This window comes from Balaenoptera musculus, chromosome 4 (assembly GCF_009873245.2).
Source record: "Balaenoptera musculus isolate JJ_BM4_2016_0621 chromosome 4, mBalMus1.pri.v3, whole genome shotgun sequence".
NCBI classification, from domain to species: Eukaryota; Metazoa; Chordata; class Mammalia; order Artiodactyla; family Balaenopteridae; genus Balaenoptera; species Balaenoptera musculus.
In genome coordinates this window covers 66,859,338-67,147,695 of record NC_045788.1, presented here as the reverse complement: position 1 = coordinate 67,147,695, position 288,358 = coordinate 66,859,338, and the positions used below count along the sequence as shown (strand labels likewise).

The 288,358-nt window shown below is 37.9% G+C and overlaps 2 protein-coding genes across 3 annotated transcripts in view; both read left to right on the top strand.

Moving 5' to 3' along the window:
* Positions 1–6,087, top strand: part of CLDN1 (claudin 1) — a 13,951-nt gene extending 7,864 nt beyond the window's left edge. Inside the window, exons 2-4 of one of the 2 annotated variants that reach the window (XM_036850550.1) lie at positions 1,077–1,241; positions 3,457–3,541; positions 5,253–6,087. In XM_036850550.1, the coding sequence (XP_036706445.1) occupies positions 1,077–1,241; positions 3,457–3,541; positions 5,253–5,415 (413 nt within the window). In that variant the 3' untranslated portion in view covers positions 5,416–6,087. The remainder of the gene's footprint in view (positions 1–1,076; positions 1,242–3,456; positions 3,542–5,252) is intronic. The other variant, XM_036850552.1, reaches the window with a different exon arrangement.
* A 121,586-nt stretch (positions 6,088–127,673) lies between these two features.
* On the top strand, positions 127,674–283,179 carry P3H2 (prolyl 3-hydroxylase 2). Its single transcript, XM_036851238.1, has 15 exons — positions 127,674–128,435; positions 241,431–241,583; positions 243,009–243,198; positions 253,835–253,966; positions 255,580–255,722; positions 256,053–256,142; positions 261,424–261,464; positions 263,235–263,329; positions 269,575–269,702; positions 270,262–270,357; positions 270,890–271,040; positions 271,910–272,027; positions 272,989–273,064; positions 277,181–277,321; positions 282,164–283,179. The coding sequence occupies exons 1-15, from the start codon at positions 127,962–127,964 to the stop codon at positions 282,254–282,256; spliced, it is 2,121 nt and encodes a 706-aa protein (XP_036707133.1). The 5' UTR covers positions 127,674–127,961; the 3' UTR covers positions 282,257–283,179.
* The last annotated feature ends 5,179 nt before the right edge of the window (positions 283,180–288,358 follow it).

Sequence of the window (288,358 nt, the reverse complement as noted above, 5' to 3'; positions counted from 1 at the left end):
AGATAACCATCATTCACACTTTACATAATAAAAAGATGGTCCCAAAGAATAAGTAGCTCACCCAAGATAGCATGCTCAGTTACAATGTAAATATTTATATATGCAAAAAGACTTGTCACCTGTTAACACTGTTAAAGAGATAATGATCTTTATTTGAAGGAGAAAATAAAGATAGAATTAATCAAACTCATCTAACCAGCTTAGTTTCAGCTCTTTTTTCTTTGAAAGTCTGTGTGTCTTTATGCCACAGTGATGGTATCACCTTTTTACTCTTCAAGATACTTACTGGCATAATCTCAAACTTGGCCCTATCGATTTGATTGTGATTTAGTATACCAATGACAATAACAGGAAATTAGAAAATTAGTGGAATCCTGAGAAATACTACATTGAATTATCTGCTATTTTACAATATAGCAGTTTAAATAGTTTTAAAAACTGGTGATATCTCCGAATATAAACCAACTATGTTCCAAAATAAAAGGCTATTATGTTTTGTTCTAAGAAAATGGTATTCGTACCTCCCACCCCACCGCCATCACTGGAGATACACGTGTTGCTCCAGCCATGGTAATCTATGAGAAATTCACTTGTTGTCTTCCAAGTTCACCCACCCAGATTTTCTGCAGCTTGATGAGTGGAGTATAAAGCTACTGACTATTACCAAGATATATTGTAAACCATTTTAATTATAAATGTTTTAACATTAAGGATAACACATATGCTTGTTATTTCAGAATTAAAAACTCCATTAGTAAGGATTAAAAATGTATTAGTTCAGCTAAACCTATTCAACCAAATCACTAATTATTTTTTCAGAGGATTTTGAATTTAATGTTGAAAACATAAACTGTTAGAGCTGGAGGAATTCTTATTCATCATTCAGCCAGGTATTTGTTTTTCTGGAGAAGAAACTATGTTGGTTACCTGCAGAGACATCCCTAGAACCAGGGTCTCCTGACTCCTGGTTAGATTTTCTCTCTTCCATACAACATTGAAATATACTTGGTCTTCTACCACTCTTCTCTTGTTGGTTTAGGCATGATTTTTACATGTTCTAAAATGTTTTCTGCCAGGCACTCTGCAAGCAACCCGCGCCTTGATGGTGATTGGCATCCTGCTGGGACTAGTAGCCATCTTTGTGGCCACTGTCGGCATGAAGTGTATGAAGTGCCTGGAAGACAACGAGGTACAGAAGATGCGGATGGCTGTCACTGGGGGCGTGATCTTTCTTATTTCAGGTAAGAGAGGCCCTGTCCCCCTTAGACCTTATTAAACTCTCTCTGACATGGGTTAAGGTATAGTTTTTGGTTTCCTTAGATTATGGTGGATTTGTTGCACTTGAATCGATTGAATTCAGTTCCTTTAAAATCTGAAGACGTAGGAACCTTAAGTCCATTTGAGTTTCACATTCTCAAACAGGAAACAGGAAATGAAAATCTGTATTCACAGTGGACAGGTCTATTCCTTGAGGTTTCAGGTGCCAACCGGTTGTTAGAACCATTCTCCCCAGGTGAAGAGAGATTTTTCTATCTAGCAAACACTGAGGGACAATTCTATGTAATTCAGAAAATTTCTGTAGTGTCTCTTCGGATACTACGTGGGAAAGATGGGGAATGGTGAGAGAGAACATAAAGAATGTGTCAATCATACAGGTGTGTGAGGAATGAATGAGACCGGGATTATTGGAGGAAAATGAGGGCATCATTCCATGTGGGCAGATCTGACTCCAGAATAAACAGGTTTACCCATAGATCAGTGAAGAGAAATGTCACTTGGAATGGAGGCGAAATGTTGGAATGGTGGGGAATAAGAGTAAATGAGTTAAGAAAGAAAACAATAGAGAAAGGCCTTGGAAAAAAACCTTGACAAAAGAGTGAGATTACATTTTCCATAGAAAATAAATGTGTATGTATTGCTTTATTCAAGTGTTGATATGTGACCTTTGAGAAAATGAAAGCCAGAAGAAGACATGGACAGGTCACTTGTAAAGCCTTATAATAAGGTTTATATTAAATAAGATTGTGTTTATATATAAAACAATAGACTATTATATATAGTAGTTGTCTATTGTTTTGAAATGGACTATTATATATAGTATATATGTGTGTGTGTGTCTGTGTATATATATATATATATATATATATATATATATATATAGTAGTATGTAGTAGTCTATTGTTTTTGAAAACAACACCAGTGATTTAATCTGCCACTAGGAAACACTAGAATTGGACTTTTTTCTCATTTTCTCTTTAACAAAAGAGATTTCATCAATGTGGATTTCATCAATAATGAAGGAAGAGTGCCTGTGGCTTTGCTAAAGGTTTGGTTAAAGTTTATTCAAATTACTCCTGGATAGCATTTTATTCCCAACAGTTTGATTTTACATCAAAGGCTGTGAATGCACTTACTGTGTAGGACCCTTCCCCCACTTGCCTTCTTGTAACTCCCGTCCATCACTTCCCCAGTCTCAGGGACTTCCTAGGGAGTGAGGCTTGCAAGTTCCACAGCATTTGCATGGTCTGCTTGAGCAGCCAAAGCAATGGTGTTTTCTCTCAAGTATTAGAGGCAATTAGGTTGGACCACTTTTTTTGTAGGAGGAAGGGAGCAGAGGGGGTAGCATAGAAATATTTAATCTGTCTAAATTGATGAGTTTTTAGAATGGCTATAAAAAGAAGTTATTTAATTTCTTTGGATAAGAAAAATCAAGGTGTTGTATACTTCTTACAAATGATAGAGTGGGTTATTTTGACTAAGTGGTTTCTCTGGCCTTACTGAAATGTGAAAGGCATGAGAAATTGAGTGTTCAGCACATATTGATCTGATGTGGCACTTCAGCGAATCTCATGGCAAGACCTGACACATCTGGCCAGTGAGGCTGTAGGAATTTAGGTGATCTAGTGCACTCTGAGACAGGTCCTACTCGTTCCTGCAGTCTAGCTATTTACTTTCATTTTGATCCTTCAGAAATGTGAATTTTGAGTTTTGGTCAAGAAGAATGTAGAAGGGTTTTCATCTTCCCTTTTGTATTGTAAGTGACTAGCTTTACTAATAAGGACTTTGGTTTTACCAAAAGTAGTCTAACACACTGATGTATAACAGTATATTTGAAAGAGATCTTAAATGACATGAACCTGCTGAATATTTCCAACAGAATGTTGTTTGTGCCAGTGACCTTCAACTCTAAGTGAATAAAATGACATGAACATTATAAACTATGCCTAACTCCAACCTAATATTTTCGTCTGTCTTAAGAGAATACTTAGAATAAATCATATCTGAACCTCTAATCTCCCTAAATTAAAGTCGTCTGAATTAAAATGGATTAAATTAAAAATGTCAGCACTATTGATGAGATTTAATTCTTATAAAATACTTGTAAATTTAATGAGCCGTATATTTATGCTCAGTGTTCCATAGTGATTAACAGTCTTTTGTTTTGAATTTCTGTAGGTCTGGCTATTTTAGTTGCCACAGCATGGTATGGCAATAGAATTGTTCAAGAATTCTATGACCCCATGACCCCGGTCAATGCCAGGTAATGCTGTTCACTCCTAAAATAGTTTGTTCTCTGAGAAAATACCCTTTTAATGTTCTGCAAAGTCCAACTAGTGCCGTAGCTTCCCAGATTTGCTATCCAGAATTTTATGGAACTTCTGTCAAACTTGGAAATAATTTGAATGGCCTGTGACTCATGTTAAAAATAGTCTGATAATTGCTTTAACAGCCTGTATTGATAACAAAATGAACTTCAAAGTAGAAAAGTTCTAAGCTATATACTTTCCAAGTGTGTGCTGGCCCTTTTTTCATATTTAAGAACTGTTTTTAATGTTAATAAAGATACCAACATATTTGAACTTTTATTTTTGAAGTGTATTCTGAAACTTTTAACACTTGTGATTATTTGTAACTAAACACAGTTTATGACTGATTGAAAAAATAGTACTCTTGTAGAGGTTAACAAATAATACGTCATTTCTAATGGTTTAATCCTGTTTATGAAAAAACAATTTATTTATGAAAAAGACAAGTTAGCACTTTGAAATGTTGTGTTTCATCACAACCATAAAAATAACTTTAGAAAGGTCATCCTTCTTAATATTGCAGGTTGTGGAAGTTAAAGAGCTGACTCTTGGCTCTCACGTAATGACACGCTTTGATCAGAGACACGCTCTTTGTCTCACTGTGTTCACATCTTTAAAGCCGAATAACTATATTCTGAGTCAGAATGTTAAGATGTAATTATTGTTTGTTGAGTGCTAAGATGAATGGATGAAAAATCCCAGTGGTGGAGAGATAAGGTGTGCTTCTTTGTGTGAAATCACCCACATAGAGGAGAACACATACTGCAGTGATTGTGTTGGAACCCATCCCATAAGATCTACACTGTAAAGACAGAATCTGCTGGAGCTCAGTAGGCTAAAATTTTACCAGTAATGGATATGAAAGCACTTTATAAATTGCTAGGCACTGTACGCTTATTTACATTGTCTCACATGATCCTGAAAGCAGTCCAGTGAGGCAGATGGAGTCATCCCGCTTTAAGAGAAGCAGCAGCTGATGTTGAGAAGAGGAGTTACTGGCCCACAATTTAGCAGTTGAGAGTTTGCATCAGAATTCAAACTCAGGCCTTATAACTCTAGATCCAGCCCTTCTCTCTCCTTATTGTCCACCATCAGTCACAGATCTTCTCCCCAGAAGTATGGCTTCATACATCCACCTGGATGAACTTAACCTAGAATGATCTATGAGCTGCTTAGAAGTCTTTTTCGCAAAACCATAAATTTCGGATTTCAATGTTTATCAGTGATTGACTATTGAAAACTCTAATAGTCTCCAACACCCTCTAGCAGTTTCTTTGTAGAATTTGGTTACTACTTGGTGATAGCATGAGTTGTTAAGTTTTAGCCTAAGAACCATGGTCCAAACCTGACTTCCAAATTATATAAACATGCTTTACAAGTCTCCTACGCATGGAAAAGTCTCTGGAACTATTTGTATAATTAACCTGGTGTTGCATGCCACATTGCCTGATCTACTATTGCAAATTGTCAACAACTGCAATGTGAACATTCTCGTGTGTGTGTCCACAAACCTTAAAGTACTTCACAAAACTGAAAGGGATCATGGGGGATTTTTTTTCAGTGGAAAAAATATAATGAGTATGATATTGATTTCATTCTTTAATTATATTAGAGAAGTTTCCAGTGATTCACTGATTAAGCAAATACATTTTCCCTTCTTTTTAGGTATGAATTTGGTCAGGCTCTCTTCACTGGCTGGGCTGCTGCTTCCCTCTGCCTTCTGGGAGGTGCCCTACTTTGCTGCTCCTGTCCCCGGAAAACAACATCTTACCCAACACCAAGGCCCTATCCAAAACCTGCACCTTCCAGTGGGAAAGACTACGTGTGACACAGAAGCAAAAGGAGACAACCCTGTTGGAACAATCAGAAAATGAACATTGAAATACTGTCATTGGCATTAAGATGTTAGGTTTTGACTATTGTAGTCTGAACTGTGGTATTACCAAAAAAACATATTTTGTTAAATACCCATTGCTAAAAATGACTTAGTCTTATTTTATCTCCTTTCCTCAATATAAGAGGGAAGCCTTTTCTATTTGTATTACTGCTTCCCACTGAGTCATCATCTCAAATGTGGGGAGAGGGCATTCCTTAAATATATATAGATATGTACATGTACATGTTTTTCTATAAAAAAGTTAGGTAGTAAAACCTCATTATGTTGGTACCAGCATTCTTAAAATATATCTAAAAGAAGAAAAATATATTTATATTGATTAAATCAGTAGTTTATTTGGTATTCTTCTCTTCTTTCTTTATGTATACATATATAATATGTCAAATATCATTTACCCTCCTTCATCAGCTTTTAATGTCTTTCACAGAAGACCTGACCTACTTTACCAAGTATGAATTATTTCACTTCTTCACATGTGCCCTTTTCATATGTTTGTATCATATTTTTTTTACTATGATCTTATAGCACTTACTCTGTCACCATTCAGTCATTCTTCATGACTTTGTTTTTTGTGAGATTGGGCTTAACTCTAGATTCTGATAACACATTTATATGCCTACAGTTTAATTCCTAAAGTCAATAAGAATCTCTTACAGACCAGAGTTTTGGGAGCAGATCTTTCTGTGTGACCAGATGGTATATTCCTGTTGACCTTCCCATATGCTCCCTGTACTCTGACCTGTAACACACTTGTTTGCTTTGAAAATATTTGTCCCCTTGAGGAGCTGTGTGCTGCTTTCCCAAGTGTTGTGACACAATTCTATTGATTGAATTTTTTGACCTACTTATTCACAGTTGTATATCCTCCCAAACTACCTTTTTCTTGTCCCCTTCCTCAAACTGTATTGTTTTCTCATATAGTTTACCTCGTCCCAGAGAGGGATGGCCTTTTTGTCTGAATGAAGTGCTAGACCTTCTGTAGTGACAACCTGATGACAAATATTCTCTCTGTAGCTGTAAGCAAGTCACTTAATTTTTCTCCTCTTTTCCCATCTGTCAAATTGAGATAATGATACTTAACCAGCTGCTAGAGTGGTGTAAGTATTAATTAGTTGATATTATGCTCATTCTTTGAACATGAAGTATGCCTAAGTAGTGTCTCTGTTTGCTAAATTGTCTGTTAAGAAGTCATTGAACCAAACCTAGACACAGGCATCCCATTGCTCGGCACCTTCCTTTCTCCACAGACCTGTTTCCTTCCTTTCAACGGTGGCCACCATGCTGTTGGTGCTCTGTTCCGTTTTAACAATTGCCCTTAGTTTTCCAGTCTGTGGAAAATGCTCCTTCACTCGAGCAAGATGATGTAATGGGAAGGGTGTTGACTTCGGTGTCTGGAGACCTGATGTGAGTCTTGGTGCTATCAATTACAGTGTGAGTTTGGGCAGGGCACTTGGTTGCCCTAGATTTACTGCTTCACTTATAAAAAGAGGATTGTACTTCCTGACCTGCCTACCTCTCAGGGCTGTTGTGGGGATCCAGTGAGATGGGATACATGTAAGTGTGATTTTGTGAGGTAAAAAGTATTATACTAGGGGAAAGAATTAAGGAATTTAAGTGCATAGGTTTTGGATTACTTTTCAAATGACTGAAAAGAGACAAATTGTAAGCAATAGGTTTCTTGCTTTAACCAACCTCTCAAGTGATGAGACACTAAAGTGAATTTCAGATTACTAAGTGAAAAGGATTCTGGGGCAGTCTTAATTTTCTTCAGTCACTATGGCCTGATGCTTTTTGTGGCTAAGCTTTTCTCCTTTCAGGAATGCGGACTTGACCTAGGACAAGTTTGCAGATGTAATGGGTGGAACAGTGTACATGTTGGCAAACCAAAGAATGGAAGATTTTTTTTCTTTTAGTAACTTGCAAAGGTATACAAGGTGGATATCTGTTCTGCGATGTCATCAGAGGTGTTGCTATTAGCTGGCAGCTAACACTGCTAAATTAGGTAGTTTGGGAATGTAACTCATAGTGAAACCATATAGGGGATATTATCCAAAGGACTCCATCATATGATTTGAACCTAGTAAATTTTAGTGTGTCTTCCAAACCTGAAAGTCTGTGCTCCTAGAATGTATAATTCAAAGAACTGCTACCTACATAGATCCTAGTGATGGGCAAGTATAAATACATGTGGTTACTAGTTGCTAAAGTCTGAAATCTATAGTCCAAAATGGCCAACAGAATGGTTACACCAAAATTTATCTAATTTTGATATTTTTGTACTCTGCTACCATACCTGGAAACAGACAAATAGGTATTTTAGGGTTTTGTAATGGGAATTGTATAAAGTGTTACTCTTTTTCAATAAATTGTGTTTTTTTTAATATAAAATAAATCCTTGTTTTTTTGGTTTTTTTTAAAATCATTTATTTCAAGATTGCCATGCTTGGAAGAAGAGATGGCTTGGGATAGGATCTGACTCACCATGTGTTACTGGGAAAGAGCTATGTTGCCTCTGCACCACCTGTCAACTATTTGAGTGGCTCCACCCACTGGAATGCCCTATTTCTCTCCAACTGTGCTTTTCCTCATCAAGGGTGGTGATACAAGAGAATGTCAGGAGACGTTACTTCATTTTCCTCATCCATAGAAAGGGGGCATGCTACAATAAATGACTAAGGGATAAAATCACCAACTGTAAATCATCGTGAAAGCTTAAGGCAGTTGTGTTTCTCACAAGTTGGAAGAGAGAAAGACAGCCAGAAATCCATTATTGTTTTTGTGATGATTATTACCAAAACTACTTCTTAGGAAAGCAAGTGATGAAACTCATTCACCTGTTATCTGAAAATATCAATAATTGATAAAGCATTAGTTGTAACCTCTCCGTAAGCAATTTACATATTAAAGAGACAGGCTTGTAAACAAAGGATTGCAGCTCTATGTGGAGCTCTATGTGGGCATTAGCCTTAAGGGTGAGAGACTAAGATTATTCTCAGTCCCTTTAAATTAAGCAGATGCATCAGAATCCCCACTCTTTCTACAGAATTTAAGTTTCTGAGGAGGGGTCCAGGCCCATGAAGTTTGAGAGGTAATACAATTCCTAAGTGCTCCTGACAAGTACTCTTAAGAGAAAACCTGGATTGTCAGTCATACCAAGTAGACACCCCCTCTGTGTGAGCCCCTCCTTATGGATGCCATTGTCCTGCAAACCATGTCGTTTCTCCTACTCATCAATTAGTACTTTCTATGTGGATCCGTGCCCAGGTCCAGGGAAAACTCCATACCATTCCCACATTCCAACATTTTAAAGCCTGTTGTTAATCCTAGTGAAATCTGGTAATGGGTTTTCTTCCTTCCTTTTGAGTGTGGCTCAGGTATAAGATTTCTGCAGTCTCCTCCTCCCCCACCCCAGCTATACCCCAGGTACCCCCAACCTGCCCTAAAATCTCTATAATTAGCTGGTACCATGGAAACTGGCAGAAGTCACTGCAGGTTCCAGGATTATGTGGGGACAGACCGTTGAGTTTAAAAACACAGTGAGAAACGTTCTCAATGCTCTGAAACTCTGCAGAACTCACGGTATTTTTAATACCCATCTTCCATTGACAGGTTTTTCCCACATGGCCAATATCAGCAATTAGACAAGAGATATGACTTTATTCAATTAATATTTACTGAACACCTACCATGGGCCAGTGCCATTAAATGTTGACAAGGATAAAGGATATAGAAAATAAATAAGACCCTCTCCTGGGCCCCAGGAGGGTGAAGAGTTTTAAGTGGGAAGAAAAGTGAATTTGAAATCTAGCACTGGGCTCTGCCATTGATCAGCCATTGTGAGCTCTGGAGATCTCCATCCACTATTTTCTCATTTGTAAAAGGAAGAGCTTGGCCCCATGCATTGGTTCTTATCTATAACAACATGGAAGCATGAACATTGGAGGTTTTTGCAACTTCCCAATTCCAAGGATTTAAACCCAGGTTAGGGGAATCAGAATCTCTGAGAGGAAGGTATCAGGTATGAGTTTCCCACGGGATTCCACTGCACATTCTGAATTGCACGTCACTGGGCTATGTCATCTCTCAGGACCAAGCTTGCTCAAAAAATTTTCTATATAAACCACATCCAGGCACTTCATAGATGAAAGGTTGTTTATTTACCCTTTCTCTAACATTATGGTTCTATTTTCTGGTTTTAGGGGTTTTTTTGTTTGTTTGTTTTGGTGAGAGGAAGGAAGGAGTTAAACGGAGATGGTCTTCAGAAACTGTTGTCATATTTCTTTGGTAAATAACCTTCTTTCTTGTCATTTTCTATTATTTTTTAAGTCACCACCAATAATAGTCATTAATACAAAGCAAATTCTCGTTTAAAGAACAGCCTTCTGTTTAACAAATAATATTAGCTCAAGAGTATAAGTGTTTATCGTATTATAATCGCTGAGTTATTTTCCTTTGTTATATGAAAATTTCAGGAAAGTCCTTAGCCAAAGTATAATCTTGCTACATTTATTTTTAATTGAATAACATTTCTGTGATTTGATTTTATTTATGTAATAATTTCCATGATTTATTGCTTTTATTCTCTGTTCCCCCAAGAAGAAAAAGTAAACACACACACACACACACACACACACAAACACACACACTCTAACCAGTTGGGGAAAGATAAAGTTTGAAAACTGGACAAGTATTTCTTAAGTGAGATGACCTGGACCAGAGCACTTTCTTCTCCCAACGGGGCTTTTTACCTTTTAATCATTTTTGTCCATTAAGTTTCCTGTTTCCATTAACGTTGTGCTTTCCCCAGGTGTCTATTGCTGCTGCCTAACTATAAAAAGTCCAACAGCCTATAAGAGACCTGAAATAAGCAGACATCTGAAACAAGGGTCAGGGGTAGCAGAGAATATTTCCTTAGAGATGAGAGTGGAATACATGAAAGAAAAATGACCTCTAATACAGCAAGGAAAAAGGAATTTATTTTTGAAAATTATTTTTTACCACAATATTTATTTTTCCCGATAATAAAATTAAAATGTATTAATAATAAAGTAGAAAAATATAGAAAAGTAGAAATAATTATTTTAAAGATTGTAATAGCCATATTATTCAAAAGCAAAACTATTAATAATTTGATGTGATCTTCTCTAGCTGCCTTTTCTTTCCCAAAGATCAGCTTTGGAGTTTGTTGTTATTTTTTTATTTTTTTTTCATAGTATCACATAGTAAAACTAATTTTGATTTCTTTTTTGTTTTCCATTCAAGTGTATAGTAATATACTGTTACCATGCAGAGTTGATAAACATTCATTCAGTAATATTTTTAAGAAGCTAATATTCGCCAAGTATTTTCTGCCACAAAGGAAATGGTGGCCCTGGATTTGTGCAACGTAGCCACCATGAATGAAACAGACAAAAAACCCTTTGCTCCTAGAACTTACATTCTATATGGGAATATAGACAGTAAAATAGACATGCTAAATATATAGTATATTAGTTGGTGATAAACCATATAGATAAAAACTAAAGTAGGCAAGACTGGGAAGGTTGGAAGAGGGTAACAATTTAAAATAATAAGGTCATGGAAGTCCTCAATGAAAAGTTGATGTTTAAGAAACAATATCAAGGAGAATAAGAAGCAAATCAATTATCTAGGGGAAAGAACATTCCAAAAAAAAGCAGGTTTAAATGCTCAAAAGTGGAATTATGTATAAAATGTTCAAAAAAGAGTAAGGAAGCCAGTGTAGTTGGAATGCTTTAAGCTAGAAGAGAGTAATAGGAGATGAAGGCTTGAAAAGAAGGGGAATCTAAACCGTATAGGGCATGGTGGACCATTGTAAGGACTTCATCTACTATTAAGTAAAGGGAACAAACAGTGTTAGGTTTTGAGCAGAGAAGGCACAAGATCTAAATTAAGATGTATTTTTTTCTGTTGCGTTGAGAATAGACTATAGGAGGGCAAGGAGAAAAGCAGTGAGTTCAGATAGAAGGATATTACCAATAATTCTGGCAAGAGGTGGCTTGGTGATAGCAGTGGGCCGTAAGAAGTGGTTATAATCTGGATAACATTCTAAAGTAGAGCCGGCCAGTTTTGCTGATTGACTGGATGTGAGATGTCATGTTAAAATAAGAGTCAAAGATGATTCCAAGATTTTTGGCCCAAGCAATTGATAGGATGGAGCTGCCAAAAACCAGAGAGGGAAGACTACAGGAGAGTAGGTATGAAGAGAAAATCAGAGGTTTTATTTTGGACATGTTAAGTTTAAGATGCTTATTGCACATCCAAGTAGAGATGACCAGTAGACAGTGGGAAAAGGCAGGAGTATGGAAATCTAGAGTGGAGAAAGTGTTTTCAAAAGAAGAGAGAAGTCAAACATTAGTTTCATATGACTTACAAAGTTGAAAGTATGTCCCAATCTTTGGACATTTAAGTTGATACCTATAATCACTAGGTTAAAAAGTCAATAAAAGTAGAAACCAAATCTATTTTACCCATTATTGAATATTTTATTATCTTCCAAATTTTTCATTCTAGTGTTCTCAAAAGTATCCTCAAAGAAGTCTGGTGTATTAGAGTCATAGGCCTGCCCTGGATTTTGGTCCTGATTCTGCCCTTTACTAATCTACTTTTTAATGATTACATTTTAATAATTTAATGTAGTAGCAGAGACCAAATGTCTCAGTTCAAGTATTCTGGGAAGCAGAATGTCAAGACAGGGTTAGAATTGCAAGAATGCTAATTCCTGCTAATTCCTTCAATTCCTGAAGAGCAAGGGTAAAGAAAGCAGGAATAGACAGGAAAGCCTTTACAGGGGTTGGCAAACTTTCTGTAAAGGGCCAGATAGTAAATATTTTAGACTTTATGGGATACATATAGTCTCTGTTACATATTCTTCTTTGCTTTTGCTTTTTGGTTGTTTTACAACTGTCTAAAATGCAAAAACTATTCTTTGCTTACAGAGCATACAAAAAAAAAAAAAGGATGTTGTCCAAATTTGGTCCATGGGCCATAGTCAGTCAACACAGCCTGGTCTAACACTTGTGAAAGGAGAGAGGGAAGGGAGGATAATTCTGCAGGAAAAGCCTCAGCCTGCTGTGCAGCTCTGAGAAAGTCTTGGGGCCAGTCCATGGGGAGCTGTGGTTTAAAGGATGTCCATAGAAGAGTCCTGCACTGGGCAGAAATGGACAGGCTCTAGCACCCCTGCTGCACTTAGTCATTATCTGGGAGCTGTCCAGCAAAAGTGTGGCTTCAGCCGGAAGGCTGCAGCAGATCCCAATGGCAGTGCAGCTGAAAGCCGTTGGCAAACTGTCCCCACTATGGCAGATTCTTATTTGAAGAGAAATGTAAATAACGCACCTCCTGAATTTCACATAAAACTACAGAGAATTAACCAAATAGAGTTTTGTTTGTTTCATATAACAAGTCATCCAGAGGTAGGTAATCCAAATATGGCATGAAGAATCTGTAATACAGCCAAATAACCAGGTATATTCTATCTTCATACTTTATCATTCTTAGTATGTGGCTTCCATTCTCATAGCTACGTTATGGCTTTAAGACTGCTACTCTTCCTTCACCCTCATTACCTTATTCAACATACAAAGATGAAGAAGAAAAAGAGGAAGAAAGAGAAAGGTAGAAAGTAATAGCACATATATCAGAAAATCAAAACTTTCTCAGAAATCCCCAGTGGAAGGAAAAACTAACTTAACAGTGAGATGGGAACAGTGGGATGAACAGTTCAAAATAGCTCGAGCATATGTAAAACCGTGATACAAGACATGACAGTATTGCAGATCAGTGGAGATATGAGGGATGCTTCAATATATGTTGTGTGGAAATTGGGTATCCATGTGGGGGAAAAATAATCTCTAACTCCTACCATATACAAAAGTCAATTCCATATGGGTTAAAAACTTGAATATGAAAACAAAAACTTAAAAAATGTCAGAATAAAAAACTTGAATGAATTCTTTACCATGAATTACAGGATTTTTTTTTTTGATTATTAAATAAGACACAAAAGGGCTTCCCTGGTGGCGCAGTGGTTGAGAATCTGCCTGCCAATGCAGGGGACACAGGTTCGAGCCCTGGTCTGGGAGGATCCCACATGCCGCGGAGCAACTAGCTCCGTGAGCCACAATTACTGAGCCTGTGCGTCTGGAGCCTGTGCTCCGCAACAAGAGAGGCCGAGATAGTGAGAGGCCCACGCACCGCGATGAAGAGTGGCCCCCACTCGCCACAACTAAAGAAAGCCCTCACACAGAAACGAAGACCCAACACAGCCAAAAATAAATAAATAATAAAATTAAAAAAAAAAAAAGAATGGGTTGCACCTTAAAAATTAAAAAAAAAAAAAAAAAAATAAGACACAAAAAGCAAACCATATTTTTAAAAAAGGATATATACAACTACATTAAACTGAAGAACTTCTGTTCATCAAAGACATAATAGGAACATAAAAAGACAATCTATAATGGGGAGGAGATAACCACCACATAGTATATAATAAAGAAAGATTTAATATCCAGAATCTGAAAGAAACCCCAATAAATCAATTAAAAAACACAACTCAATAGAAAGATAAGCAAAAGTCATGCAAAGTCATTTCACAAAAGATAAATGATGCAAAGTCATTAAAAGTATGAAAATATGCTCAACCTTATTAATAACCTTAATAATAAAAGATTATTAATAAAATTAATAAAAATGCAAATTTAGACCCAATCATATTCTCTAGATTGACAACATTTAAAAAGTCTAATAATACAAGTGTTGAAGGGAATGTGGATCAATGGTGGTATGTCTCTCTCAATTGGTCCAACAAATTTTGAAATATTGCATTATACTGTAAATTTAAACACCCAAATTCATATAAAAATTCACTACTGGAGAAACACATACATATATACAAGGATACATATATAAGAATAACAACTGTAGTAATTGTAATAGCGAGAAAATTGGAATCCTTTCAAATGTCCATCGGTAGGGGAATGGTAAATAATTTGTGGTATATTCACACAATGGAATATCTTATGGCAGTAAAAATAGATAGAATATAGTTGTACATAAAATGGATGTTTTTAAGAAATAATTTTGAGTGAAAAAAAGAAAGTCCCAGAGGAACACACTGAGCATAATATCATTTTTATAAAACTCAAAACTAGCAAAACTAAAAAATATATTGTTAAGGCATTATACATAAGAGACAAAACTATGGAAAAACAGAAATGATAAACACAGAATTCAATATAATGCTACTTCTGGAAGAAAACAGTGGTTGGATAGGTGAAGAACTTACAGGCATATAAGTGTTGTTGGTTATGTTCTACTCCTTGGGTTAGGTAGTGAGTGGGTTCCCAGGCGTTCATTATATAATTACTATTCTTCAAAACTTACATATATTACATACATATTATTTGGTTTGCAGCAAATAGTGTATTAGAAAAGACAATAAAGAAATACATTATAAAACAAAGAAATTCTCAGCCAATTTCCACTTTTATGTCTCACTGGATGAAATGGTGTTTCTGTGGTCGCATCTAGCAACGAGTGAAGTTGGGATGTGTAGTATCACAGATGGGCACATTGCTGCCCATGAAAATCAGATTTTGCCTGCCTCATTAGCTACAACACCTTGACCAAGTTGCTAATATCTCTTAGCTTCAGTAATAATATGTGTCCAACTTAACCCATTGGATTTTAGTGGAAGTCAAATGACATGATATACGTGAATGTCCTTTGTAAACCAAAAATATTGAACAAATGTAAAGGATTGTGGTTCTCAGGCATAATTCTTTTGGGGAAATTGAAGCCTTTATCTTGACAATTTCAAGTGCACAGTTGATTGGGTAGAGTCTTTCTCTGATTTTGTATGATAACCTACCTCATTGTCTGTCTTCCAGAATAATATATAGACTTAGCATTGAGAGTCCCATGTTACAGAATTGAGAAGCCAAGTTATCATAATGTATCATACAGACATGCACATTTTCTGATAATGTGCCTTCTTAAAAAAAAAAAAAAGGATAAAACAGAAAATATAAATACAATAAAAATAATGTCTAGATGCAGCCAGATTACTACATATTTTACTTCTTCATAAGATGTTGGAAACAAAGCAATTTTGCTGAAATGTTCAGTGAAACTATCCACTATTCAATGCAACATTTATTTAGTGTTTACTCTGTGCCAAATCTTGAACCAAACAGAATTGCTGTAGAAAGATGAGTAAAACATAGTCTTTGCCTCAGGGCCATTTTTTTGCAAAAACCCAAACTGACACCATTCTCACAGTAGTCTACATGAATGATGCCCCCTATAGGCTGTGCAGTGTATAGCCCAGGCCACAAAAACAGAAATAATGGATAAAAAGAAACATAAAAATAAATCAAATAGGATACAAATCAGGTTTGTGGTAAGAACCTTGAATGACCACTAATAATCAGGAAAAATGATTAATTTCGTATTCTTCAGATTGGTAAAAATCTTAAAATCTAAATATACCAAGGGTTGGCTTAGATATGAAGAAAGGAGTGCTCACCCTCATTTATAAGTGTAAATTGATAAACTGCTATAGAGAGCCAATTTTAAAATGCCTAGTAAAAGTTGATCTTTCATTGTGATTCAGCAATGTCAATTTGAGATATGTATCCTTGAGAAGCCAACGCACGTACATATCATGACCATGTTATAATAGAGGTGAAACTATTGATTTTAAAGTACTAAGTGGAGCCCAGAGGCAGGAGGAGACTTAGTCTGAGAAAGCTGATAGAGAGGGAAACATTGAGGAATGGTCAAGAATCTACCAGGTGGGCAAAAGAAAGAAAAGCATTCCCAGTAGAGAGCAGAGTGTGCAGAGGTGTAGGGGTCGAGCAGTGCAGTGAACAAAATGTGTAAGTTATAGGAAGTGACCCAGTGTACTTCAAGTGAAGAGAAAGTGTAATGGAGATGATGCATATGCAAAGATTCAAATTTCAGATTAAGGAATCTGGGTAGGTGCTTCGCTATCTACAAAGATTAAAATAACTTTTTTTTTTTTCTGAGAATTAACAGGAAGGTATGGTAAAAGCTCTACAGTTTACGATAATTTTACACTAAACATCTTTTTACACTAGACATCTTCTGTGACTTTTTTTATGTCCAGTATTTACTCTCCCTTAGTAACAGCAGGAAGGTTTGTTTCAGAGAAATATCGTACATGAGTCTCAATAGGTGTGGTTCAAATGGCCTACCCTAACATCCACTTCCAATGGAAAGGAACATCAGTATATTCCATATTCATGCCAGAGCTGTAAATATCATTACAAATGTTATTATAGAATATACAGAAAAATAGCCAAGAATTCCTTAGACATGCATATCCAATTGTATATTTACAGTACATGCCGAGGAAGACTGGAGTGTCTGATGAATTCTTCCTGTCTTATGATTCTTGGTCTTTCTCTTGAAGGAAGATTTTTAAATCCATCAGTGAATCCTGTCAACTCTACCTTCAAAATTTGTCCTTAATCTGACCATTTCTCTCCACCTGCTACTGTAGTTTAAGCCACAAGCATCTCCTACCAATACCAGTGGAATAACCTCCCAAATGATCCCTTGCTTCCAGTTCTGTGTCTTACAGTCTATTCTCCAAATGCTAACAGGAGTCATCCTTTGAAGACATAGGTTAGATAATTCTCCTGTCTCTCTACTGCTCTCAATCCTCCAGAATTTCTAACTTAGGATAAAACCTGACACCACCTTCCTATCCTCAAACCTTACCACTCTCCTAAATCATCCTGCTCCATGCACTCTAGACTCCTTGCTATTCCGTGACAGAATAAACAAGCTTCTTGAATTTATTGTTTTCTTCCAGAGTCACTTTTCTCCCAGAAGAATCACAAATATCACTGTATCAGAAAAGACTTGTCTGATCACCATATACAAAATAGGCCCTATCACTCTCTATTCCCTTGTCCTGCTTTATTTTTCCTTAAAACATGACAAGCATGGCAGAAATTATATATTTATTCATGTATTAGTGTATTGCCTAGCTGTCCCACTCTGGAGGTGGGGTATTTATATACTTACATATTTTTATGTTTGTTCATCATTGTATCACAGATGTCTAGGACCATAGTACCTATCCCATTGTAGAGCTCAAATAATAATTAGTAAATAAGTTAGTTAAACAAATAAATTGTGATTCGTTTAAGGCAGAGCATATGAAACAAGTTGGACTAAAAAGATTCCATCCTTTTATTGTAATTATTATTAGGAAAGGAAACCCTCTTTTTCTAAAAGTTGCTAGATGAAAAGAGTAAAACCTAGAGCCAAAAATAAATGAATAAATAAAGCCAACTCTTTGAGGAAAGTAGGGCAGCAAGATGTAGAAAAACAGAACCTGACAACATAATTCCAGCCCCTAGATCCAGCCATACCTAGAGCTAGTTGTAACTCTGGACTTTTCAGTTATGTGCACCAATAAATTTCTTATTTTCTTAATGCACTTCGACTTGAATTTCTGACATTTGCTTCTGAAAAAGTCCTGACGAGTATAATCCTCAAACTCCTCATATACGAATAGGTAAATTGAGATCTGGAAAAAGGAAGAGTTTTAACCAAACTCACAAAATTACGTTGAAGCCAAGGCTTAACTTTGGATCTTCGGAGTAAAAATCCTGGTCTTTTCGCACTCTATTGCTTAGCTGCTGCACAAATAGATTCAAACCCTCCCACGATCTTAGGTTGTTGTACATTTATAAAACAGCCTAGTATTCAAGCCAGGAATCCTAGGAAATTAAGTAGGTTGAGATGAAGTTCCTGGGTTATTTAATCTTTTTAAATTTAAACTGCTACCTCACTGTAGGGGAGTCCAGCTCAGAAAAAAAAGAAAAAAAAATCCTCTAAAGAAAATATCAGAATTAATCCTCTAAATCTAACTTAAGCTATAGGTTTGCTAGACAAAGAAAAATTGCTTTTATAAAGATTTGTTTTTTCTCATAAGTCTTGTAACATTCATGCCTTTCCTCCCACAGTTTATTGCAAGTCATAAATCTTTTAATTCCCTGCAACCTGGTGAATGTAACCCAATCATTGTTTCTGTGCACTACTGTGGACCTGACAAACCCCACGAGCTCAATCATGGGACTGTCAGAAAATTATAAGAAAATGTCTAGCTCTGTACCTGGAACACAGTAGATATTTGATATCTTCTATTCTTTACCTACAAACATGAATGTGTCTTGTGTAGAGTACTGTAAAAGATTGTAGGGGAGTTTTTTAATTTTTATAATTTTCAAGATCTGAGACAATCACCTCTATTGGATTCCCATGTTTTTAAAATATATCAGAAGATGATTAAAATAAAGCTAGAAAAGAGTAGCCTCCACATCATATTTTGATTTTACTGGAGAAGAGAAAACATGAAATTTTCTGATAGACTTTATGTTTTAATTCTCATATTTATTACTTTTTAATGATTTGTTTAAAGATATTTTCAAAAACTCGAATCCACTTTTATAAGCAATGTGCTTTATGGTTTATATTAAACTATTTATTATGATAGGAACAATGTGAGTAAATCCTGAATCTGTAAGAACAAATGACTTTCTTCTTGGGATAAAATTAGATTAAAAATATGTTCTTCAGGGCTTCCCTGGTGGTGCAGTGGTTGAGAATCCGCCTGCCAATGCAGGGGACACGGGTTCGAGCCCTGGTCTGGGAAGATCCCACATGCCGCAGAGCAACTGGGCCCGTGAGCCACAATTACTGAGCCTGCGTGTCTGGAGCTTGTGCTCCGCAACAAGAAAGGTCACGATAGTGAGAGACCCGCGCACCACGATGAAGAGCGGCCCCCGCTTGCCGCAACTAGAGAAAGCCCTGGCACAGAAATGAAGACCCAACACAGCCAAAAATAAAATAAAATAAATATATATATATATATATATATATGTTCTTCAGATGGACATTAGAGATTTTTTTAAATTAAGAGGTAAAAGTAATATTTATTGAATATATCATTTGTATGAAATTGGCATTATTTAACTCTTGGAGTAGCTTATTTATTCACCAATTTCAACAGGGTGTGTTGAAATTTGTTTTTACTATGAATGGCTTTTGAACTCTCTTTCTTTAAAAAAACAAAACAACTTAATTTTGTTGAAAGATTTTTCTGCACCTATTTAGATTATCATATGGTTTTTATCCTTCAATTTGTTAATATGGTGTAACACAATGACTGATTTGCAAATACTGAAGAATCCTTGCATTCCTGGGATAAACCCCACTTGATCATGGTGTATGATCCTTTTAATGTGCTGTTGGATTCTGTTTGCTAGCATTTTGTTGAGGATTTTTGCATCTATGTTCATCAGTGATATTGGCCTGTAGTTTTCTTTTCTAGACATCTTTGTCTGGTTTTGGTATCAGGGTGATGGTGGCCTTGTAGAATGAGTTTGGGAGTGTTCCTCCCTCTGCTATATTTTGGAAGAGTTTGAGAAGGGTAGGTGTTAACTCTTCTCTAAGTGTTTGATACAATTCACCTGTGAAGCCATCTGGTCCTGGGCTTTTGTTTGTTGGAAGATTTTTAATCACAGTTTCAATTTCAGTGCTTGTGATTTGTCTGTTCATATTTTCTACTTCTTCCTTGTTCAGTCTGAGAAGCTTGTACTTTTCTAAGAATTTGTCCATTTCTTCTAGGTTGTCCATTTTATTGGCATATAGTTGCTTACAGTAGTCTCTCATGATCCTTTGTATTTCTGCAGTGTTATTTGTTACTTCTCCTTTTTCATTTCTAATTCTATTGATTTGAGTCTTCTCTCTTTTTTTCTTGATGAGTCTGGCTAATGGTTTATCAATTTTGTTTATCTTCACAAAGAACCAGCTTTTAGTTTTATTGATCTTTGCTATTTTTTCCTTCATTTCTTTTTCATTTATTTCTGATCTGATCTTTATGATTTCTTTCCTTCTGCTAACTTGGGGTTTTTTGTTCTTCTTTCTCTAATTGCTTTAAGTGTAAGGTTAGGTTGTTTATTTGAGATTTTTCTTGTTTCTTGAGATTGGGAAAACTAGACAGCTACATGTAAAAGAATGAAATTAGAACACTTCCTATCACCATACACAAAAATAAACTCAAAATGGATTGAAGACCTAAATGTAAGGCCAGACACTGTAAAACTCTTAGAGGAAAACATAGGCAGAACACTCTATGACATAAATTACAGCAAGATCCTTTTTGACCCACCTCCTTGAGAAATGAAAATAAAAACAAAAATAAACAAATGAGACCTAATGAAAGTTAAAAGCTTTTGCACAGCAAAGGAAACCATAAACAAGACAAAAAGACAACCTTCAGAATGGGAGAAAATATTTGCAAACGAAGCAACTGACAAAGGATTAATCTCCAAAATATATGAACAGCTCATGCAGCTCAATATCAAAAAACAAACAATCCAATCTAAAAATGGGCGGAAGACCTAAATAGACATTTCTCCAAAGAAGATATACAGATTGCCAACAAACACATGAAAGGATGCTCAACATCACTAATCATTAGAGAAATGCAAATCAAAACCATAATGAGGTATCACCTCACACCAGTCAGAATGGCCATCATCAAAAAATCTACAAACATTAAATGCTGGAGAGGGTGTAGTGAAAAGGGAACCCTCCTGCACTGTTGGTGGGAATGTAAATTGATGCAGACACTATGGAGAACAGTATGGATGTTCCTTAACTAAAAATGGAACTACCATACAACCCAGCAATCCCACTACTAGGCATATACCCTGAGAAAACCATAATTCAAAAAGAGACATGCACCGTAATATTCATTGCAGCACTATTTACAATAGCCAGACTTGGAAGCAACCTAAGCGTCCATCAACAGATGAATGGATAAAGAAGATGTGGCACATATATACAATGGAATATTACTCGGCCATAAAAGGAAATGAAATTGAGTTATTTGTAGTGAGGTAGATGGACCTAGAGTCTCTCATACAGAGTGAAGTAAGTCAGAAAGAGAAAAACAAATACTGTATGCTAACACATATATATGGAATCTAAAAAAAAAAAATGGCTCTGATGAACCTAGTGGCAGGACAGGAATAATGACAAAGATGTAGAAAATGGACTTGAGGACATGGTCGGGAAAAGGGAAGCTGGGAAGAAGTGAGAGAGTAGCATAGGCATGTATACACTACCAAATGTAAAATAGATAGCTAGTGAGAAGCAGCTGCATAGCACAGGGAGATCAGCTTGGTGCTTTGTGACCACCTAAGAGGGGTGATATAGGGAGGGTGGGAAGGAGGCTCAAGAGGGAGGGGATATGGGGATATATGTATACATGTAGCTGATTCACTCTGTTATACAGCAGAAACTAACACATTGTAAAGCAATTATACTCCAATAAAGATGTAAAAAGAAAAATTTTTAAATTTTAAAAAAACAAACTAAAAGCATGTGTTGTTCAGAAAATTTTTAAAAATTAAATTAATTTACATTCTATGTTGAAATTTTGAAGCACATGTTTTCACTTTAACTATTAATGCATTGTTCTTTTATACCAATCAGCCTCTCATTCAGCCAAGATTATGAATTAAGTGATCACAATAATCTATATATAGTATGTGCTGAACACTTACCTAATACTAGCAACTTTGTTTTTTTAAAGTGAACCGATGTCTACTCTGGCACAGTCATAAGGCCAGCACTTTGCTTTGTAAAGATGGTGAGACATGGTTTGAAACTTCAAGTATCTTAGAGGGCAGTATTTTCAGCTGAAAAACTGCCCTGGCTAAACAATCCCCCAGACTGGGGTAAATCTTAACAGGAAACAACTCTCAAAACAATATGCAGCTTCCTTTGGTTCTCCTTCATGATTTGCTGTTATTTCCCTCTCAACTAAAGCCATCTCAAATTTAAAACTCCAGTCTCAATGTATTCCAAGAACTCCAGACTTGATACACAGCTACTGACCCAATAATAGGATGTCTAACAGGAATCTCAAACTACAAAAGGGAAAAACCAAATTCTTGATACAAAGCAAACAAAACAGAAAGTTGAGAAAGTCTCTGTCTCCTCAGTTCAACTACAACTCTGTTTCTGCAGTGCTCTGGGACAAAGTCTTGACAATATCAGAGGCCTTATTATTTATCTCATGCACTCCATCCATCCATTATCAAATCCTGTCAGCTGTAGTTCAAAAGTTATCTCAAATCTAATCACTTCTCACCACCTTCCTCCAAGTCACATAGTCTCTTATTTGGATTACTGATATTTCATTAGACTTTTTCATTGGTCACTGGGCTTCAATCCTTCTTCACTCACAGTCTAATTTCCACACAACAGCTTGATTATTTAAAACCCAATTCATATGACGTCACTCTTCTGCTCAAAATCATCCAAGGCTTTTACATCTCACTCAGAATAAAATTCAAATCCCACACCTTGATCCATTGCCTGTAAGGCCCTACATATTATCTGACCCTCAGTTACCTGTCTGATATCATCTCCTCTCCCTGGCTCATTCTTTGTCAGCCACAGTGATCTCCTTGCTATTTCTCAGTTACGAAAATCATATTCCCAATTGAGGACATTTGCATTTGTCATACCGTCTGATTAGACAGCTCCTCCCCCAGATACTCACATTGTTTATTCCCTCACTGCGTTCAGAGTTTTGCTCAAATGTCACCCTGTCCAAAACTCCTCCCTGACCAACCTAAATAAAACAACATATAACCCAACCCCTCATCACTCTCTAACATCTTACTTGCTTTTTATTTATAATTCTTATCATGACATATATATCTAAATATACAATGTGCATATTGCATATTTCTATAAATATAATAATATCTATTTTATATATTATACATATTTGGGGTTTCTTTGTTTACGTGCATATCTTTCGTCTCTCCAGTGGAACATAAGCTCCATGAAAGTGGAGAATTTTTCTGTTTTGTTCACTGCTGTATCTCCAGTTTCAATAACCGTGCCTGGCTCAGAGCAGACAATCAAAAACTTCTTGATTAATTAATAATAAACTTTTCTTCTTTTACTTTAATATTGTCATACAGTGTGCTTCACAGCTTCTTAAAAAAAGGAGAATTCTTTATTTCTGATTTTTCCACACTCATTGTAAGGTGGCAGAGATATAGAATAAAAGATGAAATACCTCCTTAGTTACACCTTTGTAGAACGCCAAGGATGAATTGACTGCAGGAAAGGAGCTGTGGAAATGAAAATGGTGAGGACAAAGGCAGCGTTTTTCCTTTGTTCAAAATTGTCTTCCACCCGGGACTAAATAAGGTCCTAGAAGTCAAATGGGACAACCCAGCCTAGTCTGAATCCTTTTTCTAGCATCCTAGACAAGTGGTCATCCCTTCTACCTCCAAAGACAAGATTCTCACTGATGCAGGGCCACAGATATCATAAGTCACATACATCTCCCAAGTAAGCTCCATCCTCTGGAGTATCTTTCAGAGGTTATATTCCATTTATCACTAGAGAATGTTTCCTGTTAAGTCCCCCAAAGAACTAACTTCCAGATCCTCTTTCAGTCTCAATCCTAACCAAATGTAAAATCTGTTATAATTTCTGAAGCTCAACATCAGGTCCTGTTTTCTCTGCCAAGCCTCCAGACCTTGGGGCCATGTTGTCAGGCTTTCTGTAACTGTGATTCAGCTCACAGATCATAGCAAAGAGAGACTGAGAACCTCCCAAGAGAGATTCTTTTGTCATGAATTTATACCAGGACTAGATTATGTGAGAGGCTTATCAGTGCTGATGAATAGTAAAGCCACTTAACAGTTCCAAAAATGAGGAGCCACCTACTTTAACATGAGCTTTCTTGACTCTAACCAGTCAGGGATTCACACTGACACTTAAATAGCTTCATGATTAAGTTGTCTTTCACTTACTACTTCTGTGACATTGGTGAGTTCATTAATTCTCTCTAAGACTCAATTTCCTCAGCTTTACTTGGGAATAATAACTAACTAATTCACTGGGTTGTTGTTAGTATTAAATAAATAGTTATACTTCCTGGTCCTGGTAGTCACTCAGTGACATTACCCACTATTAGTTATTCTTTTCTTGATAATGATATGGGGAAAAAATGGGGTATAGTTTTATCTTCTAGAATTCTTCGCTATTTATCCAGTGAAAACTCTCACTTAGAAATGGAAGTAAAAGGTGAGACTTCTTGGAATTAGCATAAAATTTTGAGTTATTGATCATTCAAATAGAATTTTTATAAAATATTTTGCAAATACATGTTTCTAGTAAAAGGTAATCAGGTACTTGAAGACATTCCACTTAAATAATAGTACCATAATCAGATAAAATATTTTTATTCAATTATCTAGACAATTTGATAACTTCAGTATTAATATAAACATTTACCCTTCATGGGTATCTCAGATATGAGATTGGATTTTTGGACAAATGGGTTGGGTCTTGTCAATGTGATAAAGGGAATCATAAAATTAGTTTTTTCCAGTTCTGCAGCAAAATCACCCGAATTTAGTGGTTTTCAAAGTTTGATGTTCAATCTTCTGGGGAACACTGAGACTTATTCAGGACTTTTCTGAAATCAAAACTATTTTTATAATACTACTCTGATGTTATGTGCCATTTCCGCTGATGGTGAAAAGGCACTGGCTGGTGAAACTTCCGGTATCTAAACATGAATCAAGGCTTTGACACCAAAGTGTATTTGTAATCATTATATAATATTCTTCTCTGCCACATCAGTGTAACTAATTCATCAAAGAATGTCCTTCATGAAACACTAAGAATTATTAATTTTATTAGATCACAGCCCTTGACTACAGGCTTTGTCAATATTCCCTGTGACAAAATGAGACATATGCATAAAGTACTTACCTGTCATACCGAAGTGTGATAGCTGTTTCAAGGAAAAGCACTTGTATGATTATTTGAGTTGCGAACTGAACCAGCTGCTTTTTTCATGGAACACCATTTTTACTTGAAAGGCTGATTGAAAGGCAAACTATGGTTAAAAAACCTTGGGTATTAGGCAAACATTTTCTTGAAAATAAAAGAAGTGAGGCTGTCACTCCAAGGAAAACAACTGAGAATATTTGTTGCCAATGGTAAAAATTTGCACTTTCAAATGAAAATGTATATCTATTTGCAACTTGGAAAACGTGTATCTGCCATTATGAACTTGATAACTTTCTAGTGCTTAAAGATTTTTAGGATGTGACCGACAAGGACTTAATTTCCAAAATATACAAATGGCTCATACAACTCAATAACAACAACAACAACAACAAAAAACCCACATCCTAATCAAAAACTGGACAGAAGACCTAAATAAACATTTTTCCAAAGAAGACATACAGATGGCCAATAAGCACATGAAAAGCTGCTCAACATCGCTAATTATTAGAGAAATGCAACTCAAAACTATAATGAGATATCACCTTACACCAGTCAGAATGGCCATCATTAAAAAGTCTACAAATAATAAATGCTGGAGAGGGTGTGGAGAAAAGGCAACCCTCCTACACTGTTAGTGGCAATGTAAATTAGTACAGCCACTATGGAAAGCAGCATGGAGGTTCCTTACAAAACTAAAAATAGAGTTGACATATGATCCAGAAATCCCACCCCTGAGCATATACCAGAGAAAATTCTAATAGAAAAGATACATGTACCCCAATGCTCATAGTAGCACAATTTACAATAGTTAAAACATGGAAGCAATCTAAATGTCCATTATAACTGAATCACTTTGCTATACACCAGAAAGTAACACAACATTGTAAATTATACCTCAATAAAAAAATTTTTAAAGATTTTTCTTTTTGAGATTGGTGATGTTAACAAAGTTGATTTGTTTATATTGTGGAATGATAGTACCATTCATTTGGAAAATCTGTATAACTTAGTGAACTAATATTTTACAAACGATCCGTGCATATTACACAATCATACATAGATAAAATATTGATTCAAAATGCAAGATAGCTTTGATACAATGAGGTTATCACCTCACACCAGTTAGAAAGTCCATCATCAAAAAATCTACAAACAATAAATGCTGGAGAGAGTGTAGAGAAAAGGGAACCCTCCTACACTTTTGGTGGGAATGTAAATTGGTACAGCCATTACCAATACAGGAACAGCATGGAGGTTCCTTAAAAAACTAAAAATAGAGCTACCATTCCTTAAAAAACTAAAATTGATCCAGCAATCCCATTCCTGGGCATATATTCAGAGAAAACCATAATTTGAAAGGATACATGTATCCCAGTGTTCATTGCAGCACTATTTACAATATCCAGGACATGGAAGCAACCTAAATGTCCATCGATGGAGGAATGGATAAAGAAGATGTGGTACATATAAACCATGGAATATTACTCAGCCATAAAAAAGAACAAAATAATGCCATTTGCAGCAGCATGGATGGACCTAGAGATTGTCATACTCAGTGAAGTAAGTCAGAGAAAGACAAATATCATATGATATTGCTTGTATGTGGAATCTAAAAAAATGGTACAAATGAACCTATTTACAAAACAGAAATTGAGTAACAGGTGTAGAAAACAAATTTATGGTTACCAAGGGGGAAAGTGGGGGGGATAAATTGGGAGATTGGGATTGACATATATATACACACTTCTACATATAAAAGATAACTAATAAGAACCTACTGTATAGCACAGGAAACTCTATTGGGTGCTCTGTAATGACCTATATGGGAATGGAGTCTAGAAGAGAGTGGATACATGTCTATGTATGGCTGATTCACTTTTCTGTACAGCAGAAATTAACACAATATTGTAAATCAACTATACTCCAATAAAAAATTAATAAAAAACACAAAATGCAAGATATTCCATTTTATGTACACACCATACCTTCTTTATCAATTCACCCATTGATGGACATTTTGGTTGTTTCTATCTTGAGTATTATGAATAATGCTACAATAAACATGGTAGCGCATCTATCTCTTTGAGATCCTGATTTCAGTTCCTTGGATAACTACCAAAAAGTGGGATTGCTCAATCAATCTCAATAGTTTGGTCAATTTGCCATTATATATTTTCTATAATGTTATTTGCACCCTGCTCTTCAGGTCCCCAGCTCTGGCAAGTCATCTGATTGTTTCCTAACTGGTTTTCAATTATTTTCCTATGCAGAACATTCGATACTTTTTCTTTTCTGCACTGTTATTTTATTAGTCCTTCGATTATTTTTTTTATTCTTCGTACAGGAATGTAGCTTCTAATAGTTTTCTTGTCAGTTTTCAGAGATTGTATGTAGGTCAAGATGACATTTGGGGGCTTCTTTGATACAACCTGTTTAATAACTCTTCAGTCTATATCAAATTCTCATTCCATACTAGTTTGATAATATTCACATTTCAATTATCTATTCAAATCCTATATATTAACTTTTTCTGGTTCTTGAAGTAAACTTTTTCCCCACAAATTTAGTTAGAGGTTTTAGTGTATGCGAAATGTCAATATGTACCAGGAAAGTGAATTTGTTTGGAATTCAGTATTGCTAGAGCTAATTAATTTTGTTACTAAAATTAAAAATGAAAGGATCTTGTGATTGTGCTGAAGTGTGCCCTATATTTCTCTGTAGTCCTTTCAGGAACTAGCACAAAGCCATACATATGGTAAGCACTTAGGTAATGTTGCTTTATTGGGCTGCAGAGATACTTTATCATTATAGAGTTGGATTATTATTATTTTTTGTAATTTTTTTTTAAATTAATTACTTTATTTTTTTTTGGCTGTGTTGGGTGTTTGTTTCCGTGCGAGGGCTTTCTCCAGTTGCGGCAAGCGGGGGCCACTCCTCATCGCGGTGCGCGGGCCTCTCACTATCGCGGCCTCTCTTGTTGCAGAGCACAGGCTCCAGACGCGCAGGCTCAGTAGTTGTGGCTCACGGGCCTAGTCACTCCGCGGCATGTGGGATCCTCCCAGACCAGGGCTCGAACCCGTGTCCCCTGCATTAGCAGGCAGATTCTCAACCACTGCGCCACCAGGGAAGCCCGAGTTGGATTATTTTTAATACAATTGATTTTGCTATCTTTTTCTCACATTGTTACTAAAGTTAAAATGTTATAAACTAATGGTAACAGAAGCATCTGGTGTCAAGGTTCTGGCTCTGTGCTGATGGTTTACAGGCAACGGCTGCCAAGGGAAGGTCTAGTGACTATTGAGCCCTCTTGCCCTCTCCACTTCAGCCCGCTTAAATGCAGGGGCAACTGCATGGGACAAGTCAGCAGCCGTTTGTTTTGGCTCATGACTTCCTCTATACCACACCTTAGTCTCCACCTTTGTTCTGATATGTTGAATTTAAAGCCTTGTTTTTGGACTGGCTAATTGTCGCTTTGTAGATATCCTCAAAGTATTTTTCAAGTACTTAACACACATACACACACACGCATCTGGCAGTTATTACCGTAACTGCTTACTACAGTAGCTGTCTCGTTTCTCTAGTGAGTTAGTCTTTGTAACTAAATACTGTAAAACAATACTCCTTTTCAGCCTCAAGTGATATCAAGAAGCTGAGTTATTCCATAAATCCTCTGTTCCTTGGTTATATAACTTTCTGTTCTCTCCTTTGCTTCCTGATAGCAATAACCAACAACAATAACCATGGCAACCCATGGCAGCAGCCAATCTCCTTCCTTCTCTGTTGTCTAACTTCTAGCCAATTGCTGACTACCCTTTCTTACTTATTAATAATTGGAGGAACAGTTTGGTTAAAACTAACCCAATCTATGAAAAGGGTTGAAGTTGTTCACAGTACTTTCTTTTCCCTTAATTCTCAAACCTAATCTGTCACTAAGTCATGCTGAGGGTTTTTTTTTTTTTTTTTTCCTAAATACACCTCAAATCATCTGTTTCTCTCCATTTTCTCTGCCACTATCTTGGTCTAAGCCACTGAACTATTTCAATGTCTCCAAAAAGATCCCTCCCTTCCATCTATTTCCATGTCCCTTGCCAGTCCTGGGCCTATTATCCTCAGATCAATCCCTCCCTCTTCCCATGTGCTGCTTGACATTGTAAGGAGTCTAACGCTTGCAGACTGTGATAACCAGGTTATGAGTCTGTAGGCTTTTTGCTGATGGTAGACAGTGGCAGGAAATGGGAGGATATAGGAAGGGAGACACCAGCTATTAATATTTCCCTCTTTCCTGCCCTACCTTGTGAATCATCTCTGGCACTATCTCCATCACTTCTGGGTTTTAGCTACCAGCCCCCATGGTTCCAGCTTCTGCTAGGAGACCCTGGACCCCAAGCACAGGTTTACCACCTCCTTCCTTGGTCCCTCCAGCCTTGGTGTGTTAGAGAATTCCAGCTGTTACTAACTCTGGGTTACTTTGCTGTTACCTGTTGACTTTTAGTCCACTTCATCAATTGTTAACTGTCAGCTGCCTCTTACCAGACAGGAAATTGTCACAGAAAAAAATTATACAGCTATAACCAAGGAAGTTTAGGGCTCAGCACTGCTCTCCTACTGAAGACCAAGATTAATTCTAGGGGCACAAAATAACAAAGCTATTATCATAGATTTGTTGCTGAATGTTCTTTGCAAGAGCTAAGAATACAAGCACACCGCTGACACTGAATAAGGACTCTTTAGAAGGAAAAATTGGCAACATACACCAAAAACAAACAAATAAATAAAAACCGTGATATGAATTGTTTCCTCCGCAAATAGACCACTAATGATTGTCTATCATGTAGATTCTCTCTAGCTGTTTAACTCTTTCTTTTTGAATATGATAATTGGTGGGAGCATCTGCCCTTGGCTAGACAGATGACATGAGGGTAGGTACAGATGCAACAATACACAAATGCTGTTAAGATGAAAGTCTCCAGGGAGGAGACTCCTTTTTTGTTCTGTGATTGTACAATTACTGAGCTAAGGGTACCAGTATATGCTTCATCTTTAATTGCCAGATTTCTCTGCAGTACACACAATTCCCTTTCTGCAGTCTTAGCGGTTTCTCAACAATGCTGGTGGTCAAAAATCCCTGTACAGTCCAAACACTTTGAACCACAGCATAATTTTTAAATATACAGGGTTTGATTTATATCCCGTGGAAAGCATACTTTGGGTCTGGCTAGGTCTCCCTTCCTTACAGACTTAATTTGCTGTAAGCTCATTACAACTAAATTAGAAAGAAGCAAAAAGGCCCCAAACTGTATTCAGTTAGATTCACCACAATGTTTATAATTTGATACTTATGAGGGGAAAACAGTCTTTTTTAATTGAGGCTCTGATTCTACCACTACCTATCTTCATTTCAAGCTGAGGTTTTCAGAGGAAGAAATGATTTGTCCAAGACGTGCTTTCGCCATAACTTTTCTAGGTACAAGTAAATTAATCTCAGTGTTGCTTCTGGTGTGGTAATACAGGAGAGTGGTTAGAGCATGACCTCTGAGTTTGAGAGATCTGGATTTGAGTCCTGACTCCAACACTGACCAGCAGTGTAAACTTGGGTAAATTGAATTCCCAGTGCCTCAGTTTCTTCCTCTCTACAGCAGGAATAACAATCAAATTATTGTAAGGATTAATGACATATTTGTGTGAAATCATTACCACAATGTTTGGTACCTAAGGAGTTTGATATATGTTAGTTATTCTCTTCTCATTATCAGTTTTATTCATAATATGTCTACTTACGTTGTATGACTTTTATTAGAAAATGTCTCCCGCCATATCAAAAATATTCCTCTGTCGAGTACGAAGCATAAAATAAGAATCAAGCTTTCTATAATAAATAACTGAATATGTAATTATTTCATTAAGGTCATATGTACAGAATCAAACAAGGAAGAAATTATTAGTCCTCTTCTGCAAATATAGAAACCAAGTTTTCAAGAAGATATGTTGTTCAAACCGAGGTCTTCTGCCTACAAAATTCAGGTTCTTTCAATTCCCCTTTGTGATTTGATATACATGAGAGCAGCCAAAAAAACACTAAATTTTTCTTTCTCATTCTCCCTCCTCCACACCAGGCAAACTCCACCCTCTCAACCAGCCACATGTTTTTTCAATGTTTTTTTCCTCATCATCTCCCATTTTCTCACTTCTCATTTACTATCTTTTTAGTTCCAAACAACTTGATTCAATTCAGTGAAAGTCATGATAATAAAGATATAAATATCTTGAAGACACAGTCCAGCCCTTAAGAAATTAAAAATTAGACAAGTTCTCAAATGATGATGTCCAATTAAAAAAAAAAAAAAACAGTTACCCAAGAAATATAAGAAAGGTATTATGATGTTGCAGAGTTGAAAGATCACATCTTGTTAGGGAATTAAGAAAAGAGATTATGGAGGAGACTTGAAAGATAATATGGTTTCATCATGAACTGTCTGAGCAAAGATATCCCAGGAATGTCAGAGATATTTGTGGGGAGCATGGAATAGTCTGATTGTGCTTAGGATTCTTGTAAGTAGTAGTAGTAACTAAGAGGGAGAAAGGGATTGGGAATATTTTGTGGAATGTTTAGAACACCAGAATGAACAATGTACACCTGATTTGATAGCCAATAAGGAAATCTTTGACAGCAGTGTTTACTATTGTATTTTTATATCTTTCCATATATTTTGCTGCCCAGTTTCAGATTCTAGAATATTTAGACAAAAGACGTAACGACACTCAAAATCCAAGCATAAGATCTATCCAATTCCTCTACTTAAAGTACAGATACTTAGGTTATTACTAAAAGATTTCAGGAATCATTGTTTCTTATGCTTTAAATTCTTTGGGTGCAAAAGTAAACATATTCATACCAAGTGTGTTTTCATATTTGCTTGGTTTCATTATAAGCCACAAGACATGTCAGAACAAATAACTCAAATCACATTCTCTTGCCTATTGTAAACATAGAGAGAAATTCATGTGTTTTGGTTCCACTCACCGATAGAGTTGAGGAATTTCTGTCTGTCTTTGTATAGAACTTCAAGGAGGAAAAGAGGCTATGTTCTGCATTGTGCTAGCACGTTAGAGGAAGATACAATACCTATTTTTTTAAATCAGCAATTGAAAGTTTTATAAGTAGTCTCATAAGGAAAATCCAGCTGGTATAGTAAATCCCTGTGGATAAAAGTGGATCATTTATAAACAGCTGCTTTGCAAAGTACAATCTCTTTTCTTCATTCTACCCGCACTCCATCTTTACAATCATTAAAGTGAAACAAATCTATTTTCCTTCTTGCCTTTTTCTTCTCTTGATAATTTCACCAAGAATTTACAATTTTATTTGCCTTTTCCAGCAATCAACATTTGACTTTTTTTTGGAGCTTCTCTACAGGATATTTGTTTATTTCATTGGTATCTATATTCTCTATGTCTTTCATTCTATTTTATTTGAATTTAATTTGCTGTTATTAAAAAAAAAAACTTCTTGAGGTAGATGAGCTAAGATTGAGTTTTCTGTCTCATTTCTTTCCTCAAATATGAATTTAAAGATAAAAATTTTCCTCTAAGAACAGCTTACCCTGCAATCTGTAGGTTTTGAAATGTCATACTTGTGTTAGCATCCAGTTAAACACATGTTCTAACTTCCATTGTTATTTCATTGATCCATAGGCTATTTTAGAGTTCATACCTTAATTTTTAAAAAGTAAAACTTTTTGTTCTATCTCTCTTTTTTTAAATCATTAATTTCTATTTTAATTGTGTTTTTGTTAAAAGACACACACTGTGATCTCAGTCCATTGAAATGTGCTGAGATTTGCCTTATGGTATAGAATTGGTCAATTATTGTAAATGCTCCTTCAGTAATTGAAAAAAAATGTATATTCTAAAGTTTGGAGTATAGTATTTTATATGTCAATTAGATCAAGTTTTCATTTATATTTTTCAAATATTCATTGAGAAATTGACTTTTGTTGTTTTTTTATGTAACTTTTATTTTATCGTATGTAGTTTGAGTCTGTGTTATTAGTTGTCTGCATTATTATTTGCAGACAATTTAGAATTATATCTTCTTTATAAATTAAGTATTTAATCATTTTGAGGTGACCCTATTTATTTCTAGAAATTCTTTTCTTAAAAATCTTGTCTGATATTACAATAGCTACACTGGTTTTCTTTTGGTTATTATTTGCCTGGTATATTTGTCTCTATCCGTCTGCTTTCATTCTTTCTATATCCTTATGTTGTAAACGTGTCTCTTGCAAACAGAATAAAACCTTTTTGAGCTGCAGCGTTTGCCAGGCTTTTTAGGGAGGTGACTGGAACGAGCCAGCCTGATTCCACGGGGGCTGGACAGAAGCTGGCCTAGACTTTTCTGAAAGGCCAGTAACAAGGTGGCAAGTTTTACTAAGCTGTAGAAAGGATTCCATAATTCCATGCCATATAATTTCCATGGATCAGACATGCACAAAATTATTTTCTAAAAGTCGTGGTGGAGAAAACCCTCCGTGATAAGTATCAGCTAACTTCAGCACTACTCTATGTTGGAGGTATAAACAAGCTGATGTCCCGGTTGGAATATTTCAAACATTGAATGCCTCTTTCTTTATAGTTTAGTGCTATTTAAAAAATCCAACTTCTCAGTAACAGCTGGTAGGATAAAAGGAGAGTGAAATCAGCTATAAAAAGCATGTCAAATTTGGAAATTTTCAATGCATCCTAATTGTCACTTATGCTGAGTGTTTAGTCCCTGTAGCTTTAACACAAGAGTATTTCCTAAAAGGTCCTTGAGAAAATGCTAATAGGTGTTCTTATGAAAAAATAATGAAAGAAATATCTCCTTCCATAATTTAATTTTAATATTATGTTAAGAAATATCAAACATATTTTGTATCCTTTCATTATTTAAAATGCAATGTCTTACATGTTTATTTTGAATAACTAAGTTATACAAAAACAGATTCTGTGGCTAAGAAGAGAAAACAAAACAAAACAAAATCTTGAGGTTCTCAAACTATGACTGAGTGAAATAAGCAAAAATTCAGATTTCCTCAAAATAAATTAAACAACCACAGCCTTTGTTTTAAAAAAGTGATAATCTTTCCAAGATGTAAGCATTAATAATGTTTAGAATATCCTAATTCAAGACCATCAGCTTATTACTGGGTGGCTCATCTTCTCTTTACTACAATGGATATGTATAAAATAGGATTTTCATGTTAAGTAATACTCAAAATAAAATACAAAATATAAAATAACTTGAATTCTCTATTTTTATCTGTTATAAGGTTAAAGGCAACTCATTAGAAAAATGAATGTTTATCATTGCTGGCAACAATTCAGTTGTGAAATCATTTTTAGCTATCACTGTACTCAAATTGCATATTATTGCTCATGATTCTCTGTTGGATTTCTATCAATACATTATAACCTTACAAGTATTCCTGTGGTCTGATGAGTTAGGAAAATATCTAAAGTATTGGGAGACATTTATATACAGGAAAGAAAAAAATTATGCATATAATTTGGAATCAGAACAAGATTTCAATCTCAGTTCTACTTACTAGCTATATGACCTTGCACAAGGTCCTTGGCCCTTACCCAAGGATCTTTATCTTTACAAAGAACACAAAGATGCTACAACTGGGAGCACTTCCATGGATGCTTGGAATTAGAAAGAATATCAAGATAACTATTCCAACATTTTGATGTTTGAATTTTTTTATAACATCTACACTTCAGGCAATGCTGCTTGAAGTTCACTGATAGACACTCAAGCATCTATTGAATTAAAAGAGATGTAAAGAAGAGAGAATACTTATACATGTCAAAGAGCGAGGTAGGTATTCAACATATTATTATGCTTTGACTAAAATATGAAATTTATTTTTTATTATTATGCCCTGGAGCTCAAGAAAACTAGATAACTTGACAGAAATCACAAAAGTGAGAGACTGAATATACAAATAGACAATGGTCAGACCATATATAAAAATAGAACTCTGACCCACTACCTGCAGCAACCTGCCCAGAAAATCAACTTTTTATCTACAAGAAACAGTCCAGGAAGCCAGCCTTCTATAATTAGGACTTTTAGGAAGCCAGATTTCTTCTCTAGTAACAATCCAGTAAGCTGAACAGTAATTCTTGTAATAATTGACCCCAAATGATCAGGACTTGATTATTAACTGACAGCTTCCCTAATACTCCCCAATTCCAACTTAGGACCAACAAGAGAAAGTCAAATATGCACCCCTATAGCTTCCCCACACCAACAGCCTCTAATCATGGTACACCTGTAACCTTTCCTTTTTTTCTACTGTAAAACTTTCCCACTCCTCTGCCTGCCTTTGAATCTTTGTCAAAATGCAAGTGACAATGACTGACACCTTTGCTGTAGCAAGTTCTCGGTAAACAAGTTTTGCTTTTCTCATTTAGTTGGTCTTTATTTATTTCCATAAAATCTAACAAAAACTAGGATTTAAGAAATTATTGCATGTGTGCAATAGGCTACAGGTACAAGAATATTAATTGTGACACAATTTATGATAGGCAAATGTCCATCAATAAAGGACAAATAAATTGTGGTAGAGTTATACAATGGAAAACCCTGAAACAGTGAAAAATTAACACATTATAGCTATAGACAGCAATGTGGATACATCTTCCTTTCAGGAAAAGGGTATTTATAATTATTAGAAATGGGCATACAGGGGGATTGTAGCATGCCCACATCTGGTATTATAGACCTGATTGGAGTTACAAGGGTTTTTCTCGATTCTCGATCCAGACTCCTTTGCTATATAATATGTTCCTTTCCCAGGATAAACATCACAATTATTTACTGAACTTAAAGTCTGAGTGTAAGAGTTTTGAGATATTTACAATTTCTGTGTGATTGATTCTTCTTTTATGCTGAGAAAAAAAATTCTTTCCTGGGAGCATGAGCTCCCTTTAAAATCCACTCCTAAATTCCTGCCTCAAGCCAGGTTTGTGCATCTCCTACAACTACAGCCAGGTTTCTCTGCTCCACAGCTGCTGGGAAAGAATGACCACTAGCATACTTGCTCTGAGACTCATTTGGATTCCTAATGGAATTCTAGTGCATGAATGCGGCAGGGAAGGAATGAGGAGTTACTTGTTAGAGCGTTACCAGGTTTCTCCTTCACATCTAACCTCTTTCTTAACTCATCCCATTAGGAATAAGAAAAAATATCTCTGAAATTGTATCATAGAGGTTCAAGCCTCTAGACTTATGGGGAGAAGGACAGATGACTTCTGGGGATGTTGGTGAAGGTCACGCTGACTTAGGCTTTAAAGTTATAGCAAGTTTTTTTGTTTGCTTAAACATTTTTATATGTCATATGGACTCTTACAGCTCTTCTCTTTTCCTTTATTTATATTGAAATAATTTTAAACTTACAGGAAAGTTGCAAAAATAGTAAATAGACTTCCCACATAACTCCATTCAGCATTCCCTGATGTTAACATCTTAGAAATATATGTATATAAACTGACCAAGTGTATACACACATCTATTTTCATTTCTGTATCTATTTGTGTGTCTGCATGAAAACCAGGAGTTTATACTGGTATCTCTGATTCGAATCCACTATCCCAAGGTTCATTCTAATCTTCCTGAAAAAAGTAGTAAGATTTTAATGGCAGAGGAGCTCTTTATATTAATGTAAACAAAAACATAGAACTTCAAAAGTCAACATTACTGAAGGAAATGGTCAGGTTTTGCATGGCTTGGGTGGGAAAAGGATAGCTATACTGTGAAAAATTTGCCAGTAGAAAAGGAAGGCAAATATAAGGCAGAACCACACAATTAAACCCATATAAAATATTTATTTGATTTATTATTGAACATAGGACTATAACTTAAACCTACATTCTATTAATGAGTACTTATTAGGAATTTAGTCTCAATCATATAGAAATTTTCTCCTCCTCACCCATTGTTCTCACCTCCTAACTCTACATTTGCTAAACACTCAGAAACGTACAATCTTGCCTCCTAAAATTTGGAATTAGCTAGGTTAAGACTCATTTCCTCTTTCACAATCTTGGCAGCATCTGGGATGTTCTCTGCCAAAATTCCAGGCAGCTGTGTAAAATCTGGTGCTTGGGAACAAGCAGACATGTGAATTAATTGTGTGAGTACTATTGTTTGGTGAAAATTTATAGGTTTCCCTTTTAAGTTTCAGATTTATAAGCAGCATGAATAATAACCTGCTTGGTATAAGATTGTAATTTTATTCAAGAATGCACATCTAACATTGCAAAACATTATTATGCCTTTGTATTGTACATCTCTTCTATGATTTATGTAATTATTACACTTAGGAATATTCACTGACTTTGTTAAGTATACTAGTTTCCTGACGTTTGGGACAGTTTGTCCCTTTCTGTTGACTCAACGCTAATACTTTACAATCTGTTGAGCTTCCTACTCTATTCTCCTGGGCATAAAGCTTAAGGCAAAGTTGAATAAGGTACAGCATATATATGTCTCTTTCTTTTACCATTTCACAGCCAACTTCCGACTTCAGTGCCAACAGTGTAAAGAGCTTAGAAGTCATCACTCCTGTCCTTACAACAAGAAGAAGTTGAACAAATTGAAAATCAATGACTTTTCTTTGACCCATCAGAGAAGTGAGATTACAGGGCAAACCACCACCCTAGAGAGACAGATGAATTCAGAGAGACAGAGCTGAGATCCACTTACCTAGAGGAAAAGGCATTAAAGTTATAAACTGATAGGAAAAGCTGAATGGTGATTTTGATGAATGCTAGAGGCTGAGTACAGACAACCATGGGGATGTGAAAAATGGGGGCTGCAGTCTTAGAAAGATTCCCACAGTTATGTGGGTTTTACCTCCAGGAATCCCATAAGATTATAAAATTAAAGACCCAAGAAAATGGTTTCATGTCTCTGGTGGGGAAGGGGGAAGGGAGGGTATAATCATTGTGAAATATACCAGTATTCTCCATGACAAAGGCCTACTCTCAAGGGAAAGAGACTACCAGAGCTTTATTCCAATTGGGGAGGGACATGTCTCCAACTTCAGTCCCCTCTAGCCTTCCTGTATCACCTGAGGTAGTGATGGGCTATATCACTGAAGAAACTATTGTGAAGGTCGTCACCAGAGACAAAGACACACTAAAAGACTGAGATTTAATCATAGGATTATAGAATTCTTCCTGTCCCCCACACTTTCCCACTGTACCAACAGTTTCCAACATTATAACAGATTATAGCTGAAAGAGCTATAAGACAGACCGTCTTAGAGAAAGAGTACTAAGGGAAACCCAAAGTCAAGGCAGGAGACAAAAACAAGGACAGTACGGGAATTGGAAGCCTCTGACACCTACAACTACAGCAAATATTAAAAGCAACCCAATTCTTAGGCAGATTAACATAAATCCTTACACTAAAGTCCTATTTACCTTAATTCCTATTATGTGATATGTCATATCCAGCTTTAAAAAAAATGACATGCCACAATGAGGAAGTGCACAGGCTAAAGAAACAAAGCAAGTATCAGAACAGGCTCAGATGTAACACAGATTTGAAAGTATCAGAGAATTTAAAATAACTATGGTTACTATATTAGAAATTTAATGAAAAAAGTAGACAGCATGAAAGAACAGATAGGTAATGTAAGCAGAAATATGGAAATTCTAAGAAAGACTCAAAAGTAAAAACAGTCATGTCTCAGTATCCATGGGGATTGGTTTCAGGACTCCCCATGGATACCCAGATCTGCAGATGCTCAAGTCCCTTGTATGAAATGGCATAGTACAGTTTGCCCCCCATATCCACAGGTTTTGTATCCACAGGTTCTGCATCTGTGGATTCAACCAACTGCTGATCAATTCATGCTTGGTTGAATCCACAGATGCAGAACTGCAGTTATGGATGGCTAACTGTACTAGAAATAAAAAATGCTGTAATGGAAATGAAGAATGTCTTTGATGGGCATATCAGTAGACTGGACATGGCTGAGGAAAGAATCAGTGAGCTTGAAGATAGATCAATAAATAGAAACTTCCCAAACTGAAAAGAAAAAAGCAACAACAATAACAACAACCCCAGAATATCCAAGAACTGTGGAAATTTTTCAAAAGGTTTAACTTGTAATTTTAATACCAAAAGGAGAAGTAAGAGAAAATGGAGTTGAGGGATTCAAATTATGATCTGGCAGGAAAGGTACAAGTACTTTATGTCTGAGGAAGTATATGAAGATCCACTGTGGAGCCATGAGGAAACCACAGGACCTTAATGAAACAGAAATAAGATTTAATAGATCAAAAATAAGATCAAGAGAATTGATAAGATTTCTTCATTTTTCAGTGTATTCCAAAATCTGAATTTTCCTGCAAATGGGTGGCTGTAGGATCCTCTTACAGTAAGAGTCAGAAGCTCACATCATGATATTTAAAGGTCATCTGAGACAGGTTAGGGCCACAGCTTTGCAGCTCTGTTTGTGCTACCACCCTGCCACCCACAGTATTCTCTTCTGTTTCCCTTGAATTTTCCCTATCAAACCAATCTTCTCCAGAGACAGAATCACAGCAGGAATGAGGAATAAAAGAAGCTATAGCAACAAAAATCTTCTTTGGCCCTTTCTCAAGCATCTTCAATGTCCTGTGCTTGGTTTATAACACAATCCTGTGCCATACTGTCCAGAAGAAAGCATAAGTTTTTCCAATATTATTATGTTCTATATAAAAATTTTCTGTATCCAGTCCCCAGCCTGGCTTTCAAGGCCCACTAGGCTAAATGATTTTTGTTTGTTTTGTTTTGTTTTGTTTATCTAGAAAGTTAGTATAATTAAAAGGGTTTTTTTATCAGCATTATGGAGAGTGGCTTTTAGAGAGACAAGACTGGCAGCAGAACAATCAGGAAATATATAATTAATTCATTTGAAGGTGATGAGGGTCTGAACTAAGACTATGGTGATGTCAAGTAGAAGAGTATATTGATGAAAGGGTAGGGACATGGGGCCAAAATGAATGTAGGTGAGAGATAGAAAGAGACACTTAAATTTGAGGACTATATAGACTGAATATGTTCCCTAACAAGGACATATTAGTATTATTGTTTCTACTCACAAATATGAGTAGGACAATTATAAGTCTAATAGGAATAGAGTCTATATTTTAAAGAGTCAGAGATAAGTTTGCAAAAGGTAAGGGAGGCAGGTTACAAAAAGTCACAAAAGTTTGACATATTTAAACATGATGCCACAGATAAGAAGGAGCCAATGGAGATTCTTGAATGACATCATGCAGCAATCTAAAGGGCGAGTGGGAGGGGTGAGAGGTTGGAAGGAGAGATAAAAAGCTTTTGCAGGGTCTCAGGCTTGGCGTGAGCAGCAGTAGAACCAAGTGGGGCAATGGGGAAGTTGCAGAGGACCCCATGTTGATCAAAGGCACACGACATATATCTTACACCTCGGTTTCTCATCTATAAAGAAAAAGTAACAATCCTATTGTCACCCAGTTAAACCTCAGAGCAGCAGTATAGTATGGTGGATATGAGTAGAGTCAAAAACCAGACTCTAGGGGTTAAAATCCCAACTCTCCTACTTACTAGCTGAATATCCTTGTGCAGGTTGCTGAACCACATGTGCCTCAGTTTCCTCATCTGTAGGATGAAACTTAAAACAATACCCACTTCATAGGCTTGTGTGAAGGTATATGAAATACATATACACAAAGAACTCTATTCATCACATAGTAAGTTCTATGCAACTGTTGGCTATAATTATATATATAGTAAGTACCTTGCTCAGTACCTAACACAATGCTCAATAAATGATATAGCTTGCATTTTTAAAATAGTTGGAAAAACGTATAATAGGTACGGACTAAAAGCCCATCTGATTCAATTCTACCTGACTCTGCATCTAAGTTTTCCCCTACAGCATCCCTGCCCTGCAAGTATCTAGCCTCTGCTTGAACAATTCCCACAGCAAGGAGCCCAGAAAGACATTTCATGGAATGTGCCAGGACTCCAGGTTAAGATTTGTTCTCTGCTTCAACCCCTCTCTGGCATCTGGCAAATAACCATGAGTCATTGCTCAGTTGTTCTCAGTACAGATCATAAAACCAAGGCAGATAGCAAAAGGGCCCTGCCCTTGCATCAGTGGTTGCAGCCCTATTTTCTTGAGTCTGTGGCTCTCCCAGAAGCTGAATAGAATCTGCTTCTTTTCTTTTCCTTGTGCATGTCTTAGGGACACTTGATCTTCCATTCCCAATTATAACCCTATGAAAAATATAGAATTCCATTTTCTTTTTTTTTTTTTTTTTTTTTAATTTTTATTTATTTATTTTACTTATGGCTGTGTTGGGTCTTCATTTCTGTGCGAGGGCTTTCTCTAGTTGCGGCAAGCGGGAGCCACTCTTCATCGCGGTGCACGGGCCTCTCACTATCGCGGCCTCTCTTGTTGCGGAGCACAGGCTCCAGACGCGCAGGCTCAGCAATTGCGGCTCACGGGCCCAGTCGCTCCGTGGCATGTGGGATCTTCCCAGACCAGGGCTCGAACCCGTGTCCTCTGCATTAGCAGGCAGATTCTCAACCACTGCGCCACCAGGGAAGCCCCCCGAGAATTCCATTTTCTTATCTAGATTAAGCAACTTCCTGCTATACTAACTGGGGACAATATATGTAAAGAGCCTAGAACTTGATAGTTTAAATAATTCAACAAATACTCATTGCGCATACACCAAACAGGCACTGAGAAGATGAGCCTAAAAATAAAATCAAATATCAATCTTTTTTTCTAGGACCTCAAATCTAGTTGGAAGGATCGATTTGTATGAATAAATAAAATGTAGGGCAGATAAATACAAAGTATAGAGAGAACACAGAAAGAGGAGCCTAATTTCTTGAAGGTTTGTCAACAGAAATGATATCTTCCTCAGAGTAGCTCCCAATCCTGGGCCTCTTGCCTCCTCTTCCTTCCCCTTTCCCATCCACATTAAGCTGTATCACTTTGGGGTAGCAAGTGTTGTTCCCATACAGGTGGAAAGATGTCATTTTAGGATTGTGTCCTGATTCTCTCAACTTGCCAGTTAATGCATGATCTGACTCACGGTGCCACAGGTATTTATTGCTCAACAAGCCAGGTGGGATAGCTCTGGGAGATCCAAATCCCACAACAATAATGAAGGCCAGAGTTTTCACTTAGTAAACAACCTGGTCTGTAATTTGGTTTTGTTTTCTTACTTGATTGAGCTATTGCCTCAAAACTACAGGCTTTTAAAAATACTTATTTTACTTTACATTTTTCTCTAGAAATTGTGCCAGCTTAACTGGCAAAATTTGGAATAAATTTTCCCTCTCTCTTTTTTTGAGTGTCTAATTAGATGGGGTATTGCTTAAAATCTTCTAATATCTGCACAGAAGCAAATCTTGAAATGATTTAATCTGGACCTCCTGTCTGATTCTTGAATCAGCTCTTCTTCATTCTTACCGTGTGGATATCTAGCCTTCTGGTTGCACAACAGTGGCATGCAACTATACTTATGATCAGCCCATAATACTGGGCTTTCTTTATGAAGGAGACTAGTACTTATTTTGTGTGTTAACTTTTCTTGTTTTTAGAGCAGAGGCCTCATCATAACCATCCTATCATTTTAGTGTTGCACAATTTTCAGATTGTTTTTTCTTGCATTTCCATGATTCTTACATTCCTGTGAACAAGACAAACTGCTATTATCACATATCACCAGGAGAACAGCCACCTGGATCCCTAGTCCAAGATTACGTTTACTACTTCAAACCATGATGACTACCAAAATATTTTTCAATACCCTCATATGACTGTCTCAAAACCCTTTATCAGCACTTGACTTACAATGTGACAGTTTCCTCAAGGATGAACGTATCATGCCCTGATGTCCAAATTGACTCGTTATACTTCAATGCAGGTTTTTGGAGTTGACTAGAAAAAAAAAAGGCATAAACTCATGGTACTGTTGTGCTTCACCATCATTGTGAAGAATTTATTTTTTGTTTCCACTATTATTTTTTTCCTCTCAAGAATAAACTTGGATCCTTCAAGATGTCAAACCTTTTAAAGAGTTGCCAGAGTTTAGTTAGGCATGGAGTCATGTCAAATAATAGACACAGTTGATTTAATGCCTACTATGTGGCAGTCACTGAGAAAAGTTCTTTGTACTCCACCTCCCATAGTTTTATAGTTGAGAAAACTAAGGCTTAAACGTTGAACAACTCGTCCAATGGTAAAGAGCAAGGAACTTCAGGCTCTGGAATTTAAACCTAGATTTTTCTGACTTGAAATCTTGAGCTCTTAGATCCTATGTTAGTATTTCTTAAAGTGTGGTGTCCAGACCACCTGCATTAGATTACCTGAGGTATGTATCAATAAATCAGTTTCCTGGACCTTTCCCCAAGGGTACTGAATGGGAATTTCTGGAGATATGGCCAGGCATCTTCATTTGGAGCAAGCTTTCATTTGGATCACTAAGGTTGGAGGACCACTTCGCTCTTCCATCCTCCCTCTCAAACACTTGTATAAGGGGGAGGGAAGGGTGTGGGAAATCTTTAGTTTCATTGCACACCATGGGTGCTGCCACATGGTGACAACTGCAACCAAAGGTTACTGGAGCTTGTATACTTTAAGGGGGTTGCACTTGGCTATTTTGACACTGCACAGGATGGCTTGAATCAAGTTTTTGGCACGACTGGAACATGGAGTGTTTTTGCTATTTTCCACATTTATGTTTAGAGATAGTGAGGATACATGAAGACTTAAAATCTCAGAACTTCTTGTTTTGTAGAAAGGCTGCCCAAATTTCTAAATAGCATCTCTTCTCCCTGTTCCAAAGTCTCTGCAGCTATGTTGTTACCATCCTCCTGGGCTATTCCTTCCATAAGTGCTTTCTCCAAACCTAGATCAAGGGGAACTAGTATACCTCACTGAGCCACTGAGGAACGTTTATTGAAGAGAACAATGCCAGCAAAAAAATCATCACCTTGATCAGTGAGGAAGATAGTGCAATGTAGAAGCCATAAATCCTCAAAAACTCTCTGAAATGTACAAAAGGAGGTGCCTATGGGATGAGACATAGGAGGCCATAGTGTCTTCAGGGTCTAAAAATGAGTCCAATATCATACATGAGGGACCTTCATAATTAAGATATTAGGAGTTTACACATTAATTACTCCTTCCTGCCTGACTCTTGTGTATAGGTCCTGCCTCTCCAGCTAGCCCATCTTCTATTACTTTTTAGTGACTCTTCCAAGCTCTAGTGTAGTGAAATACACCAATTTAGTTGCTTTGTTAACGCTGATTATGAAAATCCAGTTGCATTTTGGGTAAAGTATACTTTAAAGTAGAGAGTCTTAATTTTCAAAAGCTGAATCAAAGTGGGATATAACTCTTCTGTTTTCATGAAATTCTTCATGGCTTTTGCAAAATAAGCAGAGTGATAGTTGATAGTACAATTTATTTTTCCAATTATTTAGTTTATCATATATACATATATGAGTGTATATCATATATGTGTGTGTGATTAGCCAGTCATGAGGGCTGACTTGTGTGGGCAGTATTCTCCTCACTTTTTTTTTTTTAATAATTTCTTTTTTTTTTTAATTAATTAATTAATTAATTAATTAATTAATTTATGGATGTGTTGGGTCTTCGTTTCTGTGCGAGGGCTTTCTCCAGTTGTGGCAAGTGGGGGCCACTCTTCATCGCGGTGCGCGGGCCTCTCACTATCGCAGCCTCTCTTGTTGCGGAGCACAGGCTCCACACGCGCAGGCTCAGTAGTTGTGGCTCACGGACCCAGTTGCTCCGCGGCATGTGGGATCTTCCCAGACCACGGCTCGAACCCGTATCCCGTGCATTGGCAGGCAGATTCTCAACCACTGCGCCACCAGGGAAGCCCCTCTCCTCACTTTTGCTGAAGAGACAATATGGCTCAGATAAGCTAACTGCACAGATAAGGTAATTGCACAAAGTAATGGAGCTAATGCTAGAGTCAAAACAGTAATTCAGGTCACTCCAAACCAAGGGCATTTTCTTCTGCAAGGAATCTCCATGGGAAAAAAATTCTTCAAAGAGGGATGTAAAGTATGAATTACCATTGCTATTGCTATACACTATTGATATTATTATGCCTCATGTTGACTTAGGTTCCCTCCTTCTAAAATGCTGATACCTGTTCCAGGGACTTCATGATAATAAACTGTAAAAGATTTCCGGCTTCTGAATATTTTGAGATTAAAAGTTCAAAACCTGCTTGAGAAGCTAGATATTGTTTTCTTTTCTTTTCTGTGTGGGTGGTCTGCCGTGATCCCCAAGACCACCAGCACTGTGGGGCTGGAACACCAGCTGATGGTGCGCTAGGGAATTAGGCTGTTGTTTTGCCCTCCCAGATAACAGCTGAGCTAGCCAAGCCGAGGTTAGCATACACACACGCACGCACACATGCACACACACACACACCTGCACCAAGAGAGTTAGCCTCCAACTTCAACTCCACCCACTGAATCCCTTCATCAAAAAGAGCTTTCCTTGCCTTTCCAATGCTCCCAGTCCCATCCACAGATATCTAGAGATGTAGACACGCAGGTTTCGAGACCCTAAGGACAGGCTTATAAAAGGTACTCCCAATCCAGTGACCCAATATTTTCAAACAGCAGCCTGAGATTAGGTTTAGGGAATGTACATGCTTCTCAATGACTGTCTCTTATCTTGCGAATACATCTACCCCAGAATTAACCTCTGCCTCTCTGCCCTGGGGCAGCCTGTACGCATTACACGCAAAAAAGAATTCTGTCACTCATAATGAAATGCTTCTGTCTGGCTATTTGATGTGTGTCAGGCGTATTCAGCAAATCAGAGGCAGGCCTGTGATCTGCCCAGCCTCTGGACTCTAATCTTCATATTTTAGTGTATAGTCTGTGCAGCGATTTTGAGAGAAGTTCTACTTCTAACTACCCATAGAAGTTTTAAAGCCTGTTGTTTTAAAGCAATCCTCTTGGTAAATAATATTTCACAGTCCCCAGAGGGCATGTCAGATTGCTGTAGGAGTTATAACCATATTTCAACCTCCCAAGTGTGGAATAACTAGCTAAAGACCGGAGGAGGCACTTCTGACATCTTGGTTTTAGACAAACTTGAATTGAAAAAGATGCAGTTGTATTTCCCTTCCTTTGTTTGCCCCAGTGAACTTTTGTTCCATCAGAACTGTTCTTTCTTCAGAATCTGGCATCTGCTGCTCAAACCACCCCCTCAGGCTCGGACACATTTATGAACTTTTCTCAGAAAGTTCTGACGGTACCTCTCTGGGACATTTTGTCAGGAGCTTTTCCTTGTGGCCAAGTCTTAATGAATTCACAACTACTCTTTTAGGCAGGGACTCCCTCAGACACTTCCGTGATTGGGGTCAAGGTGGTCAATCTCCACTTTTTAAGAAGAGCTGGAGGAATTAGGATGACCTTGAAAAAATAGTCTGGGGCTCATTCCTAGGGCACTCTCCCATAAAAGGTGCAGCGTGGGACCTACATAACTCCATCCTAGGTTTCAGAAATTCTTCTGGGAATGAGTGGAAGAGGCAATTAGCCTCAACAGGTCATAATAGGAGGCGAAGGGTAAAGGTAAAGAAAGAAAGAATCATAGCAAAGAGAAACAGAATGGAGTGTTTGGGGAAAAAATTAGCAATAAGTGTTTCATCATACAAAAGTAAGGAAACTCATACCTGTTAAGTAACTATCATGTCTTAGTTCCTCGGTAAAGCACTTTATTATAGAATCTCATTCAATTCTCCTCTTAGAAAGAAAGTTGAACTGTGTCCCCCCCAGAATTCATACGCTTAAGTCCTAGTCTCCAAACTTCAGAACGTAACTTTATTTGGAAATAGGGTTATTGCAGATGCAATTAGTTAAGGTGAGACCATTTAGGAGGGGCTCAGTGAGGATTTGCTCAAATGAATGGCATTGAAATATTTTTTTATTACACTTTCCGACTTTAGAGGAAGCTTATACCTTGAGAACGTCTTTAGAACAGCCTGTTCTTGATTCCCTGATAGACCACACTGGCCCCAGTAGAATTGTATCCTTTCCATAGTCAAATCTGGAATAAAATAAAATGCTGAGGTTTTTTTTTTTTTTTCAACTTTAGACATGATTGAACCCTGAGTGTTTTCCACTACTAAGAATTCCACATAAGAACTTTGATCTGATACATGCACCGCTATGTGCATAGCAGCACTATTTATAATAGCCAAAACATGGAAACAACCTAAATGTCCATCAACAGATGAATAGATAAAGAAGATGTGGTATATATACACAATGAAATATTACTCAGCCATTAAAAAGAAGGAAATAATGCCCTTTGCAGCAACATGAATGGACCAGAGATCATCATACTAAATGAAATAAGTCAGACAGAGAAAGACAAATACCATATGATATCACTTATATGTGGAATCTAAAATATGACACAAATAAACTTATCTGCGAAACAGAAACAGACTCACAGACATAGAGAACAGACCTGTGGTGGCCAAGGGGGAGGGAGGTGAGGGAGAAATGGAGTGGGAGTTTGGGGTTAGCAGATTCAAACTATTATATATAGAATGGATAAACAACAAGTGTAACACAGGGAACTATATTCAATGTCCAGTGACAAGCCATAATGGAAAAGAATATGAAAAAGAATGTATATATATATATATATATATATATGTATAAAACTAAATCACTTTGCTGTACACCAGAAACTACTACAACATGGTAAATCAACTATACTTTAATTTAGAAGAAAAAGAAAAAATAATTTTAAAAAAATTTCATCTGAGGCTTTTCTACTGTAGGTTACAGAACTCGAGTTTTCCATAAACTTCAAAGAGAAATGGTAAACTCTTCACTATTGAAATATTAGCAACAGAAAATCTTTGCCAAAACCAGAAAAACCCAAAACAAACAAACAAACAACAACAAAAACGCACCTCTCCATCCACAATTGCTATTACCCAGAGAGGTTTTAAATCGTATTTGGGGGCAATATCTTGCTTTTAGAAATGCCAGTTACTGTTTCAGGTTCTAATAAAATTGTGCATGAGGACATTTACCCCAGGATTACAGCAGGAAAGACCCTGGTCTAACACCCTCCTTCAGCACAGGAAAAACTGAGGCCCAGAGAGGGTACCACTCAAAGTTAAGACCAGACCCAGGTGGTATTATTCCCATTCCAGAGGTTTCTCCACTCTCTAAACTGCCTTTATATGCTTTTTTTTTTTCTTTTTGCAACCCCAGTTTTCATTATGAAAACTTTCAAGAAATGAAAAAAAAGAAGAGAAAACAGTATAATGTACACTCATATGTCTATAACCCAGATTGGATTGGACAATTGTTAATATTTTGCTATATTTGTATCATCTTTCTTTTTTACTAAAGTAGTTTAAATTACAGATAGCGTGGCATTTTGTCCCTGTTATGCATTTCTAAAAAATAAGGATATTTCCCTACGTAAGCACAATACCATCATACCTACCAAGATTAAGAATAATTTCTTAGCACCATCTAATACCCAAATCATATTCAAATTCTTCCAAATACTGCCATAATTTCAGTTATAGCTGTTTCATCTAACTAGGATCCAATCAAGGCCCATACATTGCCATTGATAGTTATGTCTCTTAAGTCTCTTTCAATTTACAATATTTTTTCTTCTAATATCATATTATTTAATTTTATTTATTTAGTTTTTTCATAATATTGATTATTTGAAGAGACAGGAAAGTTATTCTATAAAATGTTCACCTTTTGGGTTAGTCTAAATCCTTCCTTATGGGTATTTGTTTTGTTCTTCTATCCCCCCAACTCCCTGTGAATTGGAAGTAAGATATAAAGGCTTGATTACATCAACATTAAAAGGTCTTTATTTTTGAAGATAGAAATTGGCAACTATTTCTCTAGTATAATTAACTTTACAAAACCCTGAAGATTGACTTACAAGGGATGGAAGGGAGAATACAGGTAATGCCAGCATGTGGTGTGGAAAGGAGAATATCCCAATTACATGACTGCATTCCAGGATCTGTTATTTAGCTGTGATCCTCAGAACTTGAGTGGATTTAGAGACACAGAGCAATGAAATAAAAACCAGAATATTACTTTCATAATTTGTAATGAGATAGGAAGCATTAAACTAACTAAAATGTTTTCCTTGACCAGCAAGTGGTTTCCAAGCCTAGCTGCATTTTAGAATTATCTGGGACTCTTAAAAAAATACCACCCCCAGAGATTCTGATTTAATTGGTCTTGGGTGGGGACTAGGCATTGGTGTTTTTTAAAAGCTCCCCAGGTGTTTCAAAAATGCAACCAGGGCTGAGAAACACTGCTGTAGGTAGATCTAAATCAGAAGGCAATTTCTCATCAGAAAGTTGTTTTGGACACACAGAACCAGAATTTGCCATGTCAGTGATACAAATAAAGAATGTCTGCAGAGTCTGTATCAGTCAGTGGTGTTCAAACTTCTGCATACATAAGAGAAATTGGGGTATACATACTTAAAAAAAAGAGAAAAAGGAAAACACTGGATCCCTGTTTTCTACTTCACTCTCATCTTTCCCATCCCCTATAAGATTCTGATTAAAGAACTCTAGGGTGGGCCCCTAGATGCTGCTTCAAGAAACAGCCAACAGGAGTCTGATGTAGATAATTCATGGTCCCCACACTAAGGAATACTAGTCTACATCCTCTGGGATACACTTGCTTGGAGGAGTAGATAAGACCTGTGTTGTTCTCAAACTTAAGCTGCATCAGAATAAACTGCAAGACAGGCATGTTAAAACACAGATTGATTGCTGGGCCTCACCCCTAGAGTTTCTCATTCAGTGGGTTTGGGCTGGAGCCCACAGTTTACATTTTTAACAAGTACTAAGGCAGTGGTTCTCAGCCAGGGAGAATTTGCCTTCTAGAGGACGTTTGGCAGTGTCTGGAGATTTATATGAAGACGTTACTTTTTTGGAGCAGTTTTAGGTTCACAGCAAAATTGAGAGGAAGATACCTAGATTTCCCAGATACCCCTTATACCGCTATCAAATCCCCTACCCACAATATTTTGTCATCTCAAATTTCTCTTTCCAATTTTTTTTCATCTGCCTTTCAAATCTCAAGATACTGTAGATCCCTTCAAAGATTATTCCTCCAGTTCTTTCTCATTGGAATCTTTACAGATTTTTTTACACATTTAAGAGTTTTGCTTTGAAGGTACCTACCCTAAAGCCATCCTCCTTATGAGTCTCAATCATGGAGTAATTACTAGTTATTTTTTTCAGGATTGCTTGAAATGTTTTTATTTCTATAGCAATATAAAAAATAAGCTAAGGCATATTTATCTGGAGACAATAACAGACTTTATAATAATATTTATTCTTATAATGTCCATGATTTTTTTTCTTATTCTCCTTATGCCACAATACTAATTTCTTAAGGATTTTTAAAAACCTTCTTAAAGCCTAGTGCACATATCTATGTTATGTTAGAAGAGGATATTAGGTTTTATGAAACGAGAAAGGGTGGAACCTCATTTTGAAGTGAAGAACTATTTTCATCCAGGCTGGAGAACAAGTTCTACGGGTTTGGATTCAGCCCCTGGGGCACACAGGTGACTTCAAAGGCCCACAGGGTTTGAGGGTTATAAACATAACTTGCTTACTCCAAAGGGCAGGAGCAAGGCCTGACATTTCTTTCTTAACCTTGAGAGAGATGTTCCCATTCAAATGGTGATTTATTGTTGCACTCATGTGTTTCAGGATCAGAAATAGGTATTATAAAATCACACAAACAAGAAAAACATAATCTAGTAAAACAGACTGAGATGTGCCTAGTAGGAGAGATTGACGATTACACAAATAACTCTAAAACAGGCAGAAAACCCAAGTGCTCTAGTAGAGATATAAGTTGTGATCTGTGGTTATTTGAACAATCAGGGGAGGATTCAGAAAGGAATAGCATTGAATGATGCCTGGGATTTGAAATAGTTGAGGTGATAAGGAACATTTCAGGCTGAAAGAACAGTATTAGCAAACATCTTTGGACATCTGTAGATAGGTGTAACAATAGTGCAAGAGTTAAAGGAACATCTTGTAGAGCTGCTGGGGATCCAGTGATGAATAGAAAGACTTAGTGGGGAATAAACAGGGAATAAAATCTCATTGACTTGAACTAAACAGAAACAGCCATCTGGTATAAGTTCTCATTTTGAGAATGACTGACTCTTAACTTAAAGCTCTCTAGAATCTGTTGGTGTCTTCTGTGTTACATCCTAAGGGTCGACAGGAAGGGGGTAATATATAGTAAGCCCAGGTCTCTCCACCCCACCCTGGAAAGCCCATTGAGTTCACTCTTAAGCAAGACAATAAAAGCCTCAACTCTGTATAGGACTACAGTTGGCACACTTGGTATTAGAAAGCTTCCAAGCACAATCTTAGTGTCTTTATTGGTCCTTGAATTTTTCATTTTTCGTTTGTTTTCTTTCATTTTTAAATTTTTTGCCCATAGATATTATATTTCATGGAGTGTAGTTAATTCCCCAGTTCTCAGCTGTATATAAATCACTGTTGGTGAAACTTTTCAAACCACTACCTGTTGACTGCTTACCCTATGATTTCTGTGACAAGGTTGGGAATTTGTTAAGAAAGGGACAGCTGAAGGACATCCAACAGCATATTTCAAGCACTTGTAGTACCCAATTGAATCTTACAGTGCAAGCAAACTCTGTACTCCAAGGAGCTCCCTTGAGACACCCACCCAAAAGAAACCCAGTCAGCCACTGGTTTTGAGCAATTCCAGGGGTGGCACCTTATAATAGTGGTATTCTGATGATAGCATCAGCCAAGAATGAACTTCCAGAAAGATCTCAGAAAGTCTGATGTCATTTAAGACCTCAATTATCCAAGTAAATGAAGAAGAATTTCATTTACTTGGATAAAAAAATATATAAATGTAAAGACTAAAGAATATCCTTCTCTGAAAACTTTTTGAAATAGGCTAATAACAACAAATTCCCTGATGACAGGGAATTTCCCCCGTCATCAGCTTGGCACAGATCCAAAGGGTCTTACTGTGCTACGAAAGGAAGCAGTTCTTCCTCTACTAGTGTGATGTTTCCTGCATCATGAGGCAGGGTTTCGTGAGTGGGGTACCTTAGATAAATTAGTGGATCTTTAAGTCAAAAAGGATTGCTGGAGGTCATATCCAGTTTCAAGGTGGGTCCTCATCTAAAATATCAGAGAGAGAGAGACATGCAGCAAAAGAGACCTATGGTGGGATAAGCACAAGCATTAGAATCAGGAAGTCCACGCTTAAAGCCCTCAGCTACCTACCACATCTAGCCATGTCACTGGCTTAACTTCTCTGAGTTACACTGGAATATGGGGTTTGGGAGGACAAGGTACTAATACTGTTTTTAACACAACAGTCTCAAGAATCAAATGCTATAATGTATCTGAAATTGCTTCATAGGCTAGTGAGTCTCAAATTTTAGTATGCGTACAAATCACCCAAGATCTTGTTAAAATGCAGATTCTGGGGTAGATCTGGGGCAGAGCAGGGAAGTCTGAATTTCTAACAAGCTTCTGCGTGATATTCCCTTGTGGTAGGTCCATAGAACCCCTTTCTAATAGCACAGTGGTAGAGAGTGAAGTGTCACATAGTAATTGGTTGTTGCTATTAGCCTATTTCAACAAGTTTTCAGAGAAGGATATTGTTTAGTTTTTACATTTACATTTTCTTTTTAATTCACTAATTCCTACCAGGACCCTCCAAATCAACCCACACAGCTAATAATTCTACAAAAGCTCACTTAATATAGTGAATCCTGCTCAAAATAGCAATCAACAGTTTCACTGAAGAGTAGGCTTATGGGAAAAAGATTTTTTCACTCAGTCTTTACGTACAATGATTTCACTGTTATCTCTGTGTACATCAGATATATGGGAATTGTGATGATGCAAAAAAATTAAGTGCTTGCTAAGTTGCAAAAGAAAATTGGAGAGGATTTTATAAAAGGATCCCTTGGAAATCAGTATATAATATTTGCATATAGTGTATGTCTGTATAATGTGAACATTTGTGTAATATTTTATATAATTTACCATTTTAAGGACACTTCCACATGTGTCGCCCCATTAATCCTTTGCAGAAAAGTAGGCTGGGCAGGTATCATTTGGCCCATTTTACTGATGATGAAACTGGAACACAGAGAGATGAATGGAGTTGTTCAAGGTCGTGCTCGCACAATTGCTGCAACACTAAGACAAAGCCCAGTTTTTCTGATTCCTGATTCAGTGCTCTTTCCTTTGTCTCCCTGTCCACAGTGCTTACCATACTGACAAAAAAAGTTATGGTTTGGTTTGTTGAAGCCTGGTTATGAGTAATGTAGCAGCATGTAAAAAGTACCAGACATCACAGAGTTGGTTACTGCGGGTACACCGTCAGCAGGGAGCTCATCAACGTGGCTATCTCTCATAGTGATCAGACAAAAACCTGCTGCAACCCTGAATTTTCAGATGATTCATTTGCTTGTTTAATTTCCAGCCAAGAATGCAATGTCTTACTCCTTTTGGAATGTTTACAGATGAGAGTTAGAGCTTGGGGGTGGAGGACAACTTGATTACTACAGTCATCCCAAATGGGTGCTTTGTTTTCTACTCTCAGAAAATATTCTTCTTGCCTTTCTTCTTACTTCCTCTACGATATGTCCCTGAGCGCTCCATCTCATAGCGATCTCAATCTCTCTTTCCCTGTTTGTGTTAACAACCCTGTGAGTAATGAGGCATTTGGCATCTGGCATCGTATACTGTTTTGCCTGTAGTGATGTTTCACTCAGGGGTGTGTGTGTGTGTGTGTGTTCCTTGCCAAATGAAATTGGGAATTCTTTGAGGGCGGGGACAAATATGTTTCATGTTTCATTTTATATTGAATGATGGAAATAAGAAATGGACGTACAGAGTGAAAACTATATTGAATTTGGAGTCAGATTATCTGGATCAGTTTCTCATAAGCCATATGACCCTGAACAAGACATTGAAACTTTGGGCTTTTGCTGCCTCATCTAGAAAATGAGAATATTAGTACTTATACTATTGTCATGAAAAGTAAATGAGTTAATATGTGTGCAAATACAAGTATTTTGTAAACTCATAAGAGCTGTATAAATGTAAAGAATGTATTTGTATTTACTTTAAAAAGAATGTAGATTAAATCTGAGGAGTCTGCTGGTAACACCAGTCATATACAAACGTATTTGCTTCACCCCAAAAACATTGTATATCTCTATGTCCGGCTATACAAAGAAATATAGCCACATGGAAGCAATATTATTAATTTGCTTTTGCAAAAGTGGGAAAGATAAAAGAATTATGAGTCAAGGAAAGTTGATATAACCCAGATGCTAAAAATGTTCATTAAGAGCTGTCAACATTGTAGTTTCATGGAATCCAGATAGTAGGAGTTAAGTTTTGGCTTAGGAAATTCCCTCTTAAATTCTCATTATTTTGCAGAAATATTAAGTGAAACAGCATAACTACCAAAACCTCTAAGGGTAGGAAAATGATTCACTCTCTAGAATGAGGATGCTAATGTAAGCAGAACTTGTGTACCTACCAGCTTCTCTGAAAGTGATTGTAAAACCCAAACCCATCATTCTCTTCCTACTTATCCACTTTCTGCTGGTACCACATCAAAATCATTCTGGTTTCTGGCCCCAAGACCGTTCCATAGCATTCCTTCTCCTCTTTCTTACCCTATCACACACATAATAATAACTGCTACCTATTTAATACCTGCTAGGTGTCGGGAGCTGCACCAGTGCTCTTTATTGTCTATAACTTTCAAATACATCTTTCAGGAAGGTTTCATTGTTCCCATGTTATAGAAATCAAGATCCCAAGAATCTTAAGTCCATTGCTTACAGTCCTTCTGTGGATCAGGGGACCAGAATTCAAACTGGTAGAATTCTGGTTTGAATTCAAAGAGGCATTTGGCATTCAAAGAATTCAAACTGGTAGAATTCAAAGCACTATGGTGCTTTGCCCCTGGTCTTACCAATCAGCAGCACTGTCCAAGTCTCAACTTTTTTCTTTCAAAATGTTTTACATTAATAACCTAGGCAATTTAAAAAAGGTTTTCAATCACTGGGATCTACCTGTAGACATCTTTCACATGAAATCATGAAGATATGAACATCCTCCAGACAAATACTTTTTGAATTAAATTGGAGACACCGGATAATATAAAAATAAGGGTATGAATAAGAACATACAACATGATGAATTGAGTAGTGACATTCTTCATATGTAATCAAAATATTTTTTTTGAATTTTATTTTTTTTATACAGCAGGTTCTTATTAGTTATTTATTTTATACATATTAGTGTATATATGTCAATCCCAATCTCCCAATTCATCCCACCACCATTTTTTAAGAAGGGACTGGTTTAGTAAAAAAAAAAAAAAAAATACTGGGTTATGAAGCAAAACCCCAGGTTCCAGTCATTGCTCTATAACTGACTTTCTGTGAGATAGTTGGTAATTATCTTTTCCTCCAGACCTCAGATTTCCCATTTTTGACAGGATGGAGTTCTATGAAGTGTGTCACTGACGTACAACCTACTGTCCTGTGGCATTAGCTTGCCCAGCTTTATCCCCTACCTTTCTACCCACACGTCCTCATCATTTCTTTCCTCTTTTTCCAGTCTAGCCTTACTCGGCAATTACTATCTTGCTCAGACATGCTTTATATTAATCTACCACCACAATGCCCGCACTATTTTAACTTAATATTATTCTCTAAATTAATTTGCAAAACTTTAGCTTTGTTGTAATTAATCATGTCTATGAATTCAGACATTTAGAAAAAAATTTTTTCTAATACTCATGGAATTTCATGGATAACCTAAAATTTTCTTTTACCCCCTGAACCCAAAATCTTGTATATCATCCATTGTAAACAAATCGTACCTTGGGAAACTCAAATTTTCCTTTGGGACTCCACAGAGAAACGTGTCCTCATCTCAGACAAGACATAAACAAAGGCAAGCTGTGAGGGAAAGTCCAGCTGGGAATGGAGCCAGTACCCTTGACTTCTCCACCTCTCAGGTGCTTTCTCAATACCTGTCCAATTCACCAGGTTGACCCATTTACTTACTCCATCCTGAAATCTTCTACCACCACCGGGCCTCACATTTCTGAGTCCTTTGCTGTGTCCTATGGGTGGACAAATCTCCTTTCACCACCAAACACATAAAAGACAAAAAGGCACACTAGGTAGTGACTTAAAATAACATAGTTTTAGTTGTGCCCAGCTCACCATCTCCTTGACAAAGAAGGTACTTCCTTAGCTGAACTGCATATTCTCCTTCTGGGTATCAGAACACCCTGAACTGCTCAGCGTGGTACATCTGACCCTCTTAGAGATCATTCTTGCTTTGGGTCCCTGAGCATCAATGACCTTGAGCAAGACCACTTTTTTGTTGTTGTTTTGTTTTGTTTTTGTTGTTTGTTTTGTTTTTGTTTTTTCCTCTCTGGCTTCTTGGCTGTAACGGGGGAGCAAACACAACTGGAAGTTAGACTGAACTGGGCTGCAGTCCTAGATCTACCACTTACTGGTCGTAAGTCATGAATAAGTGACTGAAGAGCTCTATGTCCCAGTTCATTTATGCGTAAAATAGGAAAACAATTTTAAAAAGTGATTTTTATGAGATTTAAATGAGGTAATGTGGGTAAAATATCCGGCATAGTATTTGGCAGCATTCTTATCAAATGTCATTTCCACTTCTGGTATCTGAAACATAGTTATTACCTGGAGGTTATTGTTGGTCCTAGTCTGTAAGAATACTTGGCTTCTTTAGTTACACTTAAACTATATTTCTATTTGTGCCCAGGGAGACACACTATCCCCATGAAGGCCTCTCTACCTCACATCAGCTCCTTTGACAGGACTGTCATATCAAAAACCTGACTTCTGAGGGACTTCCCATTTTGTTCCTGTGCCTGGCCTGTGGGAAACTAATTTAAAAGCAGAACCGATTTGACTTACTCTGAATGTTTAAATGCTTTCTGGCTTGAAAATCCATGAATTCTTTTCTGATAACCTATGTAAGTATTCAGTCACTTCCATCCATAAGAGACAAAATAATTTACATGTTCACTTATTCAAATATTTAGCGAAATGTTGATATTTATCAACAGATACGTAACAGACACAGAGGGGTTCATGATCCCACTCTACTTTGGGTTTTCTTTTTGCTTTTTTTTTTTTACATTTGTTTATTTTTTTATAGAAGTATAGTTGATTTACAACGTTGTGTTAGTTTCAGGTGTACAGCAAAGTAATTCAGTTATACACACATATATATCTATATTTTTCAGATTCTTTTCCCTTTCAGGTTGTTACAAAATATTGAATATAGTTCCCTGTGCTATGTAGGTCCTTGTTGGTTATCTATTTTATATATAATAGTGTGTCTATGTTAATCCCAAACTCCTAATTTATCCCTCCTCTCTTTCCCCTTTGGTAACCATAAGTTTGTTTTCTATGTCTGTGGGTCTATTTCTGTCTTGTAAATAAGTTCATTTGTATCTTTTTTTTTTAGATTCCACATACAAGTGATATCATGTGATATTTGTCTTTCTCTGTCTGGCTTACTTCACTCGGTATGATAATCTCTAGATCCATACATGTTGCTGCAAATGGCATTATTTCATTCTTTTCTAGGGCTGAGTAATATTCCATTGCGTAAATACACCACATCTTCTTTATCCATTCGAATAATAACTGCTGGATAGGGTGTGGAGAAAAAGGAATCCTCCTACACTGTTGGTGGGAATGTAAATTGGTGCAGTCACTATGGAGAACAGTATGGAGGTTCCTTAAAAAAGTAAAAACAAAGCTGCTATATGATCCAGCAATCCCACTTCTAAGCATATATAATCCCACTTCTGAGAAAACCATAATTTGAAAAGATGCATACATCCCAATGTTCATTGCAACACTATTTACAATAACTAAGACATGGAAGCAACCTAAATGTCCATAGACTGATCCCACTCTACTCTGATGTAGGTTTGAAAATTTCCCTAGCAAAATGTAAAAGGAAGATTTTCTTTTATAGTTTTCCAAATTACCACTTGGATGACTCTAAAACTACAATTGTTTCTCCTTATCTTTTACCTCCTACCATCTATCTTCAAATAGCTTGCTTTGCCCCAACTTGTATTCTCTATTCTGACCAGAAAAATTATGAACCTTCCTAGGTAAACAACGCAGTTGATTTGTCTCTGGAGCTTACACATATTCCTTCCCTTTTGCACGGCCTGCTGCCCAATTTCCTGTCCAATGAACAGAGTCATTTTTCTCCTGACCACTGATAATGGCTGTTTCTTCCATAAAGAGTTTTAAGTGAATCCCGTGGATTAAGTCTATCTCTGTGCAACCACAATTGTGTAAGGATGTGTCCAATGTTTCTGTAATAGCCTTTGAGTTTTTTTTTTTCCAACAGGTTTTGTTCCACCATCACTTTAATTTTAAGTTCCTCAAGAACAAAGATGAGGAACTTTTAATAATTCCTTAATAATTCCACTTCCATAATAATTTGCCACAAAATCAAAAGCAATGTCTTCTGCAATGTGAGCCTTCGGGGCATGTGAATTAGAAAATATTTTTCTGTTGGAAGATCTGAAAGACTGTATGAATTTTCTGGGAGACCAAAGTGAAAAATTTCATATAATTAAGGCCAGGGCATAAGCAATGTTGGGGAGTCCGATATCTAGACAGCTTAGGTGAGAAAGAACATTTTCTGACTTCATTCTTCTTTTTACTTTAAGTGTGGGTATTTGTTTTTGATCCTCTCTCACTACTACAGTCCTTTCTTTTTGCCTCCCACTGATGCTGCAGCTACGTTAATAGCTATTAGCCCAGAAAGGAGAGAACTATCTAACATAAAATACTAACAACTTGAACGTGCTTAAGAAGTATTCGCTGAGCAAAGAATTGAATTACCATCGCCACTGCTTCAGCCAAAAATTAATTTTTTCTTTGAGGAAAGGATGTTCTGTGTGCTGATTATAGAGAGGAAAACACCCTCTTGAGGGGGCGGGAAGCAGTGGACATAGTTCTTAAAAGGAAAGAAAGAAAACTTCTCTTTCTCAAGCCTCCTGCTACATATGTAGTCAGTTGGGAAAGCAAGATTTCTGATGAACCCTGAAATCCCTAAGACTGTGGTCCTGAAAACCCAGGCAGAGGGACTAGACTAGAACATCAGCAAGGGCCCCTTCAAGTACAAAACTCCTCTAACATTTTGGTATAAAAGATGTATATAGTTCTGTAATTTTTCTTTTAATTAAGAAGGAAGAAAGGAGATAGAAAGAAGAAGGAAGGAACAGATGGAGAAAGAAACAAGGAAAGGAAAAAAATGAAAGAAGAAGAAATAACCAAAGAATGGTAAAGAAAATTTGGCTCCTCTGTGAAAGATGAAAGAAAGGAAGGAAGGAAGAAAGAAAGAAAGAATGGAAGGAAGGAAGGAAGAAAGAAGAAGGAAAGAAAAGAAAAAGAAAGAAGAGAAAAGAAAGAAAGAAAAGAAAGGTATCAGCTTTGAGTGATGATTTAAAGTTTTATTAATTAATTATTTATTTAACTTGTGTTCATGTAGCTCCCCCTATGGGCAGAAAAATTGTTTTTCAGATCCTCCAGTCACTGAAGGCTTTTCAAGCGGCAGTTGGTTTCTGGAGCAGAGCTGAGAGGGTTATATTCTCACAGGAAAATGTGTTCTTTGCCATGAATAATAAGATGAACTACTTAGCTTATAAATATTAGAGATCTGTAAAATCACTACTGATTTTATTTTTAAGAGCTACATTAAAGGACCATGTATTATTGAGACATGGTAATAAAAATTTAACAAATCCACGCATCTAGAGACCATATTAAAATACAATTTTTGTTGTGATTTCTTTGGTGTCCATTTTAAGCTTTGCTGAAAATAACCAATAATCATAAATATTTACAAGAAAATAACGTCTTTTATGGAATGAAGATCTTATGAAGCCATTTTTTATTAGTTAATCCTTCAAATAGGGCAGAATTAAAACAACACCATCCTTCCAAATGCATAAATGTCAAAACTAAGGCATAAAAAAAGACCAGTGTACTAATTTGAATGCAGATTAGTGACTGAGATTCAAGTATCACACTGACACAGAACTGAAGAATTTGCAGGTCAAGAATCAATTTCCTTAGAGTTGCAGGAGAACGACTGAATGTTTCTCTCTGATTTCTGCCTCTGAAAATTATGATGACACATCAAGGCACAAATAAATTACATCCCTTCCATCATGTTTCCCTCATTTTCAGACTCAGGAAGTAACATTTACAATTCTATACTCCTGTCATATTTTACCTGTACCTCTTTATAAGCCTTTTAATATTTATGTGATAATGATTTAATTTATATCTATACTGTGATCTCCATGTGGACAAAAGACACTGTTCTTATTTCTTTGCTGTCCCAAATTTTCACTGGGACGAAGAGGGGTATAATCAATTAACTAACTATATGTGTAGAAATATATAGTGCCTAGCATAGGATGGTAAAATCCCAAATAAGTGTTTTGGATAAATGAATTGAATAACTGCTGATAAGTGAATAAATAAACCCATGAAGTAATAGTTTCAACAAAATTCAAGCACAAAGCAATTTAAGACTCCTAGAAGGAAACATAGGTCAAAGCAACATAAAGCAATGTTGTATAAACTAGGTAAAACTCAGTGCTAAAGGAACACTATGTGAAGGTGTGACAGAAATAGGTGTCAGTTTATTTAGAGTGTAGGTCCGATTTGAGCCAGGTTGTGAAGGATCCGGACCAGTAGGCACATTCTTTCACTCAAGCACTATGCAGCACGACCCCATCATTTTGTTGCAAGTCCAAAATTATTCTAAAGAATAAAGTCTCTAAAAAGTTCCACTCTCTACCACTGAGTGAGTCAGTTGTTTGGTGGCAGCCCGTTTTAGCCTTGGATCAACATAATGAATCAAAATATCGCCTCTTAGTGTCTCTTAAATATGTGCATATTAATAGTTCCCAAATCGAACTCTTGATTTCCCGTGCCCTTAACTTGTTTCTCCTCTATTTTTTCCTATCAAAGTAAATCATATCACCCCAGACTCAGTTTCTCGATCCTAAAATCTATAGAGCCTCTCTTCCTCTTTTTCTGATTAATCATCAGGCCGTGCTAGTTCTTATCCCCAAAACCACCTGCTTCGGTTTCTACTGCCATCATCTTAGTCCAGGCTACCACCATCTTATGCCTGGACATGTTCCCCTAGTTAGTCTCCCAACTTTCAGTTCGTCCATCTCCAACTTATTAGAAATGTGTAATATTTTTTACAAGAAAAAACAAATAGATCAATGAAATGCACCAGCGAGATCAGAAAAAAGACTCATGTATTAGCCTTTTTAAATCAGTGAAGAAAGTGTGGACTACTCAAAAATACTGATTATCTATGTAGAAAAATAGATTCACACTTAATTTTATTCTCAAAAACAAATTCCAGGGCTTCTCTGGTGGCTCAGTGGTTGAGAATCTGCCTGCCAATGCAGGGGACATGGGTTCGAGCCCTGGTCTGGGAAGATCCCACATGCCGCGGAGCAACTGGGCCCGTGAGCCACAATTACTGAGCCTGCGCATCTGGAGCCTGTGCTCCGCAACAAGAGAGGCCGCGATAGTGAGAGGCCCGCGCACCACGATGAAGAGTGGCCCCCACTTGCCGCAACTAGAGAAAGCCCTCACACAGAAACGAAGACCCAACACAGCCAAAATAAATAAATTAATTAATTAATATTTAAAAAAAAAAAAAAAAAAAAACAAATTCCAGATGGGTCTAACACTCAAATGGCGATAACAAAAAAAAATTCCAAATTACTAACGAAATTATAGTGAAATTTATCATAGCCTTGGGGTATAAAATCTTCCTAAATAGACACAAAAATAAATGCTTTAAAGACTGATAAATTTACATCAAAATTTAAAACTGGGATATAGAAAAAAACCTATGAATTGCCATGTTTTCTCTCCTAGCTTATATTTTCTTCTCTGTAGCTTTCTAGTTGATTAGTGCTCCTTTTCATTTTTGTTAAATTTTGAAAGATAAATGTTTTCTTTTCTATCATCTAGCGATGTCTTAAATATCTGACATACACATTTAAAATTATTTTAACAAAATCTTATCACTAGCTTTATCCAAACTCCATGTTGATAATATCTAAAAGTTTACTTCTCCCTCGTCATTTAAAGCTAATTTGTAATCAAACAATACTTAAATTTACTAATCTCATTTACTGATTTCTTTGGTTGTGATTCCTTCTTGCATCTTAGTATATACTATTAACTTAATTTTTATTCTTGGTAGACTATATTTGTTACTTGCCCTTTCAAAGAGAATCTGTGGGTTATAAACTTTATGAATCATCTATGTCTAAAATTGTTTGCCCAGCTAAAATAGGTTAGCTGAGTATAGAATTCTACATTCAAGTTTATTTTGTCTTAATTATATGAAGATATTGCTACTTTGTCTTCTCAAAAACAGTATTACTAATGTTATTCTATTTCTCATTCCTTTGTAGTTTATTATTTTTTTTCTATATAAAGTTTCTCCTCAGAAGTGAATTTCTTTCCATTATTTTCTTAAGTTTCATTTTGTTGTTTCTAGTTATGGGTGTTTGTTCTTCTGTTTGTTTTTTAATCTTGCTAGGCAACTAGAGAAACCTTTAATCTTAGGAGTCATGTTTTTTTCACTTTTGGAAAATTCTTGGTCATATTTCTTTAATATTATCTCCCCTCTATTCTCTCCCTTTTTTCCTTCTGAAACTTCTTTTAACTGAATATTTAGATTCTGGACCTATTCTTATCTTTGACTTTTCTTTAATATTTTCAGTATTTTGGGACATGTTCAGGGAAGTTTCTCAGCTCCATTTTCTAGCACATTTTTTAATCCCTTTGTTTTTTAAAATTAAAATACTGTTTTTTATTTATTAGAATTTTTATTTTGTGCTTCTTCATAAGCACCTGTTCTTTATCATAATGTTTGGGTCTAACTCTTTGAAGCTAGTTTTTGGAAGAAGTTACCTCCTTTGGCTCTTTGAGATTATTAAATATTACTTTAAAATCCTTTTTAGACTGCATTATGACCTTTACTTCCTTGGTTATATGTTCTTTTGGTGGTTGAGTTTATCTGTGTTTATGTAAAGATGTTGGTGTTCCTTAGCGGTTTTGTCATTCTTAGCTGTTTGTACAGGAATTCTCTCCACATTCTGTGGGGAGAATTTCTCCTAGTGTAGTGGCTTCACAATTGTGTAGATACTAACCTTGAAGATGGCTTAGCTTTAGATTTGTCTGCTGGGCAGAGACATATCAGAATTCGTTTCCAAGCAACACAGCCCTAGTTCCAGCTTCATGATAGTAAAGCAGCAGACTCTGTGGTGGTTTCAAGTTTGTTTTACTCTTTTAGAAATACTTATTCAATTCTGGTTCATGAAACTTTCTCTTATTTGTTTTTGAGTGTGGCTAAAAATTTGTTCATTAAAAAAATATGTATATATCATTTTAATGGGTTTTGTGTAGAAGGGAGGTATTTTATCGTATTTCTCATGTGCCACCTTGAACTTAAAAAGGAATATAACTGATATTTCTAGTTATAGTTATAGACACAATAGTTATAGACACAAAGAGCTATAGCAGAATACATGACATGATGGAGGCTCAACGTGAATATCAAGGGTATGGGATAGGAAAATATCAGTGTAAGAAGGGAAGAGCGAAGTAGGAGCTGTTGTAACTGACTTATACTTTTGGAAAGCTATTGATAATCTTTAGTATTTACAAACTGCTCTAAGGCCAAAAATGTCTAAGATTACCTCAGCACTATTAATCAGAGTCTGTTAGTATTTTTCTTAATTAATTTTTAATTAATCTTAACTTTTCTTAACAAACATGTAAAATTAAGAAAAAATAATTTAAGTATACAACATTAGCTGAGCAAAATGTGAATCTCTTATTCCATGTCCCCTCCACCACTCCTCCATCCTTCTTCAGAGGCACCTGCCACTAATAGATTTGTCTGTATTCTTGCAGTCCCCTTCTAAGAATTGACATTCATACACAGATAATTACATATTTCAAAAACAAATGGGAAACATTGTCGTGCAATCTGTCTCTTCAATTAAAATTATTTCTTTAAAAATTCTGCATCATTTCATACAGATGCACTTCTTTTTAAATTACTATTGCATAAAATTCCACAGTATAATTTCTCTTTAGAATAAAGTTTCAGTGCCTGAGTACCCAGGGTTGCTCATAGAATTTCCAGGAACATATGGGATTGAAGAAAGAAATTGATTTCCAGATTCTTCAACTTTCCATTGTACTTTGCCCCAAAATTGATTTGCCTGAGAATGCTCCTGTGATCAGGTTGGTCTTGTTTCCTCTCTCCACTTTTGCAATCAATCAATCAATCACCATTCTCCTATTTAACAGCAGAAAAACATATCTCTCACCAATCCCTATTATTTACTCTGATGTAATTGCCTCAAGATATAAAGCACTTTGGGGTGCAAATCAAAGGACCCTTGGAGAATGCATAGCTTCTGGGGGAAGGGGTCAGGAAAAATAAGGCACAGAAAGTTTAAACATTGGGAATGTAACATTGATTTCACTCAGGCAACTGGAATAGCTTAGCACTGGAATTCGAAAGTGAGATGGTTGTCCCTGAAACAGGTATTTATATGTCTATTTGAATTGAAAATGAAGTCAAATATTTTTGACATAAATCGGAGAGCTATCTTTGCTCTTTAGATTATACGGCAGACTTTCTCCATAAATTGAGTGAGTGAATTTATAGCACTTAGACTTGGATGAAAATATATTTAAAGCATATGCACGATTTAAGAACATCAGAAATCACATCTTTTGCAATAAAACATTATGATTAAAATAAAGTCAATATGTCATAGTTTCTCAAAATTCTTTTGAGGAATAAATGAACAAAAATTTTAAAGACAATAGTCTTCTGACACTCTCCTATTGATGGACTTTCATCATTCCTCACTCAGCTGATGCTTCTGAGCACCTACTGTGTGCCGAGTAACTAGTTTAAGATGTGGAGGTGCCCCAGTGGATAATAATAAACAAAATCATCCAAGTAACCAAACCAAAACCCAGTCAAAAAACAATCCAGTTGAAGGAGATAGAAAATAAAAACACAACTTCATAAAAGCATAAAATAGGGCTTCCCTGGTGGCGCAGTGGTTGGGAGTCTGCCTGCCAATGCAGGGGACACGGGTTCGAGCCCTGGTCTGGGAAGATCCCACATGCCGCGGAGCAACTAGGCCTGTGAGCCACAACTACTGAGCCTGCGCGTCTGGAGTCTGTGCTCCGCAACAAGAGAGGCCGCGACAGTGAGAGGCCCGCGCACCGCGATGAAGAGTGGCCCCCGCTTGCCGCAGCTGGAGAAAGCCCTCGCACAGAAACGAAGACCCAACACAGCCATAAATAAAAAAATATATATATATTAAAAAAAAAGCATAAAATATACACTATGTCAGATGGTGATGATAAAGTGTACACTTTTAAATAGGCTGCTCAGGAAAGGCTCAATGAGGTGACAATTTGAGTAAAGCCTTGAAATAGGTCAGGGGATATATGAGGAAGTACAGGCAGAGGGAACAGTAAGTGCACGGGCCCCTATGCCAAGGTTATGTCCGGGCGTTTTGAAGATTTAAATGGAGGGTAGAGAGTCCTGAGAAGAGTGAGCCAGGAGAGTGTTGGTAGGTGAGCTGAGAAAGGTAAGAGGAGAGAGCACTGTCAGGAAGGAAGTGAGGGCTAAAATTACATTAAGGCTTACAAGTTATTGTGAAAATCCTGGCTTTTACTCTGAGTGAGATGGAAATCCAGTGGAGAATTCTAAGCAGGAGAGAGTCAAGATTCATCACTCTACTGGCTCTATTGAAAATAGACCACAGGGGGATAAGACTGAAAGTTGAGAGACCAGATTAGGAGGCTGTTTTAGGCCTTTCAGGTAAGAAATGATGATGGCTCAGACCAAAGTAAGAATAGAGGAGGTGAGAGATGATTAGATTCTTCATATATCTCTAAAGTATAGCCATAATAGGACTGTACAAATTACTGACAAATGGGATGGAGGATATGGGAGAAAGTGGTTTCAAATAGTGACTTCTAGGATTTTGGCTTAAGCTACTGGAATGATGAAGTTTCTATTTATTGAGCTCTAGAAGACCAAGATGAGAACAGGTTTGGAAGACAAGATCAAGAGCTTGTTTTTCAAGTTATGTGTGAGGTGTATATTAGATATGGAAGAGAAGGTGTCAGTAGGCAGGTGCATGCATGAGTCTGGAGGCCAGAGGGGAAATTTGAGCTAGAAATATAAATTGTCAAGTGAAGAGTAGTGGATGTGGGATCAGAGAATCAGGAGACCAGAGGAGGGCACCAAGGAAGTGAGTATAGATGGAGAAGAGATCTTAGGACCAAGTCCTGGGGAACTCCAACAGGAGGAGGTGAGGCAGATGAGGAGGAACCAAGAAAAGAGACTCAGTCTCAGAGGCCATTGAGGAAGAGAGAAAGCCAGGAGAGCGTGACATTTTGGAAAGCAAGAAAGGAAAGTGATCTCACTTTAACATGTTCCGCATTTTCAGTATTTTTTTAAAAATTAGGCAATGGATGTATATCTTTGTGCACATATGTGAATATTTCCTAAGGATTGATTCCAGAAGTAGAATTGCTATGCTAAAGATGTGCGCATTTAAAACTTTTATAGATTCTGCCAAATTGCCTTCCAAAACTGCTTCACCAATTTAACCACCCTTCAAGAGTGTTTGAGAGTGCTTGTTTCCCCATATTATTACACACTCTTGATAATACTAAATTTAAAAAATACATACAAATATTTTATTTTGATTTTAACTTGAATTTTTCTTAATGTTAAGTTTGAGCATCTTTTTATCAGTTTATTGGCCATTTATAAATCCTAAGTGAATCCTGATACAAATCATTTGCCCATTTTTCTATTGACCTGTTTTCTTAATGATGTGTAGATGTAGAAGCATTTTTATGTTCAGAATATAATTTCCAGTCTACCACTTGTTGCTTAACTTTGTTTATGTGTCTTTCGTCACAGAGAAATTGAAAATTTTTATGTAGTCAAGTGTTTCAAACATTTTCTTTATGGTTCTGGGGTTGTGTTTTGCTTAGATTTCCTGCACCATATGGTTGTAAAAATTATCGTGCATTTTCTCCTTAACACTTTTATAGTTTGCTTTTTACATTTACCTCTCTAAGCCATAAGGAATTTATACTGGTAGACGGCTCGAAGCTGAAAATAACTATTTTTTTCCAAATGCATAACACATTTTGGCAACGCTGTTCATTGAATACTGACTTGCTCTCTTTCTTCCCACTGAGTTGAACTGTCACTTTAATTAACAGCTGAACTTCAACATTTTTTCATCATTCTGTTTCTGGACTCTGTGTGCTACTCAATGAGCCTACTTATTTATTTCTGCATAATTTGACATCTTTTAATGACTATTATTTTATGATTTTTATATATCTTAAGCAGGTCCTTTATCTTATTGGGGCGGGTATTGTTTCACATTTTCTTTTTTATTTAAATATTAGAACCTATTTATAGTGTTCCAGTATACAACAAACAAAAATCCTTTGGGATTTTGCACAGGATTTTGTTGGATTTGTAGCTAAATTTGGGAACAGTATGCATATTTATAATAATAATATACTGCATTTCTTTTAAAAAGTGCAGTATACCTTTTCCTTCTTCTGTATGCCTTGGTAAGGTTGTACAATTTTCTTCATGTTAGGCTTATTCCTAGTTAATTTATGGGTTTTCCTAGAATTTTGTGAGGAAGAATATATTGAAAGGGTGCTCAAGAGGACGGCCTACCTCAGATTTTAATATTTCTAGCTCTATTGACTGGCCTCCAATATTCACCTAGCATACACCATAATGAAAATATGTCTTAATTTTGGTTTTGTTTTTCCCAGCTCAGTACTTGTCAATTTATAGATGATAATGTAATAAAGTAGACCACTAGATGGCAGAAGAAGCCATCATTTCTGGACTGGTGTAAGCTTCTTCAGAAAAGAAACAACGCCGCTGAGAAGAATAAATTATTTTATAGTCCACAACACACCAGCATACACTGGCAATAACATTGACCTAAAAAAAGTCAATATTAAATAGATCAATGATCCCTACTTCAAAACAATTGCGATGGGCTTCCCTGGTGGCACAGTGGTTGAGAGTCTGCCTGCCAATGCAGGGGACACGGGTTCGAGCCCTGGTCTGGGAGGATCCCACATGCCGCGGAGCAGCTGGGCCTGTGAGCCACAACTACTGAGCCTGCGCGTCTGGAGCCTGTGCTCCGCAACAAGAGAGGCCGCGATAGTGAGAGGCCTGCGCACCGCGATGAAGAGTGGCCCCCGCTTGCCACAACTAGAGAAAGCCCTCGCACAGAAACGAAGACCCAACACAGCTAAAGATAAAATAATAAATAAAATTTAAAAAAAAGAAAACAATTGCGATAAATTATACTTTATTAAATTCTTTATGTAAATATACGTTTTTTATTCTTCCTCGAATTCTTCTTCCTTTTTCCACTGCAGAACTGTGGGTATTCTGTAGAATTCAATTTTTGATCTTCTGCTTTGCTTTGTTCCTTTTGTTTTACTCTATCTAAATAACTTATCTATTGCAAGGTTTCAACCATCATCATCTCTGTGCCCAGAACTCCTGAACTGCATTCATGACTTTGAACTCAAATTTATCCTCAAATATCATATTTTTTAATAATAGACCGACATGTCCCATAGGCTACCTGAGTCCTTCTCTTCCTCCAGGACACATAGGTCGCTAACATTTACCTCCTCCAGGGACCTCTTGGCTGATTCGTTTCAAGCAACAAATTGCATCCCATTAGTAAGCTGTGAAATCAATTATTTGCATCCAGTAATATAAAAAATAAAAAATAATGCAGTAGAAAAATGTCAGAGTGCAATGCCCATAGTAAGGGCAGATATTCATTCTGCGAGATACTTGTGTCAGCTAAATATATGCATGTATATGAATATGTGTACTGGATTGTGATAAAAATGTATTTTTTACTGTGGATCACAGTCAAAAAAGCTTGAAAAAGAAAAAAAAAAAATACCCTAATAGAATCTCTCAGACTCCATCTTACCTAATATAATGGAGGATCCTTAGGTTCCACTTTCCAAAATATACCATGTCACTTTATATGCTAACCCTCAGTCTTTGCACAAATATTGAATATATTTGCACAAATATCCTACTCTATGCTTCTAGGTGCATCAGACTGTGAAATCTACCTAGAAGTCTCTTTAAAGTCACAGAAGTCCTAGCCTTTCCATAGGTGCTTAGGTATATGAGCTCTCCCATCTGTCCTACCATAATTAGCTTCGGAGTTCCAGCTTGCTGTCCTCTAAGCCTTGTTGTACACTCTATCCTTGCCTGACTTTTTTGGAAGAGCGGGTCTAAACCCTATTCATGCTGAAATTCCACAGGAAGTCTACATGTAAGTCACACTGTCATTTAAAGGTGAACACATTTGAAACTTAACTAATCTTCTCTGTTTCAAATCAGCTCATATCTTAATTTTTATGGTATTCACAATTTTATCTATCTATTAATTACTTAGGTTTGAGATCTTAAAATGAATATTAGGTTAGATGATAAAAGCTTTAACTCTGGACTCAGGAGAATCTGGCTTTGAATATCAGCTTAACAACTTTTTCTCTATGTGTCTTTATGCAAGTTACTTAGCATTTCCAATTCTCAGACTTCCTAATCTATAAAATGGAAATAATGATAATACCTATGTTAAAGAGTCACTAAGAAGATTAATGGTATAATACTTTCAAAGCACTTAACTTGAGATCTTAAAATGAATATTAGGTTAGATGATAAAAGCTTTAACTCTGGACTCAGGAGAATCTGGTTTTGAATATCAGCTTAACAACTTTTTCTCTGCGTGTCTTTTTGCAAGTTACTTAGCATTTCCAATTCTCAGACTTCCTCATCTGTAAAATGGAAATAATGATAATACCTATGTTAAAGAGTCGCTAAGAAGATTAATGGTATAATACTTTCAAAGCACTTAACACAGTTTCTGACAAATAGTAAGAACACAAAAAATGTGTATTATTGTTTTCAATAGTAGTAGCAGCAGCAGCAACAATCCTGAAAGAAATCAATAGAACTCGTCAAGCCTTTGGTATGATCATTCACTTTGGTATGATCTGGATTCCCTTGAGTTTTTATCCTCCATAGTACATAGCTTAATGTCAAGTACACGGAATGCACTCCATAATAAGGTGTGCCTGGGATAAATATTTTATCTTAATATTCTCTAATTATTCTTTTTAGTTATGTAACTAATCTTTTAATATTATTTTCCTTAAGTGCTTATATTTGTATTCTATATCAGAGAATCTCTTTTTTTCTAAAAATGTTTCTTATGCTCTACAATTTTGTAGTGAAAATTATGAGATATTAGTGCTGTTCCTTTTTTTAAAGTAAATTTATTTATTGGCTGCATTGGGTCTTCATTGTTGCACGCGGGCTTTCTCTAGTTGCAGCGTGCGGGCTTCTCATTGCAGTGGCTTCTCTTGTTGTGGAGCACGGGCTCTAGGTGCGTGGGCTTCAGTAGCTATGGCACGTGGGCTCAGTAGTTGTGGCTCACGGGCTCTAGAGCGCAGGCTCAGTAATTGTGGTGCACGGGCTTCGTTGCTCCACGGCATGTAGGATCTTCCCGAACCAGGGATCTAACCCGTGTTCCCTGCATTGGCAGGCGGATTCTTAACCACTGCGCCACCAGGGAAGTCCCGTGTTCCTTTTTCAAAAAAGAGAAATACATGTAGGCTTTGCGTTTATAGAGATGAGATTAATAAAATCCATTTTTCCTCATTATGAATTTCATGTTTTAAATGTAGAACAGGAAGAGTCAGAGCCTAAATGTTGGAAAACTACTCAACAGTGGCTTGAGAATCTCTTTTCTCAAATATTTGATGTACTTTGGAAAATTTAAATTATCTGGTTCCTTGACTGTGATACTGTGATTTATAAGAAATATATATTTGCTCATTTAGATGACCAGAATATATTTATCATATATATATGTGGTCTTTGTCCACAATTCTTGACTCACAGCTCTCAAAACTTGGCATTTTCTAAGTGTTGGGAGTGATAAAGGTGTCTTTGTTATGTGAATGAGGTGACTTTTGGAATCCAGGGTTGGAACTCGAGATAGTACCTTTCATCTCCTGGAAAGGGAGAGGGACTAGAGATTGAATCAATCCACAATGTCCAATGATTTAATCAATCATGACTATTAATGAATCCTTCATAAAAACCCAAGAGGATAGGATTTGGAGAGCTTCCAGGTTTGTGAACAATGAAGATTTGGAGAGAATAGTGTGTACTGAGAGGGCATGGAAGCCCCACGCTCTTTCCCCATACCTTGCCCTATGCATCTCCTCCAGCTGGCTAATCCTCAGTTATGTCCTTTTAAAATAAAATGGTGATCTAGTAAGTAACATGTTTCTTGGAGTTCTGTAAGCCACTGAAGCAAATTATTCAAATGCAAGGAAAGGGGGTCATGGGAATCTCTGATTTATAGCCAGTGGGTCAAAAGCACAGATAACAGCCTGGATTTTTGACTGGCCTTTGCAGTGAGGGGGGTGGGCAGGCAGTCTTGTAGGGCTGAGCCCTCAAACTGTGGAATCTGATGCTATCTCTGGGTAGATAGTGTCAGAATGGAGTTGACTTCTGGGACACCCATCTAGTGTTCTAAGAATTGCTTTTGGAGGTGTGGTGGTCCTCGTCTTTCCCCCTGCCCTATTGCCCGTATTGGAAATTGAGTCTCAGAACACCAAAGATTGACATTCTCAACATATTCTGGCAAGAGTATACCTTCACTGCAGCAGAAAAAGAAATATGAGCTTTGGAGACACTGTTCCCTGTTCTAACGCTATACCTAATTCAGTGCCTGGCGTGGTGCTCAATAATATTTTTTGAAGGAATGAATAAACGAATACAAGGAATCAAATCCTGACTTTGCTAATTAATATCCTGACCTTAGTCAAGTTATTTACCTCTAGAACTTAATTTTACTCTTCTCTAAAATGTGGAAAGTCTACTTACATTTTTGTGATCATGTAAAATGAGGAATTTATGAAAGTGTATGACAGATAGTAAGCATGCTATGTATTGGTTTCCTCCTCCCTTTTATTGTTGGAATAATAAAACTGATTTATCCAAATGCTCAGGTTATTCTATTATAGAGATTTTATTGTTTTGGTAGGGCTATTACTGTATAGGATAGGTGGTAATTTAAAATGGTAATTTAAGCAGTGAATATCATTGCTAGCTCTAGAAAGGATTTCAGACCATCTTATCCTATTGCTTCATTTTATAGATGAGGAAACTGAGGCACGGAAAGGGGGAGTATCTTTACCAAGTTCCCACAAGTTCATGGCTGCAGTGGAGCTACATTCCAGATTTCTTAGTTTCTCAGCGCAACACAAATATTTTTCTTTGCCTCCCCCTCTTCCTCTCTCTCTCTCTCTCTCCTCTTCTCCCTTCCTCTCTCCGTCCCTTTACTCTACAAAGCAGCTTTCCAAAGTTACAGTCATTGGCCAAGAGGGACCCACTGGAGAAGACAGTCAGACAGCAGGCAAAGTTAAGACACGGCATCCGTTAATGTTTTCTTCTCATGTTAAATATCAGCTAGAGACTTAGGACAAGCCCTCTGGGGCAGCTGGAGTTGTGCAGCTCACATGCAACACTTGCCATCCACTCTGGCCTTTGAGATACTGGAGCACAGATGGGCAGCTGGGGAAAACGCAAGAGTCAGCAGTTAATCGAAAGGTAAATCTGCGGTGTGGTTCAGGATCTGGGCATCTCTTCTGAGCGATCAGATTGTGGAATCTAACCGGCTCCATGTCTCTGTATGTCACCGGTATCTGTGTTCAATTAATATTTAGTCTTTGTGTTCATTAAGTATTTAGATATCTTATTAACTGTTTTTTCAAAGTATTTCATATTTACTTGTATTTATCTCCATTATTTATAATATGTGTCCCTAAGTAACATATTAAAACAGTTTTATACATAAAAATAGTTTACTAATAAGTAAACTTCATGTAAAATTTTATTTTCTTATAATTCTATTAATCTTTTAACTGAAATATGTTTTGTTTATTTAAGCAGCTCCCCTCTTCAGATTTTTTCTTCAGATTGCAGAAAAATCTTGGCATCTGGTAAAAATGTGCTTGTAAAAAAAAAAGAGACAAGTAGAGTTGATCTCATTATTAAATTTTAACTTTTCAATTTTAAAATAATCAATAGTTTTTCATAACTTTAACTGATTTTGAATGAGTAGATAGAATCAGTATTATCTTTTTGAGAATGTTTAATTTCATTGAGAAGTGAAATTTGTCAATGTGGAACCTAGAAAATGGTACAGATGAACTGGTTTGCAGGGCAGAAATAGAGACACAGATGTAGAGAACAAACGTATGGACACCAAGGGGGAATAGCGGGGGTGGGGGGTGGATGGTGGTGTGATGAATTGGAAGATTGGGATTGACATGTATACACTGATGTGTATAAAACTGATGACTAATAAGAACCTGCTGTATAAAAAAATAAAATAAAACTCAAAAATTCAAAAAAAAAAAAATGTGACACAGACACTAAGTAAGCAAATGCTGTTGGAAAAATGGCGCCAATAGACTAGCTCCATGCAGGGTTGCCACAAACCTTCAATTTGTAAAAAAAAAATACAGTATCTGTGAAATGCAATAAAGTGAAACAATAAAATGAGTTATGCCTGTGCATTAATCTCACAGACATTATGCTGAGAAAGAAAATGGACACAAAAGAATCATTGTATATGGATTTCATTTATATAAAGTTCAAGAACAGTGAAACTAAACTAATGAAAAAAAATTTAAATTATTGCCTCTGAGAAGTGTTCACTGAGAAAAAAGCAATTAGGAATTTTCTGGGATGATGGAAATGTTCTATATCTTGATGGAGCATGAGTTACCTGGTTATATGCATTTGTCAAAACTCTGCAAGTTGTACACTTAAGATCTGTGCATTATACTGTATGTAAAGTTTACCTAAATAAAAGAACTATAAACAACAAAAAAAGGAAAAATGAAGCCAAAAAAAAAAACAAAAAGAGAGAATGTTTAATTTAATTGAGAAGTGAAATTTGTCGGACCGAAAGAAGTAGAATTAATTAGGTTTTAAAATATCAGTCACTCATTCATTCAGTTGATTGTTTATTGAGCATTTCCTATTTTCCAAGCCTTTGCTAGCACATTTCTTACTGTATTACTTGTTATAAAAAGGCTCTATAGTAGGTATTGTTAGCCCCATATTCCACATGAATTAACTGACATTTAAAGGGACCCATGTCACATAACAAATAAAAGGTAAAGCTGGGATTGAAATCCAGAGTATTTGGGCTTCTCTCATTGTCTCATGAAGTCTCAATAAACTAATAACACTTATTCATAATAACGCTGCTAAATAGCACTTACTTAGCAGTGGCCACATGTTAGACATCATTATAGATGGTGTCTGATTTTTTTTTTTCACATTACTTCACACACAGGTAAGTATTATAAAAATCAGGAAAGGAATGTCAGCTCATATTTATTTGGTGTTAAGAGATGCTGATAATTGAATCTCAGTCCCATTGTAAATCCTGTACTAGGGCTTCTTAACCAGGAATGTGAGAATAGAATTCAAGGGGCTCATTAATCTGGAACCAAATAAAAAGTCATTTTCATACTAGTTTTTAACTGAAATTTAACATTTTCTTTAAAAATGAATAGTGACAAAAAAAAAAAAAAAATCACAGTAGCATTGGAGGCCCAAGGCAGCCAAAGGTAGCCAGCATATTGAAAAGGTTAAGATTCAAAAACTTCCATACTTCCTCTCACAGAAGTCATTCCTACCATGTGCCTAGCACTGGGTTTCATAAATCAACAGAAAAAAATTGCCCTTAGGGAGCTCAGAGAATTGCAAAGGAAATTGACATGCGAGCATTAAAAAATATAAATATATATATGGTATTTAAAGACCACAAGAAAGGTGGTGAGAGAAAAAAGATAAAATCACCAACTTTACCCCAAACATCTCCTCAGGGAGAGAGGCCACCAGGAGACCTTCCTTCAAAGAAGAGCCACTTGAGCTACATCTTCAAGATGAATAGGAGCTCACCTTGCAACAACAGTTCAGCAAATGAGTGAGAATTCCTGGTAAAAAGAATAACTTGTGCAAAAGCACTACAATGTGAGAGGCAAGGTGCATTTGGAGAACTCAAAACAGTTCAGAACAAGTGGAAAGCAAGGTGTTATGTCAGCGAGTGTCAGAGACTGAGGCTCAAAGCCAGTGGGGCAACGTCACGAAGTTCACTGCCGCAGTAAGGTGCTGAGTCCGCGAGCGGAAAAGCCTTGGGAAGGATCTATCTCCCATGAGAATGAGCAGCATGTTTAACAAATAAGTGTTCAGGGCTGATCTTTACACACCTTCGTTATTCCCTGACCAAAAGGGCTGCTTTGCCTCAAACCCCCTTAAGTATCAGATGTTTGATTTCTTAGAGGTGCAGTGGAGACAGCTGAGGTTGACGAGATGCCCTGTAAAGTAGCAGGATCCTCTTAGTGTGGGGTCCTGGGCTCTGGAATTTTAACCAGATGTTTGGACACAGCCTCAGTTTGTTTTCCTTCTGAGCGTGGTTCTCACTTTATCCTGTTCACTCTGACCTACAGCTGGGAACAGAGGCTGGAAACAAGAGGGCTTGCCTGAGTTCTAGGAGACAGAAAAGGAGGGAGAGGAAAGCGTTGGCACTTTGAATCTTGACTTCTGTTCAGAGATCTTCCCGCACTGCTCAGAGAGGAGTCCACAGCTTCAGTTGGAAAAAACAAGTGACATTTTCCAACACTGTTGATCAGCTCTGGTGGGACTAAAGTTGGGATCCTATGGGCTTGTGTACTCGCAGGGGCTAGCGATACAATGTATTACAATAGCAGTCATTGGGCCCTTTTTGCGTGTCAAGCACTATGCTAACCATTTTAGAAACATTAGCTCATTTTTTCCTCACAGTAATCCCATGAGGTAGGGATTACTTTTCCTATTTTACCGATTAGAAAGCTGTGTTTAGTGAGGTTAAGTAGTTTCTCAGACTTCACCCTACCGTCCACCTGTTCAAGAGCCAAGATTTATACATGGGTCTGGCTGACTCCAAGCCCACGCTCTGTAAAGAGGCATTTTTATGTAGTGGAAAGAGCACTTTTTAAGGAGTCTGGATCGAACATCTCATTCTGCCACTTCATTTGCCGTGAAATCTCAGTTAAGTCATTTACTCTGTTTCTTGGCTTCCTTATAAGCAAATGATGTACTACAGATATTTGTTGTGGAAACCAAATGAATTCATGTATATAAAAAGAGTTTTTGATGTTGTTAAATTCTACATAAAAGAATTTACATATTTTTATTTATTTCAAAGCCTCAGTTGTTGTACCTATAAATTTGGGAAATAGTGGTCCTGAATAACTCACGTGGATGTTGGAAGACACAACCGAGATGACCTATGAGGAAGTACTTTATAAACTGTAAAGTACTGTACAAATGAGGTAATGTGCAAGCAATCACCTTATAATTCTAATAGGCTGTAAGGGATTATAGTGATTACTGTCAGTTCCTTTGAGACTAATAACAAGTATCACTAGTTAATATTCTTTCACTTTTATTAGGTTCCTTAGGTTGCTGTGGCATATATTTTCCAAGTGACTTGGCATAGAACTTCCTCCTATCCAGATCTCCTTCTCCCAGACTCTCTGCCACTGTAAAACAAGATGACGCCAGCATGAAAGTAGCAGCATGTTCTTTGAATGACCTGCCAAAGTCAGAGCCTCATGTATTACATATCTTAAGAGCTGCACATGCATTAATACTATAAAAGAGGTTTTGTGAGAGAGAAAAATACAAACACCATGAGGTCACTTCTTCCAGAGTATAACAGGATGCAGATTCTTGGAAGGAAATAGTATAAATGTCCTTTTGGAAAATTTTGTCTCTGAGTACAGAACACATTATAAATTTTTCCAGAACCCTCCAACATACAGTACATCAAACAGTGTGCCTTTTCTTTTCTTTCCTTTATTCCGCTCTCTCTCTCTTTTTTTTGGCTGCGTTGGGTCTTCGTTTCTGTGCGAGGGCTTTCTCTAGTTGTGGCAAGCGGGGCCACTCTTCATAGCGGTGCGCGGGCCTCTCACTATCGCAGCCTCTCTTGTTGCGGAGCACAGGCTCCAGACGCGCAGGCTCAGTAGTTGTGGCTCACGGGCCCAGTTGCTCCGCGGCATGTGGGATCTTCCCAGACCAGGGCTCGAACCCGTGTCCCCTGCATTGGCAGGCAGATTCGCAACCACTGCACCACCAGGGAAGCCCCCCCCCCCCACCGCCCCCTCTCTCTTTTTAAGTAGTTCTTTTTTCAGAGAAAGGAGGAACAGCTGGGAGGAGCTTTTAGTTACCAAGGATTTCCAGCATCAGTTTCTGCTCTTCAGGCCTCAGTCTGTTTGCAGACAGAGCAGCTCAATCAGTCCAGAATCAAGATCCCAATCCCACTTTTTCAGCTGAGTGAATAGTTCAATTTTTCAGCCCTCTTCATCTGCCAAGGAGGGCAGAATGACATGAAGTTAAACAAATACTGAAGTGGAAATCAAGAGATTTGGGCTCTATTAAATAATTCTACAGATAATTGTAGTATGACAAAATAACTCTTTTAATGGTATCTACTAAATTTCTAGCACCACTTGGCACAAGCTCACTAAACAGTTGTTGAATTATAAGAAATGAGTGTAAAACACTCGGTAATAAGCAAAATTTCAATGAAGGCGTCACTGCACTGATCTGATCATGGTATTTCTAGACTTCCGGTGGTGCTAGCCATAGTGTGTAACTTGGAACAAGAGAATGACTCCAGAGGAGGTATGAGAGCTTCGAGTTGAACTCAGGTCTGTTGCCTCCACGATACGATGCTGTCCTTATGATGAGTGAATTGACCTCTCTGAGCCTCAGTTTCCCCATCTATAAATGAAGCAGTTAGATTAGATAATCCCTGAGACACCTTCCAGCTCTGTGAGTCTACTTCTATATAGTACAGCACATAACAATTTAAGAGACTTAGAAAGAATTTTCTGTAAACACTCAAAGTTAAGTCCCACTCCAGAAAAAAATATCAAACACGCAAGAAATTGTATAATCCCTTCTTACAGACAGTAATGCCATAATTTCCATGGATATCTTATTTGAGAGCTACATATCCAAAAACACCAAGTGGCTAGTTGCCATCTTTTACTCTCATCCCATACCCTGGGTAATTAATTTTCTTTTTTTAAAAGCCTCAAAGATTGCAACTGTTGATCTTCAGCCTTTTCTTTAGACCAGTGGTTTTCATTCATGACTGCACACTAATGTCACCTGTGCAGCTTTTAAAATGTGAGGATGTCTAGGCCCCATTCTCTGAGATTCTGATTTAATTGGTCTGACTTGATCAAGGTAGAGTCCGGGCATCTCTTTTTTAAAGCTATCCAAGTGATTCTACTAAGTAGTCAGGGTTGACGAGAGCAGCGTCTCTTAAATTTTAATGTGCACATGAATCACCTGGGGATCCTGTTCAAAGGCAGATTCTGATTCCATAGCTCTTAGGCAGGGTCTGAGATTTTATATTTCTAATAAACTCCCTAAACTCCCAAGTGATGTTGATGCTTTGACGTTGCCACTAGAAGTGTGGTCCATGGATCAGCAACATTAGCATCTTCTGGGAGAAGGTTAGAATGCAGAATCTCAGGCCCCACCCCGGACCTACTATATTAGGGTTCTGGAGAGGAACAGATCCAATCGGAGATAAACACATATAATGAAGTTAATGATAAGGCATTGGCTCATGTGATTATGGAGAGTGACAAGTCCCATGCAGTAGGCAAGCTGGAGACCTAGGAGAGCTGATAGTATCGTTCCAATCTGACTCTCAGGGCCTGAGAACCAGGATTGCAGATGGCATAGTTCTAGTCTAAATGACAGCAAGCTTGAGACTCAGTGAAAGCCGATGTTTCAGTTTGAGTCAGAAGGTAGGGGAAAAGCCAGTGTCCCAGCTCAAGGCAGTCAAAGCTGGAGGAGTTCCCTCTAACTCTAGGCAGATCAGTCTTTTTGTTCTATTCATGTCTTCACATGATTGGATGGGGTCCACCCACATTAGGGAGGGCAATCTGCTTTACTCAGTCTACAGATTCAAGTGTTAGTCACATCCGGAAACACCCTGACATGCCCAGAATAATATTTGACCGAATGCCTGGATACATGGCCGATTCAAGTTGACACAAAAGATTAAGCATCATATCTACTGAATCAGAATATGTGTTTTAATATATTATATATACATATGTATACAAGTAATACACAGAGTATGAGAAACACTGCACTGCAATAACAATTCTCAAAATTTTTGGTTCTATTGACCCCTTTCACATTCTTAAAAATTATTGAGCATCCCAAAGTATTTGTTTATATAGGCTATATCTATCAATATTTCCTATATTAGAAATGAAAACTGAGGACTTTCAAAATATTTATTAATTAGTTTAAATAACAATAATAAACCCATTATATGTTGAATAACATTTTCATGAAAAATAAAACATATATTTTAAAAATAAAAAGTTGTGAGAAGAATAGCATTATTATACAGTTTTCCAAATCTCTTTAATGTCTGGTTTAATATAACACAGGTGGATACTTATTTCTTTCTGAATTTAACATGTGGCAATATTGTATTTCATATAGACTCTGGGAAACTCCACTCTACTCTCATAAGATAAAGGGTGAAAAAGGCAAATAATATCTTAATATTATTGTAAAAATAATTCTAATTTTGAATACTCCCTGAAAATGTCTCAGGGTCCTCCAGAGGTCCCAGGACCACACTATGAGAACTGCTGTTCTAGAGAAAATCTAGAGAATCTATATAATTCCTTCCAAAACAGTCAGCCTCAGCTCTCACCAATTCTACTGACATTTGGGGTAATTATAGCACTTTCTGGAGGAAGTCAGCCCTTTTTTATCACCAGTAAATTATGCAGTACTGCCAGCAGCTTCAAAGACCAATGATTAGAATGCCAGTTTTTAAATTTACTAACCTCCCACTCTAAACTAAGTTTTCTCAACCTCAGCACTCCTGATACCTTGAGTGGAATACTTCTTTGCTGTAGTGGGCTGTCTTATGCATTGCAGGAGTTTTCACAGCGTCTTTGGCCTCTACCACAAGGTGCTACCACATCTTCCCTATCGTGACAACCAAGAATGTCTCCAGACAACACCAAACGTCTCCTCAAAGGCAAAATTATGTCTAACTGAGAAACTACGCTATAGACTAAGGGAGACAATGAGAGTGGTGAGGGTAGGAGACAAGGTTTCCGGCTCTGATTTCATCTTTTGTGTGGATTGTGGTACATTTAACAGGAACTGGAAATAAAGGGAGAGAAAAGTCTTGAGAGGAAAGACAATGAATTCAAGTTGTCAGTGTTGATTTTAAAATATCCAAGGGCTCTCTGCATGATTAGAACACGGGGTGTTATCAGAGGAACTGCTACCAAAAGACTAGAAACAGAGGTTCTCCAGAGTCACACTATAACTGAGAATGAGAGAATGTCATGTAATTGGATATCAAAAAGAAACTCTTTTCATTTTTTTTTATTATGTTCCAAGCATCTCATAAGACCTCTTATAAATAGCTGTTATTCTAGCTAGTATGACCCTTTTACTGGTGAGAAATTGTACACTGAGAGAAGTTGAGTAACCGTTCAAAGTAAAAAATTCTTAAATAGCTAAGTTTGGTTACACTCTAGAGTCTAAGGGCTTTCTATTACCCCTTTCTCTCTCTCTCTCTCTTCTTTCTTTCATTCATCAAATATAAGTGGCTACCATGTTCCAGGAGATATGTATGGTGCTGCTACACATTAGAGTAAAGAATAGATAGTACAGTCTTTGTCCCTTATGGAGCTTTCAATCTAATAGCAAAATAGAAAATTAAACAAGGAATAACGGTGTGTTAACTGCTATGATCGAGAAATCACAGGGCCACAGGGTCCCATGGCAAGACCATTTATCCCAGTCTCCAAAGGGCAGGTCAGAAAAAGCTCCCTACAGGAAGTGACACTTAAGCTAAGATCTCAATGATGAGTAAGAATTAGAAAAAGACAAGGGGAAAGAATGTTCTACTCCGAGGGAATACTATGTGTGAAGGATGCTTCTCTCAATTTTTTGCTGTTTTTAAGTCTAAATTCTTTTATTTTCTTTACTCTTTTATCCCAATGTCATTTATATCAGTTTGTTACTATATACTTTTATTAAACCACATCATAAATATGTGGTTATATTTTTTGAAAGTACCTTTCTCTGAATTTTAATTAAATTGTACCAGGAAAGGCAGTCTGGCATGGTGAAGCTTTGAAGCCTAGATTTCAAGAGTAAGACATTCAATGAAGCATTTCCCTCCCAAACTTTCATTTTCTTCACTTGTAAAATGGCAATGGGCTATTGTAAAGACCATAAAACATAATATATATGGAGATCCTTGTGCAAATGTAGGCTGTCCATAATAACTGGACTATTATTCTGCTAGGTCAAAGGATCAGCATGAGTAAAGTCATGAAATGTGAACACAAAAGGCATATTCAAGAAAGCAAATAATCCATATTAGCTGGAGCCTTGAAATTTGATGCAAGAGGAGACTGAAAACTACATTTAAGCAGTATGGTTGTGGGTCTTAAATACTAGAGATAAGAGCTTACTGAACTTAAGAGACAGGTCTCCCAATGTAGATTATGAGTCTTTACTATCGACACCAGAGCAAGAGACAATTTTCTCAGGGGAACTCTATAGCATCTGGTAATATCTATAAAGCTTCTATAAATAACAACTGATTATATGCTGCTATTTTCACAACTGATTTGGAAGCAGTTTAAATATTTCTTCAGTTTCCAAGTATTCCTGATTTGAAGTTGGGCTCCAGAAAGCTGTTTAACGGATGCAGTAACATTTTTAAGGTATACAAAAAGAAATATAAATGTTAGGCTAAATTTAGAACTATCTTAAAATTTTCCAGACTATGATATGTAGCAGTCCGGCCATGCAGCTTGTGTATGCAAGGGGTGGGAAAGTGAGATAGTCACAACAACAAGAGTCTCGAGGACCAAGCACGTGACCTTGGCAAAGTTGTGCTGAGTGACACAGGACTCTGAGGTGAACGTGGTGATGATCTTGAGAAAGCACCTGTGCTATTGAGTGTTCTGGTCTCAGACGCAGCCAGAGGATCCCGCTGAGAAGATCTTTGGAAAAAATGTGCATTCCAGGAGGGAGACATTGCCAAGATTCTAAGGCAGTTCTGAGAGGTCTTCTTGAGGAAACCAGAAAGGCATCTAGTGTTATATAAAGAGCCTGGGTCCAGGAGGCAGAAGACTTGGCTCTGAGGCCCAGCTAGTAACTATTAGCTGAATCTGCTACAAGATATTTCACCACCCTGAGACTCATTTTCATCATCTGAAAAATGGGATAAAGTTAGAGCCTTATTCATAAGGTTGTTGTGAGAAAGAAATAATATTGCATCTTAAAAGACTTCTATGGAATTTAAGGTATTATACGAAATATAATACATAAAATATAAGTGGCAGACCAGAGGAGTCAATTAAAAAAAACCTATTAAAAACTGGAAATGATTAATTTTGTTTTAATTTTTTAACTATATATATGTTTGTGGGGTTTGGAGCACATTGGTTTTCTAGGCTCTAAGGTACTCAGATTTTATCTTGAACTCCTATAGTCCCTTTCCAAAAAAATTAAAAGAAAATTCTTATTTGAAAAGCAAGATAAATCTCAACTAAAGACATAATTTAATAATTAAGAAAAGAGGAGCATGAATTGATGGCATTGCACAAGAGATTGAACCAAACACAGGGTTAGAAATGCCCAATGTATAGTTCTTGCATAAATTGAGACCTAGTATTTAGGATTATCTTTCTGATGACAGAAGGGAAGAGCCTAGAGTTCAAAACGTATTTAAAATTAACATTAGAAGCCTTTCTATTCCAGGGATGGACATTCACTGCTGTACCTTCTTCACTGTGAAATGAGTTTCTGGGACAGTCAGAACATGGAGACATAATGCTTTCCGTCTAGAAGCTAAATGTCTGGAAATGGATCTTCTGAGACAAATAGAATGAGACATTTATTAAATTTTTGCATACACCGTCAAACTGCTCACTAGAGAGGTTTCACTATTTTTAACGCTCATTAGCACTCCTAAAAAACGTCTGTTTTCCCACTGCCTTGCCAACATGGGATATTCAAAAACTTTCTTTAGAGTTTAAAAATCTACTAGCGTATAAACTGTATCTTACTATTATATTTTATATTTCTTTGAACGTAGATAACTGAATTTTTGGTCCTAAGAATTTTGCTCAATGATCTAAATAAAACTATTTGATCAGTGGGCTTTCACATTCTTCATTTATAAGATATTTACACATATTCTCACCCCCTTGCAAATGATATGAAAGTGTCTGTTTTCCTGCATCCTAAGTATTATATTTTCCAACCTTCACCTCAAATCTTAAAAAGAGAATCTTAAAAGAAAAAAAAATAGTTTACTTCTTTTCATTAGTAGGTATTTGAATAAAATTTGGATAAACCTTTCTAAAAATTAACTTAGAATAAATAAAAAGGGTGAGAATCAGACTATCTGCAGAATGAATTAATGTCTGGGGAAGATAGGGTGAAGATAAAGATAGATGGGAAGTTCAAGTGGGATTTAAAAGCCGGAACTCTTTTTAAACCAAGATACAGATCATATAATAATGCAAGAAGTGGAATTAAGGAAATGCAAAAGTAGAATTAGGAAAAAATAAATAAAACTGACCATATACAACTCATTCCGTGTGCCCAATGACCAGTAAAAGAAAGTTACCATCTCTCAGTGCTAGATTCCAGGAGCTCTCCCCTTTTCAGGAGCTGATGCCATGCCACTTTCCATCCTGGGCTTAACCCTTGATTTCATTTCCATCTTGTGGCCTCCCTTTTGCCCTTTGGACTTGGCATAGGTACTTGGATTCCTTGGCTTTGAACTTTGTTGAATGCTGAAGACTTTAACTCATACTCACCTTTCCAGTGCATTGCTCTTGGATCCCTTGGGTAATATCCTTTGGGCCATAACCTTTCCCTTATTTCAGACCACAAAGTTTGTGTGCAGCGTGTACACTGGGGTGCTGCAAGTCTGAGTAAAAGAGGTAATGATGGGTAAAGGTAGGGGCCTTGTAGATGGGAAAGATTATCTGAGCCTTGCATCTCTTTTTCAGTAGTACTTGGACATATAAATACTCTTAATAGTAATAATTATCTGTCACAGTTCCCGAGCATGACCCTATGTTTTTATTACATGCTCTTCAGAATGCAACGGCCTTCAACCACCTATTTACTCAACCAGATCCTTCAAGATTATAGCTTGAATATTACCTCCTTTATGAAGCCTTCTTTGATTTGCCCAGGCTGTTAGTTCTGTTCTTTGTCCTCCTATAGTTGTTTGAAGAAATGAATAGTAAGTGCCATGTTGTTTTGTAATGTTTCTGAACAAATATGCATCTCCACAGCCATACTATGCATTTCCTCTGCTTCACCAAACCTAGCAAACTTCCCTGCATATAGTAAGCCCTAAGTAAACTCTTCCTAAATAAAAATTTAGTGATGCCAGTGAGGAAAGCAAAACAAAACTATCACCTTCATTCCATAGAACAGAGGAAGTGATTGAAGTGTAAGAGAAAAAGAGGACTGCCCAAGGTCACCAAGCTAGGCAATATCAAATCTGGGACTCAATTTCAAATTCTTTGAAACTAATCATGAGATTTTTTTCCCTTCAAAATATCATCTTCTAATCAAAATGAGGTAATAGAATACTTAAACACGATAGTCATAAAGAACCAGTGACCCAAAGCTTAGCAGCAGTGCATGAGGTGTTCTGAGTTTCTAATCCCAGAGCAAAAGTTTTTAAGATTAAAATTTTTCTTGCTTTTAATTACATCAGAGGAAATATTTTATTCTCCCCGAGTTTATGCTAAGGGGTGGGGTAGTAAACACTCAGTTTAAAAAACTCAGGACTTGTGACTTCAAAGAAGTTCCAGACTGGTGAAAAGTTTCACAGATTAGGAAACTTTTTTTTTAAGTTTCGCAAGTCAGTTGTTACGCACTCATGATTGTGTTCAATTTATAGAATACTTTATGTGTATTTTAAGTGGAAATTCCTTAGGGCAGCTGTGCAAAGTAGGTTGATATAATATTTTTCCCACTTCTCAAATGAAAAAAGTAAAATACAGAGGTTATGAGCACCTTAGGGGCAGAGTCTTTGATCTTCAGACCTTTCCTTGGGTCACTGAACTGAATAATGGGACAAAGAGCTGTTTTATGGCTACACCTCCTCTTCAATCCAGAGTGCTCAGCAGACCCTTGCTCTGTGCAATGGAGTGTATTTATTCAGAGGTATCTGTGGAATGTCCAGAGCAGAGCTGGTGGTCTCACAGTGTGCCTTTGAAGAACAACAGCTTTCCAGCTTTCAAAAAACATCCTTACTTTGAGGTTAAAGCTTCCTCATTATTCTCACGACTACTTCTGTCCACTCCCTGACTCCCTCCTCTTAAATTATCTTTCTCAGTGAACCCATACCCACCAGTTGCCAACTTAGGTACCGTCTCAGACTTGTTTTCCCATCCCACATCCAACATTACGTCAAGCCTGTTGCTTCTTGGCACTTTGCCTCTTGCAGCCATCCTTTCTCCCTTCCTCACTGTGACTTGGGTCAGGTCAGGTCATAATGCATCTATTGGACCTCCCTCCATCCAGTCTTGTCCCATGCCAATCCTGTGTTACACACAGTCCAGCCAGACTGTTCTTCCAAAACAGAAATTAGACTGTGGTCAATGCTTTAAACCTTTTCTGCTCTTCTTGGCTGACCTTTGGCTCCTCTCCTCACCTCCTCGCCCTCATTCCTTTCACCCCTTCTCAAGGATTAAGTTCAAACACCTTAATATGGCTTGGGAGGCTTTCATGATTTGTCCGTGTCTTACCACCCTCATCTCTCCTTACCATTTTTTTTTGTATTCTATGAGCCACTTACAGTCCCATGAAGGCACCTTGTTGCTTTTCCACCCTGTTCTGTGGCCGATGTACGTGCGACTTCCTCCAGCTGGAGCGTCTTTTCACCCTATCCTCCGCTTTATCGCTTCTCCTTGCACACCCAGCCTGAATGGCTTCCACTTGTGCTTCTGACCTCAGCCGATATACCAGTTCCTCTAGGAAGCCTCCCCAGCCCTGGAAGCTGAGTTAGGGCTCACGTGCTGGGCTGGTTGACACCTGGTGTTTACTCCTAATTAACACAAGTGGCATCATTTTAAAACTGCACATTTATTGGGTATTTCCTCTATTATAGTCAGCAATTCGAGCGCAAAGACTGTGCTTTGTGCAACTCTACAATAGTTGGCATAATAATTACACATAGTAGGCCTTCAATAAATGTTAGTTGAAAGAATAAAGGATCTAATTAGTGAATAGAGGATTGATATCATGGAGGTCTTTGTACATTCAAGTTGTGTTATCAAGGAGGATTAACATATTAACACCTCCCTAGTCCTTGCCTAACACACACCACTTTTATAGTATAGGGGAGTTTGATCACATTATACAACTTTAGCAAGTGTCTATTTTTGCTATTTTCTTATTGGGAGTAGAGCTAAAGATTACAATGGAGCTGTGATGAGCAAAGTAGCTTAAAAAATCTTGACATTTGTCTCAACTTTGCCAATGCTCAAGCCTTATTCTGGCTTTGTCTTTAGATTTATAACAACTACTGGAACTCCTGGCCAAAGTGTTTTGGCACTGGTTAAATACCACAGTTTTATCCAATGAAACATGAGTCAGTCTATAACTTAGTCTCTGGTAATGGTTTAGTGGGGTGCTGTTCAAACTTATCATGCATAAGAATTCTGGAGAGGCCTGGTGTTTCTGTAGTTCCCACCTTCAAAGACACTTAGGACATGTCTCAAGAATTTGCATTTCTTATAAGTTCCCAGCTGTAGCTGATGCTGGCAGTTCACAGACCCCTGCCTAGCACTAGTGGAGAAACAATCAACAGTTACTTATTGAGAGCTTGCAATGTGAAAGACACAACAGGTAGGGAAAGATCCTGCCAAAAGTGTATCCAATCAATTCCACAAATATTTATTGAGTATCTACAGTGCCACCAAGTGCCGGCTTATACACCGGGATTCAGATATTAATATGACACTATCTCTGTTCTCCTAGAGCTCCTGGTGTAGTGACAGAAATTAACACTGGTAAGAGAGATAGCACATACTATGGTTGTCCACATAAGTGGTTCAGCTCCTCTAGAGCACAGACTAATGTATGTGCTGGGCAAAAATAGGAAAGAAAATTTCAGACCCGAGCATGAAGGGCTTTAAATCTTATCTTAAGGAATTTGTGCATGCTTTTGTTGACCATGGGAAAGCAAAATATTTTAAAAAGGGAATGATATTAATTGTTTCTTGGAACACTGATAGCAACTTCTGATAGCAATTTGTATGGTTGTATGGAGGGACTGAGAATGGAGACAAAGACACTAGTGAGGAGGTGGTTGCAATGATTCCAGCAAAAAGTAATGAGAGGATAAAGTAGGGAGTTGCAGTAAAATTTTAATACAAATATATAGCCCCCTTCGGGCACAGCAGTAGAACTCCTGGGGCTTTCTTAATTCTCAGGAATATTTAAGGCCCTGTAAAGTTCTTCTACATCAATTTGTTGGCTTTTTCTTCATGTTCAAATAAAGAGAAGCATCAAGTCTATTTTGTTTATTAATGCATTCCCAGCACATAATAAAGTTCCTGGCACATATTGGTGTTAAATAAACATATATTGATTGATTGCCAAGCTGGAAAAGGTCCTACGTATCATCTAAACTTATCCCTTCATTATTTGTTCACAAATAGTGAAACCGAGGCCAAAAAAGAGGAATTGATTAAAATCATACAACCGGTTACCAGTCAAACTAGAACTAGAACCCACATGTCTTGACTTCCAATCCAGTGCTTTTCAACATGACACCAAGCTCCAACCAGGCTTCTATTAAAATCGATATTGTGTTAGGGATAATGAGCTACTTCTATGACCCCACTGCTTTCTGTTTTTCTGCCACATGCTGTGGCCTGGCAGACAGCAACCCATTTAAGTCATCTTCTTCCAGCCAATGGCATCCTTGCCTAAGATAATAAAATGTGTTTTTCTTCAATATATAGCCCACTTCAAGTAGTTTGTTTTTCTCTATTCTATATTTCACTACAAGCTACCACCGCTTAATTCCATAAGCCTTTCAAAAGATGAAAGTAAAGTGGTTTAGCAAGCAGTAACTGCTGAGAGATTAAATCTTCAAACCACATCCTCAGTTAAAAAATGTATCACATGGAAAAAGGCACCAGAATCTCCTGACTAAACCTTGTAAAATGCCTCTGTTGTGAATGTTCCTGGCCATGTCTCCAATAACGCCCCCAGTAAATGCATTGTATTGGTCTCAGAATGTGTATTCTGGACAGTACTAGAATTCCCAAAGGGAAATTGGCCAGTTTCCTACTATGTGCAGTTGTCCATCAGTGCAATGCCTTGGTGTTATATATGCTTCACAGTCATATAGAGCTTCTTGTATCTAAGATAGGAAAAAGACTAGGTTATAATTCCAAATTCTTAGATGTTGGTTGCTACTCACAGGGTATGTGACCTCAAATTTGCTTTAACTCTCTGAGTTAATTTCCTCATATGTTAAAGGAAACAATAATATCTTACAGCATTTAGGGAGAAAGTGTATATGAAAGTACGTGGAAAGTTCTCATACAGTAGTGTTTTTAAACCTTTACTAAGAAGTATCAGTGTCCACCTGGATCAATTTTATATGGTTTTATAACCATGTTGTAGAGTATAAAGGTGGAAGATCTTTGTTAGTAACATATCCAAGGCTTTCTAGTGTCACCAGCTCATATGTCTATATTTCCTTCTGATATAGATATTTAGTGCTATAAAATTCCCTTTAAATATTGCTTTAGTAGCATCTCGTAAATTTTGAGGATACCTTCATTTTTATCCAATTCAAAATACTTTCTAATTTCCTTTTGAAATCTTCTTTGACTCATATATTTAGAAGTGTATTGATTAGTTTCCAAATATGAGGTTCACTGATTAACATCTAATTTAATTCCATTATTGATAAAAACCTACACTGTAAAGCTTGAATCCTTCTAAATTTATTGATATTGGTTTTTATTGATATGACCCAGAATATAGTGTATTTTGGTTAATTTCCTATGTACACTTAAAAATAATGTACATTCTGTACTTGTTAGGTAGAGTGTTCTATAAATGTTAATTAGATCAAGTTGGTTGATAGTGTTGTTCAAGTTTTCTGCATATTTACTGATTTTCTATCTACTTTTTCTATCACTTATTGAAAGAGGAGTATTAAAATTCTGTGTTTTTAAACTGTGTTTTTATATTTAAAGTGGGGTTTCTTTTAAGCAGCATATAGTTGGCGCTTGCTTTTTATCCAATTTGATATTCTCTAACTTTTAATTGGTGAGTTTAGATGATTCACATTTACTGTGATTATTGATATGTTTAGGTTTAAATTTTCCATCTAGTTTTTTGTTCCCTATTTGTCTCATCTATTCTTTGTTCCCTTCTCCCCTTTTTCTGCTTTCTTTTGGCACTTGTTATGATTCCATTTTATCTCCTTTGTTGGCTTATTAGCTACAATTCTTTGTTTTTTTATTCCAGAAGTTTCTTTACCTTATTACAATTTATATTTTCCAGTGATATTATACTACTTTATATACAAGAATTTTATAGGAATATACCTCCATTTCTCTTTTGCTGGCCTTTATGTTATTGTTGTCATACACATCACTTACACATATATTATAAACACCAACTACATTGGTACTGTTTTGGTTTAAATAGCTAATTATCTTTTAAATAGATTTAAGAGATAATTTTACAAAATCATATATATTTAATACATATAGTTACCATTTCTAGGCTTCTTATTTCCTTTCTTTCCATCAGGTATTATTTTTTCTTTCCTCCTAAAGGATTTCCTTTAACATTTTTTTGTGTTGGTCTTCTGGTGATGAATTCTGTAGGTTTCTGTATATCTCAAAAAGCCTTTAGTTTGCCATCATTTTGAATGATATTTTCACCGGGTATAGGATTTTAGGTTGACAACATTTTTTTCTGAATACTTTTAAGAAGCTACACCACTGTCTTCCTCTTTGCATTGTTTCCTACAAGAAATTGTCTGTTATCCATCTTTGTTCCTCTGTATGTAATCTGTTTTATTTCCTGGGTTTAAAATTTTTTTCTTTATTATTATAGGTTTTTAGCAATTCAGTTGTTATGTGTCTTGGTGTAGCTCTCTTCATGGTTCTTATGTTTGAAATTTACTGGGTGTACAGAATCTGTAAGCTTATAATTTCCATCAAATTTGAAAAAAGTTTGATTATTATTTCTGCAAATTTTCTCTTTTGTCCTGCCTTTCTTCTCTTTCAGGGACTTGAGTATATGCAAGGAGCTTGCTATTCTCCTACAGCTCACTGATTCTGAGTCTTTTCTTTTTAATCTTTTCATTTCATTTTGATAGTTTCTCTATTCTTATGACTTCAATTCACTAATCTTTCCTTCTGCTGTATCTAATCTCTCATTAAACCAGAGGATGTATTTTTCATTTCAGACAATGTAATTTTCATTTGTAGAAATTTGATTGGGTCTTTTAAAAATATCTTCAATGTCTCTACCTAATATAACCAACATTTCCTCTATCTTTTTGAACATATAAATATAATTATGGTAACTATTTTAATGTCCTTTCTAGAAATTCTAAAATCTGTGATAGTTCTGGGTTTTCTTTATGATTGATGGATTTTTTTCTTTATTATATATCATATTTCTTGTTTTTTTGTATGCCAAGTAATTTTGACTAGATGCCAGACATTGTGAATTTTACATTGGTGAGTGCTTGTTATGACCTGAATCATGTTCCTCCCAAAAAGATATGCTAAAGTCTAACCCCCATTACCTCAGAATGTAACCTTATTTGGAAAAAGAGTCTTTACAGAGGTAATCAAGTTAAAGTGAGGTCATTAAAGTGGACTTTAAGGCAATGTGATTAGTGTCCTTATTAAAAAAAGGAAATTTGAACACAGAAAGAGAAACACACAGAGGGAAGACAATGTGAAGACACACAGGGAGAACACTATATGAAGACAGAAGATTGGAGTGATGCATCTACAAAACAAGGGATGCCTGAGGCTACCAGAGGTGAAGAAAGAGGCATGGAATAGCATCTTCTCTAGTACCTTAAGAGGGAGCATGACCCTGATTACACCTTGATTTCAGACTTCTGGGCTCCAGAACAATGAATTTCTGTTGTTTTAAGCCACACAGTTTTTGGTACTTTATATGGCAGCTAGGAAATTAATATACTGCTGGATATTTTTGTATTCTTATAAAGATTCTTGATCTTTGTTCTGGCATGATGACAAATTACTTGGGAACAGTTTGTTCCTTCTGAGTCTTGCTTTTAAGCTTTTCTAAGATTGTGTAGTATAGTATTTATTCTAGGGCTCATTTTACCCTGCTACTGAGACAATGCCCTTATTCTGAGCACTCTACACAAAATCTCCATAAACTAGGAGTTTTTCTTGTCTGGCTGTGTGGGAAGAGGCACGCTTCTTGGCCTTCTGTGAGCTCCAAGTACTGTAATAACAGTACTAATCCCTTCAGGTGGTAAAAGAACAACTGTATATACCCTTCACCAGTATTCCCCTATTGCTAATATTTTATTCCATTTACTTTATTTTTGCTTGCTTTCTCTTTTTTCCTCTGATTACTTACTTGCTTATTTATTAGTGGACTCATGTATTCATGTTTATTCAATTAATTAATTACAATTTATACAATTTAAATCATAATTATTTATTTCAATTAATTACAATTTATAATTAATTACTGTGTTTGATTATTTTGGTCATCATATTGTACCATATGTGGTCACTGGAAGCCCCTTCAAGCTAGTTTCTATCTCCCTTATACTTTCTTGGGCACTTTTACTTTCTGGACTAACAAGTTCTTCAGCAGGCTCACTTTGACCTGCCCCGACACTTGTACCATTCATAACTTTAGGAGCCCCAATTCCTGTCAGTGGATATGGTACTAGGGACCAAGATTTATGTACTAGGTGTGCTCATTGCAACTGCTATGTAGACCTTAAATACTTTAGCTTAAATATTTGTATGCTATATCTATATAGATAGTCCATTGAACTCAAACTAAATGTAACCTCCCTGTGGTCACTCCAAGGCCACACTTCATGAATGGAAGAGTGACAGAAGGAAGTTGGAGTGAAAAGAAAAATTTGTAAATTTTATAACAGTATAAGACCATAGGGATACAATGCAAGGGCTCCTCCCAGACCTCAGGAAGGGTCTATAGAAAGTTTACATTCATTAGCTCCATGGTAAATCTGCTTTAGTCTACTGAAGAGTTGATTTCATCCCTTATTATGGGGGAGGCGGCTGTCAATAACAAGAAGCTCTTGCAGAACCAACTAAACTAGGTAAATTAATTGGGATTTTGTGAAAGTTTTTTATTCAACATTTGTGAATTTCTTTAAACTCTTCAACAGCTTTTTACAGTCCACCATCTTGAATTTTCCCAATGGGTCGCTTTTCATTCCAGTGTTTTATTGACTCTTGTGTGTTCAAAATTACTAAGAGAAGATATATGACTTGAAATTATTTCATTTCAACCCCATTATGTAAAAATATGCTTTTATGTTTCTGAGCACAATATTTGGGATCAAACAAGCTTTTGAACAATTGAAGAACTACAGTTAATTGGAAGTAAGTAGTTCAAGGCCTAGAGTGCCTGGCTAAGATGTCCATCTCTTTGCCCTCTAGAGCCTTCAAGGTGATAGGTACTGCCTTTGTTATGGAACTAGAGGAGAATCCATTATTCTTTAATGGGAAGTTATTGGCTGTTAGAGTGATGTAGTGCCTTGTTTAATCAAGGATGACTCAGGTTTATTCTTGCTTCCCTGGAATTCTGTACATATTTAAAAAATTAACACATATCTAAACATAACTTTAAGGTTCTATCATTCTGCTAGGAAAGTATTATATTATAAACCAGGAATCTTATATACAAAGTAAATCTATATAATAGCTGGAGTACTTTGAAAGAATTTATAGATATTTTTCCTCTGGGAAATTAAAAAAATAAGTTAGAAAAGTCTTATCTAGAAATTAACATTTGGATCATTAATGTACCAACCAATTGATAAGTTAGAAACTGACTATTTATACTGTACATAATTTTATGAACACATAATAAAATGTCTACAATATTATTAACTTAACTGTTCTCATCTAACAATCAGTAACATGTAAACCAAAATAAAACTTAAGAACTAGGAAGTTTTACTGGGTATCTAAGAGGGACCACATTTTCAACATGCAAACTTATCTGTGAAATTTTTGGTTTTTGTTTTTTTCTGGTATTTTATCTTCTTCTATGAGTCCTTTGTGACACTTATAAAAACTATCAAGGTCAGTTAGGTAGTCTATTCCCCAGGGAGAATTTAATTACGAAGGCAAAAATAAGTGTCATCTGTTTGAATATCATTCTGCATCCAGAAAAAATAAGAAAAAAGAAATGCGTAAATCACATGGACTTGTTATGATTTGAACTCTTGGGTAAAGTCAAATATTAAAATTGTTATATTCAATTTAATTATTTAACAAAGCTAATACTCTTATGTTTTAAAATAAAAATATAAAAGCTGCATTAAAAGTTTCTTAGCCTTTCTCATCTATGAGAGAAATGTTAAAGAACCCAACTCCTAAGTATTTTAGAATTTATATAAAAGTGACACATATTTTAAATCAATTTGAACTCTGGTGGTGACTTGCACAGGTATATGAATTGCACAGATATCTTCTAAGATTTCCTTATGTCCCCATTAAAAGTTACTAGTGCAGGCAGCCCTCTGTTACCAAGGGCATTGACTTAGCATCGAAGGTCATGGGATCAGATCCTATCTCTGGTGACGACTGGTTCTGTGATCTTGAGAAAGTCAGTCCAGGAGTCTCAGGGATGTTATGTATAAAATGAAGGAGGTAATTGTATTGGTGCAGGACCCTCAGACTAGTGTCAGTTCTTAAAATTTTTGTTACTGGTCTGAGATGAGTACAGAAATTGAGAGCAAATATTTAAAAACATTCCATCACATTCTGACAGGGTCACTTTACTTCTTTTGGAAACTTGATAAAACATAAGGTCTATATTTTGCTTATCTTTTTTTCTGCTAATTAATTTTAATTTTGTTTTTCTAAAAGTATCAATATTTGACAGATGGGTGGTGGAGTGAAAGAAGCAAACACATGGTCCTTTTCACAGAAACAGAACCAAATGATCCCCAAAGTGCCTTTTTGTTCTAATAAAGACTACCACTGTATGATTCTAAGACGGTTCATTAGGAAAACAGCAATTGTCTAACTTTCACTTCCCTCTAAACTGAGCAGTTTATAAGAGCACAGGAAAACACAGCTTTTGCCAAAGTTCTTGCCATTTGCCAACCAATTTTGATTATGAAAGGGTATCTGGGCTAGTCATGTAGTAGCTAATTTGGGCTTGTCCAGACAAAATCAGAAAAGGAATTATAAGGCTGGCTTTGGTATGAAGCAATGAATAGAACATGTACTATGTTTCCAGTTGTTTCAGGAGAAAACTTTCTTTAATTCTAGTTCAGGAAGCAATGCCAAATTTCCAAAGGAATCTACTTGTTAGTGTTCAATGCACAAATAGTGGAAAGATATTCTTGACTAAATGTGAGACCACGATGCTCACAAGCTTTAGTATTCAAGAAATTTAAAATAAATGTATAGATATTTATACATTTATGGTGCCTGCTCTGAAATCCATATAAAGTAATCTTATGACTAGAAATTGTGTGTAGACTTCTAATTGGCATAGGTATGACTTAACAACAACAACAAAATCACCAGACTGGATTTTTTTTTTTTTTTTTAATTGGCTGTGTTGGTCTTCATTGCTGTGCATGGGCTTCTCACTGCAGTGGCTTCTCTTGTTGCGGAGCACGGGCTCTAGGTGCACGGGCTTCAGTAGTTGTGGCTCGTGGGCTCAGTAGTTGCGGCATGCAGGACCTAGAGCATGCGGACTTCAGTAGTTGTGGTGTGTGGACTCAGTAGTTGCAGCACGTGGGCTCTAGGGTGCGTGGGCTTCAACAGTTGTGGCACATGGGCTCAACAGTTGTGGCTCGTGGGCTCTAGAGCACAGGCTCAGCAGTTGTGGCACACGGGCTTAGTTGCTCCACGATATGTGGGATCTTCCACACCAGGGTTTGAACCTGTGCCCCCTGCATTGGCAGGCAGATTCTTAACCACTGCGCCACCAGGAAAGTCCCACCAGAGTGAAATTTGAAGACAAATTCTAGCTCCCATTTCTGCCAATGATACATGATCACTTACCTCTCCAGGACATAGGGAAAACACATGTTAAATGAGGAAATTAAACAGATAAATCTAAAATACCTCCATTTCTAATGATGTGTGTTCAAAATGATGTTATTTTCTGCTTCTAAAAGAGAACATTGTATTCTCATTTTTTATTAGGCATTAACAAGGGATTGACCTATAAGCCATTAGAAAACCAGAAACTGTTTAATATAACAATAAAAAGTCCAATATTTTATTACTATTTCTTTCTAAATTTTGAAGCCTGAAATAAAAATACTTACAATTAGTCCTTTATTGTGAGTGACAATGATGATAGTAACCATTGCTCACAGATAACATACTCTTTCTCATAGTAGAAATGGGTTCAGGCTGATCCAGTTATGTTTCCTCCCTCTTTCCTTTTTGTTATCAACATTTTGGAGTGACTCGAACATGGGGTAAAAATGGAGCAAAACTACCTAAGCTCAAAAAGAGGATTTGCCTCTTGCCTAGATCTGTTAAGCAAGATACTTAATACCACTGGACAAACACTTTGGATCTTGGTATAAGAGGTGTTGGAGTGTGGTTTTTTCTACCAACCTGATAAGTATTATTACTCTCTGAATGATAACATTCTCTTTAGAAAATTCTGAAGGGGACCTGTATCGCAATCCTCAAATGTCAAAATTAAGAAAGCAATAACATTCATTTGTTTTATATAAGACTGTCCCTTTAAATGATTTATTATATTTTTAGATTGGAAAGAACTAAGAGGCCTTTTAATCCATTTTTAAATTGGTCAGTGTCTGTGGACTGTCTACATTAGAATTTTTGGTGAAATTTTTAGATTCCTTCTCTTTGCAATGTCCCTCCTTCATTTTCTAGATTCTTATTCAGTAGAACCAAGAACTAGGTTCTAGAAATCTATATTTTTAAGAAGTTACCTATACCACATTTTCTTTATCCATGCAGCAACCTAAAAGTCCACCGACAGATGAATGGATAAAGAAGACGTGATATATATATATATATACTATGGAATATTACTTGGATATTAAAAAAAGAATGAAATAATGCCATTTGCAGCAACATGGATGGAACTAGAGATTATCATACTAAGTGAAGTAAGTCAGAAGGGGAAAGACAAATATCATATGATATCACTTATATGTGGAATCTAAAAAAACGATACAAATGAACTTATATACAAAACAGAAATAAACTCACAGACATAGACAAGAAACTTATGGTTACCAAAGGAGAAATGGGTGGGGGAGGAATAAATTGGGAATTTGGGATAAACAGATATACACTACTGTATATAAAATAGATAAACAACAATGACCTACTGTATAGCATAGGAAACTATTTTCAATATCTTATAATAACCAAAAATGAAAAATAATGTGAAAAAATATATATATATATATATATAACTGAATCACTTTGCTATACACATGAAACACTGTAAATCAACTATACTTCAATTTAAAAAAAGGAAGGAAAAAAAGGCTACCTAGTTTGTGGAATCTGTAACCTAGTTCAACCACCCATCTGAAGACTGAATTCCCTACGTGACCCATTCACCAATGGATGTTCGGTATGAAGTGGACATTTACCTCTGCTTGAATACCTCCCCTGATAGAGAATGCTTTTCTAAATATCACTGGCCTGTTAGAGAGTAGATACTCAGCAAATGTGTGATAAATGACTGAATACACCAAGAAGGAAGGAAGGATTACCAGAATGGAATTAAACTATCTCAAACCAGACTGTACCATCTTTGGGTTTGGACTGTTCATTGAGTGTTAGGGGATTCTTTTTTTGTTTGTTTTGTTTTCTTCATAATTTTCACCCATTATTCTTACCCTATGCCATAAATACTTTAAAAATAAATGACGTAAAATTTTGTCTTTTTGAAGTATGCTTTTATATTCATTATCTTGCTAAAACATCATAAAGAAATATTCACATTTTACAGAACAGAAAATGGAAGCTGCTTCAAGAGATTAAAATGTATTGCTCAACATCACACATAATCAGAGAGCAGTAAGTAGTCACATACTCAGCACAGCTAAGATCAGAAGACTTGAGCTCTCTCCACTAGTAATTAGAACTAATGTACATGTAGTGTTTACTACACTGAGCAGATTTTTAAGGTTTTTACTTGCATTAATTTCGTGAATCTTCACAATAACCCCCTGAGGTAGACACACCATTATTATTTCTCCCTTTACCTGTGAGGTGACAGATACAATGAGGTTTAAATTAACTTTTCAGATATCACCCAACTAGTAAGTGACTAACCTTACATTATTAACTTCTAAGCATGCTATGTTTCCCCAAATACCCATATGTTGCCTGAGGTGTATAGATAAGGATGTGTTGAAAAGACAGCCAATTAAACCATAAATAGTAATAAAATCAAGTATTATATTAGCATTTGTTAATATCTTTTTCTTAACTGCTTTCAGCTCTCTTAAGACTATTTTGCCATTCTCCATCACCTGATATTCTGGCCAAGGACAATAAACACATAAAGATTCTTCTGTCAAGTATTTGACTACGTGGGATATTGGACATTTAGTCCCAGTTAATAAAGGTATAACTGCTACTTTGCTCTCTAGAAACCAAGAATATGTTGTATCAGTTATCTATTGATGCATAACAAATTACCTTCAAACACAGTGGCTTAAAACAATGATGACTTATTCTTTTTCATGATTGTATAGGTTGAATGGGTGTTTATTCTGTCCATCTCATCTGGGCTCACTTATGTAGCTATATGCAGTTGGCGGGATGGTTGGGGGATAGACTTAGCTGTGATAGCGGCGATGCTTGGTCTCTCCCTCCACATGGTCATTCCCGCCAGGGTTCCTTTACAGCATGGTAAAGGATTACAAGAAGTGAGCCCCAGTGCATGAGCCCTTTTCAAAGTCTCTGCGCCAGAGTTAATATGGCAGAGAACACAGATACGTGGAGGCAAAATTCATGGGAGCCTATTACTGTAACAATCCCTGTAAAATTTCTGTCCCACCCACGTGCAGATTACACTCAACCATACCAAGATTCCCAAATATCATCCAATCATATTAGACTCAGAGTGCTAAATCTTGTGATCTGCATCAGTTTGGGATATAGATGAAGCTTGTCAGTAGCGGACGAAGCTCCAGCCCAGGGAGCTATTTTTTAAAAAGGAAGTTATCCAACAATAAAGTTACAAAGCCAGGAAAACAGCTATAGACACTCTCAATCAAAATGGGGATGGGCGGGGAGTGACATAGCAATCATTGTCTCTAAGCAATTCTGAAATACAGCTAGCATATGATGTCAGAACCCCCTATTCTAGGAGCAGGGAATAGTTTTTAAATTAAATTCCTTAATCCAATGTTTCCAGTCCAACCAATTAGAGTTGTTCTCTAATCCAATGTTTTTCAGATTTTTTTTATTGAAGTATAGTTGATTTACAATGTTGTGTTAGTTTCTGGTGTACAGCAAAGTGATTCAGCTCTCTCTCTCTCTCTCTCTCTCTCTCTCTCTCTCTATATATATATATATATATATATATATATATATACACATATAACTTTTTCTTTTTTTCTTTGTCATATTCAATCCAATGTTTTTCTCTTTCTCAGCTCTGCCTCTAAGACGTCTTTCCTTTTCATCAAAAAATGGCCTGTGTTTGCAGCTGAGAATTTTTCTCAGCCTACTGCCTGCCCATAGAAATTTGAGTCCAAAGGCATTTGTTTTTCCTTTTGGACTCTCTTAGTCTCCTTTAATCAAAGTTGGTGGTGTTTTTCTCAGCATATCCCTCTTAAACTTTATACATTTCCCATGAAACTGATTGGATGTCACTGCCTACCCAAAATGCCACATCCGCAAATTTTTTGAGAAAAATCTCCCTCTATTCTTATCTACATGTGAAGCTGCTGTGGGACAGTGCCCTTCATAAATGTAAAATGCCTTTGTCTAACTGAGAAGATACTGAAAACCAAAAGTAGAAGCATTTCAGAAAGGAGCAATAACTCTGGTAATGCTGCTTCTAAGTTAAATAATATAAAGACAGAACTGATGATTGAACTTGGTTAATGAGGCTTGTTGGTGTCCCTGACAAGTAGTTTCAGTGGAGCAGAGGAATGGGTTCCTGATTAGAATGTGTTGAGGAACAAATGGAAGGAAAGAGATGAGGGCAGCATGTACAGACTAATTTCTGAGGAGCCAAAAGCATGGGATCTATAAAGGTTTGTTGCTGTTGTCTTAAGATAAAATATATTATAGCAGGTTTGTGATGTCAGAATACTTTGGCAGAAAGTTTAAAATTTATGATGTAGGAGTAATGTCCTTGAGAAGTTAAGAGGAAATAGGGTTCAGTACACAAGTGAAAATCCTGACTTTAAATAGGAACAGGGATAGTTCATCATTTTAACAGAAATGATAGCACAAAATACAGATTCTAATGCAGCTCAGGTTTAGTTTGTTGGAGGAAGAATGTTGAATCTCTATTTTGATGGCTTTTTTTTTTTTCGTTTTTCAGGTGAATATAAAAAGCAAAGTTATATGCATCAGTAAGGATGTAAGAGAGGTTTTCAGATATAGGAAAAGGAATAAACTAGGTGTCCAAAAAGAGGAGAAGGGTATATTGACTCAGGCAATGTAGTTGGATTGCTCAGTAGCCCTGAGGTCACATCTGAGGTTTGTGTTGTAAATCTAAAGAACAGTATGGAGGTTCCTTAAAAAACTGAAAATAGAACTACCGTATGACCCAGCAATCTCACTTGTGAGCATATATCCGGAGAAGACCACAATTCAAAATGATACATGTACCCCAATGTTCATTGCAGCACTATTTACAATAGCCAGAACATGGAAGCAACCTAAATGTCCATCAACAGAGAAATGAATAAAGAAGACGTGGTACATATATACAATGGGATATTACTCAGCAATAAAAAAGAACAAAATAATGCCATTTGCAGCAACATGCATGGACCTAGAGATTGTCATACTGAGTGAAGTCAGACACACAAAGACAAATACGATATCGCTTACATGTGGAATCTAAAAAAAAAGGGTACAAATGAACTTATTTCCAAAACTGAAGTAGAATCATGGATGTAGAAAACAAACTTATGGTTACCAGGGGATAAGGGAGGGAAGGATAAATTGGGAGACTGGGATTGATATATACGCACTACTGTATGTAAAATAGATAACGAATAACCTGCTATATAGCACAGGGAACTCTACTCAATGCTCTGTAATGTCCTATATGGGAAAAGAATCTAAAAAAAAAAAAAGGTGGATATATGCACATGTATAACTGATTCACTTTGCTGTATACCTGAAACTAACACAACATTGTAAATCAACTATACTCCAATAAAAATTTTAAAACAAACACATAAATAAATAAATAAAGTGAGCTGTAAATCACAGCATACTTATCTGTTTTACTCCAGCAATGTTTGACTACTCAGGTGTCAACACAGAGTAACCAGAAAGTTGGCTTTTACCCAGAAAGATCAATGGAAAGAGAGGTATAAAGAAGTCCCAGAGAAATGCATTAGTTTGTAAGACATGACAACAGTCAACAGTGGTGGAGCCAGTTGAGAAGATGAGTATATCAGAAAGTTAAATCACAATCCTACCTCCCACTTCTATCACATTCTCACTGCTGTAACCTATTTATAATCACATTATTTTAATCTTAAAATGAAACTGAAAAAAATAACCTACGAAAACGCAATTTTGAAATTCAAGGTTGCTATTAGAAAGCAACAGCATTTTCTTTCTTTTTTTTTTTGGTTGATTACACTGAATAGAGTAGTAACTTGAACTAATCTGTGCTGAACACCTCCTTGGCTCCAAGATTTCTTAAGTGAATCTTCTCCTTCAAGTGACCATTGTAACAATTTTTATATGTGGGCATTGTGTTCCTGATTTTAATTACAAATAAATTGAAGATCCTGGGTGGTAAATAATTTGCCCAAAGTTTCACAGCTAGTAAAAGAACTTTATCAAAGCTTTTTCTACACTGCCTTGCATACCCTAAGCCCAGTGCTGAACTTTGGCAAGACTAAGAATATTGCTTTTGAAATGGCCTTTAGATTACCAGTTTCAAATTCCTTCTTTAAAAGAAAAGCACAGACATTACTTTGAATTCACTAACAAAACTCTGAAGTGTAAGATGGGTAAGGACTTCAACCTCATCATAAGAGAGAGAAAGACTCTCTGACTGGGCGAAATGTTAGAAACAAAAATAAGAACCATAAAAATAGTCCGAGGTAGAGCCAAGCACATAACTTCTCCCCAAAGGAGTTCTCCAGGAAGCCTGAAAAGGCCAGAGTCCACACACACTTACGGGAGAGTCACCTGGTGCCAAGTTCTGAGATCTTTTGGGATCAGCTGAATTACACCCATCTTCATCTGCTTGGCCTTGAACTACTGATACATACTGCTCTGTGCCAAATCCTCTAGGGATCGGGAACCACATTTGGATCATCATTCCCCTCAAAGTCTAGATGACACACAGGAATGTTTTTGAGGCATGTCAAAAACATTCCACTCCTTTCACTTTTATTAGTGGAAGGAATTTGAAGGACACCGAATGAGCAAGTCAAGCCCAGCTGCTGAGTAATATGGTTATCGTATTCCATACACCCAGACAAAGATGGAAATAGTTGAGAGAAATAAAATTTACTTTCAGATGAGGGGTCTGGAACCCAGAGAGGTAAAGCAACTTTATAAATAACTCACAGGATGAAAGCGTTTCACTGAGGTAAGCTCAAAGTCCTCTGACATACAGAACAGTATTCTTTCCAAGGTATGGGGAGAGTAGGGTGGGAGTTAAAGAAAAAATTCTGTCTCAGCCAGAATGTCACTCCAACCACAAGCACCAATATCACTCAAACAAGTGCTTTCAGGGCCCTTGATGGTTTATTGCAAATTCTCAATTTTCCTGTGAAGGAGCCAATCTGTGTTACTACTCCAGCCAAGGGGACCCACCCCTTGGCAGGTTGAACAGAATCTTAAGGGTGCAGTTACAAAGGGCTCCTGTTTACAGTGGAACCATTCAAGAAAGCCAGTTTTGCTTTGCAAAACATATTTATTTATTCTTTACGATGAAAAATAGTCAACAGAAAGCTTTCTCCACTGGGTGAAGAGCAACTTTGTGCTCTACTTTTCTGGTCATTTTGAGCCTCAATATTGGCTTCTCTCTGGGGTTACCATGAGCAAGATAATCGTTCCAGCTCTGACCATCAGCTCACCTCTAAAGACATGAGGCTCTATTTGTAGTGACTGACGTGGAAGAGACTCCATCTAAACATTGTTCATCATCTAGTAATGCATGATGGGTAGCTATTACTTGTATTCTTATATTCCTGCCTCCAGATTAACATCAATTCAATCCATCTTCCATATCGCCAGCAGCATTGTTTTACTGCAATGCACCTTGGACCCCAAACTCCTTAATATGGCATTCTAGGCTCTTTACTAACTAGCCCCAATTTCTAGGTCCATTTTCTGCCATTTACCTCCACAGTCCATATGATCCAATCACACAATACTAAGTATTGTTATTAAAAATATCTTCATGTTGTATCTCTTTGTCTTTTTATTTGTGCTCTTCACCTTTCTGAACACAATTTCTTCCTGTGCCTGCTGTAAAAATTACTTTTCCTAGTGGCCCATCTAAAATGTTCCATCCACATTGTAGTTTTTTTAATTCCCATTTCTTAACAAAAATTAATATCTTCTTTATATGTCTTTCCATAAAAGTTTATACTTACCTTTATAATTGTGTGTGTGTTTTCTTTATATTGAATAATTGTGTGTGTGTCTTTAGATATTGTGAGCATCTAGGGAGCATGGACTAAATTTTATTGTCCTTACATTCTCAATTCCCTATATGGTATTTGATAAATTGAACTAATAAAATTCACCAAATATTGTGAAAAGCACCTAGTGATTGAGCTTTTTGTTGTTTGTATACTTATACTTATTTTTGGTTAGTTTGTTTTAAGATCAGTAAAGCCAAAAGAAAATGCAGACAACACCCATGAGCCTACCAATCTGATAATAATATATCGTATATGCTTCAGACTTTTAAAAATAAATTATTACACAGCAAGTAGTACTACAATTCCAAATCTCAATTCCTCCTCCAGAGGCAATTGTTCTCGTGGCTTTGGTGCATATGCAATCTATATTTTTATATCTTTCCTAAATATGTGTATGTATCAATAAATGAAATATGTAACTTGTCTATATATTTAAATATATATAAATATAAGTACTACTACACCACATGTATTCCTTTTCAACTTGCTTTTTCACTTATTATCTATAAATGTCAATTCTTAGAGTCAAAGTCATTTATTTTAATTTACATACTGTATTCCCTGATAGTAAAGTATCATAATTAATTTAGTCCCTCTTCAACCATTGGGACTATTTCTACTTATGGGTCTTTACAATCAACACTTTTTGAGCATCCTTGTGAATATCTTCTTCTGTAAGAATTTCTCTAAGACTTATACTTAGAAATGGCATTGTTAAATCATTTTCTGAGGCCAACTTGCTCTTCAAAGGGATTTCATAAACTAGTAGTATATGACATAGTTGTGTTTCCATAATCTTGCCAAACTAGTTTTTGCCTTATTATTCTTATTATTCAGTATTATGGCTGCTTTTCTTCCCTTCCAATTTTTCTGGTCCATTAGTAAGTAACTTATGGATCTGATGCCATCCTCCCTGAGAACAATGATTCTCTGAGGTATTCTTTATTCATCTGTTTTTTGTCTCACTGGGGAAAACACTGAAAGATTGTCCCTTCCCATTTTCTGCCACTAACCCTCTATTCCCTGCTTGCTGTGGTAGGTCATTGCAGATAATCTTTACAATTCTACCTTTGTCAAGTAGCCTGAGATCAAAACACCAACAACAACTATCCCCAGACTGAATCCTTTTTCTTCTCTGCTACTGTGTGGCCAGATACTTTCCGTTGCTCTCCCTAGTGCCTCACCTCTAGTTCCTGCTTTCGTTACACTCCTCCACCAAGAATACCATGGGACACTAGTTTAAATCCCTGTCAAACCCCTTCTCTGCCCTGATAGACCTCTAGCCATTCCCCCTCTTCTCCATTCCCCTGTTTCCCACAGCCTTTTTCTGACCATAATCTGGCACTCCCACACTGATGAGCTGATTCATCATCTTTTCAGTGTCTGTTCTTTGGAACCTCTGGGCCATGGCCTAGGAATGAAACAAGGTTCCCTCTGCTGTCTCCACCCATTTCTAGTCATCAATAGCTATCATGGCACCTTGTGTATCCAGCCTACACAGGCTCCTGACACATTCATGTCCTGGCAGTTCAAACCCTTATGACTTCCAGGGGTGTTGGTTTTTTAACACCTGGATAAAAAATGTGGGTGGAGTGCACATACCATGGTTCATCTCAGATCAGGCACTCCCTAGGGATAATAAATACCTCTGGTAGACAATTTTCCAGTTACCTGCCACACCCACTGTCCTTAGAAGGAGCAATCTTATATTTCTCATGTCCCAGCTTCCTTCTCCCCTCCTCCCTCACCACCACTGATGGATAGCTGATCAAACATGGCAAAACCACTGAGTGGCCATATATATATGACTTTTATGGCCTGGCTTCAAAAGATTATCTAGGTCATTGGTTTACCACACACCTGAACATTAGAATCACCTGGGAAATGTTTTAAAAATTTACCAATGCCCAAGCACCTCCCCTGAAGATAAACATTTAAACGTCCCAATGTGGGATGATGTGTATTTTTTTAATGTCCTCCCTCTTCCAAATGATTCTAATCACAGTCAGCATTGAGACTTGAGAACAGAACACTATCTAAAACACACAGGTTACTGTCTAAATTAACATGACTTTGGGAAACTCTAGCCCAAGAAGATGAAGTTCCAAGTGACTTTAGTGTTTGTTTCAATAACTACCCTCCGAATCCATTTATCTGAACAACTGACTACTCAATTACTCTTACTCCTTCTTAGAACGATAGGTAAATTCAGTAGGCACATCAGAAGACTGTTTTTTCAACACCCTTAGAAACCCTTGTTTCTCTGTGTCCATCAACCCTAAACTGTTAAGTCACAAACCTGTTCAATCTCAAGTTGGCTCCAGCATTGAAAGACTTTGAACTAGACCTCCAAATCCTCATATATATCCCACCCCTGCTATCCCTTTCTTTTGAGATGTTACTGAGCAATAAACTCTCCTTTATCAAGAGGTTACTTTGGTGGTCATCAGGTTATCTTGCTGGTATTTTCAGAGAGTTGATACTAATCTGGGCTAATCTAATTGTCTCTCTGATCTAAGAGACACAGAGACCGTTGCCAGCTGAAGGTAGGTGCCAGACCTAAGAAGTCATAATGTATATCCAAGAATAATGATCATACTATAATGATCATAATCACAAAAATGATTATGTGCAAGATGAATATATCAAGGAAGATGGATAATAAAGGGGAGAATGGAGCAAAAATGTGCAGAGAGAAAGAGCAGTAGGAAAAATGGTGTGGCCTCTGAGAGGTAGTCTTCTCAGTACCTGGAATTCTACTGCCTGTGAGGCCTGAGTATCATACTTTATTTCCTCACTTGAGAATCTGTTTGAGTGCCTATGATGTTGTGACGAGGCTGGGAAACTGCTTGTGCTTTGGACTTTTATGTATTTACTTATTTTTGTTGCTTTATCAAGAAGCCGCAGTTGTCAGCTCTTGATGTATCATGAAGGAAATGAATCACTCTTTTTTCCTCACAGATGACAGAGAGCAGCAGTTGTATTTCTAGTGATCTGACCCCATGTATTCCATGAGGGTGTAAAGTGTATTTTGTGCCACTGGGTCCTAAGGCTCCATCTGATTGGCCATTAAACACTTTCTGATTAGTTATTAAGCCCATGCAGGATAAGAAACTGAAGGAGAACTTCTGAAAGAGAAAGTCTAAAGAGGAGGGGTTATGAAAGCAGAAATGGGACAAGGGGACAAGAATGCTTCGTGGGCTCCAACCTTTGGAGTGGTCCATAGGTGGTCTGTGGCTTATAACCCAGCAGGACCTGAGGACCTGGAGAAAGATGATCCAAGTGTTCAGAGCTGTTTTGCACAGAACTGCCTCTGCGCCTTGGCCAGCTGATGATCTCTTAGGAAGAGCTGCCCTAGTGTAAAGAGGAACATCCTCCTGCCTGTCCTGATTTAAATATCTAGTCAAAACTGTGAGTGCATTAAATACCCTCCCTGAGCTTCCAGTTTTCATACACCAAATAAGTGTGCTTACACCTGCTGAGACAAGGGGTGAATCCCTCTCAGCAGGACTGAATATATGAGTACATCCCAAGTTGAGAACACAGGAAAGTGGACCCGCTCCACTCCCGCCATGAAGAGTATTGCCCACCCATCCCTCCTCTATTTGAATTAGTTTCTGTTTCTTGGAATCAAAATCTATTACTAATATAATAACCTTGTTATAGGGTATGTGGGAAGTTCTAAGGCACTGAATAAAGATTGACTTTAGGCTTTAAAATAACCCTGGGAAATAAATGTACTCATCTCCACTTTACCAATAATTAAACAAATGTCCCATTTTATAGCTAGAGCTGAGCTTGAATAACTTGCCCAAAGTGAAATAGCAAGGCAAAGGCAGAATGAGTCTAACTCATTCCCCATTTCCCATATTAGCATCCAAACCTTTCCAGGGACTTACCAGGACTTACTCGGACTCAAGTAGGCAGGATAACAATGCCACCAGAGGACATATCCAAAGTTTCAACATGGCTTCCAGAGTAGTTCTCCATGCTACGGAGAGGAATTCATGGAACATTATAAGGGTTAATATAACTTTATTTTTTATGGCTCAAAACATTCCCAAGTTTCAGATCTGATGGAATTAAATAAGTGGACTATTTTGGCTTAAAGAGGAATAACACATAAAAGAGCAAGACTTTTCTTCACTATTATTTTCTCTTAATGATTGCTAATGTTTTTAGCATCTGCCTTCTACCATTGAAGAAAGTATCCATTTGAAAAAATGAAAAATATTGAAAAATAATTAAATTATTTTTGAATATCAAGGAAATCAATTTTATTTCTGTTTGGGTACCTTTCAGTCTCAATTAACTTTATAATATTTTTAAAGAATTAATTTAATACTAAAAATTTTTTATGAATCAAAAGAAAAAGAATGTAATTGTGCTACATTTAACTCTGTATTTATTGTAGTCTCTTATCCATAGTCATTATAAGTACAAGGTAATTATAATTAAATATTGTTTCTAATTTTATCAGATTAATACTCAATAGTTTCATCATCTAGCTACTTTGATCAGTTGTGAGTTTCATTTTCTCTCCTTGAGGTTTAGAGCATAATTATCAGCTAGAATTACCCAATAGCAACAGGGAACAATGGCTATCTCTATTTTTTAGACTGATATTTCTTTCAACAAATTACCACATGGGATGATTATAAAATATATGCTTTCCTTTCTGAACACAGCCTGGTATCATTAAACATCTGGTAAGATCCAATGCTTCCTTAGTCTGTTTTTGTTACAAATTCTTATGGCTTTAATAGGAAAATATTGGCACCATCATGTGTAAACTGTGTATGTTTCTGTGATTTTTTTAGAGCTTTCAGAGACTTGTTTGCTATTCAGGCTTTATTCATTCATTTGTCTACCTCAGCAGTGGATTATCTACTGACATTATTAAGCAATTCGATCTATTTTTTTTTTTTTAAATAGATCTTTATTGGAGTATAATTGCTTCACAATACTGTGTTAGTTTCTGTTGTACAACAAAGTGAATCAGCCATATGCATGCATATGTCCCTATATCCCCTCCCTCTTGAGTCTCACCATCATATATTTCGTGTTCACTTGTATATCCATCAAACATGCTTAGGAAACAAAAATAAATAAATCAAAATCCATGACTTAAATGGTTATGGGGGAAAACATGCATATAAACACCTATTTATAGGAATGTGATACATGAATTTGAAAACACAAAGAGACAGAACTAACCTAAGTTTTTCTGGGAACACTGAGGAAGGCATGTAACACTGACAGAATAAATTAAGAAAAGCTTGTTAGGGAAATGCCAATTGAGTTAAAATTTTTTCTTTTGTTTTGTTTTTTATTTTTTGAGGTAAAACGGACCTATAACATTATATTAGTTTCAGGCATACAACGTTGTGATTCGATATTTGTGTATATTTTGAAATGATCACCACAATAGATCTAGTTAATATCCACCATCATATACAGTTACAATTTTTTTCTTGTTACGAGAACTTCTAAGATCTACTCTCTTAGCAACTTTCAAACATGCAAAAGAATATTATTGGCTATAGTCACCATACTGTACATTATATCTCTATGACATTTATTTTATACCTGGAAGTTTGAAAGATAAATAATAACATTTACAGAGTTCTTATAACAAGTCAGACATGTTTTAAGACTTTACATGTATTAACTCATTTAATCATCACAACAATCCTATGAATTAAATACTACTATTATCCCATTACCTCATTTATTCTTCATTTTAAATGAGGGGGAAATTGCAGAGTGGTTAAATAATTAGCCCTGTGTCACTTGGTCAGGTAACACAGGAAATCAGAATGAGATTTTCCCTCTTCTTTTTGACTGAGGGGCCAATAGTGTAAATATTGGTTACCACAGTGTAAAACAAACCCCTTCTTATCAACACATTTTTTTTTTTTTTTACATGAAGTGATACTGGGGCTATGGAATCTCTCAGGCAGATCAAGAATAAAAACAAAGACTAAAAGAGAAAGCGTGGCTTCCCTGGTGGCGCAGTGGTGGAGAATCTGCCTGCCGATGCAGGGGACACGGGTTCGAACCCTGGTCTGGGAGGATCCCACATGCCGTGGAGCAATTGGGCCCGTGAGCCACAACTACTGAGCCTGCGCATCTGGAGCCTGTGCCCCGCAACGGGAGGGGCCGCGATAGTGAGAGGCCCGCGCACCGCGATGAAGAGTGGCCCCCACTTGCCGCAGCTAGGGAGAGCCCTCGCACAGAAACGAAGACCAACACAGCCATAAATAAATAAATAAATAAATAAAATTAAAAAAAAAAAGAAGAGAAGGCGTGATCAGGGGATTTGCAGAGACTTTTCTTTGGAAACATGTTGTTATGCTTTAAATCTTCACCCCACACATTTGGGGGGAGGGACACAGTTAATGTTTTATCCCAGACACAGCGAGAAGGGTTTCAAGCCAACCCCTGAAAGAGCTTTGAAATGTGTTCCCCAAAATTGGGCAGTATAAAGCACTATGCCTGTCTCTTTCCCCAGAAAGCTTTATCAGGTTGCAAACAAGGAATTCTAAACGACAAAAACAGTCTGGGTTTGGTGGGGAGGGCCTGGAAAGGGCTTCTGCATTGGAATCCATCACCAGTGGCTAAGGGTTGCTTGAATATTTTCCAAGGTTCAAGTAAAGGTCATATGAGAGAATGTCAGTTAAGGTCTTCTTGATCCTCTCCAAAAGGGTTGCCTGGAGGGGCAAGAGGACCTCAAGGAAGAGACTATATGTGTAGCCTGTATAACCAGGTGCTGAAGAAAGAATGACAAATACAGTAGCTACCTGGAAGAGAGTTATCCAGAAAATTTAAATGAGAGATCCAGCAAAGAACGTCTGCAGAACTCATAAAAACTTCACCAAGAGAAAGATTTGACTCCTACCATTCACCCCATGAATGATAGTCACCCCATGCCGTTAGAAATGTACTACCCGGGCTTCCCTGGTGGCGCAGTGGTTGAGAATCTGCCTGCCAATGCAGGGGACACGGGTTTGAGCCCTGGTCTGGGAAGATCCCACATGCCGCGGAGCAACTGGGCCCGTGAGCCACAACTACTGAGCCTGCGTGTCTGGAGCCTGTGCTCCGCAACGAGGGAGGCCGCGACAGTGAGAGGCCCGCGCACCGCGATGAAGAGTGGCCCCCACTCTCCACAACGGGAGAAAGCCCTCGCACAGAAACGAAGACCCAACACAGCCAAAAATAATTAATTAATTAATTAATTAATTTTTTAAAAAAAGGAAGTCTTAAAAAAAAAAAAAAAGAAATGTACTACCCTTTATCTTTCCTTCTTTTCCTGCTGACACTCTGGTAGAAGGAAATCTGAAAATAGCTGGTGAGTGGGCAGAAAAGCAAGCAGGGAGGGAGCAGAAAGCAGAAGGACCTTGCCACGCTGAGTCCACCGCCTTCCCCACTGCAGGCCTTCAGCCTGAAATAGACCCAAACTTGGCCAGGGAACAATTAGCTGCTTTGTCAAGAAGCAGAAATTTGGTTCACAAATTTGGCTAGTATCTTGGACAGAACATTAAAATATCTAAATGCAGACTCTATTTACATTCAAAGTAACCATAAGACTATCACCTAAGAATTGAAGCAATGAGACCTATGGATCTGTTATCCAGGGCCTGGGAAGACTTACTCCCACTGATTAAAATTTAAAGGACAGTTAAAGAATCACATACAGTTATGTATCATTTATGTCATGAATTCAACATATGAGTTATACTAGTAAAAATTGAAGTCATTGTTTCCAACTCTTTTAGTCGGTGAAAAAGAGACAAATCTCCAGATGTTCTCTAGGGTAGCATCAATTGTAACTAGCAGTAAATTTTCATGTTTCTGTAAGTCTGGCTTTTCTGTCTAAAGTTGCTTTTTATCAGAGAAGAAATACTGAACACTGGACTAAGGTTAGAACAATTCCAATTAAGCCTCTTATACATCTTGGTAACTCACTTAACATCTCATCTGTAAAGTAGGATGAAAGTCCCTGCCTTGTCTACCTTATAGTGTTATTTTGAAGAGCAAATGACAATAAAATTTGGTAGTTTACACAAATGGTGTGTATGTGTGTGTGTGTGTGAATAATATGGATAGAACTTATAATATTGAAATAAAGATAAGGGGCAGAACAATATGTACAGTATAAAATTGTATAAAATTTAAAATAACCCCTACACACAAAACAAAAGAATACTACATATTGTTCATGGAGAGATATGTGTATATACATATATGAACATACATTTGAGATACCTGTGAGAATGTGGATGGGGGACTTCAGTTTTATCCAGAGAATGTTCATTCTTATTTATAAAAATGGAAATATTAATGGTTATTAATACCAGATTGTGAAAACTCAGAAATTTGTTATCCTTTCTGCTTTTTTGCATTTTTGCAACCTTACTTTTATAAAATGCAGAATCACAGAAATACACATAAAGGGCAAATTAGAAAACATACGTGAAAATGCTCGACAAACTGTAAGATGCTATAGAAACATAAGGTGATGTTTCTAACCTATTGTAACATTTAATTTTGAGGTTTAAAGCATGTCTAACCCTTTTTTACATTCTATTATACTAAATGACAAATAATAACAAATACCCTGAAATATATGCTTGAGTGAGTCAATAATTGCTGGATGAAAAGTATTTTCTTTTAGTTACAAAAGCTAATATGTGACCTGTGATTTAATCACATCAGGGAGTCCAGGCCATGTAAATATTACTCCAGATGTCTAAGGTGGGCCTCTATTTTTGAAAGCTCTTTCTGAGATTAAATAATTGAAAGAATCTCAAATTTTAAAATTAAATTACACGTACTTTTTTCTGCTTGTAAATGTCACAGAGAATTTGTGGAGGATTTATTTATAAGAGTGAAATTTTAAAAAATTAAAACAACCCATAATTCTACTTTCCAGAGTTAATAATTGCCTTCAAGTATTTTTTTTCTATAAATATACAGTTGGTATTATTATTTCATGCATACTTCTGTGTCTTGTTCTTACCTCAGCTCTGGTACCTGTCATCCAATTTCCTTGAATGTATGCTTTTACTATGGTATTCAGCATCTGTTGGCACCACTGTTTATCTTACATTCTCCTTTTGATGAACATAAAGGTTACTTTCAATTTCTTAATATTAGATATAACACTGCTGTGAATATCCTTACTTATAAATATTTCTGCATGTTATTGAGGATTTCTACTTAGAATAAGTTCCTAAGTGTATTATTATTTTTAGGCCAAATGTAGAACTTCTCTAAGACACTAGCCAAACTGCTGAAAAATTGCTCCTCTCCCAAAAATTAAAGTCTAGGTCCACAACCCCTTATCCTTAGAGTCATAAATGTTTTGGAATTTAGAAATTTTAGGATTTTAGAAAGATAGTATGTTGCATTCACCTTACATAAGGTAACATCCTTCTTTAGGTATAGAGAAACACCTTCAATCAAATACATTAATATTTCTTTAGCAAAATGTATTAATATTCTCACTAAGTAGAATAAATAAAAATTTTCAGTAGCCTCACATCAGTTCAAGTCTGGTTTTGCCACCAAATAAGCTATGAAAGCCTTTGAACTTTGGAAGTGTGGATAAGAGATTGCAGATCCAGACCAATTTATAATCCTTCCCAGAGCAGATGAGAAGAGTAACTCATAGAATTGTCAGCAACTATTATTTTAAAATTTTACCAATTTGATAAGTGAAAATGAAATATGTCAAAAAGTTTAACACTTCTTCGTATGCTATTTATTTGTATTTTCTTTCTTTTGGTATCCCTAGGATGTCTTTTGCTCTTTAACATTTGAAGCATTCAGCTTATTATTTACAATAATTGTTTATATTAAAGATAATAACCCTTTGTATATAATATACTTAAAATTTTTTCACAGTTAATAATTTATATTTAATTTTAATATTTAAAAATATGTAGTTAAATCTATTAATCTCTTGCTTTGTAACTAAGTTGTTTGTTTCTATATTTCAGAAATTCCTCCCTCACTTATAGATCAAATATTGACTTTTATTTTTTCCTATTCCCTCATGACTACAGATTTTATATTGAACTTAGATTCTGTTGGAATTTTATTTGGTATATGTTGAATAAAAGGGAGAGATTTTATTTCCCTGTTTTCTCTATTAAAAACAGAGACTTTTGGGACTTCCCTGGTGGCACAGTGGTTAAGAATCCGCCTACCAATTCAGGGGACAAGGGTTGGAGCCCTGGTCCGGGACTGTTTCTACGTCCCCTAGATTGTCCTTTTTGAGGACAGGTCTGTTATCTACTCTTGCATTCTCCATTAAATCAGGCAACTCCCTTGAACATAACAGAAACATAAAAGATAAATATTAAATTCATGCAATTATTATGTATCTTACTAAAGATGAAAGAATTTGAAAGAATTCAGAAACAAGAGTTGTTTCAAATATCTAAAGAGATGACAAGTGAATCCACTTAACTGTTTTCTACTGTTCATCATGGGGGATGAGGAAAACAAACTGATGCAAGTTGCAGAGGCCATGGAGATTGAAAAAAGAAGCTTTCCCTGAGTTTTTCATGGTGCATATCAGCTGAATATTTGTTACTTTTCTATTTACTTCACTTAGTCATTCATTGGTTCTTTCAGTTAACTAGTCAATTGACAGTATTAGTAAACATCAGGCACTGTTTTAGTTACTAGGTACACGATGGTGAAAAAAATATCTGATTTCTGCCTTCATAGAGCTTGTGATTTATTAAAGGAGAACGACAAAAATGAAACATAAATATATACATTGTGCTCAGTGCCATGAAGAAAAATGAGAGTGTACTGTGCAATAGATTATGAGAGGGATTTAGTATTGTAGGCGTAACAAAAATCCCTCTGAGAAAGTAATATTTAGGTTAATAACTAAAAAACGGGGAGAATTCTAAAAAGAGAGAGTAACACGTGGAAAGGATCTGAGGTGTGAAATATTGGGGCACGTTTATGAAAATGAAAAGTGTCCAGTAAAAATAGAGAGTAGGAAGTAGGAAGAAATTTACAAGAAGTAAGACTGAGTTTGGCATTGGCTAGATCATGCATTACCTTGTAGAAAAATTAAGGATTTTGCATTTTATCTCAACTGCAATAGGAAATCATTGAAGAATATTAAGATGGGGAATGACACAATCATATTTACATGAATTTAATAGATCCTTTTGCTGTTGTATGGAGAATAAGTTGGAGAAGGACAATCATGAAAAGTGGGAGACCAGAAAAAGGGCTAGTTCGGTTTACCAGGTGACGAATTATGGTGATTTGCTCTAGAGTGGTGGACTGGATTGGAGACAAAGGGAATGAATTAGAGTTGTATTTTTAAATTTGAATGGACAAATATATTTTTAAATTTGAGTGATTAGCTATTGAGTATGAGGAAAACTAGATCTCAAGAATAATTTTCAATTTTTTTGGTTTGAGCAACTAGGTGGATATTGGTGAATTTAATGATATGGGGAAGACTAGAAAAGAAAAAATGAAATCGAGGGAAGAGACTTGATAAAGAAATATCTTCTCTTTTTTTTTGTTTTTTTTGGCTGTGTTGGGTCTTCATTGCTGCACGTGGGCTTTCTCTAGCTGTGGCAAGCAGGGGCTACTCTTCGTCTCGGTGCACGAGCTTCTCATTGCAGTGGCTTCTCTTGCTGCAGAGCACAGGATCTAGGTGCACGGGCTTCAGTAGTTGCAGCACGAACCAGTAGTTGTGGCTCACGGGCTCTAGAGCGCAGGCTCAGTAGTTGTGGTGCATGGGCTTAGTTGCTCTGCGGCATGTGGGATCTTCCTGGACAAGGACTTGAACTCATGTCCCCTGCATTGGCAGGTGGATTCTTAACCACTGCGCCACCTGGGAAGTCCCAAGAAATATTTTCTCTTGTCTGGTATTCCCAGAGAAAATTGGTTGGGTTTACCCAGTGGCTCTGTCTTTGTTTTCCCGAGTTTCTCCAGCTTGCCTTTCGGAAGTGAAATAATTTTTCAGAGTTCATCCCTGAACCTTAATTGAATTTCCATTGTGTTTGGATCCATCTTCAGATTGTAGATCTGATGGATTCAGATTCAGAACTGCTGACTACAGCATGCTTTTTTTGTTTCCTTGGACATTTTGACCTGTAGCCTAGAAGTAAATAATATTCTCTTCCACAGAAATCTGAGTATATCACAAATGTAATGTAAAATAAAAGCAAAACCAATTTATAAAGTCTCATGCAATTGAACAATATTGATGTTTTCAACTTCGAACATCAGTATTGAGAAACTGAGAAATTATGTACATGTTTTCTTTGTCCTTAGGAAGTTCTCCTCCCCAGATCCTGCCTGGACTTGTATGAGGGTATGTTGGTTGAAAGTGTGGCCTATTTGAAATGAGGGTCTTTCCAACTTTCAAAACCACAGCACCTTTCTTTTCTAATGCATTATACGCAAATAAAATCCAAGAGCTCTGGCTGTAGTGGAAGCAGGGGTTCCAAAAGGTCTCAAGGACTATAAGTACCTCTAAGCATCTCACTGATTGCAGTCTAATGATAATTTAAGCAAATTAGCTAGGAAGAGTTCAAACCTCAATCTTGATAAATTCTTTCTCCCAAGAAAAAGCTTTGTCTACAAAAGTTATTTTTCATGCTAGCTTAGCCATGAAATCATTGTATGCTTGTGTGTTAACTTTCCAATCTAGGCCTGGAGCTCTTCAGCTGAATCAGAGATCTTAAAAGCACTAGATGATCTTAAAAGCTTTTCTCATCCCAGAACATCCTATGAGCTTAACTATTCAAGCTTGTCTCTGTTGAGACTGATGCTCATGATAACCTCTTCAACTTGCTCTCTGAATGGTAGGTCAGTGTGTGATTGTGGGGGGAAGGGAAGGTAGTGGGAAGCTTGGACAAGCATGGTAGTAGGAGGCTGGTGATTTGGCCTACCACCATCAGAAAGCTAGTTACCAATCTTCATTTGCTGACTTAGTTCCAGACTCACCGTGGGATTGAGGACGAGGGAAATCCCCAGGTCTTGATCTGTTTCATTTTCAGGAAAATTTGAGAAGTTTTGATTTATACTGATGGAAAAAGAACAGAGATTATGAATAAATACATAATTTGGCTTCATTAAACTGTTCTTTAAATGTCAGATGAGAAACCCTCTTAAGAGGAATGTCACTGCGGAAAAAAATGAGTAAGTGAAAAAAATTTATCTCTGGCTTTTAATGTCCTTAAGGCTTGTCAGAAAGCCTTTGTCAATTATGGCATAATCTTCCAAGAAAAGGGTTATAAGTTTTGCTGATTAAAATGAGGCAGTGAGGATAAGCTCCTATTTTCATCTGTTCTTTCCTGTTATCCTGCAATAATACGGAAGCAGATTCCTAGAGAATTTCCAACATTGAGTGATAGAATCTGAGATCTGGCAGTCTTTCAGATGCAGAGTGTGGAAGTCAGTCTTGTTTTCTTGTGGGTATATCAGGAATGAAGTGGGGAAAAAAATAGAGGAATAGGACATTCAATATTAACTCTTTCATATATCCTAAAATTTCGGAATCATTTTGGTTAAGTTTATCTCTCAAAATGCAGCAACACCTTCAGAAAGTTAAGTATATTGCTTTAATAAAATTGTTTCCCTCCTGGCTAAAGTTTTCAGTGAGGGAGATTGAATGGGGTTTTGGAAAAAGAGGAGGAATGGATTGCTTTGGAGTATTCAGTCCCTGGATATGGATGGGCGTGTGCTAAAAGCAGTCTTAGCGGCTGAGTGAGATTTTGTTTTTCCCTTGCTTTGCAATATAACCCAAAGCCTTTGTACAGGGAATGCCTAGGAGACCAGACCAGGCGGGGAGAGAGAATCTATCATTTTGCATGTGTAGAAGGGCTTTGAAAATGATCAAGTACTACAAAAATTAAGATGATGCCATTTTTTAAAAGTAATATTATTATAAAATGATTATTCATGAATCAAAAGGAAAGCCTCTGACTCATTAGAAGTTTGGCTTCAGTCATTGCAATATTTTTAATGATAATAATTCTTTATCTTTTCAAAGTACACTTGACTCCAGGAAACATCTAAATGTCAGTTGAAGTTGATTCTGGAAAATAAGTTAAGGAAGACCCTTTTTTGTAAAAATTCAGTTTTGATTATAAAATAATATGCAAAATTTCTCTACAAATCCTTCCCAAAGCATTGGTATCATAAATGGAATTAGCATATAGCATCCAGGGTGTCTACTTTGAAGGCAACCAACCATACAATTTATTCTATGTTTATTTTTACAAACAGACATATGGTTACATTTTGCATTGTAGAATCAAAGGTCTGGCAGTCTTTGAAATGCAGAAGTTCAAGTTAGTGTCCCATGTTTTTTTGTAGGTGTATTAGGACTAAAGTGGGAGAAAACGGAGATTTTATTTATTTAACTTACCTCGTTGGAACTAAGAGGAAAAAGTTATCTAAAAAGTTTTTAAGCATATATATACATCATATGTATATGAATATATTCTACAATACCTTAAAAGTTCTGATTAAAAATCTGAAAGTGGTTTGGAGATAATTAAGTTAAATTGTAAATATAAATTGTCCCTTCCTCCAAAAGTAAATTGACACAAGTCAGTATACTACTTACATTCTGACCTCTTCCAAGGGTAAGGTGATAAGTGTGTCAGATTCAATGGAAGAGAGGAGTTAAGATATTGGTTTGGCCAATTATTTATTAAGTTTTTTCAGTTGAGCCACTTCATCACTGCATTTGGGTCTTGTCTTCTCCATTTATCAGCTGGGATGGGAGAAAAGGGTAGCTGTACCTCTACTCCTTATTTTCCCTAAATCCTGGACTCCTTTCAGGATTCTTTCCTGCCGGTAAAGGCAGAGAGACAGAAGGAGAATACATATGCTGGATAGACTGAAGTTGGAGGTCCCCAGGGAGTGTGGGCATCTGGAGCAACTCTTCAGTGCCTGGAATTGTTACTACACCTCGGGTTACCTCAAAACAATAACTTGTCCCCTGCTCTACTGGCTAAGGCTGGCTGATATTTCAAGGCAAAACCAACAAGCTCTGAAGTAAGATGAGACTTTTAACGACCCCAGAGGGAGCTTTGAAATTTGCTTGGGAATCTAAGTTTAGCTTTATCCCAGAGATAAATGTAGGAAGGGGGGGGTGGGGAGTAAGTCTTTGGAAAACCACTAAGAATGTGATAACATTACACTTTTAAAATGAAAGAATCAAAAATTACTTAAAGCTGGAATGGATCTCAGAAGTCCAGTTCCACAACTTCCTTTCCTGACTGGGGATAAAGGAGGCCCAGGAAGGAATGTCTTGCCTCGGGTATCACGACTGAGCCAGAACAAGATCCAGGGCATTCTGATTTCCTGTCCGGGGTTATATTATGTGCCTGTCTCTTTTGAAATACATTTATTTCATTCACTCATTCAAATAATATTTTCTAGAACGCAGACAGTGTTAAGATCTAGTAAAACTCTTTCTTCCCAAAAGGCTAAGAGGATGATGTTCATTAGGTATTTTGAAAATAAGTTTCCTTTTGGGTAATCTGCACATGGTCAGGTCCTGCTAATGAAAGGTAATTTGGAAGAGAACCAGCAGGAGTGGGCTGGTGTATGAGGCAGCATGGTTAAAGAAACCACAGGCAGGCACCCAGCCAGGCTGGGGAGGAGAAACAGGTGGTCAGGTAATCAGGAAGCTGGAGTCTATTTTCAGGGGAGCCAAAATGAGCAGTGAAGTCAGAACCTAAAATAGTCAGTTACAATGCATGACAAGGTTTCCAGCAGAGCCACACTGGTGCGTTTTGTGGTGGGTTCTGCCAATGTTTTTGTTTGAATGAATTCTTTAAAATCAATGTGGTAAGCAAAATAATCTATCTTAAAAACATGGATTTTGGTATTTTAGCTTTGATAATTTTAGTTTGATCACGAAGTTTTATTGAACAGTTTGAAAAATTCTGCAGAGGATACTTTTCTTTATTCAAAAGGAAAACAAAATTGTTTCTCTTTCCTCCCAAGTTTCCCATATATATATGGTATATGTTGCCTCTTTACTTAATTTCCTTTTATTCTATAGTTGGTAGTAAATCACATAGGTTGTTAATCTTTGTGTCTACAAATAAAATTTTCGTAAAAGATGGGGCACTTATGTTTTATATATATTTAAAATAAAAAATTATATATTATATTATTTTATTACTTCAAAAGCAATTTATCCTAGTTTTGCCACAGACAAAGCTATTAATGAGATGTTGAAATTTCTGGGGCTGGCGGGGAAGGAGTATACATCTCCTTGAGACTTGGAGAGGACTCATCCTCCAGAAGTTTGGGAGGGCTGCTAATACCTATCAGACCCTGGAGAACAGAACCGGGGAGAAGGCTCAGCAGTCCTGGCAGAGGCACATCTAAATGCTCTCCAGAGAAGCAGGGATGCCAGCATGCAGAGTACCATAGGCTGGACCATTCATGACGTGGACATTGTTGGAAATGGTCCAAAAAGAAGGAAATGGTGATAAGCGTGGGCAAAGCAGACCGTGTGAGAGTGGCAGGCACCCAGCTCTAGAATTCAGGGTGTCTTAGTAGCTGAGGCTTTATTGCCCAAATATTTGGCTCTTTTTTATTTCCCTGTGATCCCACCAGAAGCTGAATCTGGAGGCTACCAGAGGCTGGAGAAGTTGTCTAGAAAAAAGCCTCTGTCAGAAGGTACTAAAAGAAATTCCTGTCTAGAGCCCCTAACAGGAGAAGGAAGAGAGCTTCAGGAAAGTGGGCTCTGGACTCATTCAAGTCGTGATTCCCTAACTTACTTGGTCTGTGAACTTTTAACTTTTTCTACCCAAATTTCTTTATTTGTAAAGTTTGTATAACCACATATCCATAACTTCTCCCCAACTCCCAACTCCAAGGATCAAATAAAATCACAAAATATTTCCAGCTCAGAATCCTCCATTAGCATTAGCTGAACCTGAACAAAGATAAAAGTTTAATGCTACGAGGGAATTTAATGTAAATTCTTTACCAAACAAGGGATACCTTTATATTCCTTCCTGTGCTTTCTACATTTAGCTCTGCATCTAGGTCCCCAACAAAATGTGGAAATTGCAGCAGTCTGTTTTTGCTGGAAATTGATATGTTTCATTTTGAAGTGGTCTCCTCCATCCTTTCCCTATGAAGCTGAGGCCAGAGAGATGAGAATACCTACAGTTCCGCTGTAGCCAGGAAAGGCCCCAGTGTCAGCTTGGGAACCAGTCACAAGCAGGGTAAAACAGATACAGAGGGAAGGTCTGACAACAGAATGCAAACACTTTGGTAGGCCAGGCTTAGAAATACAGAATCAGCAAGCAACAGGATGAAATTCAGCCAGGTGTCCAATAGCAAAGCAGTTCACATCAGGGGTGACTGTAAGAGACAGAGGGTGGGTACCATGGCAGACCTAAGGATACTGTCAACGAGAACTAGGCACTGGTCCAGGCAGCTTAGTGGCGTTGGTGATGTCCAAAAGCTGGGAATAGGGGACTGGTTTAAAAATAGCCTCAGTTAGAACAAGCAGGAACAAGCGGGGCCCCATTTCAGAAGAAACGGGGTGATAATTATTCTATTCAGATAAGTAGAGTGTTGGAGGGGAGCCCCTATTCTCCTTATTTGTCATGATGAGAAAATTTCTAGATTAATATTTCAGAAGTTGACCAGCTTGGCCTGAGCATAGGCAGGTAGTTTGATTTCAGGGCGTGGGTGGCAGAAGGAACAGAAAGGCCATTTACTGCATATTAAAACCCATATTCTCCAAACCTGCTTTTCAGCAACAAAGTAATATTTGGGTATTTATTGCTTCCATCTCTGAGTCTTCTCAAATGGTTTCAAAATTGAAGTTGGAAAAAGAGAAGTGATTATCAACCCAAATAATCTTCAAACAGGAGAAGACATGGGTTTCAGTTTCTAAATCAGATTTCAAGGGCAGATCAGGCCAGTTGAGGAACAGTGAAGCTGTCTTTGCCATGGGAGAAAGCCTCCTCCAACTACTACAGCAGGGCTGAGCCTGAAATGTGGGCTTTCACATGAAGAATTCAAGGATGGAGATGGGAGGGTGGGTCTCAAAGACAGGAAAGGCATGAAGGTAACCTCAGAATGATGGATCACTCACGCGTACAGTCTCCTCTCTCCCAGAATTTCTGATGGGTAAGGTTTTTCTTTGCATCCACGAACAGTGATCTGACATCTCTAATGTAGGAATGAATTAAACCTATTTACTCTCATGGTCATGACTGTTTCTACAGGCATTATATCACCTATCAAGTTGAGTTCACAGTCATATTCAGCCTCTGTCCAGTACATATGGTTTTACACACAGAGATACACACACCTTGTCCACATTTATTCTGCAGAAAAATTTTATGAGTCTGTGACTCTAGCTCAGCGGTCCCCAACCTTTTTGGCACCAGGGACCAGTTTCCTGGAAGACAGCTTTTCCACAGACCTGGGGGGGTGGGGGGATGGTTTTGGGATGATTCAAGCACATTACACTTATTGTGAACTTTATTTCTATTATTTTTACATTGTAATATATAATAAAATAATTATACAACTCACCATAATGCAGAATCAGTGGGAGCTCTGAGCTTATTTTCACTTGCCACTCACTGATAGGGTTTTGATATCAGTCTGCAAGCAATTGATTTTATTATGGTCTCTGTGCAGTCAAACCTCTCTGCTAATGATAATCTGTATTTGCAGCCACTCCCCAGCGCTAGCGTCACCGCCTCAGCTCCACCTCAGGTCATCAGGCATTAGGTTCTCATAAGGAGTGTACAACCTACGTCCTTCGCATGTGCAGTTCATAGTAGGGTTCACGCTCCTATGAGAATCTAATGTGGCGGCTGATCTGACAGGAGACGGAGCTCAGGCAGTGATGGGGAGTGGCTGTAAATACAGATGAAGTTTCTCTCACTTGCCTGCCACTCACCTCCTGCTGTGCGGCCTGGTTCCTAACAGGCCACCAACCAGTACCAGTCCGTGGCCCGGGGGGTTGGGGACCCCTGTTCTAGCTGAATGAGGAACATAAAACAAAGTTGGTAACTAAAGAAAAAATGTGGTCTGTACAAGTTTAACCCAAGCAGAATTTTGACAGGGGCTATGAAGATACTTAAGGCCTAGAAAGAGGCAGTGTAGTGCAGTGGGAGAAACACTAAATAGGCTTCAGTCCTGGCCCTGTAACTTGCAAACTAACCTTTGGTAAGTCATCCCTCATTTATAGACCTCAGCTTTCTCACTGGTAAAATTACAGTACAAATGCCTTACTCAGAGAGACCCTTCCTTGCAAGCCAAATGACTACATGTTTGTGAGAAGAGCTGGCATGATACCAAGCACTGGATAAGGGGAGGCCCACCGGATTCTCCGAATTTCAATCTAAATTGTGTTTTCAGCTTAAATTATTTGGGGAATAATTATCATTCTTTATTTCACTTTTTTTTCTTGTTCAGCTAGAATGTGAGTCTCCTGAAGAATGAAGTTGGAATGCCTCCACGAGTTGAGTGTGGGGACAGAGTGTTTGCAAATGTTTTATTTGATTTGGAATTTTAGAGCTCAATCAGGAATTAAGGTAAGCACAGGGACAGAGCTATTAAGGCAGTTGGAAAGGAACAGACAGTCCTGGAATGTGGCAGCTCCTGTTTGATTTTAAATGTAAGTTAAATATTAATTTTTCTAAAAAAATATCCCTCTTCCTTCCAGGGAGGCCCTTTTCTCTCTCTCTCTCTTATGTTGACAGATTGTTGGTGGCTTGCCTTTCACACTAACTTATTTGGAGGAAAAAAGTCCTCAGGTGATCCTATTTGAATAAGAAAAAAAGTCTTCCAAACAGCTCCCTTGCTGCTGCATCAACAGCAGCTGAACAGCCTGGGTTGTTGCATAGTGAGAATTATTCCTTTCATTTCAAGGGAATCAAAGATGTTTGGAGTAAGCAAGAGCCCTGGTGACACATGATCAAAATAAACGAGTGTTAGATTTGCTTATGGAAAGTGTCGGTTGAGTCTACTGCTAAAGTCTGAGTACACTTTTTATTGTTCCATAAAGATTTTGCAGGAAAGAGAGAAGTCACCCTTGGAAAAAAAAACCTAAGCTGATTTGGGGAAAAACAAGAAGCATTTCAAGATCTTCCCTTTCCTGAATTCATTCCTGCTGGAGGTTCCCTAAAGCAAGGGGTGCAATGATCATGCTGTTGACTTGTAAACAGAAGTCAAAAGGAAATTCAAGCTTCTGTCAAGATTCATTCCAAAGATAATAAACAAGGAAATGACTGAATCCCTTTTAGAGCTTTTGGATGGATTCTCTTGTGCTTTGGCTGTTCTCTGAATTTGTAAGGAATGGAGAGCAAAAGCGAAGTTGCAGGCTCCCAGGTCATACCCACCTTAGCAGCAATTTCAACATCTTATGCTTCCAATGGCTCCTTTTCTCAAATCATCATTTGTTTCTTTCTTTCTCTTTTAAAAAAATTTTGCAAAGCTACTATCATCCAGTGCTCCATGACATTCAGCATACGTGTTTTACATTTTGGTATATAAAATCAAGCATACTACTCCTGCCACTGCCTAGCTATGTGACCAGTGGGCCTAAGTTTCCTCATTTGTAAACTAAGGGAACTGAGTAAGACTTGCAGTGCTCAAACTATGTTCTGTCCCAGGGTTCCTCAATTTGTACACTGTTGATAATTTCGGCTGGATAATTCTTTGTAGCGGGAGGCTGTGCTGTTCATCAAGGGATGGTTAGCGTCATACCTGGCCTCTACCCATTAGATGCCTGCAGTACAACTATACTCTCTCCCCTGGTTGTGAAAACCAACAATTGCCAAATGACTCCTGGGCTGAAAAAAGTCACTAATTAAAGCAATGGTTCTCAAACTTTGGTGGGTATCAAAACCCCTGGGGAACTTGGTAAAAATATAAAGGCCCAGACTAGATTCAATTACAAAGCCAGGGCCTCTGGGCTTGTTTGTTTGCTTGTTTGTTTGTTTTTTAATTAGCTTTTAAATACACAACAAAGTTCGAGTACCGCTGTTCATGAGGAATTGTATTGATGAAACGGTTCTCGAAATATGATTCTTGCACCAAGAGCCTCAGCATCACCAAGGAATTTGTTAGAAATGCACATTTTTGGGCTCCACCCCAGACTTGGCGAATCATAATCTCTGAGGTGGGACCCAGTTGTCTAAGAAATGGCCCAGGTAAAGAAGAAGTGCATTCTTGGTAAACCCAGAAAGCAGAAATGCAAGAGAGGACTTTCTCAACACAGCATTGATACCATTAGGTAGAGCATTGCCTGGAATCAATTGCTCCACCCGTGTGCAATCGTGTGCCTTCTATCACTATATGGTCATGAATTTTGTTCTGGCTCAGCCTTAAAAGGCAGATCAGATTTTCCTTCTTGGGGAGGTGAGATCTGAGGGATGGCACATCTCAGACTCATGAATCCTCTATGCACCTGGGCCCTGACTCATAGACTTACTCTTTGGGCTATGGCATTAACTCTAGACCAGTGGTTCTCAATCTTGGCTTCCTATTAGAATCACTTAGGGAACATTTAAAAATCTCAATGCTCAGGCCAAACCCCAGACCAATTAAATCAGAATCTCTCAGAGTGAGAACCAGATATCAGAACTTTTGCCTTCTCAAATGATTCCAATCTTCAAGCACATTTGAGATGCCAATTGAACACTTTCTATAAAGTCAGATAGAGTTTGTACAGAGGGAGAAAAGGTAATAGGACATGCAGAAGGTTTGAAAGCAAATGTCAGTTTGGTAATCAGCATAAAGTTTGGTATGGCTACAACCTGTAAGCTTTTGATTCTGTGCCAGTGCCAATTCGTCCCCTAAGTTTTCTTAGATCCTTCAACCAGAAGCCATCTTTGCAGGCTCTGCATTTCTATAGCACTTTGAATCTAATCTAACATCTACCATTTCTATTATATGGTAGATGTTAGACTAGCCCTTGTATTATAGCCCTTTCCCCCACAGTACCTACTTTGAGAGTAGGTATCCAAAGATATAAATTTAATTGAAATATATTAAATGATGTGGAAATGTCATGGAATGTAGAGATAATCCATAGCAAAGCATCCTGGCACTTTGCCCTCAGTCCCACAGCAGGACTTCCTAGCCAATATGCTTCAAAACCTTCCACAAGTGGATTAATAACTCCGGACTCCAAAGTCTTTATCTGAAAAGAGAGACAAATCCTTAGAGCAAAAGTCTGGGTGGATGACCTAAGTGCAAATTCTGGAATACTGAACATCCAAAGTATTGAGGACATAGCTCCAAGGTGAAGCTTTTCCATCAGTGGAATAAGCCAAATAAGTGAGGTTTGGTGGAGAAAAGTAATAAGAGCATGATTCTTTGGGGTCCCTTGGAGTTACAGAGCCAAGGCTGTTTATGGCCAGAGTGGTCAAACCCAACAAAATGAGTGAAGGAATGAGCATGAAACTCTGGCAGCCTCCTGGGCCTAGTGGTGATTCCACGGAAAAACCTTCTTTGGGGAATTCATACCAGCTACACGGTAAGTGTTCTTTCCTGTTGCCCTTCCCTCTTGCTCACCATCCCAGTGGCCAGGGAGACTTGGGTGAGATTGCCACAAGCACTAGGAGACCACAGGAATGTTTCCAGGAGGCAGGCTGGAGTCAAGGGTCCAGTGCATAAGCTCTCAGGAATCCTTGTGAGAGTGTGAAGCCAAGGAACAGGAAAGAAGGGAACACCTTGGCTCAGAAGATATTTAAGAGGGAGGAGAAACAGAGGAACAGGAAAGCCTCCAGCTAGTCCTTTGGAGTCTGGCACCCATTTGTGTCAGCTTTCCCATTCCTAGACTGATGCTCATTGCTTAAGTCCTGGGAGTACTGGGTTTATTCAATTGCCTCTTTGTTCAACTCTTGCAAAAAGAATTTAGATCTGAAAACCGTTTGACGTGTTGGGATATTTGTCTGTCAATAGTAGATGAGGAACCTAAGTAAGGCTCAGTTGTGCAAGTTTACGGCGTTGGTAAACTGACCCAGGCGGAATGTAAGTACAGCTATTCCAACAATTCTCTGGGTCCTGTGACACCCTCCTCCGCACAGAAAGGTGGGCTATTCACTGTTCCCGTGTCCCTACTCCGTGCCCCAATGCACAGACACACACCCATACAAAGTGAGATGAGAAACAAGGGTGGGGCCTTCTCTAAGAGACGGAGCAGTAAGCAAGCTTTGATTCTGAAGGCCCAGGGTTGAGTCCTGCCTTCGCTTTTTCACAGTTCTATAAACATGGACTAATCACCTTTCTCCTCAGGCCTCCCAACGGGGCCAACTGGCCCTCTAGGGCTTTCCTCACAGCCGGAGAGGGAGCTTCACTGCTTCATGTGAAGGTGAAGGACGCTGCAAACTGCGAGGTCACGGACACATTTCAGAAAATGATGAAAGCCCTATCCTCGCTAAGCCGGCTTTTCTTCCTCTCTAAAAAGGGAGTAATCATGTCCATTCTGCAACCTCGAATGGACCCCACGCGTCAGGCTCTGCCCCCCGCCCCGCCCCGGGCTGGCCCCCAGCGGCGCTGGCTCTCTGGCTGGCACTGGGGTGTGCGGGCCCTGGCCTCCCGGCGGCTGCAGCCGGGAGCCTGCAGGGCGCGCGCTGGGCGCCGGCGAGCGGCTCGCGGAGGCTCGGGCAGCAGGAGGAGCGTGTGAGCTGTGGGCGTCCCTTTAAGAGCGGCCGTCCGAGCCGACCTCCGCCTCTCAGTCCGCCGAGCGCCGCCGGTCACCTGAGGCTCCCAGGGCAACCGGCTGGCGGCGGGGCCGGCGATCTCGCCCGCGGAGCCGGCAGACGGGGCCTGGACGCCAAGCGCCCGGAGCCGACTGCGAGCGTGGCCGGCCGGCGCCCGTCCGCGGCGGAGGATGCGGGAGCGCATCTGGGCGCAGCTGCCGCTGCTGCTGCCCTGGCTACTGCTGCCGCCGCCGCTGTGGGGCGGCCCCCCTGACGGCCAGTGCCCGGAGCGCGAGCCCGAGCCCGGGCCTCTGCAGCCCTTCGACCTGCTCTACGCCAGCGGCGTGGCCGCTTACTACAGCGGGGACTACGAGGTGGCCGTGCGCGACCTAGAAGCGGCGCTGCGCAGCCACCGGCGCCTGCGGGAGATCCGCGCACGCTGCGCCCGCCACTGCGCCGCGCGCCGCCCGCTCGTGCCCCCCGGCGCTGGCCCGGGGGCCGAGCTACCCTTCTTCCGCGCCCTGCTTGAGCGGGCGCGCTGCTACCGCAGTTGCCAGAGCCAGCGCCTCGGGGGCCCCGCGTCCCGCCACCGCGCCAGCGAGGATGTGCGCAGCGACTTCCAGCGCCGAGTGCCCTACAACTACCTGCAGCGGGCCTACATCAAGGTACCCAGAGCGCACACCTCACGCCCCCCGCTGCCCTGGGATGCGCTCCAGCCCTCCCCGCGGCTCCCGTCTCTTGGCCGTCGCGCTGCTCCTTAGCGAGTCAGACTGGGTCTCCTTTAACGGTTCTGTCTCATGTGTGGATCTACATAGCTGGTGGCCCGAGCTCTGTAACCAACACTCGATGAACTTGGGCAAGCCATTAGCTCTTTCGGCATCCACTTCTCTCTCAAAAAGAGGACTGTACCGATAAGACGTTTAAAGTACCCATTCAGCACTAATGTCTGAACGTTGGTAGAGCCGGGTCTAGTATAAGGTCTCCTCTCGCTTCATTCCCTGGTCTAGCTTCACCCAGCTTCTCTTCTACCTCCGCTCCCTCATCCCTCCTACAAGCTAGTCTGCACCTTTTCTTTGAAGTTTAAAAGAGAGGGGTCTCAAAACAGCAGAGTTAAAAGTAGACTTGCTCCGAAACCCATCCCTCTGCCTTTCCCCCTGCACTTAGCACAAAAAGGAAAGATCAAAGGTTAAAGAGGAGGTGTGCATGGAAGAGGTGAATCTGTGTGAGGCAGTCTCACTGAAAGTACCCAAAGTGCTGACTCTTTCTCCTTTGATAGAGGGCTTCCAGTTTCTGGAGGTAAGCATCGGACTGAGTTATTCACCATCAGATGCTCCCTCTTTCTGGTTTTATTTTTGTGTATTCAGCTTGCCTGAAGTTAGTGCCAGGATGTAGACGGTGTATATTGACATCTTCCCCCACATTCACAGTTTTAAAGATCTATGTGAATGCTTCGGCAGAGAGAATTTAGCCTGTGTTCCTCAATCTCCCACTCTCACTCATGCATGTTGCTCTGAACTTACACTTTCTCCCCCTTCTGCCTTTCTCTGTCAGTATATCAATGTCTGTTCTCCAGCTGTTGGAGAAGTGGCAGCTTTGGGGGTTGGTTGGTCATGCCAACCAATGGATCAGGCTGCATTTCTGAAGTGGTGAAAAATACACACCAGGTGCAGATATTCTAACGTCTTTTGAAGCTCATCCCATAGGGTCTCTGAGCTCACAGTTGGTAGGGCTCTCTGCAGATTTGCAGTTTTTGGTAGAGTTCAGGAAATCACAACTGTAACTAACTCTTAACTCCCAGTGCTCTGGCTAAGTTGCTACATTTAGTATCTTGGGCAAGAAATAAGGAGAAAGCCTGAATCCTTTCCAGGATTTGTCTTCTATTTGCTTGTGCCTCCTGAAACATTTGCTGAGGCATGTATTAAGTATAAATCTGCTTTCTTTTAAATGAGTGGCACAGTTTTTGGTAGTCTTAGAGAAATCAGTCAATAGCAGGCAGAGAGGGGCCTGTGAGTATCCGACAGCTGAAGATATACTAAGCTAGTTCCCAGAGCAGAATGTGGGTGGTCGAGTTTGGTCCCCCTGTAATACTGTCTTCCCAGGAGTCGCAGATGTGAGGTTGGTAGTCCTGCTGATTGTTCTGTCACACATCTTGGGCACATTTTCCTTTCTCAGGTCTGGAAAAGGAATGCATATTTATTTTCACTCCTATAAAAATAAATAACCACGAGGTAACTCTCAAAATGTGAGTGTCTTTGGTTCTGTAATTACACTTGCTTCACTGCTAATGTTAACATTGATCATTCTCCTGCTCCCATCTCCTGGTTGGAGGTCAAAGAAGATGAAGCCATAGCTTTAACATGCCTCAGTTTTTTTCAGTGAATTGATTACAGGAGATAGTCATTCACAGGTAGCTCTGTGGGTGAACTACTGGCTGTGGTCTGATGAACCAATGAAGTTTAAGAAGTCCTTTCAAAAATATGTGAGTTCATGTGCTAATTTCTCTTTTACTGGCAATGTTTCTGAGAGCAGAACAAATCTTGCATCTGCTTCCTGTTCAGCTCCACTCCAATAGGTACAATTTCTACATAATTGATAATCTTTTAAGGAGGAAATCTTCTTACCCCTTTGGAAATTCATTTTTGATGGGTTGGAGTTTACAGGAGCATCTTTATGAACATCGAATAAGGTGTTCCCTCCCTGCAAGAACGCCACAATTTTAGCCTTTGCTTGGCTTCTTGGGAATTTCACTCATAAATGCACACACACACACACACACACACACAATCTTCTGAGAGCAAAACAGAACTCTCAAAATAACAGTATCTTTGGGCTCTGGCAGGTTTGAATCCTAAAGTGTTCATTCCCTGATGACAGAGGGGTTCCCTGCATATACCTGCATATGATCATGGTACCTTGTGTTGCTTACTTACTTTGGATATCAGTGATACAGTCTGCATTTGAAAAGAATAATCCTGGGCCAGGTTGAATTCAGTGAGGACTTTGTAGCCAAGATTTGAGAATTGTGACTCCTGTAATATGGTCAGAACTAGCAGACTTCCTAGAGATAAGGAAACACATTTATTCTCAGCTAGGGGTTTGGTTTGCAAACTGTAGAAGCTCTTGGGAGATGCCGTTCCTCCCCCAAATCCCAGTTAGTGAGCCACTGATGGAAGCGGATTCTTTATGCTAGAATGTTGGAAGGGAAAGATTGAGAATTGTAAAATCTAAGGCCTGTTGAGATCAATTTCTCATTTCACAGATGAGGAAAGGGAAATCCAGACAGGGGAAGGGGCTTACCCAGTGTCACATACGATTTGATTTGATGAATTGAGCACAGGACCGGGAGTCAGGGGTCTGGGCTCTGCCAATACTTGATCATGCCTGTGCACATCCACTGTCCCGTGGAGTCACCTCAGGTCCCAGGGAATGCTGAGTCCCCAGGGCTATCCTTTTGCCAGATTTGGACAGCTCCAGGAATGAGTCAGTCCTTGTCCTGTGGGGTAACAGACACTCACTGCATTTATCTTAAGGGCTATTCTGTAGAATCTTCCTTAAGCCCTGGCATGCTGGGAAATCCTCTGGACAGCTACGAGGTGGTAGTTCCACTTAGATCCTATCCACACTTTTTTGTTTAAAGGCAGGGTGAGACTCTTCAAACTATCAAATTTTATTATTTCAGATTGTAAGATGTAACTCATGATTCACAGACTAAAACCTAAGATAAAGCTTTAATCAGAGCAGTCTCTGCTTGGAAACCTTCGCTGGTTTCCCCTTGCTTCTGTATAGAGCCCACAGTGTTGAATACAGCACCCCTCAGCCTGGCCGCCCCTTAACTTTACAGGCCCAATCTCCTCCCACTCTGCCATCCTTCAGCTAGAGGGAACAATGGATGCTTAATTTTATGTGTCTGACACTTCTGCACATCTGGGTTTATTTATTCGTCTTTGGGAGGCATGTAGGCTCTGGCATGGGATCGATCTGGGATTGAACTTTAGCTCTTCAATCTCTAGCTCTGTGACTGCGAGCAAATCACATAAACTTTCTAAGCTTTAGTTTCCCCATCTGCAAAATGGGGAAATAATGGGACCTACGTGATTGGTTTAGGTTTAAGAGAGGATTTATATAAAGCACTGGGGACAGGGCCCATTTCTGTTTCCAGAAACACTGGAGATGTATCTCTTATTATTATTAGTTATAACAGTAGATTTTCCCACCTTCTTCTCTGTGTGTTCAAATGGTAACTGTACTAGGACAAATATACCTATTTCTGTGAGATCCTCTTTCACTCCCTCTGCAACCCCCAACAATCCATCATTTCTCGCTCCTCTGAATGTCCACAGTAGAGAATATGTTCCTCTCATATCATGTTTCACTTTGAACCTTGTTATGGAGAAATTCATATATTTGTGCATCACTTATGTGAGCTCCTTGAGATCAAGAATGGTCACAGGGCTTCCCTGGTGGCGCAGTGGTTGAGAGTCTGCCTGCCAATGCAGGGGACACGGGTTCGAGCCCTGGTCTGGGAAGATCCCACATGCCGCGGAGCAACTAGGCCTGTGAGCCACAACTACTGAGCCTGCGCGTCTGGAGCCTGTGCTCTGCAACGGGAGAGGCTGCGACAGTGAGAGGTCTGCGCACCGCGATGAAGAGTGGCCCCCACTCGCCGCAACTGGAGAAAGCCCTCGCACAGAAACGAAGACCCAACACAGCCAAAAATAAATAAATAAATAAATAAATAAAAAAGAATGGTCACAGTCATTTTTGCACCTCCTAAAATAGGAGTTTCCAGATCTGGAAGATGAGCAGATGCATAATTATTATGAATCCCCTGGGCATTAAAAATGTGATTTAAAATTGGAGATTTCGGTTCAGTAGGTCTGAGTTGGGTCTCAGCATTTATATTCCCCCCAAATACCTAAAACAGGGGGCAGTAGCAGTACATGCTCAGTATATGTTTGTTGAATGAATGATAGTTTGGTTGCTCGTGTATGAAATACTGTTGAAAAAGATTTCTGTGTGGCGGCAGGAGGTTTTCTCAAATTAGTTATTTGGTTTCCTGGCTGGTCAGTTGGGGGAGAAAGTTATAGAAGGACTGTAGATTGCTTGACTTTTCACTCTCTTCTACTTGCAAGTTCCGGCTAATGTTGCAAACCTCCTTTCCCTCCCCCTCCATTTTTTTTTCTAATTTAATCCTTATTTCCTAAAACTATGCTTTGGAAAATTCTTGACACGCTGTGCCTGTTTTATGTACATTTGTGGAATTTAAACAAATGTAAGTGAGATCCTTTTCTTTTTTCTTATCTGTGTACTTTATAATCAGGCATACTTTGACAGTATCTGTTTTTCTTTCAGTGTTCCCAACCATTTAGTAAAAGAAAAAAAAATTAAAAAAAAAAAAAGACAACCAGTGCTGCTTATTTATGTTTTACTTAAAACAAGCTTGCCCCTCCATGTTTTGTTTCTAAGTTGGTGCTTTGTGCTATTTGACCTTTGTTTTTCTTCTTAAGATTAGAGGTGGGGGGGAAAGGAAATGCAATTAAGTTAGGCAATTCTATCTCCCTCCTAGAGTCAGCTCCCTAAACTTCCTTTTTCTTGACCATAATTTATTTTATTAGTGGTTTCTAGAAAAGAAAAAAAGTAAGTTCAAGGATTTTCCTCACTCTTGTTCTGCTTTATCAACTTCTTTCTCTTTCTAGATGAAGGCCTTTAAAAAAGTTTGAAACGTAGGCCACATGACATGTGCATGATATATATTCTATTAGTTCAGAATAAAAACTTTTCCCAAATCCCATATTTAAATCTCTTTTTACCTATATGTAGACTATGTACATTTTGTCCCCAAATTATTTCAAATAGGAAGTTGATTTTACGTCTTCTTGAAATAGTTGTTTTGAAGTTTCCTGGTGGTTATTTCCTCAAGGGGTGAGACTTTTTTTTTTCTTCTTACATTTGGACTTTTTCTTTTTTTTTTTTTTGAGCTTGAATCATCAAAATCCACTAGTCATCATCTTTCTGTCCCACTCCTTAGGAAGGAAACCTGGGAGCTTCTTTGTGTAGCCAGCTCTTAGTTCCTGTGTGCTAAGCAGATAGAATTTCTTTTGTTTCCTTCCAGGAGGCTGACCATTTGCAGGCCCAGTAAGCTCTTTATCAGTCATCCATTGTGATTGCAAATAGTCAGTGCCACAGCAGCTTAAAATTCAATTAGGTGAGGGGAGCACTTGCTTACAGGTTTTCTCCTATCTCAGTCTGGCGAATCAGGTATTCCTTTGCAAGTTTTAATAAAAGAAAGTAATAAACTGCTTGTCTCCACAGATCCCATCTCTGAGAAGCAAATGTATTCTGTCACGAATATCATTTGCTCAGTGATAAACTCCAAAGGGATAGGTGTGTGGTATTCTTTTGGGAATGTTTGATAAAATGTCAGTTTGCTTCGTGGATGGAGTTTGAAAATTCTGCAAAGTGGATGGTTTCGCCTGAAATGAAAACTGATTGGATTTGGTGTAATACGGGTTCTTTTGTATTACTAAGGAATTGAGTAAACTTGAGCGTCTTAGAATCCCCGATCTCAGAGAGCTGGAAGGAACCCCAAGAGAGCATCTTGTTCAACCCTCTCTCTCCAAGTTAAATAATTGGTTTGGGGCAGTGAAGCAGGGGTGAGAGAGGGAGGGATAAGTATTTTCCTTAAGAAATGCGGTCTTGCAAGGGTGAGGAGTGATAATTATTAAAACGGTAAAAATGCTACAGCTTGAAGGAACCTCAGAAATCATGAAGAAGTCTATCCCTGTCACTTAATAGCTGATGACACTGGCCTCAGAGGTTCCATGACAAATCAAGGAGGGTCAGCAAGCAGAGCTGGGTTGGAATGTAGATATTTTAATTTTTAGTCCAGTGCTTTTTCCGGACTCTGTGCAGTGGGTATTGCTACCTCCTGAGGGGCAGTCTGGTGAATCAGTGGTGCCACTGAGACCTGCGGTTGACCTGGTGCCTCCAGAGACAGTGCAGATACAAGGCCCTGCTTCCTGGATCACCCCACCCACCCTGCATTTTCATTCACGTGATATGTTGGCCACTTAGCCAAGAGTCACTGTTGTCTGGTGGAAAATTTTGCATTTCTCATTAGGAAAAATAATTTCTCCTGTCTTTTTTTCCATTCAGCTTTTCTCCTATAATGCTTTTTCTGTCCTTTTATTCATCTCTCCTTTCCTGCTGTCTGACTTCCTAGCTATGTAATTTCCATGAGAGCTGGCCCTCATTTACCAAATGGCCCAAACACATCTTTAAAAAAAAATGATTTGTAGTCAGCCTTCTGTATGGTATGTTTCAGTGCCGTGTGTATGATTTTTGGGGTTTAGCACTGAGGAGAGCTGCAGGCTATAGTCAGAAGAAGCTGATTTCACTTGACCACACTCCTCTCTGCTTTACATTGTTTTCTATACTTATTTCTCTCTTTCTCTCTCTCCTTTCACATTCCGTGTCCTACTGGTGATCTACGCAGTGAAATTACATCTGCAAAGGAGAGGGTTGATGGGATCAATCAAGGGAGGAGAGAAGCAGGTAGTGGTAGAGGTAATGTTAGGGCTTTGGTTCTAATAAAATGAAGGCCATAGAGCCTCTTATTTAATTTGCTCCACAGACCTAGGCGTCTACTTCTATGAAATTCTTTTTATGTCCCTTTTCTCCATATGATTTGTGCATGAGTTGAGCATATGTTGGGAAAGATATTCATTTCCCTCTCCTCTTGGCTCCCCATCTTTCTGCAACTGCTCCCTGCCACATTCATAGAACATTTGTGTTCCCATCCTCCCATTTTAAAGATGGGAAAATAAAATCTGAAAAAGAATCAAGTTGTCCAAATTTACCCAGCAGTTTAATGGAAGAGCCAGGATTAGAATCTAAGAACCCCAGTTCCCATCTCTGTGACATTGCTGATGACCGCTAATTGTAAGACACACACTGAAAACACGAACTTAACAAAATTAATTTGATACACATAGCATGCCAGTTACATTATTTTCCAAACGGGATAGACCCTGAAAATAAAAGCTACCTTATGCAGTGTTATTCCTTGCACTACTATTCTGCCCATTTCTGGGAAAATCTCATAAACAGGCCCCTGGATTAATGCTGTTCCCCCAATAAATCTAATGAAAATGAATGAGGCAAAGAATCTTCTTTGGAAGGGAAATGAAGGTATAAGAGCCAGAAGGAGGGAGATCCAAGAAGTCAGATTTTCCAGAAGTTCAGGGCTATCAGAATGATCCTGCTGGAATTCATTATCTACAAATAATGGGTTGAGTTTTTGTGCAAGTAATGAGACACTGCTGAAGATTACAGTGTAATTATACTGGAACTCTGGAAAAGGAATGGAGAAAAGCAAAAGATATAATAAAATAAATAAATCTAAAACAAAACACAGAAACTGTTAACAAACCCTGAATCACAGGAAAGTTAATTCAGCCAATTTTGATTTATTCTTTCTGCTCGAACGCTAAATTTTTAGTTTTCACTTTGCCAAGATTAATAGGCTTGCACCAAAAAAATCAACACATAATTAGGACACCAGACACAGTGAATTACCTTAAAGCCAGATTTGGCTGTTTTCAAAAATGATCTCAAATTATAGTATCAAAGATTAATCCAGAAGACCATAAAAAAATTATTTCCCCACTGAAGTAAGAATTATTTCTTAGGAATATTTTTCAGATTGAATCCAGAAACAACAATCAGCATTTGATTGTAGTACAAGGCATTTAGTAAATGCCACCAGGGACAGAGACTTTTCACAGACAATTATTGTTTCTATAGGATGATCAAGGGCTCAATTACACGGTGGAATCTTCAGGTATTCAGGTCAGTAGGCATTTAAGCTGGAGTTTCTCAACTTTGGCTTATTGCTATTTGGGATGAATAATCCTTTGTTGTGATGGGCTGTCCTGTGCATTTTAGGACGGTTAGAAGCATCCCTGGCCTTTAGCTACTCAACAGCAGAAGCAACACACTTCACCTTGCTTCTAAGCTGTGACAACCAAAAAATGTCTCTATACATTGCAAAATGTCTCTTGGGGTCCAAATCACCCCACATTGAGAACCACTGATTTAAACATGTAGCCGTATTTAAGATAACTGGGCATTGAGATTAGACAAGTACAAATCAAGTTTTGGACAACCCACATGCTAGATGGCAATTTACCCACTGATGAATCATGATATTTATGAAAAAGTTTGGCTATAGCGTCATATCTTTTATGAGGGGAATTCCATTGGAAATAGAGCCTCTTTCTCCAAGATGCAAATCACTGGGCTTGTATCCCGTAGCTGGTCCTGCCCGTGGCTGCGCTGATTCAGCTTGTAGGAAAGACCAGAGTAGTCTGGCTTCTCTCTACTTATTATCCGAACATGACAGGACAGGTTACTTCAGCAATACAAACTAACACCTTTCAATTGTGAACTCCAAACTCCAGAATTAATGGGTTTTTCATTCAACTCGGGAAGTACCCAAACTCAGTCATGTAAAAGTAATCCACTGCAACTCTTGGTTTTCTTGGGGTTAGTTCTTTATCACATATACTCTTAGAAAGCAGCTTGACTCAAACCCCAAATGCCATCTTATAGAAGGCTGGAAAGTGGGGAAAATGAGAGGGGGTCAGAGGAAAGAAGAAATGATTGTGAGATTGAGAGAGAGAGAGAGTCAGAGGGTGTCTCAGTCCTTTTGGGCTGGTATAACAGAAGACCATACTCTGGTGGCTTATAAACAACAAACATTTAATTCTCAGAGTTCTGGAAGCTGGGAGGCGAAGATCATGGTGCCTGCAGATACGGTGTCTGGTGAGAGTCTTGCTTTGCTGTGACCTCACATTGCAGGAAGGTTTCTGGAGCCTCTCTTATAAGGGCATGAACTCCATTCATGAGGGCTCTGCCTTCATGACCTAATCAGCTCCCACATGCCTGCTTTCTAATACCCTGGGGACTAGGTTTCAACATATGAATGTTGGGGGAACACAAACATTCATACCATAGCAGAGGGAGATGCAGAAATAGATGGAGAAAGATGAAGAGATGATAGCAAAAATTAGGTAAAGGAAGGCAAGAACAATAAGTCAAAAAGTCCAAGCAGGGCCCCACATGTGACGGGAGTTTACACAAAACAAACATGGGGGAGGAGATATGGGGATATATGTATATGTAGAGCTGATTCACCTTGTTATACAGCAGAAACTAACACACCATTGTAAAGCAATTATACTCCAATAAAGATGTTAAAAAGCAAACAAACAAACAAAAAACAAACGTGGATGTTGCATCCTCTGAAATCCATGTCTCTGTAATAAGACCAATCATCCGGAAGCAGATGTTGGTCTTTCTTGGCTCCTGTAATGCCAAAGGCCCCATACTTGGCTGAGATGTTTCTGCCTTGATACAGCCCAGGGTAGCAGAGCCACTCAGTTTCCTGGTGAAACAGAGAAGGAAGGAATGGCTTTGGGGCAGATTCCACATGCACAACAGTGAATATTTACCAACTGTTAAGGGAAATGCCATTTTGCCATTTCAGGTTTCTTTGAAATCCTAGGTGTAGCCAAATGTTCCCCGTTTCTTCATTTTGCAGTAGGGAAACTGATTAAATGGTTAGATGGTATGTCTGAGATCACACAGCTAGTCGGTAATAGAGTCAGAATCTGAATCCAGGCTTTTCTGATGACAAAACTGGAGTTCTATTTTACTTCTCACGCTTTGGATTTTGACATGAAACAGGCCTATATTCAAAAGAGTCCTGCCTTTTATTAGTTATGTGACACTGGAAAAGTTCACATGTATGAACCTGAGTTTCTTATCTGGAAAATGGGGATAATCATACCTACTTCACTGGCTCCTTGTGAGAAGTTAATTTAAAAAAAAGTGTTGTGGGCTTACTTATGTCAGTACTGACACAGGAAGACAGTTGACCCTTGAATGACATGGGTTTGTACTATGGGGGCCCATGATTTTTTCAGTAGTAAATACTACAGCACTACATGATCCCCAGTTGTTGAATCCACAGATTCAGAATAGTGAATAAGGAGGACCAACCGTAAATCATATGCAGATTTTCAACCACGCAGATGTTGGTGCTTCTATCCCCCCATGTTGTTCAAGGGTCAACTGTACTTATTCCTTGCCTCATAGCTGCTATGGAGAGAGAAAATTTGTAAGGGAATATGAAAGGCAAAAGAATAGATAGGCAAATATATCATGATAAACTGAGACGATAATTACATGTACAATAGGTAGAGAAAACTTGGGGACACACAAAACAGGAACTTTACCTGCTCAGTTGAAGCTACTGACTTCAAGTTTGATTCTCTAGACATTGGCGCATATGCTTAGCAGTTTTCTTTCACCATCAGACTAAAACGAGTCATCTTTTTAATGAGAACTTAGGACTGCTGTTTGCTGTTTTGAGAAATGTCCTTTTGCTCTCTCCCCATTACATTCTCCAACCCTCTGATTTCACAGTTTCCTGAGATTGTGCCCTCTTCTTAGTATTTTTCAAAAAATAGCCTCTGTTCAAACACATTCCAAACCTTCATTGTTTCCTATTAACAGATAAAATCTCTTCCCACAGACCAACGCATCTTGGGAATTTTAAACCCCTTTAAGCCTCTTCACCACCCTGATCTCAGGTACTCCTGGGAGATGGCCTAGGTGTGGGAATCAACAACCATCTCATCACAGCTACCAAAAATAAGACTGCTTCTTGTATAACAGTCAGGCAAATGGAAGAGTAGCTCAAATAAAAATATAGTTGAGTTCTGAGTCCAGGAATCAAGCAATTTAGGCCCTGTCCCCAATGGTGGCACTAATGCCTGGAGGTCTCCGTTCGGACAAGGGCACAGTTGGGCCAGATGGTTTATAAGAACTCTGCTACCTCTGCCTGAGATTCTAAAATACTTTAGTGGACAGGTACACTGTGAGCCAACCATCTACTTGTGGAAAAGAAAAATGATGAGATAAGGTAATGGAATACAAAGCGGTAGAATGGAGATAAAGGAAGGTTAAAAGGTCAAAAGAAAGGGGGTACTTTCAGTGTGTCTGATGCTAGTCCTCACCTTTGGGCAATCAATCATTTTAAAGTAAAGCTTGAAGAAGGACACACTAATGTTTAATTTGGTGGTACTTTAAGAGGTACAAGATAAACTAGGGCACATTCAGGAAGGACAAAAAGATACAGATAAAAGACTCAAAACTATGTTTTATGAGAAACAGTTGAAATAGGGATGAGTAGATAAATAAAATAAAAAAAGAAGTTTTAGAAAGATCGTTATCTGAGACAATTGTTCTTGATCTTTATGGCACCTAGGAATTGAACAAGTAGGCCCAAGTAACAGAAGGTACAGAAAACAGGACCTTGGCTCAGATATGGAAGACTTTCCTAACACTAACAGCTGTTCAGATATAATAAATAGCCCAAAAAGAAGGTGTTCAAACATAAGTCAGACAAATGCTTCAACAGGGAAGTTGCATTTAAGGTTTAAACATTAAAGCGATGTTGAGATCGATAAGATTTAACATTTTCCAATCCAGAGTTAATAGGACTCCATGATCTTATGAAATGAAAATGTCTTATACCCACAGATGGTGTATCATTAAAGACTTTTTCATTCGAAAAAATCTTACAGCTTTTTCTCTATCCTGCTTCTTAATTCTGGCTAATGTAATCTTAGACCAGGGTCACCAGCACACTCCCTCTAAATAACTTACATAAGGCAAAAAAGGAAAGAAAAAAAAAAAAACAGTGCCAAGGCCTTAAAACACACATGGAAACACACACACACACACAAACACACACAGGGAATATTTAGCAGTAACCGTATCCATATGTATGATCTGCATCAGTCCTTTGATTTCTGGTTCAAGTATCTCTGAGATAACATCTGAAAAGGATTTAGTTGCATAGTACCAGTGAGAGTTTTAGGTTAAATGGGTAACAACTGATCAGAACAAACATGCTTAGGAATTGAAAGTGGGTGCACCTCTCTTAGTGAGTGTATTATGGTATACTCAGAAAACCCAATTTCATTCAGAGTCTTGGCGCTGCTATTCTAATTTGCTTCGTTTGTGTGCTATCCAGAGGCTAAACTGAAAACCTTGCCGTATTCCACACTGTAGTTCAGCTATCAAACCTTCTGCCAATGTCCATTCTGGTCAGTTTCACATATGAGTTGCCAGGGTGTCTGCCCAGATCATCATATTTAAGAATATTTAAAGAATATTAAATGTTCCTAAAGAATGTTTAAAAAAAATCCCTTTAGCTGGCTCCTTCTCCTCTGAAATTATTTTCTTACTCTCTAATTGGGAGGGGGAGGAGTGCCTGCTACCCTTGGGGAGGAGGGGAGTGGAAGTCCAGGCTTCCTGCCCTAGGAGCTGACCAAGGGCAGGGGGCAGCAAGATTTTTTTCCCCTGGTGTTTGGCTGGAGTTGGGCAAGTATGATCACAGATGTTTCTATTCTGCTATGCCTCACTATTTCGGTTCTTTAACTAAAGGGAACATGCTTTGGGTGGGGCCTTTTTGTGTCTGCTCCCATTGGTATGTCCGGGTTGCAGGCAGAGTCCAATCTGGGATATAAGGGAGACAAAAAGAAAACCCAGGAAATTCACCTCTGTGTTCAAGGGGCAGGTCCTTAACCCATCTGCCTCTTCATGCCACCTTTCTGAATCTTCTTGTGTCTGTCCGGAGTTTTTAGGTGTGCTCAAGAGAAGGTCTAGGGAGAAATGAATTTACTCCATCTTGTTCAGAATCAGAAGTCTTCATGCATATATATTCTTTAAGTGATCTTTAAATTATAGTGATGATGATGATGAATACAATTTGAGTGGACTTTATTTAAAAAAACTTGAGGTAATCTTTGTTACCAATGCTTTACTGCAAAAAGCTACAGAAAAGCCTTTCTGATCTCTAATAAAAATCTCTAGTCAAATCTCATCACTACTTCCACCACAACTGGGTTTATGTTAATGAGGTGACCTTTGGAAAGCACCTAAGGAGGGGGCTGGTTGCCAGGGGAACCAGCATTGACTGGGGGGTTGGAACTTTCAGTCCCACCCACTGATTTCCAGGGAGGGGAGAGGTGCTAGAGGTTGAATCAGTCACCAGTGGTCAATGAGCTAATCAATCATGCTTGCATAATGAAGTCTCCATAAAACCTCAAATGAGTGGGATTTGGAGGGCTTCTGGATTGGTGAACATGTGGAGGTGCTGGGAGAGTAGGGCATTTGAAGAGGGCTTGGAAGTTCTGAGCCCCTTCCCCATACCTTGCCCTCTGTCTCTCATCCATTTGGTTGTTCCTGAGTTATATCCTTTTATAATAAGCCAGTGATCTAGTGAGGTAAACAAAAAAAAAATCTCACCACCACTAAATCAAACCTAAGTAGATCAACTGGACTGTGCTATGGTTCATATAAGGTTGTTAAGTCTTTCCTTAGAGGTGTAAAAAATCCCAGCCCTTTAGCTGAGTTGCCACCCGCCTTCCCTTTCACTTATTTATAGGTCCATAGAGGAGACCCCTCTGGAATACTGTGATTTAACTCTTCATAAATAAATAAGTATGTGATCATTCCGGTTCATTTTCCCAATAGGATATTTAATAAAGATTTTCCTACCATGTTATATATGGGAAACCAATTTAATTTAGGGTTTAGAATAAGAAAAATGCTCCTAAGTAACAATTCTCTTTTCTCTTTCTCACTGTCGCAAAATCCATATGACAGTCCCATAATCAATACTTCCTATGTTCCAGGTTATTATGTGCAGGTCTTTGACCTCAACATTCACACATGGCTAACATCACTGATTTTTTATAGTTGGTAGGAACTTGATACTTGTTTGTTGAAATTGAACTGTCAATTCTCCTAAGGCATGAATTTATCCCTTTAATACTCCATATAGTTAGGCATTTAAAAATGCCACTCTATGCACTTGGTCATCATTTTGAAAGAGGGCTCTTTCGTGAGGGTGCCAAGTTCATAGGTCAATTTACGATTATTAATGTGAAGCTGGGTGGATGCACTGGAAACAGTGCTAGTTAGAGTAATGAGTTCGGAGACCGTGGCTCTAACTATAACTCTGGCACTAACTCTCTATGGTGATAAGATGATGAATTTCTCCTTTCTGGGCTTCAGTTCCTTCACTTATAAAATGAGGTGATTGGAATGTATACTCTTGAAAGTCTCTATTAACTTTAATATGTTTTAATGTTTGGCAGAATATTTCCTTGACAAAACAAGGTCATTAAATGTTAGTAAACTGTGAAACTCTCAGCAATTAAACTGTTTGCACCTCAGTATGGTCTCAGTAATTACTAGTATCTTACCCTCAACGTTAAAAATTTTGATATTTAGACACTAAAATGGTAAGCTTAGGCAATATAAAACACTGAATATATTGAAGAGGAAAGCCAAATAGGCAAGCTTTTTGCGATCATAGAAATAGTCTTTTTCAGCAGTGTCAGTGTCCTGAAGAAATATTTTGATCTCATCAGTCGATTCAAAGACTGTATCTCTCTTTTCTAAATTCAGTGTTAGAAAAAGTGTTGTATTTACTACACAGTTTTGCAGACTCCCTTCTGAAAATTTGTAAGCTAATAGTTAAGATTCAATTTTATTCAACATTTTCGTTATTTCCTGTAATGACAAGAGCAAGGACAATGTCAAGATCAGGATATAAAATGTCAGTGCCAACTGTTCTCTGTGAATAAAGCAGTTTTTAAGTATCGACATTCAGGCAAGACCTCTTATTTGAAATGTACTTTTTGTTTGCTGCATAAAAAATCAAATCAGTGCTCTATCATCCATTTGGATTTCAACACATCTTGTTCCAACACACCCATGTTCTGATTCACATAATATTTTGAGTTAAACCAGAACATTGAAGTCTTTTTCATGATGCATGGGCTTTTAGTGATAAATGAACAAGGTACTCCTGACTTTTCCCTTACATATGTACCAGTTGACCAGATGTGATTCTTCTCTACTGGATTATCCAACTATACAGTAAAATATAGTTATATCAAAACATATGATAGTAATTGTCCTTCCTCATTGTATGTATTGTATTATGTGACATCTTGCAGTCATTTAAAAATGGAATTTTTCCAGAAGCTCATTCTTCTTTCTTTCTAGTCATAATATGTGTTATTAATTTTAGACTCTTTTTTATAAGCTTCTAGGCAGTAGTATTCAGTGTAATTATTTTTGCTATAAGGAGTGTAACTTTGCAAAATGTCTTTTTTAAATCAGGTATATTATTTTTAGTTCTGGTGTTTGTTACTGTTTTTATCTCTACTATCAGCCTTTGGTGAATCACTAAGGAACCATGTATCTTTTTCTTTTTTTTCTTTTTGTAGAATGGTGCTATATCAAAACATAGCAATGATAATACAATTGCAAATTTAATAATAATAAACAACCTGTAAATGTTATAAAGTAAGAAAGATTAGATGCACCTTGATAACTGAATGGTAGCTGACAGAAAACACCCAGAGTAGTGCAGCAAAGAACTTGTATGACCTTAAGAATGTCATGATTATTAAGACCATCATGGGATTTCTATGAAAATTGAAATCTATATTTTCAATTAAATGTAGTTTAATTGAACCTACCTTTTTCAATTAGTGCAATATACCTTAACGAAATCACTTTTAAGTCTGAAACTGTTGGCGGTCCGTGTAATAAGCCATGGACGATGGATATATTTTAAGAAATACTGTTCTAGAAAGTAAATGAGGTGGTGTTTTATGACCTTCCACAAGTTACTTAAAGCCTCTGTCTTTAAAACAGGGTTAAGTCCATAGGGGTGTTGTGAGGATTTCATGAGCGAATACCTGTCAGGCACCTAGAACAGCACCTGGCTCATAGTATAAGCACTCAGTAAATAATAATTGTTGCTGACGTTATATTATTATCAGTATTATTTTTCTAATGGGCTGCCTATCATCTATTATTCTGTCTTACATCTGGCTTATATAACTTAAGAAGAATTGTGACAATTCTAATTTTCAGACCTCACCTTCTTAATTTTTAATTTTGTAGCATGAGATTAACGCTACCCTAGTGCTGTTTAAATCCTAAATGGTATACAGTGTGATTACAAAACAATAGACTGATTCCACAGATCCCTGAAAAAGTCTTTAATTTCTTTGAAACGATTTCCCTTTCTCTGAAATGGGGGATATGCTACAAATATTTACTCTATTTATGCAACAAGTTTACTATAAGGATCCAGGAAGGAATTTTAACAATGTTCAAGTTCTGTACAAATGTAATGTAAAAGTAAGTAATTTCTTATTCATATAAGAATATGTATAATTTGTTAAATTGTTTCATGTCATAAAATTACTATTACTTGTTTATGTATAGCTGATTCACTTTGTTATACAGCAGAAACTAACACACCATTGTAAAGCAATTATACTCCAATAAAGATGTTTAAAAAAATTACTATTACTATAGTAATAAAAATTTCTCTTACATTTTTTACCACACTAAGCTGCTCATTTTTTTTTTTTTCGTAGATAATTTTATCTTATTTTTTCATATCTTTATTGGAGTATAAATGCTTTACAATGTTGTGTTAGTTGCTGCTGTACAACAGAGTGAATCAGCCATACATATACACATATCCCCATATCTCCTCCCTCTTGCGTCTCCCTCCCACCCTCCCTATCCCACCCCTCTGGGTGGTCACAAAGCACCGAGCTGATCTCCCTGTGCTATGCAGCAGCTTCCCACTAGCCATCCATTTTGCATTTGGTAGTGTATATATGTCCATGCCACTCTCTCACTTCGCCCCACTCCCCCGCCCCCCGCCCCCCATGTCCTCAAGGCTATTGTCTACGTCTGCGTCTTTATTCCTGCCATGCCACTAGGTTCATCAGTACCGTTTTTTTTAGATTCCATATATATGTGTTAGCATACGGTATTTGTTTTTCTCTTTCTGACTTACTTCACTCTGTATGACAGATTCTAAGTCCATCCACCTCACTACAAATAACTCAATTTCGTTCCTTTTTATGGCTGAGTAATATTCTATTGTATATATGTGCCACATCTTCTTTATCCATGCATCTGTCGATGGACATTTAGGTTGGTTCCGTGTCCTGGCTATTGTAAATAGTGCTGCAGTGAACATTGCGGTACATGTATCTTTTTGAATTATGGTTTTCTCAGGGTATATACCCAGTAGTGGGATTGCTGGGTCATATGGTAGTTCTATTTTTAGTTCTTTAAGGAACCTCCATACTGTTCTCCATAATGGAGAATTTACATTCTCATAATGTATAACGTATCTCATAATGTATCAATTTACATTCCCATCAACAGTGCAGGAGGGTTCCCTTTTCACCACACCCTCTCCAGCATTTATTGTTTGTAGATTTTTTTTTTAAAGGAAATTTTAATGTCATTAACATATATCGAAGGTCTTTTTTTTTTTTTTAAGTATTTATTTATTTATTTATTTTTGGCTGTGTTGGGTCTTCGTTTCTGTGCGAGGGCTTTCTCTAGTTGTGGCAAGCGGGGGCCACTCTTCATCGCGGTGCACGGGCCTCTCACTATCGTGGCCTCTCTTGTTGCGGAGCACAGGCTCCAGACGCACAGGCTCAGTAATTGTGGCTCACGGGCCCAGCTGCTCTGCGGCACGTGGGATCTTCCCAGACCAGGGCTCGAACCTGTGTCCCCTGCATTGGCAGGCAGATTCTCAACCACTGCGCCACCAGGGAAGCCCTGTAGATTTTTTGATGATGGCCATTCTAACTGGTGTGAGGTGATACCTCATTGTGGTTTTTATTTGCATTTCTCTAATGATTAGTGATGTTGAGCATCTTTTCATATATTTCTTGCCATATGTATGTCTTCTTTGGAGAAACGTCTATTTAGGTCTTCCGCCCATTTTTGGATTGGTAAGCTGCTCATTTTTACTTGAACAATGACAACATCCATGCTGGCCATAAAATTTAATACTGTGACCTAAAAGTATTTTTCCGAACGCTTTTGAGCTTACATAAGTCAAATATGGGCCGTGAAGGCGTAAGAGAGCATATGTAGAGGTTTCTTTTTGTCCTTGAAATTTTTAAGATCTCTGACTTCGTTTCATACATTCCAGACCCACGCATGCTTTTGTCCCTGGGGGTTGGGGAGTAGGGAGTGGAAGCTGTTGCTTGAAACAACACTTGGGGCAGGAATTGTTTGATAAGGCCAACGGTTAGAATATTTGCAGCTTCTTGTTTTGAATTCCTATGATAACATCAGCTCCCAAAGATGATCTAGCAATTTGTGGGAAGTCTAGGAGCAATCAAAATTGGGCCTTCAAGTAAGACTTTCTAGATGTGATACAGGAGGTTAGAAAGAAACTAAGGAATGTGAACATGCCAGGGAGGTCAGAGTTGGCCCCATAGTGTAGTAAGTGGGGGTCTCATTACTTTTCAAATCACAACTGGCATGATCATAGGGCTGAAGTTATGTCAGTGCTATGCCTTCTTAGGGTTTAAAATTTTTTGTTTTTTATTAGTAGCGTGTTTATGAGTCAGTCTCTTATTGACTGCGTTATCGAACTGTGCATGAGAAAGCAGTATCATTATTTCTGATATTCAAATGCATGGAAAGAATCAGTGTTGGAAAAATCAGAGCAATTCCTTCCCTTAAGTCATGCAGTGTATCAGTGACAGAGTCAGGACATGCATAATATATCCCAGCACTCAGCTTCCTGAACTGGGTTCTCTTTGTTTTTGAGTGGTGACAATTACAATGGAAATGAAGATAATCATTGCTCATGTTTGCATCATGCTTGGAAATTGGTGAAGGACATTCATACACACGTCCTCACTTCCTCATGAGAGCCCTATGAGAAGGAAAGCTGAAGTCTCATGATTTGTCCCGTCAGGCACTGAGAGAATGTCCACTGTGACTCAGGGGAGCTTTTTTGTGGCCCAAGGCCAACGTTCTTGCCAACATGTCACAGCTGTTCTCTGTTAAGATTTGGAGAGTTCTTTGGAGCCACAAAACTATATATTCTAATAAGTTTCCATTTCAAGACCCTCATGATGCTGCTCTTCTGTATCTTTATCTTTTCTGATATGTGGTATTTCTGAGCTAAAGAGATTCTAATTCAGTCCTTTGGCCCTCTCTTTAATATATGGGAGCTTATGGCCCTGTTGGGTGTCTGTGCTCCTTGATCTATGACAGCATAGGAGGGGCCGGGTATGAGAATACTGTTTCCAGCCAACAGCTAGCACAATGGCACAACTGAATGTGGGATCACCCCAAAGCTTTTTCCATCTGAGATGGAATCCACACCCCACTCTTCTTCCTTGAGCCATCTGGGTAATAGTCCCAACTGTCCATTTCACATAAAAGAAACAACAGTTGTATGCGCCTCAATTATATTTGTCGAGTTCTTGGTTTATGTCTGGATTTAGTTTGTAAATATTCTATTTGTGCTCAGTGTAAACACTGATATACAGTGTGAATTCCATTCTCTGATCAGCTGAAGACTACATGATTTTCAGAATCTAAGATAGTACATTGAAAGAGATGGTTCACAATTACACGTGGTTTTGTTGTTTTGGTTTTGATTTTGCCTTTCATGATATATTTACATGTCTTTCCCTTGAGTTGTAATAAGTTAGAATAGCAACTTGTTTTTGAGTTTTCCCCTTAGTTGATATATCTTCATGGACTTAGCCCTCTCTTGTTCTTACTCACTATGTGGCCAAGAGAAATTTCCACTTAAATCCCTGCTCTTAAAGTGTTGGATGGAATTTGTTGTTCTTTCCTATTGGAAATTATAAGCAAAATGTTGAACACTGTATCTTTCTCAGGAGTACTTCTTTATATTTTATAGATTTTGGACTTAAGGTAGAAATCAACTTCAAGCTCCTGTGTGTGTATAACTTTGTAACTTTGGGCAAGTTATTTAATGTCTCTAAGACTCACTTTCATCGTCTGGAAAATGAGCATGATAATAAGTCTCAGTTTTCCTGTCTGTCAGATGAGCAACTCCTAGAAGTATTTTGACAATTAAATGAGCTAATTCATATAAAGTGCTTAGATATGCCTAACAAGTCATTAGCATGAAACACATGTTAGCTTTTCTGTTCAATCTAATGGATCACACTTTGGGAAATACTGATTCTATTCTTTTAGTAAGTTTTCAGATTTGTGGTATTGATTAGGTTTGGCTTGACTGTGGCAGAATTATCTTGCTATAACCAAACAATTGTGGATGACCAGTCAGGAAATCTGGATATTGTCCTGGTCATTCCCTTTCTAGTTGCATGACCTTGGACAAATATTTTTACATCTTTAATATGAGATTTCTCTTATGGTGAAGAAAAGGGGCATACTTATACTTGGTCTCCTTACTTTTGTAAGATTATTGGGGAGACATTTCTTCGTATTGGCTGTATAAGTATTTTGTGTATTGCAAAATACTACGTACATGTGGCTTCTTATTATCCCAGCTTTATCAGTTCCTATTTTGGGCTGGGCAGAATGTCAAAGGAACCTAGTACTCTACTGTTGTTGGTATATGTACTCAAGCACAACCAAACTGTTACATCAGGGCTGTTGACCTTGAGTCAGCATTTCCAAGGCCACCATTGTCCCAGTACTTATGGCACTGTGCCTAGGTTCCCTGGAAATTGCAGGGAAAACGTGAATCAGTAGGCTGTTTGACTTGGCTGCTAAATTTCGTTCACTGTTTCATATATTAGGACAGATGTATCTAGAATAGTTCTCGTTGCTACCAGCAACCAGGGTCATAGAATTGAAGGATACCAGATATACAAGAGAAATGGAAAATAACTTCCCAAAGTAATGCCTTCTGCAAGAATCCCAAGGCTAGGACTGCAGTGTTGAAGAAAGCAAAATAAGAAATGTAGCTCGAGGCTTGGGATTTCCTGCTTGTAACTCAAAACGATTGTGGATGTAGATGGGAGGATGTGGTCCAAGAGTTTGCTTTCCTGGGTGGAAGGAATAGTATCAGTATTAGATTGCTGTTTAGTGGGTTTTGCAATGTATGTAGCCCCAAAGGTGCAGGGAATAGAATAGAGATCAATTTGCCAGATCAGCACATTCTCAATTTTGGTTAAACAGTATATCAGATTGTTAGCCATTGCTCTGTACAAATGTTTGTGAAATTCTCGGAATTATTCTAAATGACTTTGGTTTATGCTACACGGCACCATTTCTCTTCTTGGAAGCAGAGGTGTTAATGGGGAAAGGTTGTGAATTTTTCATCTTGTGAAAGGAAACCTAAATAACTTCAGTAGAATCTTTCAGTGAACAGTATAAACTTATAGCATTTAATCTTCTATTTTCATGGAATTTTCATTAAAGATTCATATGGTGAGTTTTGCAAAACTTATAAAAAAGCCACCAACTTTTCAATTATTTCTAATGTATCTACTGCTAATCCTGGAGACAATGATATTAAACCAAAACAAAACAAAAGGAAACAAACAGTCTTTGTACAGTCACTTATTTTGATCCCCACATCCTGTCACATTCTCACCAGTGCCGTCTGCTTATCCCACTCCTGCCCTTCTGGATAGCTTTCTTGATGGCTTCAGCTTCTGGTTTGTGGTTTCATCATTGTCCTTGCTTTTGTCAACTACCAGCCTCTGTGAATTCAGCCATCATGAGGACATTGCTTTGAGAGTTTTCCTTTAAACTTATCAAATTTCTTTACTTGATTTTGCCCTTCCTAGCTATCTAGTATTTCAGAACTTACCTTGATGTCCGTTCCTCCTCTGTTTACCTTTCATTCCAAACCAACCCCACGGGCAGCTTCTTTAATTATTCACTTATATAGGGGCCTATGGGCATTGGCAATGCAGTAAGGATTGCAGTCACTCTCTTCCATAACTTTCCATCTTGTCAAGCTTTGCAAGGCTCAAACCCTGTTTGCAGAACACTGCAGACTAATGTCACACAGCCATGCCTTTGACGTCTACCACTTACTGTCGCTGTGTGCTCACAGCTAGGATTTTAGTGTTGTTTAGCAGTTTTCTGCCGGTGTTGCTCAGGATTTTTTCTCTGAGTTGATGTCCAGAATTATTTATAGTCCCCAAATCTGTAATCCTTCATTCTAGGAATAACTTTTATCTCCCACATTATTAAGGCAAGCCTTGATAATGGATGGAATTTTGGGTGGTGTGTTGGGAAAGGAGAAGAGAGGGCACATGTATGAGACATTAAGAAAGTGAAATTAATAAGCATTTATATTGTTTTTGTCAATAGGAAGGGAAAGGTAAAAGAGGGAGATCAGAATTGACCCAGAGATTTGGAGACTGGGGAAGTGATGGATTGTGATTCCATGAACAAAAGCAAATTTAAGAAAGAAAGTAGGATAGGGAGAGAGGAAGTGACGTTCCCTTGCCACTTTGTTCCTCTTTGCCCTTTTTAAAAATCTAATTATTTGTGCTTAATTACCTTACATAAAATAGAACAATTTATTGCTTCAAATAAATTGGGCTTCCAAAATAAAAGGGCACATACCAGAAAGAGTAAAAAGATTTCAGGTCCTGGCTTCCAGAAAGAATAATCTTTTTAATAAATCAAGTTTAAGCTCTGTAATGTCAGACAACTAGAACAGCATTCTGTCTTTGGAAAAATGCCCTAAGTCCTTTGCCCTTCCTCTTATTTTTAAAAATAGCTATGTAAGTGAGATGCAGCTCTTAATGGGAATATTTTCTAGATTTTTATGTCTTTCTTAAGCACCAGCTATTTTGCTGAGCCAACTCTCTCCTCAGAGGGTTTTCCTTTTTAGCAAGTCAAAGATTGACAGAGTTGGTGCCAAGTGACACATGGCACGGGAGTTGTTTTAGTAGCAAGTTCCCCCGAATATCTACCTACATGGCCCTTGTGTATTATTTCAGCCGACACATTTCCTCTTTGATAGAAATATAGTCTGGCAACGACCTAGTGGGAAATGTGACTACACATCCTTGATGACACATAAAGCTCAGGTCAGCTTCTCTCTTCCTTTTCTACAGTGTGTCTCTTTGTATCCCACCTTCCCCACTTCATAGAGAATGTCAAGACACAAGAAACAGATACTGAGTTTCCAGCATCCTTTTCCTCTAGTAATGTCAAATGCCTTTTTCCTCTACCAGTCTATATATTCTTAAAAATGTCATTCTTTTCACAATTATCCAAGTTGTCTATTTGTGGGAGGTCTGGCTTCTGCCATATTTCCTTAAACTTTTATATATTGGCATTAAGAAAATTATCTAACATAAATATATATATATATAATAGTGCCAAATATCCATTTACAGACATCAAGGTACATCTTCTTCTAAGTCGTCAGTGGTGCTACACACTTGTTGTAATAGCACTCTGTTTCTTTTCTTGAAATGGGACACAGCCTGGGATAGCCTATAATATTATTTCATTCACTGTGAATTAGGGAGAAGCATGAGATTGAGAGTTTATATTCATTAAATTAAGTTACCATTAAATCAAGGTAACAAATGTGTCCACTTTGTTTTTCCACATGGCAAATGTGACTCTTAGAACCACTTGCATTAATCTGGATGCTTTACCTCAGACCACAAGGCATTCAGCAAACTTAAGCTTGATGTTATCCCTTGGCAAACATTACACAGAAGGTAAATTTGTCTCTTCAAATAGACTTAATATGAAAATCAACACACATAATTTGAGGATTACCTGCTTTTTGATTTATATTCCTCTTCATTTGTACAATAAGAAATTAGCTTCAGTATTTAATTCATTTATAGAACAAACATCATATAGTGAACATAACAGAATGTCTAAGACAGAACCTGTTTATAGTTTATAAAGAATAATATTCTTTCAGAACCTGTTTATGGTTTATAGTTCTGGGAGGGGGTATACAGACACATAACTCAGTATTAAAAATAGTATGTGAGAAGGAATATGAAGGTACTCATCAGTGATGGATAACTCTGGGTGAGTCAAGGAAAACTTCTCTGGGAAGTTGACATTGAAGTTATGCCTTTCAAATGAGTGAGAGGCCCTCACACAGAGGAAACAGGCTCCAAATAAGAGGAGTATCCTGTATAAAGCCTTGGAGGTGTCTAAGTGCTCAATGAGGAATTCTACTAGGTGTACAGTCCATTTTCTAAGGTAATAGTTGGTAAAGGTTTTTTAAGTCTCTCATCTGCACAGTGAGAACTGCAAAATGAGATCTTTAAAATGTTTGTTTGCCAGATTAATATTTTGTTTTCAGTAAGCATTGAACTCAACATATTTAGTGCCTATGATCTGGAAGACCCCAGAAAGAAAAGGAAATGAAAAGGAAACAAATACTACCCTCTAAAGAAATGACCAATTATTTGAGGACATAGCCATGTTTATTTAGGTAAGAAACATGTGTGACCTGATGCATAGTGAGAAATGAAAAGATGCTGTTGGAGCAGAAAGGAGGGAGCGGTTGTGAAGACTTACCCACCAGGTCTTCGATGATCTACCTACAGAGAGACTCACTGACTTCACATTCCTTTCACTTTATGGCACAGACACCAGACCACAAGTCCTTTACCTCATCAACCACTGAGACTGTGCCAGGCCCAGAAAGCTTTCCCCACAAAGGCCTCCATTCATCATTTCTTCACTCTGTGACTGAAATGTGATGTGGAAGCAAGCAGTACTAGAGCTAAATATGGGATCGAAAACCCAAATTACACTAGGGTGGTAGTCTTGTGGTTTCCAAGTCTTTTTTAACAGACCTCACAAATTGGACACCCATCTTGCCCTGCCCAGATTATTATGACTCCATGGGGCTGGGAAGCCCCAGCATGACAACCAAACACTTGTCTCCCAGTTTCTGACGTTTCCCTTCAAATGTCTCAGGGGCCTCCCTGGCTCATTCCTATAAAAGGTACATCCACGCACTGACAAGATACAAAAAGAGGGGAGGTAGAGGATGGGATATAAGGTAAGCATTTGTGACTACCCTCTAGAGTCAGTAGAGAGCACCTACCCAGTCCTGCCTCTGGTTAGGAGGGCAGGGGGAGAAGATCACAGGGAAGGAGAGATTAAGCAGTTCTTAATAATCTGGCCTCAGGACATGGGGGCCCATCCTGCATTGTTTTTGTTTCATATGACTACTTTGGGATTTTTAATTAACTTCAACCCCTGATTCACTCCGTTGGAAACTTCCCTGGTCATTGTCTGTGGATGGTGCGGGCAGGGGTCCTAAGAGATAAAGGACTAGAGCGTGCGGTATGATTGTGGAACCCCCAGCATCTGCCTGAGGACACCAGGGGCTGCAGGGAAGACTTCTAACAAAACTAGATCTAGTTCTTATTCCCTTTGGCTCTCATACACTCTGGGTGCTCAGGGTGGTGTATGTGCAGGGGAGCTGGAGGGTGGTTAGAGGTGAGTCAAATATTGCACGTTCCATGGGTGAAAGGAAGTTCATTCCTGAATATCCCCAAGTATTACAGGGACTGTTTTCTTGGCAGTCATATATGTAAAAATGCTATGCAAAATTTTTCATTTTAATAAAAATGAATCTCATTAATAAAAAAAAAATTTAGTTTCTTTTTTTTTTTTTTTTTCTTCATTTATTTACTTATTTATTTGGCTTAGTTGCTCCGCAGCATGTGGGATCTTCCTAGACCAGGGCTCAAACCCATGTCCCCTGCATTGGCAGGTGGATTCCCAACCACTGTGCCACCAGGGAAGTCCCTCTTTTTTTTTTTAAAGTGAGAAGAGATCCAAGCACAAGGATCTTTCTTTAGATCAGTCCTTGACATTCTCACAAGTCCATAGCTGTTACTCAGGGGAGAAAAAACAATTTCCCTTTACCCTTCTTCTGGTCTGGTCTCATAGGTTGTGTTAATGTTCACCCCAATATTGCAGTTAGCAAGTATAAGCCAAGAGAAGGGTATGATATTAGACACAATTTTTATCCTTCTGTCCCCAAGTCTGACTCATTTTGCTGACAGTCCAGCCACAAGAGAGAGCCACATGTTTTCTTTACCATCAGCAGTGTAGAAAGAAGCACAGATTTAGTTTTCAGATCAACAAAGAAACATGGAAGTTTTGAGCTTAATGAATAATCTGCCTTCTCTCCCTTCCACCCAAGACATCTCAGAAGGTTCTAATGTAGTCCAATACAGTTATGTCACTCAGTATTGCCAAGGGATTTTACCCCACAGCATGATTATACAGATGCAATATTAGGTATGTTAATATTCTGAGGAAATAACGTTTTAATGATTCCAAGAATGTTTAAAGGGGGTATTCATTTTAAGGACCTAAGAAAGAACTCCTTTAAAAAAGGCTTTAACTTTTATGTTTATCAACAGCTGAGACTTTAGATCTATTGAAATGAAGATTGTTTCCATGTGTTCCAGATGGAATTTTTTATGTGGTCTCTGTTAAACTTACCTTGACTAAAGTCAAGTTGAAAATCTAGCATGTAATTTTGATAAGAAAAACTTTAATAGTGTAATTCATGGGTTGAGGAGTCAGAAGGCAGTGGCTTCAAGAATTTATTAAAAACTTGGGCCAATGCCTTTATTTCTAATATTTATTTGTCAGTGAAATATAATAAGGCATCCTTCTGATTAGTTATCTATGACACTGTAGGGTAGTCAACTCTCCCTTTAATTTACAGTAATCCAGACAATTTTTGTCTTTCTCTTCTTTCTTCCTCTTCCCTGCCCTTTCTTCCCACTCATTTGCTACCCAAGAATACTCATCAGAAACAAAACTAACAAAACCCCACAAGAATTAGGAGCATTATGGAATTTTATAGATATGAATTTGGAATTACTAATCAATTCTTCAGCAAATATTGAGTTCCTGAGGTGCACTAAGATCTTTAATTTATATTGTAGAGCAGCGTAGATTGCTAAGACATTGACCTTTTCCTAAAGAATCTTAAAGCAGGTGATACAGATGTTGAAAGAGTAGTGATAGAATTTGAAAAATACTTTTTTAGAGAGGTACATGCAGAGTGTTGTGGAATATGCATAGAAAGGAATTTGTTCTACCTGGTGGCATTTGTCAGGCTGCGACCTTATAAGAGGAGGTGACCTTAACTGGGTCTGGGTAGATGGGTAAGAGTTTGCAGAGTTCAAGTTAGAGTCAGTAGCATGGATTATCACATAGGGGTCACAAATTTGCTTACTACTCACATGTGCAAATAAGTTAAAGCTTATGTTCCATAACAGATGTAACCTTTCTCATAAGCTTCTATCCTGCTGAGTAGTGGGCCAGGGGCTGGGCTATGTAGAGGGACTTTAACTTGCCAGTTAATGACATCTCATCCCCTTATGGTCTTGTCTGTTTTATTTTTATTTTTAATTTTTTAAAATAAATTTATTTATTTATTTATTTTTGGCGACGTTGGGTCTTCGTTGTTGTGCGCAGGCTTTCTCTAGTTGCGGCAAGCGGGGGCTACTCTTCTTTGCGGTGCGTGGGTTTCTCATTGCGGTGGCTTCTCATGTTGCGGAGCACAGGCTCTAGGTGCATGGGCTTCAGTAGTTGTGGCTCATGGGCTCTAGAGCGCAGGATCAGTAGTTGTGGCACATGGGCTTAGTTGCTCCACGGCATGTGGAATCTTCCTGCACCAGGGCTCGAACTCACGTCCCCTGCACTGGCAGGCGGATTCTTACCCACTGCACCACCAGGGAAGTCCATCTTGTCTGTTTTAAATAACTCAATCTTTTTGGGAAAATGCTCAGTCTTTCAGATTTTCTGTTTCTTCCCCATGCTCCTTTGCAACATAACAGAGATTGTTTCTAAGTATTTGAAAGGGTTTAATGTAACTTCTTGGTGTCAGGAGAGAAGATTTGTCCAGATCCTCATGGAGTCCTTTGGCTCTGGCCCCTGGACTGACATTCACTGAGGTACAGTTGGTCCCACTTGACCTTTTGGGCAGAAGAGTTCAGATTTATGATTTCCTTAGTCCTAACCATTTATGAAACTGAAATCTTTACACACTGCACTCTCATTGCACGATGACCTCAGGGCTCTGCACAACCATGATTGTATCAATTCTAAAGTTTCTCCTGTGCAAGCTGGAGGACTGGATCTCCTTCAGGCTATATGCAGGCTGAGGAAACCAGGAAGGCCACTGCTGGTTGGGAGGTAGAAGGAAGAGCTGGGCATCTGGGGGCCAGCAGTACCTCTAGGTGACACCCAGGGAAGCCGACACCTCATGCTATGGTACTTAGGTTCTTTCATAAAAGTCTGATTCTTTCTCCAGGGATTCCTCTCTGCACTGTCTATCCTCTTTTCTCATCCAGGAAGAGACTATCCAGTGACACTAATTAGAAGACTCTGTGAAGAATAAGAGGAGACAATGGGGTCAAGATATACTAAGGAGATTATAGTCATATGGATTTAGTTTGAATTTGGTGGATGAGTAGTTGAAGATGACGTCAGCATTTGTTGCTTGGGTGATGATGTAGTTAGTGATGCCATCAGTCAAAATAAACAGTATAATGAGTTTGGAAGTAAATTTAGTGAGGCTAGTTTTGGTAATTTTCTTAATCCCTTTGGACTGCTATAACAGAATACCATAGATTGAGTGGCCTATGAAACAACAAAAATTTATTTCTCAAAAAGAATTTATTTCTCACAGTTCTGGAGGCTGTCAGGTCCAGCATCAAGGCACTGGCAGATCCTGAATTTGGTTCTTTGACATTTGTCTTCTTGCCTCACATGGTAGAAGGAGCAAGGTTGCTCTCTGGGGTCTCTTTTCAAAGGGCACTCATCCCATTCATGAGGGCTCCATCCTCATGACCTAATCACTTCCCAAAGTCCCCACCTCCAAAGACCATAATATTGGGGATTGAGTTTCAACATATGAATCTTGGGAGGGAACACAAACATGCAGTCTTCTGCACTAATAGAGAATGAACTTTATTGAAGTCTTTTTAATACGCTTTGCTATACTCAATAGATTATTCTCATCTCTCTTTGCCTGTCCAGGGAAAATTTAAAAATCAAATCATTACATGTTATTAATTTTGTAAACTTACTGGGAACATATAGAAGTGTGGATTTTTAAATTTGAGATCTAAGTAAGGTAAGGACAAAGTTTTCAGCAAAGTGAAAGTACGCCACATTTTTATAATCCATGTTTTTGGAGGGGGACGTTCACAAACATACTAAATATGTCATTAATTCAAAAGTCAGTTCTATACGTAAACATTAGTATTTTCTCCCTCTGGATTTTCTAATCTGTTTCAAATAAAGGGTTAAAAGTAATTGTTACTGAACAATGAACAGGAGAATAGGTAGTCAGCTCCAATAAGAGTAACAATTCTGAAGAGGCATTCATTTACAAGAAACGGGTTTAATCTATTAGATTGTGCAGAGCTACACATGATTAGATAATTTGTGCAGGCACTTGTCTAGCAATTGGGAAGTCAATCACTTTCCTGCTATGGCAACACTTCTGTTCTCCATTTAAAACCTTATATATTTAACCGCATATATCCAGAGACTTGTAGCATCTCAGGGGGTTAGCAAGCTTTACATATGTCTGCATCTACAAATATAGGTATGTCAACATATTGGCCCTCTTGGTTATACTTAAACCCCCAGTAAAAACAGCAGACATCACAAATGGCTGCATCATTAGACAATGCTGTGCATTGTCAGAAGGATCACTAGGTTCTAGCTCCTTTTCCTCCCCCCATTTACTATGACCCTGAAAAAACCACGATTCTTTTCTGAGCCTCATTTGTTATAACTGTGAAATGAGAGAGTTTCACCAGGAGCAACATAAGAATAATTCATATCTAAGTTCTTTAAGCCCTAAACAAAGTTCTTTAAGCCAAGCCTGCATGTGCTCTCTAATTCAGCATTTGGGATGAACATAATTCTAATTTTTTTCTCCAAAATCTGTATAGTGTTTTTTTTAACCTGAATAAAAAACCGTGAGATAGATATTAAGTCTACTCTAGGACTGAGGAGACTGTAGCTCAGAAAGTTCAGTTGAGAAAAGATTGGAGATGGGGTCTGTTTGACTCCAAAGCTTGTGTGTTTCATGTTATTTCATATTGTCTCATAAAAGGAAAAATAAAGAAATGGAATAAAGGCATTTCATAGAGTTGGCTTTTTTTTTTTTTTTTTTGATTTATTTATTTTTGGCTGTGTTGGGTGTTCGTTTCTGTGCGAGGGCTTTCTCCAGTTGCGGTGAGCGTGGGCCACTCTTCATCGCGGTGCGCAGGCCTCTCACTGTCGCGGCCTCTCCCGTTGCGGAGCACAGGCTCCAGACGCGCAGGCTCAGTAGTTGTGGCTCACGAGCTTAGTTGCTCCGCGGCATGTGGGATCTTCCCAGACCAGGGCCCGAACCCGTGTCCCCTGCATTGGCAGGCAGACTCTCAACCACTGCGCCACCAGGGAAGCCGGCATATTTTTATATATTAATTTTTTTTAACATTGAATACGATTTTACAACTGCAAGGCCTTTGGCTAGAAATAACAGCTTTACTTTTAGCATCCATAATTATTCATTTATTCAATTGGTGTTTGGCTTTTATAGAGTCTTCACAGTTGAGTTTCCCTCCCTTTCAAATATGCTTTTAGGACTTGTAAGTAAATAACATGACCTAAGACTAAAGGTACATCTTCTGGCCAAGAGATTGAGAAAATTAAGACAACTTTCTGAATAATTTAGACACAAAATAATGTTATTTATGTTTTAGATGATGAAAATGCTGTTTAAATGCTGTTTTAAGTCATGGCAAAGGTTGGTTTAAAAAAAATCCTCTGTCATCCACATTCAAAGGGTTAGTAGAGACCTCTTATTTATGAAATCTTCCCATCCTGAAGCTCGTTAGCTGCAAATACATTGAGGAGGTTTTACTGCAGGATCAAGGAACTGAATAGTGAGGAATGATTCAGGAATTCTAGCTACACACACAGGCACAGTATACACAATCAGCTCATTTGAGTCCTAAGCTTCTCATGAATTGATTTATATCCTGACTCTGCCCTTTAATAGCTGTTTGACTCGAGCTAAGTCACTGAGGAATCACACTACTCCTCAAATCATCTTCTCACTAACAACTCAAGTTGCTTTGACAAATAATATCTTTTGCCTTTGAGGTAATATATTTTTCAAAATAATGGGCATGGAGCACATTAAAAGGCTTTTAACCTGTCAATTGTTACTATAATGAAAACATCCAAATTCCCATTTTTATATTCCAACCAAGTTTGTGGTTATTGTTTATTTGTTCATTTTTAAACAAGCTAATTATTTTGTCTGAACACAAATACAAGCCCAGTGGGAGCCACAAGGCAGGATTCTCTTGTTTGGAGCCCAGAGTTGCTCTTGAGTGCAATTGGCAAAGGGGAAAAAAATGTTTGATGCTAATCCGAAATGTTCCTGAAAGGCTGTACACGATTTGAGGATGGATTAGGTCTCTATGGGTGCCTAGGGAATTTTTATACACAGTTGATTTTAGAAAGAACTTTTATTTAGAGCTGCTTTTATGCCAGTGATGGGGCAGGCCACACCACAATTACACATTTTTAGAAGGGAGGATCCTTTGATGACAGATGTAATTTCTACCCCCTCATTTTTCCCCAGTTAAAAGGTTAACATTTAAAAACCCTTTGAAAATGGTTGGGTCCTTTTAGCACATATGAATTTTTTTGAGTCTTGAGGAAATTTATGCAGGCTGTAGTTTTTATTGGAAAAGAACACACCAGGGAGTTAATTCCTTTTCCTTATCCAAAATAGAAAGGGTGTGGGCTTTCTTCCTTTGATGTAGATGCATGAGGCATACCTCCTCCCCGACACTTCTGATGACTTTAGTGTTCCCTGCTGTTCAGACTTCGCCACGAGCATCCCATCTCTTCTCCCTGTCTTTCCCTTAAAATATGTAAAATGTTTTGGATTTCTCAGGCCAAATGTGATCTTGGATAAATTATACTGAAGAAGGAAGACTGCAAAGTATTTTCATAAGTGGGTTTTCAAGACTTCAGAAAATCAATTTTGTCTTAAGAGAAAGTGCTAGACACCCTTATTAGCTGCTCAGTTTTGATGACCTTGGGTGGATGCAGGTAAGTTCCGTGATTCTCTGCATTGTGAAATTCTAGTTATATATACATATTCACCCACTTAAACTTGGAGTATTATGTTCTTTAATCAAAACATGATTACAATAAAATTTCAATTTTTGTCAAAAAATGTGTGTGTGTATAGTCTCTTCCTGGAAGTAATTCTCCATTTTCCCTTATTATAGACATCAGGATTTGTAGTTAATCCTTTCTGAGCATTTCCTCTATGCAAAGCACTCTGCTAAGTACATGACTTAATATACTCATTCATTCCTCATAAGAATCTTGAGGTAGACATTTTTCTACAAGGAAATCAAGACTGCCTTCTGCACATTCATACCATTAGAAGAAGACAAATTCAGGACTGACATCTGAGGTTCATCTCACAGCAAGGCCAGTGTTTTAGCCATTCATTTGTTTAGCCTCTTCAGCTGAGTGCCTTGAGTGTCATGTCTCAGAAATTCAGAACATTTTTTAACTCCATGAATTGTAATTTTGTTAGAATGAATGGCTGGGTATTTTCATGTTCTTCCTACCGCTCCAGGCCTATCATTGACTTTTTGAATCCCTTCAGTTTTTCTGCATTTCATATTATAACTTAGTTTTTGTTCTAGGGTAGAGTTGGTTTAAAGTAAATTGGTCATTTTAAGATTTTGAGGAAAATAATGCAATGAAAACTGATAATACCTAGGGTAGGCATAGAAACAGTGCTGGCAGGTGTATCACTGTGCTTCTCCTCCAGACTAGAATGATGGGCTTAGAAAGCGTTTCTTGTGCTCTTAGGCCTGAAGAAGAGAAGACGGTCAAACTGGATGTTAGTTCACTTTAGGAATCAGACTCGTTTCCCTGAAAAAACTTGAAGGCCATTTTCCCTTTTCAAATCACTCTTTTTCTTTCCACTTATATTCAATTTCAGTTTTGTAAACATATAACATACAACTCAATGTAGGAAGCCCTTCTATTTGGAGTCAATGGTAACATGAAGCTATATTTTTATATATTAATTATATACCAAAGCAAAAAAAAAATAAATCAGATAAGAAAATCATAAAGACTTTTATTTAAATGTATAATGCTCATTATAATCTAGTCTTTGATAATTTCTATAGCCCTATGAAAAAGATACATATGCTCTTCCTATTATGTAGGAAACTGAGACACTGAGGCACAGAAGTGCCATTTGTTTGCTTGGTGTCACCGTAAGCATTAGATAGTTTAACTGGGTGTAAATGTCAGCCAGAGCTGTTCACATAAGCATGGCAATCTAAACCTTGCACTTCTTTCGAAATAAATTATTGTCTGTTTAGGAATGAAACATCAGAATGTTTCTTCTTCTTTAATTAAGAGGCTCTAGAAGGTGTCTGTGAATCTAGCAGATGGGAAGGCCATTATTTTAATTTTGTTCTCCCTTACTTCATCACAGACATTGCCTGGATTCGTGGGTTTTTAAATGATTCTTCCCTCAACTTTTACCCCCACCTATAGTGGAGGTTATAAAAATTGCTCAAATTTCATTCTCTTCCAGGTTTGTCCTCAAGATCATCTGGAGACAATGAGATAAAGACTAAAACTCTTAACACAACACCCAAGGTCCTTCACATAATGTAACCTTGCTTTCTTTGCAGCCTCAGTGCCCACTATTTATGCCTACGGCTTCTTGAATTCATCATGCTCAGTTATATATCTGTGTTTTTTAAATTAATTTTTATTGGAGTATAGTTGATTTACAATGTTGTGTTAGTTTCTGCTGTACAGCAAAGTGAATCAGTTATACATATACATATATTTTTTAGATTCTTTTCCCATATAGGTCATTACAGAGTATTGACTAGAGTTCTCTGTGCTACACAGTAGGTTCTTATTTGTTATCTATTTTATATATAGTAGTGGGTATATGTCCATCCCAATCTCCCAATTTATCCCCTCACCCATATCTGTGGTTTTATCCATACTCTTCTTTTTGCCTTTCAAGCCTTAACTCCACCCTCTTCACTGATTTTCAAGACTGTATAGCCAATTACCTAACTAGTCCATGCCTGTAGATTCTCTATTTGTTTTTTCTGCCTTTACTATAATTATAATGTATAACCTGCCTTTCTCTACTATATAATAACAGTGAAGTTATTTATTGAATTGTTTTGTAATCTGAGCACTGTCCTAATCACTTTTCATACACTATGTAAATGGCCTATCATAAATATCTGACATTGCTGTTAACACTCTCCCTCCCCACTATAGATGAGAAAACTGGGCACACAGTTAGTAAATGATAGACAGCATTTTAAATTCAGATCGATCTGCTTTAAAGCCCAGACTTTTGACCAGTAAACATACTACCTCAAGTCTATGAATTAAGAAAGAGGAAGTCCAATGTCTTATTTATTTCTGTATACCAGTTCCAAGCCCCGTGCATGGTGTTGGTGGATACTCAGTTAAGAAGGTGGAAAGAGAGATGCACACTTGGCAGTGTCTTTCTATGTCTTTGGGACGTTAGTGGGCTCTCAATCTCAGGAAAACTTGTTGTTAAGGAAATAAGATGTTATGAGCTGTGGGCATATACCTAAAGGGATGCTGCCAGATCATATCCTAATAAAAATAAAATTTAAATTTATTTATTGCTCACTTGTGCTTACATGTATTAACTTGATTCTTACAATTATCCTTTATGGTAGGTGCTGTTATGTCCCCACTTTACAAAGTGGGCCGCTGAGGTACAGCGTGGTTAAGTTGATGTCCATGGTCACATAGCTAGTGAGTGACTGAGCTCAGACTGGAGCATGGTGGGCATTTGGGCTCCAGAGCCCACACCTCCAACCACTGTGCATACGGTCTCCACGCAAACAGTCCTCTCACCATCCTGTACCTTCTAACGGAGGGTCCAAGGGAGCTGTCTGACCATTCTTGCATCCTTTGACTAAGAACGTGCAGGCATACACACTGCTTTCTTTGCTGCTTCCCTGAAAGTGCAAAGTCTTCGTTTGCAGGAAGTAAATGATAATCCTATAAAGAATAAGTAAAAAACAAACAAAGGACAAGTCTAGATGTACAGTCAGAGCCTAGGGAACTGAGCCTGTTTTTTCTTCTCTGTGAAATTGAGTGATGGTGGTAATACTTGACATTGCTACCTCTAGCCCTTTCCAGTCTGTGGACATGTATGCCAGTTGGTCTTCGTATAATATATGCTCTTCTGTCTCGTGGGGCTGTTACTGCTTGTCCTTCTCCTTTGCTAAATTATAAAGCTCCTTGTACATAATTTCCTCTAATCACTTACCTTTAGCAGGTGGTAGTAAGTGATGGTTGAATTGTATAGTAGTAGCAGATGAAACAACAGCAGCTCCCATTTATTGAGATCCTACTAAATGCCAAATGATTGACACATATTTTCTTGTTTAATAATAGTAACCATATTAGTTTCAATCAAATTCATCATAACTGGAAGCAAAACTGCTAAAATAAACAGTTTCATATCCCTGACTACTGAATTCTTCCATCTTTCAACAAATGTTTATCAAAAGGTTACCAAATATTGGGCCTTATTCTGAGCAATGAAGACAATGATAATTTAAGAATAAAACAAACAACCTTCGATCTCTGGATTTATGAAGTTTACAGTTTAGGGATTTTGAAGGCTGACCAAGTTCCTCTCCCCCTTAGGTATTTTTCCACCCTACCTACCTCCAAACTCTAGTTCTACTTTATTGTCTCTTGAGGAAGGGGATGGAGAGGGTTCAGAGTAGCTCCTGTGCCTCCATTTTAGTTTGAGCTATGTTGGAAGCAGGTGGAGGGGCCCTCTGTAGATTTGCCTTGGGCCAACAGGAGCATTTTGAACCATCTGAAAATTGCTGTATTGAATGACATTTCCCTTTTCCTGGTCTCATATTCCCATCAGCTGCAATCAGTCCTCTCTGCGAGGCTCTGATTAAACTTGGAATTTGAATGATAGAGGGTAAATTCCAGTCATGTCATGATCAGAACTTTGATAGTACGTGAATAATGACTAGTTTTCACAACCTTGTTCCTATGTTTCTCTTCCTAAATCTGTATGTAAAGGTCATTTCCTCTGCTTATTGTTAAAATTAATTCAGTTAATGTAATAACGAGTGTTTATGCAGCCTTTATTATTTCAAAACCCTTTATTATTCATTGTATATTTGGATTCTCACCCAAACTCTGTGAGGTGGATATTTATCATCCCCCTTTTACATGATGACGTAATTAAAGAGGTGATGAGGATTCCTAAGTTTACCACTAGTAAGGAGCATTCCATGTGTTTGTACTAGACAATATTGCCATTACTCAGAATAGGTATCAAGACCATTATGTTTGCTGATGTGTGTGTGTATCTGAGTGAGAGACAGAAAAGAGATTAGCGAAAAGGGGAGAAGGAGACCTAGCATGGGAGAGAAAAAATGTAATTTCAACTGATTTTCCAGATCTGAATCCAGACCTCAGATCCGTTTAATGGCATAAAGGATTTTGGTTTGTCTGGACAGAGAAGGAGCGAAGGAGAACCTTGAAAAAGAGCCAGTTGCTACAGATGACTAGGCAGAGAAAATGTTCAGTGTTGCTAGGAGACCAGTTCTGCCATCAGGCTCAGGAATGAGAAAATGTCGGATGGAGGGCACTGGGCTGAAATTCATGCTTGACACAAACCATTGAATCACACATGCCAGTGGGGCTGAGTCAGAATCAACCAGAGCTAAAAACTCTCTAAAATGTATTAGAGGGAACTAAGAGGATGCATGAGAAAGTTAGAGAAAAAGACATGAAACAAATAGTTAACAATCAAGAGTGTTGAGTACAGAGACAATAGGCTTGTGTTTACATGTGCACACATCCCCTCTCTCTTTATCTTTCCCCTTGTGGCTGTAATGAGATGGGGTTGGTTCTATAATATTCATACAAGTACAGCTTTTGTAAACGTGGGAATTATATTGTGTTTTATAAAATTAGGGGGTCACTTTCTCTTTATAGAGAAACCTTTGCTGTGAGATTATAAATTTAGAATCCTAGTGTTCTAGGTTTAGATTCAGACTCAATGGGATAAATGAGATCTTAAGTGGTTCAATGACACTTTACTAATGAATAAGTTGAAACTGTACAAGATTAAGTAATTTAGTTAGAGTCACATAGCTTTTTTATAAAGACTCCAGAGTAAAATCCAAGTGTCCTGACTTGTAGGTTAAGTATCCTGTTTTTTTTTGGTATGGGGATATTTTTTAATCTAATGACAAATCATTCACTGAATGATCTGCTTCAATAGCTGATCCTTACACAAAAAAAAGCAAACTGCCCTCAAAAGCATTCTTTGTAAGTCCTCTTTATCATTTTAAAAATTCAGGCAAAGTCCTGATGCACCAAACAGTCTTATTTGTAGCTCATTTGAGGTATGGCTTTAGTTCAAAAGGAACAAAAGTCTTTGGCTGCACTTGGACTGTCTGCTTCCATTATCACAAACATCTCTTCCTTTAGCTCACGATTATGAAAGCATCCATACCCCACTGCACCACTGGCTTTGAAAAAAGAAATTCAGTTGGCATCAGCCAAGCCTTAGACATTCTGGCCCTGCTGTTCGCACTTGTCCTACTTTCGTTGACCACACTGTAGTTTCTGGGCACACAGCTGTCATCGTCCTTCAGTCATGCCCACCAGAGTTGCGGTGGCAGCCGCAGTTCCCAGGCCACATGACAGGGTGCATTCTAGGCCTTAGTGGCTGATGATCTTTCTACTGTCTACATTCAAGCATGCCTGTAGCTGATTAGCTCAGACTTGCCTGGAAGTTGAAAGGAAGCAGATGGTTTGTGGTTCATTGTGAGGAATAAGGTCTTCTCAGAGCTGTTCAAACTGGAAGCCAACCCAAGCCATTGCAGCATTTCTTATCTGTAGCACTCAGGAGGTGGGGTGAGAGATTAGCCTCAGTGACCTCTCAGATTTCCTTCTAGCTCTGCTGTGAGTCTGTGGGAGCAAGCCAGGGGTCAATGGCTGGATTCACTTTTAATCTTTTTCACATACGCACAAAAAATTGCACAGGTTGTATGTCACAAACTGCACATCTATTTAACAAAGACTGTTTACCAACATCTGCAGTCCATTCAAAATTCCAAATTAGATATCTGTGTTTCATTAGTGCCAAATTCTGATAATCAACATTTTTACAGGGTTGATTACGTGCTACTGTTTATATCATCTTTTTATATAATCATGTGATTTTGTTTTTGCTATTTGCAGTCATGTAAATGCAGTTTAAGAACAATATAGGAAGGTAGTAACTATGACATGAAGCTGTTACAATAGGAGTTTAAGAATAATACTTAGTCTTAAGTGGTTTAAGAACAATATTTATTTTTCTGGAATAATATATGCTCATTGCAGGTAATTTGCAAAATACAGAGAAGCAAAGTACAAATAAGAAATCTAAATCTAAGTAATCAATACTTAGTCAGCTTCATCACCTAAGCCTAACCATTTGTAACACTTTAATGTATACCATTTCAGATACGCACACACTGCATGTTCATGTATATTTAAACAAAATTTGAATCATATTGTGCATGTTGTTCTGTAACTTCTATTAATTAAAAAATATAAAATAGACCTCTTAAATTTTTAAATGGTTGTAATGTAACTATGATATGAATATATTATAATCTATTTAACAAATACCTGCTTAGTTATTTGCGCTGTGTACAGTTTTACACTCTCATAAATATTGCATGATTCTCATTATTTAATTTAAATATTCATTTGTCATCATTTTTTAAAAATACATACCTAAGAGTAGACTTGCTAGATCAGATAGTATGCATGCTTTAAGACATTTGATATATAATGCCAAATTGCCCTTGAGAAAGTTGGTATCACTTAATAATCTAAATATAAGAGGCTGAGTATCTGTTTCCTAGAACCACTGCCAGCTTTCTAAATTATACTTAAATAAAGGAAACTATGACAATTTGATGGATAAAAAAATGCATCTTGTGTTAATATGCATTGTTGATTATCAAATATAAAACATCTTTAAAAATGTTTATTGATCATTGCTTATGCCTTTTGTCCATTTTATTGAGGTATCGATTATTTTTCTTGTTGCTGTATAGGATTTACTTTATGACTAAGGATATTAATCCCGCACATATTTTTCTTAGTTCGTCATTGTTTCTTGAATTGTTTATTACCCAAACTTAGACCTGAGATCAGAAGATTTACCCAGAGCTAATTTGAAATAAATCCTAAATACTAGAAAAATAAATCCCCTTTTTAATCACTCTCAGAGGACTCTTTCACATTTGCAACTTTTTCTTTTTGATTTCAACATGTGCGTGCCTAGAAAGACCCATGAATAGTACAAGAAGATAGTGAGTATGATCTTTTCTGGAATGGAAAGTAGTGAAATAGTCCAATAGTGCTTTTAAAATCCTCATTGGAATAATTTGAATAGTAATTATCTTATTTTTAACTTTTGTAATCAAAAGTTTGGTTACTGTCTAAAACAAATCATGACAGCTAAAGCCAAGGTCATGGAACTTTGCTTAGTTCATCAATTTCAGTGCAAAGATGTCATCCTGGAACATGTTGGTATTTATTGAGGAAATTAGGTACATAGATTTGATGTATCTCTTGGAGGCTAGTGGGAAAAAAATGTTCCAGAATCCAGAATTAGAGCCAAGTTATCTTACTTTCTAAAATTTCTCTAATAAATTATTTTCCTTGATTTAATTTATTCTGCTTTTAAATCATTGAAAAAGATCCTGTGCAGTCTATGTTTAATATGTTCTGCTCTGGTCAGCTTAAAGACCAACATTTTGGGCTTAACTAACAGAAATTAATGAAGTGAGGGCAACACATAAACATGAAAGATGAAGCTGTAGCAAGAGTCTGGAATTTGAGGCAGGTTTGAGGTAATGGAAATTCCTGCTTCAGGCAGACAATGTGTTTTTACTAAAGATAAGTTTTTGAGAAGCCTGGCTGTGAATATGTCTTGTTAAAAATAAGAATGTTTAATGTGGGAAGGAGAAATGACTATGTAGATAGTCCAGATTTATTGTCTCATAAACTCTTGCCTCATTGCTGTAAGTGTGAGCACTCCCTCCTTGGTTGGGGTGCTCTTGACAATGCTGGAGAGAAAAAGGAGAGGCAGCATGACTAAGAGAAATTCCCAATACTCTTTCAGAGGACACATGGCTTTCTGTAACTAGAAACTCCCTGGACATTCCTAGAACTCAGTTACCCTAAATGCAAGACAAGAAAGTTGAACCAGATTCTTTTTAGAACCCCTTCTACATCTGCTAATGTACTATGACTTCTAAGAGAATGAGATAGAGGTCATGAGATGAGAACAATCCCATCTTGTCACAATCAAGTCCATCAATCCACCACCTTCTGTAGTAGATAGACACTGCTTCTTTCCCTCCTATCTCAATACTAATGATAATGATAATAATAATATGAAAGGAAATAAAATAAATCTCTATACAAAATCAACATTAGATCGAGATTTTTTACTAGTACCCTGGATCTAGCCCATTTCCTCTAGCCTTCCAAAGGATTTCATGCTTACAATTATCCTTTTTTTCTCTTCTACATCATCAGTTTCTCTGTAGTCACTGGATGATTGCCATCAGCTCACAAACCTACCTGAATGGATCCATCTTAAAACAAATAAACCACCTTTGACCTCACTTTTCCTCCATTATTATAACTTTAAAAACTTGTCTGGACTTTCTGTCTCTACTTCCTCTCTCTCACTTTCCTCAGTACTCATGTTAGATTTCCATCTATACCATGCACTGAAATGGCACTCATAAATGTCCCCAGTGGTCTACACCTTGCTAAAACCGATGATCAGTTATCTGACTTCAACTTCTTGACCTCTCAGTAGTATTTCACACATTGTATCTTGAAACCCTCCCTTCTCTAGCCATTCTTTCCTTCACTCTTGCTAGACTTCCTTCTGTTTAACTGGCTGTTTTCTATCTCCTTTGCTGGATCTTCATTTTTACTTTACCTCTGAATGTTGGAGTGCTTGGACATTTCAGTCACTGAAGAGGTAGGCAGAATTTTAACACATAGGACTGGGAAAGGAGGAAAAGTGAACGTGTTTAAATTTTATAGGAAAGTTTTCTTTGGCTGGAACTTAGGGTAGGTGAAGGGGAGATTTATTTATAGAAGGAGTTTAAAATGTCCCATCAAATATGTTGTATCTACTTTGAGACTAGGAAAAGATTTCTAGGGACTCTGAACCCTCAGTTGTTTTCAGCCCTGAAGTCAGTGAAAAGTCAAAAGATGCCCACACCCAGTGAGGTTGGTGAGCTAATTAAGCCCCACGTTGAAAGTAGCAATATCCTTTAATTGGAAACAAAAGTCTTAGCAATGCTCCAGAAGAGAAACAAAAAGTGTGTCACCATAGACTTTCTTGTTTTTCTTGCTATACTCTCTCCAAAGGGTACAACTCCAGGGCCTGGGGCTAAACCACATAGAGGCCGACATTCATTCCTTAATCACCCGAATAGTTATTGAGTTTCTACTGTGTGGAAGGCACTGATGCGTGAGGCTGTTTTGGACAAATATACCAGAGAATAGAATTTTTGTTGAAACTAATTTAAGTGTCACTTATGAAAATACTGACCTCATTAATATGAAGCATTTTTTTCACGGTTTCTCAGGATACCACTGGGCCTGGAATGGTATGTGTAGCAAGAGTTTAGAGAGTCATAATAGATTACGTCTGGTCTTTGAAAACAAATTGCAACTTCTTTTTTAAAAAGAAAAGTCTTAGAAATTATACTTTAATTTCATTTTTTGGATGTAAAAGAATCAATATATAGGAGAACTGAAAATTATTACCAAAGAAGAAAATTATACATTATGTAGATCAGCAAATATCAGTCTTTCCACTGAGCAAAATAGGAGACCCTTTTGAGTGATAAGCCTTCTCACTCAGGAAATTGCAACTTTGGCTTTTGTAAAACTGCCCTCTCTGCTCCTGTTTCATCCTCCAGGAATATTGCATTGGTAAATTGATGAAATGGTAGTTTTCCAAAGAAACTAATCTCCTACATAGTACTACTCTATGTGTCTTTGCCAGGTTCTTAGAAACGTTGGAAAAAAAAAAAAAAAAAAGGAAACTGTTCAGTTTTGATATCAGTTAAGGTTTAGAGTGAGTCCAGTTTACTAAGTTCGGCATTTTTAATACCCAGCAACTTCTGTGAGAGAAAAAGAGAGGGGGATGACTTCCCACAAACATCTATATTTGTTCAACAGGCTGAACATCCTCTCGTGTGACCAGACCAGGGGGGGACCTACAGTGACCATCGGGGTTGAGGTCTCTGGGGTCTTGTCAATATCAGAGGCTGGGCCAAGGCTAACTTGCCAACTTTCTTTCCAGTTCTTGTTATTTAGGTTTCACTTTTAGTTTTAATTGTCTGTTGAAATTCAGCAGGTTACTTTCCTTCTTAAGGTCCTTTTTTGAAATGTTTGCTGACAATACATTCTCTTTAAAGTTCTGAGAAAGGATGCTTTAAGTGATTTCTAAAATTTATCTTAAACAGCTTTTGTAAATACTTAAAAAAAACCTTTTTGTCAGACACTTACGGGTGGAGAGAATCGTAAGTATATGGTTAGTAGGTAAATGGGCCAGCACCATAGGTAAATTAATATTAAATACCAGAGGGTAACACAGAACCACTATGTATCCAAAGAGAAACCCTAGAGAAATTGAGCTGACATAGAATAGTGGAAAGGGCACTGAAGATTTATCACTGGGAGGTTTTGTGGCTAATTATTTCTTTTTCTTTTGTGTGTGTGTGAGGGGGAAATAATGACTGAAAGGGATATGATAATCACACAAGGATTTGTCTCATTTCTTCTGTGACAGAAACATGGAACTCAAGTTTCTAGACTGTAGAAAAGGACCTCACAGTTATTCATGTTTCTCCTTCCTCCTTCTCTTCCTTCCCCTTTCTCTTCATTTACTATTTATTCAATAAATATTTCTTGAAAGACATGTGTCAGGCATTTTACTAGGTAAAAAGATAAGTCAGACTCAAATTATGTCTACAAAGAGCTAAGAAACTGATAATTAAAGCTAAATGTCAAGATAAACTACTTGTGGATATAGTGGAGAGAATTACTGTTCAGCTAGTGACTTTCAGAGAAAGCTTTACCCAGAAAGTGACATTTGAACTGGATCTTGAAAGGTAGGAGGGGAAGGCATTCAGAAGGCATTCTAGGTGGGAGGAACAACGTGAGCAAAAGGCCAGATGAGGGGTCTCTGGCGTTTTTTTGTTTGTTTGTTTTATTTTTTTGTGTGAGTTCTGAATAGACAAGGCTGGAGATGTAAGTTGGAGCCAGATTGGGCATGAGTTTGAATGGCCCATTAAGAAATTTGTAATGTAGATGGTGAGTCTTAAATGATTTAAGTAGAGGAACTTCACTATCAGATCTGTTTCACTAAACAGACAATAGATTGTAAGAGGACAGACTCATGGGAGACTGAATTGGAGGCTATTGCAGTAGTCCAGAAAGGCTTTCTCATATGGTGACAAAGGCAGATATGATGACCAAATATTTCTGGGGTGTTATATATAAAACTAAGGAAATGGTAAAATAAACCAAACAATGTTTCTTTTTGAATCCAATGTTGACCAAGGATTTGGCTGGAGAGAGGGAGAGAGAGAGAGAGGGCGGGAGCCTTCAGTTAGAATTCCATAGGAGCAGGTACAGGAAAAATAAGCAAAACAAAACTCTGGGTCTTTATTAACATAACTCTGGCTGTTGTAAAAGATAAACTCCTAAATCTCAAGACTTAACATAATAAAAGTTTATTTCTCGTAAAAAGTCCAAGTGGTGGTGGGGAGTGTTGGCAAGTACTGCTCCTCTACCATCTTCAACAAATGGCTTCCAAGGTAATCCTGGATATTGACATTGGTCAGCCAGCTGGTAGGCAAGGGAAGAGAAAGAGCAGCATTACACGGGAGATTCTTTTGGGTAAACCTGGAAATGACATATCTCTTGTATCCATACTCCATTGTCTAATTCAGTATTATGACAATTAATGCAAAGGGGCTGGAAAATATGCTCTTGCTTCGTGCTCAAGGTGAAAGGAAAGCAGGTTTAGTGAACAACCAGACAGAGTTTGAAATACTGGCATTGTCTGCACTGATCTTAGGAGACACTGGATTCTTCCATGGAGACCGTGCTCTCCTGGAGACCTTGGACATCTTGCATTCCGGGGCAAGGAGATTTTAGGCAGGGAGTCCTCCAACCCCGGTGAGCCAGCCTATCAGAAACCAACAGCCCAGACTCTGTGCAAAAGCAGGCTTGACCTTGAAGATGAAATTAGCTGAACAGCCCCTTGAGTCTCCTGTTTGTACCTAATATGCCTGCATTACATTTTGAATTTGTTCTGTATCTGAAGGCTTTGTTCTGTGCCTGAATCTTGCCCGGCACAAAACAGGAAGGCTTACTTTATGGTTCTCTAATAGGTCATCCTGCAAGTTCCCCTTCCAGGAACACGCTCAAGATGCTCTGTTAATTTAAAGGAGATTTACAAAATTATACAGAATGACTCAAATTTCATCGTTTTAAAATGTGGGCATCTTTGATTTTTTTTAAAAACAAATTTATTTATTTATTTTCGGCTGTGTTGGGTCTTCGTTTCTGTGCGAGGGCTTTATCCGGTTGAGGCAAGCGGGGGCCACTCTTCATCGCGGTGTGCGGGCCTCTCACTGTCGCGGCTTCTCGTTGCGGAGCACAGACTCCAGACGCGCAGGCTCAGTATTTGTGGCTCACGGGCCTAGTTGCTCCGCGGCATGTGGGATGTTCCCAGACCAGGGCTCGAACCCGTGTCCCCTGCATCGGCAGGCAGACTCTCAACCATTGCGCCACCAGGGAAGCCCTGATTTTTAACATATGCACATTTGGACATTGGATCATTTCAGTAAAGCCTGGAGCTATGCCATTATTTGCTCAGCACCTATTCTTGGTGCCAACCAAAGCGTCTTGCACACCCTGACTCTCAATAAAAATAGGTTAAAACAATAAATACATATGTGAATTCTCAAGGACTGGAAATGTGAGATGTTAATTGTATTTATATCAAGTTACAAAATAAGCCCCTGCTTGAACCTGTCAGCTCTAGTCTCTCAATATTCATGTCCTAATATGATTCATTTGTCCATTCAGCCCTGTCTCCTGACTCACTCCTCAGAAAGAATCAGAGATAAAATGACCTAATTTTGTCCTAGAATTTTGTTATTGAGAATTTTTATGCTAAAATTATTTTGTTTTACTTTTTTATTAGGGTTGATTTAAATTGAACTGTTTACATAGATACATAGTTAAATATAAACAATCTCACATCTAACTCATCAGGGAAAAGAGAATGGAGACTCCTCAATTTCTTTCCTTGCAGAAAATAGTTAAGAAATTAGCTGCTCCCTTTAAGTCCTCTGCCTCTCTCTTCCCAGTCCTTTTCCTGCAGATCTGGAGTGACAGCTTAAGTTCCAGAGGCAGCTCAGAGGGTCTCTGCTGGTTCACCACAGGCTTCACTCACTCCAAGAATAATATTCACTATAATCACAACAACCATGACAATGAGGAGGAGGAGACTGGACACATTTACATGTCACTGAACACCAGGGGTGGAAACTTTATTGAAGCACTATCATCTGAATCTCTGACAAAGCACATACCTGGTATTTAATAGAACATAAAATATTCAAACAGAGCCTTTCAAACCAAAAAATGCAAAACAGAAGTCTTGGAGGCAACTGCAGATATGACTTTTAAAAATAATTTTTTTACCAAGCAGTGTCTGGTGGATTTGTCCTATTTAAAGAGAACCATTAGGACTGCAGTCTGTCCCTAATAGCCAAATTCATTGACCTGTGTGAGAGTTTAGCAGAATATCTTTGTCCCAAGAACATTTCCTTTTGGCTTTGGCATCCTAGGAGGTAGGATTCTGTGCTCGGGCTTGAAAATGATGAATTCTGAGTCTCTCCAGGGCAGAATTACTGTTTACGTTTTAATAACCCACAGCTCATGCTATCTGCAGACTATTCGTCACCGACTAACTAGAAGCAACCTGTCCTTTGCCAGTAGCTGCATTCCACACGTGGCACATTTTTCATAGATTCTGAAGCAACTTGTAAAGGTAGAACTCTTAACTTTGAAGTAAAACATCTCAGAAGCCATTTATTGGAGAATTTGGTTTGGACCCAGTATCCTGGCTTAATAGAAAAATAGCTTGATGTAACTTCTTTAAATACATAAAGATCTCTGGTAATGCAAGCTTAGAACTAAACATAAACGAAATTGTCCAATAGGATTTTTCCGTGGCTCCCAGCTACTCCCTGCCTCCACACTCTCATCCTTGCTCCCAATGCTGGTCTTATACCACTTTAGCATTCTCTTCTCACCAGTTCATTGTCTCAGGAACTTGCTCCCTATTGAAGTCCTTGGTGATAGTTGGAGTAGAGAATGGGGTTTGCAGATATAAGAGATATTTATTTTTATGAGGGAAAAATCACTCACTTTGAAACAAGATATTATTAGCCCCATTTTACAAATGATAAATCCAGGCCACAGAGAGCTTAAGATACTTAAGATATTCACCAAGCTAGTAAGTAGAAGAGCTGGGATTTCAACATAGGCAGTGTAGCTTTGCTTTGAAAGTGCAATGTTCACACATGGTAATAGTGCCAGGGTTATTATTAATCAGTAAGTATTCACTGGACATCTATTAAGCCTACAGTATACAAGTATAGTTTTCCAACATTCAGTGATAGAGCAATGGGTAATGCATCGCCCATGGGGTTTCAGTTATCAGAGCTTGTTCTTGAGAATAAGAAATTATTTTATTCATTTATTCAATTTGAATTTGTTAAACGGGGCTATTCTTGCAAGGCACTCTGAGACTAGAGAGTTAAATAAAATGATGTTTGCATCAAGGTCTGCAGTAGGAGGGGATATGATATGTCATATACATCTCTTTATGGTATAGGGCACAGGATTAGGAAGTGCCAAAAGACAGGTAAACGTAAAGAGCTATGAGATTCACAGGGAAATATGAAGGTTGAAGGGAGTCCCTACTCCCTTTGTATTTGAGAACAAAGAGATGGTATTCCAGTTGAATTTTGAAGGATGGGTAGCATTTGAATACAACTGATGTAGGGTGACTGTGATGAAGGATAAACGACAGTCCAGGAAGCTGGGGAAAGAATATCCTTCTGTTTGCTGCACATTGAGGAGATTAGTAAAGTATATTATGGTATATCATGGAGGACTTGATAAGAGAGAAAGTTCATCTATCATTTATTGAGTACCTAATATGTGCCAGGCATTTTACATGCTTTTTCTCATGTGATCCTCACAACCACAAATAGTTGTTGTTTTCTCTGTTTTACCAAGGGAAAAACTGAAGCCTAGACAGACTAAGGGACTTGCCCAAGGTCAACTGGAAATATACTAGGATTGGAATCCAGGCTTGCATGGATCCTAACATATGTTCTTTTCACTCCAACATACCCTGTTTCTTCTGAAGGCAATGAGGAGCTCTTAAAAATTTCTTAAGAGAAGAATACATGAGTATATTTACTTCTTAGGCATCAGTTTGCTTAATGAGTAGGAAGGAGGCAAGACTAAGAGGCACTGGTGGCCTCAAGCAGGGTATTGGTAGAAGAATAGAGAATAAGAAACGGTCTGTAGGACATTGTGGAATTGAAATCTGCAAGGCTTACTATTATTTAGATACAGCAGGAGGGGGTTGGTAAACACAAACTGGGTGAATTATTTCTATCTCTGAGTTTTGTGGTTAAACCCACATTCCCATCATCCTGCTCCTGACCTTTGTAATGCCCGACCTTTCCTTGAGCCTTTGTTCTCACTTCTACCTTATCATCAGAGTTTTTCATTAAAAACATTCAACCATCCAGCAGTAAATAAAGTCTACCCATAAGCTCGTGACATCAACCTTACAATGGAATGTGCAGTCTTATGGGACATCAGTTCTCCCTCAGTTGAGATTAGTACACAGTAAATTCCCAAACACAGCATACTTTGTGAATGCTGTCGTGAGGCCCAGGGAAAATAAACTGGAGCAGGGATTCTCCGGCAATTATGGGGGAAGAAAGAAGAAGGGAAAGTAGGGAAAGAAGATGTTTTAGTTTTGTTTTTGATTCCAGCTCAGTCTCACTTTGTAAAGACTCCATGGTCAGAAACAACAGCATTGGCTGTGCCGAGAGCCCCACCAACAGGAATAAAGCAGGCTTTTGGCGTTACATAAGGATAATCAAAATAAAGCAAACCATGTAGTCATTCCTGCCATCCCAACCTCCGCTTCCCTACATCTCTAGCTTGCTAATGGGTGGATTTTAGTTTACAATCCACTCTTATTTCTCTGAAGTTTTTATAATCAGATTCTCCCATTTATGAGATAGTGGAACAAAATAGCACCAAATTATACTTTGATGTGAAATCTTTGCTTTGTCCCTTGGGGATATACTTCATCTCAGGAAGTAGAGATCATAGTCTAAATTAGGCTATTGTGAATAAGATACAGTATATCGTTCAGCTACTTAAAAACAGAGAAATGATGACTTGACCAAAAGCACAAACAACTACTAAAAAAAAAAAAAAAAAAAAAGAGTTGGAATTAGAGCAAGTAAGAGGGAAATACTTCCATGAGTCACTGACTGTTAAAAATATCCAGAATTTTTTTCTTATTTGGCATTGATGGTCCCTCTAATTCCCACAAAATTAGTACGCGAGCTTGAATAGATTTTGTGTTCATTTGTAACCTTCAGAAACTTGGTAGCTTTGGCTGTTGAATGAGTTACAATTTAGATATGAACTTCCTTACAAATCTTAAGCTTAATTTAAAAATAGATACCTAGATTAGGATTTAGCCATATGCATTATTTGTAGTGGCAGGTATTGTATTGTTCTAATGGTTACCTCTTTCCCTTAACCGCCACACATTTTAGGAATTTCTAAAGCAGTGAATTTCAGTAAATTTGGTGCCTCTCTCCAAAGGCTGCTTGAAGACAAACATTTCCAGCTATTTGTTACAAAACTCAGGTATTTCTCAGGCATTGTATTAGATTGAAGCAAAATGTTCTCATCAAAACGTTCGAAATGCTTAAGTGACATATAAAGCCTATTTTAAAAAATTCTTGATTTTGGCCAAAACCTTAATATCTCAGCAATCCAAGATTGTTACTTTGAATTTCTTTATTAACTTGTCAATTGGTAAAAATTTCTTATCTTTTCTTTTAAAAATGGAACCACAACTCAGGGTTAAGTATGGTTTCGCATAGTTAGGTTTTCCCAGTGTAACTTACTTAGAATCATGATGGTACTCCTTGGCCTTACAAAATCTCAGGTTAGGAGCAAACACCCTCACTTTTGCAGTGTGAGAATTAAGAAGTCAGACTTATAAACAAGTATGTGCTGTGAAGAGAGCATGGTTAGGCTTCTTGCAGGATGCAAAAGAAAGTTCAAGAATGTATTTGTTCTGGTCCCTTAGTTGGCATTCAGTTTTTTCTTTTTTTTAAGATTTACTTTTATTTATTTATTTATTTATTTATTTATTTATTTATTTTGGCTGTGCTGGGTCTTAGTTGCGGCATATGGGATCTTTTAGTTGAGGCATGCGGACTTCTTAGTTGTGGTTCAGTTTTGTTTGTTTGTTTGTTTGTTTTCCACATCCTAAAGACCTCCCAGAACCAGGAGGCCTGCATTAGTGGGCGGTGGCCAGAGCTATTGGGAGGTGTCGGTGGCAGATACAGTGGAGGGGAACGGTTCTGGGAGCCGAGTAGAGCAGGGAAATGAGGATATGAGGATGAATAGGAAAATGTCATTTTTTGCCAGTACTGACAGTTCACAGCTTTCTCCTTCCCTTGGTCTTTGCTTCTTTCAAGATGCCACTATGGCTGGAGATGCAGAGGAAGTAAGGGGCTCCATGATGGAAACCAGTGACCTTTTCAATTTTCCATTCTCCAGTGTTGGATGACAGTTACGTGCTTTTGACACTGCCTCGTGCAGCTGTGCTGAGAGTGCCACTGTGCGGGGCAGCTGTGCTCTGAGTCCCTTACTCCGTCTTTCTGTGATACATTTGCCAAACGCATCCTGAGCACCTGCGATGTACATCAGCTTTATAAAAGTGGAACGTACACAGAACTGCCGCCCAAGGAACATACAATCAGTGGGGCAGACAGATGTGAAGACAGATCATTATGTTCTGTGGCACAGGTTGGGGGATAATGAGGCATGCCCACAGGGCTACAGAAGCACAAGGTAGGAAGCCACTGCAGCCTCGCCAGCTGCCACGAAGCAGATGCTGCCTGTCTGGGCCTACTTCCTCTCTGGCCTGGCCTTGTCTGAGGGCAGTCCTGGGTACCAGGAGGCAATCCAGGAATGTGGTTGTCAGAATGGAACTTCCACAACTGGATGTGCCTTCTTGGTAGCTAATAATAACGTCCGCCTTCCCCAATCCATTAAGCTAGTAGGACAGCAGGGGAGAAAGGACGCCACAGTGTATCACTACAAAAACTCTCCAGCAGAAGCAGTTGATTTCTCCCTGAACAAAATCTGACCTTTGTTTGGTGAATTTCCATTTTCTATGTGCTTTCTCTGCTCTTTTCCCGACATCCTTTCATTATCTGGGATGGAACACTGTGACCCTTTGCAACAGGGTTAAAATAACAGCAGTAGCTCAAATGAAGGCTGACATTTGCTGACCTTTTTACATAGTCCCTGTAACTTGTTGTCTATTTCAGCAAAGCAGGGGGCCCTTCTCTCCCCAGCTTCCAGCATGTTGTTGAACCTGTCAAGGCAATGTCTCTTTTGCTCTTTTAAGTTGATATAAACATGTCATCCTTTCCATTCCTGGTCATTCCCCTTCTTGCCCTCACTCCCACTCTGTTACCAAGTTTTTCCAGCATTCTTGGGATCATTTACTCCCCATTCCATCTCAGAACTTTGACCCTGGTTGAAACAACGGGAGTTTGTCCCTTGTAGTTCCTGTGGATCCCAGCAGATTTCGCCTTGGTTCAGGCACACTTTTACCTCCTGGAGGGCCACAGGACCCATTATCTCTACTGTGAAATTAAAAAATTGACTCATAAAATATTTGATAAGTGCTGCTTACCTGTACACAGGAGAGCATGGCATATCCCCATCTTATTGGAAAAGGATTAGGTCTTCAAAAAGGCAATTATCAGAGACATGGACTAAAATCTTCTATGTACAAGGCATTGTGCTGGCTCCCTAAGTATACGTGCAGAAGAATATGCACTCTCCTAAGTTCTATTCAGTCAAGAGCTGCTGAGGAGATCTTGGGAATTTCCATGCCCTCCCTTGTACTCTTTTATTTTGGGGGAGGTGCTGCTGACAGGATAGCCTGTGTTCCCATTTTTGATCTGCCCCAGCTGCTTCTCTATCTCAACTACCCGCATCTTCCATAGCCAGATCTCAGATTCTTTTCTCATTTCTGACTATTTCAGGTTGAAGGTCAGCTACGCATTAGTGCTGGGAGTGACTGAGAAAGAGAAGGGAAGAGGGGAGAGGAGCCTCTAATGGTGATCCCCCCACCCCCATGTCTTCCTTATGCTCTGAAAGTAGTTTTGTGCCTCTCCTTTCATCTCTGTCTTCACTCCCATGTTTTTATGGAACGATGCTCTTGATAGCCAAAGTTTTTTTTTTTTTCTGTTTGTTTTCTGAAATGTAGAGGAATTTAAATTCTGCCTAAAACAAAGACCTCACCCCACACCATCTCTATTTGCCCCACCCTTTAGCAACTTTGCTTGAATTTTGTCTCCTACAGGAGGATCTGTCAGGTATAAAAGCATGGCAGCCTCTTTCTTCCTTATCTTAACCTAGATAGACACCTATGGGAAATCCCCAAAGGACCAAGTGCCTGCTTCAGATGGAAGAGTGATGCAGGATTCTGTTCCCAGGGGACAAGACAAGGGCTAGCCCTGATGGAAGGAGGCCTCAAAAGAGAGCTGTGAAGGAGCAAAGAGTTTGTCCAGGGCCTGACTAGGGATTAGAACAGTAAGGTTTCAAATATTTCCCTGGGGACTTAGCCTTCTCTAGCTCTTACTCCAAACTGTGAAAACCAGTGCTTCTCAGACTTTCATGTGCATACAAATCACTTAGACTATTTTGTTAAAATGTGGTTTCTATTCAGTAGGTCTGGGGTGAAGCCTGAGATTAGCATTTCTAACAAGTTCCCAGCTAACTGATGTCTTTGCTTCTGGCCTGGGGAATCACACCCTGGGTTTCGAGACTCTAAGCTACCCATCACTATGTAAAAGGCAGCAGGATAAGAGGAGATTTAAAGTCAGATCTTCCAAATGTTTCAAAATTGATTTATAGGTAGTTCTGTCTCTTTCTGTTCTACATCACTTTCTGTTCCCCTGTATCCCTCCTCCTTTGTCTGAAGGTTGGCAGCAGCTGCATGGGTTCTCTCCAGTATAAATGAACCCAGGTTACCCTGGGATGAGATCACATTTTCCGAAGATGGATTTCTAGGCTGTGGTGAAGGCGGAGAGTCTGTCTGGGCTGTTAAGGCCTGGGAAGTGTAGCCTGTGTAAGACAAAGCAGGGTCTGGGCAGGGCATGGATTTGAGGACATTCCCCAGGCAGAGGAAGTGGGGAAGCCTGAGCAGCTGCATGTGCTTTTCTAATCCAGTTTCCTGGACTCATGGAAATAGACTCTGTGCTGGCATGTTTAAGGCATCCAGTGGCCTGGAGCTAGGAAAAAGTCTCTGCCATTTCTGTTAGTGCTTAGAAGCTTGATTATGGGTAAGACTCTTAAAGAGAGATGAATTAATCCAGATTATTACCCACACCCTGGTGAACTAATGTTTCCTATAGATATGGCTTTTCGGAGTGTGATACTATGATTTATAAGAAATTTGTATTTGGTCATTCAGATGACGAGAATATATTTCTCATATATAGTTGGTGTTTTTCCAGGGTTCCTGATTCACAGCTCCAAAAACCCTTGGAATTTCCCAGGGAAGATGTCTTTTATTATGTTAATGAGGCGACTCTTGTAAAGCCCTAAGGTAACCTAAGGATGGGAGCTGGCTGCCTGAAGAACCAACCAGGTTATTAGAGGGTTGGAATTTTCAGTCCCTGCTCCCACCCCTCCTCCAGGGTGGGGAGAGGGGCTGGAGACTGAGCTCAACGGCCAATGGCCAATGATTTAGTTAATCATGCTTATGAACTGAAGCCTCCTTAAAAAAACCAAAGGACAGAGTTCCGAGAGCTTCTGGGTGAGCACATGGAGATGAAGAGAGAGTGGTGTGACTGGAGAGGGCACGGAAGCTCTGTGCCTCTTCCCATCTACCTTGCCCGGAACCGCTCTTCCATCTGGCTGCTCCTGAGTTGTATCCTTTTAAAATAAATCAGTACTCTAGTGAATAAATGGGTTTCCTGAGTTCTGTGAGCTGCTCTAGCAAATTAATCAAATCCGAGGAGGGGGTTGTAAGACCCTCTGTTCTATAGCCTGATCCATAGGACACCAATCCTACAAATCAGGGCCCCACCCTAATGACCTCATTTAGCCTTAATTTTTTTCTTAAAGACCCTATCTCCAAATATAGCCACACTGGGGTTAGGGCTTCAACATATGAATTGGGGGGTGGGGAGGGGAACACAAACATTCTGTCTACAACACAACTAAACATACAAATAATACCTAATTACAAAGTATGATACATGCTAGGAAGAAGAAAGATATAGGCTCTTTTTAGAGCTGTATTACCTGGAATTGCTTTATAAAGATTACTTTTATTATCCACCAAAAGTATCAATCAGTAAAGCCAGGAGGATAAAATTGAGAATGATATTGTATTCTGTATTCCCTTTTTGGAAACCAGAGTCTATTTTATTCATACTTGCTTCAATGCCCACATAATAATCTTTGACTTCCTTCAAGAGAATGTGATAGTTTTGTGAAATATAACTATGACCATTGCCTGACTCTTGAAATGTAATTAGTGGATACCTTACACATCTAAGTACTGGGCCTTTTGGTATTTAGTGAAACTAGAGAAAGAGAAAACTAACACTTTGTATCTGGCAAGATTTTCTATCCCAGAATTTTGCTTACATTTGGTTTAGCATCTAAAGGTCCTTGTTATAAGATTTGAAAAACTATTTGTTACCATGGTTGTTAGTCAAGTAAAAGGGGTGTAATTAAAAACACATTAGTGTGAATTTCAATTTTTCAAACTCAGATTTACAAAAATTAAATATAACGTCACTCAAAAATCAACTTGAAAATGTTTAGTTTTTATCCAAAGTAAAACAAACTTGGATAAGTAAGAAGGAGACTACTGAACATCAGACTGTTTGTTATGCACACCTTGTTATTATTCCTAACTTTAAAATGCCCCATTAAAGCTTGTTTATGGGCACAGAGGTCAGCATTCTCATTACCATGGGATGCCCATGTAGAAGAATTGTGTTCAGTTTTGGGCTAACCATTTAAGATGAATATTGTAAAAGGAGAGCTATTCAAAGTGGAGAACAAGATGGTAAGGGGCATACAACTCTATAATGTGAAGAAGGGGGAATATTAAGATTAGTTTCCTTTATTCCCACCCATAACACTGGGTGGGGTGGGGAGATTAGGGCAGTACCTGATTGTGTCTTCATACAACTGATGGCCAGGCAGGTAGAATCCATGTGGGGCTACAAAACTTGGATTCATAGGTGAGAGTTTCAGGATCATAGGAATTGCGCAGTGTGAGAAAGAGGACTATCCATAGACGAATGGGCTGCTCTGGGTAGGGGGGAGGGAGAGAGGTTGGCCTCTCTGTAGGAGTCCAATCAAACCTTGATAACTGAGTAAAGATGTCTTACATGATAAAGATAATCCTGATGTCAAACAGCTGACCTGCCAGCCCAGTACTGTCTGTCTCAGTTCTGAGATTCTATGATCTTCTCCCTGCACCTACCTCAACACCCCAAAGATAAGACAAAGCTGAATATCCTTTCTGGTATGAGCTCTCAGGTCAGTCTGAATAGCAGGTGATGACTTTACTAGATCCTCAGAGATCAGGTCAGTCCACCTGCAGATTATTCAAAATGCAGGTTCCTCGGACTATGATCTTCTTTTGAACACCATAATTACATAAGCCAGATACTGTCATCGCCTAAATCACTTCATTGATAGTAAATTAAGCATTTGGAAACTAAAGTATAGGTGGGGGTGGGGGCCTCTGATTAGGTATTGTTTCAGTGACCGCAGTGTTTAGCTAGTGGCCTCTGAGTGTAATGCTGTGTAGTGATTAAGAGCACAAGATAATAAAGTCCAGTTATAACCCCCTACATATATAGTCAATTGATTTTTAACTAAGGTACCATGGTAATTCAACGGAGAAAGAATAATCTTTTTAGCAAAGGGTGATGGAAAAAATTGGATAGCCATGTGCAAAAAAATGAACCTCAATCCTTATCTCACACCATATACAAAGATTGACTCTAATGGATTATAGACCTAAGTATAAGAATTACAAATATAAAATTTATATAAGAAAACGTAGGTGAAAAATCCTGGCAACTTTGAATTTGGTGATTATTTCTTAAATAGGGAAAGGAATGCATAAACTATGAAAGCAAATATGAAGAACTTGGACCCCATTGAAATTTAAAAGGATTGCTCTTCAAAAGAGCAATAAAAAAGTAATAAAAAAGTAGCTGGAAAGACAGACACTGTAATAAAAAAGTAGCTGGAAAGACAGCTATGGCCCAGGGGAAATTATTTGCAAAATATATATCTGACAAAGACATGTATCTAGAATATATAAAGAATACTTACAACTCAATAATAAGAAGATAAACCAATTTTAAAAAAAGCAGGAAAAAATTTGAACAGATACTTCACCAAAGATGATATATAGATGGCAAATAGGGACTTGAAAAGATACTCAACATCATTAGAGAAATTAAAAACTTGTACCTGAATATTTTTAGCAGCTTTATTTGTATCGTTAACAATTGGAAACAAATGTCCATCAACAAGTATATGACAAAACAAATTGTGGTATTGCCATACAATGAAATAGTGCTTAGCAATAAAAAGGAATAAACTAGTGATACGTGCAACAACATAGTTGAATCTCAAACTGTGTTGGCTGAGTGCAAGAAGCCAGATAAAAAAGTATATGCTGTATAATTCCTTTTATAAAATTCTTTATAAAATTCTTTAAAAATGCAAACTAACTTATAGGTTAGAAGGCAGATCAATAGTCTCAAATGTACAAAGGGAAAGAGAGGGATTACAAAGAGCTGCAAAGAAACTTTTAGGGGTGATGGATATATTCCTTATCTTGATTATGATAAGCATTTGTGGGTGAATACATACGTTAAAATTCATCAAATTGTGTTCCTTAATATGTGTAATTTATTGGTCACCAATTATATGTCAGTAAAAATTATATATATGCATGTATATGCACACATGTACTCATATACATACACACATATATGCATACTCACATATATACACTTTCATTACACTTCCATGCACACAGTCACGTGTTCTTATCAAATTAATAACCTCTCTGCCTTCAGTTTATATTTGTCTAAAACGGTGATATAATATTTCCCTCAAGGAGAACAACAATGCTGGGCACAGAGCAAGATCTCAAAAAATGTTAGCTAAAATTATTACCCTATGGTAATAGTTCACTTCGTTTGAAACCTTACTGATTTGTTTATTCTGCTTGTCTGTTTTTCTTTTATTTTTGAGAATGTCTGTTACCAGGAGCAAAATTGTGTTCCCTCAAGAACTATTTTCTAGAGGGTTTTTTGTTTGGTTTGGGTTTTTTTGTAAGATCTGACTCTTGTGGAAGCATGAGCAGAAAAAATGGTGAAGAAGCCTTGTAAGATGGCATTCATTCCCGGGCCTGAGAGGGGAAATCCTTGCGCTCAGAAACTTTCCATCCTCCTCCACAGCTGAAATGCCTTCCATGGCTGAAATGCCTTCCTCAGCATTTCTGTTCTGAACGCCCTTTCTTGGGGGATCCTAACCCAGCTGCAAGAATTCACTGTGGGCTGAAACCTGGCAGATTAAATCCTGGGGAGAAAAAGTGATTTGGAAGTAATATTTGTTCTTAAAATGACAAATACGTATTGCAGATATCTATTATTTTCTATGTTGCAATGAAACCATTGGGGATTTTACAGATGAGCGACTTGGTATGGCCTAAGACAATTCAATAAGACACGAATTTGCCAAATGGCAGTTTTCCTTTGCTTCTTTTAATTTTTTAAGAAAAAGTAGACTAAGCTATATAACTTTTCAAAATCAACTCTTCTTTAGGTAAAGTCTTATTATTGAAGCTACTAAATACCCAGGATTTGTGTCTATTTGGGTGTTTTTTTTGTTTTTGTTTTTGTTTTTAACTGAGGAGTCTAGTGGTACAGAAGATTGAACAAATTATTTAACCCTTTCATACTAAAGTGCATTGTTTGAGCAGAGTGAAATGACATTGTTTATTTTAATGCTATAAAATTCTATGTCACCTCTTTTCCCATTCCCATTTTGTTTTTGAAGATTTTTTTTTTTTTAATAAATTTATTTATTTATTTTTGGCTGTGTTGGGTCTTCGTTTCTGTGCAGGGCTTTCTCTAGTTGCGGTGAGCGGGGGCCACTCTTCATCGCAGTGCGCGGGCCTCTCACTGTCACGGTCTCTCTTGTTGCGGAGCACAGGCTCCAGACGCGCAGGCTCAGTAGTTGTGGCTCACGGGCCTAGTTGCTCCGTGGCATGTGGGATCTTCCCAGACCAGGGCTCGAACCCGTGTCCCCTGCATTAGCAGGCAGATTCTCAACCACTGCGCCACCTGGGAAGCCCCATTCCCATATTTTATAAAGAAAAACAAAAACGAAAACAAAAGCCTTCCTGTGTACTGGTTGCTTATCATCATGACTATGGTGATTTTTTTCTTCATTTGTTTCCTCACTCTCCTGTCATTCAAGTGACCTGTCAGCTACTGACAACCTACTTCCTTCAGATCCTAACCTGCAATTACACCAGCTGCAATTAACATTGTCTTATTCCCACAACATTCATAACATATCAAATTATATGATGGTACTGTTATTGATGACATAGATGGTGAATTAATAAGAACTACATTATCTACAGCTATGAGAGTGGCTACTTGGGTTTGCAGACCAGGAAATTGCTACAGATTAATATCTTAATTTCAGAAGGCATTTGACAGTGTCTTTTATTATATTCTAATATTCATAACCAGCTAGAGAAGTTTTTTCTGATTGGTATCATGTGGCTTTGTAATAGCTTGGAAGGATTTACGTGGTGTCAAATAATGAATTAGTATTAAACTGGAAAGAGGACTTTGATAGTAAGTGCCAGGATACTACACCCCATTCTCTTAAAATGATAAGATGCACATGAGACTGAGGTAAGATAACTGAGAAAAGAGAACCAATTTATTATTACAGAAGAGTTTCTGTGATGGAGAGCAAATGAAATCTAGCAGACTTGTGTTCTCCCAACATTCCTCAAAAAACCCATACATACATTCATGCGCTGCCACAAAATTTATGAGAAGGACTCAAAAGCTTTAGTAAATTAATAGGAATCAATAAGATATGTCTTCTAGACAAAAACTAATAAGATCTAGGACTTCATCTATTGAAGCATATCTGAATTTGTATTCATTTCTGGTGCCTTCTCTTAAAGAAGACATTCAAATAGAGAGGATTAGAGCATGTAATTTAACACATTCATTTAAGAACTGGAGTTCTTTTTCTGCACAATAGAAGGCTGTGTAGGAATATAATTGTTGCCTTCAAATGCCTGAAGATCTATCATAAGAAAAAGGGATTGCATTATGCCTGTTTTTGTTCTTCCAAAATACAAAACCAAGAGCAGTGAGGAAGTTATAGGGAAGTAGATTACGGTTCAATGTTAAAGAAATTATGTTTGACTTAGATGTTTTGTAAGACAGAACGGACTTTTTTTTGAAAGTAGTGTTTTTCTTCACTCAGGAAAAATTCAACCAGAGCCTGGACAAATATCTTGGGTTAATTTAGATTAGCATTTCTCACAGCATGCCCTGAAGATCGCTACCCTCACAAGATAGTCCACAAGACTCTGAGTCAACTAGCTTTGAGAGAGACTATATAGGATATTGCTCCTTGAATATTCAGTGTGCATCAGCGTATTAGATGCTCCGAAAGTCCTACATTAAAGAAAACTGTTTAACTTTGTGTAACCTATCATTTCTCAAATTAATTTAAATCCTAAAAATGTGTCACATTTTGTGGAACAAATATGCTTCAGAACACATATGGAAAAATGCATTGGAAGAGGGAGACCTAATGACTTTGATTCCATGAAACCATTCTCTCCATATTTATTAACACATTCACATGTTAACTACCACTTGTATTTCTGTGTGTGTGTGTGTTTCCTGTGCTTGTGTATCAGAGAGTGAGTTTTTTTAATATAATTTGTTAGACTTTGGTTTAATTCGTTTTTATTGAAATATAATATTATAAAAGTACCAGGTATACAATATAGTGATCCACAATTTTTAAAGGTTATCCTCCATTTATAGTTATAAAAGATTGGCAGTATTCCCCATGTTGTACAATATACCTTTGTAGCTTATTTTATACCTAATAGTTTGTACCTCTTAGTCCCCTACACCTATATTGCCCCTCCCCCCTCTCCCCACCGCTAACCACTAGTTTGTTCTCTATATCTGTGAGTCTGCTTCTTTCTTGTTATATTCACTAGTTGTTGTATTTTTTAGATTCCACGTATAAGTGATGTCCTGCAGTATTTGTCTTTCTCTGTCTGATTTATTTCACTTGGCATTATGCCCTCAGCGTGAGTTTGAAGGCATGCTCATATATAACTGACCAAATTGAAACATAGTTGTCTCGATGGTTGATAAATTGATACCATGATGAATAAATAATCTTTTTAGGATCCCAACTGCCTCAAAAAGACTACAATTCTCCACTTTCCCTCAGAGAGGTCATGAAAGCCAGTTATAGTCACCACACATTATCAACTGTTCATCAAGAGAAAAGTAAGCCTGCAACTCCAGAACTATTTTTTTTTTTTTAATTTTCCCCTCCCTCCCTTGCAGTTTAGGCAAAAAGCCAATTTATTGAGCGTGGTGAGGGAGGGCAGGAGTAGATGTGAGAGAATACACGGTTGAACCACAACTTAAGACATCTGGTTTTATTTATGTGCAAGCACCATGCACAGAGCTTAATTAATGTGACTGAAAATAACCGTGTGTCTACAGAAATGTTGGGGAGGCCTTATGTATGTATATTTCTCTTTCCTAAACACCGATCCTATGCTCCTTATGGCACTGTCAAGATTTAGTTATGAGCACAAGTTATGAATGTGCATAGCAGTTTCTTTGTCTCTTTTCTGACTTTCTGGGCTTTTTTCCCCCTGTAGTTTTCTTTCTAGAAAACTACTACTTTGGCAAGGGTTGAGGACTGAGTCATGGACATGCCCTTACTCACGTCTTCTGTAATTTGAAGCCGAAATCTGAAGCAAATTCCAATACTGCTGTTTAGCTCTTGAAATGCTAATCACACATATATGGACACACCTGAAAAGCTATTTTTATTTTTTTTGTTCCTCTGGAAGGTTCTAAGACTGGGAGGACATATAAATAGAAAACAGTAAAGAGAAGCCCTTTCCTGTCTCTTACAGGACTTTTTTTTAAACTTGTGAGTGATTTAATACTGATCAAGAAGAAATGGTGTTTCCAAAATATGTTGCAGCTGATCTCCAGCTGTTGTCTCTATAGTCCAATCAGATAGTAAGTCTTCAAATAGGATAAACTGCTGCAGGAGTATACGAGTATGAGTATTTTATGTAAATATTACATAACATACGTTTAGCCGAAGAAATGGAAAATAATAACTTTGAAATAGGCCAAAGATATAATATCAAGCTTATGTTTTCCTTTCTCTGTCTCTCACTCTCCTTCTCTTTTTAAAGTATTTAGTTATTAATGTCAGACTCCATCAATAACCTAAGTAAAAAGGATCTCTAATAAAATGAAGCAAAATCTGGAGTCCTTATTTCCGAACCGTTTTTCTTAAAATTAGCAGAAGCTATTTTTCAAATGAAAAATCTTGAATGATTTTGATTTTTAAAAAGAAGAAAAATATAACAATAAATGAAGAGTTTTATTGGTAAAACTGTGTCTCTTCTGTGTCCTACAGTCCTTGAGGTACCTCCAGGAACTTGGTGTGACAACCACTACTCTAGAATATGGGAAATCCTAAGACCCATATGCATCAGGAAGGATGAAATAAGCTCTCTGTGATTAAGTGTAAGGCAAGTCTAGATCAAGAGCCAAAAAAATTACCTCTTGTTTTTTAATAATATGGCCTAGCTTATATTTTGTTTTTCTTAGTGTCATTGCATTCCAAACCAGGGAAACATTAAGACATATTCTTAGGTCAGATGTCCCAAGCAATGCTATGCCTCAGGATCATCTCAAGCTTTTTAAAACACAGGTTTTGGGCTCACAGCCCCACAAGGTCTGAATTGGTAGATCTTATGTTAGGCTCTGGCATTTGCATCCAAAATATTAAAATAAATAAATTAATAAAACCTACCTAGGTGAGTCTTTTGTGCCCCCAGGTTTAGGAACTACTACTGCTCCCCACAAAAGGATAGAATTGTAAAGTCATTGGATTTTCAGTCCAGTGCAGTCAGTACTTTTGATTGCCAGCGTGATGCTGATACTAGAGATCAAAGATGGAAGGTCTAATCTATCCTTTTATTCTTAAGGTCTATGATTTTTTTCTTTCACATTCTAGATCATTTCAATTTTGTCCACTACTTTTTTGAATGTCTACTATATGAGATTTAAAAAAATAAATAAAGCAAAAGTGTGCTCTAAAGAGGAAAATGGATTCAACTACCTAGAATAAGAAGCAGGTTATCTTAAGTACCAGAGTGGAGGGAAAACACAATTCTATGAGAGCTCAGTGGAATTGACTGTGATTGGAAGCATTAGAAGGATATGAAATAAGTGATCATTGAGTTCTTCCTTGGAATATGAGTAGAGTTCTGTGCTGTGTCAAAGGGGATGGGTTCAAAAAGGGGTTTAAAGCAGACAAAACCTAATGAGTATGGATGGAAGTTTGTAGCTTGTTAGAAGGTGATGAGTAGACTGATGTAGCTCCTTGTCAGAGAAGATCAGAGAAGACCCTTAAGAGTGACTGTAGTCAAGTTTGGGTTCTTCTTGAAGGTCTCAGGCAGAAGCAACATTACGGAGGTGGTGAACATTTGGGAGAGCAAACTAATACCCCAGGAAAATGAATGGGATATGACCATGTTAGACATGATAGAAGGAAGGTTTGTATTAATGTTGAAGGAATCCAGGGATATAAAGAATAGATGCAGTTGGGATGAGGATATTTAATTGACACTGAGCTGGTGAAACTGTGGTGGGTTGGGAAGACTGAAGATACTGTGGGTGTGAGAAAGTGTATGGTAGGCACAGGCTCAACCTGATAGTTCTGATGGGTCAGAAGATGGCTGGATGATGTGATAGGGACATCATACTTACTCTTAGCCACAATGATTTTTAACTTCAAGCAAAGTATATTTATTTTAAAATGAAGGACACTTCTTGGCTATTCAGTTCTTAAAATAACTTGAATAGTTTTTACTCTTTTAATAATACGTGTTCACTGTCAAAGAAAAAATAAAGGATAGAGATGAGTTAAAAGTAGTAACTGAAAATTATTAAATTTATTATTAAATCTCAATGCCCAAGGATAGTCTTTGGTAACACAATGAGGTATTTTTCCAAGTCTTTTTTGATTCCAACTTATGAGCATTTGTTTCAAAACTGGTATCACCTTGCTAAATCTTTTTGTAACCTATATTTTCTACCCCCAAGATATCATAAAGTTTTTCAATATTCTTAAATCTTCTTCTACAACACTAATTAGAATGGCTGAATAGTGTTTCATGATATAAATTACCCCAGATTTCTTTAATTCACACTAATGATAGGCATTTGGTTAGTTTAATCATCTTTTTGTTTAGTTGCAAATTTTATTGAGGAAAATCCCTTTATATCAATTTTTCATTCATATCTTCTTGTTTCTCATCTGTCAATGAGATTTACAGTAAATTCTTTTTTTTTTTTAAACTACTTATGACAATTCTTTTTTTTAATTTTTTAAATTTTTTTTAATATTTATTTATTTATTTATTTATTTATTTATTATTTATGGCTGTGTTGGGTCTTCGTTTCTGTGCAAGGGCTTTCTCTAGTTGCAGCAAGTGGGGGCCACTCTTCATCGCGGTGTGCGGACCTCTCACTATCACGGCCTCTCTTGTTGCGGGGCACAGGCTCCAGACGCGCAGGCTCAATAATTGTGGTGCACGGGCCTAGTTGCTCCGCGGCATGTGGGATCTTCCCAGACCAGGGCTCGAATCCGTGTGCCCTGCATTGGCAGGCAGATTCTCAACCACTGTGCCACCAGGGAAGCCCTACAGTAAATTCTAAAGTAAATTCTCATCTGTGAGGTTTTTGTGTTGAAACGTTTATTCTTAATTCTTTGCCATCACTGGTCACTGTGATAAGGTATCAGGGACTAGAGTGGCCCTCACACCCAAAATGGGTGAGAGCCCTGATCCTGTCTTCGTCATCATCTACCATGAGTTCATTTGTTCAGAACAATGGAATTTTGAATTTGGCCCCATTATACAAGTTGCCTGTTACTCTTTTCCTCATCTTCCACATAAATAAATCCATTTAGTGTGGTCATAGAGTAAAGGAATTATGCTTATCTTTACCCCTTTGGTGTTTGGCACAGATTATCTTTAAGACATTACTTCAAAGTAAGTGTGACATAGGATCAGTGAGGTTCAGCGAGAAAAATAGAACCAGATATATATTAAGAGCTTTACTGTAAGGAAATGGCTTACATGATTGAGGGGCTGGCTAGTAAGTGTGAAATCCATAGGACAGGCTATCAGGAAGAGCAGATGTGAACTTTTGGTCATGAGCTGAAGCTGCCACCTACAGAAGAAACTTATTTTTCTTTAGGGAAGAAGAAATTCTCCTTTTAAGGCCTTTCAACTGATTGAATCGGGCCCACTCAGACTATCTGGGATAATCTCCTTTACTGAAGTAAACTGATTATGGACATTAATCACATCTACAAAATACCTTCACAGCAATATCTAGGTTAATGTTTGGTTGGGGACTGTAGCCTAGCTAAGTTGACACGTGAAACTGGCCATTACACTTCTGTAATTAGTTTTCATTCTCTCTCCGTGTGTCTGTCTCTCTATCCCTCTGTCTCTCTCTTTCTCTCTGCTATAATTGGAACTAGGATTTATGAAAGAATTTTGGGGCAGGGGGATGGGCAAGAATAAAATCTAGTAAACAGGAAGGCAAGTTAATGGAAAAAAGAATATTTTTGTTGATTGTTTTTTTCAGATGCCTTTTCTTACAATGACAGCCCTATTTTTCCTTGCTGAAGGAAAAACAAGTATAAAGACCATAGCTGCTTGGAAGCTCAGATCTAAGTGTAAATTGCATTAATTTTAATTGCATTAATTTTCCCTTCATTTAGCAATAAATCCAAGCTCCTTGGCCTGCAATGTGTTAGATGATCTGGGCCTTTTTTGCTTATCCAGCTTATTAGGTTCCAGACAAACCAGCATTTTTTTTTTTTCCCTCAAAGATGCCAAAGGGCTTCTCCCAAGAACCTTTGCTGTTTTCTCTTTGCCTTGAACACCTTCTCCAAGTCTTCTCTTTCCTGGCCTTGCTATTGGCATCTCAGCTCAAATATTTCTCCCTCAGAGAGGGCTTCCTTGCCACCCTAGCTAAAGGAGTCTCCTCATCCACAAATTACTTTATCCCGCTATCCAATTTTAATTTTTATATTGAAAAGTTATATCTATAATAATCTTAGTGATTTAACAGTTTTCTTAGTTATTATATATCTCCACTTTATCTGCATCTTTTGGAGAACAGAGACTTTTTGTTTTCCACTAAATCATAGTGACAAGAGCCTTACCTGACATTTAGTAGAGCTTTACTCCATACTATGGAATGAATAAATGATTCCCAATTTACTTTCCAGGTACAATTAATCACTCCTTTCTGTATTTTTTTGGTCTTTCCTTCTAATACTGTCTTTTCCTTTTATATACATTTTTATTTTAAGCTGCATTACGATAAATATTATTTTTGGAAGTTTTATGTGTATACACTCTGTTGATAAATGTGTGCCTTTGCAGAAGTAATCAAGTGTCCCTGGTGAGGTGTCTCATTCTCCACTCCTGAGTGGAATATAATATATCAACCTCTTAGAATTCTCACTGGGACCACAGGGAGGCAGATGTCAGAACAGTATGCTGTGTGTGATGCATTCTAGGAAGCCTCATGGCAGCTGTAAGGGTATTGGGAGCCGAGGGAATGTGCCTTGGCTGAAAGTTTCTGTATCATTCCACCACGCTGACTCCTCTGTACTGTAAAATTTCTCCCATTTGGCATCTGGTTCAGCCAAAATTAATATGTAATGTGTCGTGATTATGAAGTGTGGTGAGAGGGTGGTGAGTATCTAGGGAATAACTTCTACTTCTAACTAGTGCTAAGGAAGTATTGGCTGATAATTTTCAAAATATCTCTAAAAAGGAGTTGGACACCTATTCATTCCCTTGTTTGTGCTTTTATTTTGCTTTTATTTTAAAAACATTTTTTTGATCCTGTGTATACTTTAACAGATGTGCAATATGCTAAAAGTAAAATAATATGTAAACAATTTTCTTTTTAATGTTATACTTATTTGCAAAGAATTTATTATTACCTGGGAAAGCCTGTAAAGCAAGATATTTCTGTTGTTTTGATTTGATTTCTCCCTGGAATTCATCCAGATAACATTCCAAAACTCCAATTTTAGTAACAAAGACCTGATTTTAAGGCAGATTTGCTAGAAAAGAAAATTTTTTACTTCACCGTGTGTGTTCAAAAAATAGCATCATTTTATGGGCAGATTATAATTTCAAAGTTTGAATATCATAGTTAGCAGATATTTTATGAAATATGTTGTACTTTATTTTCTCTACTGCCTATATTGTTCTCTGGTAGGAGGAACGTGAATTTATGTAGATTATCAGGGTATCATTAGGGCAGTTTTTGGTAATGGATTAATGATTATGTCCACTCTAAGATTTCTTAATTGGAAATGTGCTACATAGAATTTCACCAATTCCTACTCTGATAGTCATAAAAGGGTGTATAATAGGATAGATAATAGATACCAAGAAAAATAGAACTCAGAAGAGGAAATTATAATTTTCATGATTATCAAAAAATAATACTTGTGGTTTATGATTGTTCTTCTGCAGATATGAGTGTTGTAGTTTCAGAAGGAGAAAGTTTCCCCAAATGTCATTTGCTTTTATGAAGTCCCTTGTGCAAGAAAGCAATTTTCTGTTTGTACCTCAATGCACTAAGACCACCTACATTGTCAGTATTATTTGAATTATGAAATAACTCTATTGCCTGGATTTTTTTCTTCCCAGAAAATTTTACCAGCGGGTGACTCTATTTACATATGCTAACTATTTAAGTGATTGACCTTGACCCATAGTCAGTAGCTTTGCTAATGTTCATAAATTACAAAAGGAATGTCTTCTCCAGCTGAAGTTGGTTAGTAATTGTAAACTTAAAATAGTAAACGAGAGGAATGTTGCAAATGGAGGTCCAACTAGCAGCATGTTATTTATACAAATTTTTGGACGGGATAAAAAACTGTCATCAAATGATTAACCACCTCGTGGTTAGATGGGCTCCTTCATGTCATCAGTAGCATGTCCTATCCTACACTGTACATGAAACACAAGTCATATTAGTTGCCAATGAAAAAAAGACAGGAAATTCACATAGCTCTAAGAAATGGGAACATTTAACTTGGGGGGAAAGATAACATGGGAATTTGAGAGTTGTGTTCAAGTTTTGGAATGAGTGTAAGGAAGAAATAAGGTGGGACTTCTTAGAAATGCCTGGAGAAGTCAGAGCCACTCCAAATGGGAGGATTTTATAAAGTCATGGTGCAGCACAGTCAAATCTAATCCAATGAGCCCCTTATCCCTGAAGGAGATCACATAGAGCCTGGACAGTCCAGTGGTGGTGTAGATGCAGACATACAGGAGGAAATTGATTAGAGTTTTTATAAAACCCCAGATTTGTTTTAAGGCATCATGCCTCCCTCAGGCACTGCCAGTTACTGAGTATTTACTAAATGAAAAATATTGTCCTAGAAACTAGGAAGAGGAAATAAGCATAAATTGTATCCTAGTTAAACTGTAGGCAAGCAAGTAAGAATCATAGAGGCTTAGTACTTTGCCCAGTAGTTGATAAAACTGAGATTCAAAGCCTTATTGGCTTCAAAGCTTTTTTGTTTGTTTTATTTTTTTTTCCTTTTCCATCAAAAATCAACTTGCTGACTTAGCAGTCAAATTAGTTAGATTTCCTTATCGCCCTCCTCTTCCTGCAGTTGCTAGAAAACTAAAAGGGAGACTGTGAGTACAGTGGGAACAATATTTAGTGAGAAACCTGAATTTTAGCTCTGATTCTGCTATTGACCCTTAGGACCTTGAACAAACCTTCCATCCTCACCCCATTTATCCCTGAGCTGCAGTGTCCCCTTGAGAAGATCAGAGAGGGTGACCTCTGTGCTTCCTTTCAGCCCCGACACCGTGTCACTCTGTGACTTCAGCCTCCTCCACCTAACCCTGGGAAACATTGCTGAGGACTTGTGGAACATGTCGGCTGGGGGTTGATTATCATTATTCTCATTATCATTTCTAATCATGACATAAACACTTGGTTGATATCAAGAACAGGATAAGGGTTTGATAGAGGTATAATATTTTCCCAATAAAGATCTTACAGGCTGCCATTCTCCCTTCCACCAGCATAAGATACTAGTTCAAAACGAATGAAAAGTTGCTGAAAGCTGTGAATTACCCGTAGCAAATCAGCACTCTTTCCACTCATCACTCTGTGGCCTCATCATCTCCATTTGTCTGTGGGATCCACATGGCCTTCTGGATGTTAGAGACACTAGTTCCTTAATTTTGATTTGTTGCTCTGGTTCTTAGCGGGTGAGAACTGCCTGCATTTCATGAAGGCATGTAATAAGTCTCAGATGAGATCTTACTATAGTTAACTAGAAATGTGATAAATGTAAGACTCCATCTTCAAACACACACACACACCTCTATTCATTTATAATAGAGATATTGTAAAAGTGATTTTGGGATTCTGTTTCATGCCATATATTTCCAAGCACTTTCTTATATTTCCTCTTTCACAGCCCTTCACTAATAGGCCATGTATCTGGTTCTGTTCTGTTACTGGATTATTTTATTATTTATTTTAGGGGGAAATAAATTATTAATAGATTAAATAAATAATAATTATTTATAAATAAATAATTAATAAATAATTAATAAATTATTTTAGGGGAAAAATATATAATGACTATCTCTAATGGTTAAATTTCAAATGAAAATCTCTACCTGCTTTCATTTTTAGCGTTAGAATTGATCAGCCTTTTTTCCTACTCAGGCTTTCTACCAAAGTGTTCTTTTATTTCTGTGAAAAGCAAACATAAGCGTTCACCAGTTTTCTCCAGAATGTGGAGCTCTGGGGACAAATTTTCACTGCCTCTTGTTACTAAGAACAGTCAACATGCTGGAATCCCACATACCCTTAAAAGGTAACAGTAACTATGCCAATGTGAAATAGGAACCACTCCTTTGAATCCAGGCCAAAAGTTTTAGTACACTAAAACTGGGACTGGAAATGATGTGAAATAGAAAATATGGTATTTTTATTCATAGGTTGTTCTGAAGGAAGTTGCCATATTAATCTTTAAAATCATTCCTTAAATACAATAATCTCTTACATTGCTATATAGCTTTAGAGTTTGCAACCTACTTTGATATACTTTGATATATCCCACAATACTCCTGTGAGACAGATGGCCAGGATATAAATATACACACACACACACACACACACACACAATGACTTTCATAGGATGTCCTGACAAGGAGACAAAGTAAACAAGTGAGAAAAAATTTTGGAACCATATCATCTGATTCCTAATATTGTACTCTTCTTTCTGCTGTCTACACTGAAATTTCGTGGACACGTGCAATAAACTTTATGGACTGGATCAGTTTTTTAAAAAAAGCATCAAGCATCCAGTGATCCCCAGACCTCAACACAGTACATAATCTGAGATTCCTATTCATGTCTACTAGGTTAGTTATGCATCAGAGGACTCTACTCCAGATGGGTCTTCAACAAAATTAACTTTCTTTCTCCCACTCTCTCCACTGCTCCACCATTGCACTGGGAAAATAGGGGCCAGTTTACTGTCTTTAAAGCACCTAATTGCCAGATGACATCCAGACAATTATAGACTTTAATCATTAATGTATTTCCCTTAGAGGAATGTGTTTTGTGTGTGTATGTGATTCTAAACTGTAAAAAACTAGGTAACCAAAATGAAGTAATTACTTTCTGATATGTTGAGAAATTTTAAAAAGTTGAACTTCCCATGACCATGAATTTTTAAGTTCTGTTTACGGTATTACTTTCCACTCAGCAATTCAGAATTGTCCTTATGGCCAATAAAGGCAGATTGTCTCTCTCTGTCCTTGGGGACATATAAAGCCATATAAAAGCAATTGGGAGAAATTACTTAATTTAAGTTTTAAAATGTTAATGGAGGGTAAACAGTGACCAAACCAGATGCTGAGCTATTGACCTAGGTCTTTGGGGCCTTTCAGGTTGCAGAATAGCTGTTACTTCCTTTAAGCATTTGCAAGTCAGGCATGGAAACTTTTAAGCAGGCTCTGACAAAAGTGCTGGTTTTCATTCTGTAATTGCACTAAGTAGAAGCCAGCTGTGAGCCTCTTAGGACCCTTTATTGGACTGAGATTTTAAACATTTTGCTGAGTAGGCGGTAAAGTTTTCTTCTCTTTATTCCCACTCTCTTGGTGAAAATGCACTCTTAATAAGCTGAAAGGAAATGGGGTATGAAAATAACAAATGAAGAACTTGTGTTGAACACAGATTTTAGTGCTTCCCTAAAGGTCATGCAAGCCACCAAATGGAACTTAATTTATGACTATTACATACTAGCTGTGTGTAGATACTCAATAAATATTTGTTGAATGGATCACATATTGGTTAACTCAGTTTTTGCATATAGTATGATAGAAATATATCCAGTCTATCTGCAAGGCCAGTAGCTTTCCAGACAATAATTCAGTTTGCTCTGAGTTGAGGCTACTTTGTATAAGGCCAACAAACTAAAAGATGTACATGTCTTAAGTCAAAATCATCACCACACCTCAAAAAATGTTACTTTGCATGTTCATGATCATGAAGATGAAAGCATTGCCTTCATGGAGAATGGATATGATGGTTATGATTTATTTTTTTTTGGTTCATACATCAGTTGTCCTTGGATGACCATTCAGATCAGATTCATGTCTTATGAAAAGATGATCCAGTTGTAGGTCTTGACTGTGATGGAACAGGTTGATTTTCCAGTTATTCTGCAAGTGACAGATTCAGTAACCATTAGTTGGCATTCTTTCTTACAAGCCTGAAATCACCCTTTTTTGAACTCAGGTTTGTGGATTAAATGAGCTACGTAATCATTCGTAGATGCAATCATGCTATAGACCCAATAAAACTATTTAAATATTCTGTCAGTGCCTTGCAAACATCCCCATCCCAGATCCTTCAAATCTCCCCTGGAATCTATGTTGCCAAACGTGCATTGTACTGTAACTGGTGGTCTCCTGTGTGCCTTGTGATAAACTGTAAGGCAAATTTCTGTGGTGCCAGTTACTATGGACATCGATACACAAATGCTGAGTCATTACATGGAAAAGGATTAAAAGGCTGAATATACCTTTAAGAAATGTCTAATGCAACCATAGTTACCTTTCTCATTTCTCCACAGTCCAGTGAGTTTTTGTCCTGTTCCTTAATCCTAGAGTATACAGTAATCATTTTAGCTATATCACATAAAGGAAATACAGGGAACAGACAGCTTAATGCGTTCATTTTATTTATTTCATCCATCCAACAACTACAGGATGTTCTAGACTCTGAGGAGAAACAAGAATGAATAAGTCCTGGGAGTTCCCTGGTGGTGCAGTGGTTAAGAATCCGCCTGCCAGAGCAGGGGACACGGGTTCAAGCCCTGGTCCGGGAAGATCCCACATGCCGTGGAGCAACTAAGCCCGTGCGCCACAACTACTGAGCCTGCTCTCTAGACCCCACGAGCCACAACTACTGAGCCCACATGCTGCAACTACTGAAGCCCGGGTGCCTAGAGCCTGTGCTCTGCAACAAGAGAAGCCACCGCAGTGAGAAGCCCGCGCACCATAACCAAGAGTAGCCCCCGTGTGCCGCAGCTAGAGAAAGCCCGCGTGCAGCATCGAAGACCCAATGCAGCCAAAAATAAATAAATACATAAATATATAAATAAAAAAGAATGAATAAGTCCTATTTTCTACCCTTAGCAAGTTCACTATAAGTAGAAAATCAACTCAAATAATCTCTCATATTGATCCCTCTCTCCTTTGAGTCCCTATGCTATTTTGGAGGCCTTCTTGGGGATATAGTGTAGTCTGTCTTTAGAATCTTATGTGTGTTCCTTGCATGCTTCTTGGTAGACTTGGAACTCCTGGAAGCAAAGACTGTGTCTTCCTCATCTTTGTATCCCTGGTTCCCACTATTATTCCTAGTGTATATTATGAACTTACACGTTTTAAAAATGAATGAATGATCCGATGATTTTGCCACTAACAATCTATAAGACTTCTAACTAGTAATCTAGTATCTCTGGGGCCTGTTTCCTCATCTGTAAGTGAGGAAGTGAGGATAATGCATGCTACATCTTATAAAGTTATGATATCAAAATTAGATGCATTAAATTTTGCAGTCTGTGAAACACTATACCAATGAAAAGAATCACTCTTATTAAAATGGAATATATGCTTTCATTTAACTCTCAGTTGCCATTTAACTACACCTGGCAATGATGTTTGAAGGGATCTCAGGGGCTTTACTATTAGTGGAAAACTCAACCATCATATGTCCCATAAAATTTTCCTTCCTTATAATGCTCAATTGTTAAAAAAAAAATTTAAAGTAGGCTCTAATGAAGCATACTAAGTATAGCTTATTCATCAAACTCTTAACCTCTGTCTTGACCATAAAACATGAATTATTGTGGTATATGGTTCTATTCAGGGTATGATAAATGCTGTATGTACTTCGGGAGGAAACTATAAGGTATGTTTCTGGCTTGCCTTGAGGAAGAAATAAATGGCCTATGCAGTCACTTCCATCTCTAGTTTCAATGATTAATGCATCCTAGAGGAACAACTTTCTTTAGGCTGCAATGCCAGTTGCTATCCTTATTTCATCCCTTGAGTTTTAGAGGGAATGTGAACTGAAAAATATTTAGCTTTTATTTTAGATAACTTTTTTCTTTGACTCCTGCTTGTGTCTTTCACATTTTTTTTTCCATTCTGGAGTTAGTTTTTCTTGTGCATAGCTAGGTTTTTATCTAGGAGGACACAGGAGGTGATAGAGATAATGCAGGGCTGTGCCTAAGGTTTGGAGGTAGAGCGGATGCTGAGGAGGCTGCGAGAGACCTCAGCAGCTCAAGTGCCAAAAGGTTCTGTGTGTCTTACCTTGTTACTCACTCATGGCCTCTATGAGGCTTGGGACCGATCGCGATTCCATGTTAGTGCCAGGTCTTCACTTGCTATGTCATTAGGTGCAGTGGATAAGCATTTTGTGAAACCATTTGAGTGTGTTTTGCATTCTTTCATGAGATGGTTAGTCAGGTGTGGCCACAAGAGCGGACAAGAAAGAGGTTCAGGAAAACAAAGTTTATTATATTCACAGCTTCTAAAGAGAGGCACTGCATGCCATGAGGGAGTCATGTAGTGGGAGCGTCAATGGGGCCAGCTCAACCAAGCAGCTGGGGGGGGGGCCGAGAGAGAAAGAGGACCCATGGACAAGTGCCTTTATTGGGGGGTCAAGGTGGAGTACATAAGCAAAAGGCACAAGAAGATTTTCTGGGTGTGTTTGAAGGTCACTAAATCACAGTCAGGGGCAGGGAGGAAAGGGTACTTGTGGCAAGGGCCAGCCTTATGCCACCTGTGTAGAAGCTCAGGGCCTCTATTTATTCACTGCAGTGGGAATAATCCATTGTCTTATTTTTTTAAAATCATGATTTCATGTAACAAACATTGAATGTCTGCAATATATGGCATCAGAAGAAAAGCAAAAAGCAAAACAAAAAAAAAGAATTAGACGCAGCATCCACAGTTAAATTGCTTACGATTTGATTTTATCAAAATGCCTTACCGTAGACTCATCAACATTCATACTTCAAATGACTAATGTGCATCAGTAATTTAAAATAACCTTAAAAAGCATGCTGATTAATAACTATATGAAGATAGCAATATTATGCAAATGCATAGGATGCATAGGTACGGGGAACTGAGGTATTGAGATTGATGGAAAAGGATTGATATTAAAAATCCATTTGCCAAAATCTCAGATCACGGTATCTTATTATTTTCTGAAGATTTTATCCAGAGCAGTGATTTTTCCTCGGAGTCCATATTTTTGTTGAGGCTTGGGGGTCTATGAAATCCATAATATTGTATGCAAAATTGTGTACACATGAGTATCCTTCTGGGGAGAAATCTAAAGTTTACACTAATTTCTAAAAGTAATAATCCAGTAATATTAAAAATCACTAATGCATATTTGACTTATAATTTACTTCTCATTTTAGGGAAGACAGTGTGTTTGGTGGAAGGATCCTAGAATTAAGATGGAAAGGCATAAATTATAGTCCTTAATTCTTTCCTTTCTACCGGTGTGACTTCAGAGAAATTACTCAACTACGGTGTCTTTATCTTTAAAATGGGCAGATACTCCTTTTTCTCCTGAGAGTCAAATAAAATGGATTATGTGACTGGCTAGAATAAACAATAAAAAATATACCACATAGAGATTATTACTATTATCTTAAGTTATTTGGGCTTTTGCATCTGCCAATCCATGATACTTTTTTTTGTTAGTTAAAAATTTTATTATATTACCAAGTAAATACATCCTTGCTACCTTGCCAATGTTGTCAACTTTTAGTTTTTCAAAGAATGATTACCCAGTTCATAGACTTTCCATGTTTTTGGAGGCCTTTATTTTAAATGAATCAATGTAAGTATCTAATACACCATGACAACTGCCTGGTCTATATCATAGTAAGGGCAGGAGCAGGGTGACCACTGTGCTAGTGCAGAGCCGGGGATATCCCTGGCCTGTGTCAGATTCTACAAAGGAAACTTGGAAGAACTACTTTTGTTTTCTTTGAATAAAGGTCAATGGTAGGTTGAGTGAATGAGGTTGAGGAAGAAATAGAAAGAATAAAGATGCATGTGTTTTGACATTAGATTATGAGTTGAATTCCCTGCCTTGTCTCCATGCAATCGTAGGTTCTCATATTCTTTCTGAGACTCAATGTTACTATTTTAAAAATGGAGATAAAAAAGAATGATCTCACAAGATTATAGTAAGCATGATGCAATTATATCGGTAGGTTGCAGCTTGTCAACTATAAAGTGATATACTACTTTAAATGTTGTTAGTCATTAAGGAATAATCATTTCAAGACAGTTCCAAAGTGCAAAATGATTAAATCACTCTCTTGGCGTTTGTTCTCATGGGATTTCACTAGTATTTTATTTAAATATATATATTTGAATATATACATATATATACACACACATATATATGTAGTCTGTGTGTACTCATTATTTACTGTTTGGGGACACGTGCGATAAGTAGGCTGCATCATTAGTTGAGAGCAAACTTCTCAAATGAGAATCAAAGACGACATAAAAAGCAGTGAGAAAGAATTTGGAAGAAAAGGGAGAGTCATGTGGTAAAAAAGACAGAAACTGCCACTTCATATTAGAGAAGAACAGAGGTAGAAAGGAGGTGGTAGTGACCGTTAGGACTTTCAGAGGTAAATTTTATTCTGAAAGTGGAAAAATGGGAAGCCAAATGATACAGAAGTGTAACAGTAGCAGAGACAGTGATTGTAATAGAATAAAATTATTAGTAGGTAGTTTCCAGGGACTCTTCACTGCAGTTTACCATCTATGACAAACTAAACTTCCTTAACAATTGAGCACATATTCTGCTTATACCTCTTGTTCCCTTCCCCTACTCCAAATCTCACTGCTAATTAGCAGCACATGTTAGGGGAAGAAAGCCCAGTAAGACATTCCTACATGAGATCTGGGTTTGCTTCAAATCCCCCAAATGCCCTCAAGCTCAACAGATGGTTCTTGCTTTTGTTTAAATAAGAATAACTTTGAGGTATCAATAGTGCAACACCCCAACCCTGCTGCCTTTTAGTGAAAATTAAGGCAAAGGGCATGTTAACAATATCAACAAAATAGCAGAAGTAAAAGGGAAACCCATAGGTTCCTTGATGGGTGACAGAGAATTGATAAATAGATCATAGCTGGTGGATCAAAACAGAATGACAAAAAGGATGTCCCCAAAAATGGAATCAAAATTTCAAAATAGAGAATAAATTATTTAACTATTTAAGACTCTGTAATTTTTAGTGAGTTAAAACTTTACCTATGTAATAAGCTTTATGTTCAGATAAAATGTGATAATGTTTATAGGATGTTATATTGATTAACTCACTCAGTTCCTAAATACAGTGGGATGGGTGGGGTGTCAATTCTTCTTATACCCATTTTATATATAATGAACAAGAGAAGTTAAAATGTTCTCCTAAAGTCATGCAACAAATAATGCAGGAGTCAAAGGTCAAATGCTGGTCTTCTGATGCCAAGTCCTTTGTTTTGACACCTATTCCTAATGGCTAAAGAAGCAAATTAGAAACAAAACAAGAAGGAGAAGGAGAAAGAGAAGAGAAAGAAATATAATTCAGTCAGATATTTTCAAATATCTAAAATGTATTTATTTTGAATTTTCATACAGTGAAATTCACTCTTGGTGTACAGTTCTATTACTTTTGACAAATGCATAGAGACAAGTAATCACTGTCATCAAAATTAAGATACAGAGCAGTTCCATCACCCCCCAAAATTTCCTCATGCTGCCCTTTTGTATTCATCCCCTCCCTTGCCCCCAGTCCCTAACAACCATTGATCTCTTTGTTCCTCAAGTTTTGCCAATTCAAGAATATCTATAAATGAAATCAAACAGTATGGAGCTTTAAGTCTAGCTTCTTTTTGTTTTCAAATTTTTTACATGAGTGCTTGGAATCACCTGGAAAATATGTGAATATTTCCCTATATTTTTGTTTATATCTGCAACTGTGCAATCCTGTAGAAACCACTGAATTCCCATGTTTATTGTGAAAGATGATGTCCAAATTCTGAGGCAAATCATTGTTCATATTATACCACTAATGGCTGTACCTAATATACCTAGAGGGAATACCAACACAGAAAATGCAAGTCTGGCTGTCAGGGTTTTTGAGTGTCACCATCATTACTAAATCAGACTTTTGATTGAGATTATGAGGAATAATTATTGATATGTGATTAGGTATATCAGCTACCTCTTTTTTTTTTTTTTTTTTTAAATTTTATTTTTATTTATTTATTTATGGCTGTGTTGGGTCTTCGTTTCTGTGCGAGTGCTTCCTCCAATTGTGGCAAGCGGGGGCCACTCTTCATCGCGGTGCACGGGCCTCTCACTATCGCGGCCTCTCTTGTTGCGGAGCACAGGCTCCAGACGCGCAGGCTCAGTAATTGTGGCTCACGGGCCCAGTTGCTCCGCGGCATGTGGGATCTTCCCAGACCAGGGCTCAAACCCGTGTCCCCTGCATTGGCAGGCAGACTCTCAACCACTGCGCCACCAGGGAAGCCCCTACAGCTACCTCTTTAATCAGCCCTCTGCACAGCACTGTTACTTAGAAGTCTATGTAAATTCCTTTACATGCTTTTACATCATGCCGAGTCTTATGTTGCCACTTGATGGGGAAAAACATTAAATCTTTTTAGAACATTTTGTTCAGTTTGAATATTGCTTGAAAAAGTATTTCATAATATGAGCTTGAAATTGTAGGGAGAACTATGTTAGGAAATCAAATATATACCCAAAAGCAGAAAACATGAGCTTCCCTTGTTGCCAAGGGAACCGTTGTATGCAAATTTCTATTTATTGAATGTTTGACTATAAAAGAACAAAACTGTTGAAAGGGGGAAAACCTCTTTATCTTGAGTGAGAATATGAATGTTACTCCCTTCTGCTTGGGAAAAGAAACATAAACATGGGATTTCAGGCTAGATGGGCTTCTGCACTCTTGTGTAAACTGCTTAAATCATAGGGTTTGTTAATTCTTGTTTGTAATTCTTTGTTTCTTATGTAATTGAGCTATTTTTTCCCCAAGAAAAACTTTGCAGTTTATTTTTATTGATAACATACAACACTTTTTATTATGCTTTCTTTCTTCCCCTTTAGTCACATGGTGACTTAATTCTTTTTAACTTTTTATTTTGAAGTAAAATATTAGAACTATAGAAAGCTTGCAAAAATAGGACAGACATCTTGCAAAAATAAGATATCCTTTACCCAGTTCTCCTTATCTTATCAACTTACATAACCATGGTACATTCAACTGTCAAAACCAGGAAATTAACATGTGATGCCATACTATTAACTGCAGACATTCCAATTTCATCAATTTTTCCAGTAATGTCATTTTTCTGCTCCAAGATCCAGTCCAAGATCACACATTGTATTAGTTGGTATGTCCCTTTAGTCTCCTCCAGTTTGATAGTTTCTCAGTCAGTATTTGTCTTTCATGATCTTGGCACTTTTAGTGAGTATTGGTCAGCCATCTCTAGTCGAACTTTTAAAATGCTTGTTACAAATCTTAGCTGAAATTTTAAATGTTCATTACCAACCTGCATTTGTTTCTTTGTGAGTTACAGGATCATATTTATTAGAGTTTTAGTGATTTTTGCTTAAAAGTTACAAAAACTCCATGTATATTAAGATGTTAACATTTGTTTAAAAATATTTCTCCCACATGATTCTGTTATTAGGTGTACATAAGGGTTTATTTTGGTTTTATTTTTTCTAGTTTGTGTATGTTCACATTGACAAGCTTTTCCTACTGATGTCTTCCGTTATGCAAATCAGACATGTCTACAAATATTTTATTCTAGTTGTTTTATAGTTTATTTTAGGGTATTTAGTATTTTAATTGATTTGTAGTTTACTTGTGTCTTCTATCACTCCTAAGCATAATAAAATCATCCTTATGTAGGTATAAGAAATATTCACATGTATTTTATTTTATTTTTTCAAAATCTGTTTTATTTGTTGTTTTTTTTTTTTAATAAATCTTTATTGGAGTATAATTGCTTCACAATACTGTGGTAGTTTCTATTGTACAACAAAATGAATCAGCCATATGCATACATATATCCCCATATCCCCTCCCTCTTGAGCCTCTCTCCCACCCTCTGTATCCCACCTCTCTAGGTCATCGAAAAGCACTGAGCTGATCTCCGTGTGCTATGCTGCTGCTTCCCACTAGCTAACTACTTTACATTTGGTAGTGTATATATGTCGCTGCTACTCTCACTTCACCCCAGCTTCCCCCTCCCCCGACCATGTCCTCAAGTCCATTCTCTATGTCTACGTCTTTATTCCTACCCTGCCACTAGGTTCATCAGTACCTTTTTTTTTTTTTTTTTTTTAGATTCCATATATATGCGTTAGCATATGGCATTTGTTTTTCTCTTTCTGACTTAACTTCACTCTGTATGACAGACTCTAGGTGCACCCACCTCACTACAAATAACTCAATTTTGTTCCTTTTTATGGCTGAGTAATATTCCATTGTACATATGTGCCACATCTTCTTTATGCATTCATCTGTCCATGGACATTTAGGTTGCTTCCACATCCTGGCTATTGTAAATAGTGCTGCAGTGAACACTGTGGTACATGTCTTTTTTGGATTATGGTTTTCTCAGGGTATATGCCCAGTAGTGGGATTGCTGGGTCATATGGTAGTTCTATTTTTAGTTTTTTAGGAACCTCCATACTGTTTTCCATAGTGGTTGCATCAATTTATATTCCCACCAACAGTGTAGGAGGGTTCCCTTTTTACCACACCCTTTCCAGCATTTATTGTTTCTAGATTTTTTGATAACAGCCATTCTAACTGGTGTGAGGTGATACCTCATTGTAGTTTTGATTTGCATTTCTCTAATAATTAGTGATGTTGAGCATCTTTTTATGTGCCTCTTGGCCGTCTGTATGTCTTCTTTGGAGAAACGTTTATTTAGGTCTTCTGCCCATTTTTTTAATTGGACTTTTTTTTTTGATATTGAGCTCCATGAGCTGTTTGTATATTTTGGAGATTTATCCTTTGTCTGTTGTTTCATTTGCAAATATTTTCTCCCATTCTGAGGGTTGTCTATTCGTCTTGTTTATGGTTTCCTTTGCTGTGCAAAAGATTTTAAGTTTCATTAGGTCCCATTTTTTTATTTTTGTTTTTATTTTCATTACTCTAGGGAGTGGGTCAAAAAAGATCTTGTTGTGGTTTATGTCAAAGAGTGTTTTTCCTATATTTTCCTCTAAGAGTTTTATACTGTCTGGTCTTACATTTAGGTCTTTAATCTACTTGGAGTTTATTTTTGTGTATGGTGTTTATTAGTGGTCTAATTTCATTCTTTTGCATGTAGCCCTCCAGTTTTCTCAGCACCAGTTATTGAAGAGGCTGTCTTTTCTCCATTGTATGTTCTTGCCTCCTTTGTCGTAAATTAGGTGACCATATGTGCATGGATTTATCTCTGGGCTTTCTATCCTGTACCACTGATCTGTATTTCTGTTTTTGTGTGAGTACCATACTGTCTTGATTACTGTAGCTTTGTAGTACAGTTTGAAGTCTGGGAGCCTGATTCCTCCAGCTCCGTTTTTCTTTCTCAAGATTGATTTGACTATTCAGGGTCTTTTGTGTTTCCATACAAATTGTAAAATTTTTTGTTCTAATTCTGTGAAGAATGCCATTGGTAGTTTGATAGGGATTGCACTGAATCTGTAGATTGTTTTGGGTAGTATAGTCATTTTCACAATATCGATTATTCCAATCCAAGAACATGGTACATTTCTCTATCTCTTTATGTCATCTTTGATTTCTTTCATCAGTGTTTTATAGTTTTCTGGGTACAAGTCCGTTGCCTCCTTAGGTAGGTTTATTCCTAGGTATTTTATTCTTTCTCTTGCAATGGTAAATGAGATTGTTTCTTTAATTTCTCTTTCTGATTTTTCATTTTTAGTGTGTAGGAATGCCAGAGATTTCTGTGCATTAATTTTGTATCCTGCAACCTTACCAAATTCATTGATTAGTTGTAGTGGTTTTCTGGTGGCATTTTTAGGATTTTTTGTATATATTATCATGTCATCTGCAGACAGTGACAGTTTTACTTCTTCCTTTCCAATTTGTATTCCCTTTATTTCTTTTTCTTCTCTGATTGCCATAGCTAGGACTTCCAAAACTATGTTGAATAAGAGTGGTGAGAGTGAACATCCTCGTCTTGTTCCTGATCTTAGTGGAAATGTTTTCAGTTTTTCACCATTGAGTATGATGTTTGCTGTGGGTTTGTCATATATGGCCTTTATTATGTTGAGGTAGGTTCCCTCTATGCCCATTTTCTGGAGAGTTTTTATCATAAATAGGTGTTGAATTTTGTCAAAAGCTTTTTCTGCATCTGTTGAGATGATCATATGGGTTTTATTCCTTAATTTGTTATTATGGTGTATCACATTGATTGATGCATATATTGAAGAATCCTTGCATTTCTGGGATAAATCCCACTTGATCATGGTGTATGATCCTTTTAATATGTTGTTGGATTCTGTTTGCTAGTATTTTGTTGAGGATTTTTGCATCTATGTTCATCAGTGATACTGGTCTATAATTTTCTTTTTTTGTGATATCTTTTTTGGTTTTGGTATCAGGGTGATGGTGGCTTCTTTGTAGAATGAATTTGAGAGTGTTCCTCCCTCTGCAATTTTTTTGGAAGAGTTTGAGAAGGATTGGTGTTAGCTCTTCTCTAAATATTTGGTTGAATTCGCCTGTGAAGCCGTCTGGTCCTGGACTTTTGTTTGTTGGAAGATTTTTAATTACAGTTTCAATTTCATTACTTGTGATAGGTCTGTTTATATTTTCTAATTCTTCCTAGTTCAGTCTTGGAAAATTGTACCTTTCCAAGAATTTGTCCATTTCTTCATGATTGTCCATTTTATTGGTATATAGTTGTTTGTAGTAGTCTCTTATAATCCTTTGTATTTCTGAGGTGTCACTTTTGATTTCTCCTTTTTCATTTCTAATTTTATTGATTTGCATCCATTTTATTCTAGATTTTTAAAATATATAATTTGAAATGCATTTTAGTGCCTATAACTCTTTACTCCATCTGCAGTTTATTATTTAGTTTGATCTCAGGCTAAGGTCAAAGTGATGTTTTCTAAATAATCAACAGTTTCTTGAATATCATTAACTGAATTCACATACTATTCTCATTGATTGGTATTGCCTCATTCTTACTATATTCAGTTCCTTTATATTCTAAGATCTGTTTACGGGCTATTTAGTTTGTTCCACTGATTTTCTGTCCAATTTTCTCTCACTAATAGATTATTTTCATTACTGTGGCTTTATTATAGCAAATTTGCCCTCATTGCTTTTGATTTTCAAAATGTTATCTCTTTGGTCATTTCAGTTTTTCAAGGGAACATCAGAATCATTTGGTCAAGTTCTAAGAGAAGCTGATTGTTTTTTTGATTATTTAGATATTTTCTATCTCTTAGTGAAATTTTAGTTTTCTTCAAATAGCTATAGTACATAACTTACAAAAGTCATTGTTTTAAAGGTTTGCATGTTCAATCTGTAGATGTTATCTTTTATCTTTATATATTTAAATTGTTTACTAAAGGAATACAGGAAAACTAAACATTTTTTGTATTATCTGTTATATAGCTACTTGATTGAACTCATTAAATCTAACAGTTTAGCAAATTGTTTTTTCTTCCTCAAGTAACGATAAATTTTGTCTCTTTTTTATAATTTTTTGTCATATCTTGATTTATTGATCAAAATTCCAGAACAGGGTTAAATAGCACTGTGGATAATGATTCTCTAATATTTTGTCATTAAGTATGATTCTGAATCCAAAATTATGTTGAATGCAAGACACAGATCAGATACTTTAATGAAAAAAGAAAAAAAAAAAGGAAAGTCACCAATTTCCTATTGCCTACTGGCATTTCTAAAGGATTATCAGTTGTGAAGGACTGACCACAATTTGACCTGTAAACATACAGTTCTCACCAAATGAAATTGTCAAGTTGGGGGCTATTTAAGAATAAATATGGGTAACAGTCTGCAGTTTTTAAAAATCCCTGGATATTTTTGCTCCCGTAAAACTTTCTTGTTAATAATTATCAGCAAGAGATTAAATAAGAGGTTTACCTCTGATACAAGGGCTTCATGGTTAATTGAATCAGTAGTCTCAGCTGCTGGGATCACCAGCTTCTGGTACTCAGTTATTGAGCACTCCATTAAATCAGATAACATATGTGAGATGTCAGGAAGATGCCAAATTCACAATAGATACTCAGCAAATATTAACCACCCTCACTCTGTCCTTAAGAGGTAATACAATATTTACTTAAGAAACACAGGCCGGCTTTCTAGGAGTTGGCAAGAACCTAATAGAAATCAAAGAGGCCTGTAAGTGACATTGTGAGTTAGTGGTAATTTCTGGCTTTCTACCTCCATCTTGGCTCCTGGAAATTTCTCCTTGCTTTCTTCACTCTCCTCTCCCTAGACTCGCTTAGCCCAAGTTCTGACACATTATCATTTTCTTTTCTTATATCCTCAGAGACATGTTTGGGCTTTTAAAGAATGGACTTTGTAAGGAAACTAAGAGAAAACCCAAACAAAACCCCAAATAATAATAACATCATAATAGAACACAGGGTCTCCATTCTAAGAATCATAGAGTTTTAGTTAATTCTAGGAACATTCACTGCATATCACACCCTATGCAGGGCACTACAAAGATTAAGCCAAGACACCTATGGTCAAAAAGACCCTTGGTTTGAGCTATGGCTGCTGATCTGGGTGCACCACCATGAGAGCCTCTCAGCATGGAAACATCTAGCAAGGAACATCCCCTTCAAGTGTGTCAACTGAAAAGAAGAGGTGGAGGATTTCTGGACTCCAGGGCTTGGCTGGGATAGCTCTTTAAACATGTATCCCTGTTCCTTCCAATCCTGACTTTACATTAGACCCCTAACCCTGACTTTGCTCTCTGTTAAAGTAGGACACAAACGGATTACTTCTGGATATTCTGGGTGAGAGTGGCTTTCCTATTCTTTTGCTAAATATGGTAATTATCCCTTTAAGGAAAAGGCTAACATTTATTATTTGTCTCTTATTGGACATGGTATTGTAAATTTGGGTTTCAAATCATGGACGATATGGGGATTATCAGTCACTCTTCTGGAAATGTGTGGAAATGGAGGGAACTTGTTGCTAGGAATAGGAGAGCCACTTCAAATGAAAAGCCAAGGAATGGAGTACAGAGGGCTCAGGCAGCAATAAAGGCAAAGCAGGGAGCAGAAGCCTGGTCTTAGAACCGTATTCTGTGATAACAGGGAGGAGGGTGTATGCTCAGACCCAGAACAGAGGACCTCCTGTGTGCAAAACACATGTACCAGCATCCAGTGGGAAGACGGCTACATGAAATCCTGAGCAGGGAATGATTGGAAATTAGTAGTATGAGTCCATTACTCATTTAAGGGTCAGTAATATTAACAACATCTACTTTATTTAGAGAGCTACTTAATTTTATCTTACTGAAAATACAACGAATATTTACAATATAGGTTATATTGTTTATAATCCTTATAATCTTATGTTTCATTATATGGACATAATTTCTCACAGTGAATTCTTCTATTTTAGACTTTTCAGGTACCCAGCCATTCTTCCTCTCATTAGTTATTTTACATAGGGGTGGAATTAGCTGGCTGTGATACCCTTTTCTGGTTGTCCTTATGGATAGAACACAGAGGTAAATTTATATCATCTGTACTTCATAATAAGGTATTATCTATTTGGGGTTTTCTCTCTCCAGAGCTAAATGGCAAGGAATTAGACATCATAGCTTAAAATCACATGCCTCAGAGCCAAGCTGCCTGGGTTGGAATTATGTTCTCTCTTATTTCCAACTCTATGAACTTGGGCAAGTTCCTTCTACTTTCAGTGCCTCAGTTTCCCCATATGTAAATGAGAATGGCAATAGTACCTACTTTATAAGAGTGTTATGTGGATTAAATGAGTTAATGTTTGTAAATCATCTAAAACAGTGCTTGGCTTGTAGAAAGCCTAATGTTTTAAATAAAATTTAGAGATTTTTTCACCCCTGCCTAAACTTTTAATTTTATAGCTTTATACACTCAGTAAATTTTCACAGAGCTCCTAATAAGGACCATGCATTCCACTGATTGAAAAACCAGACTGCAATATTAGAACAAGTAGTATCTGTATGATATGTTCAGTTTACAAAGCTCTCCTCATTTCAGTTTAATTGTTATAATAATACTACGAGGAAGGCATTATAAGAATTCTCAAGAATCTCATTTTTAAGTAAATAGGCTAACAGAAAGGAAGTCAATGGATGGATGGATGGATGGATGGATGTATGGGCTGGCTGATGAATAGCCAGGTAGATAGGCCTCTGACAGTATGAATATTACAAATTTGTACAACTTAAGCTTTAAGTATGGACTTTATTTTAAAAAACTGGTTGAAAAAGGGTTTACATAATCTAGGAATAAAATATTTGCAGAGAAGAAGAAGCTACTTTTTAAAAAAAGGAAATTATAAATGAAAAAAAATGTGTTTGTTTTGGATTTATGCATTATAGCAGTGTTGAAAATCCCAAAAAATCAAAAAAGGAAGACTTTAAGAACAAAGTGAACCAGGCCAATTGAATTTCACTTTCCAGGCTCAAGCAATGCTAAAAAACAAGCAGAGGCAGAGGCAAATTATTATTACTTTAATGAGCTACAATGATGCATAAGAAAGGGAACCACTTTTGTACTTTCTGATGTGTTTACTTATCCACCAGATTAAAACATTTACATAAATGGTGTGAGATCTCTAAAATTGCCCAAATGTTTTTTGTTGTTATATTAATTTTTCAATCCAAATTTTTGATTATTTGGAAACTTTTCATGTTGGGTGTTCTCTAAGCATGGGTTTCCAGAAGTCTGTAGTTAGGCATTATTTAGACTAAACATCTGGAAGACTAGCATAGTATAAGTCAAAGATAGTTAGGGCCTTGGGGATGGAGTTTTCCCAGGTGACTTTGGGAAAATCATTTCTGTTTTATGGGTCTCAGTTTCTTCTTTTATAAAATTGTGGGATTTGGACTAAAGTATGCCTAAAAGCTCCTTGCAACTCCAGAACCAGCCAGTTTTCACTCCGGCATTTTAACTAGGATTTTGTAGACATTGCTTTCTTTTGTTTTACATTTTTGACTGAGTTCACTCCTCCTTGGAAAAATGACTCCTTAGGAAGCCTTTCTGAAAGGCCAGTTAGTCTTCAGGCACTTCAGCGGGCTTAAAATAATCAACATGTGTCTGTGGCAGCTGCCCAGCCAGACCACGCACAGGAAACATCACCCCACCCCTGGATGGGCTTTACACTAGAGACCCACAATTAACTGTGACCCTATTTAACTTTGCTGTGTAGCTGGGATGATCAGACATAGGAGGCTTTCATGAAAGGGCAAAGCTTTGACTTTTAAGATGAGACCTGGAGGTCAGGTCTGTTCAACCATAAAAAAGATGCTTATGAGGGAAAGTCCTTGAAGGACTCATCATGGCTTCTTTGAAGTTACTGCCGATACTATACTTGGGGATCCAGTAAGCTGCTTAAATAAAAAAAGGAGGGATAAGATGGTTGGATTAAGATGGAAAAGAAGAGGCAAACTTGGCTCTTAGGAATGTTCTCCCAGTGTTCCCCAAAAGGAATATTTTGGGGATTGATTTTACTTTTAATTGATTTTACTTTCTCCCAAATCTCTTTGACTTTTACATTATCCGGATGACCCACTTGCGTGCTGACTTCATCTGGTGCAGTGAAGACATGTGATACAGGTTTCTTGAATCACTACCTTTGTTTGCACCAGAAACCTGATGTTGAAGGCTTAGCCTTTCTGGAGGTGGTGGTCACCACAGTTAATGGAAGAAACTTTGAACTAATGTCATATCTTCCTACTTTATTACAGAAGTAGACCAACTGTGAACCTTTCTAATCAAAGTCCTCAGGCTTGTGCCACCTCTTGCTGCCAGCAATCATGACTACTGGCAGAATTGTGTCCACTGGGCAAGGCATGTTAAATTTCATTCTCATCATTATCGTTAACATTCACTAAATGCCTATCTGTCCTAAATACTCAAGATAACAAGAAAATATGGCAAGTTCTTGTCATCACGATGGAGAGGAGACATACTTAAATAGAAATAATTGCAGCAACCTCAGTTGTGGGTTTGCTGGTGTATGTATTTGTGTATGTGAGTCTTAAGTAGTGTCACATAGATTTTTCTATTTGTTCCTTACAGCAACCCCTCGAGGTAGACCATGCAGGAATCATCACTGCTATTTCATTAATGAGTTTATTGAAACTAGGAGGGCAGTGTGGTGACTTGTTTGAGGTTCTCCAAATGGAAGACAGACCCAGCTCATCTGTCTTCTTACAAAGTGTCAAATTAACAATACAATTGACCGTAGAACTTTGAACTGCATGGGTCCACTTATACGCACATTGTTTTTAATAGTTGAATCCCAGGATGCTGAACCACAGGTATGGGGAAACTGCATGGAGGGCTGACTATAAAGTTATATGGGATTTTTGACTGCGTGGAGGATGGGTCCCCAACCCCTGCGTTGTTCAAGGGTCAACTGAATTGGGAATGACTGTAAGCATCTTGCCATTTATGGATGTAAGGATAGAGGGACATTCTCATGTAAGACTAAATCGTTAAATCATTGAACCAAAACCGCTGAGTATTTTGACCATTTCTCAGTTCTGGAAACTAAGCTTAACCTCTCCAGCCGTTCTGAATATGAAATTCTCACATTGTACTTCTGGATTAGAAAGAAATACCTTGTATTTTGGCATAAAAATAGGTGTCTATTCTAGGAAAAAACGTGGTTAAAGTAATACCAGTGTCATTAACCTCCATTGCCTGAGAGGAGTCTATGTTCACAGACTCTGGGAGGGCCAGTTCCCCGTGGGGATTTTTCTCTTCTGTTTGTCTGACTAAACTTTCCTTAAATGCCAGGTCAGAGAAGTGACCGTATTGAATCTCCCCAGTTACTGAATGAATGGCAATTCTCTTGACTTTTTGAAGGGAGGTCTTGGTCAAGCTAAGTCTAAATTTCCTTGTGTGTTCTAAGTCTCCTGTGTGTATTTTGGATAGGGACAAGTGGTATAGAATCCAGTGGTTTCTTCCTACATTAGTCACAGTGGCATTAAGGTTTCTGCATCTATTTCCATAGTAATCTGGCCCATTACCACACAAGGAGCTTACAGACATCTGTATTAGAGGGAAAGACAGAAATATTTAGTCTGTCCTAGAATAGTGAACAGTTTAAAGAGAGGAGTGTAACAATCCAAGTGATAACATGTGGAAATATATCCACAACCATTTATAATTCATTTTCTCCTTATGCCTATAGTGTGAAGGTAAACTACCAGTGTGAAGTAGTAGAGTTAGAAATACGTGAAATATTTAACATTTAAGCCTTGTTTTTCTCATCTGTAAAAATGAGATTATTACCACTCACCTTATAGTGATGTTAAGAAGACTTAATGTGATAATATATTTAAAGTGTTTAGCACAGCAGTACAGTGCATGGTAGCTATTACTATTATTATTATTATTATTACCATTATCATTATTATTTTGCAGAAATGTGCATCTGTGTACAAGTGAGATTGAACTGGTGAGAAAATGTGAATAATTAGTTTAGCAAAACTAACCACAATAGCTAAGAAAGTAATTTAAAGTAGATGTCCTCTTATTAGAAATTATTTTTGCTGAGTAAAATAACACTTCCTTATAAAGTTTCATATAATTCTTGAGCAGCTGCATGTAAAAGCTTTCATAATAAAAGGATAAATTCATAAAAAGCTGTGGAATTGACCACTGTGTCTTCACTCACCTGATAACTCATGGGAAAGATAAGCTAAACGCCTTAACTTTTCACTGACTTGTTCGAATCGGTTATACTTAGGTTAATATGTATGTGTACATACGGGGGAATATGTGTCTATGGCATTAGAGAGTTTTCTGTGGCATTAAAGCACTTTCTGCCCACTTGGGACCAGTTTTCACCATTCCAATGTCCCGAATAATTTGGCTTTAATCACAAAGACAAGATCATTCAAGTGAAAGAGAGAAACCTTTCAGGAGATAGACTGTGGAGAGTTATAATGTTCATCTGTTTGCTTGTGAATCCACAAACAAAGCTTGCCTCCTGTTCCAAGGCTAGCAGCGGCTGTAGCATCAACAGCACTCAACAACTCATACCACATGTATAATGCATTGTGGCTTAGGGGTGTAGCTCCATGGCAAACACATAACTGTGTACTGCTGGCAGTAAATGTGCTAAGGAGAAAGCCAGAGGAGAATTTCTTTTTAAATCCATTTCCCATTAACCAAGCTGTCTCTGGGATTTGTTTTGGTTATTGTCAGGAGTCAGATATATTTACCATGCTGTTACTGGCTCCATAGAATCAACAAACCTTTTGCATCCCATGTGTGTGCTATTTAGCCTCTGGAAATAATACCTCCTTTTGAAATATTTTTTGGGATGATTCCCAAACTTTGGTAACTGGAGAACCAACAGTAAAATAGTTTTTTTTTTTTTTTTTTTCTTTCCTAAGAGAGCAGCTGAGGTGGCTTAAATGTATACTTGTAAGTAGAATTTCACTGCACTGCTCAAGCCATGGCTGCCTGATTTATGAAGGAAAAATAAATGACATTGCCGTATGATATACTGCTTCCTTGAACAAAATTCTTTAGGATACAGAAGACTACTTCTGACTGACAGGACAGCTGGAAAGGGACTAAAGAACAAATTCAAGGGAACACACAGAGAGAGGATGGGGCAGGTCCCATGATAGAGTGTGCTGCCACCGATCTGGCTTCAGATCTAAGATATTGGTAGTCACTGATAAAAAATATTCTTAAAGGAACCAGATTTTTTACTGAAAGAACTCATTGATTTTGTACACACATTTGAAGGGCCACCTTAGACCTATTTGGAATGGCTGTGGCTAGTGGATTGAGTTGGTAGAAATTTTAAGAGAGATTCTAGTCAGCATAAGAAAGGACACTGGAATGGCCAGAGCTATCAAAAGCTGGAATGGGCTGCTTTGGAAGACTGAATTTCCTTTCACTGGGGGTATTCAAGAAGAAGTCACATGATCATTGACAGAAATTTGCAGAGGATTTAAGCACCAGAAGAGAGGGTGGAGGTTTGGCCAAGTGACTCTTATGGTCTTTTCCATCGCAGAGATTCAATGGAAAAAGGAGTGGGAATATAGTAAATTAATGTTAGATTTGTAACTTATGAACTTGTCATTCTTTCCACAAATCATATTCCAGGTGAATAAGTAAGATACATTGAATAAAAATTAAGCATTACTGTTATTCCCATTAAACACACCAGGCAACTAAACTAAGACAGATTAGGATTTACCACACACTGAAATCAGCAGAAGAACAGGAAATCCTACCAGTGAACTCTGTTGTGGATTTCTTTCCCTTCGGATAAATGAGCCAGAAATAGAGTGACTGATGATTGACTAAGAGGATTGAAAGAGAGAACAGCAAACTAAAGAGCAAGTGTATTTACTAGAGACCTACCAGCATGCCTGAATTCCAAGGGAAAACACTCATTCAAAAAGCAGAATGCAAATTCCCCTCCTTGCTCCCTCCAACCACACACATACACACAAACTTCTCTATCCAGATTTTTCTAACAACTGTTTACTTCCAGTGGACCATTCATCTCTGGTCCTATCTTTCGGGCAGAATTTAAGGCCAGGCAAGAATATAGCCATTATGATTTGTCTGAAGTGGTTCTCCAAAGATACTGGCTGAACCCTGGCTCATTCCGGGAATACCCAAAAGGCTAAAGTAGTGAGGGCCGCAATCTACTCCCTGTATGATGGGCCCAGTGAGTGCAATGATGCCGAACTAAACCTGATCCTAAAGATGCCAGTTTAGGAAAGATCAGAAATGTGGGACCCATTCTCAAGTAGATCTTTCATCTTGAGGAGTAGGTCTAGGCTGGTCAAAAGGGGATGAGTAAGACAGACAAGGAGAGTTCATCGCGAATTCCTACCTAGATAAGTGCTATTTCTACTGTGGAATACAGTCTCTTACTGGCATGAAAGGAAGGTCCTGGGATGGGAATGAATTATTCTTCAGTGAGTGAAGGGAGGGTGAGCCAAAGGCTTTCTGGGTAAGGCTTGTTATATACTGAAACACTCTTAAAAGTTTTTCACAATTAAGTTTCTAAAAGGGATTAAGTTGATTATACTATTTTTGCCTTTCATTCTTGTAATTTATATAATCTAAATATGTAAACACAGCAAGCTAGAAGTCATCTTAAAAATCACCTGGCCCAACCCCTTCATTTTACAGAAGTGGCAGATTCAGAAATATTGATTGGCTTACTTAAGGTTACTCAGCAAGTTGCCAGAACTAGAATCCATGTCTCCTGTGTCCTGGTCCCATGCTTTCTTCATTACTTGAGTGTCTCCTTCCTCACAAGTCTAGTAAAGAATTTTCTGCAGTTCTGAAGACATCAGCTTGAAAGCATGTTGCTGGCTATTGGGAAGAGTGATATAGATCAGAACGATAGATAAAGAAGGCTCTCATGCTAAGACCAAGGCATTGGAGAAGTCACAAGACCGCCATGAATGGCATAGAAAACAGTGAGCCCCTCGTTTTGACTTAAGCCACAGAGGATGTTGTGGGCTTAGGGTTGGTGTCTACATTCATTCATTCGAGTACATTCACAATGAAAATCTCTCCTCCAGCCTAATTTCTCACTCTCCCCCATCATCAACCTCACCTGCAGCCAATTAGAACTTCTTTGTCAATACATAGCATGCTTTTTTCAGTTATAGTTACTTCTCCTAGAATACATTTTTCTATCCATTTTCAGCTGTCAAACCCTATCCATCTGTCAAGGTTGATCCCAAGTATCCCTTCCTTTATGTAGTTTTACCTCTCTTTCCCCAGTGATATGCTTTCTCACATAACCGTACCTCTTGGTCCCCTGTCTACTTTTCTCTCAGAAAGAATAAAAATTATTTGGATACAACTGCAGAATGGAATTTCAATGAAAAGAAAATTCAAAAAATTCTCCAATTTCATGTAGACCTGAAATAAGTATTTATTCATTCACCCATTCATTCTTTTAGTTTAACAAACCTTTGCCGAGCACCCACTCCTCATAGCCAAATCACGTCTTTTCCTCAAAGACCAGCACGTATTATATTCTTCACATTATCTCTTCCTAATTCCTCACCTATAAGTAATAAGTGCTCTTCATAAATCAGCTATCTATTGTCTATATTTTGCCACCAAAAATTTTTTTCTCCCTAGTAGACAGTAAATTCCCAAAGAAGTATTTTTCTTGAGGACAAATACAAAGAAAAAGATAAATAATTTTTCCTATTTTTTAAAAATGGGATCAAATCAGATTTACTGCTATCTTACCCACACCAAATTCTTGGTCTCAGTGCAATATTTCATATGCAAAAATGATGAAGTGATGATTTAATTGACTCAATTTTCTTTTCTCATAGAGGATTTTGAAGCCATCAGCATTTGGCAGCCAGGACCATTCCATTTACCCTCCAGTTCTGGAAAATATATTTGAAAACCCAGCAGCATGCAAAGCCAGGGTTGTTAAAATCATCGTTTCCCTAAAGGATGTCAGAAGTCCTAAGGGAAAATATTTACAAGGAAAATCTGTTTTCTCTTTGGAATTTACAGGTTTTATTTGTATATTTTTCTCTTCTTACATGTTTCACCCTTGCCCCATCCCATGTGGCAAGAAGACAGACCTGCTTGTCTTTCCACCAATGAATCTGTCATCAGGTAGCTGGCTGAAGTCTATGCCTATTTAAGTAAATGTCTTTCAGTTAGTCAGTTTGCTAACAGATCCTCATCATTATCATTAGTTTATTTTTATCTTTAAAAATTGCTCAAGAATGACTTACTAGTTCCAGTTTAACCAAACTCCTTTCAGAAAACAGCTATCAGGAGAGTGCTATAGTTTTTAATCATTTTCTATAATTTGAAAAACTTGGGGTTAGAATAAATGCCACCAGTTTTGAGTTAAATATTCTGCATACCCACATCACTCTCTTTTGCACTTAATTCACCACCTGATTATTGTTTATCTACTTTTTGTAGCTCTCACAATGCTATCATCTCTTACTATGTTGATATTGATATATTGCAATGGACACACACATGCCCTGTGTGCCTATCACGTATAATTGGTGGCTAGCCTACACTGACACATTAAGCAAAACTCTCCAGTGTTTGATGAGTGGACAGCTACATGAACAGCCTTTCATCCAGTTACTGAAAACCCAAGATGTGCCAAGGAGTGTTAAACACCAGCAATGTAATAGCCAATCAGAGCCACATAGAGACAGAGCTCTTTGTGAGTTGAGTATACCTTCAAATTAAAAGAGAGAATATTGTTCTATTTTTTCTACAAATGCATCAATGTTTTTAACTTGCAAAATCTCATAACCTTCTGTATACTGGTAAACAACAACATCTTCATAACTCTGCCCCAAGAGAACCAATGGAGAACTCAGGCATGTCAGTGGATGATTGTAATGCCTTGAGAGAGGCACTATGAGGGAATGATGTCTAAGCAAACAACTAAAGATGAGTAAGAAATAATTAGGCAAAGATTTGGAAGGATAATTTTTCGAAAAAAAGAACATAGAAATTCAGAGAAGAGAGAGCAAATGGAACTGAGACAAAATCCAACAAGACCATAGCTGAGAAAGCAACAGAGAATACTGAGAAGAAAGTCTGGGCCAGTAAACCAGGACCAGTTAGGCAGGAGCTTGTGAGTCACTTAAGGAATATGAATTTACCCTCAGACCATGGGGGGAGCCTTTGAAAGTTTCAATCAGGGAGGGATAAGATCAGACTTGCATTTTAGAAAGATTATTCTGGCTTCAGTGTGTTAAATAGATTAAGGGGAACAGGAGTTCACAAGAAAGTTCCCCACAGCTGTTTGCCTTTGTGCATTAAATATGATGCCCTTCATGCACACAGGAGTGCTCATGCACACACACACACACACACACACACACACACACAGCTTCTCAGAATTTCACTTGTCTTACTTAAATTCTAGAAATCAAATTCACTCATGGTATTAAAAGAGCTTCTTCCAAGATTTCACTCATGGTATTAAAAGAGCTTCTTCCAAGATTTCACTCATGGTATTAAAAGAGCTTCTTCCAAGATTAAGTCCTTCCTTGATTAGTATATTTCTTTTTTCAGGAAATCATAATAAACCTTGACTTTTGCTTACTTTCCCATTTATCTTCCATTTCTGTTTCTTCATAACACAGCTATACCATATATTTGTTTTTGAAAATTAGAAAACAAGATGAAAAATAGAGATTAATTATTAAGTCCTAAGTTAAGTTCCCTGACTCCACTTGAACACAGCTGCTATTAACATTTGGTGTATAAAATTTTTTAATGAATTTATATTACATGAATGGGTTCATACTATTCATAGTTTCATCCAGTCTGCTTTTTTCTTTCAAATGTATCATGAGCATCTTTGCATGGCTCATTAGTCTCAGTGGGCGTATAATACTCTACCAAATAATTATGCGGTGATTTAGTCCATACCTATTGTTAAAAACTTCACTTTTAATTTGATCAGATCAGAGTTAGTATGGAGTCTTAGAAACTCTGCTTTACAAAACTGCGATGACATTTCCCAGGCAGACTTCTCTGTCTGGTTCTCTGGTATTATGAGTTTTCAGCATTTTTCAGGAACTTTACTAGCTAATTAAAATAATACCAGGAAAGTATCTTCCCTTTGGGAGCTTTCTGCATTAGGAAAACTTTTTGGTTACGATAAAGTGAAAGGGGATGCTTAGAGGAAGAGTTTTGATCAAACTCCTTTTCAGAATGGGAAGTTTAAGTACCATAAATAAAAACAGCTGTACCATTCCAGAATGCCTAGAAGAGAAGATTCATTTGTCTTGAATTTTTTTGGTCTTATCCTGAGAAATTATAAGGGAAACCAGGTATTTTAATTTTCATTTGGAACTCTATTTTTTTCTTAACCCTGTTTCCCACCCTGTTTTAATGTCAAAACTGGCCTACCAAGGTAATTTCATGATACTCTGATGGAAAGAACACTGAGTTAAAAGTTACAATGCCCTAATTTAGTTGTTAGCATTGTCATTGATCAGCTTATCACTTGGGAGAATACAGCAGTGAGATGAAGGGCCCGAGTTCTGGTGTAAGACATCGTTGGGTTTAAAGTCAGATTCAGTTACTTATGGTTTTTAGTTTTCTCAATTGTAAATGAAGTTATTGATTCCTACCTCGCTGTTATTTTCATTTTTCAAATGTTGTATATTACTTTGCTAAGGCTTCCATAAGAGAATACCACAGACTGGGGGGCTTAAACAGCAGGCAATCATTTTCTCACACTTCTGGAGACTAGGAGTTCAAGATCAAGGTGTCTGCAGGAATGGTTTCTTCTGAGGCCTCTCTCCTTGGCTTGCAGGTGGTCACCTTCTCCCTGTGTCTTCACATGACCTTTCCTCTATGCACTAGTGTCAGTGATGTCTCTCTCTGTGTCTTCATCTTTTTTTCTTATAAAAACACCAGTCAGATTGGATTAGGGCCAGATAGGCCTAATCCTAAAGGCCTCATTTTAACTTAATTACCTCTTTAAAGGCCCTATCTCCAAATACAGTCACATCCTTAGGTCCTGGGGTAAGAGTTCACCTAAATTCACCTATGAGACTTAGGGGATACAATTTAGCTCATAAACATGTGGTCATACATATAAGACATTTATTTTATGTCTCTGGCCTCAATAATAGTAGCAACTATTATTATTTAGCTTCTCTGAGCTTCATTTTTGTCACTGTGAAATTGGGACATTAATATCTGCCCAGCCTACATATGATAATGACTTGAGATTAGTTATGTTAAATTTCTTCGTAAAATAAGTGGTAGGAGACTGTTGTTTATCTCAAGTACTCACACGCATACTTACTTTCTTCCCTTTAAGAATATGAACATTTGCTCTGAGCTTCTTTCTCACTAGAGCTTGGAGTAGGAAGAGTAGGATTTAGGCTCCCATTCATCTCCCTTTTACTCTTATAGGTTTCAACATCTTCACTTCCTGAACAGGAAAGCACAAGGTTAATAATTGCAATTCATATAGCCTTTCCTATAAGACTTCCGTGTGCTCACATGGGGCATGAGGCAAAGATTAATAAAAGTGTAACAGAATCTCTCTGCCTCACTGTCTCTGAGGAGAAGCAAGTGAGAGAGAATTCCTTTAGTGCCTCATGGGAGTGTTTTCAAATGAAAAGAATGAACCCTGCTTATATTATTTTGTAGCAGGACTACATGTTCTGGGTAAAGAGAGCAGAGATGGCAACTCCCAGATGGAAGGCTATGTTCATTTTAATAACTTGGCTGGGATTTCTTTCTGATTGAAAATTGGACTTGCAGTGGAGTCTTTAAAAGGCTTTCGATCTTTGAAAGCCTTAAAGAGGCTTTAGACTAACAGAAAGCGGATCTTCCAGTAATGGGAAATGTGGCAATTTAGCACTCTGTTGGCATGCCTGACCAGCTGTAACTTTCAGAGTGTGATTATGTGGCTTGGTTCCATAATGCTAGGGATGAAAGTCCAGGTTGAGACCTGACTGGATGGAGTAGGGTATACTGGCCCCTGGAGCTCAGTGAGATTGATCTAAGCTGCCTCACTACAGACTGACCTAGTATAACCTAGTAACCTAGACTTACTCCTTTCCAATGAGACTGAGATGTTTCTGGAAGCGAGTTTCAAAAGATTCAGGTCACTCCATTTGCTCTGAAAGTTTCAAGTGTTCCCCCAAATGTGATACAACATGTGCTTAGCTTCAAACCCATACCACTTTGTCCCCAGCCTACTTTTTAAGTGTTCTTACATACTTTAAGCCACTCTCAACACTAGTACTTCCAACAAACTAATCCTTACATATGGATAACACTTTTTATTGGTGTCTTACCAATTGTGAGATGCCCTTCCTGGTGACTCTGTCTGTTGAAATTCCATCCATCTTTCAGGTTCCATTACAAATGCCATATTCATAATAAGATCTCCATGAAGACTTTCTAGACCCAAATCCACCTATTTAGAAGTGCTTTTCCCTACTTTGAATCCTTACAGTATTTGTTTTTACTTCTCTTCTCTTAATCATACTCAACCCTGAATTATAGGTATTTGTCTGATTTCCCACCCCGTCCCACAGATTACTAATAAAAAGCAGGAATTAACTCACATTCCTCCCTATCATCCCCACCCACCCAATACCCAGCATAAGATCCTCATTAAATGTTGGTCAGGTTGAACTGAAAGACAAAGTAGAGTGGCCTGAACCTCAGTTTCCCTAGAAATACAAACCTTATATTATCTTATGCAGACAAAGTGGGAGGATTGAGCTCCGTATGCGGAAGATCATAATGACAATCTTTTCTTAGTATAAACCAAACATGCAGCTGCTAAACTCTGCCACAACATAACATTTTAAGGGGAAGGAAGCCAATGTAAACCCACAGTATGTGCAAAGTTAAAATCAGAAACCCTGAGTTTTTTTTTAACCACTAAATATAATTTTATCGTCTATTGATATGATTTTTCTAGGCTGTGGTTCAATTCAAACCAGTCTCTTCATTTGAACCCAATCCTATAGTTCTCTTCTGTACTCATTAGCAGCCACTTTTTAATTTTAATTTTGCTTACTCTGGGTGGCATGGAGAAAAGTATTCTTTTATGTCTTTTGGAGGGATATATTTTGGGTGTAACTTTTTTATATGTACTTATTCAAAATGGTACATTCTTTATTTTCATGCTAAATAAAAAGGATTGGCCACTTAGTCTTAGATGCAATGAAGTAGTGAAACACCATTAACTTTGGAATTAGAAGACCAGGTTGTGGGATCTAGCATTTCTATCAGGATTTATGTGACCCTGAGAACAATTTTTCACTTTATATTTTAGTTATCTTATTCACATAAGTATTCGAGGAGGGAGTCTTACACCAAATGATGTCTAAGGACCATTTCAGTCTTTGCATTTTGGGATTCTGGGATCACGTAGGTAATGATTTTACAATTAAACCATTCTTTCAGCAAAGTTAATGAAGTTTACCCACAGTGTGGGTTGCTATATACATACCAACAAAGTAGAGTCTCAGAAGGCTGATTAGTCCCTTGAGTCACTCTGAAGCAGGAAGGATGGTTCTTTGGTCAAAAAAGTTTGAAAAATGTAGAAAAATAATTCCATTTATAGAAATGAACTATCATAGTAGCATATTAAAGATTCTAAAAATCTTACCCTATATAAATTTAATTTTTAATACAGTTTATCTTATACTTAATTAACTATAAAAACATTAAAAAATAATAACTCTCATGACCATCCAGGGGAATACACATCTTAGCAAGATAAGGGTTAACCACAGACCCAAAGGCATTTTCCCTGCACTTCTGGGTTGCTTTGAGTTACTTATACTAATTGATCACGCCTTCATCCTTGAAAGTCTTCTCTCTCTCTGGACCAAAGGTCCCAAGTGTGCCTTAGGTGAAGACCTTGCCCAACTCTCAATTGATCAGTTCTCCAGTCAAGATTCTTCACTGCTAAGGAGATGTATTCTTTTGCATTCCTCCCATTATACCAAACACAACCAAGTTCAAAATGAAATGATTATTTTCTTCAACCCACGACAAAATTTTGGAATCACCTAAAAAAACTGATTTCCATTGCTGTTTCAATCATATTCCATAATTGACTGGCTTTGAAATTTTAAGGATGTCCTTAATTTTTACATTTCCTTTGACTAATGCAGTGGACAGAATTGTGTTCCCCCAAAATTAATATGTTGAATCTTTAACTACCAATGTGATGGCATTTGGAGGTGAGGGCTTTGGGAGGTTATTAGGTTTAGATGAGGTCATGAGAGTGGGGCACTCATGATAAGATTAATGCCCTTATAAGAGTAGACACCAGAGAGCGGTCCACTACATATGAGGACAGAAGGAGAAGGTGACCATCTGCAAACCAGGAAGAGGATTTTCACCAAAGCCTGGCCAAGCTGGAACCCTGATCTCAGATATCCAGACTCCAGAACTGTGAGAAAATAAATATCTCTTGTTTAAGCCACCCATTCAATGTATTTCATTATGGCAGCCTAAGGTGACTAAGACAATCAACTTACTTCTTCTTTAACTTGCTCTAGTATCATCAGAGACTAACTGACCTGGAGGAAGGGATCTGCAACTTTATGAATTTATTTAGTAGTTCTAATTTTTTTTTGGTGGAGTCTTTCGGGTTTCCTATATATAGTATCATGTCATCTGTGAATAGTGACAGTTTTACTTCTTCCTTTACAATTTGAATGCCTCTTATTTCTATATTTCTAATTGCTATGGTGAGGACTTCTAATACTGTGTTGAATAAAAGTGGTGAGTGGAAATCCTTGTCTTATTCCTGATCTTAGAGGAAAAGCTTTCAGCTTTTCGGGATTGAGTATGATGTTAGCTGTGAGTTTGTCATAAATGGCCTTTATTATGTTGAGGTATGTTCCCTCTATGCCAGCTTTGTTGAGAACTTTTATCATAAATAGATGTTGAATTTTGTCACATGATTTTCCTTCATCTGTTGAGGTAATCATATGATTTTTATTCTTCATTTTATTAACATGATGTATCACATTGATTGATTTATGGATGTTAAACCATCCTTACATCCCTGGAATAAATCCCACTTGATCCATAGTGTATAATTCTTTTAATGTCTGTTAAATTTGGTTTACTAATATTTTGTTGTGGATTTTTACATTTATGTTCACCAGGGATAGTGGCCTGTAATTTTCTTTCTTTGTGGTGTCTTTGTCTGGTTTTGGTATTTGGGTAATGCTGCCCTCATAAAATGAGTTTGGAAGTGTTTCTTCCTCTTCAATTTTTTGGAATCATTTGAGAAGGATAGGTATTAACTCCTTTTTAAATGTTTGGTAGAATTCACCTGTGAAGCCCTCTGGACCTGGACTTTTTTGGGGAGGAGTTTTTTAAATTACTGTTTCAATTTCATTACTAGCAAATCAGTCTATTCCCATTTTTTATTTATTCATAATTCAGTTTTGGATGATTGTATGTTTCTACATACAGTGGAAGTTACCCATTTCTTCTAAGTTTTATAATTTGTGGGCATACGATTTTAGTATTCTCTTACGATCCTTTGTATATCTGTGGCGTTCATTGTAATTTCTCCTCTTATTTCTAATTTTACTTCTTTGGGCTCTTTCTCTTTTTTTTTTTCCTTGATGAGTCTGGCTAAAGATTTGTCAATTTTGTTTATCTTTTCAAAGAACCAAATCTTAGTTTCACTGATCTTTTCTGGGTTTTTTTTTGTCTATTTTATTTATTTCTGCTCTGATCTTTTTAATATCCTTCTTTCTACTAAATTTGGTCTTGGCTCATTCTTCTTTTTCTAATTCCTTTAAATGTACATTTAGATTGTTTATCTGAGATTTTTCTTGTTTCTTGAGAGAGGCCTGTATCACTACAAACTTCCCTCTTTGAACTGCTTTTGCTGCATCCTATAGGTTTTGGACAGTTGTGATTCCATTTTCATTTGTCTCAAAGTATTTTTTGATTTCCTCTTTGAATTTTTCATCATCCTGTTTTGTGTTTAGTAGCGTGTTATTTAGTTTCCATGTGTTTTTTTTTTTTTCAGTTTTGTTCTTGTAGTTGATTTCTGGTTTTATACACTCCTTATCAAAATATCAAGGGCAATTTTTACAGAACTAGAGCAAATCCTCCTAAAATTTGTATGGAACCACAAAAGACCCCAAAAAGCCAAAGCAATCTTGAGAAAGGTACCAAACCAAACCAAACAAAACCAATGATCCTAAGCTTGAAATTATACTACAAATCTAAAGCAATCAAAACAGTATGGTACTGGCACAAAAACAGACATATAGATCAATGGAACAGAGTAAATAGCCCAGAAATAGACCCATATAAATATATTCACTGATCTTTGACAAAGGAGTGAAGGCAATACAATGAAGCAAAGACAGTCTTTTCAAAATGATGCTGGAACAACTGGATAGTCACATGCAAAAAAAAAAAAAAAAAAAAGGAACCTACATAAAAAATTATGTCCTTCACAAAAATTAACTCAAAATTGATTAAACTGCACAAATATAAAAATTCTAGAAGATAACATAGATGACTTTGGATATGGCAGTAGATTTTTGGATACAACACCAAAGGCACCGTCCATAAATGGAATAACTGATAAGATGGGCTTCATTAAAATTAAAAGCTTCTGTTCTACAAAAGACAATGTGAAGAGAATTAGAAGACAAGCAACAGACTAGGGAAAATATATTGGCAAAAGGCACATTTGAGATAAAGAATTGTTACCCAAAATATACAAAATACTCTTAAAACTCAAAAATAAGAAAACCAACAACCCAATTTAAAAATGAGTAAAGACTTTAACAGACACCTTACCAATGAAGATATACAGATTGTAATTAAGCATATGAAAAAATCCTCTACATCATACTTCATCAGGGAAATGCAAATTAAAGCAGAAATGAAATACTGCTACACAACTATGAGACCAATATTCAGAACACTGACAACATGAAATGCTGGCAAGGATGTGGAGCAATAAGAACTCTCATTCATTGCTGATGGGAATGCAAAGTGGTGAGGCCACTCCAGAAGACAGAACAGCAGTTTCTTACAAAACTAAACTGCTCTTACTACACCATCCAGCAATATCATTCCTTGGTATTTCTCTAAAGGAGTTGAAAACTTATGTTAGCACAATAATCTGCACCCAGATGTTTATAGCAGCTTTATTCATAATTTGCAAGACTTGGAAACAGCCATGACATACTGCTTATAAATACTGACATACCTACAGTATTTATTCATATGTAAGTGAATAAATAAATAAACTGTGGTACATCAGATAGTGGAATATTACTCAATGCTAAAAAGAAATGAGCTATCAAGTGAAAAGACAGAGAAACCTCAAATGCACATCACTAAGTGAAAGAAGCCAATCTGAAAAGTCACAATACTGTGATTATAACTATATAACATTCTGGAAAAGGCAAAGCTACGGAGACAGTAAAAAGATCAGTGGTTGCCAGGGGTTGGGGTGGGGGTGATGAATAGATGGGAGAACAGAGGATTTTTAGGGCATGAAAATGCTCTGTATGATACTATAATGATATATACTTGTCATTATACATTTCTCTAAACCCATAGAATGTATACTACCAGTAGTGATTACTATGGTCTTTGGGTGATTATGGTGTGTTGTTGTAGGTTCCTCCGTTGCAACAAATGTACCACTGTGGTTAGGGATGTTGATAATGGGAGAGGCTATGCCTGTTTGGCAACATGGGGTGATATTGGAAATCTCTGTTTTTCCTCTCAATCTTGCTCTGAAACTAAAATTGCTCCAAAAAAAAAAAAATAATAAAGTCTTAAGAAAAACATTTTTATAGTTATCTCAAATATTGTGTTTTTTATTTTTTGAATTATTTTTGAAATGAGACAGGGGTGATTTTCATAACTACACTCACATACATGCACACATAGATATATCTGAGTCTCTTTTTCCAAAAATAAAAGTCAAAACACCTCAGTTTAGTGTTCAAAGATCCCCAAATTCCAGCTGCATTCAACCTTGTTTTCCATTACTCTGCCATCTAGCCCTTCCACATGAGCCAGTTCAGCCAAATTACTATTCTATAAAAACATCTGAGTCATTCCTATTTCTTCCTGCTCACCTTATTCTGCATCTGAGACATCCACATGTTTTCTATTCTCTACAAGACCCAGTCTCAGGCCTCAGTTCTCCATGAGGACTTTCCTGTACCTTCCAGGTTACTGTGGTTTCAAATTTCTCTCAATTTCAATAGCACCGTGTTGACTGTAACTCACTCTGTCCTCTAATCCTGTACAGACTTAGTTCTTGATATGAATAGTCGTGTATGTCTCCTTGCGCTGTTGAACTGTATTTAATAAAAGGTCAAGGACTATACTGTAAATATTTTATATCTTCAGAGAACATCTATCACAGTTCTTTCTATGGCAGAGGTGAGCAGGAAACACATGTTACATGAACCAGATATGCATGAACTCTCCTCTGCTTTGAAATCACAGGGATTAAAATCCCAAATACGTGTTTGTGAATGTTTTAAGAAAAGATGTAGATTCTAACCATAGTCTTGCCACTGATTTTCTATGCAAATGTTTTATCCACCTGTAAAGTGAAGCACTAGTACTCTATGATTTAAAGGGCCTTTCTAGCCCTGGTTATCTTGGTTAATGGAAGTTAATTTTCAGAAGACCAATGCAAGTTCCACCAAAGTAACAGAAAAATGTTCAGTAAGTAAGCAGATTTTCTCCAAGCTTTAACCTCCTCAGAAATTCAGGGAGACTGGAACTTCTTTCCAGTACAGTCTATTGACTGAGGTATGGAGGAAATGTGTGGGTTTCTATTTAACCTGTGTATATGGCAGGGACATTTAATTTACAATACAGCCTAAGGTTATTGCTGCGGCTGAATGCTTCACAAAGTACAGGTGTGATGCCAGAGGAGCTTATGAAACATTGAAAGAACTCTATCATCAAAACCACCACTTTAATAAGACCCTGCAGCCTGTCAGGTTAAGAGTACCAATTAGTCATCCTGATGGGTTAAATACCTGAAAGGACCTTAGTCTCTTCTTGAAGTCCCCTCCAAGGTGGGTCTTTGGAGTGAAACTCCATGGCTTGCAGCCATGGTGCTTTCTTTTACATGAGCTGAAGTGAAGGTTTTGAAATACTTTTTGAAGTAAATCTCCCCACCCTTATAAGAGCAAGAGAAAGTTTATATTTCATAGAGGAATGTGGCATATTTATACCAAAAAGGTACAAGTGGGAAAGCGTTTGATTTGCTTGTTTGCTTTTCTTATATTTCTCACAGCGGAGTGGTTTGGGTGGAATGTTAAATTTGTTTCATAAACACAAAATGGAAGGGAGACCAGAATGAAAAGAAGATGGTAGAAATGGTAATGATAGCATTTTTCTATATGCTCACTAAACCCTAAAGCCCCTCCCCAAATCATCAATTGTGGCAAGCTATCTCCAGCGTTATCTTAGCACTGTTACAGTTAAGAAGGCAAAGCCCAGTGTGTTACTTCTTTTCCCTGACACATATTCCTTCATCTGTCATCCACTCAGGAAATGTGGGTGCTTGTGAAAGAAACAGGAACTAAACCCAAACTTTGATTCTCAGTCCTCGGTTCTCCCGCTCCTTCTCACCTATGACGAGCATTTTATACCCATCACTTTGTTATTTCACAAAACAATGTGGCTGATATACAAAAAAGTTTTTTATATTCTCAAGGGCAGAAAAATCAGTGCCAGATCTATATTAAGCTATTTCACTGCTGATTTTTAAAGGATATCTTAGAAGCAGAAAGCCCAAATCCAGTTTATTTGCCGTTTTGCAATCGCATTTGACAAATAAATTCAAATGATTGCACCTTTGTACAGTTTGGTGTAAAGAATGTGATCTGGCTGCTGATCGCTAAGGGGATACAACTCTGGTAGTGAGCAATTAGGCTGTTGGCTCTAGCAAAGGGATGGCCAGCTAGAACTTTTTAATGGGTCACTAGGGATAGACAGCATTCATCTCCATTTGTCATAATGAAAGCCAGGCAGAAGCTAAGCATGCGTGAACAGTTAGAACAACAAACTTTGTTTTCATACCATCAGGTTCATTAAGGGCCACTCCGTCTGTGCCAGCACTAGCTTCCCCATGGTGCTATAGCTCATTGTTTGTATTATGACGTGCTCTTGTAAATAACGATCAACTACTTTTGCACTGGGCCCGGGGTGAGGTATAGGGGTTCATCTTCCAGCTTCTTGAAGAATTTCGCAATAAGGATTGTGTATACACTCGATAAATGATCATTTTTATTATTTTAATTCTTATTAGTAGTACTGTAAAGTGCTTTGCAAACTACACAACAGTATACGAGTGTAAATTCTTCTTAACAAGCTCACAAACAAAATTATGCTCACATGATATGAGGGTCACAAAGGAGAGTACAATTCTGAGATCACAAAGAGGGACATTGGATTTCTATTTATTTTTCAAAATCAGACACGAATAAGATTCTTTACATGTTAAAGTGATGATTACTACAACAGTCATGGGATGTTGGCAAAACTGAATATGAAATGAGTGACAGCCGCCTTCCAAAGACATTTTTAAAGAGGATGAAAGCTGTGTTTCGAAAAACAGTAGCAGGAAACAAAGGTCAGAGAGGTCTTAGCCTAAACTTTCTTTTCGGTAACGTCAGTCATTCTCTGACACCTCAAGGGAGACTTCTGGACAATACCACAGAGGTTAAGATGCCTTCCCAGTTGTTCAGTCTTACCCTGTCCTAATGTTTAAAACCAAAAATAACGGTAACATACCAATAAACCACACATTAATTTCATTTGATCCGTGGCAGATATGACTTGCTCATGTTCCATCACTGAGATAGTACTCTCTCCGTACCCAGCAGCCATTCAAGTCTTTTCTGTTCTCTTGTTAGGACTTAGACAATACACAGACAGCCTGAGGGACTTTGTCCAATTAAGCACACACATATTTTTTGGCTAATACTTCGAGTTCCCTGTTTTTTTTCTTCTCAAAAACTCAAGGACTTTTTGTTTTAAATAGTCTCTAATATGAAGTAGCACGTTTAAAAGTTTTGCTCCTTCACTTTAGTGTTTTTGTTACCCTGAGAGATGGTTTTTCTTTAGATAAGAAATCTTCCTGAAAGCTTAACTGATAGAATCTGTCATTCCACTGAGCTCATACGGGTAACCTCATTTGACGGTGGCAAGGCACCATCAGTGTTTAACGTTCAGTTGTAAACATCGGATTAAAACTTAGAGCGTTTAGAAAAAACGGGAGTCTATTATTCAGGCTCAGGACAGTAAGTAATTGAAGGAAAGGGTAAAAGCAGTTGGCAAAAGAGAGTGCTTGAAAAAGACGTATGTTTCCTTTCCAGCTTACTCCACAGAGAAAATGTTACTCTTTAAATATGCTCTTCCTCATCTAATCCTTACCAAATAGCATTTTGAAAGCTACAAATATTTACTTATAACCATGACTACACTTTAGACTAACATTCTGTAAATGCAAAGATAAGTTAATTTTCTTCATTTAGCATGAACACCTAACGTGTGAATTACTATGTGTTCTTTAAAGCTAAAAAGTTCTAAATTTCCTCCCTTGCCATGTAGGAAAGAATTTAATTACTAGAAATTTCCTTTACTACGGAGGTTTATCTTTTGAGTAAATTGCACCTTTTCTGTATCCAGAAGAACTTTGAGTTACCTTGTGAAAGCAATTATTTGTATAATTAGATTTTTGAAATGGGAGCAAAACAAAAAAACTCAAAGAAAAAAATGGAAATATACTAGCTTCACTTTGATATACTATAAACCAGCATGATACAGTTACAGTAAATGAAAATACAGTTTAGTTCTGAGCTTTCTTGTAGTCAAGACAAAAAGGACAACACAGTCTATCATGTAGTCCTCAATGTCTGGTGAAATTAATTTTATAAATTAATCAGGAAAATCAACCAATTATTTCCTATAACTGAATTATGAAAAGAGCTCAATATATGGGGCTTTTTGCAAATTATATTAACAACATAAAGGACAGTAACATCGCCAGAAATTATGGCATAAGAAGGAAAAGTTAGTTTTCATATGGCTATTTTTGGACTCTCTAAAAATCTGACTCCATTATATGGAAATGTTTAGGAATTTCCTAAGATTGAATTCTCATGAAAAAGCCTGGTCATTACATTTGGAACACTGTAACTTGTAGGATTTAGTTTAATTCAGTAGTTCAAACAAACTGCTTCCAAATTTTGTTTCAAAATTGGATGGGTCTTTAGTTTAACAGTATTCTCTTTTTTTATGGCCATTCCATGGCTTGCGGGCTCTTAATTCCCCAACCAGAGATTGAACCTGGGCCCTCGGCAGTGAAAGCACGGAGTCCTAACCACTGGCAGTGAAAGCACGGAGTTCTAACCACTGGACTGCCAGGAAATTCCCAACAGTATTCTTTTAATATGTTGTTCAGTTATTTGAAGTTTATTTATTTATTTACTGATGTGGTTCTGTGAAGGAAAATTAACTTCGGGTTGACAAAAATTTGAGGTAAATTTGGAGACATTAGCAAGAGCTGAAGTATCTACAAAAATGTTGGGTATCACCATTAATAAAAAAAATCTTCCTGCTTCATAAAAGAAAGACGAACGTTTTCAGCCCATGAATTTTTAGTGTTCAGCTGATGTACATGCTGTAATCTGATGACTTCCTTCCCCCTGCATCTAGTGTGATTATGCTGCTAATCAGAACTTAAAAATTCTGCTGTGGCTTAGAAACAGGATGTCTTCACTGTCTATTTACATGTTTGGCAGTTGGTAAGAAACTTCATATGGGGTTAAAAATTCTCTAAAGTTGCTATATTGTGAAATTTAAGTAAAGAGCCAAGGCAAAAATATAGCACTGCATCAAACTATAATGCGTGATATTGGATGAATTCCCAGAGTTAGGGTGGGGAAAGTAGAGAAAGAATTCCTTTCCTTATTGAAAAAGTCGTTTGAGTACAAGAATGGAAATTACTTATTTCAGGCTTGATGTTTTATACTGGTTGTATAAAAGGCTTCAGAAAATGGAATGTGATCTTAAATATTCTCTTTCAAAAGGATGCAGTGTTCTTTACATGTTTTAATGTGTTTTAGGATTAGTCCCTTTCCTTTCTTGCACATGTCCTACAAGCTGTTCTAAACTCATACTCAAAATATTTGAGCTTCATATTTATGCTAATTTAGAAGAGAGGGAACTTGTATGTCTTTCCTAAAATAAGTTTGGAAATTTTAGAATTGCTTCCTTTTGGGCTATGCATCCGCCTTCGGAATTGAGAAACTTTGCTATGGCAAGGATGGGCAAAAATGGAAAGGAAGAGAAAGGAATGGAAGAGGGAGGGGTGAAAAAGAGGAGGCAAACCTATGCTGTCCCATTTTTATTTTGCGATGTAAAAGCATTACCTCTGACCTGGATTACTGCAGTGTTCTCCTGCCTGCTACCAAAGATCTGTTCTCCACATAGCAGTCTGAATTATCATTTGAAAATATGTATCAGGTATTATTTAAAATTCTTTAATGGTTTCCTCTTGCACTTAGAATAATGTTCAAACTCTTTACTGTAGCATATAAGTGATCTGTTATCCAACTTCTCAAATCTCTCTTCTTAGTTTCTACTCTGCTTTTAAAATATGTCAAGCTTTTTCCATTTCAGGGCCTTTTTTGCTTGACTTTCTTTTGCCTGGAACACTCTTCCTCCTCTTCTGTTCATGACTGGCTTTTCAACATGTAAGTCTCAGCTCAAAAATCACATTGCAGAGACCTTACTTGACTAATTTATCTAAAGGAGTCCTGCTTTCACCCAGCCCAGCCAGCTCTTACTGTATTGTTTGTTCATTTATTTCTTCATAGCACTTAGTGCAACCTCAACTTACTTTCATTAATGATTTATTTACTTGAGGCTTGCCCCCTTGGATGAGAGTGTAAACACCTGGAAAGCAGAGTTTTTGTCTGTTTTGGCCATGTAGCTATTCTCATCGACTTTCAGACTTTCACAGTGCCTGGCATGGATTTAATGCAAAATAAATACTTGTTGAATAAATGAATGAGTGAAATAAAGAATTTGGTATGGCTGGAGTACTGAGCCTGTGTTTTCTTGAATGGGGGATGGTAAATTATAAAACTTCTAGAAGTTTTTCTAGAACTTTCCTGGGAAAAATTTGCATAGTGGTAAATAGGAGGAAGTTATGGTAGAAAGATAGGGCAGGGTCCAAATCCTACAGTTTCCTGAATGTCTTGGTACATAGTTTCTGGAATCACCTCTGTGGTCAATGGATAGCTATTGACAGTTTTTAAGTAGTCAATGTACATTTTTGAAATGCTCCTTTATTATTCATTATGGAAAACCATTTGTGTGTCAATAGAGTCTGGTTCATTCACCAGTTGACTGAGTAACTTCCAAACATCAGCAGGGTGTTGATTTAATCAGCCTTTTTTCATGCAGCATGGCTGGCAGGAGAAAATGTTTGCCTTAGTTCTTCACAGCCTGAGATGAAATGAACCAGTGCTTCTTGAAGGCATTTCTTACCAGTTATTTCTCATATCTCAGTAGAGCAGCAAGCTCCCCAAAAGCATGATATCATCTTGTTGAATCATTCCCCTTTCCTCAGTTGTTCTTTATTTTACAATTTACTTTCCTAACGCATAGAGTTACCCTCACATTAGAGTTACCCTCTCCTGTGGTATGTTTTAATTTGGTCTTAAAGGAAATCCAGTTTGAAGCCTTTAAAGGCAGTTAGCTTCTTGTTTGTTTCAATGGAGTAGCAGGTAGATCCTTCCTTAGCTGAAACCTAGTACTTATACGGCCTTATAATAATCTCCATCTAATAGTACAGGCTCATATGTAGCACACACAGGTTCACCTGGACTTTTCCTACCACTTCAGATGTGTGTATCTAATTTCAAAAGTGGACTACAAAGATATCAAGCTTCCAGTTAAAACGATGGCCTGTTTTATATAGAATCTCTGGCAGCCAATTCTAGTTTCCTGAACTGGTTCACAATAATTTAAAAGCCAGTTCATGAATAAGTTTTATGGATTAACCTTAAGTCATGGAATCTTCTTTATATTTATATTGGGGAACATGGTATTATGTTTAATACTGGGTTATAAATGGGGTAAGCACCAAATAAGCAAAAAACCAATGTGGTCAAATTTAAGAGAAGGAACCAATTTATCAGTGTTGGCTAACAGTTTTCAGGAGCTACTGAATCACATTCATCAGTGATAATCAATCAGTATTGGAAGCTCTCAGTGTGAATGATGACTTCAGAGATGTTGTTATTGAACTTACATCCTTCTCGTCCATTATAGCTTATGAAGCACACTCACATGTAATATACCTTTTGATTTGTGTGTAAATGTTTGCTTCTTAGAATTTATTTTTCTCTTTTCCTAAACATATCATAGACATCATCTATATGTAAAGTAGATGGAAAACAAAAAGATAAATAAGTCATGTGGTCCCTATCCTCAGAAAGTTCTACTAGGAGTAACAAATATACTTAGGTAGGTGCCACATATGGCAGAGTATGATAAGTGCCAGTAGAAGAACAGGGATACGATGATATTGCAGTGCTTGACTGTAGCTTTAGGGTTGAGAAAAATTTTCTTAGAGAAGGCAGGATTTAAGCTTGGCCTTATAGGATATGTTAGATTTCAACAAGAAAATCCAAGTGTCAGAGGATCTCTAGGTCAGTGGAACAGTCTGAGCAAAACATGAAGGTAGGAAAGTGCAAAATTTATAAAAATTTATCTATGTTCGTTCAATGTTAATGGCTGGTGTTATAAAACTAAAGCGTGTCAGTACTAACCTGTTGTGTTCAGAACTTATAGTTTGGCCCTTAACTGGAGGCAGTTTCCACCAACCACAAGTACCTCACTATATCCTCATAAATTATGTGTCTATGGGAGTTGTAGACTATACATACCCAGCGTTAATGAGCGTATATTCACATCCTTGAAATGAATAGATCTTATATAAATTGTATCCGGTTGTTTTTTTTTTTTTTTTAGGGTTTTAGTGATTTCTGAAGCACATTTATATATAATACACAATTAAATCATTCCAAAATCCTATGTAGTAGGTGGTGGTATGGTGGTTCCTTAATGGAGAACCAAGACACAAATGTTTAAATGACTTTTTCCAGGTTCACTTGATCAGTAAGTGTAGACACATACCCGATTTAGAACCTATTCATTTTCCTCTATAGCTATATACTTGTCACTATGTAGACATCCGTACAACTCATATTTGTCTGTGTTGGTGTATGAGAAATTGAGGAAATTTAAGAAAGAAACCAGGAATTCAAAATTAATGATTTTGACAGCAAAAATAATTCTGAAACCACAGAATCGAGAACAAAGGTAAAAATGGCAAGGAAAGCTGCTTTCAGGCAAGATTTACTGGAAAGAAGGCCAGTAGCTAAGAATATGCTAATTAAAAAGAAAAAGAGAAGGCTTTACTATCATTAGACAAAGTTAAGGATATCAGATCTTAAAATAGGGCAGTTTATGTTTTCTGTAGTAAGGGATAAGATTCTTTATATATCACGAGAAGGCAGTGACTGGGAGCTCAGGAACCTACTACTACTTTCTATTTCTTACTAATACTTGAGTGGCCAGACTATCAAAAGCCGACTCAGTTAAATCTTATATGCCTTCCATGATTTTATATTTATTTGTTCAGTAACAGTGAGTTTCATTTCTTTATACTTCAAAATAGACCAAGCATAATTTGGATTTCACCATGAAAATGACTAGTACTAGTGTGAATATTCACTTTTCTGAAATGAGGCAAAAGGTTCTGTCTATAGACATTCTCCATGAATAAAGCATAGGGCAAAATGTATTAAATCAAGTAAATTTAATTACATTTTGTTACCAAAAAATGCATCATTGCACGTTACATGGAGAGCAGCTTATTAAGTGGTTTAAGAGGAGATTTACAGTGTCTTTGTAGTTTATTAAAAATCCTTGGGCTTCCCTGGTGGCGCAGTGGTTGAGAATCTGCCTGCTAATGCAGGGGACACGCGTTCGAGCCCTGGCCTGGGAAGATCCCACATGCCACGGAGAAACTGGGCCTGTGAGCCACAATTACTGAGCCTGCACGTCTGGAGCCTGTGCTCCGCAACAAGAGAGGCCGCCATAGCGAGAGGCCCGTGCACCGCGATGAAGAGTGGCCCCCACTTGCCACAACTAGAGAAAGCCCTCACACAGAAATGAAGACCAGCACAGCCATAAATAAATAAATAAATAATTAAAAAAAAAAAAAATCCTTTCTTTGGGCTTCCCTGGTGGCGCAGTGGTTGAGAATCTGCCTGCCAATGCAGGGGACACGGGTTCGAGCCCTGGTCTGGGAAGATCCCACATGCCGCGGAGCAACTAGGCCCGTGAACCACAACTACTGAGCCTGCGCGTCTGGAGCCTGTGCTCCGCAACAAGAGAGGCCGCGACAGTGAGAGGCCCGCGCACCGCGATGCAGTGTGGCCCCCGCTCGTCGCAACTAGAGAAAGCCCTCGCACAGAAACGAAGACCCAACACACCCCTAAATAAATAAATAAATTTTAAAAAAAAAAGCAAAAAAAAAAAAAAACCAAACTGCTTGAAGACGGGAAATGAAATTAAAAAAAAAAAAATCCTTCCTTTTATATTAATGAGAATCCAACTTGTAAGTTTGGAATCAATTTCTCAATCAAAGGAATGTGGTATAACATTTTGTGTGCTGTATTTAGCATCTCTTCTGGATTGGAACAATTTATTCCTTTTAACTTTGTGTTCTTCACATTCTAAAGCCGGAAAACAGATTTGGAGGAGTGGGAGGTATCCCTAATCTCATCCTTCAGAAAGTCACAGTTTATTCTTCCATTTTCAGGATTAAAGGCAAAAGGAACAAAAAGAAAAGAAGAGAAAATAAAAGACAAAAATATTGAAAATGTGAATTAGAGGTGGCACAGCATTGGCAGATTTTAATTTTGATCAATCATAAGACAAACAGAAGCATGTAGATTCAATTTCTCAGAAAACACAGATGTCTTAGAAAAGAGGGAGAAGAAAACGAACTTGGAACAAAGCACATTTATCCATTTTCACCAATGCCAAAATACCCACATATCATTTTAGGAGCACTGTTTTTTAACCTCTTGCCCTTTAGTGTGGAGTCTGGGTAGAGTGAATGTGAACTAGAACTCAGCCCTGACACTTTCTGTCTTGAGACCTTGGACTGGTGCTGAACCCAGTTTAGAAATATTTGCCTTCATTTGATCCTTTTTTTTCTCTTTATAGCTTAACCATCTGGAAAAGGCAGTGGAAGCAGCGCACACATTTTTCATGGCCAACCCTGAGCACATGGAAATGCAGCAGAACATCAAGACTTACAGAACGATGGCGGGCGTTGAAGACCTCCAGCTGGTAGATCGGGATGCCAAACCACACCTGGTGAGCTTTGGGGACCCTGTCCTAACCATGAGGAGCTTAGTGCTCCTAACTTTCAATGGACTCAAAGCAAATTCCTATGAATGGATATCTCACATTGATTCCCAACGTCCAATACAGTATCATTTTTACACTTTCAGAGTTCCTAAGATGAAGTATCGTAATTCAGGGTTGAAAAATTGAAAGAAAAAGAAAATTAACTTAGAAAATCAGTATGATATGGTGAAAAGTAAGATGTGACGTAAATGTCTGTAACCCCCTCTGAGCCTCAGCACCCACTCCAGCACTTCAATTCTACCCACTGGAATTGAAGCCCATGTGAATTGCTCAGGGTCATACCATGGTTTCCCAGCAACCAGTCCAGTGGCTTTTTCCACGGTACCTGTACTTCTCAAATTTTGATTTTTTTAAGCTACATAATTATTCCTTTAAATGAAATCTTACTTGAAATTCACAATGTGTTGAAAGGGCTTCTTTTTCAATTGGATACATCACCATTCTCAATGTGTGGCCTCCAAGAGGACTGAAGAAAAGGCTAAAAGAGGAAGATTTTAGATGAAAGTCTTTTTTTCCTTTTTTTTTTTAAAAAAAAAAAACTATGTTCCCTGGAGCCACATTATTATAATGGTTTTCATGCTCTTGTACATTGGATGTCTTAAGCTGAGTGCAGTTTAGGGGATCCTTTCTAATTACAGGAAGGTACTTCTTTCCTTCAACGCTGTGATCTGATCTGTGACAAATCTGTACTCTACACTATGTAAATGGCTAACAAGTCAACTGCAAACCAACTGAATGCACAAATCTTAGTGCTGGTGCTGAAATCTATTCAAAATAGTCATCATGATCTCAAAGTTTGTTTCAAAATTTGCAAGCATCAAGTGTCAATCAAAACTGAAGATGAAACATTAATGAACGTTGAATTTTCATGTTTTAGGTGTACTTCCTTTTTAGAGTTTTTGGCTCTCTGCTAATTTTACCATACTGTTTCATTTAAATTTCTTACACACTAACTTTGTTTATGCAATTGAAATAAAATTGCAGTATACACAAAAAAAAAAAAAAAAAAAAAATTTGAACCAGGCCTGGAATTGAGTGTCACGTCCACCCACATCAGTCTTCCTGCACTTTGTTGCATGGCCCCACCTGCATTCAAAAGGGTTAGCAAATATAGTCTTGAGTGAGCTCAGGAAGAAAATGAAATTGATTGATGCCACAGCAGTAGGCTTGCTCAGTCAGTCCCTTCTCATTTACAATTAGTTGAAGCCAGGGAAGTTTCCCTTTATCTCCCAGTGCAACCCTTCTTTATCTTCCACAGCGCAAGAGTCCCATACCCATCTACCTAAGTGATCCAGAGTCTTGCCTGCATTTTGCCATTCAAGTGCCCCTTGGGTGCTCTTTGAAAAAAAATTTTTCTCTGTTTCTTTCCAGGAGAGTTACAGTGAAGGAGTTAAACATTATGAGGCAGATGACTTTGAACTAGCTATCAAGTACTTTGAACAAGCTTTAAGAGAATATTTCAATGAAGATACGGAGTGCAGAGCCCTGTGTGAGGGGCCTCAGAGATTTGAGGAATATGAGTACTTAGGGTATAAAGCTGGTCTCTATGAAGCCATTGCAGGTAAAATTTATTTTTTCCCTTGATTTCCTGATGATAGAAATACTACATGCCATCTGTAAAACTATTCCAATAATGTAGAAGTATATATTGTAAAAAGTATAATTGTAAAAAAATTCTCATATATGTATCCCATCCTCTCTCCTGTGGATTGCTTTCCCTAGCTTAAATTTTGGTGACTATGCTCCCAAGCTTTTTCAGATATATGCATAAATATTTAGGTATTTATTTATAATTATTATTTCATTTTTATAAAAATAAGACAACACTGTAAATATTGATTTTCAGTATATGTTTTTTGTTTTATTTTATGCTTAACAATATATTGTGGACTTCTCATGTAAGTACATGTAGATCTACCTTATTGCATTATATGGGGAAAGCGTAATTTATTTGACCAGTCCTTTACTGATGAATACTAAGGAAGCTGCAATTTTTTATTATGATTAATAATGTAGTAGTGAATACCTTTGTATAGTCTTCTTCTATTACTTAAATGAATATTTTGTTACATATGGGAATTTAGTATACCACAATTTAAAATAGTAGGTAGGGCTTCCCTGGTGGCGCGGTGGTTGGGAGTCTGCCTGCCAATGCAGGGGCTACGGGTTCGAGCCCTGGTCTGGGAGGATCCCACATGCCGTGGAGCAACTGGGCCCGTGAGCCACAACTGCTGAGCCTGTGCGTCTGGAGCCTGTGCTCCGCGGCAGGAGAGGCCGCGATAGTGAGAGGCCCGTGCACCGCGATGAAGAGTGGCCCCCGCTTGCCACAACTAGAGAAAGCCCTCACACATAAACGAAGACCCAACACAGCCATAGAAAATAAATAAATAAAAAATAAAAATTAAAAAAAATTAAAAAATAAATAAAAAATAAAATAAAATAGTAGGTAAAGTTCATTATACATTAATTGGGGAGGTTGACTAGCTAACCATGTATGGTGGGGACTGAGTTCTCCGCTGCATATGAAAAAATACATGAAATAAATTCTATTATATTAATAATATGAGTAAAAATAGAACTGTTAGAAGAAAATGCAAGAGAATATTTGTATAACAGTAGGAAAGCTCTTCTTAGCATGATGAAAGACAAGAAATTTTAAGAAAAAGAGATTTTACATAAGATTTATAAATATAAAAGATACTTTAATCAAATTGATTTATAATAGCAAGTGGAAAAAGTTGCAAAATGTTTACAGGAAAACAGTTAATATCATTAATACTTAAACACAGACTGTGAATTATTAGTAGTACTGGTACTTCATTTCTTATTTATTGGTAGTAATAAAAATAAGCAAAATTTATTTAGCAGTTAAAATATACAGAGCATTTTATATAGTTATATCTCTTTTAATCCTATAAACAACTCCTTGTAGGTATTGTTATTCACCCTCTTCTCCCCTTTTAAATGAGGAATTTAGACCTCAGAAAGATTAAGTAATGGGATTAAGGTGAAACTGGGAATCAAACCTAGGATTTTCTCACTCTAGAGCCCATACTTTGAAGATCTACACAGCTGAAAAATGGGCAAAGGTTATTTATTCAATAATAAATGTTTAACACATATTTGTTGAGTGCATATTGTATTCCAAGTTATAAAACATGAAAAACAATGTTCAACTTCGCATATACTCATAGAAATGCAAATTAATGAAGTCAGTTTTCTTTCCCCAACTTCCAATGTTTTCTGTCTTCATAAAAAGCATCACTCACGTAGTAGCTCAAACCAAATCCCTAGAAGTTATCTTTCAATCCAACATTTCCTTCAATTCTTATTCTCCTCCGACTTGTTACCAAACTTTGAAAGATGCTACTTCCTAATAGCATTTGAGATTCCCTGGTTCCCTCCACTCCTTTTGCTACCACCCTGGTTCAAATCAACACTATATTTTAACAAATTCACTGTGGTAGTCTCCTTGCTCATCCTCATGTTCTGATCAGGTTTTACTCTGTAGGCAGACAGAACAGTTTTCCAAAAAACAGAAAGTCTGCTCACAGATGTGCTGAATCACCCCCTACCACGCCACTGGTTTCCATTGCAATTGAAATAAAACCCAAAACCTTTAACAAGGACTTTCATGACTGCGTACTAGTGTTCATTTTCATCCTCTCTCTTTTTCTATCTCTTTAATCCATTCCTACTGTACTTATTTTAATTCCTAAGATACGCCAGGCTCATTTCCACTTACAGACTTGAAAATGTTATCTTCTATCACTTGGCTATTGCCCTATCTTGTTAAGTGCTTAATCCTCAGTGCCTACTTATAGTGACTGGCAAATGGCAGGTGCTTAGTGAATATCTGTTAAATGAATGGGTGGAAGGAAGAAAGGATGAGGGAAGGAAGGAAGGAAGGAAGGAGATGACATATCCATCAATCACATTGCAGAGATTAAAACGGTTAATAATACTCTATATTTGTGAAAATATAGGTCTTAAATTTTTGAGGTTTTTTTTTCATTTTTTAATTTAATTTAATTTATTTTTTTATACAGCATGTTCTTATTAGTTATCCATTTTATATATATTAGTGTATATATGTAAATCTCAATCTCCCAATTCAACACCCCACCACCCCGCTCTGCCACTTTCTCCCCTTGGTGCCCATACGTTTGTTCTCTACGTCTGTGTCTCAATGTCTGCCCTGCAAACAGGTTCACCTGTACCATTTTTCTAGGTTCCACATATATGCATTAATATACGATATTTGTTTTTCTCTTTCTGACTTACTTCACTCTGTATGACAGTCTCTAGAGCCATCCACGTCTCTATAAATAAACTAATTTTGTTCCTTTTTATGGCTGTGTAATATTCCATTGTATATATGTACCACATCTTCTTTATCCATTCGTCTGTCGATGGGCATTTAGGCTGCTTCCATGTCCTAGCTATTGTAAATAGTGCTGCAATGAACATTGGGGTGCATGTGTCTTTTAGAATTATGGTTTTCTCTGTGTATATGCCCAGTAGTGGGATTGCTGGGTCATATGGTAATTCTATTTTTAGTTTTTTAAGGAACCTGCATACTGTTCTCCAAAGTGGCTGTATCAATTTAAATTCCCACCAACAGCGCAAGAGGGTTCCCTTTTCTCCACACCCTCTCCAGCATTTGTTGTTTGTAGATTTTCTGGTGATGTCCACTCTAACTGGTGTGAGGTGATACCTCATTGGAGTTTTGATTTGCATTTCTCTAATAATTAGTGATGTTGAGTAACTTTTCATGTGCTTCTTGGCCATCTGTATGGCTTTGGAGAAATGTCTATTTAGGTCTTCTGCCCATTTTTTGGATTGGGTTGTGTGTTTTTTTAATATTGAGCTGCATGAGCTGTTTATATATTTTGGAGATTAATCCTTTATCCGTTGATTTGTTTGCAAATATTTTCTCCCATTCTGAGGGTTGTCTTTTCATCGTGTTTGTAGTTTCCTTTGCTGAGCAAAAGTTTTTAAGTCTAATTAGGTCCCATTTGTTTATTTTTGTTTTTATTTCCATTACTCTAAGAAGTGGATCAAAAAAGATCTTGCTGTGGTTTATGTCAAAGAGTGTTCTTCCTATGTTTTCCTCTAAGAGTTTTATAGTGTCCAGTCTTACATTTAGGTCTCTAATCCATTTTTAGTTTATTTTTGTGAATGGTGTTAGGGAGTGTTCTAATTTCATTCTTTTACATGTAGCTGTCCAGTTTTCCCAGCACCACTTATTGAAGAGACTGACTTTTCTCCATTGTATATCCTTGCCTCCTTTGTCATAGATTAGTTGACCATGGGTGCATGGGTTTATCTCTGGGCTTTCTATCCTGTTCCATTGATCTACATTTCTGTTTTTGTGCCAGTACCATATTGTCTTGATTACTGTAGCTTTGTATTATAGTCTGAAGTCAGGGAGTCTGATTCCTCCAGCTCCGTTTTTTTCCCTCAAGACCACTTTGGCTATTCGGGGTCTTTTGTGTCTCCATACAAATTTTAAGATTTTTTGTTCTAGTTCTGTAAAAAATGCCATTGGTAATTTCATAGGGATAGCATTGAATCTGTAGATTGCTTTGGGTAGTATACTCATTTTCACAATATTGATTCTCCAATCCAAGGACATGGTATATCTCTCCATCTGTTTGTATCATCTTTAATTTCTTTCATCAGGTTCTTCTAGATTCCTGCATACAGGTCTTTTGTCTCCCTAGGTAGGTTTATCCCTAGGTATTTTATTCTTTTGGTTGCAGTGGTAAATGGGAGTGTTTCCTTAATTTCTCTTTCAGATTTTTCATCATTAGTGTATAGGAATGCAAGAGATTTCTGTGCATTAATTTTGTATCCTTCAATGTTGCCAAATTCATTGATTAGCTCTATTAGTTTTCTGGTCACATCTTTAGTATTCTCTATGTATAGTATCATGTCATCTGCAGGCAGTGACAGTTTTACTTGTTCTTTTCCAATTTGTATTCCTTTTATTTCTTTTTCTTCTCTGATTGCCATGGCTAGGACTTCCAAAACTATGTTGAATAATAGTGGTGAGAGTGGACATCCTTGTCTTGTTCCTGATCTTAGAGGAAATGCTTTTAGTTTTTCACCATTGAGAATGACGTTTGCTGTGGGTTTGTCATATATGGCCTTTATTATGTTGAGGTAGGTTCCCTGTATGTCCACATTCTGGAGAGTTTTTATCATAAATGGGTGTTGAATTTTGTCAAAAGCTTTTTCTGCATCTATTGAGATGATCATATGGTTTTTCTTCTTCAATTTGTTAATATGGTGTGTCACATTGATTGATTTGCATATACTGAAGAATCCTTGCATCCCTGGGATAAATCCCACTTGATCATGGTGTATGATCCTTTTAATGTGCTGTTGGATTCTGTTTGATAGTATTTTGTTGAGGATTTTTGCATCTACATTCATCAGTGATATTGGTCTCTAATTTTCTTTTTTTGTAGTATCTTTGCCTGGTTTTGGTATCAGGGTGATGGTGGCCTCATAGAATGTGATTGGGAGTGCTCCTTCCTCTGCAATTTTTTGGAAGACTTTGAGAAGGATGGGTGTTAGCTCTTCTCTAAATGTTTGATAGAATTCTGGTCCTGGTCTTTTGTTTGTTGGAAGATATTTGATCACAGTTTCAATTTCGTTACTTGTGATTAGTCAGTTCATATTTTATATTTCTTCCTGGTTCAGTCTTGGAAGGTTATACCTTTCTAAGAATTTGTCCATTTCTTCCAGGTTGTCCATTTTATTGACATAGAGTTGCTTGTAGTAGTCTCTTAGGATGCTTTGTATTTCTGCGGTGTCTGTTGCAACTTCTCCTTTTTCATTTCTAATTTTATTGATTTGAGTTCTCTCCCTCCTTTTCTTGATGAGTCTGGCTAGTGGTTTATCAATTTTGTTTATCTTCTCAAAGAACCAGCTTTTAGTTTTATTGATCTTTGCTATTGTTTTCTTTGTTTCTATTTTATTTATCTCTGGTCTGATCTTTATGATTTCTTTCCTTCTACTAACTTTGGGTTTTGTTTGTTCTCCTTTCTCTAGTTCCTTTAGGTGTAAGGTTAGATTGTTTATTTGAGATGTTTGTTGTTTCTTGAGGTAGGATTGCATTGTGATAAACTTCCCTCTTAGAACTGCTTTTGCTGTGTCCCATAGGTTTTGGATCATCGTGTTTTCATTGTCATTTGTCTCTAGGTATTTTTTGATTTCCTCTTTGATTTTTTCAGTGATCTCTTGGTTATGTAGTAACGTATTGTTTATCCTCAAGTGTTTGTGTTTTTTACTTTTTTTCCCCCTGTAATTAATTTCTAATATCATAGCATTGTGGTCAGAAAAGATGTTTGATATGATTTCAATTTTCTTAAATTTACTGAGGCTTGATTTGTGACCCAAGATGTGATCTATACTGTAAATGTCCCATGCCCACTTGAGAAGAATCTGCTGTTTTTGGATGGAATGTCCTATAAATATCAATTAAATCTATCTGGTCTATTTTGTCATTTAAAGCTTGTGTTTCCTTATTAATTTTCTGTCTGGATGATCTGTCCATTGGTGTAAGTGAGGTTTTAAAGTCCCCCACTATTATTGTGTTACTGTCAATTTCCTCTTTTATAGCTGTTAGCAGTTGCCTTATGTATTGAGGTGCTCCTATGTTGGGTGCATATATATTTATAATTGTTATATCTTCTTCTTGGATTGATCCTTTGATCATTATGTAGTGTCCTTCCTTGTCTCTTGTAACATTCTTTATTTTAAAGTCTATTTTATCTGATATGAGTATTGCCACTCCAGCTTTCTTTTGATTTCCATTCGCATGGAATATCTTTTTCCATCCCCTCACTTTCAGTCTGTATGTGTCCCTAGGTCTGAAGTGGGTCTCTTGTAGACAGCATATATATGGGGTTTGTTTTTGTATCCATTCAGCAAGCCTGTGTCTTTTTGTTGGAGCACTTGATCCATTCACGTTTAGGGTAATTATTGATATGTATGTCCTTTTACCATTTTCTTAATTGTTTTGGGTTTGTTTTTGTAGGTCCTTTTATTCTCTTTTGCTTCCCACTTAGAGAAGTTCCTTTAGCATTTGTTGTAGAGCTGGTTTGGTGGTGCTGAATTCTCTTAGCTTTTGCTTGTCTGTAAAGCTTCTGATTTCTCCATTGAAAATGAATGAGATCCTTGCTGGGTAGACTAATCTTGGTTGTAGGTTCTTCCCTTTCATCACTTTAAATATGTCATGTCACTCCCTTCTGGCTTGTAGAGTTTCTGCTGAGAAATCAGCTGTTAGCCTTATGGGAGTTCCCTTGTATGTTATTTGTCATTTTTCCCTTGCTGCTTTCAATAATTCTTCTTTGTCTTTAATTTTTGCCACTTTGATTACTATGTGTCTCGGCATGTTTCTCCTTGGGTTTAACCTGTATGGGACTCTCTGCACTTCCTGGCCTTGGGTGGCTATTTCCTTTCCCATGTTAGGGAAGTTTTTGACTATAATCACTTCAAATATTTTCTCGCGTCCTTTCTGTCTCCCTTCTGCTTCTGGGACCCCCATAATGTGAATGTTGTTGTGTTTAATGTTGTCCCAGAGGTCTCTTAGGCTGTCTTCATTTCTTTTCATTCTTTTTTCTTTATTCTGTTCTGCCTCAGTGAATTCCACTATTCTGTCTTCCAGGTCACTTATCCGTTCTTCTGCCTCAGTTATTCTGCTTTTGATTCCTTCTAGTGTATTTTTCTTTTCAGTTATTGTATTGTTCACCTCTGTTTGTTTGTTCTTTAATTCTTCTAGGTCTTTGTTAAACATTTCTTGCATCTACTCTATCTTTGCCTCCATTGTTTTTCCGAGGTCCTGGATCATCTTCACTATCATTATTCTGAATTGTTTTTCTGGAAGGTTGCCTATCTCCATTTCATTTAGTTGTTTTTCTGTGGTTTTATCTTGTTCCTTCATCTGGTACATAGCCCTCTGCCTTTTCATCTTGTCTATCTTTCTGTGAATGTGGTTTTTCTTCCACAGGCTGCAGGACTGTAGTTATTCTTGCTTCTGCTGTCTGCCCTCTGGTGGATGAGGCTATCTAAGAGCCTTGTGCAAGTTTGTGTTGAGGTTTTTTTAGAAGGATAATTAGGAAATATCTATCAAAATTTAGACTAAGAAGTAAACTGAAAATCAATGTGCCTTCTTTTAGCCTTTTTTTTTTTTACATTTTAGAAATGTATATTTCTATACATTTCAAACTGATCACCACAATAAGTCTAGTTACAATATGTCACCATACAAAGATATTACATAGTTATTGACTATATTCCCCACACTGTACATTTCATACCCGTGACTTATTTATTTTGCAACTGGAAGTTTCTTTGTCTTAAGCTCCCTCACCTATTTTTTTCCTCCCCTACCACCTAACCCTCTGGCCCATTTGTTCTCTGTATCTATAACTCTGTCTCTGTTTTGTTATGTTTGTTCATTTGCTCTGTTTTGTTTTGTTTTGTTTTTAGATTGCACATATAAGTGAAACCATATAGTATTTTTCTTTCTCTTTCTGACTTATTAGCATAATACCTTCTAGGTCCATCCATGTTGTCACAAGTAACAAGATTTCATTCTTTTTTTATGGCTGAGGGCTGAGTACTATTCCATTGTGTGTGCATATATATCACATCTTCTTTATACATTCATCCCATTGATGGGCACTTAGGCTGCTTCCATATCTTGGCTATTGTAAATATATTATTTGTCAAGTGACTTATTTGCTACACATTCAATTACTCAAGTTCAACTCAACTCACTTAAAATCGATACAGCATTATTGGGGATTTTTTTCCCTAAGGTTTTATTTTTCTGGGCCTCTATTAGAGCCATTTACTTGCATTTTTGTAAACACTGCTCATTTGAATGTCAGTTTTATGTGTGCTTCACATTTTAACTGCTGAATATTTCTTTAACTTAATCTTTTATTTCAGAATGGGCAGGCTTTTCCTTTATTACAGTTTACTGTCTTGTAGTTTTTTTAAGGATAGGTGCCCTGCCTTCATTCCCACATTCATCTCTACACCTACTTCTACCAATGGCCACTGAACAGCTTTGGCAAATGTCCTAGATCTGGTTTAAGAGAATTGACTGACAAATTCCCACAAATTAACATTTCTCAATTTTCTGAGGTCACCACAGCCTGTTGGTTGCTGGAAAAGAATAGAAGTCTCCTAACTCAGGCTCCTAATACTAACACAGCTACCACCACCATCACCCCGCTTCCAATAAAGAAAAGTGATAAAAAATTCATAGTCCCTCAAGTTCAATCAAATATTATATGTTACAGGAATATGGTAAGTCTTCTCAGGAATTTGAAGCATATCCAATTCATTATGAGATGGAAATCTTTAAAAGCATTCCCATGCAAGTGTCTTGAATCTCAAACATATTAACACATAATAATTTCACAATAACATTTGATATAGAAAGGAAGCAAGGAATACAACTAATAAAAAGGGATATCATTACTCTAACTATGTAAATTCCTGCCTGGTTCAAAACTATTCTCGATTAGGCGTAAAACTGGCTTTTAAAATACAGAATGTATTTAGAAAGCCAGAATTTTTGACTTTTAGAGTTGGAAGAACATTACCAATTGGAGAAAACTACAAATGGCTTCTGAATGCAGTTATTTATTACCAGCCATGCTCACTGAAGCCCTAAAGGATATCATTTTGTCACTCTTATTTTGCTGCTATTAATATTTTACTTTGAAAAATACTTCCATTCAGATTGTGGATTCCTGTTGGGTGTGTTTCCCACCTTTTCCTTTGGCTTGTCGTTTGGAATTAGGAGTTCATATTAAAAGGTAAAGAGGAAAGCAAATGGCCAGCGAAACTAGGAGAAATGCTTGAGAGTTGTTTGTTGTTTTCTTAAGAAATAAAATAGCCAGCTATTTATTTCTAACATGCTAATCAAGTAAACATAACCCATTCTTCTCATATCTTCCAACTGGAATTAAGAACCAATGGATGATAGTGATCCTATTAGCTGTACTATATTAGATTGAGTTAGCCAGGTTTTAAGAGAACTAGCACATTTCCCTACACACCAGGAAACAGATATTTCCTTTCTGTTGTGTTTTGGGGGTCCCTCTTCAAGGTCATCTAGATACAAGCCAAACTCTGCCTAATAGAAAGCCTTTTGAAAGGAGGCAGTTGTGGATTAGACTGTACAGTCATGAAGTCGGGTGGTTTTATCATTATTCTCAAGAGAACTTGCTCTGCACAAGCATGAATGGACTATTCTCTTAATGGAAAGGACTGCCTCTATCTTCATTGTAAAAATCAGAGTCGGGGCAAAATGTAAGAAGGGTTTTCTTTCTGGGACATTAGCCACTTGTGTTTCCTCAGCTCATGGTTGTATGAGATAGAACCCAGAGCTAAAAGGAGCATGAAAACCCCTGCACTTCAGGATCCTCGCCTGTTTGCAAGTGAGAAGAATGGGAACAAAGAAAGGGGGACAAAGAAAAAGAGGCAAAATGCTTCTTCAAATTCTTTAGTTTTCATCCTTCTCCTATTTTACCAGTCCCTACAGTATTAGGATTTATAATGTCCAGGTGATAGACTAATTTGTAACTGGGTAGAATAGGTTCCTGATCAATAGATGTAAAGGAATGTTGTTTTTATTTCCCCTTTAGTAAAAGTGGTTTGAAAATTTTAGCAAGGAAAAAGAGCATTGTGGCTTCACTTCTCTGCGTGAACTCCCCACATACATGGCAGTTCCTTTCTCTCAACTGGTCCTTAACATAACTGGGATCTGAACTTCCCATCTTGACTCCAGGACACTTCAGGCCATCTAAAGTCCAAAATGAGACCCCCAAGTTGTTAAATAAGAAAGTAATCTACTCAGCTGGGCATGGGTGGGATGAGATGGCCTATGTCACTTTCAGAAGATGTAGAAAAAGAATACACGGAAGGAAAGAGTGCTATACATTTGGAATCTATGAGTAATTAATCTAGTGATCACTGGTTAGGAAGCCTTGGTGAGTCACTTACTTTCTTTGTGAAAAGGATTTCTGGTCATGAGTGAGGATAATAATGATATCTCTCTAAGAGTGTATGGTGAGGTGAGATGCCCTGTGTAACCGTGGTTCTCACTTTGAAGTCTGGACATTGAGCAGATGAGAGGAAACCACTTCTTGGCTCTTGTTTTTCAGATCACTATGTGCAGGTGCTGGTTTGTCAGCATGAGTGCGTGAGGGAACTTGCCACCCGCCCTGGCCGCCTCTCACCAATCGAGAACTTTCTTCCCCTACATTATGACTACCTACAGTTTGCCTACTATCGAGGTAAAGCGTGGATTATCTGTGAAAACCTTTGGGGGTAAGGGGTGTGGCTCATCACAACAGACATCGAATTTTTGTGGGTTAGTTCTCTGCCTTCCTCAGTTGTAATCAAGCTATGGGGGTGTATACATTTTCTCTCTCACCTCACATCACTACAGCTCAGAACAAGAGCAGAAGGTGGAACCACAAGTGGGCAAATGTTGTGACAATGCCCTGAAAGTTATACTAGACTGATATTTTATGTGATTTTTAAATTTAATTTTTCAACTTAATTTGAAAAGATAATATACTCACAGGTTTAAAGACTAAATATTTAAAAACCTCTCTCTCTTTCTTTTCCCCACAACCCAATTTCATGCCCTAAAATCCACAGTTTCTTATTTACCCTTCCAAAATTTTATACAGAAACAACACACACACACACACACACACACACACACAATGTCTCTGAATTATTTTATCCTCTTACACATAGAAGATAGCACATTATTTACACTCTTCCTCACATTGTTTTCTTCACTTAACGATACATATAAGATTTTTTTTAGTATGTTGAATCTATGAAATTCCCTTTTGCTTGGTCAAAAATTGTCAAATTTTGGCAGTTTTATGTGGTTCAATCTAGTTGTTTCAGTACATAAAGATCTTCCTCATTAGTTTTTCTTTATATCTAGATATCACCATACTATAATTTATTTAATGTGTCTCCTTACTGATGAGCATTGTTTTGTTTGTAATATTTTACTATTACAATCATGATCAAATGAATAATATTTCCTGTATGTCATTTACATTTGCATGTAAATATCTATAGGATAAATTTCTAGAAGTACATTTGCTGCATCAAATGGCTTGTTTGTAATTTTGACAGATGTTGCTGATTTTTTCTCCACACGGGGTACACTTTTCATTGCACAGCAACAGAATATATTTTCAAATTTTAAATATTCCCAAATCATTAGGTGAAAATTGATATCTCAATAAAGGTTTAATTTCCATTTATCTCATTGAGAAAGAAAGAGTGAGCATCTTATGTTTAAAAGCAACTAATAGAATTTGGATTGCTGAACTTGGTCTTAGATATCATGTTTTCAAATTCAGTACAAAAATCAGAATTAACTTCAAAAATTCGACTCTGTATTAAATAATGTAAGTTGCCAGCAAATATCTTCGGGTGGAGGCTTTTGATAATTTGTTGAAGACATCTAGCAGCATAGCAGACCGAAGTTAGTACCTTTGGAATACCTGAAATCCTGTCCTTCCTTTCATCTGCAACTATTTCTGCTGCTTCTACTCGGCCTCATGGCATCGTCCCTCTTTTCTTTTAATTTTTATTTTATATTGTAGTACAGTTGATTGACAATGTTGTGTTAGTTTCAGGTGTACAGCAAAGTGATTCAGTTATACATATATATATATCCACTCTTTTTCAGATTCTTTCCCCATATTGGTTATTGCAGAGTATTGAGTAGGGTTCCCTGTGCTATACAGTAGGTAGCATCTTCCCTCTTACTGATCATTTCATGCTGACACTCATGGACATGTTGACGTATCTTTTAAAAATTTTGTAGACCAACCTAGGCTGACTCTAATGCCGCAACTCCTGGGTTTTTCAGTTGGCGAATATGTGAAAGCCTTGGAGTGTGCCAAGGCCTATCTTCTACTCCATCCAGATGACGAGGATGTCAGAGACAATGTGGATTACTATGAGAGTCTGTTGGACGACAGCACTGACCCAGCATCTATCCAGGCCAGAGAGGTGAGACCCATGTTCTGAGAAGAAACTCATTATTCTGCTCAGTGCTCTGGGGAGAGTTGGTAAAAATATAACACTTCTCTTAAAGATAGCTAACAATTTAGTAAAGATTCTAGGACTCAGTTCTTTGCAACTTTAATTAGTAATGCTAAAAGCGTGTTTTTTGCCTATGTGCTAGCTTGTGAAAATCTACAGAGATAGAGACATTTTTTGCAGCTGTGAATATTTTTTGAGCTCATTTGTTACTATCTAAAGAAAATTATTTCCAATTGAACATTAATCATACCTTTTAACTGTTATTTAAATATACATTTTCTTTTTTTTTTTCTTTAGGATTTGGCGATGTTTGTGAAGCATCATAAACTGGAATCAGAACTAATAAAATCAGCTGCAGAGGGTCTGGGATTTTCATACACTGAGCCGGTAAGAGCAAAGAGGAGAGAGGAAAAGGTCTTTACAGGAACTATTCAGTGGACTTCTTATTTATGATTGTATTCCCCAGCCCCTTTTGTTGAAGATTATAATCCCCTGCCTTTTGTAAACAAACACCGGAGGGAGGGGCTGTTTACCCTGTATATGTGATGAACTGTAAAAGACTTTAACAGATTTCCATGTCACTGAAAGCTAAAGTCAAAAGCAAATATACTTGGATAGGAAAGAAGTGGTTTGAATATGATATGTTTGCCTCAGGATTGTTTTATTTCCTAATTTCTGTATACAACATTTTGTATTTTCTTTTAAACATTTCTCTTAAACATTTTAAACAATAAAAAGACTTCAAAAGAACAGAATCAGTCACAATCGTGCTACCTATCATGCTGACTACTTTTTTCCACGTGTCCATGTTGTCTTTTTTTTTCTAATTTTTTGGGGCTGCGTTGGATCTTCCTTGCTCTGCGCAGGCTTTCTGGCTTTCTCTATTTGTGGCGAGCGGGGGCTCTTCTTCGTTGGGGTGTGCGTGCTTCTCATTGATGTGGCTTCTCTTGTTGTGGAACATGGGCTGTACGCACACGGGCTTCAGTAGTTACAGCACACAGGCTCAGTTGTTGCGACACACGAGCCCTAGAGCATGTGGGTTTCAGTAGCTGCAGAGCGTGGGCTCAGTAGTTGTGGCATGTGGACTCAGTAGTTCTGACTCATGGGCTCTAGAGTGCAGGCTCAGTAGTTGTGGCACACGGGCTTAGATGCTCTGCAGCATGTGGGATCTTCCTGGCCCAGGGATCAAACCCATGTCCCCTGCACTGGCAGGTGGATTCTTTTTTTTTTTTTTTAACATCTTTATTGGAGTATAATTGCTTTACAATGGTGTGTTAGTTTCTGCTGTATAACAAAGTGAATCAGCTATACATACACATGTCTCCCCATATCTCCTCCCTCTTGCGTCTCCTTCCCAACCTCCCTATCCCACCCCTCTAGGTGGACACAAAGCACCCAGCTGATCTCCCTGTGCTATGCAGCTGCTTCCCACTAGCTATCTGTTTTACATTTGGTAGTGTATATATGTCCATGCCACTCTCTCACTTTGTCCCAGCTTACCCTTCCCCTCCTCGTGTCCTCAAGTCCATTCTCTACATCTGTGTCTTTATTCCTGTCCTGCTCCTAAGTTCTTCAGAACCATTTTTTTTTTTTTTTTTTAGATTCCATATCTATGTGTAGGCATACGGTATTTGTTTTTCTCTTTCTGACTTACTGCACTCTGTATGACAGACAGACTCTAAGTCCATCCACCTCACTACAAATAACTCAGTTTTGTTTCTTTTTATGGCTGAGTAATATTCCACTGTATATTTGTGCCACATCTTCTTTATCCATTCATCTGTCAATGGACACTTAGGTTGCTTCCATGCCCTGGCTATTGTAAATAGTGCTGCAATGAACATTGTGGTACATGAGTCTTTTTGAATTATGGTTTTCTCAGGGTATATGCCCAGTAATGGGATTGCTGGGTCATATGGTAGTTCTATTTTTAGTTTTTTAAGGCACCTCCATACTGTTCCCCATAGTGGCTCTATCAATTTAATTCCCACCAACAGTGCAAGAGGGTTCCCTTTTCTCCACACTCTGTCCAGCATTTATTGCTTGTAGACTTTTTGATGATGGCCATTCTGACCAGTGTGAGGTGATACCTCATTGGAGTTTTGATTTGCATTTCTCTAATGATTAGTGATGTTGAGCATCCTTTCATGTGTTTGTTGGCAATCTGTACATCTTCTTTGGAGAAATTTCTATTTAGGTCTTCTGCCCATTTTTGGATTGGGTTGTTTGTTTTTATGATATTGAGCTGCTTGAGCTGCTTGTATATTTTAGAGATTAATCCTTTGTCAGTTGCTTCATTTGCAAATATTTTCTTCCATTCTGAGGGTTGTGTTTTCATCTTGTTTATGGTTTCCTTTGCTGTGCAAAAGCTTTGAAGTTTCATTAGGTCCCATTTTTTTATTTTTGTTTTTATTTCCATTTCTCTAGGAGGTGGGTCAAAAAGGATCTTGCTGTGATTGCTATCAAGAGTGTTCTGCCTATGTTTTCCTCAAAGAGTTTTATAGTGTCTGGCCTTACATTTAGGTCTTTATCCATTTTGAGTTTATTTTTGTGTATGGTGTTAGGAAGTATTCTAATTTCATTCTTTTACATGTAGCTGTCCAGTTTTCCCAGCACCACTTATTGAAGAGGCTGTCTTTTCTCCATTGTTTATTTTTGCCTCCTTTATCAAAGATAAGGTGACCATATGTGCGTGGGTTTATCTCTGGGCTTTCTATCCTGTTCTTTTCATCTATATTTCTGTTTTTGTGCCAGTACCATACTGGCTTGATTACTGTAGCTTTGTAGTATATATAGTCTGAAGTCAGGGAGCCTGATTCCTCCAGCTCCATTTTTCTTTCTCAAGGTTGCTTTGGCTATTTGGGGTCTTTTGTGTTTCCATACAAATTGTGAAATTTTTTGTTCTAGTTCTGTGAAAAATGCCATTAGTAGTTTGACAGGGATTGCATTGAATCTGTAGATTGCTTTGGGTAGTATAGTCATTTTCACAATGTTGATTCTTCCAATCCAAGAACATGGTATATCTCTCCATCTGTTTGTATCATCTTTAATTTCTTTCAACAGTGTCTTATAGTTTTCTGCATACAGGTCTTTTACCTCCTAAGGTAGGTTTATTCCTAGGTATTTTATTCTTTTTGTTGCAATGGTAAGGCAGGGCGGTTCCTTACTTTCTCTTTCAGATTTTTCATCATTAGTGTATAGGAATGCAAGAGATTTCTGTGCATTAATTTTGTATCCTGCTACTTTACCAAATTCATTGTTTAGCTCTAGTAGTTTTCTGGTAGCATCTTTAGGATTCTCTATGTATAGTATCATGTCATCTGCAAACAGTCACAGTTTTACTTCTTCTTTTCCAATTTGGATTCCTTTTATTTCTTTTTCTTCTCTGATTGCTGTGGCTGAAACTTCCAAAACTATGTTGAATAATAGTGGTGAGAGTGGGCAACCTTGTCTTGTTCCTGATCTTAGTGGAAATGGTTTCAGTTTTTCACCATTGAGAACGATGTTGGCTGTGAGTTTGTCATATATGACCTTTATTATGTTGAGGTAAATTCCCTCTATGCCTACTTTCTAGAGGGTTTTTATCATAAATGGGTGTTGAATTTTGTCAAAAGCTTTTTCTGCATCTATTGAGATTATCATATGGTTTTTATCTTTCAATTTGTTAATATGGTGTATCACATTGATCGATTTATGTATATTGAAGAATCCTTGCATTCCTGGGATAAACCCCACTTGTTCATGGTGTATGATCCTTTTAATGTGGTGTTGGATTCTGTTTGCTAGTATTTTGTTGAGGATTTTTGCATCTATGTTCATCAGTGATATTGGCCTGTAGTTTTCTTTTTTTGTGACATTTTTGTCTGGTTTTGGTATCAGGGTGGTGGTGGCCTCGTAGAATGAGTTTAGGAGTATTCCTCCCTCTGCTTTATTTTGGAAGAGTTTGAGAAGGATAGGTGTTAGCTCTTCTCTAAATGTTTGATAGAATTTGCCTGTGAAGCCATCTGGTCCTGGGCTTTTGTTTGTTGGAAGATTTTTAATCACAGTTTCAATTTCAGTGCTTGTGATTGGTCTGTTTATATTTTCTATTTCTTCCTGGTTCAGTCTCAGAACATTGTGGTTTTCTAAGAATATGTCCTTTTCTTCCAGGTTGTCCATTTTATTGGTATATAGTTGCTTGTAGTAATCTCTCATGATCCTTTGTATTTCTGCAGTGTCAGTTGTTACTTCTCCTTTTTCATTTCTAATTCTGTTGATTTGAGTCTTCTCCCTTTTTTTCTTGATGAGTCTGGCTAGTGGTTTATCTATTTTGTTTATCTTCTCAAAGAACCAGCTTTTAGTTGGCAGGGGGATTCTTAACCACTGTGTCACCAGGGAAGTCTCCCATGTTGTCTTTTAAACATTCTTCATATGAAGACATCCCTTTTGTAGAAGTAGTACCACAGTATATATAGATTTCTATTTTTATTTATTGATTTTTATTTGGGATAGTGTAAGCAATTTCTGTATCTTTACAGCTTTCAAAATTATTTTTAGCTACATCTATAGTTGATGTACAATAAATAAGTTAATCCTTTTCCTGCTGTTGAACATTTGTTTTATTTGTTTTTGTTCTTTTGTGCCAAAATGAATGCATTAAGCATTTTTCTTTCTACTGAACTATATCCATAGGATAAATTCCCAGAAGTGGGTTAACTCTGCCATCAAAGGATATGAGAAGGTTTAAAATTTTTGAAATTTTTTTTCTAGGAGAGTTTTCTGGTACCTTCATTATTCCTAACAGTTCATAAAAGTTTATGGTTTTACCATGAACATCTTAGCAATGAGAAGTAACATCTTAAACTCATTCATATGCCTAATATATTATGTCCAAAATGGTGCACCACTGTTGTTTTAATTTGTATTCCTTTGATTACCAGCAAAAAATCAACTTCTCACAAATTATTATTACCAGCAAAAATCAGCTTTTCACAAATTATTATTAATTATTTGTCCTCTCATTTGATTTACCTGGACATGTATTTTATTCATTTATCTGTTCGTTGCTATATAAGTTCTTTATATACTGTACATGTTAATAGTTAATATAAAAAGCACTGTTTATAATATATCCTATTTGTAACACATTTTTCGTCTCTTTCTTAGTTATGTTATGTTTTTATTGACACATTTTTAAAATTAGGATAATTTTAATGTACATTTCTAGTGTAACATTTCTAATATGTTTATATCCGGTCTTACTATTTTTGAAAGTTATGTTATCCCAAATGACCCTAGGAGAAAAAAATCACTTACTTTATGATCCTATACAGATGATTAACCAGACTGGACTTTTTGTTTATTTGTTTTATTTATAAAAGTGAAAGGAGTTATACTTAATTATCTTCTAAGTGTCTCTTGCTACCAAATTCTAAATCACTTTCTTTGACAAAAGGATGGATGCCCAAGGTAATTCCATGTTATTTTTTTAATCCATTTTGTCTTAGCCAAAATTTCACCAACCTTAGCCTTCCTTTTTATTAAAATTTAAAAATAAATACTATATTATAGCTTTACATAATATGCAAGTTTTCTAATATTTTAGGTCTTTTGAGTGTTTTATCTTATTTCTGTACATAGAATTTTAGTGACAAAACTACTGAGTTTTTTTTTTTTTTATTTAAAACAGAATTATTGGATTCAATATGGAGGACGACAGGATGAGAATCAGTAAGTTCTCCATTTAGAATGTTTATTTGTAATGAGAAGAAGTACTTAGAATCATATTTATTATAAAGAACTTGGGCTCTATGAAATAGGCAAAAGGATATAACTAGAAGAGCTCTAAACTGAGAATTAGGAGTTCTGCATTCTGGTCCCAGCTCTTCCTCTTATTTCCAAGGCACCTTAAATAATTTATCTTCCTCTCTGGGTCTCATGCTTTTCCTCACATCAAGGGGTTGAATCAGGTGATCTCTAATGGCTAAATGTTCTGTGACTCTAAATCAGAGAAAGTTGGATGCTGTTTTTGATTTTTTAATAGGAAAAAAAACAATTAAATTATCTTTTTCATGCTAAATTTTCTTACTGCATTTATTTGAAAGCATGAAGCTCGGAAAGTTTTACAGCAAGCTAAAATATTAAGTGTCATGAACTCAATCAGAAATGAAGAAAACTCAGTTTTTAAAATGATAGATGTCAAAAGTCAGTTTACATGTTCTGAGCATTTCAAGGAGTCATAGAATTTTGGAGTTACACGTTTGAGATTGATTGTCAACTGAAGAAAAAAATGCACTGTAAAATTGAGAGTTATGTTTTATTCAGCGGATTTTCTGAGGAATTCAAGCCCAGGAGACAGCCTCTCAGATGGCTCTGAGGGACTGCTCCCAAGAGTTAAGGGAGGAGCCAGGATGTATAGGAGTTTTGTAACAAAAAGCAGACAGTCAGAATAGCAAAAGATTACTGTTAATTAAAGAAAACCAGACATCACTAGTTAATTTAGGGTTTACGCTTTTCTATGTATGGGAAGATTCAAGAGCCTGGGCTCATTGAAATCATTCCTTTGATATGCACCTCAGATCTCCGGGGCCAGTGTCCTGTGTTTTCCCATCCTGAGTCCCCTCAGGGTGCACCGTTGGGGGGAGGCTGTGGTGCCTGACTGCTTGATGGTGGGTATCCTGTTTCCATCCTCAGTTCTTTCAGGGCTCACCATTAGGGGAGGCTGTAGTGGCTGATGGCCGCAATATCCTTCGTTTACTGATATGGCAGGCAGCATTCTTAGTCCACAAGATCTTGAAGTCCAGGTTATTATCAAAATCAGAAACTGAGGCCCTGACAAGGCAAAGGACTCAGTGTCTCACCATGAAGGACTGGCAGATCCAGACCTTCTTATTCAAAATCTTGTGGTCTTTCAACTGAGCTTCAAAGGCTCAACCCCTGGGTGACCTCAAATTATTGCAAGAGATCCAAGAATGTATATGCATATTTGGATTTGCTCAATTTGTATATATTGAAAGGGCATCATGCTATTGTGTGTGTTCACAAAGTTTGACACAAACTCATGTCTTCTGTCTTGGAATAGTCGAGAACCACTACAGTCGGACATGATTTATTTCAATTCAACCATCTTTCAGTGATGTGCTCTATATTCAAGACATATAATACAACACTCTGAGCATTGTAAACATGCACGTGATCATTGTTTCATGCTCTGTTGGTACTCAAAGTCTAATCTCAAGGGGTTTAGATTATGGATACAATGAACTGTAATAAAGGTTGCTAAGAAGATTTAGAGAAGTGAAATAGAGCACACTCATTGGGAAAATAGAGAAGAGCTTCATGGAGGCAATAGCATCTAATTTGATCTTGAAAGATGTGGACTTTTGAACCACAAAAATATACAATATGAAGTCATAGACTACCTGAGTAAGGTATCCTTTGCCTTTGAACATCTTTATTCAATGGGATATTGCTATTTCAACTTTTTTTTTGAATGGGCAGGGTCCCTTCAGGAGTGAATGTGGAGGGGGCAGAAGTTCATGGATTATCAACGCGGAAAAAGTCATCACCCAAGATAGACCGAGACCTAAGAGAGGGTAAGTATTGTTGCACTTTTACTCTTAGAAGGAGGGGAAGGGGAGGCTGGGACTTGGCCAGTTCTTACCCGGATCAGGGCAGAACCCATTTTCACTGAAAAATAAAGAATAGGACTAAACTACTCCAGTTCATAAAATTCTGAAAGCAAGTCTCAAAAACAAGAATGTCTCAGGTGTGTATATCACTACCTTTGGTTTTCAACAAAAGTGCTACCAAATTCACTCACAGGAGTCCTGTGAGCTAGGCAGGGACTATATGATCATTGCCGTCCTCAGTTGAGTACCCGAGGCTTGGAGAGGTTACCTGGCTTACTTCTCTCACATTGGAGGGGAGTGCTAGAGAGCATGGAATAGACTGTGTATCGGGGGAACTTGAAGAGACAGGTCACACGGGATATTAGTTAACCTAAGATCCTTGAGGTACATATCTGATCAGGGCTTTGAGAAATCAGTAGAATTTAGATTAGATTGACAGAAGTGTGGAGGGAGCCATTCAAGTGGATGAAACAAAGGACACAAAAGGCTCAGAGATGGAGACAGCAGGATATTAGATGCCTGTTTACATAACCTCAAAATGACTGGAGCCATAGGTGGAGTGTTGCCAAGTGTAGGTTTTAAATAGAGCCAAACATTGTTGTAATCATAACTTATTAGCAAGTGTAGTACTAACAACAGTAGTAATCCTTAACAATTATTATTACTTCTATATGTTTTACAATTTTCCCAGCAAATTTATACACAGTTCATTTTAATACTGGCAGCATCTCCTGTGAGACAAGTGTTCCCCACTTCACAGGCAAGAAAACTGAGGCTCACAGAGATTTAGTGACCTATCCAAAGCCTCAGAGCTTGTAATAGGTTAAGCAGGCTTTTGAATCCAAATCCCATTTTCTGTTCTTCACCTGATGATGGAACATAGAAGTGTCTAGATATCTGAAACGTATCCCCTATTGATTAAATAATTGCAAGATAAGAAGAGGTTTTTCAAAAACCTGCATTGAGAATAAGTACAGTCCCCCTTTCCCCAACAAGAGAGATGTCAGCACATTCCTCTAGCTGATTTGAAAACTTCTGGCTCTCTGCAGCTCTCACATTTCCCAGCCCTTTCCTTCCTCAGCTTCCAAGTCAGTTTGAGGCAGTAAACAGGATAATACGCTCATCTAATCTGACCTGGACCTCAGTTTGTAGTCACAAAGCCCAAGCTATTTTATGAGTGCCAGAGAGCTTCATGGTCAGCCAGAGTTCACGTTGCTTTTTAAGCTGAGAAATCACCCAGGAAGTACATGCCAGTAAGCCGGCACTTTGCTGTAAACGTTTGGGAAGCTCCAGGACAGTTGCCAAATTTCAAAGCATTTTTTTTCAGGCTACCAGGGGATCTGATGTCCAGCAACTGACTAAGAAGGCTAATGGGAAGAGTAGAACAGAAAACTACACAGGATGGAGAAAGGTCATGATTGACTGGGTTGCCAAATTCTATCATTTCTGCCATTGAATGGGCTAATGAATCATAGGATGTTCCCTGGGAACCTACTGGAAGGCCTTCTGTGCAGTCACTAGAGATCAAAATATGGTCTAAATTAAGAACAGTGGTAGACAGAGGCAAAGTTCCCAATGAGAAAACACTTTCAACATCTTAGTCTGGCTGAAAGCAGATGTCAGGGAGGCAAGAAAGGATGCGTGCTTCCAGATTAGAATATATTTCAGCTTTTCTCATCTTCCACAAGGAGATTGTCATCTACTCTGGTTACCTAACAGTATTTAGTAGTATTCATACTGTATGTCTCCTGCGCATTAAGATGGGAGTGACTCAGGGCTACTGCACCGCAGAGTGACTCCAGTCCTTGGAATATGCTTGTCATCTTATTAAAAACATCTGTCACTTATCCATTCTTCTTTCAACCACCAGTTTTCCAAAAGCCCTGCTCGATAATAATCCCAGAGTCAGCGGGGGTATAGTAGAAATCACTTTGAACTTGGAGTCAGGAAGCCTATCTTAGTCTGATGTTCTCCAGAGTGATGGGTAACTAGAGACTCACTCTCTCTGATCCTTATCATCCTCACCTGTAACAGAAGGATAGCAACTCTTTGGAGAGGATGAATATGAAAATCTTTTGTAAACTGTAAAGGGCAGTGCGCATATAAGGTCTTGTTAGCACACTCCCGTCGAAACTTGTATGACCTTGTCGTATTTATGGTAAAATATATCTTCTTGCCCTGAGCCATAGGCAGTGAACACAAAAGAGCATTTTCCTATAAGATTCCTCTTTATTGCAAATGGAGAGTCAGAGCCAGGCACATACTTTATGAATGAGAGAAGAATTCAGTTGTTTAACTAAATCTCCTTAGGCTGTGGTTAAGAGTTGGCTGAAGCCGTCAAATCAGATCCCAGGAACCACAACTTATTGGACTACATTTCTATTTTTATTTTAATGTTTTTCTCTGTCTGTTGTGCTACTAGTCATTTATAGGCTGGTAGACTTGCATTTTTGAATGGCAGGATTTATTTTTCCTTTTATATTTTTGTTTTCCTTTTGGTTAGTGGGTAGGTAGTTGCCTATTTTTTGTTAAATGGATATGTGGGAAACCTCTGTATGAAACTCTGTGCTTAGTGGTGGTTGTGTGAGCTACATGAAAGGCAGATGTCTAGTACAGATTCTGCCCAAACCTGTTGGAATTTAGGTATTTTAGACTCTGTGTTGCACTCTGTCCCTTCACCTGATCCTTGTATATTGCTTATGCCATGGTTGGGGAAATTGTCAATATCCCAGTAGCTCTCTTTTAAATATAATCCATTATGCCATATGCTTATTAAGATATCTCATTCAAACTTAACACAATATACCAGGCATATTTTAACAATTCAAAAATGATCATCATAATAATGGAAAATACTTATACAGAGCTTAAGCATGGTAGGCATTTTTCTGAATGTTCTAAGATAACTTTTGAAGTCATGTTTTGAAAGTAAACTAAATATATTTAAAGTGATACACTCTCAATATAGAAAATGAGAAAAACATGGCAAAGTACAAACCAACCTAGTCCACTAAACCCTTGATCTGTCTTCCATTTCTATTCGAATTTTATACTAGAAAATTCTTTCCAGTGAACGTACAAGTATCTTGTCTTTCATGTTGAAGGAACTTCTCTCTCTGTGTTTCTGAATGGAAATGGAATGTGCTATTCACTTTTGAATATTTGAGGGACAGTCTCAATGTGGCTATGGATCTTAACTATATAGATTAGAGCAGCCTTTCCCAAACAAACTGTGTTTTTTGTTAAGAGGTCCATTCCATGCTGTGAAAAAATTTAGCACAAAGGTAGCAGCTTACAATAACATACACTTACTATCTCACAGTTTCTGTGGGTCAGGACTATGGGGGTAGCTTAGCTGGGTCCATTGCTTCAGGGTCTGTCACAAGGTTCCATCAAGTGTTGATCAGGGCTGACGTCTCTTCTAAAGCTGGGAAACTATCTTCTTCCAAGCTCAGATGACAGAATTCGGTTCCTGAAGGCTATTAGACTGTGGTTCTCAGTTTCTGGTTGACTGTTGGCTGGAGGATGCCCTCAATTCCTTGCCGTGTGAGCCTGTCCAATACAGCCACTTGTTTCATCAGACTATAAGCTGAGAAAGCAACAGATTGAGTCAACCAGCAAAATAGGAGTTGCAATGTTATGTAACCAATCAAAGACGTGATAGCCCATCACCTTTGCCATATTCTATTAGTTAGAGGCAAGCTCCAGGTCCCACCCACACTTGAAGGAAGCAAAGTACACAAACCTATGCGTACCAGGAGGCTGTGACCATTAGGGGCCAACCTAGAGTCTCTCTGCCATAGGAAGGAAGGAGGGAGGAAGGAAGGAGGGAGGGAGGGAGGGAAGGAGGAAAGAAGGGGAAGAGGGGAAGGAAGGAATGAGGGAAGGAGGGAGGAAGCAGGGAGCGAGGAAGGGAGGGAGGAAAGAGGGAAGGAAGAAAGGGTGGGTATTGTGTTTATTTAAGGGTGAGAACTGCTGCATATTATATTGATATTTAGGATATTCATAATGCCTGTTCACATATTAAAAGTTCCAAGAAGTCCTCTTAAATTTTGTTTACCCCAGTACTTCCCAAACATATTTGATCAATAAACTCTTTTTTCATTAAAAACTTTTCTGTAGAACACAGTTTGAAAAACATTGAATTGTAGGAGATATATAGATATAGATATAGATATTTATGTATGTATTTTCTATTCATCCAAAAGATTGATACTAAAACTGGGAGCTTGTGGATATATTCCTGGAATCCAAGAAATTCTGTGTTTATAAATTTTGATGGCCATTTAAAAAATTAAGAGGGGCAACTAGTGGGTCATCTGAATAACCACTTATAGCCAAGGACTGCCATGAGATTTCATACCTCAGTGGGTATGGATGCAGTTACCATCACATTGGCATCGGTTAATAACACATCAATGGTCAAAGACTAGTAAGAATTGAAGTAGGACAAACTTATGAATAATGTATTAAGACCAGATGAAGGCCAAAATTCATCATGGTCCACTAAGATTCCACAGTAGTTTCAACAGAGAAAACTTGTAGTAGAATGAGTCATTGCACACCAAGAGCACTCTGAGGAATGCTGGCTCAGAAGAACCAGGGCCAGATCACTCATTAGAATATTCATGTGGAACATTGCTTTTTAGTTTCCACAAAATAGGATTAACCATTTTATTAATATTGTTAATTTGAATTTAGCTGGTTTTATGGTCTTGCTTTTATTTAATCTTGTACATTGGTTTGGGTATGATAGTTGTATGAAGCTATAAAAATAAATACTGTACTTACAGTTTTATGATTGCAAACATGGAAGTAAAACTGTAGTACAAATAATTTGTCAGCACTGAAGCTTCTTAGGGAACTTTTGCTTTAACAGATAACCGTACATTACTCAAGATTGAGAAACACTGTCCCATTATTTTAATATTCCATTAATCATGGGCTGTAGTAACTCTTTTATCCCAACTGGACTAATAACATTCAGTGCTGTTCCCTAGTTTGACTAACCTGTTTTAAAGCCAAAAAGCAGACATCAATTTCAGTTGCCTCTTTCTCCTTCAATGATGTGTTTTAGACCAGGGTGCTGGTGACCATTGCCCAACTGGGGAGGATGGGAGGAGCCCTCCTCACCCCCATGCCCTCCATGGTGAACTGCTCTTGTTGACAGGCATCAGGTCCCTTAGGAGGAATATTATAAAGAGGAGAAAAACAAGTGTTGCTTTTCTATTCAGTTTTCTGGTTCAAGGTGTTTGTACTTTGCTACATTGGAAGATTTCCTCACCATCGGAGGCTTTGTCCTTCAGTCCTATTCTCTATGAGGAAAGAAACATGTAGGTCTAGATTTTGTCATTTCGCCACCTAAAACAAAGCATCATGCTTTGAAGAGCCAATATGGAGCTAATTTTATAAAGTTGTAAGCTCTGTCCAGTGAGGGAGCACGTACCTAAAGGAAACTCTCCTGTGGGGGAGAGATGTATATATATATCTCGATATAACTTGCCCAGAGAGCCGAGAAAAAGAGATATTCCAAAAGTCAGACCATCCAGAGTCAGTAGATGGTGGAAAGAAGACTGGGAAGGAGTCAGGTGACTTGGTTATGACTGTCCTGATGGGCATTTATTCCCTGAGTTACTTGGTGAAGGTTTTGCTCTGGATACCGGTGGAACTGAGGACACAAACATGTCGTCAAATAATTTTTTTCTCTCTTTCTTTTTATTTTTCAATTGTTTGGTTGTCCTGCTATCTCTTTAAAAAGTCTTTACCTACCCTGAGGTCATGTCATCCAGTAATTGCATGAGATGTTGTGGCAGAGGTAGGAACCCAGGGCTGTGGAGAAGGGAGGGGCCCACTGCTGAGAGAATTCTGGAAAGTCTTCACCGAGAAGAATCCTATGAGATGCCCAGTCTGTTTTGCAGGATCATCCCTGGAATCAAGTGAAAAAAAAATAGTTTATCAATCCCCAAATCCTACACAAATGTAATATATTAATTACGACATCATGGGGAAACCTGGTAGCCAGACATCTGCCTTTTTCTTGAATCCATATTGCGTTTCTCAGCCTTCCAGATTTGTAATTTGTCTTTGCGTTCCTAAATATTCGTGAGGAAACTGACTCCTGAACTGCACATTGAAAGCTGTTGGGTGTTCTGTGCTTCCCGCCTTGGGGACAGAGGTAACAAGGACAACCATGTGTTTTGTCCCTGCAGGTGGCCCCCTGCTCTATGAGAACATCACGTTCGTCTACAACTCCGAGCAGCTGAACGGGACTCAGCGCGTCCTCCTGGATAACGTCCTGTCGGAAGAACAGTGCCGGGAGCTGCACAGCGTTGCTAGTGTGAGGCCCGGAAACCCCACTGCGCTGGTCTGGCCTGAGCATGGAAGAGCTTTGGTCCTGGACTTACTTGGAGCCAGGAAACCAAGCCTGAAACGTTACTTTCTTTAGGAGAAGGACATTGATTGTGGAGGCACTTTCATAGCCTTTGGGTTGGGGTGATTGGAGTTTTGTCCAGCTCTGTACATGGCTCTTGGATCTGGAAGAGCTAGAGGCTTAATTCCTAGGACAACTGTATCCAGCCTGTGCCCTGCCTATCATATAAAATCGCTGGGAAAAATCTCTTTATTTTCATCAATAATTAATCAATATATTAATTATTTTTGTTCTACCTATTTCTACAGAAAGTGGTGGCACCATTTTATAATGAAAATGCGGGGTGAAAGTTAAATAAAGATCCCTCTTTTGGTTGGAAGAATTAATGATACTGGAATCCTAGAATAAAATGGAGATGGTTCTGAGTATTGACGTTGGTTCTCAGCTTTCTGGCAGTCAAGGCAGAAAGGGAGATGTGATGAATTCATAATCCTCATTAATAAAGCACCTTGTATTTTGCTTCTAGGGAATCATGCTTGTTGGTGATGGATACAGAGGAAAAACTTCACCCCATACACCCAATGAAAAGTTTGAAGGTGCAACTGTCCTGAAAGCACTCAAAGTAAAACTTAACTTCTTTTGGATCTGAATTCCTAATTGTCAACCCAGGATCTTCTGGGAATGGCAGATACAGGGAAGAGAAGGGTTTAAGATATAGACCTATCAGGTCATTGAAGGGAGCAAGTATGAAATGGTACCTTCATTGTCTTTAATCACTCCTTCATTCCTCCATTCGGTTATCAATTGATCAAACTCTATTTCCTAGATTTGCATCTGACAGATAATACACAACCCCCTTGTCCTCAAGAAGCTCAAGGTCCAATGGTGAAAACATACTCAAAAAAGTTATCAGTCTGTACTGCGAGAGGCGTTTTTGTAGAAGGGGGAGGAAAGTGTTCTGAGAGAAGAGGAGAGGGACGATTAGCTTCCAACTTTCCCTCAGTTTCCTAAACCAAATCCACAGGTCTGTAGTAGTATTCCCACGAGCCAACAGCGAGACGAGCATCCTATGTTGGCTTAATAAAACCTAGCATATGGTTTTCTCAAGCCTTCCAATCAACCCAGTGGTTCCTAATATTCTTCTTTTTCTTCAGTTTGGCTATGAAGGCCGAGTCCCCCTGAAGAGTGCCCGTCTGTTTTATGACATCAGCGAGAAGGCTCGAAAGATTGTCGAATCCTATTTCATGCTGAACTCAACCCTGTATTTTTCCTATACACACATGGTCTGCCGCACAGCCCTGTCTGGTGAGATTCCAGAGTCTGAATGTGTTCCCTTTTACCCACAGTGAAATGAGAAAGAAAACAATGCAGAGCAGAGCTCTATGAACATGTCAGACTAACGGTTCAGAAGAGTTCTACATTTCTAAAACAAAAGAAGCTTACTCACTCTGATTTTTCCCTTCCCTCTTTTTCTACTTTGCTGGTCCCCTAAAGTATTAGAAGACCATCACGCTGCCTGTTTTCCCTTTCAAATACATTTCTTCTGCTTGCTACCATCACACAGAAAAATACTTTTCTGCTCTAGGTTTCACTTTTCAGGGTTCAAGAACCCGGAAATTACAGTCACCATTATGCCCACCAGCACTGAGGGGAAGCATAGAAGATAAAAAGGATTGTTGAAAGAAATGCGCTTAAAAAGGCAGAGGCCCCCTCACTCCCTGGCATCACTATCTTTTTCTCTCCATCTTCTCTTCTCTACCCTCCTGAGGAGGAGGGGAGAGAGAATGTCACAGAAGTAGACTTTTCCACTTGTGAACCTTCAGCTGCATCAGATCTTTCCTTTTTGACGTTTGCATTTTATCCTCATCCTTTGACTGCCCCACACAAAGTACAGCCCATGAAATGCATGGAATTTCTGCATGTATATTTATATCGGAGAACTTTTATAGCTGAAGAGACAGGTGTGACTTGCCTACAGTTTTTTACATCAAGTTTGTATCAAAGCAGAACCAGAGTCTCTTCACGGTGCTTGCCCAGTGTTCTTTAGCCTGCCCTGCCTTCTGATCCTCAAATTTGCAAAGGGCAGCAGCCATGGGAGAAGACAGATTGCCAGCTTTGCTCTTGCAGGTTACAGCATTCAATTTCTCATGCTTCCCTGTTCCCTTTCCTGGCAGGTCAACAGGATAGAAGAAATGACCTCAGTCATCCCATCCATGCCGACAACTGCCTGTTGGATCCAGAGGCCAATGAATGCTGGAAGGAGCCCCCTGCTTACACATTCCGGGACTATAGGTACGGCCAGCATCTGATTCAGAACCAAGCTTTTGCCCAACAGTTATCAAAACCCCGTGGAAACTAGGAAGCTGATCTGTTTTGCTTGTCATCACATTCATCTCGATGAAGCAGAAATGCTCAAATAATCTTCTGAAGCAGCTGCCACAACTGAGAAGTGACTTCAGCATCTCATATTTTTATCTTAAAAATCCCTGCACGATTTGTTGCATCTTATTCCACAGAATGTCCCTTTTGTTTTAACATAGAAAGTAAAGTTTATGGGTTCTTTTTTTCTCACTTGGCTTTTATTTAAACATATTCCTTGCGGTATATGTATTAATATCTCAGTCTGAGAACACAGGGTGTGCATCTCAGCAGGCATAGGGATCTCATCACATCATTTAACTATGTCTGCATTTTGTAAGTAAGAAACTGAAAACTCAGGACAAAAAAGTTTTCTCTTATTGAATGATATTTTACTGTGTAAAGAGTCAGGAGTTGTAGTCATCATGTATATAATGTGCTAATTATTACTACACTGTGCTCTATACAAAAATGTTTATTCAGTGCCCCCTATCTGCAAGACTTGGATACACCCCTTAGATCTCTCCAGCTACTTACGGAAAAAATACATCCTTTCGAGTTATTAGTATAAAAGGAAAGAACAGAGTTTTAGATTCTGTGGGCGAGATCAAAGGGCTAGATTAAACCTAGTTAGGTTTTATTTGGAGGAGGTGAAATGTGAGATGAAGTTTGACATATAATTAAAACTTTAACCTGAGTAGAATAAATAAATACTTCAGGGTTATGACCCTACATCTGATCTTACTCTTGAGGGTTAGGAGGGTCAATCATTTTAATGTTTAGTTCAGAGGAAACTTACTAATCAGGCTGGTCAGTTCATGCCCAGTCTGCAGTATTCTGCGGTGATGTTGTGTAGGCATGTAAGAGTACAAATTGCTTCCCTTTCTTTTTACAGTGCTCTCCTATATATGAATGATGACTTTGAAGGAGGAGAATTCATATTCACTGAGATGGATGCCAAGACTGTGACTGTAAGCCAGCCTATTCTTGCAAATTTATCTAGCATTTTTAGTCTCAATTTTGCCACTTCCAAAGACTGCTGGATTTCAAATGTTTCTGAGCTTGAGAATTCATGAGGCGGAGAGAGATCCAGTAAATGTATACATTATAAAATGTTAGAAATGGAATCATCAATAAAAATCTTCTTGTCCTTTTTACAGATGGGTAATTTAAAGAATATATATTAAGGATCATATAGTTAGTTTGTGTTAGACTTAGAACCAGAACCTAGGTCTCCTGATTCTTTGTCAAGTAATCTGATGGAAACATAAAAACACCTATTCTTAAATCACCCAAGACTATGACAAGTCAAATGACTCCACAGAATGGCTTTCAAGTACCCTGGTGCTCTGTATGTTTAGGTGAGCATTGGCTTCCAGACCCCTCATTATCCAAATTATGATATGCGTGTGTATATATATATGTATACATATATATTTATAAAATTCTGATGGTAAGTAAACCTATACTTGAAAATTGATATATACACATTCACACAGACACACATGTGTTATATATTCATACTTTGGATGAGATTCTAAACACACCTTCGTAGATCAAAAATCAAAAGTTAAACTCAACCACCATCTTCCTAAGCAAACTAATGCCTTTGGAAAGCCAGCCTACTGAACACTTATAAACCTATAGCCAGAATCTTTGGTTTTTAAGCCGAACAGCATATGCCATGGTAGAAAAAAGAGGTTTTCTGATTGAGGAGATAATTGAATTATAAATAGATTATGAGATATCTCTTTCCTCTATACAAAATCAAAATAGTTGAGACATGTATGTGATAAACTTCAAGGATTTTGCATTATGTAAGCTACTTCCACAACTTTTTTCTGAGTTTTATGTCTTTCCCCTCATATTTTGTACCCTTTTCTTGGTCTCATTCATGGCATACTACTGGTGTAAGCAAATAATATAAAAACGATGTATTACTGGATTTAAAGGGAAAACCTATGGGAATTCTGGTTAAAATTGTCCAGAAACATTGATATAATTAAGAAAAATATTTCATACACTTTAATATACTGTATATTTAAAAGGTCATATGATGCCTCACACTCTTTTTTGTAAAAAGCTTAAATATTATCATGGGAGTATTTTGATGCTCCATGATTTGGGAAATTAAATCAAGACTGATGATCCAGTCTCAGTTTAAATGCCAATACAAAAATATCAACTTTTGAAAAGCCTCTGTGCAGAAAGCATTTGATTTCTGAGCTCTGCTAACAGGTTCAAAACTGCTTGAATCTCACACAATTGGAAAGAAAATCAGGCAGGTGGTTGAAAAGATTTCTTTGCTTCTTCTCCATCTAGTGGCCATATTTGGAAATGCTCAATGTTTGAAAATAAGTAAGGCGGGAATATTATTGATATGTATGAATCATTAATTCATACTATGTATGAATCATTAATTAAATGAATCATTAAATATGTGTGAATTCACCAATTTTTGAATGCAAATTAACTGTAATTCTGCTTTTTAAAGATGTGAAAGCAGATACTATTCCCCTTTAAGAGATTTATACTTTTAAGATAAAGATGCAGCTATTTTTAAAAGTACTGAATCTAACCACCACCATCCCCTAAAAATGTAAAAGAAAAACTAATTTAAACAATGTTTTAATGAAAAAGCTCCAAGTTGAGAGATCTATTTTCAAAAATTAGTTCTACTTCAGATTAACGCATATGGTGGAGTTTTGGGAGCATTTTGTAGATAATTAAAATTCTTAGGTAACCAGTGCCAATAACAAAGAGAAATGGATAGTTTTCCTTTTCAGTTTTCCCTCCTTTGATTCTGGAGGGAAAATTGGAGCAGGGAAATGCCCCTTTGTGCTATGCAAGGAAGAATAGTCTCCTAAGTTCTTTACTTTGGAAAAATCTGGAAATTGTATAATTACTGAATGGTGGCCGAAGATTTACATTTATTCAAGGCAAGTACAGCACAAAGCCTTCTCTGACTTTAATCATCAGTTAGATGCAAAGCAAAAGGAATTTTCTTTCGTCATACTTGGAAGAACCATGGATTATTTTCGACAGCAGCATATTTGTGAAACATGGGTATTTAGTTATTTTGGTTTCTCTGTGCAAGTTTGAAAAAGATAAAATCCAATGAGTTCCATTTGCTTCATGAAAAACTAAACTCAGTGGAGCTGTGTTCCAAACGTATGTTTACAATCATTTAAACTTCAGAATACATTTTCCCTTAGAAGCAATGTCATTAGTGGAGCTTGTTTATTCCTCCGCATACCTGATATATGAGAAGTGATGCTCTCCATTTGATAAGATTAGTCCTTTGTGACCCCACATACCTATAACCAATCCCAACTGCTTCAGGCAATTGATAGCTTCTTTTCCCAAAGTTCTCCATGTGTAAGCATATTTTCAATTCTTCCATCAGAGACAAAGCATTAAATTGTTCCCACAGCCTCTCTTTAGTATTGTAACATGTTGATGCCAAGACTCTAATCACATAGAAGCAATGACGACTACGTGTGGATAAGTAAGCCCTTGACCAGCACCAGGGAATGGGCAGCTCAGAAGATTTGAAATTAGATCCTAAAGCCATGCGTATAGGAAGGCTTCCTGTCCTGCTTCATATATTTTCTCGTATTAGTTATTTTGCTGTTTCTGTGTGAAAATGCACAACAAATTCCTCCTCCAGAAACACAAAATCGGATTGATACTGAAGGCACCAGTAACTAGGAACCTAGATTTACAGCAGAAAGTCACTTTGATAAAGCTGCTTGAGAAAAGCAACTCTCTCTAGCAAAGACAAATCACTCCTCAGTTATTGTGAACAGAAGAGTAACCCAGAAAGTGACTGCTTTTCTCTGCTCTTCCTTTTAACACATGCACACAAACAACACACACACACACACACACACACACACACCCTCAGGATCTTTGACTACTCCACTTACCTTTGACCTTCCACAAGTTCGTCACACAGTCTGGGAGTACCTACGTTAAGTAGCATCCAAGGACTTCAGGAAATCTTGCAAATATTCCTCCTGAAGCTGGCAGTGGAAAAACTTAGCCATCCCATTTTATGGTGAAGGGGACCAAAGATTCTTCTAATGGTCATGTATCAACTCAAGTCAATTCAGAAAATAGCTTGTTAGAACTGGTCCATCTTATCAAATAGTACAACAATTGGTGCCACTTTCTTGCTTTTATTTCTAAGCTGTACTATGGAATAAGTCAGGTTTCTGTGTTTCTCAAGAAAGAAAAATGAACTCTGCTTAGAGCAGACACTTTACTCACGGAAGCGAGACCCCTAATATTCCATTGCTTCAGCTTACTCAGTTTGGAGAGCCTGCTTGTTTGATCTAATACTCTGGCTCAGGGCCCCCAACAGTGCCTCTTTCCCTTCTACCCTGTCCTACCTAATCATTAGTGGACAGCTCCATCTGAGCCAAGCTTGGAAGGACTGTGCACATCATTCCAGAGCCCTGGAGGCCTTGGAATTGGTCACCTGAAGGGGTGGTGTGTTCTCATCACTGGAGGTATGAAAACATTGGCTAAGGACTACTGGGCAGGAATATTGTAACGGGAATTAAAGTATCATATGGGATTAGACTTGACTTTAAAAAATTTTTGTATTACGAGAAGTTCACAAACCATAAATGCGCAATAAGGAATTAGAAAGGGTGCACCCATGGAACCACTACCTAGATCAATTATAAGAATTTACCAGCACTCTACATGTCCCCTTGATTTGCTTTTGTCATTCCACAAATATTAAATGTACATCTACTTAGGCCAGATGTTGTGCTAGTGCTAAAATTAGAGACGTGAATTAAAAGGGAGAGGCTTTGCCTTCATGAAGTTTACCAGCCACTAACATAGCATGTATTGAGCGATTACCATTTGCCATGGACTGTGCCAACCGTTTTACCTGATAACTTTATTTTCTGAATTAGGTATTGTTTTGACCTTATCTTTGTTTTACAGTCGAGGAAATTGAAACAATTTTGTCTTCTTCAATCCCAGGATTCCATTAGAAGGATAGAGAAGGGGGATTGTAGAAATGTTAACAGTATAGGAATTGAGAGTCAAATTTTCACTCTCTTTCTCAGGCCTCTATAAAACCAAAGTGTGGGCGTATGATCAGCTTCTCATCTGGAGGAGAGAACCCGCATGGGGTGAAGGCAGTCACCAAGGGCCAGAGGTGTGCTGTGGCTCTGTGGTTTACCTTGGACCCACTCTACAGAGAATTGGTGAGTTTCTGACCCACCCAGAAAGCCACTGAGACACCCTATAGACCTGCTTCATGAACTGATGTATTGGAAAAGTCCTTTGGGTTGATCCATAACCGTTCAGGGATCTTAGAGATCATGGGGAAAAAAACCAAACCAAACCCAAAACAAAACAAAAACTTTTACAGAATCCTTTCTGTCTGGTTTCCAACACTGGCTCTGTTTTCTAAGCAAGAACAAATTTTGTTAATCAGATCCATGACCTAGCAATTACACATTTGATGTTTGTAGGATGAGTTTGAGGAAAAGAAGGGCTATGAATGCATTTCTTAATCAGATGGGTTCTTAGAAGTGAAGGTTTGCAGAAATAGACATCACAGTGATATCTGGCAGTCTCTAATTAGTCTTGAGTTTATTCATAAATTGTAGCATCAGGAGAGAGGAATCATTTTTTACTGGTCACTGGGAAGACTGATTTGTTTTCTCAACAAATCCTTAAAAAGTTCACTGAATAATTTATGAAACATATGTAGAAGAGGGTGAGGAGACCTGAAAGTTTATCATTTACTACTATTAAATTAAATATTAAAATATTGTTATTATTCTATTTGAAGTAGCTAAGGATGCTTAGCCTGGGTAATAGACCATGATCACATCCTTCTGGATGCTGTAGGCAGAGATTATGGTGTCTGTCTGTGAGGCTGCAGAGGGATGAATTAAGACCTCTGGATACAAGCCCCTGGGAGGAAAATCTAGGCTCAACATAAGGAATAACTTTCTAATCGTCAGCACTATTTGGTGGACTTGTCTTCTTTGTAAGTATTGAGTTTCTTGTCACTGGACGGCTCCAATCAAAGCCTCAGCAACTGCTTGGCATGGAACGCTGAACCTGAACCTGAAACTTCATGGCAAGGGCTAAACCGGACGACTTCGAAGTCTCCTCCAGCCTTGAGTCTTCATGAAGCTATGAAATTCTAGTCTTGAAAATGGCATTCTAACCAAATTTCCTCTTTACATCCCTAAATTGGATCCAATTTCATCAGAAACTTTAAAATGAATTTCTCTTTCTCATATACTTTTTGCCGTCAAAGCTGACTCAGTTTTTAGGTCATATCCCCTAAGCATTCTTTCATATATTTCACAAATGTTTATGGAAGATCTACTATGTGCCTGGAAAACTCCACTAGGTAGGCCCTGGGGGTACACAGTTGAACAAAGCATAGCTTTGACCACGAGGAGCTTAGAAAGGCTGAAAAGGAAATGACGGGGAGAAGACAGCAGTCTGCGTTTGCAGGGGGATAGCAAGGAAGACTTACGTATATAAGCGCAATCCTAAGAGTGCAGAGGACGATAGCCAGGCACAGAAAGAGAAAAGAATGGTCCTGACAGAGGGAGCAGAGCAGGGAGAAATCTGAAAACTTCACTGGGGACTGAGCAGTCTCCTTCACCTGTAATTCCTCTCTCCTCCTGTGTCTCCACATCCAAAATGTCAGCGTTCCTCCACATCACTCCTTCTGGACTAAGGAACGTAGGTACCTGAGTACGCAGAGCAGCTATCACATTGTTGAAAAACTGCCTCGCCTTTTTTTCTCTTTAGTGTTTAATTCAATAAACATTTAACCTGTTTTATTATTCATTACCTCAGCCCTCTCTTCCAAGATATTTTTTATATCAAAATAAGCTAACACGAAGTTCTCTTTGAGCCTTGCTAACCTGGAAAGTACAGTGTTAGGAAAATTCTTCACTCTCCATGCTGTGGCGACATCTAGTGGTCACAGAAGAAAATGACCAGCGCCTCTGAGGCAACTGCTAGAACATTTTGCCTATGACGTGATTCCCAGACTTTGCTCCACATTGGAATCAACTGGCGATCTTTACCAACTATCGACATTTTGTCTACCACCCTTGGAAATTCTGGGTTAATTGGTTTGGGCTGTAACCTGAGTGTCGGAAGTTTTAAAAGCTCCCCAGGTGATTTCAATGTGCAAAAAAACTTCAGAGTCCTTGAGTTAGGCATCTACTCTCAGGTTGAATCCCTGGGCAAAGAAAGCCTGCCTATCAATACATCATCAGAACTGGCAGACTTTCATGCTCATTATAGATTACTTTAAAGGCACTGAATTCTCAAGGAGTATTTAGCAACATACACCGGTAAGGATGCCCAATATTAGAAGCTTCAGTTCCTTGTATAGAGACTTGCAGCTCTTAAACATCTTTCCTTTCAGGACGTACATGACAACAGTCTCCTGTGCATTCAGATTGCAACATTTTATATCTACATCAGTTTGCTAATCAGCAAGATGTTCTCCCCATATTCATAAAAGTAATACCCATTTTATTTGGACATCAAGACAATTTAGTTTTCTGTTATTTAGTATATTTGGCCCTTGTAGGTGCCTTTTGGTCAACATCATGCTCAATTACAAGCTCTTGAATACAAGAGGCTTTGTTTTCAAGTCATAAAATAGTTCTTTTTATAATTTACTATGCTGGACATTGTGCTAGGGACTACCTATAGGAGATACAAACTAGATAAGACGTAACTTTTATTTTCAGGGAGCTTAAAGTCAAAGTGAAAAGATAATACAGGGGCCTGAGTAATAAAAGCATAGCAAAGTTCAGTAGGAATTATTAGAGGCAAAAATGCATGGTGGGGACTTCCCTCATGGTCCAGTGGTTAAGAATCCGTCCTGCAATGCAGGGGACACTGGTTCAATCCCTGGCTGGGGAACTAAGATCTCACATGCCACGGGGAAACTAAGCCCATGCGCCACAACTACTGAGCACACGGGTCACAACTAGAGAGCCCGCACGCCACAACTAGAGAAGCCCGTGTGCCGCAACGAAGAGCCGGCACACTGCAATGAAAGATCCCGCATGCAGCAACTAAGACGAGATGCAGCTAAAAATAAAATTAATTAATTAAAAAAAATGCATGGTGTTTAGGGGATAGAAAGAGGAAACCAGGAAAGGCTTCATTGAGGAGATGGCATTTGATATGAGCCTTACAAGATGAGCACGATTTCCTTAGGGAGAGACATTTTAGACAGGGACAGCCCTTCATCCACCTCTGTATTTATTCATCAGCTATAATACTCCCTTGCCAAATGTCCGTAGCTTTTCTGGACACAGGAAATACAACAGTGACCAAACATGACAAGACTCCCTGCTTTCACGGAGCTTACCTTCTAGTGAAAAAAGACAACAAATAAGTAAAAGAATAAATAATTGAGGGATTTTCAGATAGTGAGAAATGATGTGTGGGAAAGAGAACAAGGCAACTGATCTGAGAGTAAAAAGGAGCGGGGGGTGAAGTGTGAGGGGCCTCCAGACAAGTGACAAGAAGAAGCTAACCATGGTAAAGGTCTTGGGAGGAGTATTCAAGGGGGAGAAGAGGTTGTAAAGGCCCAGAGACAAGAAGGAACACAGAACAGTCAAGAAGCAAAGAAAGCCAGGGTGGCCAGAACATGGTATGCAAGGCGGAGAGCGGGCTGAAAAGAGGGCACAGAGGAGGCGGCGATCAGACTGGACAAGCTGCTCAAGAAATATGAATTCTACCCTAACTGTAGGGGGGAAGGCATATTCCGTCCTCACCTCCTCCAGCCCCAGGAGTTACAGGATAGGAAAGATTACTGTAGCTAACACGTCGTAGACTAGAGTCATGATAAAGAAGGTGAAAAGATGTGGGCGATTGGAGATGCCATTTGGAGGTAGACCAGCTGGGCCTGTTGAAGGATTGGTGTGGGGATAAGAGAAAGCCTAGGATGCAATGGAAGCATCCTTTAAATCCTAGGGGCACTTAACCTGGAGTAGGATGAGGAAGTCCTTCTCAGAGTGCTGCATGCAGAGACCTTGCGGTAAGTCAGGAAGGTGGAACGTAAGGTGAGGCGAGAGGGGAAGGCAAGGCGAGCTGAAGAAGAGAGAAAAGTCAGAGTCCTTATAAGCACATCAAGAAGATCGGACCTGGAGCGTCGAGCAATGGGAACCCACGTGAGGGTTGTGAGCAGCGAGCAGGAAAGGGTGGAGGTCATGATTCAAGTGCAGAGAGTCCGTCAGGAGCACGTGGGAGGAGGTGTGAAACAGATCAATTTGGAAGCTGGCGCAGTAATTGAGTTAAGAGATGATGAGAGGGTAAACCCATGGTCCTCAAGCAGGAGTGGTTTTGCGTCCTGTAGGGCACATTTGGCAACATTTAGAGACATTTTTGGCTGTCACGACTTGGGGCCGGGCATGTGCCACTGGTTACCTGTAGTAGGCAGAAGCCAGAGATGCCGCTAAACATCCTACAGTGCACAGGACAGCCCACACAGCAGAGAGTTCTCTGCTCCAAGACGTCAGCCGTGCCAAGGTTAAGAAACACTGGCCTAAAGTAAGGCAACAGTATGTGCACTGAAAAAAAAAGGGGGCAGAAACAGGAGGCAGAACAGAGAGGACTGGTGATTTGCCAGATCCAAGAAACCCTGGTCAGGCTTTTGGGGCAAATGGGAGAGCAGTGGTGGTCTTTACTGAGAGAAGAAATATGTGAAGAGGACAGAGTAGGTCTGTGGGGGAGAACATGGTGAATTCAGCTTGAACACTGACCTGGAGAACTGAATCGGAGATCTCTGTGGGACCACAAAGTAGCAAGGGAAGTCAGCAGTTGAATATACAAGATTTCTTGGCAAGAGAGAAATCTTGGAAAGTAATTGCTCAGGACATAGGGAAGTCAAGAGAAGGCACCCGGGTAGGGATGGAGATGAGGTTTCCTTCTTAGCCAGATTTAGCACCCATCCATGTACAGATGGATGCCTGGAAGTGTTGAGGAAGCTTCTGCCACTGATTATTATGCTTGTCACAGCAATGTGTAAATTGTCTTTTTTGCAGGAGCGAATACAGGCCGATGAAGTGATCGCGATCCTGGATCAAGAACAGCAAGGGAAGCACAAACCAAATATCAACCCCAAAGATGAGCTATAAAAATGAGAAAAAGAGTATTCTATCAGATATTTATTTAAATTGTTAATCTTATGAGAACCTTTTTATTTTTGTACAGAGCCACGGTATAAATTAACAGGTTAATATGAGTCACCAGATCTCCCTTCTGTGCCTAAAGATGCTTGCTTTGCCCCTCTCAGTCTTTCTGTCTTGGTTTTTCAGCAGGTCATCTCTCAAAGCCCAGTCACGCCCTCCTCACCACACACACACACACACAATTCATTTGCTGTAGATCCTAAAACTCAAGCAGAAAGAGTAAGTCCATTCTTGGCGAAACAACAGTTCCCAGACATGCCCACTTCTAAAGTTAGCGTGTGATTTGGACTCAGAAGGCCTTCCTGGCTCTGTGCCTTTCAGCCACCATCTCCCCCAGGGCTGATGGCCATGAGTTTGACTCTGAGGAGTCTCTGGTGAGGTCAGAACTGCTTCAGGTATTGCTGGCTTGAGGGCCCCCAGGCTCTGCAAAGGAATGACTCTGATGACGACTGCATGAGACGGAGGAGCTCAGCCTTCCCAGGGCCCGGGTGGAGTTTTTGACTCTGGTGTTTTCAGCAGAGAGCGCCCTTACACTGGAAACTTCCGTTCGCCCTCCGGCCGGGTGCCAGAAAGGACTGCCCGAGGAGTTGTGTCTTTAAAAAGGTTGTACAGGGGTTGGAGTGGAATGGCTCTTCATCCCAGTGACTTTGGAAGGAAATCTTTAATCGCACCTGAATCAGGGCACCATGGCCACGTTGCCATGGGGAGAGTGGGGTCCACTGTTGAGAAGGTGTGTTGTGTTCTTCAGGAAGAAGAAAATGATTTTGGATGGATTCCGCTCTCCATCTGCATATATTTTGGGGGTCCCTTTGGTGCTCTCCAGCTCACGGATTTTAGTGCTTGTATCTGATTTTTTAAATAAAGGGAGCCTTCTTTTAATATTTGGTGTTTATTTTTCTTCTCCCAAATGTTTCGTTTGTCTCCAGGTAACGGTTTTGGGATCCCCCAGGAGCTTTGGGGACCACCCGGGGTAATACTGGGCCATGGCTAGTTTTGCTGGCAGGTGCTTGGGGGCTGCAAGGAAGGTGGGAGCATTACTTCTGAAGAAACAGAGCTGGTTAGCAAACAGGTGTTAATCCAGAGAACATCTGGTCCTTGGTGTGAATTCTAAGGAAGACACTGCAAAGACAATGTTTTGGGGGGTGGGGACTGGGGTTGTTCTAGCCGAGGGGGTCTGCTCCACTAACCCGTGCGAGATCATCTGCCTCTGTGATGGGCAGTGGTAGAGGTTGTAGCCCTTAAGAAAACCAACGGATAAAAGCATTTTCTTAAAATCACATTTACTTTCTGCCATTTATGATCTTGGGTAGTGGTAAGAACATTCATCCTTTGAGACTGAAAAATTGAGTCATAATGATTTATGTGCCATCCGTTTTTCACCCAACCTTCTGATTGCATTTTCATCATGGGAGAGTGAAAAGAGCGTCAGATTATAATCCCAGCCTGATCGAATATGCTCTGCTGTGTGACCTGGAGCTACTCTCCTTCCCTTTCTGGGCTTCGGTTTCCTTCTCTGAAAATGACATCATTGGCTGTAATTGTTTCCAAAAGCCCTCCCTCTTGCTCTAAATACAAAACAAAGCTAAAAGAAAACAAACCATAAAACTGATTTTAGAAATATTCACAAATACAACCAAATTTACTTCTACCAACTTTTTCAGAATTGTGAATGGGTCCATTATGTGTATGTGTGATTTTAAAACTTGAAACCTAATTTTAGGGCTGAAAATCCCCGAACTTTGGAAAGGGAGGTTGCTATTTGTCTGCTCTCTTACTGAGAAGCATTTGCTGGCACTCAGATTTGCTGATAGGAGGTTCTGGCCAAGGATCTAATTTCTGTTTTCGGGCAACAAGGCGTCAACAAAGAAAACAGTCTTTGGCTCCTTGCAGCCCGCGCTTCCTGGATGCTCTGGGAGAGCCTAGGACTCCAGCACTGACTGCCATTCAGCCCCACAGACAATGAGCAGAGACCTCGATAGATGGGCATTGGGGTAGATCCCCATCTTGTTTCCTTGCTGACAACAGAGTCGTTATTCCTGTTTGGCAGGCTACCCATGTCCGGTTCTACCTGGGACATCACGTATTCTCTCAAGCATTTATGGTTTAATCTGCCCCACATCAAACCATACACAGTTTCATTCAAATATTAGGGAGTGTCATCAGACGATTTTTAAAAGATCAAGCTCAGAAATTTCAATCTACGTGATGTCTAGCCCCTTGTGTAGAAGGATGGGAAAACTCATTAGAATTTTTGTAGTTTTTAGAGCTCAAGGAGGTCATAGAAATCACAATTCAACTCTATCTGTCTGGAAGGAAAAGGAGGCTCAGAGGTAATAAAAATGATTGTGTGGTTCCAGAATTTAAGCAGGAAGAGCCAGGGCTGCTGAATTGAATAGGAGAATCCAGGCACAGGGCAGCGTCCACTAGAGGAAGGGGTGCCTTTTTCTATTTGGCCCCAAAATGCTACTTGCTCATCAATCCACAGACCTGCAGGACTGTGTCCACAAGGGGTGCCTTTTTCTAATTCACTTAAAAGTATTGTATGTGCTTGAGGCAACTTAGGCTAAGAAGCCCAATTTTTATGACTCCAAGTCTAGGACTCTTCATCGATATCACTTGGAGAACTACCACTTGTCTTGATGACTATCCCTTGCGTAAAAAGCCTGCAGTTTTTTTTTTTTAATTAATTAATTAATTTATTTATTTATTTTTGTCTGTGTTGGGTCTTCGTTTCTGTGCGAGGGCTTTCTCTAGTTGCGGCGAGCGGGGGCCACTCTTCATCGCGGTGAGCGGGCCTCTCACTGTCGTGGCCTCTCTTGTTGCAGAGCACAGGCTCCAGACGCGCAGCCTCAGTAGTTGTGGCACACGGGTCTAGTTGCTCTGCGGCATGTGGGATCTTCCCAGACCAGGGCTCGAACCCGTGTCCCCTGCATTGGCAGGCAGATTCTTAACCACTGCGCCACCAGGGAAGCCCAAAGTCTGCAGTTTTACAGAGCTTTTTTTTCAGCTGTATTGTTGTATTGAATGTTTATGACGCAGAACAGGTTCTCACACTAGGAACCCCAGGAGCTGTTCCGGGCCCAGATTATGATGCCCATTTTGCAGATGAGGAAACGGAGAGTAGTGAATAGAAGTCAGAGCCTGTGCTCCCTGGGCTTGGAGTGTCCATGTCTGAGGCAGAAGCACAGTCTTTTGAACAGGAGGGAAGAAATAAAGTGCCAGCTTGTTTGCTCCCAGGCATATTTAATATAAAATAGCACATTCATGTAAAGAACAGAGTTAGATTTTTATAAAATCTAAACTTTTTCTCCTCCTCTATTTCCCTGCTGACGTGTGAAGGCGTATCTCCCGTGCGTATCTCTTCTGAGAGGTTTTGATTATGGTTGCCTAATTCAATGAAGCAAATTCTGGGTGCCTGGCCCTGCTTTTATGAAACTCACAAAAGGGAAGAAGGGAAGCAGTTTCTAGTCAGGTGCCATTTTCCTCTCCCTCTAAGGCAGAGAGAATCTGGAACTTCAATTTCTTCTTGAGAAAACCCCGACACAGGACAGAGTGATCTCCTTGGACGTATGAGACACACAGTCTTCACCATTGCTTTGTGCATAGCATTTTCTGGCACTTCTTCAGCTGAGGAGAAACCGTGGAATGAGTCAGTACCATTTAATAATATATACCTATGAGTTTTAATTGAAGTACAAATGCTGAATTATTTCACATAAGACAGCCATGGGGAACAACTCACTCACTGACGTCAAGAAAGGAGGTAATGAGGGCCACCTCACTAGTTCTTGATGCCAAAGAATGAAACATCCCAAGGTGACTCGACAATGGTACGGCTGAGAAGTGAGAAAAAGTTGAACTGTTCCCACATCCAAAACTCTTCCGGGAGACAGGAGCCACTTGCAGAAACTCCCAAACCGCAAGTTAGATTGGACCCATCCAAGTTAGATTGGACCCATCCAAGTTAGATTGGACCCCTGGCTACATCCTGCCAAGAAGCCTGTGATGTGAAGCGACCTCCCCACACAGCCCCTCATCCCACCCGCAAATCTTCTACCCCCGGATAATTTGATGTTTCCAACATAAGACCCAAGGGCCTGTTCTGTTTTGGACCTGGGCGACTTCTTCAGGCACATCGAGGCACATAACATCCACCACCGTTGGAGCTCACTGCTGGGTTGGAGCTGCAGGCTCCCGCTGTCAAAGCCTCCTCATTCCCACCTCCCCGGGTAAATCACGGTGTTTTCTCTGCCTGCTTCTGACCTCGGAGGCCAGACAACGTCAAGTCTGGAACAATCTGATCACTGATCCTGCCTTGCTCTACGATGGATGGCATCAGCTCTGTGAAAAGCTGGCTTTTCAGTAACTCACCTCTGAAACTATGGCATTTGAACTCAATAGTTTCTTGAAAGATCTTATGAAGAGCCCACCAGAAAAATAGCCAAACAAAATGTTCCGGCCCCCTCTTCTCCTGACACACATTGCTAGGGAGGAAAATCTGAATGCTCTGTTAATTCAATATACAACCCACATTTTCTGGTCACTTGCTATGATACACCTGGAGAGAGGGTGAACAAGATAAGTCTCGCCCTTTCTTTCCCTGTTAGGTTACCGGTGGTTGAGGATAGAGCAGAGTTTGACAACATTTCCACCTTAATAGTCCTTCTCTAAACCATCTTCTGCTTTGGAAGGGCCAACCCAACTGCCTTCTTTATCTGAGTCCTCTCTTGAAACTGGGAATTGGGTGTCATCCATCTTTCTGGGAACTCTTGCCCTTGGCCCGTCTTGTCAGATTCAGGTAACTTCCGTCATGACAGAGGTACCTAAAAAGGCCCTGGAAATCCTATCTAGACCCCAGTTAAACCTTCCTCCTTCTTCCTAAGCTGGCGTTGTTGCCTCTGAATTACTATCTGTTGGTGGGTGGGGATAAAAGTGGGGATCAGACAAGAAGGATTACCTGTTATGTCTCATCTTTTTCCACCTGTAAATCATATATCCCATTGTTTCAAAGGGTTGTAATCATGGTTGGCATTTATAAAGCTTTTTTATGATCTTGAAGCACTTGGCAGTCATACGTAAGTACATAATTATCTTAAGAGACACATCAGTGCAATCTTCATTTTGTAAGCAGAGAAAAGGAACAGGCGCAGCGAAGGAGGTATAGGAAAGCTCTGGTCATGCATGAATTCATTCCTTAGACATTGTTACTTAGTAGTGGGTTTAGAGAGGGATTCCAAAATGAGCATGATTTCATCCCTTCCTTTAAGAAATTCGAAGTACAGTGGAAAAAGTAGATGTAAACTGATGAAAAATATAAAATGAGTTAAGTGCGGTGACAGAAGGGTTATGATAGAGGCAGGTACAAAAAAAAGGCCATGTGAGTTCCGAGAAGGGAGTGGCTGGAGAGAGGGAAGGCTTTGCAGAGAAGGTGGCAGTTAAGCTGGGTCTTGAGTGCCTGTCTGTCACCAGTAAGCAGAAATGAGCCACAATGTCCTCAACTGAAAAAGTGGTTGAATTTGAACTCAGTAGTTTCTTGGGTTCTAAAATATTAAATTTTCAGAAAAGTTGGAGAGTTTATTTTAAAGTTGGTGTTTTGAAGGTGAGGTGGGGTAGGATCTTTACTACAAATTTTTCTGGGAAAGCATGTTAATGAATGCTGTGAAAACCCACATGAAAGATGGGAATAAAGACACAGACCTACTAGAGAATGGCCTTGAGGACACGGGGAGGGGGAAGGGTAAGCTGGGACAAAGTGAGAGAGTGGCATGGACATATATACACTACCAAACGTAAAATAGATAGCTAGTGGGAAGCAGCCGCATAGCACAGGGAGATCAGCTCGGTGCTTTGTGACCACCTAGAGGGGTGGGATAGGGAGGGTGGGAGGGAGACACAAGAGGGAAGAGATATGGGAACATATATATATATGTATAACTGATTCACTTTGTTATAAAGCAGAAACTAACACACCATTGTAAAGCAATTATACTCCAATAAAGATGTTTAAAAAAAATTTTTAAAATAAATAAATAAAAAATTAAAAAGAAA

Coding starts and splice junctions, on each gene's coding strand:
- P3H2 (XM_036851238.1), top strand. CDS start 127,962: ATGCGGGAGCGCATCTGGGCGCAGCTGCCGCTGCTGCTGCCCTGGCTA. Junction 253,967..255,579: donor ACAGTTTGCCTACTATCGAG/GTAAAGCGTGGA, acceptor TGGGTTTTTCAG/TTGGCGAATATGTGAAAGCC. Junction 272,028..272,988: donor TACACATTCCGGGACTATAG/GTACGGCCAGCA, acceptor TTCTTTTTACAG/TGCTCTCCTATATATGAATG.